The sequence below is a fragment of the Sorex araneus genome, chromosome X (genome assembly GCF_027595985.1).
Source record: "Sorex araneus isolate mSorAra2 chromosome X, mSorAra2.pri, whole genome shotgun sequence".
Classification (NCBI taxonomy): domain Eukaryota; kingdom Metazoa; phylum Chordata; class Mammalia; order Eulipotyphla; family Soricidae; genus Sorex; species Sorex araneus.
Genome location: NC_073313.1, coordinates 157,563,624 through 157,829,926, shown reverse-complemented (window position 1 = coordinate 157,829,926; position 266,303 = coordinate 157,563,624). Strand labels below are relative to the sequence as shown.

Genomic DNA, 266,303 nt, shown 5'->3' with positions numbered 1-266,303 from the left:
CTGTGACTGTCTGTGTCTGTGACTATTTCTATGACTGTGTGTATGTATGTCTGTGTCTGTGTGTGAATCTGTGTCAGTCTGTAATTGTATCTGTGACTGTGTCTATGTGTGTGTCTGTGATTATATCTGTGTGAGTCTGTGACTGTCTGTGTCTGTGACTATGTCATCTGTGTGTGTGTTTGTGTCTGTGACTATTTCTGTGTGTCTGTGACTGTGTCTGTGTTTGTGTCTGTAACTGTGTCTGTGTATATGTATCTGTTTCTGTGTCTGTGTGTCAGTGACTATGTCTGTGGGTGACTGTGTCTGAGACTGTATGTCTGTGTATCTGTGACTATGACTGTTTGTGTCAGTGCTGTGACTGTGTCTATGCTTGTATCTGTATCTGTGACTGTATCTGTGACTGTGTGTGTGAGTCTGTGTGTCTGTGACTGTGACTGTGTTTGTGATTGTGTCTGTGACTGTGTGTATATGTCTCTGTGTGTGTTTGTGTGTCAGTGCTGTGACTGTGTATGTGAGTCTGTTTGTGTGCTGTGTCCAGGTTTATGTCTGTGACAGTGTCAGTGTTTCTGTGTCTGTGTTTGTAACTGTGTCAAGAGGGATTAGACTGAGGAACTAATGGACTGAGGAAATGAGGGACTGAATGAGGGGGCTGAGAAACTAAGGGACTGAGGAGAATGAGGGTCTGAGTGACTGAAGGGGACTGGAGAATTAAGGAGGACTAAGGGGGATTGAGGGGGACCAAAGAACTGAGGGTGACTAAGGGACTGGAGGAAACTGAAATATTTAAATATTGAGGGTCTTTGGGACTAAGGTGGTGGGCAGGACCAAATGTCAGATGGACAGGAGTGCTGAGGGACTGAGGGACTGAGGATTGAAGGGGACTGAGGGAGACAGAGGGACTGAAGGGGGACTTAGGGGGATTGAGAACCTGATGGAGATTGAGGGACTGAGGAAATGAGTGACTGAGAAACTGAAGTACTGAGGGCAATTTAGTCGAACTAAAGGACTATGAGACTGAGGTGAATTGCAAGGGGCTGAGGAGAACTAAAGGAGTGGGGGGGTTGAGGAACTGAGGGGCGCTTAGAGACTTATTGACACAGAGGGGACTGAGGGGGACAGGAAGAATGAGGGGAACTAAAGGATTGAGGGGGAGTGAGGAAGACTTGAAGGATTGAGAGGAGCTGAGAGAAGGCACTAACAGAAACTGAGGGGCTGAGGGAACTGAGGACAGAAGGGATAAACTGCTAAGAGGGGCTGAATAGTCCAGGGACCGAGAGACAGAAGGACTGAGTGGGACTAAGGGTCAGAGGGGAACTGAGAGACTGAGGGGTCTGAAGGACTGAGGGAGGCAGAGATTGAGGTGAACTGATGCACTGAAGCATATTAAAGGAATGAGAGCCTGAAGGATTAAGCGGAACTAAGGGGTATGGAGGAACTGGGGGAGTGAGTGTCATTGAGAAACTGAGGGGCTGAGACAGAGAGTGGGACTGAGTGAGGGACTGAGAAGGACTGAGTGACTGAGGGGGGACTGCAATTCTGAGGGACTGAATAGGACTGAGGGACTGAGGAACTGATTGGGACTAAGGTGGATTAAAGTCTGTAAAGACTGAGGGAATATAGGGGATTGAGGTGGACTGAGGGACTGAGAGGAACTGAAGGACTGAGGGAGACTGAGGCAGACATAGTGACTGAGAAGTTCTGATGGGGACAAAGGAGGACTGAGGGCTTAGAGGGACTGAGAAACTGAAGGATTGAGGGGACTCTAGGAGAGGGAGGGGAACTGAAGGGGCCTATGGGGACTGAAGGACTGAGTGGGTCTGAGAGGACTAAGAGATTGAGGAAGACTGAGGGACTGAAAAAACTGAGAGAACGACAGAATAAGAGACTGAGGGGACTGAGGCATAATGAGGGTGACTGAGGGTGACAGGGGATCTAAGGAACTCTGAGGGTTGAGGGACAGAGACTGGGAAATTGAGGGGCCTGAGGGTCTGAAGGGACTGATGGACTGAAAGGGACTGAAGGGACTGAGGAGGAGTGAGGATGATTGAGGGTTGATGAACTGAGAAGAGCTGAGGGACTGAGGGAACAGGTGTGACAGAGAGATTGAAGGACTGAGGAAGACTGTAACTGAGGGGACTGAGGGAAACTGAGGGTTCAAGTGATTAAGAGGTACTGAGGAACTAAGGGGACTGGATGTCTGAGGGAGGTGAGGAAATGAGCAACTGAGAGACTGAGGATAACTGGGAAATTGAGGACTGAGGGACCGAGGCAACTAAGGGAACAAGGTATAAGGATGGACTGAGGTGAACCGCAGAACTGAGGGACTGAGGGGGGATGAAGAGGACTGAGTGCCACTGAGGGACTGAGAGAATGAGGAGAACTGAGGGATTCAGGGAGACTGAGGAAGATTGAGGATTGAGAGGGACTAAGAGGGGCTGTTAGGGACTGAGTGGCTGGGGGCACTGAGGGAAACAGAGAGTTGCTAAGGAGAACTGAAGGGACTGGGGACTGAGAGACTGAAGGACTAAGGGGACTGAGGAGCTTAGGTTGACAGAGGGACTCAGGGACACTGAGGGACAGAGTGACAGAGATTTAGAGGGACTGTTGGGGGGGCTGAACTAAAGAACTAGGAGGACTGATTGGGACTGACAGGGATTAAGGGGTTTTGGTGACAGAGGGAATGAGGGGGATTTAAAGGGACTGAGGAGAACTGCAGGTCTGAGCAACTAAAGGTGACTGAATAGGACTGAGGAGGATTAAGGGTCTGGGAGGGAGGCCTGAGGGAATAAGGAGGATTGAGAGGGAATGAGGGACTGAGGGGAACTGAAGGACTGAGTGGGACGGAGGCACTGAAGCAGAATGAAGAGACTGAGGCAGACCGAGGTACTCAGGACTGAGGGCTGGGTGATAGATGGACTGAGTGGCACTGAGGATTGAGGGACAGAGAGACTGAAGGATTAAGAGGGACTGGTAACTGAGGAAGGAACTGAGGGACTGAAAGGACTGAAGGGACTAAGGATCTAAGGGGGACAGAGCGACTTATGGACTAAAAATAACTGAGGGACTGAGGGAGCATAAGCGACTGAGGGACTAAGGGACTGAGGAGGACTGGGGAACTAAGTGACTGAGAGGGACTGAGGGACTGAGGGCATGGAAGCAACTGAGTACTGAGGTAAGGGGACTGGGGGTCTGAGGGACTGAGGGGTCTGAGGAACTGAGAGACTTAGGTACTAAGGAAGACCAAGGGAGTGAGGCCCTTAAGGAACTGATGGAGACTGAGGGGGACTGAGGGACTGAGGGGGATTAAAGGGGATGGAGGGAAACTGAAGGACTAAGTGGGACTGAAGGGGACTGAGGAACTGAGGGACTGAGGGATGAGGGGGACTCAGGACTGAGGGGGGATGAGAGGGGACTGATGAGGACTGAGAGGGTCTGAGGACTGAGGAACTGAACAGAACTGGCAGAGGCTGAGGTGGACTGAAGGGACTGACAGGCCTGTGGGGACTGAGGAGGACTGAGCACAAACACCCTAGTGAGGACAGAAAGCCCCACACAGGGACGGACACAGCCCTGCTCTTTACTGAACATTCTGTACGCCAAGGTTAGTAGCTGCTTGCCTCACAGCCACTTCTAGAAGGATCTACCAGAAGGCGGGGCTCGGCACCTCAGTGGGTGACTCTGGAAGGGCCCCCCCCCCCTCGCGCAGTGGCAGTGTCAGATGGGGTCACAGGCGGCTGTGGGGACAGTGCCGAAGCGCGTCCTGCAGGGCGTCCAGCAGCCGGTCCACGTTCTCCCGGCTGGCGTTGCAGCCCAGCAGCCCGATGCGCAGCACCTGCGGGGCAGCCATTAGCTCGGTCTCGTCTCCAGAGCTGGGGAGGGGCGTGGGCAGCCCTGCTCACCTTCCCCGCCGTGGGCCCCAGGCCACCCGTGATCTCGATGTCGTGGTGCTGCAGCACGTACCGCACCAGGTCCCTCCAGTCATAGCCAGCGGGCACGGCCACCGTGGTCACCGTGGGCAGTTGCAGTGCCTGGGGACAGTCCCGCAGCCAGTGCTCACGTGCAGCTCTGACAGGGGCAGGGGCTCTGGCTCCCTCAAGGGCTCAGAGTGGGGTGTGAGTGAGGAACAGGGTATCCCCAATCTCTCCTTGGGGATTAAGGGCCTGAGGACCCAAGAGACTGACAGGGACTGATGGGAACTGAGTGGGGCTGAGGGACTGAGGGCTGAGGGCATCTGAGGGACTGAGAGGAACTGAGGGACGCTCAGAGCACTGAGTAGGGCTGAGGGAGACTGAGGGACTGAGAGGGCTGAGAAGAATGAGGGGGACTAAGGGCGACTGATGAGGATTGAGTAGAACTGAGGGACTGAGGGCTGAGAGGGACTGATGGGAACTGATAGGGACTGAGTAGGGCTGAGAGGGACTGATAGGGACTGAGGGATCTGAGGGACTGAGGGATCTGAGGGACTGAGGGATCTGAGGAATTGAGGGATTGAGGGACTGAGGATCTGAGGGATTGAGGGACTGAGGGATTGAGGGATGATTGAGGGACTGAGGGGGACTGAGGGACTGGGGGATTGAGGGACTGAGGGGGACTGAGGGACTGGGGGATTGAGGGACTGAGGGGGACTGAGGGACTGGGGGATTGAGGGACTGAGGGGGACTGAGGGACTGGGGGATTGAGGGACTGAGGGGCATGAGGGGACTGACAGGCCTGAGGGCCCTGAGGGCCTGAGCATGGCTGGCAGGGGCATCCCCCAGTGCTCTCAGAGGTGGGATGGGACCCGCTCCTCACCGGGTCCTTCACGAAGAGCTGCAGGCCGAGCCCCTGCAGACGCTTCTGCAGATAGGTGGTCACCTCGCGGTGCCGGCGCCAGCTCCTCTCCAGGCCCTGCAGGAGGGTGGCGATGCTGGGCACCGGCCAGGGCCCCAGTGTGGCGCCCAGTGGCCTGCTCCGGGGAGAGTCGGCCACGGCCCGTGGCACACGCAGGGCTGGGGGCGGGGCGGCTGCTTCCCTGTCTCCAGGTGGCCTCTGGCGCCATGGGGTCCTTCACCTCCTGCCAGATGTTCCTCCCGCCCCCAGCTGCCGGGAAGTCCCCCACAATCCAGTCCCACAGGGACCTCCGCAGCCGGCCCAGACAGTGCTCCAACTTCCGTGGCCCCTCACTGCCGGGACCCTGGGCCACGGGCTAAGAGGTAAGGGACGGGGACACCTGGGCCAGGAGGTCTCAGGACTGTGCGTGCCCTGGGCTGCGGCGCTGGGTCCAGCGAGGGGCTGGGCGCGCAGGGAGAGGCAGGGAGTGGTGAGAATGGGTGAGAGCCCCCCCCCCCCCCGTGCCCGCCCTCTCAGGCCCCCCAGGCCCTGATGTGCTGCAGCCCCAATCTTGTCCCCCGTGGGGTCTGTCACTGCTCCCCACTGCCCTCCTTGCTGCGCAGGGCCTTCTCCCCGGGGGACGCGGGGGAGAAGCCGCCCCTCACCTCCTCCGCCAGGATGGCCAGGCTCTCCCTCAGGCTGTACAGACCAATGACCGGGATGGTGTGGTGGTACCTGGGCACAGAGAGGGGAGGTGGCCTGGGGGCCGCTAAACAGGCAACAGTCTCCAGCCCCAGGTGTCCGAGGATGCAGGGCGGAGCCCTGGGGCGCCTCGTCCCGTCCCTCTCAGACTCCTGAGAACCCTGGACTGGAGGGTGACGCCCCACGGAGAGACACAAAGCTGCCTGAGAGCCTTGAGCCCACACTGCCCTTCCGGGAGAGGGGAAACTGAGGCTGGGAGAGAGAAGAGGGGATGAGGGGGTCCAGGGTGCCTGTCTCTGCCCCGGAGCTGAGGGCACCAAACCACCAGCCTCCAGCCCAGGGAGGGCACCCGGAAAGCAGGGACCCCGACTCCCCGGGGGTCAGGAGTGGCGCTCAGAGCAGTGGAGGGGATGAAACTGGGGTCCGGTCGGAGGTTTCAAGCTCAGACCCCACCGCCCACCGCCCTCCTGTCCTGGGCTGCTGGGGTCCCACCCGGCTCCGCCCTGGCAAGGCCCCGCCCTGATAGGCCCCGCCCCGATAGGCCCCGCCCCTGATTGCGCCCCGCCCCGCCCTGGACCCAGGCCCGCCTCATCCCTTCGTGCCCTCACGTCCTGGGCTGGCCATCGCAGCCCCAGATGTTGGCCAGCATCTTCATGTCCAGGTAGAAGGAGAAGGGCTTGGTCTTCCGGCCGTAGATCTTGTCTCTGGGGAGGGACGCGGGCCTGAGTGCCCGCCTGCGGCCGGGGGCACCTCTCTGCTGCCCGACCCCTCCCTCGGGCTGTGTGCCTCAGAACCAGGCCCCAGACGGGAGGGGGGCTCCTGGTTTCCGGGGAACCCCCCCCCCAGAGCCGGCACACCCGGGAGCATGGGCCCTGGCGCAGGGTGTCACAGGGTCCCAACACCCCCTTGGCCCAGGGCCCTGCCGGTCTCCCTGGCACTGGCACCACCGGGGCCTTGGAGACGGTGTTCCCCGACACCCCGGGTCGCCTGTCCAGCCTGGGCCGCCCCAGCCCCAGCCCACACAGCAATGCCTGACCCTCACCCCAGACCCCTGGACCTTGGTCCCACTCAGAGACTCGGGGGGCTGCTGCCCTCCCACCCCCAGGGTCGGGGTGCAAGTGGAGACAGGACGGGGGGTGGCCCCTGCTGTGGCCGCCCTCTGTGAGGGCTACTGGACCCTGTCCCTGAGGCTCAGCCCTGAGCTTGACGGGACCCCAAGGACCGTCATGGCACCCAGGGAAGCAGCTCCCAGGAGCCCCCTGTCACACCTGCCACCCACTGCCCGGAGACTGGGCAAGTCTGGTGGTACCTGAGCAAGGCGACTGGGAGCACCCGGACAGCCAGTCCCCCAGTCCCCTCCCAGCTGTCCCCCTGTCCCCCAGCTGTCCCCCTGTCCCCAGCTGTCCCCCTGTCCCAAGCTGTCCCCCTGTCTCCAGCTGTCCCCACATCCCCCAGCTGTCCCCTATATCCCCCAGCTGTCCCCCACATCCCCAGCTGTCCCCCTGTCCCCAGCTGTCCCCCATCCCCAGCTGTCCCCCACCCCCAGCTGTCCCCCTGTCCCCAGCTGTCCCCACATCCCCAGCTGTCCCCCACATCCCCCAGCTGTCCCCCACATCCCCCAGCTGTCCCCCACATCCCCCATCTGTCCCCCTGTCCCCAGCTGTCCCCCATGTCCCCCAGCTGTCCCCCTGTCCCCAGCTGTCCCCCACGTCCCCCAGCTGTCCCCCACGTCCCCCAGCTGTCCCCCTGTCCCCAGCTGCCCCCCACATCCCCCAGCTGTCCCCCTGTCCCCAGATGTCCCCCACCCCCAGCTGTCTCCCTGTCCCCAGCTGTCCCCACATCCCCAGCTGTCCCCCTGTCCCCAGCTGTCCCCCACATCCCCCAGCTGTCCCCCTACATCCCCCAGCTGTCCCCCACCCCCAGCTGTCCCCCTCTCCCCACCCCCCAGCTCTCTTCTCTCCATCCCCAGCTGTCCCCCGTGCCCAGCTGTCCCCCTGCCCACCCCCACGCACTCACCTCGCCCGGTCACTGAAGGAGATGATGGCGGTGCCGGGGGGCGCATTGAGCGCCTTCTGGGAGCCGGAGTAGAGCACATCGATGCCTGTGGGGTCGGGAGGGCCTCGTGGTGGGCACGGATGCCCCCAAGGGCTGGTGAAGGGCAGCGGGGAGCCTGGACCCCAGCCTGGAGGTGCTGCCTGGTGCCCCGGGACAGCCCCACGCCCCCTCCCCACCCCTTCCCTTCTTCCAGAACTTGGCGAAGACCCTGACAGATGGGGAAACTGAGGCCCATCCTGCCCGACAGAGGCCCTGGGGCTGTACCTTGCTGGTCCATGTAGATGGGGGCTCCACCAATGGAGGCCACGGAGTCCACCAGGAGCAAACACTGGTACCTGGGGCAGAACCGGGTTGGAGAGGGCTTGGGTGGGGGTCCCGGGGCCTGCAGACCCTCAGGCACCACCCCACGATTCTGTGCAGAAGCAGGTTGGGGTCTCCCCAGAGCGGCTGCAGCTTCTCTGTGTCAGAACCCCGGGCCGTCAGCAACCGGCCCCAGCAGAGCCTGGGACGGGGCTGGCAGCTCTCGGCGCCAAGGGCTGGTGCAGGCCTCTCTGACCAGGGCCCTTGGTGGGGCAGAGGGAGGACGGGACAGGGGGCCTGGGGCCTGGGGGGTCCCGGCGTAGGGCTCCTGGGAGGGGCTCAGACTTGACCTGCAGGAGGACCCAAAAGGCACCAACACCCACAGCCGAGGGCAGGCAGGGCTGTGCCTCCCCCTCTGAAGGCAGCACGAAGTGGGGTGGCACCACCCCGTTACCCTACTGGGATGGCTCTCACAGTCCCTGGTTGGGGTTCAGTGAGGGACAGGGAAGTGGCAGATTCCCTGAGGGCAGACCCCCACAAGGGCTCCCTGAGTGCTCCCTAGGCTCCCCTGAGGACTCCCCTGAGTGCTCCCCGACTACTCTCTGAGCTCCCTTGAGTGCTCCCTGAGTGCTCCCCGACTGCTCCGTGAGTGCTCCCCGACTGCTCCCGGAGTGCTCCCCTTGGGCCCAGGTTCCCCGAGGGCTCCCCGAGGGCCGGGCCCTGGCTCACCTGTGGCACAACTCCCCAACACCGTCCAGGGGCTGCAGCACCCCGCTGGAGGACTCTCCGTGGGTGAGGAAGAGCAGCACGGGCCTGAGCTGGGCCAGGTTCTGAGGACGAGGCAGCTGAGGGCACAGTCCGGGCAGTGCCCCCAAGACCTCCCTCGGCTGCTGCCGGGCACCCCCAGAGAGGACCCGGGGCCCCCCGTACCTCCTCCAGCTCCTGCAGGGTGCACTGCTCTCCGGGCTCCTTGACGAGGGGGTGCACGCGGGCCTCTGGGTGGGCAGAGGGGGACCCCGGCCAGCTCACACGGGAGCCGGCACAGGAGGGAGAGGCGCCTCAGTGGGGTCCCGGGCAGCTCCGGGGAGGCCGGGGTGGGGATCTCGTGGGGGGCCCTGAGGGGAGCCGGGGGTGGGGGTCTCCCGGGGGCCCTGATTCAGGGGCGTGGGGCTCTCTGGCCCGGGAGCCGCCCCGTGGCCTCTGGAGACCCCGGGGTTGCCCATTAACCAGGGGAGGGTCACCGTTGATCATTAACCAGGTGCCAGCCGCGGCCTCCTGCCCTCTCAGGCCCTGCCCTGCCCCACGCCGCACCCGGGACCACCCCGAGGTTCCCGGGGGTCGGCCCTAAAGCCCACCGTCCCAGGGCAGAGGGGTCGCCCCCGAGCCCCCAAGACCTGCTGGGCCCTGGGGTGAGCCCGCCCCCCACGCGCCCGAGGCCCCCAGCTTCCCGGGAGCCGGGAGGCGGGCAGGGCGGGGGCTGGGCCCGTCTCTCACTGATGCGCTCCCCGATCTCCGCGGCCCGCTGCCCCCACATGCCGTTGACGCCCACGAGGAAGGGGTCTCCTGGCTCCAGCAGGTTGACCAGGGCGGCCTCCAGGGCGCAGTGGCCGGAGCCGCTCAGGGCCAGCGTGAGGGGGTTCCTGGTCTGGAACAGGTACTGGATGCCTTGCTTGATCTCGTCCATGATCTGGGGGGGAGAGGGGTCAGAGTGGCGGGCAGGCCCCGGCGGGCGGGGGGCTGCGGGGCGTACCTGGAACATCTCCTCGTGCATGTGTCCGATCATCTGCAGCCCCCCGGCCGCCTGCACGCGGGGGGCCAGGTTGGCAGGGCCCGGCCCCAGCAGGAGGCGATGCGGGATGGACAGCGGCCGGCGCAGAGCGGCCGGCGGGGGCACCAGCAGCGGGTGCGAGGCCATGGTCCCTGCCCAGCCGGCGGCCCAGGGCCCAGAGCGGCTGTGACCGAGGTCAGCGCGGGGAACGGGGAACGTGGGTCGCTGGAGCTCCTCCCACACCGCCTGTTTGCTGGGGGGCGGAGACGCGGCCTCTGCCCCCTCACCTCTGCCCCCTCGCCTCTGCCTGTCCCCTCCTGGCTTCTCGATGCTGTCCCGGACGGCCAGTGCCCACCTAGCTCCTGCTGGGCTGAGACAGAGTCAAAAGCTGTCGGAGCCATGGCGTGTGCCGTGTGCTCACAACGGGGCCGTCCTGCCTTAGCCATGACCAGTGCAGGTGGCCATGCAGCACCCTCACACAGGCACACACTCCACACGCACTCCTCATACATGCACACACACCCATGTGCTTCCAGGCACATTCTCCTTCCCACATGTACACTCACAGGTGCTCACACTCACATGCTACTCTCACGTATGCTCACAGGCTCACACACGTTCATATGTGCTCACATTCATAAGCTCACACAATCACATGCTCACACACTTCTACATGCTCACATATACTGACATGCTCACACACACATCTCACACATACTCATTTACACTCACATGCTCACACACATGCTCATACATATGCTCACAGCCCTGTGTCTGCTCACACACATGTGCACACTCACACACATGTAAACATACATTCCTAGGCCTCTGCTTGCTCACACAGGTGTGTGTACTCACATTTATACACACACACTCACGCTCACACACACTGTGCCCGCCCACACACGTGCACACACTCACATACACGCGCTGACATGCCCACACGCCCACACATGCTGCTCCCGCCCCGGATGCTCTCCCAGAGGTGCTCTCTTTCCCGCCATCGCTCTGGCAGGGCGCTGAGCTGGGCTCTCCCGTTGCTGCGCCTAGCACAGCCTCCCCGCGGGGCCCCTCCACTGCACATGCACGGGGGGCTCGGACCTGGGACACAGGGGCCCCGGGAGGTTCAGCGGCCTGGACGGCACAGCACACTGCCTCTCTGGAGGGGCTGGCCACGTGCTCGCCTCCTCCCCTTCTCCTCCCCTCCTCCCTTCCCCTCCTCCTCTTCCTCTTCCCCTCCCTCCTCCCGCCCTCCCCCTCCCCCTGCCACCCCCCACCCCTCAGTGGGGTGCGGGTACCAGCAGAAATCGCAGAGGCAGAGAGGCGGGGAGCAGAGGTGAGATGGGGTGGGGTGCCAGGGGAAGGTTGGGGGACATGAGGGTCGGGTCTGGACTGGGTGGGGCCAGGGTGCCCGCAGAGGGGACTGCCTGCTGTGCCCCTCGAGAGGCTGTGCAGCTGGCACGGGAGAGCGCCCTGGGTCCCGGGGCCTGTGCCGGCACCCAGCAGCGCCCCGCAGCCCCGTCCACTGCTGTCTCCGGGCCAGAGAGCCTCCAGCCGGCGTCCCCGAACCCCCCCCCGGTGTGGGCCGCCCTGGCCTCCAGCAAAGCCCAGCCTGCTCCCCAGGGTGGGGGTGCTGGGGCTGGGCAGAGTGGGGGAGGGCCTGACCTCTGACCCCAGAGCTCCCCAGACCAGGCCCCCTGACTCAATGCCAAGACCAGTGGGCCCCTCAGGGTCCCTCCAACCATGGGAAGGGCCGACCAGGACTGCAGCGGGGAGGGCGCGGGGGAGGGCTGGAGGCAGGGGCTGAGTCGTAGGGGCTCACCCCAGGAGACCCCTGCACAGTCAGCTGGAGGTGGGGCCTGTGGGGGTGTGCAGGGAGCTGGGGTGGGGGCAGGCGGTGTGTGGGGTACATGGGCGTGTGTGGGTGGGGGCGTATGTGGGGGGGTCTCTGCCCTGCAGTACCCACTGGGGTTGAGGCTCCGTGCTGGGGCCAGAAGCTGTGACGCCAGCCATGCCTCGGCTGGTGACCAAGGCCCGGGGGTCAGGGTAGGGTCTGGCCAACCGTCCCAGGGAGCGGCCAGGAGCTGAGGTGACAGAGCCAGCAGGACTGACCTGGTCACACTGACCTTGGGATCAGGACCTGCTTCTGGGCACCCGGCCGGGCAGAGTTCTGGCCACAGGCAGGGGTCTTTGTGTTGGGGCCACACCTGGTGGTCCTCAGGGCTCCCTCTGGCTCTGGACTCAGGGATCACTCCTGGCCGGGTTCGGGGCATTGAACCCACGCTGGCCACGTGCAGGGCAAGTACCGCCCCCCGTCATCCTCTCTGGCCCTGGGCCGCCCGCTCCATCTGTGTTGGTGGAGACAAACCAGGCGGCCACTCCCCGCGGTGACACGCCAGCTGGCACTTGGTGCTCGGGCCGGAAGGGGCTCTGCTCTCCCCTTGGGGGTCACGAGTTCGGGGCTGCCTCGGGGCCAAGGTGCAGGTCACAAGGCTGGGGAGAGACGGGGCGCGGAACCCCCCCTCAGAGCACCTCAGTATCCTGGTGTCCGGAGTCTCCCCACTTCCCGAGACGACCAGAGCCCCCCTCCCCAACACACACACACAGCACGGAGGCAGCGGCAAGTCCCAGCTAACGAGCTGAAAACTGAGTGGGGGTCTCGGGCAGGGAGAAGGGGACCATGGAGTAAACCCAGATCCGGGAGGAGCCTCAGGAAGGACCCGATGCCCCCGGGACCTGCTCCAGAGGGTCCCACCTCCTCTTTTTTTTAAATTAATTTATTTTTTAATTAGTGAGTCACAGTGAGGGTACAGTTACAGATTCACACATTTTCGTGCTTGTTTTTCCCTCATGCAATGTTTGAGAGCCCATCCCTCCACCAGTGTCCATTCTCCACCACCAATGAACCCAGTATCCCTCCCACCCCCCCATCCCATCCCCCCACCCCACCCCGCCTCTGTGGCAGGGCATTCCAATTTGTTCTCTCTATCTCCTTTTGGGTGTTGTGGTTTGCAACAGGGGTACTGACCATCCTGTTCAGTCTCTAGTCTACTTTCAGCACGCATCTCCCTCCCCGCGCAGGATCTCCAGTCACATTTTACTTGGTGTTCCCTTCTCTATCTGGGATGACTTTCCCCCAACATGTGAGACCGGCTTCCAAGCTATGGAGCCAACCTTCTGGTATTATATACTACTATTCTTGGGTATTAGTCTCCTACTCTGTTATTTTATGTTCCACAGATGAGTGCAATCTTTCTATGTCTGTCCCTCTCTTTCTGGCTCATTTCACTTGGCATGATACTTTCCATGTTGATCCACTTAAATGCAAAGTTCATGACTTCATCTTTTCTAACAGCTGCATAGTATTCCATTGTATAGATGTACCAAAGTTTCTTTAACCAGTCATCTGTTCTCGGGCACTCAGGTTTTTTCCAGATTCTGGCTATTATAAACAGTGCTGCGATGAACATATAAGTGCAGATGTCATTTCGACTATACTTTTTTGTTTCTCTAGGATATATTCTCAGAAGTGGTATTGCTGGATCAAATGGAAGCTTAATTTCTAATTTTTTGAGAATCGTCCATATTGTTTTCCAAAGGGGCTGGACCAGTCGGCATTCCCACCAGCAGTGTAGAAGGGTCCCTTTCTCCCCACATCCTCTCCAACAGTGGTTGCTTTTGTTCTTTTGGATGTGTGCTAGTCTCTGTGGTGTGAGGTGGTATCTCATGGTTGTTTTGATCTGCATCTCCCTGATGATTAGTGATGCAGAGCATTTTTTCATGTGCCTTTTGGCCATTCGTATCTCTTCCTTGGAAAAGTTTCTGTTCATTTCTTCGGGGGCCCACCTCCTCTTGCTGTCACCTATCACATGAGGGACTGATGGGGTTCAGCTCTGGTCCCTCCCTCCACACTCCCCCTCACCCCGGTGCTGTTTCCTCTGTGAGAGGACAGTTGGGACAGGAAAATGGACAAGCCCAGTGCCCAGTGCCTGAGTGCAGTAACACAACTGCCCACACCTGCTCACATCTGCCCTCACCTGCTCACACCTGCACACCTATCCACACCTGCCCACACCTGCTCACACCTGCACACCTGCTCACTTGCTCACACCTGCATACCTATCCACACCTGCCCACTCCTGTTTATACCTACTCAAACCTGTGCACACCTGCTTACACCTGTCCACACCTGCCCACACATGCACACCTGCACACTTGCTCACACCTGCATACCTATCCACACCTACCCACTCCTGTTTATACCTACTCAAACCTGTCCACACCTGCTTACACCTGTCCACACCTGCCCACACCTGCTCACACCTGCACACCTGCTCACACCTGCATACCTATCCACACCTGCCCACTCCTGTTTATACCTACTCAAACCTGTCCACACCTGCTTATACCTGTCCACACCTGCTCACACCTGCTCACACCTGCACACATGCACACCTGCTAACACCTGCATACCTATCCACACCTGCCCACTCCTGTTTATACCTACTCAAACCTGTCCACACCTGCTCACACCTGTCCACACCTATCCACACATGGTTACACCTGATCACACCTGCTCATACCTATACCCATCTGGTCATACCTGCCCACACTTGCTCACACCTGGTTACTGCTGGTCACTCCTGCTCACACTGACCACACCTGCCCACACCTGCCTCCAGTTCACATGGCCCCCAGCTTCCTCCTGTCCCTGCTGCTCTGTGACCAGCTCTGAAGGCCAGAGGCTTCAAGCAGAAGCAAGTGTGCTCAGCGCAGACTGCCGGCCCAGACAGGTGAGCCCCAAAATTGTGATCTTGGGGGACCCCCGGGGCCAGCGAGGCTCAGAGGCCAGGCTGGGCCACTGGTTCCCTGGGGGGAGGGACCATGTGTGAGCCTGTGGGACAGTGACCCCCAGGGGCTCTTCCCATCCTGTCCTGTCCTCATCCCCACATTTGTCCCGTGCAGAGGGGACGCGGGCAGGTGGTCTGCACAGGGCAAACAGAACTGCAGGAACTTCCTCCCCGAGGTCCAGTCCCTGCCCCGTCCGGAAAGGTACAGCCTGGGGGGGTCCTGTGGTTCCCCCCGTGTCCCACAGCATGTGTCTCTGGGGCAACTGGGCCGCAGGCTGGGGGTGTCTGCTGGGGCAAGGACGGGTCGCAGCCACCGGCCCCGCTGAGTCTCTGGGCACTCATCCTCTGCCCCAAGGCGGGCCGGCTTCTCCCCGGCTCCCAGGGTCGGTCAGCGCCTGCTGTGGCCACCATGTGGAGGACAGCCCTCCACCCCGAGGGAGCCACCGCCTGTGTGTGCAGGAAACGCTCGCCCTGGCAGGCGCGCTGAGCTCTGGGGGGGGGGGGGGCTGTGCCGAGAAGCAGCTCTCGCCTCTCCGGGCACCGAGGCCCGTCCCACTGGGCATGCTCCGGCTGCCCACCCACCCGCCCTGCTCCCCTGGGCCTCAGCCAGGCTGCTCCCCGCCCCCAGCAGGACACACGAGGACTCCTGCTGCGGCTCCCGTGTCTGAGGTCCCTGCACACCCAGGCCTCTGGCACCCCCTCCCGCCCCCACCCACAGTCCTGGCCATGCCCAGAGGTCAGTCTCTCAGTGTGAGGCCCCCTGCCCTGCCTGTGTGTACACCGGCCGCCGCCGTGGCCAGCTCCCCAGCCCGTGAAGGGACACGAGCCAGGCATCGATCCCAAACACCTCCGCAAGGTCGCTCTGCTGCCGCGGGCTTGCTCAGCGCCACCAAGGCCCGATTCTGCCGTGTCATCCTCTGACGCCCCATGGGACACGGGGGATGTGATCTGGGGTGCAGCCTTGGGGGAGCAGCCAGCTGTCCCACACCCCAGGACTCCTGCAGGGTGGCTGCCGAGAGATGAGCCATGGGCCTGCCAGGGACGGGGAGGGAGGGGCACAGTAGGCTCCAAGGGCCCCCCAGGATGCAGCTGACCTCTGGGGTCAGAGCCCTGCCGCGGCTGTCAGGAGCACGAGGTCAGGCCACCCCCCACCCCGGCTTTGTGGCCCTGGACCCCCACTCAGGAAGGCCCCTCTAAGAAACTTGCAGCTGCTTCATGGCACAAAGGCACCCAGAGATTCTCCCATTGGGGCCCTCGACCTTCTGGGGGTCTCTGTGTGACCCAGGGAGGGCTTAGGGTCTGCGCTGAGGGTCTAGAGCTGTGGGACAGTGGGGGAGGGGAGGGGGCACAGAGCCACTAGTAAGCCCTGAGCATCACCCGGTGTGGCCTGAAACACAAAAGAAAAAAAAGCTGTGCTGACCCTGCCCGCAGCCAGCCCAGAAGGCTCCGCTGACGGGCTGCACCAAGGGGCTGCCCGAGTTCCGGCTGATGCTTTCTCTCACCTGCTGGAACCTTCCTAGCCACTCTGCCTGCATTGACACCAGAATGAACCCAAATATTCAGGATTCTTACAGAAATTCTATGAAACATCTTTCCGTGAGGGGAAGACCCCCAACGATCCAAATTAATTCTGTCTTTGAGAACATTGTAAAGTTATTCCGGGTACTTTCCAATCTTTTACTGTGTTGCATGTGAATCTTGTCCTGCCTCACACGGCTGTGTCTGGGAGCACTTGGGGGTGTTGAAACGCTGGTTGTGACAAGAGGACACATCCTGCTCGCCTGCAGAGAAACTTTCACTGCTCCTGTGTGGACCGGGGGCTCGGGCTGGGTGCTAACTAGCTCTGAGAGAGACACCCCTCAGTGTGTGCTCTGCGGTGGAGACACTCGGGGGCCTCCAGCCCCCAGAGGGGTACCTGGGTGGGGCTGGGGGTGAGCCGTGTACCTGGAGAATGTGCAGAGCAGGGGCGGGGGCAGAGGGGACCCTGGGCTGGCCTGGGGTACCCGCGTTCCCTTGGGACCGTGCACCCAGGGAAGGGGGCATCGGTGCCATGCCAGGGCTCTGCCCCCAGCAGCTGGCCACGGGCCCCCAGAGCTCTCACGCCCTGCAGCCCCCCACCACCCCAGGTACTGGGTCTCTTGGTGGGGCGCTGCCGGCTGCGAGACTCCCGAGGAGGGCTCGTCAGGGACGTTGGGGACAGGCCTGCTCAGGCTGACTCGGTGGGGGGTGCGCGTATGCTCAGGGCAAAGCCAGCAGAGGCCCTCTCGGCCTCAGGCGGCGCCCCACGAGGGGCCCTGGTGTGGGGGATGGACACCCCTCCCGGGCACCCTCAGGTCAGTCTGGGAAGAGTCCAGCTCTGCGTCTGGGCCTCCTCCCCCGGGCCATGCCAGAGCTGCTGTGGGTCTCCGGGAAACCGGCTGGCACCGCCGAGACTTCTCCTGCTGTGCCCAAATGCCGTCTGCCAGGCCTGGCAGCGATGCCCTAGAGGCTGACCGCACCCTGCGCTCGGCGGCCCCTGCACACTGCCGTCCTCCAAGCCCCAAGTGTTCCGCTTCCACGCAGTGAAGGCAGGGAGGCTGCATGGAGGCGGGGGCGCCCTCACCGGCCCGGGAGGACAAGGAGCCCCAGTTTCAGGGGCAGGTGGAAGAGCCCGTGGAGGCCCGCAGTGGTGACCTGCAGGTGACTCGAGGGCACAGAGGACCCAGCGGACAGGCGCCGCGGCCCGGTGCACGGAGTCCAGCTCCAGGAGAGGTCCTATGAGACCAGCGGGGAGCCGTGGGTTTGCGCCCCCTCTCCCTCCCGCGGGCCCTTCCCACCCCTCAGTCTGTCCAGGGGGCTCTGGACCCCGGGAAGCGCTGGGCTCACCCGCCTGGGTCCGCAGGGAGGCCTTGCCTGCAGGGCGAATGGACACACCCGCCGTTGCTATGGCACCGGCCTTGCCTAGGCAACGGGAGTCAAAGGAGACGGTTGCCACGGCAACCGGGCGGGGCCGGTCAGGGGCGGGGCCGTCCGGAACCAACACGCCAATCGGAGCCGTCCCCGCGGGACGGGACGGGGTGGGGCGGACCCCTGGGCCTCCTGGGCGCTGCTCGCCCAAGCAGTCCGGCCAGCTCCGCTGTCCACCCGCCACTCTCCACTGAGGATGAGGACATGTGAATCCAGAGCAGCACCCAGAGAGCGAAACTGCAGCGACGTGAATCCCCGCTCACAGATTCTGGGAAGAGTGGACCCCGCGCAGCCCCAGCTCCCGCCGCTCCCTGGCTGCAAGGTGTGGGGTGGGGCCGGGGCCCCCGGGGCAGGAGCTGCCCTCCCTCCCAGAACCAGGCCTTGCCCGGCCATGTTGGTACTCGCAGCCCAGCAGCCTGGCAAGGACAGGGCCACCGGCCTCACCGCACCGGCCGCGTCAGGAGTGTCCACCCTGTCCCTCGCACCCCGCCCCTGGACCGTCCAGCCTTCTGCTGGTGTGCGGCCCCGGTGGCGGTCTGCTAGCGAGCGTCCTTCGTGCCAGCGGGAATCTCCTTTAACCTCCTTTAACCTCCTCTGGTTATTAGTTTCAGACCCTTGAAATGTCGGTTTTTAGGCTGGGAATAGTCAAGCTAAACGATGCACGTTCCCGTGGGGCTTCCCGCGGTGGCAGAGCCTCGAAGCTACAGCTCTGACACTGTTTGAAAGAGAATCACATCAGTGTGGCCTGGCCGTCATTTCAGTGGCTTAAAGAGCATTCCAGGCAGCGGCCTGAACCCAGAGAGTGCACAGACACTGCCCACGGCCCTGCTGAGCTGTGCTTGTGTTCACTGTACGTCCAGAGTAGCCCCAAACGAACCCAAACCGGGGTGATGTGAGTCCCCACCGCTGGGCTCCCCGAACCCTTTACACAACCTGCTACAGCCCCACCACACCACATGTCCCTCCACCAATCACACCACACTGCACGTGCCCCCACCGGTCACACCACACCACACGTCCCCCCACCGGTCACACCACACCGCACGTCCCTCTTGAGACTCCATTTCTCGAGCAGCTTCAGAGAAATCCCTCCAGCGTGAACTCGGCTTAGACTCTGTTTGAACGAACCTGCTGGGTTTTCTTCACCTGTGGGGGAAATGCACGACCTCCCCAGTCCCAGCGTCCCAGAGGCCGAGTGGGGTCCTTGACACAAACAGTAACGCTCACAGGAGCGACCCCCAGGGGTCACCTGCAAGCCCCGGACACTGCAGGGAGCGGAGAGCCCAGAGTCTCCCGGTGGGCGGACACAGCCCTGGGTGAAACTGCAGGCTAGTGGGTGCGGGCGTTCGATGGAGCAATGACTTCATGGCACTGCAGGCAGCAGGAAAGCGGCACATGGAAGACAGAGGCCAGGAGGGAAGAGCCCGGGCACCGCCGTGGGTCCCAAAGGAAGGGGACTGGCAGACAGGCTTCCGGAGCTGAAGCCACCTTACACGGTGAGGGTCCAACAGGAGAAAGAAAAAGTCACACCTGGAGATGCCCTAGAGATGCCTCCAAACCCCGCCCCAGCTCTCTCACTGAGTCCCCCTCCCTACCCCAACAGAGCCCCAGCAGCTGAAAACCTCCAGAACTCAATCACCGCCATGCTCCCGCCCATCTCCGTAGGCTCCGACGGGCCTCACCCATGAGCAAATCTGCTGAAAAGCCCAGGTACGCGGGACCTGTGACTGAAATCTCCAGGCTCGCGGAGTCGGGAAAGGGTGACCTCCCCACCTCCCTGTGCCTGGCCGTCACACCCAGGGAAGGCCTCTGGCTCCATGTAGCCAATAGCCACGATCCAGAGACTCAGAAATAAAGCTCCCACAAGACAGCAGCACACAAAAGCACACCATAGCGATGCCTCCGGGCCCCAAAGTCACCATCCAGTTAAAATAATAAATGAAATTAACCTCAGCTGTATAACAGTATTTAAAATTTTAGAATTCCTGGAGTGCACGGCCACATTTGCAGCCATGTAACATCTCATTCTTATGCAAGGGCTTAATGGCTCCAGGGTGAAATACAACAATTTTCACATGCTTTTTCCTAAGGAAAGTTTTAGATAATTTTTAGGGGATTATTTACAACAAGAAATGCAAAATAAATTATTTAGGTCCTGCTTTAGGGGCAGAGTTTGGGGGTCGGATGGAAACATCTGAAATACGGTGGTGGGTAGGTGTAATGGTGGTGGAATTGGTGTTCTAAAATTAAATGCACAAATTAGTGTGAACAACTTTGTAAAAATGAAATAAGATAAAAATCACACCCGCCGAAAGTTCTAGAAACATCCTGAGAGAGAATGTGGAACCCCGCAGACCTTAGACTTCCCATTGTGCACCAGAGGAGCTGTTATTGTCTGTTTATTCTTGTTTGGTGCCACTCTGGGCAGTTCTCAAGGCTCAAGTACTCAGGGTTTACTCCTGGTTCTATGCTCAGTGCTCACTCTTCCCGGCCCTGTGCTGGGATTAACTATTTAATCCAAGGAAAACATGGCTGTTAGTAGTGGAAAAAAGAAAATAAAATGGACAACCACAATTATCATTAGCTCATCTCTTATGATACCAGCTTATGTCTAAAATGAGGTGGCAAGAAATGTTTTCTCCATGATAAAAAGGAGAAAGAAGAGTAAGACCTTTAAGATTAGCAGGGGTGGGGCTGGAGTGATAGCACAGCGGGTAGGGCATTTGCCTTGCACGCGGCCGACCCGGGTTCGATTCCCAGCATCCCATATGGTCCCCTGAGCGCCGCCAGTGGTAATTCCTGAGTGCAGAGCCAGGAGTAACCCCTGTGCATTGCCAGGTGTGACCCAAAAAGCAAAAAAAAAAAAAAAAAAAAAAAAAAAAAGATTAGCAGGGGTGGGGGTGGGAGGTTTCTGGGGGTGGGGCTGGGAGGTTGCTGGGGACAGAACCCAGAGCTTAATATGCAAGACGTGCACTCCACCAGTGAGCTACATCCATGGACCTTAAATAAGACTAATCCACCTTATATATTCTTCCATTGCCTCATTGAACTATACTTTACCTTGTTGGCTTTAGCCACTTTACTCCATAACACATGCCATTTTAAGACTGCCTTCATTCTTCACTGGAATTTTTCATGTTTAATTTTATTATATTTCTAGGTAGTGTTATTTCTTCTTACATTCTCTGTTTTTTCACTCATCTGCAGCAGTATGTAAATTATTTTTATACCTTATGTAATATGAGAATTTAAAATTTATGTGGCAATGAAATTTACTTTTAGGTATAAAGGAGTTTTCCTGTAAAATTTACAATGTCAACATGGCTCTAATGTTAATATTCTGAATTTGTGAATTACTTGGATCAAAAAACAAAATACGGGGGGCCGGAGCGATAGCACAGCGGGTAGGGTGTTTGCCTTGCACGCGGCCGACCTGGGTTCGATCCCCAGCATCCCATATGGTCCCCCAAGCACCGCCAGGAGTAATTCCTGAGTGTAAAGCCAGGAGTAACCCCTGAGCATCACTGGGTTGTGACCCAAAAAGCAAAAAAAAAAAAAAATACAACTTTCTGCTACTCACAGGGAAAAAAATGCAGGACACATGCAGGACAGGGATCCAGCTGGGGTCTGCTACATGCAGGGAGGTTCCTAGCCCACTGCTATCTCAACCACTTTGGAAGTACCATTCTTTTATTTTTTTCCTTTGGCTTTTTGGGTCACACCCACCTATTCTCAGGGTTCCTCCTGGCTCTGCACTCAGGAATTAACTCCTGGCAGTGCTCGGGGACCGTATGGGATGCCAGGGGTCAAACCTAGGTTGGCCGCATGCCAGACAGACGCCCTCCCTGCTGTCCTATTGCCCCGGCCCCAGGAAGTAGCATTCTCAGGCAAGGAAAGAAACTTGCACGGAGGATTGCTGCCAAACCCTGTTCAATACTTGGGAGGCAGCGGGGACTCGAGAAGACGCTATCCAGGGACTCGGCCTGAGAGAGGTGCACGTGGGCTCCTGCCCAGGTCCCCCCGTACTCTCAGGAGGGGGTGGGCAGTCTATCAGCTGTTAGGGAGAAGAGACTGCAGAGTCCTGTCCAGTGGCTGGCGGACCCTGGGGTGGGTGATCCCTTCTGGTGGAAGGACATGGGCTCACTGCCACTCTGCCACTCTGCCCCCTCCAGCTGTGACCAGACCAGTCAACATCAAACATTCCGACGTCGCAACAATCCCCTGACTGAGGGACAGAGGGAGGCGAGGGGAGAGAGGTGACCAGAGAGTAAGAGCCCGAGGCTGGTTCACACACATGGTGTGGCACCAACGTCGGGCTGGAAACGCCCCCTGCCTTCAGAGTGGCCCGGCCAGCGTTCCTGTGGCCTCTGTGTCAGGACAGGAGTGGATGCAGAGTGCAGAGAAGATGCACGTGCAAAGCACAGAGCCATGTCCGGAGCCTGCTGGAAGGGCGGCTCCCAGCCACGTGGGCTGAGGGGCTGGGGGCTCTGGCCAGGCTGGACGACCGAGGCTGGAGCTTCCCTGAGGAAGACCAGGAATGAGTGGCGGCAGGAAAGTGCTCACTCATGAGATGGAACAGCTTCGGGCAAAGGAAAGGCCGCCTGAGGTGGCAGCGCTAAGTAATGTCCGGCAAATGGAATAAATCCGGAAATTTCCACTTTTAAACTTTGCTTAAAAGATTAAATTCCAACAGTGCATTAACCAAGAGAGACCCATATTTTCCTGTTGTTGGGCCACACCCGGCAGTGCTCAGGGCTCACTCCCAGCTCTGTGCTCAGGGATCACCCCAGGCGAGGCGCTATCTGGGGTGCTAGAGTCAGCCTTGGCCTTACCCACTGTGCTATCTTCTCAGCCCCAAGAGAGACACTGTTAAAAACATACAAACTGTTTAAAACTAAAACAGCTGGTTAGGGGCTGGAGCAGTAGTACAGCAGGGAGGGCACTGGCCTTGCACGCAACTGACCTGGGTTTGATCCCCTGAGCACCACCAGGAGTAGTTCCTGAGTGCAGAGCCAAGAGAAACTCCTGAGCATCATTGGGTGTGACCAAAAATATAAAAAATAAATCAAATAAAATTAAGCAGTTGGTTTTAGGCAAATGTGAACCAAAGGACGTTCAATTGCCATCTTAGTAGATGGTACAACATCAAAGCAAAACAAAACAAAAAAAAAAACAAAGAACAAAAACCTGGAAACGTGAGCTGGGGTGAAGGGCACAGGCACGTGTGTGCAGAGGTGGCCACCCAGGCACACGCGGGGCAGCTGCAGCCCGAGCCGGGCAGGGAAGCTGCGTTTTCAACAACTGCGCTGGGTCTGGGGAAGACACAAGAGTTCCCTGGCCCGAGCACACGGGACCCACGCTCTGCATGCAGTGAACCAGCACACGCCAAGCATACACCAAGCACACGCCAAGCACATGCCAAGCACACAGGACCAGCACCTGGCACACACGTGGGGCGGAGCTCCATTCTCAGCCACCTGCAGAAGCCCCCAGCCCCCGAGGTGCGTGTCCTGGCACTGGAGCTGCCACCTGTCACGGGTGTTTCTGGGACCCTCGCTCCAGCTCTCAGAGCCCGCCTTACATGCACCAAGCCGGGGGCTACCTGCCCAGTACCCCCACTTCAGAGAGAACTTGCACATGGGGGCAGGGGAGAGCCCCCAGGGCGTCCAGCCCTGGCATCCCACCTGCCCCCTATCAGCACGCTGTCTCACTGAGGGCGGCTAACACACACTTTGTACTCATGGAGCAATGCCAGGAAGCTCAAAATCAGGGGTGGGAGGAGAGACAGCGCAGAGGGACGCCCCAACGCGCTGCCATCCGCAGCATCGGATAAGTGCCTTCAGAGCACTGCCGGGAGTAACCCCTGAGCTGAGTCAGGAGAAACTCTGAGCACCAGTGGGTGTGGCCCCTCCCCATAATAAACAAATAGGAAAGAAGTGGGACAGGGGACCAAGACAGAGGCAAAGGCATGTCAGCGAGGGAAGGCCCATCAGGGGACCCCGGGGGCCATGCGGGAGGGGGTGGGCAGGGGGCGGCAGGACTGAGAAGCCTGGAGCCAGTGAGTAAGCACTTAGCCCTGGGCCAGGACAGAAGAAAGACAAGTGGGAGAGAGCTTGGGACCAAGCAAGCTGCTTAGAAAACACAAGCGAAAACTCAGACTCACCCCCCAGCTGGGGAATTGGGGTGGGGGCGCAGGAGGACCAGGACCAGTGCCTGCTCCCCAACCCCAAAATTTCCCCTAGCATGTGGGGAGGGGGGCGGGTCCCCTCTGAGCCTCTGGGCCCGCAACTACGCACGATGGTGGTGGTGGGGGGGTCGGGTGGCAAGGGGCGACCACCCTGTGGGGCCCCGCAGGCTCCGCGGGCGGTGCAGGGAAGGGGGTTGGGGAAGCAGGAAGGGGCGGGCCGCCCCCCTGATGGAGGCATGGCGTCACCGACCACCCCTGCAGTTCGCAGGGGGCGGGGAGGCAGGTTCCCCAGGAGCAGGCACAGGGTTCCTGCAGTGTGAAGACTCACCTGTCATGCGTTGCCCCCCACCCCCCAGCCGGCCCCTGCTACCCCCAACTCTCGTCCTTGGCCGGGCGGGAGGGACGGGGCGGGGTCGCAGGAGGAGGGGGCTAGCGTGGGGCGCCCAGGACGGGCGCACGGTAGTGGGGGGCCCTGGGCGCGGTGGGTCCTGGCTGGGAGGGGTCGGGGACGAGGGCACGGTGGGGGGGGGCGCGGGAGGCCGCGGGGGCGGGGGCCCGCGCGCCTAGTCTGCGGTGACGTCACGGCCCGCCCGCCCCGCTGTCCCTCCGGCCGCGACACACCAGCTCGCGCGCAGCCAACCAGCGTCCGGCGGGGCGGGCGGGGGCGCAGCCGTCACGCGGCGCGGCCGTCACAGCCCGGGACCCGCCCGCCGCCGCAGCCGCTCCGGCCGCCGCGAGGTGAGTGTCCGCGCGGCCTGCGTCCGCGCCGTCCCCGTCCCTTCCCCGGCCCGTCCCTGTCCCTGTCCCTGTCCCTGTCCCCATCCCCGGCCCGTTCCCGCCGTCCGCGCCCGGCCCGGCCCGGCCCGGCCCCATCCCGTCCCCATCTCATCCGGCACCTGCGCAGCATCGTCATCCCGCATCCTCATCTCATCCCCATCCCATCCCCATCCCCATCCTCATCCCCATCCCCATCCCCATCCCCATCCCCATACCTATCCCCATCCCGCATCCTTACCCCGCATCTCCATCCCCACCCCGCATCCTCATCCTCATCCCGCATCCCGCATCCCGCATCCTTACCCCGCATCCCCATCCCCACCCCGCAGCCCCGTGCGCGCCCGGCGCCGCAGCCCCCCGGCCCCGCGGCCCCGCGCCGTCCGCGCGCGTCGCCCGCCCCCCGCCGACCCCCGGGAGAACAATGGGCGCATTGAGGCGCCCCCGCAGCCGCGGGCCTCGAGAGGCCTCCGGGCGCCGCGGGAGGAGCCGGCCGGCCCCGCGGGGGAGGCGGCGGCTGCGCCTCAGCCAAACAGGCGGGCGGGGCGCGGGGGCTGCAGCGGCGGCGGGGCGCGGCGCTGGGTCCCGGCGACCCCCGCCCGCGGTGACAGGTCCGCGGCGAGGAGCGGCCCCGGGAGAGGGGGGAGGGCGGTGCCAAGTCATGCGGCTGTGCGCGGCCCCGAGAGCGCCCCCCCATCCCTCCCCCGCTTCGGGTGCTCCGGACGAAGGCGGGCGGCGGGCGGGTGGGGGTCGCCGCGGCTGCAGAGAGGGAGCCCGCTCCGGGCCGGCCCCCTGGGTTTGGGGGCGCCACCTGCCGCGGCCATTTTGCAGGTGTGGCTCCCCCTACCCGCCCACGCATCGGGGCCGCGGGGAGCAGGAGCGCAGCCTGGAGGGTCCTGCTGGGGTGAGACCCCGGGCTCTGCCACACCCCAGGGGCGGTGCCCGTGAGGAAGGGCCAGCAGGGCCAGCGTCTCTGGGGAACAGGAGAGCAGGCAGCGGTGGGGTGCGGGGCGGGTGGGTCTCTGAGGGGGGAGCGCCGGGGGCCCTCTGTCCCCTCCCGTGCGCTGAGCGCCGCCCCGCCCTGCCGTGCCCCTCAGTCCAGCGCTCGGCCCTTCCTTCCGGTCAGGGGGGCCCTGGGCTGCAGGAGGGGGATGGGTGGGTGTGCTGTCCACCCTGAGTACCAGGGCCGGGCCTGCAGCTCCCCCAGAGCCCCACCCGGGAGGTTACTGCAGGGGGTGCTGGGCAGGAGGGGGCACATGTCAAGGTCAGAGGTCACTGGGGGTTAACCCCCAAGGTTACTTTGCTCCTCTCCGGTCCCTGTTTGGCAGCTTACTGCTCCCAGCCTGGTGAGTGGGGGGCTTCTGCCTCTGAGCCCTGCAAGCCCCTTGCCCAGCCCTGAGCCCTGGGCACCCGAGTGGCCACCTGCCCACCTCAATCTCCGCCATTCTGCAAGGGCAGAGCAGGGCCCCAAATTCTTACCGCTCACCTCTTCTTACTTGTCCTGGCCCTGCTGGAGTAACACTCACACACTCACACTCATGCTTACACACACTCGCATGCACACACACACACTCACACTGGCACACACATTCATACACACTTGCACACACACATGCTCACACACACTCGTGTGCACACACATACACACACTCACACACACTGGAACACACACACATGCTCACACACACTTGCATGCATATACACACGTGCTCACACACACTCGTGCACAGACTCATATACACACACTCATTCACGCTCACACACACTGGCACACAATCACATGCTCACATCACACTCACACACACACGCACAGTGCTCCCGCCTTCTCCCCAGAACCCTTGCCCACCTGCCTGTCCATCCTCACCGAGACACAGCTGTGGCTCGGCTGTGGTGCTGAGGGACGCTGGGGACGGCCCCGGTGGTGGGTGGTGGGGGTGATGCCCCGGGCCCCTCGCCCTCAGCTGGCAGGGGCAGAGCCTCAGGCAGCCTCGGGAGCTGCCGCCGACCCCACTCGGCCCTCGGAAGGGGCAGCTGGGCCTGGTCCTGTCCTGGGCCAGACGGGGCGCCCCCGCCCCCGCCCCGCCCTGAGTGCACGGGCCAGCACGGACGGGCCCGGCCTGGGGCTCTTGGGGCAGTGCCCGCTCACATACCTGCTCCCAGCTGGGGTCCTCCTCCTCAGGGTGCCTCCTCCCAGGCCCTCCCCGACCCCGAGGCCTGCTCCCACCGACAGCTTCCAGGCCCCTCCTCTGCAGCTGCCTCGGACGGGGCTTGTGTGGTGCGGGGTCCCAGGGGACGGCCCCTGCCTCGTGCCCACCCCGCAGAGCAGAGCGACTGAGGCAGCGCTCAGCTTCAGGGTCTGCGTCCTCCCTTGCGCTGTGCTCCGGGCGCCCGGCCAGCCCCTCCCAGGGGCTGCCCTGCCTCTGGCGTGAGGGGCGCTGCCCACCTCCTTCAGCCAGGACTGCCGTCAGCCCAGAGCCCCTGTAGCAGCCACTGGGCACTCGACTCGGACCTTCCTGTCCTCACAGCCTGGCCTGGCTCAAGCCCTTCATGCCTCCTTCCGGTCTCTCCCTCCTCCCTTGCCTCCCTCCTCCCCTCCCTCCTCTGTCCTGGCCCCCCTCCCTCCCCGTGTGCCTCCCTCCCTCCTCCCCCTCCCCCTTCCTCCTTCCCTCCCCCCTCCTTCTTCCTGTCCCTTTACCCAGACCCCCACCCCGTGGCACTGACCCCCGGGCTGCAGGCAGAGGCCCTTCTGCGTTCTTCAGCGGCTCTGGGCTTTAGCAGGAACCAGCCACTCCTCAGGCCCCACCCTGCCCTGCCCCTGCTCAGGCCCTGCCCGGCTCACCCCTGCACACTGCTCTGGGGACTACCCTCCACCTGACCCCAGGCCACCCTCCCCCACACCCTCCCCCTCCTCTCCTGACCCTTCCCCTTCCCCCAGGCCCGCACCCCTCCCCTGAATCCCCCCTGTTGTGGTTTGGGGGTCTCTCGAAGCCCCTGGAGGTGCTCCATGCTCTTGTGACTTGGCTGAGTGCCGCTCCTCCCATGCAGGCCACGCTTTGAGCCCCCACTGTGCAGCCCCCACCCCCAAAGGGCAGCCAGTGGCAGGGGTCCAGGTGGGCACGGGTACAAAGGCTCCTTCTGGGACACAGGGACACAGGGTTGGGATGGCGGAGTCTGTCCAGCCTGGGGATGTTGCGGTGGCAGGCCCGGGGGAGCCTGCCCACTGAGGGACCCATGCCCGGGACTGGCCTTTCTCCCCTTGGTCCTCGTCTGTGACCCTGCAGAGTTTGGTCTTGTGGCTTTGCGGGGTCCGCGGGAACCACAGGGGAAGCCCATGAGTGTCGGTGCCCACTGGGGGCCTGTGTGGCCCAGGGTCTCTGTCCAGGGCCCAAGCAGCACTCAGACGGCTGTGAGCCCCCTCTGCCTCTCTTGGCACCCGTGGGTGCTGTGAGTGTGGAATGTTCCAGAGGCTTCCTCTCAGTGTTGGCAGTGCTATGGAGTGCCCGAGACACACGTCCTTCCTGACAGCGCAGGTGGACGGCAAGGGCAGCAGGGCAGGGAGCCCCTCATGGTGCCAGGAGTGGGGCCGCGTCCTGAGAGGCTATTTCGGGGTCCCCACTGCTCCCTGCTCCCTCCCTGCTGCCTGTGGCCTCAGCGCCCACTTCGGGGCTCAGGATCAGCAGAGGCGATTTGTCCAGCTTCTCCTGAAACTGGCTGGACATGCACTGGAATATTCCGGCCCATTTGGATGAAAAGGAGCCAGCAAGAGGCTCACGTGGCCACCAGGACAGGCCGCTGGGCTCTGTGCTGTCCAGGCAGCCAGGAGGGGGTGGGGGTTGTGTGTGCACCTCTGCAGGGGCAGGCGGCATCAGGGCCCCCGACTTGAAGTTCGGGATCTCTCCCGACTGTGCCCGGGATCTCTCCTGATTGTGTTTTGATTCTCTCCCGATTGAGCTCGGGATCTCTCCCGACTGTGCTCTAGGCTCTGCCGACTGTGCTCTAGACTCTGCCGACTGTGCTTGGGATCTCTCCCGACTGTGTTCTGAGATCTCTCCTGTGCTCTGGAATCTTTCCTGACTGTGCTTGGGATCTCTCCCGACTGTGTTCTGGGATCTCTCCCGACTGTGTTCTGGGATCTCTCCCAACTGTGCTCTGGGATCTCTCCCGACTGTGCTCTAGGATCTCTCCTGACTGTGCCAGGAATCTCTCCTGATTGTCCCCGGGATCTCTCCCGACTGTGCTCTGGGCTCTGCTGACTGCTCTGGGATCTCTCCCGACAGTGCTCAGGAATCTCTCCCGGCTGTGCTCTGAGATCTCTCCTATGTTCGGGATCTCAACTATACTCTGGGATCTCTCCCAACTCTGCCCGGGATCTCTCCCAATTGTGCTCGGAATCTCTCCCAAATGGGCTTGGGATATCTCCCAACTGTGCTCTGGTCTCTCCTGAGCTCAGGATCTCTTCTGACTGTGCTCTGGGATTTCTCCTGTGCTCTGGGATCTCTCCTGTGCTCTGGAATCTCTCCTGACTATGTTCGAGATCTCTCCCAGCTGTGCTCTGGGATCTCAACTGTACTCTGGGATCTCTCCCAACTATGATCTCTCCTGACTGTGCTCTGGGATCTCTCCTGACTGTGCCCGGGATCTCTCCTGTGCTCTGGGATCTCTCCCGACTATGCTCTGGGATCTCTCCCAACTGTGCTCTGGGGTCTCTCCCGACTATGTTTAGGATCTCTCCCGGCTGTGCTCTGGGATCTCTCCTGACTGTGCCCACGATCTCTCCCAACTGTGCTCTGGGATCTCTCCCAACAGAGTTTGGGAATCTCTCCCGGCTGTGTTCTGGGATCTCTCCCGACTATGTTTGGGATTCCAACTGTACTCTAGGATCTCTCCCGACTGTGCTCTGGGGTCTCTCCGACTGTACTCTGGGATCTCTCCTGTGCTCTGGGATCTCTTCTGACAGTGCTTGGGAATCTCTCCCGGCTCTGCTCTGGGATCTCTCCCGACTGTGCCCAGGATCTCTCTTGACTGTGCTCTGGGGTCTCTCCCGACTGTGTTCTGGGATCTTTCCTGTGCTCTGGGATCTCTGCCGACAGTGCTCGGGAATCTCTCCTGGCTGTGCTCTGGGATCTCTCCCGACTATGTTTGGGATTCCAACTGTACTCTGGGATCTCTCCCGACTGTGCTCTGGGATCTCTCCTGACAGTGCTCAGGGCTCACTCCTGGACGGTTCGGGCACTCTGCATGGTGCTGGGGTGGGTCCCCTGCATGCGAGGATCTGCTCTCTCTCCAGGCCCTGCTGGTTTGTCTCTGAATGTGTCTTTGGGGTCTGTAGGGGGCAGTCGCCAGCATCCTGCTGTGACATCTCACGTGGCCAAGCTGCTCCCTGGACTCAGGCTGGGCCCAGCATCACGGACACTCTGCTCATCACATGTGGGACCACAGCAGCTGCCCCCTCGGGCCCCTGACATTGGCTCCTTCCTGTCGAGGAAAGACCTGGTGCAGGTGGGCACTGCCCACTGCCCTTCAGAACAAAACTGGCCAAGGACAGATTTGAGGGACCTCAGTGCCAAGGAGAGCAGGATGGTTGAGCCCACCCCATGGCCTGGGAGGGCGGGCTCGGCACTGCAGCCCTGGGGGCAGCCCACCCAGAACCCTGTGCCCCACCTGTACCTCCACCTGTACCCTCACCTGCACCCACACCTGTACCCTCACCTGCACCCACACCTGTACCCTCACCTGCACCCACACCTGCACCAGTACCCACACATACACCTGTACCTGCATCCACACTCACACCTGCATACCCTCACCTGCACCCGCACCCACACCTGTTTCTTCACCTGCACCCACACTCGCACCCGCACTCTAATGCTCGTGTGCCCATGGGGCGCGTCCCCAGCAGCTCCCCGGGAGGTCTTGGGTGTCACGGAGGGCGGAGCACTGCTGGGGTCTCGGCTCCCCACAGCTTATCTGGAGGGTGGGTCTGAAGGAGTGTGACAGGTGCTGGTGCCCGGCTAAAGCCACCTCCCCTGGCCGCTGTCTGCTCGGCCCTCGGGGGCCCGCGTGTGTCCTGGCGAGTCCCGGGCAAGGGCGAGTCCCCCCTGGGCTGCCAGGATGAGAGTCTCAGCAGCATCCGTGTGTTCCGTGGTTTGCCCCACGCCCCCACGCGTCACGCGTGTTTCTCCGCCTCTCCGTGCCCCTCGGCCCGGCGCTGCTCGTATTCGCTGCTCGGGCGCTGACACCCGGGGGCCCCTGGGGGCAGCGGGGCCCCTGGGAGGAAGCTGTTTCCAAGGCGGCGCTGTGCCTGCCGGGCCACGGTGGGGCTGCCCTTCTGCCGTAAGGACCTGTCCTTCCTGAGGCGCAGGCAGCGGCCTTCAGCTCGGACACTCACGGGCAGCCCGGCCTGCTCTGGTGCCCGCCCCGCCTCAAGAGGTGGCCACTGGGTGTCCCTGATCCCAGCCAGGGAGACACTGAACCCAGCGCCCGAGGAGGCCAGCCCGAGGCCACAGGAGGCAGCTCAGCCCTGGCTCGGAGGCCCTGTAGGTGGGAGGGCAGAACCCAGCTCCCTGGCTTCCCACTGAGTCTGGACAGCAACGCCCCCTGTCCTGTCCGAGCCCGAGTGCCCACCTGCTGCGTGGAGCCCCCCACCCGGCAAAGACCCACAGAACATGCCAAGGCAAACCCACAGTGGGAGCCCCGGGGGCCTGGCAAGGGGGGCTCACTCCACACAAACACACACACACAGACACAGAAACACTCAGACACAGACAAACACAGACACAAACAGACACACAGACACACAGACACAGACACACAGAAAGATGCAGAGACAGATAGACACAGACACACACATAAACACACAGACACACACAAGCACACAGATACACAGATACAGACATATAGACACACAGACACAGACACACAGACAGACACAGACACAGATAGACACACACAGACACACAGACAGACATAGACACAGATAGACACAGACAGACAAACAGACACACACAAGCACACAGACACACAGACACACAGACAGACACAGACACACACACAAACACACAGACACACACAGCACACAGACACACAGACACAGACAAAGACACACAACAAACACGGACACACAGACACACACATTAGACACACAGACATAGACATACACAGACACACTGACATACAGACACACAGACACAGATACACACAAACACACAGACACACACAGACACATATACACACAGACACACACACAGACACACACAAGCACACAGACACACAGACACAGACATACAGACACACACAGACACACAGACACAGACACACACAGACACATAGACATACACAAACACAGACACAAATACACAGACACATAGACACACACAGACACAAACACAGACACACAAACACACAGACACACACAGATACACACAGACACACAGACACACAGACATAGACATACACAGACACACTGACATATAGACACAGACACACAGACACAGACATAGACACACACAGACACACAGACACACTGACATACACAGACACAGACACAGACAAACACAAACACAGACACATGCAGACAGACATACAGACACACACACAGACAGAAATGCAGACACATGCAGACAGACATATAGACACACAAACACACACAGATACACCCAAACATACAGACACACAGACACATACAGACACACACATGCCTGTGGGCTCTGCGGAAGCCGTGTGCTATGACTGGGACGGTGACCCCTTTGTTTCCTCGAGCTCAGAATCAGCTCCAACCCACGGCTTCAGACACACCTGCATGTCTGACCCGCTGCCGACTCACGCTGCTCACCTGGGGGTCGCTCCGTGTGGTTCCGCTCTGGCTTGCCAACATTCGCCTCAGGGCTTTCCGTGGAAATGTGTCCACACTTGCCGTGCCCGCCCCTGGTGAAGCTGGAATGTCGTCTGTGTCGTTCCTCCGTGGATGTGAGGCTTGCAGGCGTGTCTTTACATTTCTGGGGGCCACTCCCAGCAGTGCTGAGGGCCGACTCCTGGCTCTGTGCTCAGGGATCACGCCTGGTGAGCTCAGGGACCCTCCGGGAGGCCAGGGATTAAACCCGGTCGGCCGCGTGCAAGGCAGGCGCCCTCCCCGCTGCAGTATTGCTCCAGCCGTGTCTTTACATAATGAGGTTTGGCATCTGCCTGCCCGTGCTTGGCTGAAGGCCGGATGGTGCCGCTCAGGCGGCCGAGCTCTCGGCCGCGCTCTCCTCGGCCCCGTGATCGCGCTTCTCTTCTTAGCTCCCTCCTCTGCTGCCCTCCCCGCCCAAGACGCTCCTTGAAGCTCCATTTTCCTCTGCCTTCTTCAGAGATGATTCCTTTTCTATGCTAAACTGGAAGTCGTTTTTCTGCCCCAGGTGAGAGCGGGCTCCCGTGTGGGTGTCACGCTCACGGGAATGGTCTGTGGTGCAGACACCTCGACCCTGGCTGAGTGCGGCGGCGGCCATGGCTGTCTTGGGGGCTGGGGCTGTTAGGGTCTCGCCGGGGTGGGGCATCTCTCGGCCTCTGTCCCTCTTCTGGGTGCTGCCCTGGCGCGGGGCCGGCCGGCCGCCCTCCCAGCACTGCAGCACAGCCAGGCTTAGAGCGTCCCCGCGCCCTAAATCGGTCCCTTGACCTCGCGCCCTTGCGCCCTTTCTCCTTGGAGCTCGCAGGTGCACGCACGGCAGCCCGCTCCTGTCCTGGCCGCTCCGTGTCCACGCGCCCTTCGTGACCTCCACATGTGTCCGCTGGGCAGGCCCAAGTCACCTAGTAGTTCCTTCTCTCTCCACAGTGCTCTTCCTGCTCTGGGGTGGGGCCCCTCCTCCCCGTGCCCCGTGCCCTCCGCCTCTGTCATCCTGTCCCCTTCTCCCGGGGCCGCAGAGCACTCTTCCTCGGGCTGGGTGCCCGCGTCTCGCCCGAGAGCTCCGTGAGCAGGATGGGAATGTGCCTGGCGCAGCCTCCTGTGCCGGGGCCTCCTCGCCTCCCCACGGGCACGTCCCGGGGCCTCCCCAGCCCTGGCACACAGGGGTCTCCCCACCCCTCGGGCCGGGCGGTCACCAGTCACTGTTGTGTCCTCGGGAACAGCCTACGAGCCTGAGTCCACACAAGGTTTGGGGGTCTGAGCCTTCACACCTGCCGGGCCCCGTCTCAGACCCCGGGCCTGGGGTCTGCTCCAACTCATTCCCAGGGCCAGGGACGAGGCGGGTGTGCGGCCCTGCTCTGGCCCAGCCCCCTGGGGGCCCAAGCCAGGAGGCAGCCTGACCGAAAACCAAAACAAAGAAAATGAAATCTCGCTCCCCCTGCCCCGGGACGGCCGCTGTCTCAGGCCCCCTGCTCACTGCTCCCCCTCGGGGAAGCTGCTCAGGGACCGGCCGAGAGGTGCAGGGGCACGTAGGGTGGGGGCGAGTGGGGTCGGGCCAGCCCCGGACAGACGGACAGCCACTGCGCCCTGGGCCTGGCCAGGAGGGGCTGCGGGGGCGGGAGCACGAGGCCCGAGGGCTGCGCACCCCTGGGCCTGCCGAGAGGAACGCGGCTTTGATGGAGGAGCCTGCAGGGCTGGGGGAGCCGCGTGGGGGTCTGCGTGGGTCAGAGTTCGCGTGGGGGGTCTGTGTGGGTCAGGGTCCGCGTGGGGAGTCTGTGTGGGTCAGGGTCCGCGTGGGGGGGTCTGTGTGGGTCAGGGTCTGTGGGGGGTCTGTGTGGGTCAGGGTCCACGTGGGGGGGTCTGTGTGGGTCAGAGTTCTCGTGGGAGGTCTGTGTGGGTCAGGGTCTGTGGGGGGTCTGTGTGGGTCAGGGTCTGTGGGGGGTCTGTGTGGGTCAGGGTCCACGTGGGGGGGTCTGTGTAGGTCAGAGTTCTCATGGGAGGTCTGTGTGGGTCAGGGTCTGTGGGGGGTCTGTGTGGGTCAGGGTCCGAGTGGGGAGTCTGTGTGGGTCAGGGTCTGTGGGGGGTCTGTGTGGGTCAGGGTCTGTGGGGGGTCTGTGTGGGTCAGGGTCCGAGTGGGGGGGTCCGTGTGGGTCAGGGTCCAAGTAGGGGGTCTATATGGGTCAGGGTCCGTGGGGGGGTCTGTATGGGTCAGGGTCCATGGGGGGTCTGTGTGGGTCAGGGTCCAAGTAGGGGGTCTGTGTGGGTCAGGGTCCGTGGGGGGTCCGTGTGGGTCAGGGTCCGTGGGGGGTTTGTATGGGTCAGGGTCCAAGTGGGGAGTCCGTGTGGGTCAGGGTCTGTGGGGGGTCTGTGTGGGTCAGGGTTCGTGGGGGGTCTGTGTGGGTCAGGGTCCACGTGAGGGGTCTCTCTCCCCGCGTGTGGCCCAGCCCTTGCCCTCCTGTCCTGCCCTCTGGCCTCCTCCCCCTCCGTCGGTTGCCCCCGTCCCGTCCATGGCCCCGTGGGTGACCTTCTCCCCTGTAGGTGCCTGGGCTGTCCTGGGTGGCCGCTCGTGCCCACAGTCTTTCTGTGGAGTTGGCCTGAGAGCGGCCACTGAGCCTTAGTTCTGTCCCACCCATAAGTTCCCCTCGACCCCTAACCCTGACCTGATCCTGACCCTACCCTGACCCCTGCCCCTGCCTCTGACCTTCAATCCTGACCTCAGTCTGACCTTGACCCCAGTCTTGACTGTGACCTCAGACTTTACTCTGACCTTGACCCTGGCCCTAACCCCTGACCCCAGAGGCAGCCCCTGCGCGTCCGGCCTCTCTCCTGCCGGGCATTCGGCACATGTGACCTTGCCCTTGGCCGGGAGAGCCTCGAGCTCAGCCCGCCCCCAGGCTGGAGGGAAGTGGTGCCCTCCCCCCACTGAGCTCAGACCTTCCTGCGCCCTCCTGCCCGGGGGTCCCACACCCTCCTGGGGGTCTGCTCGGTGCCTGCCCCCCAATGACCCCAGGGGCTCAACCCCGGCTCAGAACAGGAGCTGCCCTCAGGGTTCATGGCAGAGTGGCCCTGCCTGGCCCTCGGCCGCCTCTCCCTGACTGTTTCCCCGAGGCAGGCGGCCCCCGCCCGGCACCTTCCCGGCACCTTCCCCGGGAGCCCACTGCTGGGGGAGGCTGGTCGGGGCTGGACTTTCTGACCTCATCTCACTGCCCGATGGTCCCACAGAGCAGCCCTTGCCGGACCCCAGGAGGCCCCCCTGCGCCTCTCAGGGTGCAGCTCAGGAGGGACGCGACCCCAGAGGGCCCGCCTCTCGCCCTGACCATCAGTGCCCCCGGACAGCCCCACCAGCCCCTCCCTGCCCCAGTGCCGCTCTGGGCCTGCAGGGTTGGGCTGGCAGGACCCTCCTGCCTCCAGCTCTTGTGCCTCTTCTCCCCAGGTGCCCCCTGCCCACGGCCACCCCAAGGAGTGACTGTCCACAGGCGCCAAGATGGCCGGGGCCTCTGTGAAGGTGGCAGTGCGGGTGCGCCCCTTCAACTCCCGCGAGATGAGCCGCGAGTCCAAGTGTATCATCCAGATGACGGGGAGCACGACCAGTGAGTGTGGGGAGCACAGCCAGAGAGTGGGGGAACCCACCTAGAGGCGGGGCAGTGATTGGGGTACCATCAGTGATGGGGCAGAGCTGTCCCCTCCCCAGCTCAGGGCCCTGGGTCTGCAGCTCCTTTGGCCTCTTCAGCTCTGGTGTCCATGGCCACCCAGCATGTCCATCCCTCTGGACGCTCGTGGCCTCTCAGCGTGTCCATCCCTCTGGAGGCCCGTGGCCACTCAGCGTGTCCGTCCCTCTGGACGCCCATGGCCTTTCAACATGTCCATCCCTCTGAGATGCCCGCGGCCTCTCAGCGTGTCCGTCCCTCTGGAGGCCCGTGGCCACTCAGCGTGTCTGTCCCTCTGGACGCCCATGGCCACTCAGCATGTCCATCCCTCTGGACGCCCGTGGTCACTCAGCATGTCCGTCCCTCTGGAGGCCCGTGGCCTCTCAGCATGTCCATCCCTCTGAGATGCCCGTGACCTCTCAGCGTGTCTGTCCCTCTGGACGCCAGTGGCCTCTCAGCGTGTCCGTCCCTCTGAGATGCCAGCAGAAGCAACGAGGGTCCCTCACAGCCCCTGGGGCCTCCAGAGGCTCATAAAGCGAGTTCTGAACTCGGGGTCCCTGTCCCAGAGTCTGTGCTCCAGTCAGTGTCCCTCCCTCGCCTCTGTCCGTCACGGCTCCCAACTCTGCCGGCCATGGCGGGAAGCAGCACAGCCCTGACAGGCCCCGGTCACCCAGCACCCCGGAGGGCTGTGGAAGCAGAGACAACCCCCGCTGGGTGGGGATGCCGTGTGGGGACGGCCTGGGGGGCCTCTTGAGTTCCTGGACGCACCCCGGCTCTTGGGGGATCCAGACCTGGGCCGGGGGCGGGGAGGGGCCACCTTTGCGCGAGCTGCAGTGGGGAGGACTCTCGGGAGGACGGACGGCCAGCACTCCCGCTCTCCCCACAGCCATCGTTAACCCCAAGCAGCCCAAGGAGACACCCAAGAGCTTCAGCTTCGACTACTCCTACTGGTCACACACCTCGGTGAGCCCCAGGCAGGGCGCGGCACCCCCAGGCCCCGCTGGCCCCGCATCCCTCCTCCCCGAGCACCCGGGCCCCACGGCCACCCCCTCGCCCGCCCCTGGCCAGCAGCGCCTCTGCCCCTCGCCCGCAGCCCGCGGACCCGCAGTACGCCTCGCAGAGGCAGGTGTACCGCGACATCGGCGAGGAGATGCTGCAGCACGCCTTCGAGGGCTACAACGTCTGCATCTTCGCCTACGGCCAGACGGGCGCCGGCAAGTCCTACACCATGATGGGGCGCCAGGAGAAGGAGCAGCAGGGGATCATCCCGCAGGTACGGGGTGGGCCGGGCCGCGGCTCCTGCTCTGAGTCGCTCAGGGCCAGGTGGGCAAGGCTGGCACCCGAGGGCAGGGCAGGGGTGGGTCTGCGTGGGTGGGGCTGAACACAGGGCTGGCGTGTGTGGGCCTAACCGTGCCCTCACCCACAGCTCTGCGAGGACCTTTTCTCCCGCATCAACGACACCACCAACGACAACATGGCCTATTCGGTGGAGGTAGGCCACCAAGCCCCACCCTGGGGACAGGGCACCGTCCCGCCCGCCCGCCTCAGGGACACAGCACCCGTCCCACCCGCCTTGGGACACGGCACTCGTCCTGCCCGCCTTGGAACACGGCACCCACTTTGGGGTTCCACAGCCCCCCTCCTGGGCTTTGTCTCTGCCTGCAGGTCAGCTACATGGAGATTTACTGTGAGCGCGTGCGGGACCTCCTGAACCCCAAGAACAAGGGCAACCTGCGTGTGCGGGAGCACCCGCTGCTGGGCCCCTACGTGGAAGACCTGTCCAAGCTGGCCGTCACCTCCTACAACGACATCCAGGACCTCATGGACTCGGGCAACAAGGCCAGGTGGGCCCCTTGGGGTGCTGGTGGGGACAGGGCGGGGGCGGGCACTCCCACCTGCCCCCACTCTATGCTCACACACACCGGAGGGGCCCACGCCAGTCACACACCCTCCCTGGCCGTGTCCACGCTCCCTGCTGGGGTTCTGTTTACCCCGAGACCAAGGGTCTCCCCTGGTGCGCGTGGCCCTGAGGCCCCAGAATAGCTGTGCGGTCACAGTGACCCCCAGCCCCAGGACACATGTGCCTGGCCACGGGGTCCTGGTCACCATGTGTGTGGCCTGTGTCCAGGACCGTGGCGGCCACCAACATGAATGAGACCAGCAGCCGCTCCCACGCCGTCTTCAACATCATCTTCACCCAGAAGCGCCATGATGCAGAGACCGACGTGACCACCGAGAAGGTTGGGGGCCGGGAGGGGAGGACACGGGGAGAGGACAGGAGACACAGGGAGGGAACGGGGAGGGCATGGAGAGTGCCGGGAGGACACAGCAGCAGGTGGGAGGGAGGACGGAGCAGTGGGCAGTGCAAGGGGCTGGCTCGGGCTCCCGGGGGTGAGGCAAGGCCTCTTCTCTGGGAGGGGAGGGGTCTGCTGGGCGGCCATCAGGGGGCTGGGCGGGGAGAGGTGCGGGTGGGCGGGGCACCTCCAGCACAAAGGAGAGGAGGTGCCCAGCCCCGCCCAGCCGGGTGCCCACAGCCTTGGGGCACCTCCTGAGCCTGCCCAGCACATGCTCTGTGCTCCCATGGCTGCTCCTCAGCCCGTCTTTCCGCCCACCCCTGATGCCCACCCCAGGTCGGCCTCCCCATCCAGACCCTCCCCATACCCTGGGGACACAGTGGGGCTGGGAGAGGATAGAGCTGGCCACAGAAGCTCTGTCACATGGGTCTGTCACAGCCACATGGGCCTGTGAGACTGACTGTCCAAGTGTCTGCATCCGGGGTTCGACTGTCCATGTGAGCGTCCGGGGCTCCGACTGAGTGTCTGGGGGTCTGACTATCTGTGTGTGTGTCCAGGGTCCAACTGTCTGTGTGAGTGTACAGGGGTCCGACTATCTGAGTGTCCAGGGGCCCGACTGTCCCTGTGAGCGTCTGGGGTTCTGGCTGACTGACTGAGCATCCAGGGTTCCGACTGTCCATGTGAGCATTTGGGGTTTTGACTGTCTGAGCGTCTGGGGGTCCGACTGTCTGTGTGAACGTCCAGGGGTCCGACTGTCCATGTGAGTGTCCAGGGGTTCGACTTTCCAGGGGTCTGATTGTCTGTGCGAGTGTCCAGGGGTCCGACTGTCCGTGTGAGTGTCCGGTGGTTCGACTTTCCAGGGGTCTGATTGTCTGTGTGAGTGTCCAGGGGTCCGACTGTCTGTGTGAGTGTCCGGGGGATCCAACTGTCCGTGTGACCGTCCGGAGGTCTGACTGACTCCTGGGACAGTGCTGCTGTGCTGAGGCAGGGCTGTGCCCCTCGGTGCCACAGCCGCCTCAGCCCTGCAGGTCTCCGCCAGAGTGAGGCCCCGGAGGCGTGGACAGTGTCAGGGCACCGGCAGGCCTGCCCTGTGGCTCTGCAGTGACCCGTGGCGGTGTGTGCTGCTTCTGACCCGCAGGTGAGCAAGATCAGCCTGGTGGACCTGGCAGGAAGCGAGCGGGCGGACTCCACGGGGGCCAAGGGCACCCGCCTCAAGGTAAGGGCGAGCCTGGCCCAGCGGGGCACGGTGGGCGAGGCAGGAAGGCTGATCCCCTATGCCCCCACCCGAGGCTGACGGGGCAGTGCATGCGGATGTTTCTGGAGTCCTGAGACCCTCAGGGGTGGGGATGCCTCGAGCCGCCGCCCTGCCCGCCTCCTGCAGCCCGCAGTGGGCTCGGGATGGCACCCAGTGACCATCCTCTGCCCACACAGGAGGGTGCCAACATCAACAAGTCCCTGACCACCCTGGGGAAGGTCATCTCCGCCCTGGCTGAAATGGTGAGTGGGCAGGGTCTGGCGCGGGGTGGGGTCTGCGTTGCAGCAGAGGGTCACACTTGGTCCTGATGAAGCAGTCGATCCTTGGCTCCCCTGGACATGCTGGTGCATCTTTCCATGTGGGCAGGGCCGCGGCCACGTGACCTGCTGCCTCCTTCAGGGGAGCTGGCGGCTCGACCGGGTGCCCGTGACGGGACGCGCCCCTGAGAATGTCGGGCCGTTGTGAGGAGGGCTGCCGGGTCGGCCGGGGCTCCACAGGCCTCAGACTCTGTGTTTTCCTTTGCAGGACTCTGGGCCCAACAAGGTAAGCCGCTTCCTCAGCTCCGGGCCCTCAGCCGGCTCTCCAGGAGGTGTCCTCCATCTGCTCACTGGCCCAGCTCTGGAGCCTGACTCAGCACCTCAGGCAGCAGAGAAAAGCATGACAAAGTGGGACAGGCCCTGTGGAGGAAAATGGGCCAAGGGATGCTGGGCCGGGAGCATGGGTCTGCACAGCCGGAGAGGCTGCCGGGAGAGCCGGGAATGGGGCCAAGGCGCAGGGGCAGAGGGGAGGCAGGAGGGAGGCTCCTGAGAGGCAGACCACCTGAGGACTGAGACGGGCTGCAGAGAAGTGTGGAGGAAGTGTGTGCAGAAGTGGGGGGCGAGCGTGAGGGCAAGTATGAGAGGAAGTGTATGCAGAAGTGAGAAGTGCGTGCAGCAGTAGGAGGAAGTGTATGTGGGAGTGCTCAAAGTGTGCTAGGAAGTGAGAGTATCAGTGAGAGAGAGTGAGGAAAGTACAAGAAGTCTGTGCAGGGGCTGGAGCAACAGCACAGCGGGTAGGGCGTTTGCCTTGCACGCGGCTGATCCGCGTTCGATCCCTGGCATACCATAGGGTCCCCCGAGCACCGCCAGGAGTAACCCCTGTGCATCTCCGGGTATGACCCCAAAAGAAAAAAAATAAGTATGAGAGGAAATACACAGCAAATATGAGAATTGTGAGAGGAAGTATGGAGGAGCGTGAGGGGAAGTATGAGAGGAAGGGTATGAGAAGTGAGGAAGCGTATGGGATTGAAGAGGTTTGTAGAAGTATGAGGAAATGTATGGAAGTTGGTGAGGAAGTGTGAGAGGAAGCACGTGAATCAGTGTGGATATTTTATCAGAACTATAAGAATGTATGAAAATCTGTGTGAGAGTAAGTGAGAGATTTGGTGCAACTATGTGAGTGACTCTGAGGAACTCTGGGGAATTATGTGTCTCTAAAACTGCAAAAGTGCGAAACTATGTGTCTCTAAAGAGAACACCACAAGGAAGTGTGGAAGCAATGAAACAATGAATCGGGGATGAGGAATGTGAGGAAGCTGTGACCTGTCTGAGGAACTACTTGGGGAACTGAGAAATTGGGGAGGGAAAGTCTCAGGGCCTCTGAGGAGCTCTGAGGACAATTTTGCGAACAGTAGAGCTGTGAGAAACTGGGGACTGGGTGTACACTGAGGTTCTGAGGACGGCGTGAGTCTCGTGAGGAAGTGAGTGGAAGCATGAGAGGAAATGTAGGGAGAGGGGTGCGGGCTGGAGGAGTTAGGGGGGATGGCGAGGAAGCACATAGACGGGGGGGACAGTGTGAGAGGACTGAGACCAACAGGGGTGAGGGACTTCGGGGAGCCACGTGGGCTGCTAGGAGGAAATTCCAGAGAACAGCATGAAGAATCACAAGGAGCTCTGTGTGAAGTCGGACACGGGATAAGCGGCTGTATTGTTCTTTTTAAGTTCCTATTTATAATGAATACATCATTTGTCGGCACATGAGGGGTTGGGGGAACGCGGTGGGGGTTAGTGAGGCAGCCCGTGAAGAACCCCTGACCCTAGACAGGGTGAAGGTCGCAGACCTGTGAGCTCTCTGGAGAAGCCGAGGAATCCGGGGAGGATGTGGCGGTCACTGTGAGGCACCAGTGGAGGAGCTGTGGGGACTGTGTAGAACTTCAAGAGCCACCCGGGCCCCTGTTGGTGGAGGGGGGTGACAGGGACGCTGGAAGTGAGTGGGCAGTGCCACGTGCAGGGAGATGGGGCAGGAGGCATGAAGCCTGGGTCAAGCGCGCTGGGCTGTGGCTAATGGGCCGTCATGGTGGGTTCGGAGGGGCTCCTGGGGCCTGGCAGCTGACGGACTGACCCTCCTCTCACGCAGAACAAGAAAAAGAAGAAGACGGATTTCATCCCGTACCGCGACTCTGTGCTCACCTGGCTCCTGCGGGAGAACCTGGGTGAGGCCCCCCCACCCGTCACTCTTGAGGAGAAACTCATGGCTCCTTCTGGGGGCTGCCAGCGCCCCAGCTCACGTCTCTCATGCGCACTGCTCGGAGACCATGACTCCGAGAGGCCGTGCTGGTTAGGCTTGGGGCTTCAGAAGTCACCCCTTCTTTCCGCCCGAGTTTTGAGTCAGAGAGAGATGGTGGATGGGACAGAATCGCCAGGACTCTTGTTCAGCCCTTCCCAGAATAACCCCAGGACCTCCTCTGGATATGTTAGGGTTAGGGACTAACATTCAGAGAGGTAAACTGAGTCATGGGCTTATTTCCCCCCTCCCTGGACACAGACAGCTGAGTATCTCCACCTCTGCGTGCCCAGTCCTGCACCCCAGAACCAGCCCTGGGGGGTAGCTGGACATGGGCTACAGCAGGTGTCCTCCTGCCCGGTTGTGGAAGCAGACCCTCCTGCAGGGCCAGCTGCATGTGTGTGGGGGGGCCAGGGGGCCATCCGCACACGGCTGGTGAGAGCCAGCAGTGGGGGCCTTTGCCTCTTGGCCACACTGAGAGCGGAGGAGGGGGGTCCATATGCAGCGTCCCCTCTATGTGCCCCACTAGATGTGGTCATCCTAAAGTGACCCCCCGTGTGACAAAAACATGACAGGGAAGACGAGGGTCCTGTGCAGTGCAGAAGACCCCGTGCCCACTCCCTGGCCCTGCCTCAGTTTACCCAGAACAGTAGCCTCCCCGCCCCAGGCATAGCTGATGCATGTGCATGCCCACAGGAGGGAACTCAAGGACAGCAATGGTGGCCGCCCTGAGCCCTGCAGACATCAACTATGATGAGACCCTGAGCACCCTGAGGTGAGTCCGGGAGGGAGCTGGCTCTCTGGGGTGTCCTCTGGGCTGCATCCATGGTCCCAGGCGACCACAGCGGGGTGTTCCTGAGACACCAGCTGGCCAAGGCAGCTCTGCCCTCTGACCCCTGTCTGCAGCTCCAGTGGGACATACCTGCACAACCCCCTTCACACTGTCCCCTGGGGACATAGGGACAAAGGCCTCACCACGGGGAGTGACTCCCCAGGGCCTCAGTTTCCCCAATTGAGAGAACCAGACGGGGCCCCCTAAGGGTCTCTTGGGCCAGGGGTCCCCAGGGCGGGTGTGGCCAGGCTCCCGGCGCCCCCAGCTGCAGAGGCCCCGCCCAGAGGGGTCGGGCAGGGCACGTGCCACGGGCCTGCACCCACGGCTCCCGGAACCACCCAGGTACGCCGACCGGGCCAAGCAGATCCGCTGCAACGCCGTCATCAACGAGGACCCCAACAACAAGCTCATCCGCGAGCTCAAGGACGAGGTCACCCGGCTGCGCGACCTGCTCTATGCCCAGGGCCTGGGCGACATCACCGAGAGTGAGTACCGGGCGGTGGGCCACGCAGCCCTGGGCACCACTGAGCCCGGCTGGCAGCTGCCCTGTCCCCGCTGCAGCCCCTCCCGCTGGCCGGGTGCCCTGGCCCCGCGGGACAAACGTTCTCTCTCTGTCTCCCCCACGCTTCTTCCCCTCAGCCGGCACTCTGCCCGGAGGACCCAAATGTGTGTATCCCCTCGTGCCCCCACCCGCTGCGCTCTGCTCCCTGTGGCCCTGCTCCTGGCCCTGAGGGCACCCCTCCCCTAGGCGCCCAGTCATGTGACCAAGCCACCGGCGTGGCCGTGGCAGAGTGGGGGCCCCCGAGGCAGGTGGCTGAGCGGGGCGGCGATGGAAGGCCGCGCCCGCCCTCTGTCCCAGAGTCTGCAGGGGTGGCGCCTGCAGCGCCGGGGACGGGGCGCCCTCAGTCTCCCCAGCCCCCACCTCTGCTATGTGCTGCTGTGTGTCGCTTTGGCTGGGAGGAGTCAGGGCAGCCCCAGGCTCGGCACTAGGGGCTGTGCGCCTTGGGGTGGCGGGGCCCACCCAGAGCAGCGATCCCACCGGCCGGCTGTTCTCGAGGTCCTGTGCCAGTCTCAGGGTGGAGGAAGGAGTGGGTGGGCTCTGGTGGGTGCAGGAAGCCCCGCGGACGCAGCGGCTGTGCATGCTCTGCTCGCCGCACCTCTTCCTCCCGCTTCGCCGCCCGCGGCCTCCCCGCTCGCTTCTCCCTCCCTCCTGTCCGCCTGGCCCGCCCTCACGCTGCCCGCTGCCCGCTGCCCGCGTCTGCCCCAGCCGGGAGGCCCGCCAGAGTCGTCAGGCGCCTGCCGCTCTCTCCACAGTGACCAACGCGCTGGTGGGCATGAGCCCATCGTCCTCGCTCTCAGCCCTGTCCAGTCGCGCTGCCTCTGTGTCCAGCCTGCACGAGCGCCTCCTGTTCGCCCCTGGCAGCGAGGAAGCCATCGAGAGGCTGAAGGTGAGGGGCGTGGCCTGGACTGGGGGCGGGGTATATGGGCGTGGCCTGGTCTGGGGCGGGGCCTGGCTGTGGGCACAGCTGTGGCCTGAGGGGCGGGGCCTGGTCATGGGTGTGGCCTGGCCTGAGGGCGGGGCCACATGAGGGGTGGGGCGTGACCTGAGGGTGAGGCTGTGTGAGACGTGGGGGCCTGGCTGTGGGCACAGCTGTGGCCCGAGGGGAGAGGGTCTGGGTGTAGGCGTGGCCTGGGCGGAGGCCTGGGCTATATGAGGGGCGGGGCCTGGCTGTAGCTTGTAGCCTAAAGGTGGGGCTATAAAATGGGGCCTGGTTGTGGGCGTGGCTACGGCCTGAGGGTGGGGCTATGGCCCGAGGGGCGGGGCCTAGTGCTGGGTGGGCCCATGGCCTGCAGGCGAGATTATATAACCGGGACTGGAAGTGTATGAGGCTGGCCACAGTGCGAGGGTGTGAAGTCAGGGCCCTGTGAGCCTGGAGAGTGGCGGGCAGGCTCCCAAAGGGCCTCGGCACCTCTGGGCTGGTGTCCGAGGCTGGTGTGCCTTGTCCACAGCCCTCACCTGCTGTTAGGGGTCTTGCCAGGGCTCCAGGCCCTCCCACGGTGCCCGTCCTGCACCTGCTGGGATGCCTCACGTGGGGCAGGCCACGCGTGTGGTCACTCCTAACTGCACTTCGGTGAACAGTGTCGGGTGCTGGCCAAGGAAGAAGGTCTGGCGAGCAGGGGCGCCGGGGGGTACCGGGGGCCGGAGAGAGGCTGCTGCTGGGGGATGCCCGGGGACAGTGCGGCGGTGGCCTCAGCAGCTCGGGGACTTGCTTCTTCCCTTACAGAAATTCTTTCCCTTTTCTTTCTTAAATCAAATCACAGTGAAATTACAAAGATACAAAAATATTTCTGATTGGGTTTCATGTTGTTCCAACACCAGCCTCTCCCTCCCGCCCCCAGCCTGCCTCTGTGCAGGGACGTTTCCCCTCCCCTGCTCTCCTGGTGCCCCCTCCCCTGACTTATCCCCCCGACCCCTGCCCCAGTGCCAAGCTTCCTGCTGAGGCCAGTTCTGCTCTTGGTTTCTATTGCCATTGTGCATTGATAACCCCTGACGAGGTTTCTTTATTTCCCACTGTGAGAGCTCATTCGAGCCTGTTCCTCTCCTCTGTCTGATTTCACTCCACACGACCCTCTCCAGATCCATCCATATGGCAGCAAATTGCCGGCGTTTTCTTTCCTTATGGCCAATTTGTATCCCATTGTGGATATATACCATTGTTTCTTCATCCAGTCACCTGTCTTTGTGCATTGGGTTGTTTCCACATTGGGCTCTTGTACACCGTGCTGCAGTGAACATAGGAGTGCAGATGTCTTTTCTGACATGTGTTTTGGGGCCCTTGGGGTATATTCCCAAAAGCAGTATTTCTGGGTCATACGTAAGTTCAATTTTTAGTTAGTTTGTTTTTTTTTTAAGACCACCCCACTGGTGTTTTGTTTTTCTTTTTGGGTCACACCCAGTGATGCACAGGGGTTACTCCTGGCTCATGCACTCAGGAATTACTCCTGGGAGTGCTCGGGAGACCATATGGGATGCTAGGAATCGAACCCGGGTAAGCCGCGTGCAAGGCAAATGCCCTACCTGCTGTGCCATCTCTCCAGCCCCCAATTTTTAGTTTTTTGAGGAATATCCATATTATCTTACCAAAAGGCTGGACCAGTCAACATTCCCACCAGCAATAAATGAGAATCTCTTTCTCCCCACATCCACACCAGCACTGGTTGTTCTTTCAGATGAGTTCCAGTGTGAGGATATCCCGTTGCTGTTTTCATTTGCATTTCCCTGAGGGTTAGTGATACAGAGCATCTTTTCATATGCTCTGGCTATTTGTATTTCTTCTTTGAAGAAGTTCTTTTATCTCCTTCCCACTTTTTGATAGGGATTTTTTTTTCTTGTGTATTTCTACAAGTTCTTTATATGCCTGAACACTAATCCTTTGTCACATGAGTGGTGGGCATATAATTTTCCCCAGTCTGTAGGCTGCCTTCGTATTTTGGTTTCCTTTGAGTTGCAGGAGCCCATTTAATGTGGTCCCATTCGTCTACCTTTGCTTCTACTTGCTTGGTCAGTGACTTTCATCCTTAAAGATCCCCTAGCTCCAATATCATGGAGATTCCTCCCAGAGAACCTTCGAGCCCCCGCTCTCAGCATGTGTTCACAGGGAACATGCTCTGAGGTGCTGAACCCCAGCTCTCACCTCACCTTTCTCGTTCCGTGGGACACCAGCCACAGAGTCTGGGCCCTGCAGTGGTCCCCACCTCACCTGCTCACTTTACACCCCAGGAGACAGAAAAGATCATCGCTGAGCTCAATGAAACCTGGGAAGAGAAACTGAGGCGCACGGAAGCCATCCGGATGGAGAGGTGGGGACCATCAGGGTGGGGCATGGGGGCCATCAGGGTGGGCAGGTGGGAGCCTTCAGGGTGGAGCCATGGGCAGGGCGTCCAGTTGGAGGTGCAGGGAGAATCCAGATGCAGGTGGGCAGTCTAGGGGCAGTCTGAGGTGGGCCCTAGAGTCCAGCCCTCCCACCCAGCTCTCCCCTGGCTTCTTCCCTGCCCTCCACCACCTTGGCCGGCCGACCCCAGAGAGGTGAGCAGGTGCCCCATCTCACTGGCCAGGGGCACACATGTGCTGGCAGCTGACCTTGCTCTGTCCGCAGGGAAGCGCTGCTGGCAGAGATGGGCGTGGCCATGCGGGAGGACGGAGGCACGCTGGGGGTGTTCTCCCCCAAAAAGGTACGCGCTACCCGGGGGTGGTCCAGACGCACCCACCCCTCTGGGAGGGGCCACCCGGTGGGCACTTCCCTGCCCAAGGAGCAACTGTGCCCCCACCTGTCTGGCCACTGCTCAGGCCCCGCCCGCATCTCTCTGAGTGGACACCCAGGTCCCGGCCTCTCCCAAGCGCCCATCCCCAAGTGCTCAGGCTGAGTCCCCACGGCCTGGACCTGGGAACACCCCTCGCTGCAGGGGCCAGCAGAGGCTCCAGGCCAGGAGGACACTGCTCAGGGCGCTTACCCCATGCCCACAGACGCCGCACCTTGTCAACCTGAACGAGGACCCGCTGATGTCCGAATGCCTCCTGTACTACATCAAGGATGGCGTTACCAGGTGTGTCCGCCGGGCAGTGGTCGGGGTTACCCTGGGCATCTTGGAGGCCAGACTGGAGGGGTCCCTCAGGGGCCGCCCTGACGTGCTGCCCCCACAGGGTGGGCCGCGAGGATGGGGAGCGGCGGCAGGACATTGTGCTGAGTGGACACTTCATCAAGGAGGAGCACTGCATCTTCCGGAGTGATGCCCTCGGAGATGGAGAAGGTGACCCGCCCCAAAGGGCCTCTGGACAGGCGCTCCAGGGCCGGGCCACTAGGGCTGGCCGCAGAGCTGAGTTCCCAACTTGGGGACAGTTGGGATCACTCTCAGGGGCACCGGTGTCCATTTCCAGTCCCCCGCCTATGTTGGAGCCCAGAGGTGCCCGCTGGCCGGAGCTCAGGGCACGTCCCCATGGACAGGCCCCAGGACAGGCAGCTGACGCAAAGTGCCTGTGTCACAGGGCCTGGGGACACCAGCCCCAGAGATCTGTCCCCATGGGTCAGGAGCTTAGGGGGCGGCTGGACCCCCACCATGCAGCTGAGTCCTCCTTCCCTCCCTGCCCCTCTGCCCTAGCTGTGGTGACCCTGGAGCCCTGTGAGGGGGCTGACACCTACGTCAACGGCAAGAAGGTCACGGAGCCCAGCATCCTGCGGTCAGGTAGGGCAGTGGGCTGCGCCCAGCGCACCCAGGTGGGGTTCAAGGTGGGAAAGGGGCAGGATGCCCCGGGGGGCTGGAGGACAGGCGGGGAGGGTCCAGGGTTGTCCGAGCACAGGTGCCTGACCATCCACATCATCCGGCACAGGACACTCTCTGCCACTTTGCAGACAGCTATCCTCTAAGTCACATCCGCCTGTCACTAGCAGTCACTCACCTGCCTGTCACCTAGTGACCACTTACCACCTGTCACCTATCCATCACCTAGCAACCAATCACCCATCTGTCACCTAGCAGCCAATCACCCATCTGTCACCTAGCAACCAATCACCCATCACCCATCCGTCACCTGACAATCGTCCATCTCTGTCCCTAGTGATCAACACCTGCCCATCCCCTAGGGATCACATCTGCCTGTCACCGAGTGACCAACTCTCCCTGTGTCCCCAGGAAACCGCATCATCATGGGCAAGAGCCACGTGTTCCGCTTCAACCACCCAGAGCAGGCGCGGCAGGAGCGCGAGCGCACGCCCTGTGCCGAGACGCCGGCCGAGCCCGTGGACTGGGCCTTCGCGCAGCGGGAGCTGCTGGAGAAGCAGGGCATCGACATGAAGCAGGAGATGGAGCAGCGGTAGGCCGGCCGCCGCCCACTGCCCCACCCCTGCCCGCTCCCCCAGCCCTGCCTGCACACTGCACCCCTGCCCGCTCACCCCACCCCAGCCCCACTCACTCCACCCCTGCCCGCTCACCCCACCCCTGCTTGCTCACCCCACCCCTGTCCGCTCACCCCACCCCTGCCCGCTCCCCCACCCCTGCCTGCACACCGCACCCCTGCCTGCTCACCCCACCCCTTCCTGCTTACCCCAGCCCTGCCCCACTCACCCCACCCCTGCCCGCTCACTCCACCCCAGCCCCACTCACCCCACCCCTGCCTGCTCACCCCACCCCTTCCTGCTTACCCCACCCCTGCCCGCTCACCCCACCCCTGCCTGCTCACCCCACCCCTTCCTGCTTACCCCAACCCTGCCCCACTCACCCCACCCCTGCCTGCTCACCCCATCCCTGCCTGCTCTGCTCACCCCAACCCTGCTCCACTCACCCCACCCCTGCCTTGCCTGCTCAATCACCCCACCCCTGCCCGCTCATCCGACCCTTGCCCACTCTCCCCATTCCTGCCTGCTCACTCTACCCCTGCCCCACCTGCTCACTCACCCCACCCCTACCCTGCCTGCTCACTCACCCCACCCCTGCCTGCTCATCCCACCCTTGCCCTGCCCTGCCTGCTCGCTCACCCCACCCCTGCTCGCTCTCCCACCCCTGCCCACCAACCTGCCCACTCACCCCACTGGATCACGGCTCTCACAGGCTTCAGGAGCTGGAGGACCAGTACCGCCGAGAGCGAGAAGAGGCCACATACCTGTTAGAGCAGCAGAGGCTGGTAAGGGCATTTCCCCCACCAGGCTGCCACCCTGGTCCCCAGCATCCCTTTCCTCCCAGCCTTAGTGACCCCCTGCAAGTTTGTGTCTAGGGACCTTGGCATGGAGGGCCTGTCCACAGCACAAAAGGTTGGGGGAGGCTGCAGGGGCCTGTGTCCATAAGGGCCGTGGTCCTGGTTTGGTCCCCAGGACTATGAGAGCAAGCTGGAGGCCCTGCAGAAGCAGGTGGAGTCCAGGTACTACCCAGAGGTGAACGAGGAGGAGGAGGAACCAGAGGATGAAGGTGAGGGCCCCTGTGTGAGGGGTAAGCCTGGGTCTGGACAAGGGAAGGGTCTCTCCGCCGCCTCCCTAGAGGCACCATGTGCCCACTCCTTGGGGAGAAAACCCCTCTCTCCTCTGGGGACACCTGTCATGGCCTGAGGTGCACCATGGAGTCCAGACTGGGGCTCTTCAGTGAAGCAGGAAAGCACACACATGTACATATCAGCACACACATGCACCCAGATGCACACACATGTACACACATGTGCATACACGTGTGAACATACACACGCACACACGTTCACACATGCATATGAACACATACACATGTGCACACTCACACATGTACACATGTGCAATATTTACATGCACATACATGCACATTTACAGATACACACATGCACATACACCCACATACATCACACCTGTGCATACCCATACAGAAGCCCACACATCTGCCTGCACATTTACATTCATACATGCCCTCACACCTTCCTGCACTCACACTATACATGCGTCACATATGTGTGCCCACGCAAACACATGGATATGTGTGCCAGTCCACCCCTGTGCACACCCACACATGCACATCCGTGCTCACTCCTGTCTTGCTGGCTTGTGGCTTGTGCCCAGGGACCACAGACCCCTGGTTCTCCTGTCTCTTCCCACAGCCCCCGGGACAGCAGGTTTGGACCATCCTGCCCTCCTGCCCCTCTCAGCTGGCCCCCACGGGCTGACCCCAGCCCCGCTCTCGGGCCTCTGCGCCCCCAACATCCTCCTGCCCACGTGTGGGTCGCCTTTCCCCAGGCCTTTCTAGCTGAGTGCCCAGCAGCTGGGGGAGGCTGGGCACCCCATCCGGGCCTCAGCGCCCCACGCCTGTCCCCACAGTGCAGTGGACGGAGCGGGAATGTGAGCTGGCGCTGTGGGCCTTCCGGAAGTGGAAGTGGTACCAGTTCACGTCCCTGCGGGACCTGCTGTGGGGCAACGCCATCTTCCTCAAAGAGGCCAACGCCATCAGCGTGGAGCTGAAGAAGAAGGTGGGGCCGCGCACCCCGCACGCGTGGCTGGTGCCTCCTGGTGTGGCTCGGGAAGGCCCCACGGGACCTGCTCCTACCCACCCGTCACCCCTACCCACGCCAGGTCCAGTTCCAGTTCGTGCTGCTCACAGACACACTCTACTCACCACTGCCCCCCGACCTGCTGCCCCCCGAGGCCGCCAAGGAGCGGGAGACGCGTCCCTTCCCCCGCACCATCGTGGCCGTGGAGGTGCAGGACCAGAAGAACGGGGCCACCCACTACTGGACACTGGAGAAGCTCAGGTACAGTGGCACGGGCGCTGGCGTTCTCGGGGCCCAGGTCCCCACGGGAGCTCTCCTGGCCAGTCTCCGGGACTGGAAGGAAGCCAGACTCACCCAGCGCGGTGAAGCCCCTCTCGGTAGCTGAGCTGGAGGGACCAGAGAAGCAGGCCAGGTGGGAGGGGCGTGTCAGGGCGGGGCCGCAGGCGGGAGAGGAGGGGCCAAAGGTAGGAGGGCGTGTCGGTGGGAGGGGCATGGCCAGAGATGGGAGGGGTGTGTCAGAGGGGTTGGGGGGGCTAGAGGTGGGAAGGCGTATTTTAGAGGGGCGGGGCCAGATATGGGAGGGGCGTGTTGGGGCGGGGCCAGGAGTGGGAGGGGGCATGTCATGGGGGCGGGGCCAGAGTTGGGAAGGGTCCTTGAGAGGGGCGTGTCAGAGGGCGGAGCTGCGGTGGGAGTGGGGGAGGAGGGCAGGAGCAGTCCAGGATGCGGTGGAGTGAAGGGCCTGGGAGCCAAGGGCCACAGGGGTGCCCCTGTCACTCCGCTGCTTGTGGTTGTGGGAGGGCAGTCAGGCAGTCGGCGTGGGGTGGGGAGACTCCCCCCACTGTGCCCCGCAGTCCACACGCCCAGTGACTGGGGACCCAATGTCAGCCCTTGGTGCCCAGCCCTGAGCAGGACACAGGTTTCCCTTCTTCGGGGATGCTTTGGTTGCCGGGGGAGAGCAGCACTCTGAGCCCTCCCTGGTCTATGTCTCTGTCACTTCCCTGCCCCAGGGCTGAGGGCTCCCTGCTGGCCCCCTCTGCACCCTGCACTGGCCGCTGTCCTCCTACCTTGGCCCCCACGGCCCCTAGGTGTCGTGGGTCACAGGCTCACAGCCCCTTGACTGTGGCTGCCAGTGTGATGGGGGGCTGAAGGCAGACCCCCGCATCTCGATGACCCCCTGCAGGACAGTTCCCGGGGGTGCGGGCAGTGCCAGCCACTGCCTGGGCCTGAGCTGACTGCTGACCCTTGCAGGCAACGGCTGGACCTGATGCGGGAAATGTATGACCGGGCGGCTGAGGTCCCCTCCAGCGTCATCGAGGACTGTGACAATGTGATGACCGGCGGGGACCCCTTCTACGACCGCTTCCCCTGGTTCCGGCTGGTGGGCAGGTAGGTGTCTCCGTGCCCGTTGGCAGGGGAGAGGCCATGGGGACGGGGTCTCCTCCCACAGCTGGGCCTGACTGGAGCGGGGACCTGAGCCCCAGGGGGTGCCTGCCCTCCCCCACCATCACTCTGCACTCAGGGTTTGGCTCCCGCTGCTCAGAGCAGAAGACCCTCAGCAGGCGGCCATGGGCTTGCAGGGGGCTGGGCAGCCCACAGGGGGATGGAGTAGAGAGCTGGGCATTGCACCCCAAGGCAGGCCTGGCCCAGATTTCTCTCCCCTGCTTGGGGTCTACGCCAGATCCCACCCCACAACTCAGCACAGGCGAGGTCATGAGGTCCTCACATGCAGCACCCACATCAGGCCTGCTGGGCATTTTGGAACCTTCCAGAACCTTCCAGAACCGTCCGCGGACCACCAGAAAATTAAAACAGGCTCTGGTGGTCGTGCTCCGTGGGACGCAGACACCCGCCCTGGCCTCGGCTGAGGCTAACTCTCTCTGTCTTGTCCCACCGCCCCCAGTTCAGTGGGCGCTGGCTGCGGCAGCTACCCTCTTCTCGACGCGTGCATGAGCCAGCGCATGGCTGCTCCCACCCCCTCCCCCACCTTCTCCAGCCCCGACTCCGACGCCACCGAGCCTGCCCTCGAGGAGCAGAGCGTGGGGGAGGAGGAGGAGGAGGAGGACCTGGAGGACAACGTGTTCCGGGAGCACGCGCTGTGTGGCGGCCGGGACCCATTTTACGACCGGCCCCCGCTGTTCTGTTTAGTAGGAAGGTTGGTGGGGGCGCAGCACGCCGGAAGGAGCCAGCTCTTTGCAGAGGGGCACTGCCACGGCCGCCTGGGGCCTGCCCCGCAGCGTAGGGTCCACGGTGGCAACCAGGCAGCCTGCAGGCGAGAGGGAGGGCAGGAGTCTGCAGGGCCGCCCCCGGGTCCAGAGAGGCTGCGCGGGCCCCGCTCTGCCACCCCAGGGCTGCGACCGGGGGCACTGTGACCCCCTGGGCGCCGCCCTCATGGCGAGGGACAGTGGCCTTGCCGCCACCCTTGGTGCTCCGGGCGTGGGAGTGCTAAGAGCCCACCCCAGGGGGCCCCAGCTTGCATCAGGCCCTGCGAGCAGCCGGCAGCGCGGGCCCTAACGTGGGGGTCAGAGGACAGGACAGCGCCCGGCCCGCCCTCAGTCTACCCTGGGCACCCTGGCAGAGGAGCCGGGGGGCAGGGCAGAGTCTTGCTTGCACCTGGAAGCGAGTGGCCGCAGGACTCGGGAGAAACGGGCGGGGCAGTGCTCGTCACGGGAAGAGCTGGGTCCTTCTCGCACCGTCCTTCCTCTGGGTCTGCCAGCCGCCAGCCCGGCTGCTCGGGGCTTCCTCGGGGTGCGGCCGCCATGGTGGTGAGAGCTAGCTGCGAGCCCGCCCGGACGCGCCCGCCCCGGGCTGCTGCCACCCTTCCAGCTGCCGCTGGCCCTCTCCAAAGCTTGAGTGGACTCGGGGCCACTCGCGTCGCCCAGCATGTGCGTGCTGCCTCCTGCCTCGCTCGCCCGGACCTGCTGCTTCCCAGGGCCTCCCTCTGCGGCGGGGACCGGGGTCCTGTCTGGGCGGGGGGCTGGAGACCGGTGACCCCACTGCTCACGCCTCTCTGGACAATGGGTCAGAACAGGTGTGCAGGGGTGCGCAGGGCTGTCCAGGTGGGAGGGTCTGGGGAGGGCTCCTGGTGGGGGTGACCGCCAGGGGAAGGTTCCAGAACACAGGCCACTTGGTGTCTCCCTGTCCCTGGGGCCCTCCCGGGCTCCCCAGCCCCTGCCCAACTCTGAGCAGCCACTTTTCGGGCTGGCCCCTGGCACCCACATCTGGGCAGGCTTGCCAGGATGTGGCGCAGCCATAGACCAGAGCCCTGCCCAGGGCACAGCCAGCTGCCACCTAGGCCCGTGGACCAGGGCTGGGAATGGCTCTGCTTCCCAGACGGTGGCCGGAGGCGGAGCTGGCGGCAGTGAGGGGACAGCTGCAGAGAGACAGTGGAGATGTGGCCTTGACAGCCACCGAGATGGCAACGATGGCAGTGATAGTGACGGAGATGGTGACGGAGATGGGGAAGTGACAGGACGTGGAGGTGATGGTGACAGAGACCGGGACAGTGATGGGACGTGTAGGTGACAGGGATGGTGGCAGTGATGGGATGTGAAGGTGATGGAGACAATGCTAGTGACAGGACATGGAGGTGACAGAGACAGGGACAGTGACGGGACGTGGAGGTGACGGAGACAGGGACAGTGATGGGACATGGAGGTGATGGAGATGGGGACAGTGATGGGACATGGAGGTGACAGAGACAGGGACAGTGATGGGACATGGAGGTGATGGAGATGGGGACAGTGATGGGACATGGAGGTGACAGAGACGGGGACAGTGACGGGACATGGAAGTGACAGGGATGGTGTCAGTGACGGGACATGGAGGTGACAGAGACGGGGACAGTGACGGGACATGGAAGTGACAGGGATGGTGTCAGTGACGGGACGTGGAGGTGACGGAGACGGGGACAGTGACGGGACATGGAAGTGACAGGGATGGTGTCAGTGACGGGACGTGGAGGTGACGGAGACGGGGACAGTGACGGGACATGGAAGTGACAGGGATGGTGTCAGTGACGGGACGTGGAGGTGACAGAGATGGGGACAGTGATGGGACATGGAGGTGACGGAGACGGGGACAGCGGTGAGATGTGATGGTGACAGACAGTGACGAGACGTGCTGTGTTGTGATGTGGCAGAGCTGGGTTGCGGTGGTGACGATGCTGGACAGGGATGGCGATGAGACAGGCTGGTGGTGCTGGTGACACAGTGTGATGGTGATGTGACATGCCAGTGACATGGTGGGCAGTGGCGACAGGACATGAGGGTGGCAGTAGCGCTGCCGGTGCTGGCGTGGGGGCAGGAGGAGGTGCAGCCCTGCTCCCCCGAGGGGGCCTGGCTCCACACCTGTGACCAGGCGGGTCCTCGCTGGGCCCCGGCAGGCTGGGGGGGGGCACGGCGCCACCTGGGCTGGGGATAGGGCTCTGTGTCAGGGTGGCCGTGCTGCCCCGCGTGCCACAGGTGCTGCAAGGGACTGAGACCGGAAGAGGACAAGTGAGGGGCCGTGTGCCACAGTCTCATCCTAGGGCCAGGCCGTGTGCCTCAGTTTCCCCTCTGTGCCAGTCTTTCTCCAGCCCTGAGCCCCTTGGGAAGCCCGAGGTGACCTCAGTGGGGCTGTGATGGCCTCCCGTGGCCTCAGCCTTCCGGGGCTTAGCAAGGCCCTGCCCACCACTGCCCACTGTCCCACACAGAACAGCCCCCGTCCCTGAGAGCTGGGGCTGAGGCTCCTCCCTGGGGTCCTCTCCAAGGCAGGCCCCGAGCTCAGAGCCTGGAGGCTGGGATACCGCAGGCGGAGCACAGTGGCCGGTCACCTGGGGACACTGTGTCCAAGGCTGCTTGGGGGAAGCAGGGCCGGCCAGCAGTGTGGGGCATGGGCAGGACAGAACAGGACGGGGCCTGGGTCAGGGCAGACAGGACGGGACAGGGCCTGGGTCAGGGTGGACAGGACGGGACAGGACAGGGCCTGGGTCATAGTGGACAGGACAGGACAGGGCCTGGGTCAGGGCAGACAGGACAGAACAGGACAGGGCCTGGGTCATAGTGGACAGGACGGGACAGGGCCTGGGTCAGGGCAGACAGGACAGAACAGGACGGGGCCTGGGTCAGGGCAGACAGGATGGGACAGGGCCTGGGTCAGGGCAGACAGGACGGGACAGGGCCTGGGTCAGGGCAGACAGGATGGGACAGGGCCTGGGTCAGGGCAGACAGGACAGAACAGGACGGGGCCTGGGTCAGGGCAGACAGGACGGGACAGGGCCTGGGTCAGGGCAGACAGGACGGGACAGGACAGGGCCTGGGTCAGGGCAGACGGGACAGGACAGGACGGGCCTGAGTCAGGGTGGACAGGACAGGACGGGACAGGGCCTGGGTCAGGGTGGACAGGACAGGACAGGGCCTGGGTCAGGGAAGACAGGACAGGACAGGGCCTGGGTCAGGGCAGACGGGACAGGACGGGGCCTGGGTCAGGGTGGACAGGACGGGACAGGGCCTGGGTCAGGGTGGACGGGACAGGACGGGGCCGAGTCAGGGTGGACGGGATAGGACAGGGCCTGGGTCAGGGTGGACGGGACGGGACGGGTCAGGGCTGAGTCAGGGCCCGCCTGGCGGCTGTGGCCCCTGCAGGTGGATCCAGACTCTCCCAAGCTCGGTGTCCTGAGCTGTCACCCCGCTCCTTCCCACGCCCCCCTCCTGGGACACCCTGGCCTCCCTCTGCTGTGCCCACACCTGCCACCCGCCCAGGCGAGGCCCCGCGGCTCAACGCCCCTGCTGGCCGGCTCACTCCAGCGGTGGCTGTGCAGGGGGCGGGTGGTGCTGGTGCACGGCTGCGCGGCCCGTCCTGGAGCTGCCCGGGGCCCCGCAGGCCAAGCCCCCTCGGCGGCAGCCCCAGCCCGCCCTGGCCCTCCCGCCCGTGCCCGCTGCCGGCTTCGCTCTGCCTTTTGCCGTGGCCGTGGCCCGGGACCCCGCTGATGCGCCTCTGCCCCCAGGGCCTTCGTGTACCTCAGCAACCTGCTGTACCCCGTGCCGCTGGTGCACCGCGTGGCCATCGTCAGTGAGAAGGGCGAGGTCAAGGGCTTCCTGCGCGTGGCCGTCCAGGCCATCTCAGGTGAGGGTGTGCCCGCGGGGGGGACCCCAGGGACTGGGCGGGTGCAGGACCCTGCGCGTGGCCGTCCAGGCAATCTCAGGTGGGAGTGTGCCCGCGGGGGGTGGGGCAGGGACTGGGCGGGTGCAGGACCCTGTGCGTGGCCGTCCAGGCCATCTCAGGTGGGAATGTGCCTGCAGGGGGTGGGGGGGACCCAGGGACTGGGCTCTGCAGGCCCCGTGTCGGGGACTGGGGTCTGCACCCAGCCAGCCCCCTCCCCAGGCCAGGCCGTGCCCTGACGCCTTCTGCCCCGCAGCCGACGAGGAGGCCCCCGACTACGGCTCCGGCGTGCGTCAATCGGGCACCGCCAGGATCTCCTTTGACGACCAGCATTTTGAGAAGGTACCTGGGGCCCCAGGGAGCCGGGCTGTCCCCGGCCTGGGCCCCTGGGACACTGGCCCCCGGCAGCCGCCCGTCCTCCTCGGCCTCCTCTCCCGCTCTCCTTCCCGCTCACCACGGGCCCTCAGCCCTGAGAGCAGGTCGGGGGCAGGGGTGCCGGGGCCTCTGCCCACCCTCTCCCATGGGGTCTGCGAGGCGGTCAGGGTGGACACCCCATCTCTGTCCCCTGCAGTTCCAGTCTGAGTCCTGCCCGGTGGGGGGCCTGTCCCGATCCGGGACCTCCCAGGAGGAGCTGCGGATTGTGGAGGGCCAGGGCGGGGGTGCAGACGCGGGGCCCTCGGCCGACGAGGTCAACAACAACACATGCTCGGGTGAGTGCCGCCCGCCCGCCCGCCCGCGTCCCGTGCCCTGTGCATGACTGCTGTGCCCACACCTGCCTGCTCCCTGCAGCCATGTCTCCTGAGGGCCACCTCCTGGACAGTCCCGAGAAGGCTGTGGATGGGCCGGGGGAAGTGGCGCTGGACCACCTGCGTGTGGGCAGCATCTTCACCTTCCGGGTGACGGTTCTGCAGGCCGCCAGCATCTCGGCCGAGTACGCCGACATCTTCTGCCAATTCAAGTGAGTGGGTGCAGGACGGGGGGGGGGGGCGGGGGCGGGCGGGGCAGGGGGTGGCGGGGGCTGGGGCCCAGGACAGGCCCAACCTCTCCTCGGTCCATAGCTTCATCCACCGCCACGACGAGGCCTTCTCCACGGAGCCCCTGAAGAACACGGGCAGGGGCCCCCCGCTGGGCTTCTACCATGTGCAAAACGTACGTCCCGAGCCCGTCCCACTCCCTCGGCCCCCCGTTCCCCGGACCCGCCCGTCCCCCGGCAGGCGCCTTGGTGGGCCTGAGACGGCCCCGGACGCCTGAGGGCTGCCGTGCCCCGCAGATCGCCGTGGAGGTGACGCGCTCCTTCGTGGAGTACGTGCGCAGCCAGCCTGTGGTGTTCGAGGTGTTCGGCCACTACCAGCAGCACCCCTTCCCGCCGCTCTGCAAGGACGCCCTCAGGTAGCCGCGCCCGGCCGCCCTCGGTCCCCGCGTCCTCCCGGCCCTGTTGGGGCGTCAGGAAGGAGAGGTGCTGACACATCCCGGCTGTCCTGTCTGGGGTGCTGAGGAGGACGCAGGCCGGGGACAGTCACCCCAGTGTGTTGGCCTCCCCGTGAGCTGTGGGAGGGGGACCAGCCGGCCCCCGTGGTCACCCTCTTCCTCCCACACAGCCCCCTGAGGCCCTCCCGTCGACACTTCCCTCGGGTCATGCCGCTGTCCAAGCCAGGTAGGCCCCGGCGCCCACCCCCTCCCAGTCCCCATGGGCCGGCGGAGGGGCGGGGGGGGGGGCAGGAAGGACGAGGGCACAGGGCCCAGGGTGCCGCGAACACCACCTTCCCCTCGCCCCACCCAGCACCTCAGGCCCTCGCAGCCCGCAGTGTCCAGTCCTCCTGAGGCCACTCCATCCCGGCTACTGGGCTAGGGCCTATGGGGGCAGGAAGGGTGGCCAGTGGGGGTCCCTACCCCTCCCCCCTCCCTGAATGTCCCTGCATGTGAGGGCCAGGGCCAGGCCATGAGGACACGCCTGCCCTGTCCCCCCAGTGCCTGCCACCAAACTCAGCACATTGGCGCGGCCCAGCCCTGGGCCCTGTCACTGCAAATATGACCTGCTGGTCTACTTCGAGATCTGCGAGCTGGAGGCCAACGGAGAGTGAGTGGGGGCCATGGAGGGTAGAGGGGCCACGGAGGGTAGCGGGGCCAGGAGAGTAGAGGGACCAGGAGAGTAGAGGGGCCAGGAGGGTAGCGGGGCCAGGAGGGTAGCGGGGCCACGGAGGGTAGCAGGGCCAGGAGGGTAGCGGGGCCACGGAGGGTAGCAGGGCCAGGAGGGTAGCGGGGCCACGGAGAGTAGGGGGGCCACGGAGAGTGGAGGGGCCACGGAGGGTAGCGGGGCCACGAAGAGTAGCAGGGCCATGGAGAGTAGAGGGGCCACGGAGGAGAGTGCTGGGATCACAGTGTGGAGGAACCATGGGGAGTGAGGGGGCTATGAACAGTGAGTGGGGGGCCACAGAGAATGGGAGTGGAGCCACGGAGTGAGTGGGGGGTCAGAGTGACTATGGCGGGCCACGGAGGAGAGTGAATGCGCTTCCCTGAGGGGTGTTGCAGGAGGGGCAGGGGATAAGACAGACAGGACCCCATCCCGGAGGGACTAATGGGGGTGGGCAGACAGACCTGAACTTGGTGCCCTGGACGGCCTGCCTCCAAGCTGCCCTGCCGCAATGCCTCTTTCCCAGCTACATCCCTGCCGTGGTGGACCACCGAGGCGGCATGCCCTGCATGGGCACCTTCCTGCTGCACCAGGTGCGCGCTCCCGACTCCGCCCCTCGGGCCCACCCCAGCCTCATCCCCAGGCCCTGCTCAGAGCCCACCCCAGCTCGTCCCCAAGCCCTACCCTCAGGCCTGTCCCTAGGCCCCGCCCAAAGCTCCGCCCCTCGTGCCCGCCCCGGCTCCTCCCAAGCCCCGCCCAGAGTCCCGCCCTAGGGCCCTGCCCCTTGTGCCCCGCCCCATCTTCGGCCTAGGGCTCCTCCCAAAGCCCCGCCCCCTGGGCCCTGCCCAAGCCCCGCCCAGAGCCCCACCCCTTGGCACCTCCCAAAGCCCTGCCCCTTGATCTGTCCCAGCCCCGCCCCTTGGGCCTGCCCCAGCCCCGCCCCTGGGGCCCACCCAGCCCTGCCCTGACCTGAGCCCTCGCGGTGACCGCTCACAGGGCATCCAGAGGCGCATCACTGTGACGCTGCTTCACGAGAGCGGCAGCCACATCCGCTGGAAGGAGGTCCGCGAGCTGGTAGTGGGTGAGTGTGGCCGCGCCCGGCTGCGCGGACCCGGGCTTGCACCTGGCTTGGCTGTGGGCCGCGTCTCTGGGGCAGGGTTATTGGGGTGCCCCCCTGCCCCCACCGTGGCCTCTGCTCCCTGGCTGCCGGCACTCCCCAGGGCCCAGTGGAACCCGCGCCAGCAGGCCCTGCTTAGGTTCTGGCGCCCTGCACACCTCTGTGGGGACTGAGCTCATCCCTGGGTCCGAGGGACGTGGCTTGCATGTGGCTCTCTGAAGGCTGCCTTGGGGCCCCTCCTGGGATTTACAGAGGAGCGTGGGGGCCCGATGCAGGCCCCGGTGCTCATGTCACTCGTGCAGGCAGGCTGAGGGGATGGCGCCTCTGTCCTTCTCCTGAGGGAGGACCCCGCCCAGGCGCTGACCCCCTACCCTGCCGAGGCCAGGGAGGAGGCAGTGGGCCATGCCCAGGACCCACCCCCTGCCCGCGAGGTGACCCCGACCGACCCCCTTTCCGCAGGCCGCATCCGGAATACCCCGGAGACAGACGAGCCCCTCATCGACCCCAACATCCTCTCTCTCAGCGTGCTCTCTTCCGGCTACGTCCACCCAGCCCAGGATGACCGGTGAGTCCCCAGTTCCAGGCGGCAGTCAGGATCCCATGAGGGCGGCCACACCCAGCAGGGAGGGAGCGAGGGACCACGCAGTAGAGGGCCGGGCACAGCGTAGGGGACGGGCAGGCCGGGGGTCTCCGTATTTCCGTGCCGCTGCAGCTCTATGCCGGGAGGGGGGTCTCAGAAGCAGCTCGGGAGTGGGCGCTGCTGGGTGCGGCCACTAGCGGTCAAGTTCTCCCAGCCTAGCCGAGCCGTGGGGGTGCAGGCACACACAGTCCCTGGGCACGGCTGGGCTGGGGCTGGGGGCTCGGGGCCAGGGGCCCACAGAGCAGCGTCTCTGCGGGCAGGTGTGCGGGTGCCGTGCTGGGAGCAGGGGGCGGCACCGAGGAGGGCAGGGTCCGGTGTCCTCCTGGCTGCCAGCGGGAACAGCAACCGGGGACACTCCTTAGTGCCCAGAGTCTCAGAGTTCTGTGTAGCTCGGGGCAGGAAAGGGACGACGTGGCTTCGGGGTTTGCCCAGAGAAGGTGGGGGACTCGGGCGGGAGGACGCTGGCATGAGGGACACTTTGGAGCAGGGCAGTGACCTCTCGCCCCTGACTTCTGACCCCTGACCCCCTCCCTTCATCCTGGGTTCTCGGAGCAGATATGGAGAGGCAGGAGGGGTCTCCCCACCCTTCCCACTGACCTGGGGGCCCCAGGCCCTGCCGCCGTGGTGACGCCCGTCCCAGGGAAGGGTTACCCGCCCCCTCCTCGCCTGCCCGCCTGCCTGCGCAGCCTGTGGCTTGAGGCCTTCCGCCCCGGGCTGCCCTGGCCTGCGCCGGCTCGGGAGGGGGCTGCTGCTCCTCCGAGGCCGCAGGCCCGGGCAGGGCCAGGGTGCCCCATGCTTCGCCCGCCTCGGCTCCCGCGCCTGCTCCAAGCCTGGCTTGTGCCCCCCAGGGCAGCCCCTCTGCTGCCCAGCCTGGCCGCCGCCCTGCCCCGCCCGCTCACTAACCTGTGGTTGTTTGTGTCTTGCAGGCAGTTTCTTGATTCGGACATGCCTAGGTACCTCGAGCACCTGGTCCCTCTCAGACGCACCCCTGCTCCCCCACCCGCCCAGGCTGGGCGCCCCTCTGCTCCTCTCCTCCCCTTCCCTGTCCTCACTCCCTGCTCCTGCTCATCCCCTCTGCCCCCTCTTGATCTTGCTGCTTTGAGCTGCCGCCCCCGCAGACCCGGCTGCCTCCCTCCTCCTTCCCTGAGCCTTGACCCCTCCCCCGCACCCCCGCCCCCAAGGGAGCAGTGACCAGTGTTGGGGCCTGCAGGGAAAGGGGTGGCGGGAGGCAGGCAGCTCGCCAGCCCAGGTGCTGAGGTGCGCTGGGTGGTCTGGACACGCTCGGTGGCCCTGTGGGGTCCGCTGCGGGGCCACAAATGTCTCCCTGTGGTGTCCGGCGAGGGGTCGCCATGCTGGCGGACAGCCTCGTAGCGCCCGAGGGGGGCCGACCTGCTTCCTGCCGTCGCTGTGGGTCCTGCGGGGCTGTGGCCAGGCTGGGCATGGCCTGCGCAGACCCAGGCTCGCGCGGCAGTGAGCAGGCGCTGTGCGAGGGGCGTCCCCGAGACAGACTCTGGGCTCCTGGCTGTCGCCGGGGCCCTGCTGGCCAGGCGCTGCCCGGAGCAGGACCTGCGCGTCCACACCTGCCTACACGGCCGCCCGCCTGGCAACAGCCCGGCTGTGTCCCTGGCTGTTGGCTGAGTGTAGACACGGGACAGAGGCTTCCAGAAGGTGCTTTCCTTCCCCAGGGGTGGACGCGGTGTGGGAAGGCGGCACCTGAGGTCCCTGCTGGGCATTCCGCCGCACGGGGTCCCCCTCGCAAGCCTGCCTGCCCAGGGAGGGGGTCCCGGAATGAGCAGGGGCTAGAGGTCCCCCCGCCGGCCGTGCTCGGGCCTCTGCGTGTGGCTATCGGAGAGCTGAGTCCGGGGTGCGTTGCCCTCCCAGCCTGCACCAGGGGCCAGGAGCCACGGAGATTGTGGGCGGAGCTGAGGTGTGGATGGGGGGCCGGGCGCCGGCAGGCCCCCAGGGGGCCGGGCAGCCCCACCTGGCCTCTGCACAGGGGCCGTGGAGCCAGCAGCAGCACCACACAGAGGCCCCGGGCCAGGAAGCAGCCGAGGTGGGCACCGGGTGGGCACCAGGCTGCTGGGCCCCCTGGGTCACGTGCTCGGGCCGCCGCGGGGGCCCGGCCGGAGGGGCGCATCTGGGTCTGCTGGTGTCTACGGGTGTCCTGGCGTCCAGGTGTCCCAGCGTCTGGAGGTGTCCTGGGGTGTCTGGCGTTCAGGTGTCCTGGCGCCCGCCCGCTGCCGTCCTGGGCACACCCTGACTTGTCCTTTCTTGTGTGTGTGTGCGTGTGTCCGGCTGCTCCCTTTAGCGCTCCCTTCGGAGATGAGTCTAGGTACAGCCGCCTTTCTCGGGCTCCTCCCCCTGTGCTCCCCCTCCCCACATCTCCCCTCCTCCAGCTCTCCCCTTCTCCCCCTGCTCCCCTCTGCTCTCCCCTTCTCCCCCTGCTCCCCTCTGCTCTCCCCTTCTCTCCCTGCTCCCCTCTGCTCTCCCCTTCTCCCCTTGCACCCCCACTCTCCCCTGCTCCCCCTATGCCCCCACTCTTCTCTTCTCCCCATGCAACCCCACTCTCTCTCTGCTCTCCCCTCCTACCCCCTGCTCCCCTCTCCTCTCCCCTGCCCCCCTCTGCTCTCCCCTCCTACCCCCTGCTCCCCTCTCCTCTCCCCTGCCCCCTCTGCTCTCCCCTCCTACTTCCTGCTCCCCTCTCCTCTCCCCTGCCCCCCTCTGCTCTCCCCTCCTACCCCCTGCTCCCCTCTCCTCTCCCATTCTACCCCCTGCACCCCCCCACTCTCCCCCTGCTCCCCTTGCTCCTCCCTTCTCTCCCTGTTCTCTCCCTTCCCCCCTGCTCCCTTCACCCCTGATTCCCTCTCTGGGGCCCCTATCCACCTCCTGATCTCCCTCTGGACCCTTGGGGTTCCCTGTGTCAGTGACCCTGTCCTGGCCCCCCACTTTGCCGTGCCCCAGACGGTGCCATGGGGGGATGGTAGCCATGGCACAGTCTGAGCCCCTGCCTGGCCTTGGCACCCAGGGGCTAGGGCGCGGCCATGCTGGGGTGCCGGCCGCTGTCTTGCCCTCCGGGAGGATGCGAGGGTGGAGTGCGGGGGGCTGGGGTGCGGCTCCGGGTCTCGGCAACTGTGCAGGCAAATTCTCCAGCTCCCAGTGGTGGGGCCACAGCCGCCTCCAGCAGAACCCTGCAGCCTTGGGGCGGTCCTGGGGCCACGGGCTCCACCCTGCTCACAATCCCGGGACAAGGAGGGAGACCCGGCCCGCGCCCCCTGCGTCAGCCCTGCGCATCCCCCCGGGGCGAGCGGCTGCTGGGAGGAGCCGATGGTCTGGGCAGAGCTGGGCCCTCCCTGGGATTCAGGAGAAAGGCCCGTCCTCACTCAGACCAGGCTGGGCCAGCCCACCCCGCTCTGCTCCTGCCTCTCCGGTCTCCGCACGGCCCAGGGCTGTGAGCTAAAACACGCCGGCACGAGCAGCTGAACTCCGGGACCCCGGGAGTGGCGGCGAGAGACCCCCAGCCTGGCCTTGAGCGGGGAGGGGACCATCCTTCCTGGACCCCCCCAGGCTTCTGGACCTGCACCCCGTGGGCCCACCCGTCTATCTCTCCATGTGCATGACCCTACCCCCACTGAGTGTGGCCCACGGGACCTGACTTTTCACCCCCGTCTGCCTCCCCAGAACATTCTACCAGTTTGAGGCCGCGTGGGACAGCTCCATGCACAACTCGCTGCTGCTGAACCGCGTCACACCCTACCGAGAGAAGATCTACATGACACTCTCCGCCTACATCGAGGCAAGGCCCCACGGGCACGCCCCCAGACCCGCTCTTGTCCAGACAGCTTCCAGGCCTGGAGTTTAGCTCCTGTCCTTGCAGTGAAGGACTTCCTGTGAGCCACTTCCTGCCCGCTTCTAGCGGCGGGCTTCGCAGTGAGACCACCTCCTGTCTGCTTCTAGCGGCAGGGTTTGTGGTGAGACCACTTCCTGTCTGCTTCTAGTAGGGGGTTTGTGGTGAGACCACTTCCTGTCTGCTTCTAGTGGGGGGTTTGTGGTGAGACCACTTCCTGTCTGCTTCTAGTGACAGGGTTTGTGGTGAGACCACTTCCTGTCTGCTCTCCAGTGGGGGGTTTCACAGTGAGACCACTTCCTGCCCGCTTCTAGTGGCAGGCTTTGTAGTGAGACCACCTCCTGTCTGCTCTCCAGTGGGGGGGTTTGTGGTGAGACCACTTCCTGTCTGCTTCTAGTGGGGCGGTTCGTAGTGAGACCACTTCCTGTCTGCTTCTAGTGGGGGGTTTGTGGTGAGACCACTTCCTGTCTGCTCTCTAGTAGTGGGGTTTGTGGTGAGACCACTTCCTGTCTGCTTCTAGTGGGGGGTTTGTGGTGAGACCACTTCCTGTCTGCTTCTAGTGGGGGGTTTGTGGTGAGACCACTTCCTGTCTGCTTCTAGTGGGGGGTTCGTAGTGAGACCACTTCCTGTCTGCTTCTAGTGGCGGGGTTTGTGGTGAGACCACTTCCTGTCTGCTTCCATTGGGGGGTTTCAGAGTGAGACCACTTCCTGTGTGCTTCTAGTGGCGGGGTTCATAGTGAGTCCATTCCTGTTGGCAGTATATGCCCTGGACCTGTGTCCTAGGGTGGCTGCAGTGCATGAGACATTGCATCTGTGTCCCAGGCAGCACCGAGCTGCAGGGTGTCCCAGAGGAGCTGGGATTGTGGGCAGGTGAAGCCGAGCATGGAAATGAGGCGTGCAGGAGTGTGAGTTTGTGTCATGGGATGGAGGATGGAAGTACCAGCCCCCTCACAGCCTAGTTCTTTTTTTTTGGGGGGGGGTCGTCACACCCAGCGATGCACAGGGGTTACTCTTGGCTCATGCACTCAGGAATTACTCCTGGTGGTGCTCAGGGGAACATATGGGATGCTGGGAATCGAACCCGGGTCAGCCGCGTGCAAGGCAAACGCCCTACCCGCTGTGCTATTGCTCCAGCCCCACCTGGTTCTTTTTTGGTTTTTGCTTTTTTTTTGTGGGGGGTCACACCTGGCAGTACACAGGGGTACTCCTGGATCTGCACTCAGGAATCACCCATGGCGGTGCTCAGGGGATCATACGGGATGCTGGGAATCGAACCTGGGTACCTGCGGTTCACAGCCCGGTTCTTGTGCTGGCTTTGGGGCAGGCCGCCACCAGCTCCGTCAGCTTCCCCGGAGCTCCAGGAAAGCCAGAGGGCCTGGGTGTAAGGCTGTCCCTGGGTCCAGCTGGCTCCTCACAGCCTCTGGGGGAGTGTGTCACCTGAGACAGCCTGAGAATGAGGCTCAGACCATGTGGGCCGGGTGGGGTCTGGTCTCCGGCCTGAGCCCCCGCCCACCTGCAGATGGAGAACTGCACGCAGCCAGCCGTCATCACCAAGGACTTCTGCATGGTCTTCTACTCGAGGGACGCCAAGCTGCCCGCTTCCCGCTCCATCCGCAGCCTGTTCGGCAGCGGGGGCCTGCGGGCCTCGGAGAGGTAAGCCCGGCCTACTGCTGCCCACCCGCCACCTGGTTCCAGTCCCTGAAGTGGGGGTCGTAGAGGGGCCAGGGCAGGGGCCCTAAGCCAGGTTTCTGGCCTCAGGAAGGTGCTGGGCTGTGTAAACGCGCCTGCAGTCAGGGCTGGTCTGAGGTGTGGGAGGGGCCCTGAGCCCCCAGTGCCCTCTGGGATGGGGCGGGACGGGGGTGCACAGCAGCAGTGAGGGGCTTCCAGACCCCCTGACAGGCCGTCACTCCCGCAGCAACCGGGTGACGGGCGTGTACGAGCTGAGCCTGTGCCATGTGGCCGACGCGGGCAGCCCAGGTAGGTGCCTGCCCCAGTGCCCTAAGCCGCCGTGCTGACCCCGCATCCTGACTGGTGGAGGCCGGGGTGCCCCCTGCCACGCTGGCGAGCCGCCGGCTGGGGGAGGGCGGCCAAGGCCCGCCTCCGTGCCACGAGGTGGGCTGAGGGCAGGCACCCCTGCAGGGATGCAGAGGCGGCGCCGGCGGGTGCTGGACACGTCCGTGGCCTACGTGCGGGGCGAGGAGAACCTGGCGGGCTGGAGGCCGCGCAGCGACAGCCTCATCCTGGACCACCAGTGGGAGCTGGAGAAGCTGAGCCTGCTGCAGGAGGTGGGCGGGGCTCTGGGGGCCCGCAGGAGTGGGGGGCGGGCCGCACGGGCGGGCCCTGGAGACTGGCCGTGCCCCCCGCCCCCCCGCAGGTGGAGAAGACCCGGCACTACCTGCTCCTGCGGGAGAAGCTGGAGGCGGCGCAGCGCCACGGCCCCGAGGCCCTGACCCCGGGCAGCGAGGACGCGGACTCCCGGAGCTCGTCCAGCGCCTCCTCGCCGCTCTCGGCCGACGGGCGCCCCTCGCCCGACGAGGCCCCGAACGAGCGGCAGCGCGAACTGGCTGTCAAGGTGGGCCGCGGGGACGCCGCGGGGGCCGCGGGGTCGCTCGTGCCGGCCCCGCCCTGACCAGCCTGTGTCCACAGTGCCTGCGCCTCCTCACGCACACCTTCAACCGCGAGTACTCCCACGGCCACGTCTGCGTCAGCGCCAGCGAGAGCAAGGTGGGCGGGCGTCCCGCACGGCCCCGCACGGGTCCGAGCCCGGCGCACACGCGCCCTCGCGGCCAAGCCCCGCCCAACCCGGCGCTTGAGCCACGCCCCCCCACCGAGCCCCGCCCCCACGCGCCTGAACCCCGCCCCTGCCCAGCCCCGCCCTACCAAACTCCGCCCTATGCTCCAGAGCCCCGCCCCTGCCCGAGCTCGCCCCCTTCCAGAGTCCCGCCCCTGTCGAGCCCCACCCCCACGCGCCTGAACCCCGCCCTGTCAAACCCCGCCCCTTCCAGAGTCCCGCCCCTGCCCGAGCCCGCCCCCTTTCAGAGTCCCGCCCCTGCCCGAACCCCGCCCTATGGCTCCCGAGCTCCGCCCCTTCCAGAGTCCCGCCCCCGTCAAGCCCCGCCCCCCATGCGCCTGAACCTCGCCTCCATGTGCTTGAGCCCCGCACCGCCCCGCACCGCCCCCTCCAGCCCCCGCGGGGTCCCTGCACCCCGAGGCTGGGGCGCGGCGCCCCCAAGGCTGACTCTCCCGCAGCTCTCGGAGATGTCGGTCACCCTCCTGCGGGACCCGTCCATGTCCCCCGTGGGGGCGGCCACGCTCACGCCCTCGTCCACGTGCCCGTCCCTTGTGGAGGGCCGGTACGGGGCCACCGACGCGAGGTGAGTGGCCGGCGGCGGGCCCGGGGTGGGGGGGGCGACCGGGCGGGCGAGCCTCTTGCCACGGTGCCTGTACCCGCAGGACGCCGCCGCCCTGCTCGCGGCCCGCCAGCCCCGAGCCCGAGCCGCTGCCCGACGCCGCCGCCGCCGCCGGGAAGGCCGCCAGCCCGAGCCCCGCCGCCGCCGAGCCGCCGCGCGCGCTGCTGCCCGACGTGCAGGAAATCCGCGTGAGGTGCGTGGGGGCCCGCGCGCGCGGGGGACCGGGCCGGGCCGCGCCTGACGCCGCTCGCCCCGCAGCCCCATCGTGTCCAAGAAGGGCTTCCTGCACTTCCTGGAGCCGCACACGGCCGGCTGGGCCAAGCGCTTCGTGGTGGTGCGCCGGCCCTACGCCTACATGTACAACAGCGAGCGCGACGCCGTGGAGCGCTTCGTGCTCAACCTGTCCACGGCGCAGGTGGAGTACAGCGAGGACCAGCAGGCCATGCTCAAGGTGGGTGCGGGCGCGGCAGGGGTGCTCCCGGCGGGCGGGGCGGGGGCGGGGCCGCACTTACCGCCCGCCCCGCAGACCCCCAACACCTTCGCCGTGTGCACCGAGCATCGGGGCATCCTGCTGCGCGCCAACAGCGACAAGGACATGCACGACTGGCTCTACGCCTTCAACCCGCTCCTGGCCGGCACCATCCGGTAGGTGCCCCCTGCGCGGCCCGGGAGGAACCCCGAGGGCCCAGGCCCGAGCAGGCCGGTGACCCCGACCCCCCTCACCCCCCAGGTCCAAGCTGTCGAGACGGAGGTCTGCGCAGATGCGGGTGTGAGCCCGGCGCCTCGGCCGCCCCCACCCCTGCCGCGTCTGGCCCTCAGTGTCTCTGCCGCCGCCCTCGGGGGACGTGACCCCACGACCCATCCCGGCTCCCCAGGCCGCTTGTCCCATCTGCTGTGGGCTGCCCCGAGTGGGGCGGAGCTGGGGCGCGCGCGGGGCACGGGATCCCCCCGGCTGAGCGGGTATTTTTCTAAGCCTAGACAGATACGACTAATGCTTCGTAGTCAGTGTGCCCGCGGGAACTAACTGATCGTGTCCTGTTGACAAGTATTTATTTCTAACCACCACTAGACTGTAGAACTCCCGACCCCCCACCCCCCACCCCGGTTGAGAGTCTGCCCAGCCTCCACTGACCCCCAGACCGTGCCTGACACAGGGTGAGCCAAGCAAGACTTCCGTGTTGGCCCCTGGGGAGAGTGTTTGGGTCATGTCCCCCAGGGCCTTCCCCGTGTCTGATTGTCTCCGTGGGTCCCCTACTGAGGCCCCTCAGAAATGCACAGCCAGGGGTCCTCTGCCGGCCAAGGAGGTCCACCCTCAGCCAGAGTCCTATGCCCTCCCAGTCCCCCAAAACGGCCAGCTCGGCCACCCCCACCCAGGCCTGGGGCGCGAAGTTCTGGTTAATTCTCTGATTCTCCCGGGAAGCTGCTCAGCCCTGCAGGGGGTGTAAGGAGGAAGTGCAAGGGGGGCGCGGTGCTAGGGCTGGAAGAGGACACGGAGCTTGTCTCACACCCACCTCCCACCCGGCCTCACACCCAGCCTTCACCTGGGCTCACTGCTGATCTCTCACCTGGGCTCACCGCTGATCTCTCACCTGGTTTCACCTCGCCTCCGCTCCCGGTCACGTCTCATCTGACCTCTCTGGCCTCACACTTGACCCCTCACCTGACCTCCCACCTGACCTCCCACCTGGTCTCTTACCTGGTCTCTCCCCTGACCTCTAACCCGATCTTCCGCCCGACCTTTCTCCTGACCTCACCTGACCTCTCACCTGACCTCCCACTGACCCCACCCCCCTGATCTCTTACTGACTTCTGATCTCTCCTGACCTCACCTTAGCTCTCACAGCTGACCTTTGCCACCTGGCCTCACATCTAAAGCACAGGCTCCACGGCATTGTCGGGACAGCCCAGTGTGCCGCATGTGTGACCCACGTGTGGGGGCAGCAGGAACACCAGTTCCGGCTCCCGGGCAGAGGAATGTAGGACCATGTTCCAGGAAGAGGGTCCGAGCCCCTCGGTGCCCACTCAGGCCAGCCAGCCTGACACGGCCGCAGGTGCCCGGGGCCAGCCAACCTGCAGAGCACCTGCGTGGAGGGGCCCACCCAGGAGACCCACAGCCATGGGCCCCCTGGGAGGCTTCGTCCCCGACTGCTGCCCGCCTCTGTGGGGCCCCACGCTTGTGCCCACCCCCCACACTACCCCCACCCACCCCCGAAGATAAGCCCCTTCACAGCCTGGGTCTTGGTTTCCACATCCGACGCCTGGAGACAGCTGAGCACCAGGGAAGGCCCCTGGGGAAGGCGGAGGGCCGGGAGGCAGAAGGGAAAGATCCAGAGGGCCAGCACGCTCGCTCTGTGGTGATTTAGGGACAGGCTGAGGGCTCCCACCTGTTGGGACTTGAGGAAGGGCCACTGGGTCTTGCATGAGCCAGTGTGCCCACGGGAGAGGAGGCCCCGGAGGCGCTGTGGTCTCTCTAAGACACCGACATTCCATTCACCGTACATGCACACGCACACACATGCAAAGTCTGTCCACATGCACTCACAGGCACACACACATGTCCACAGGCATTGACACGGCGCACACACACTTGCACACACGCAGGGCAGCTGGGGTCCTGGTCAGTCCTGCCCCCGCGCCCCTCCGAGTCTGGCTGGCAGGTCCCTGATGCTCCCATCACTTCCCCGTGGCACCCGAGGGGCTTCTTTCATCCAGGGCCTGCATCAGGCAGGCCCTGGGGAGAGGCCTCGGCTGCTCCCAGACCTGAGCCCCCGTAGTAGTCATGCCCCAAGTTCCCGTGGCTTGTACATACGTGGTTGTGTGGCACCCTGCCCCTGCCGTCCGCCCGAGCGTCAGGCTCCTGTACTGTGTCCTCCGCCCGTTGACTCCGAATAAACGTGGCCCCATACTCAGCACCAGACTCTGCGCTCCGCTCGCCTTCATTTGCGCCTCGGATGTCTGACGGGGACAAAAGGGGCCAGGGACGGTCGGCGCCATCCCAGAAGCACCCCCCTCCCAGGGGGAAGCCAGGGACGGGGCTCACACCCGCTGCACTCGGCAGGCGAAGGGGCTGGGGCAGGGATGAGTCCCGCACCCCCCGACCCCAGCCCTGGCCCACTTAGCACGGGTCTCGCCCAGAGCAGGCGGGAGGGCAGCCTGGGTGCCTCAGCTGCTCTGGCCAGGGCCCTTGTCCTCACGGCCTCCCGGGTCCTTCCTTTGGTGTTGCCGAAAGGTGAAGAATGCCTCTTCTGCCCCAGCAAGCCACAGTCTGCTTCTGCTCTGATGTTTGGTGCTGTCAGGGGGGCCGGCCTGCCCGCTGTGTCCTGACCCTCGGGTGCTGTGGTAAAGGGTGCCGGGGTGGGGGGGGGGCGCTGAGCTTTCTCCCTCCCATACTGATGCGGGAGGTGAGCCCGGAATAAGCCATGAGGACGACCAGGATTCTGGACGGCCACTGCTGCCCTTAGGCCACCTACAGGACAGAAGCCAAGGGCCCTGGGGCTCTGGCCGCTTCTGCAGTCCACCCATGGGGCCATGGGAAACACAGAGTGCGTCCGTCCGGTCCCCACACAGACGCTCCCCCTTCTGCCTTTCACCTAAAGCTCTCGGCCCCAAAACTGCTTGGGCACCACCCCTGCTTGGCGCCTTCAACAGTCTCTGAAGCCTTAAAAATCTCATGGTCTGGGCCCTCTTGGAAACACCTTCCCTTGGGCAGAGGCGATAGTCCAGCGGGTAGGTGCTGGCCTTACACGCAGCCGACCCAGGCTTGGACCCAGGCTTGATCCCCGCATCCCGTGTGGAACCCTGAACACCGCCAGGAGTAGCCCTGAGGTAGAGCCAGGAGTAAGCCCTGAGCACAGCCAATGCTGTGGCCTTCCCCAAAAAATGCTTTCCCCCATTCCAGAGAAGATGGGTATGGGACACTCGTGGCTCAGTCTGAAGCCTGCAGGCTCTTTCCAGATGGGACACAGTTTGGGGGTGGAGGGGCAGGTAGGACCCACCGGGTTCCAGCACTGTAGCACTCGGCAGCCTCAGCTTCTGAACTGAGTCTCCAAATGCATTTAAAAGAGCATAGCTCCTGGGTCTGGAGTGATAGCACAGCGGGGAGGGCGTTTGCCTTGCACGAGGCGACCCAGGTTCGATTCCCAGCATCCCATATGGTCCCCTGAACACTGCCAGGAGTAATTCCTGAGTGCAGAGTCAGGAGAAACCCCTGTGCAGTGCCGGGTGTGACCCAAAAAGCAAAATAAATAAATAAATAAAATAAAAGAGCATAGCTCCTGGGTCTGGAGTGATAGCACAGCGGGGAGGGCGTTTGTCTTGCACGAGGCTGACCCAGGTTCGATTCCCAGCATCCCATATGGTCCCCTGAGCACCGCCAGGGGTAATTCCTGAGAGCAGAGCCAGGAGTAACCCCTGTGCTCACCAGGTGTGACCCCCCCCCAAAAAAAAAGCATAGCTCCACTCTGGGGTCTTCTCAGAGCGGCCGATAGCCTCCCCACCACAGCCTCACCCACATCCCACCGCTGCTGCCTTGGAAGCTTGCTGCCCAGTGAAACGTTCTGGATTTCCTGGAGTGCATGACGTCTCCAAATTGCAATGCTGACATCCCAGTAGGAGCCGCCAGATCCCGTAGGAAGGTAACACAGAAGCCTGCTAAACTGGGTGAAGACAGTAACAGAGTAAAGAGGCAACAGTAGCAACTGTAGCAACTACAGCAACTCCCCAGGCCAGGAGTTAACCTCTGGGATACAGCGATTCTCACCAAGCTTCTTTTACTCAAATACATTTTGATGATTCCATTAACCAGTTGTAATAAATATAAATTATTTTGGGCCTACTAAGGGAGCAGGTTGGGGGTCCTTGGGAAAGTGGGGATAGTGGTGGAGGGAAGGTGAGTGAGGTGGGAGTGGGATTGCTGGAACACGCATGAGTGTAACAAATGCATCATGAACAACATTGTAAACCAAAGCATTTGAATAAAGTGGAAAAAGACTACAAGGGAGGGTCTTTCTAGGACGCAAGGTTGGCTTAAAAATCGCTCATGGTGATCAGGTGCAACTCAGCATTAAGGGAGAAAGGGCTTGTCAGCTCTGTAGCCACAAGAGTAATGGACAGAAGACTCCGTCTGCCAAGGCCGGATATCTTCTTGAAGATAAACCTTCAGGAACAAGGCAAAGCTTGAGGAAACCCTCTGAGCTGAGGCGACTCTCTCCTTGGTAAGGAAGCCAGAAAGCCACAGCTCGCTCGTGCTTGGGCGCAAAGCCCCATGACGGCGTGTGGGTGGGGTGGGCGGGCGGGAGCCTCCCCAGCACCCTGTGGAACGGGCCAGAGGGAGGAAGCAGGAAGGCCACGGAGCTGCAGCGGCGTGGGAGCTAGGGAGAGCTTGCGCCGATTCCGGGACACTGGACAGCACAGCCGGACACTGGACACCCACACAGTGGGACGCTGGGTACTCACAGTGGGACACTTGGCACCCACAGCCGGACACTGGACACCCACAGAGTGGGACGCTGGGTACTCACAGTGGGACACTTGGCACCCACAGCCGGACACTGGACACCCACAGAGTGGGACGCTGGGTACTCAGTGGGACACTTGGCACCCACAGCAGGACACTGGCACCACAGTGTGTCCGAGTGAGGAGGCTGCTGGCGGGCCTGCCCTGGAGGACGGACACCATCCCTGGGCCCCCACCATGTCCAGAGTACTTGGCCCTGCGGAGTGTCCTGCACAGGGACCCCCAGGACCTCCACTCCCGGGACAGGCCTGAGGAGGGGCCGCGGCGGGGCCCAGGGTGCAGGCAGTGCGGGCGGGTGACCGCCAGGACAGGGACACTGGCGAGGGGCTGGCCTGGCGGGCTGCGGGGCGGGACGGGCAGGGCGGAGCGTGGGGACAGGTGTGGTGTTCCCAGGCTGGTGGACACGTCAGCTGGGGCCCCGCAGTCGCTCCGGGGCGTGGGGCCTGATGGCCGGTCTCAATGTGTCCCTCTTCTTCTTCCTGGCCACGGTCGCCCTCTGCCAGGCAGCCAGGAAGGCGGCCAAGGCCGTGCTCCCGGCGGACGCCTACACCAGCGTGGCGCGGGAGGTGGCGGGTGCGGCCCAGCTGGCCGCCTGCTGCCTGGAGCTGCGCGCCCTGGCCGAGCTGGGGCCCTGGGCGGGGGGCTTCGGGCCTGACCTGCTGCTGACCCTGGTCTTCCTGCTCTTCCTGGCTCACGGGGCCACATTCGACGGGGCGGCGGCCAACCCCGCGGTGAGCCTGCAGGACTTCCTGCTGGCGGAGGCCTCGCTGGCGGGCACTCTGCTGCAGCTGGGCGCCCAGGCGCTGGGCCTGCAGGTGGGCTGCGCGCTCACGCGGCTGTACTGGGCCTGCGAGCTGACCGACCTGCACGTGCTGCAGAACCTCATGGCCGAGCACTGCAGCTCCGCGCTGCGCACCGACCCGGCCCACGGCACGCTGGTGGAGGCCGCCTGCGCCTTCCTCTTCCACCTCACGCTCCTGCGACTCCGCCGCAGCCTCCCCGCCTACCGCGTGCTGGCCGTGGCCCTGCTGGTCACCGTCCTGGCCTACACAGGTGGGCCCGGGGCCCGGGGAGGGCAGGGAGGGGAGAGGGGCCGCTGTCCCCGCCCTGGCCCCGTGGGCACTTCCCGCCACGCTGGCACCGGCTGCAAGGTTCCAGGTGCATGTCTGTCCCTCCCTCGCCTCTCGGGCCCTGGACTCGCCAGGGGCCCTCCTGGGTCTCCCTGGGCCTGGGCCGTGCAAACGTGGGTCAATGACCTTTTCGTTCCCTCGTGTCTGAGGGCCAGAGACAGGACTTCTGACTTCGCGCTCCAGCCAGGGGACTCGCCTCGGGGCCTGTCTGGGGGCGAGGGCCTCTGCAAGGGCCCCACGGTCTCTCCCCCCTCCCCCCCGCAGCTGGGCCCTTCACCTCTGCCTTCTTCAACCCCGCCCTGGCCGCCTGGGTCACCTTCCAGTGCGCTGGACACAGCTGGATGGAGTATGCCCTGGTGTACTGGCTGGGCCCCCTGACAGGTGAGCGCTACCCTGCAGCCCACACTGCCCTCCCACGGCCTGAGAGGGGCGCAGGAAGATGGCTCTCCCTCCCATGAGCCCTGACTCGCCCCTGCCCCCGGCCCAGCTCCCACACAGGGTCCCCCACAGGGTCTGGAGCGGGAGTCAGCGTGGGGCTCCGCAGGACTGAGGCTTTGAGTGCTCCCTCCAGCCGGGGTCCCCACCCCACAGGGCACACCTGAGAACCGGGGTCCCCACCCCCCGCAGGACCTTATAGTAACATCACTACATCTCCCCGGAAAATCCATCTCTAGTTCGTTCCTTCTGGATCCCAGGAGACACTGGGGGCGGAATGGGGTTCAGCTTTAGAAATGGGGTGCGGACCCCCAGCCTTGGGTCTCCCGGGAGCCCTGCAGTTGTGGGGGCCTCTTCCCTCTGGGGCCACATCACTGCTGCTCAAACAGGGGCGCTGAGGGCAGAGGTGGGTCCCCCAAGTCTGGGGGCTCGACTCCCTGCGGGGGCCCCACTGGCCACCCCAAGGGTTCTGCTGTGCCCCGTGCATCCGGTGCACGTGTGACACAGTCCCAGGAAGGACACGGGAGCAGCAGACTGAGGAGGCCGGGGTGCTGGTGCCGCGGCTCCCCACGCCCCTGCCCCTGGGCCCAGGCTGGGGAGCCGGGAGTGCTGGTGGTGGGGGATGAGAGGCCAGAGCCGGCCCTGTGTGCAGAAGGTGGGGACAGTGAGGCAGAATCACAGCATCTGAGGGAAGTGGGAGCCGGGACATGGAGGGAAGACTCTGGGCCCCGAGAAAGGCTGAGTCAGCCCCTCCGCGGCTGCTGTCCGGAGCTCATCCTCTGGTGCCATAAAGGAGAAGCACCGGGCAGAGTGGTCTCGGGGCTCGCCTGGCCCAGGCTGGCATGGGGGTCCGACAGGACTGTTCAAGGTCCTAGTGGGCTCCAAGCCTCCTGGGGTCCCCACTTCCGGAGCCCCATCACCTCAGCCTCTGCCTGGCACGGTCCTGCCGTGGGCAGGGCAGACAGGAGCTGGCCAGGCGCCCCTCCCCGTGGGGGCGGGCCTGCAGCTGCGGCTCTCCACAGGGATGGTCCTGGCCGTCCTGCTGTACCGCGGTCACCTCCCGCGCCTGTTCCAGAGGAACCTGTTCTACACGCAGAAGAGCAAGTACCGCGCGCCCCGCGTGAAGCCAGCCCCAGGACCAGCGCCAGGTGCGGGCCGAGCAGGCGGCCGGGGTGGGAGGGGCACAGAGCCCCAGGCCCGTGCCCACTCCCCTTCCTCAGTAGCAACCATCTGTCAATAAACTGCTCCTGACCATCTTGCCTCCTTGGCTCACAGAGGTTTCTAGAAGGGCAGCAGGGGCGGGGGTGAGAAGATGCAGCCTCTAGAAGGTTCCACAGACGGCGCTGGGCTGCTCCCCCCCACCCCCAGGGGAGGCGTGAGGACGGGGACATGGCCATGGCGGAGGGAGACAGCCTGTCCCCTGCCTCCCAATCCCCCAGGCTGGGGAAGGCGCAACCCACCCCTCCAAGGCAGGAGCTGCTCTGGAACCTTCTGCACGGGTGTTTCTGTCCATGTGCTCTCTGAGCACTGTGTCGCCGTGTGTTTCCCCACCTGGGGTGCAAGCTGTTGGCCCCAGGTGGGAGGCACTGCCCACGGGGGCTGCCAGTGCTCTGTGGGTTCGGGGCTGAGAATCTTCTCCGTACTTGGCCCGTCTTCCCTCTCTGTCAGGATCCTGAGCTCCCGGGGCACTTTGGGACGTGTTTCTTCCTTTACACGTTTGCCAAAGTATTTGGGAGAACTGACTCTGGTTCTTGAAATGTCCCGGAGCACTGGCCTCGGAGCTGCGGGGTGGGGCAGCTGGGGCTGTCCATGGGGAGGTGCCCGCTGCTCGCCCACTCCCCCACTGGCCTGTTATCCGGCGCCTCACCCTGTGATTCTAGCTTCATATGTGAGTCTTCCTTTTTTCACTTCTACAGTTAATCTGGGTAGCACAGCGGTAGGGCATTCGCCTTTCACGCAGCCGACCTGTGTTCGATTCCTCCGCCCCTCTCGGAGAGCCCGGCAAGCTACCGAGAGTATCGAGCCCGCACGGCAGAGCCTGGCAAGCTACCTGAGGCGTATTGGATATGCCAAAGACAGTAACAATAAGTCTCACAATGAGAGACGTTATTGGTGCCTGCTCGAACAAATCAATGAGCAATGGGATGACAGTGACAGTGACAGTTAATCTACTTCATTGTCAATTTTGTGCTGTTTTTAATTTTTTTTTGTTTTTTTGCTTCTTTGGGGGGGGGTGATAGGGGAAGCCCACGTCCAGTGTTGCTCAGGGCTGACTCCTGGATCTGTGCTCAGGGATCACTCCTGGTGGGGCTCAGGGGCCATATGGGGTGTTGGGGGTCCACCCCAGGCTGGCCGTGTGTTCCCAGCCAGCTGTTTCGTTTCTTTGCAGTGTCCTGCCCTTTCCTGCTCTCCCTCTCGCTGTTCTGCGCCTGGACCTTCAGGATTTCCTTCCCTTCACACACTGCGGGTATTGCCGGCTCCTCTCGGCCCTGGCCGTCATCAGCGCTGCCTTGGTCACACCCTGACCTTCTAGTCCATTCACCTTTGGTTGTCATTTCCATGCTTGTTTCTTCTCTGTCCCATCAGTCGTTTGTGAAGGTTTTCACGTTCCCCTTGCTGATAAATTTTCCATTTTCCTGACATTTATCTATTCGACTTTGCTTCCACTGTGCCTGGGAACAGCCCTGGAACAGCCGGAGTGGACGGGGCTGGGGGGCAGCATCCTCCCCTCTCTGGGACTATGGGGTTGGGACTAAGGGGCTTGGGGGATGGCCCCACAGGACAGCTTCCTGTTCGGGGACTGACCCGCAGGACCCCCACCCTGTCCAGGGACGGTCCCCCAGGACAACACCCTGTCCAGGGACTGACCCGAAGGACCCCCCACCACTGTCCAGGGCTGCTGAGGGCTCTGGGAAATGAGCTGAGCCAAAGCGGCTCAGTACTTGTGCAGGGTAGTGCGGACACACGGACACCGTTCCCAGGACCACAGCCCGGCAGCTTCCCACGGGGCGCCTGTCAGGACCCCAGCCCTGTCCTGTTGGGATTGGGTCACCGAGGTCCTGTCTCCCATCCTGACCAGGCCCGCATATGACTCCGCCCCTCTGCACTGGTCCCGCCCTGCAACGCAGCCCGCCCCTTCCTGGCCACGCCCACCCACGACCACGCCCCGCTGTCACGGCTCCTTCCCACAACCCACAGCCCCACCCCTTCCTGGCCACGCCCACCCTGATCCCACCCCCCTGTCATGACCCCACCTCCCTGCCTGTCCAATGGACGCAGGACTCCCAGCAGCAGCACGTGACTCCCACTCCAGCCGGTGTGGGGCGTTGTCCGGAGCCCTCAGCCCTGTCCGGCTGGTCCCCGTACCTCTGTCCCCGTCCCAGAGGGTCTCAGGACTCCTGACACGTGTCCCCGTGGGTCAGGGCGCCAGGCCCGGGTTTGCTGAGACACCTCCTCAGGTGGGGGCAGCGCCTGTCTGTGCCCCTGCCCCTCCCTCTTGCCACCTGTGGGGGTTAGGAGCCAGCAGGGGCCCCCAGACAGATCCCAGGGCCACAGCAGGCCCCGGGACAGCTCAGCCCTAGCCACGGTCACCGTCGGGGGCCGAACAGGGCTCTGCCAGGCCTCGCATCTGCCTGGTGCTCTGGTCCCCCACACTCCAAGAGGTCCCCAGGGCCCTAGGTGGGTCTCTGTGTGTGCCCGCCTCCTGTCTGGGCTCCGAGTGCCCACGGCCGCCCGGGAGGGCTCAGAGACCCACTCAGCCTCCTGCCTCACCTGCGTGCTTGGGCCCCTGGGCTCGAGTCACCCAGCAGCTGAGTGAGTCAGATTGCCCTGGGCACTTTGTAGGTCCCCGGAGGTCAGAGGGGTCAGAGCCGAGTGCTGGCCAGGTGGGATGGGGGCCCGAGACCAGCTCGACCCCCTCCCCACTCCCCACCAGGCTCGCCACTGGGACAGACACAGCCGCCGCTCCCTGCTCTGGCCGTGGCTATGCCCACACCTCGGGCCCCAGCTGGGGGGGGCCTCAGCCCTCCCTCCCCGGCCCTCCCGCTGCCCACGGTGAGGAGGCCACCCAGGGCTCCCTCCCACCCACCCTGTTTCTGGGTGCCCCTGACACCCTGACACCCCACCTGTGGCCCCGGCCACACCCTCTGCTTTGCCAGAGCTGAGTGGGGACCTCAGCCTCGGGGCCCACCCTGCACCCCTACGCCCACCACACTGCGGGTGGCCCAAGGAGAGACCCAGGCTCGTGGCTGGTGGCCATGCCCACCTCTGCTCCCCTCTCCAGTCCCCTCCTCTGCTCCCCTGCTCCCCTGTCCCGTCTGGATGCGCCTAGGTGGGACCCAGCCCTTCCATCTCCCCCTGCTCCCCGGGACTCTCCCCCCTCCCCTCCCCTCCCCTCCTCCTAAGGACTCTCCCCTCTCCTCCCCTTCTCACCAGACTCACCCCTGCCCAGGGACTGCCCTTGCTGTAGCCCAGGTGGCTCTGGACCTCTGGGTCTCTGCCACAGCCAGGAGGCGTGGGTGGCGAGTGTGTGGCCTGAGGCAGCAGCCCCAACAGTCCTGCTCTGCGTCCCCTGCCTGCACCCCCTCTGGTGCAGGGAGGATAGGAGCTGCTGCCCACGGGGGTCTCTGTGGCTGGGGGTCAGCAGGTCGACCCCGGGCTCCTGGCCTGTCGGGGAGCAGGTGTCCGCCAGTGCTCCAGGACCCTCCTCTGTACCCGGCTCCGTGCATGCAGCAGCTGCAGCCTGTCGCAGGCCTGAAACCACTTCCCGTCACCTGGCCCTATGCCAGGACCCTGCGTGCAAAACCCACTTCCGAGGCCCAGGAGCCCCCGGTGCAGGGCTCCTTCCTGCCCCCACGGAGGTGGCCCTGGCACCGTGAGAAGCAACTGGGGTCCCTGCTGGGGGAGCACCGCCCACCTGCCGTGGTGGGCAGCAGGGCCGAGGCTAGGGGTCCCGGCTGACAGCCCCCACTCCAGGCGGGGAAAGGCTGCCCGGGGGCCCCCGCCCTTCTCTGCCCACCCCCGCCCTGCAGCATCATGGGCCCGGGCACCTGGACACCAGGTGGGCAGGTCCACAGGACAGAGCCCTCAGCATGGGCGCCCCCGGCTGTGGGCAGACTGCAAAGGGAGTGTGGCACCCTCCCTAACCCCATCAGGGGGCCTCTTGCCCACCTCCGCTCCCCGGGCAGGGAGGACCCCCTTGCAGCCAGGCACAGCGGGGGCTCAGTAGCAGGGGGCTGTGGGCACTGCGAGAGCAGTGGACACGCCTCTGAGGGGAGCGCCTGAGGCCAGCTGGCCACGCCAGGAGCCCGGTCACATGCTGTCCCCCGGCCTGTGTCCCAGGATCTGCGGCCCCACGCCAGCACACTCAGGCAGGCGCCTGCCCCGTGCGGGGTTCGAGGGTGCTTCTATACCCTGAGACCAAACCGTGGGCTCAGGAGAATTCCCACAGAGCCCCGGGCTCAGGCCCCGCGGTGGGTTCTGTGGACAGACACCCACCGAGGCCAGGGGCTGAGCACCCCCGCCAGTGTGCTTGGCACAGGGGCAGTCTCACCCTGTGGGCACTGTAGGGCTCCCTGCCTCGGAGGCCCTGGCATCTTCTGGAGAGCTCTCCCAGAGGGTACCAGCACTGAACTCCCGGGCTAAGCACGCTCCAGGAGCACCACACCCTCCTCCCTCAGACTGCCTTCCCCCGGCCCACCAGAATGCCTTCTCCCAGGTCCACCTGCAGCCACAGACTGCCCCCACGCCCACCACCCAGAGGCAGGAAGAACTCTGCCACCAAGATGCCAGAGAACAGGCTGCCCGCCCCCCGGGGACCACCCTGGGTGGGGGGGATGCTGGGGGAAGCTGGCAGCAGCAGGTCACCGTGCTGTTGGAGGACTGAGCACAGCACCCAGCCAGGAAGTCAGGAGCCAAGGCGCTGCTGCCACGGGGGTGCGGGGGACAGGTGCAGAGGGGAGCGGCAGCGTCGGGGACCCAGACCAGGGAGCCCCTGAGCCCAGAGAACTTGTACCTGCCGCAGCGAAGTCCAGAAGCGGCAGAGGAAGAGAGCAGGAGACCCTCCAACGCAGGACTGCCCCCGGGGGGCAGACAGGGAAGCAGCCCGGCTGGACAGAGCCGTGGCCGAGGGGAGAGCACAGGTCCCCACAGCCACCCACCGGCCACCCCTCAAGAGCATCTGGACGCGGAGGAGAACCCCGAAAGGTGTGGGGGATGCAGACACCCCGCCACGGGCTCCCCAGGCCGGCAGCAAGGACCTGATCCGTCCGCAGAAGCAGAGCCTGTGGGCCCTGCCTTCCACCGAAGGGCCTCCAGCAGTGTCCATGGTCCTGGGCCCCCCCACGCGGGTGTCTCCGCCCGGCTCTGGCCGCAGTGGGCCGGCTTTCCAGATGTCTGCCCGCTCCGCAGAACCGCCCAGCCAGCTGTGGGTTCTGGGGACTGTGGCCACAGGTCTTTGTTACAACTGTTTTAGTCAGCTCACAGAAGTGTCGCCACGGAAACCGCAGCTCTAAGTGCTGGACAAGAGCCTGGGCTGACTCCTGCTCTGCACTCAGGGGTCCCTCCGGTCTCTCATATGGGATGTATCCCCCCACTCCTGCTCCCTGATTAGTTACACCCTATGAGGTCATCAGACTGAATGACCAATCATATTGCAGGTGCAGATGAAGGTATGGGATGACCAATCAGATCACAAGGCCCTTATGTAAGTTTTAATATGATCTCCAGTGAGGTTTGTCTGATGTCCAATCAGATTGCAGTAGAGTGTGTGAGGCAGTCCAACCGGGTGCTCCGCCCTCCCTCTCTGCTGACCTTCCTTCCAGTGTGACCCTCCTGTCCCTGCACAGAGCCAATATCCCCAGGAGTGTGGCTCGTGCTGGACACACCTGCACCTACCCCAGCATGGGGGGTGCGGGGAGTGGATGGGGGACCCCCAGGAGGAGAGGAACCCCAGGGGGACACCAGAAGGGGAAGGGGAGGCCGGAGGGGTACCCCAGGGGATTGAGGGGTCTCTGGGCTGGCTGCCTTCACAGGACTAGGGCACTGTGGGTAGAGTGGGGGAGCAGGTGGGCACAGTGCTGGAGGGGCTACGGGGGGCTTCCTAACCTGTCACTGGGCTCAGGCCGAGGCCATAGGACAGGCATGCGTGCAGCCAAACTGTGTTTGACCCCTGGCACCCATATGGTCCCCGAGCCCTGCCAGGAGTGATCCTTGAGCACCACTGGGTGTGGCACAAAAACAAAAACACAAACAAGAGAATTTGGCTCCAGACAGGCTTACTATTTCCCCTGAGATGGACCCCGTCACGTGCTCCTGAGCATGACCCCAGTCACAGTCCCTTGTGAGGAGCCCGCGCAGCCCCGGAATGCAGTGCTCCTTGGCAGGAGCTGGCAGAGGTGCCCACACTGCCTTGCACAGGCAGAACGTGCTGCTTCCTTTTGCAGACGTGCTGAAGGAGGCCTGGTGGGCACAGGGGGAGACGGTGGGCCAGGCCCTGTGTCCTCTAGAAGCACTGCTGGTTCGGACTCCGCAGGTTCAGACCACACCAGTCACACTCTGGGACTCAGGTGGCCCAGCCCTGCCCCTGCCAGGCAGAGCTGCCTGCTACCCCCATCCTGGCTCCTGCCCCCCAGCGAGCAAGGGTGGCACCAGCCACCGACTCCAGGGGACCAGAGAAAGCCATCTAGGAGGAGAAACCTGTGCCTCCCTCCTCCCCCCACTTCCCACTCTCACCTCCCATCCTCACCTCCCATTCTCACCTCCCATCCTCACCTTCCACTCTCACCTCCCACTCTCACCTCCCACTCTCACCTCCCATCCTCACCTCCCACTCTCACCTCCCATTCTCACCTCCCATCCTCACCTCCCATTCTCACCTCCCATCTCTCACCTCCCATCCTCACTTCCCATCCTTACCTTCAATCTCTCACCTCCAATTCTCACCTCCCACTCTCACCTCCAATCTCTTACTCCCATCCTCACCTCCCATCTCTCACCTCCCATACTCACCTCCCATTCTCACCTCTCATCCTCACCTCCCACTCTCACCTCCCATCCTCACCTCCCATTCTCACCTCCCATCTCTCACCTCCCATTCTCACTTCCCATCCTTACCTTCAATCTCTCACCTCCAATTCTCACCTCCAATCTCTCACCTCCAATTCTCACCTCCAATCTCTCACCTCCAATTCTCACCTCCAATCTCTTACCTCCCATCCTCACCTCCCATCTCTCCCCATCTCTCACCTCCCATCCTCACCTCCCATTCTCACCTCCCATCCTCACCTCCCATTCTCACCTCCCATCTCTCACCTCCCATCCTCACCTCCCATCCTCACTCCTATCCTCACTTCCCACCCCTTACCTCTGGCCCCCACCCGTCAGGGGGGAGGGGGCAGGTGGGCATCATGCAGCCATCTGGTGATTCTGGCTGAGAGCTTTATTCTAGCCCCAGGGGGCAGCAGCAGGAGACCGGCAGGAAGGCCTCCCCTGAACCTCCACCCCCCGTTCCAGTCCTGTGGCCCCTTCCTTGTGCAGAGGCAGCGCCGTCCTAGGAGCGGGAGACAGGCCCTTGGGTCACAGCCAGGCACACAGAATCCTGGCTCTTGTGGGCCTTGGTGCTGAGGGGTGCGGGCTGCCTCGACGCCTTCTGGAAGTCCTTGGCCGAGTAGTAGTAGCAGATGGCGTCCAGGCAGCCATTGGCGTCCGAGAACTTGCTGGTGATGAAGAGGGCGCACTTGAAGGCGCAGGTGTGCTGGCGGGGGCCCAGCGCCAGCCGCACGCTCAGCACCAGGTGCAGGGGCAGGAAGCAGGCCAGGAACACGGCCAGGTTGGCCCAGACCATGCGGGCAGCCCTGCGAGTGGTCTCGGCCTGCCCCTCGTCGGTGGCTGGCCTCTGGGCCAGGGCCACGCCCACCTGCACAGAGCAGAAGACCAGCACGGCCAGCGGCAGGTAGAAGCCGAGCAGCGAGAAGGCCACGGTGCCGGACTCCCGCTCCGAGGTGCCGAAGAAGCAGGTGTGGTTGGACCGGACCCCCAGCAGCCCGCGCAGGGCCAGCGAGCCGGTCACCAGCACCCAGAGTGCGGCACACAGCACCAGGGCACGGCGCGGGGAGCGGAGGCCCCGCGCCCGCAGCGGGTGCCGCACGGCCACGTAGCGGTCCAGGGCCAGCGCCATGACCAGGCTGATGCTCATGTACCTGTTGGCCAGGTAGCAGCCCTGGGAGATGTGGCAGGGCAGCAGGGCCAGCTCTCCGGGCAGCAGCAGCAGCGGCAGCGTGCAGAGCAGGCACAGGTCGGCCGTGGCCAGGTTCACCATGTACACGTGCGTCGTGGTCCAGCGCGGCACGCGGCAGCAGAACACCCAGAGCGCCAGTGCGTTCAGCGGCAGCCCCAGCGCCAGCAGCAGGCCCGTGTAGGCATAGTGGACTACCGACCCGCGGAACTGGCACTGCCCACAGCTGGAGCTGTTCATGGTCCTGTGAGGGCGTGGCAGCAGTGAGGGCTGGGGCACCCGCCCAGGGCCCAGCCCCCCAGGGAACCTTCTGAGCCGCCTCCCGCCCCAGAACAGACGCCCGCCCACCCGGGGACAGTGGGGACCCCCAGCGCCTTCTGAGCCTGCCAGGGAGGGCTGTGTCCCCACAGCCCCTCAAATGGGCAGGGGCGGGCACGGCAGATGTGAGCCCCTGCGGGGTCCCATGTGGACCCTTGGCGCAATGCCGAGAGGGGCTGGAGGCGGGGCAGGGGCCACCCCAGACAGGGTTGGGGGGGCAGCTCTCCCGCCTCAAGGAGTCAGGCCTGGGCAGGGCAGTGCGTTAGGGAGGCAGAAGCACCGGCCCCTGGGGGCCAGGCCAGCCCCACCCTGCCCCACCCCGCTAGGTGGCCATGCTGAGAGCCAGGAGGAGCCTCTCTCCGCTGACCCCCCAGCCGGCCACGCGTCCCCAACCACCTCCTGCTCAGTCTTGGCCCTCGCCCACATGGACCTCAAGCTGCTCATGCCCCAGCCAGCCCCTCTGAGCTGAGGCTCGAGGCCAGAGCCCCACAGAGCCCACCCGCCCCGCACCCCGGTGGGGCAGAGCACAGCGGTGTGGACTGGAGCACAGCCCAGCGGGGAGGGCATTTGCCTGGCGCCTGTCCTAGCCAGGCCCGACCCCCAGCTCCCCCGAGGTCCCCTGAGCCCGGAAGGGCCCCCAACACATGGCCGGTGCGGGGGCAGATCCAGGCGGGTCCTGCGTTTCCCGCAGCGCCTCACACTGCTTCTCACTCCCACCAACAGCCTCTGTCTCCCGAAGCCCACCCGGGTCCCGACTCCCCGTGGGGGGCAGGCCCGGCTGCCCAGGCCTCCGCAGAAAGGAGCTCAGCACCCTGCCCTCTGTGCTGAGTGGCCGGTGCCCAGCCGGCACCTCGGAGGCCAGGGTCCGGTGAAGGCACCAGGCACCCCCACACCCACCACCGGGAAATGCTCCATTCCCACAGAACACGCCCAGGGTGCTCCCCTTAAGACCAGTAAAACTGCACCCATGTAGACCCGCAGTCCCCACGCTGTCACCCCAGCCCTGCCCCACAGACCCGAGCCCTACCCTTTCCGCCCCGCCCAAGGCGGCTCTGACCTGTTTCCTGGGCCTCGAGGCCCCCAGCAGTCTCTCCTGGAGGCGTGGGGTGGGCTGGGGTGTCCCAGGCTGCCCTCCCTCCTGAGTGGGGTGACGGAGCAGAGCGCTGGGCTGGAGTCAGGCAGGAGGGGTGGTGGCCGTGACCACAGCAGACAGACCAGCCCACGATGGGCGGGGGTGCAGGACCGGAGGCTTCCTGGAGGGGGGGTGGTACCAGAGCTCCCTGGAAGGGCTGACCCTCCTTCCTGTCCCCACCCCCGCCCATGAGGCCCTCGCCTGAGGACCCTTCCCCTGGCTGGGTCTGGGTATGGGATGCAGGGCCTCAGCCCTCAGCTGCACACGGCCCACCCTTGACTCCCCTCTGAGACGGGCCCACCCAGGCCCCCACCCCCACACGCCCCCCAGCCCTGTGTCCTACTTGACCCCAGGGTTGCAGGGAGGGGGCAGGTCCTTGCTGAGCCCCCCAAGGGGCAGGCTCCATTCTGGAGGAGCCACAGCCCTGACTAGCTCCACCCCGCGAACACGGGACAGCGTGTGGCCTCACGGGTCCGGGGGCTTGCCGGCTCTGGGGGTCCAGCACGGCCCGGGGACCTGTGTTCCAACACCCAGCATCCCTGGTACCACATGTGGGTGTGGCTGCCTACGCCCGCCCCCACACCCGCCAGCACCCCCCACCCCACTGTGGGCCCTGACACCGTCCACAGAACTGTTTGCCATGGCCTCCGCCCAGCCTCCCGGGAGCCCCGGGGTGCTGTCCGGCCACCCCGCCCCACTCATAGGCGCGTTCCCTCCTGCTGCGGCCCAGCACCGTCCCGGTCCCACCGAGGGGCTGCACGTCCTCTCGCTCTTCCCCTTTCTCCGCCAGCCTGGCGCTGGCCTCGTGCCAGGCGTCCTCCTGGGGACACTGCCTCCCGCCAGCGCCAAGTGCGAGCTGTGTGGGCGGCCCCGCCCCTTCCCGCTGCTGCTACCTCCGCAGCCTGCCCACAACCCGCCCCAGGTGTGGGAATCCCTGGGCCGCCCCGGCCTGCCCCAGTAAGGGGGACTCCCTGGTGGGCCCTCTGGTGGACGGACCTGGGCTCCAGCCGGTCAGGGGCTGGACAGATGCAAGAAGAGGCTGGGAGCAGCGGCCAGGGGCAGCTGACTTTCGAGCCCGTCCCAAATGCTTCCTCCAGATAAGGCCGTTGGGCTGAAGAGCCTCACAGCCCAGTAGGCCACTCATCCAGCCCGTAGGCACAGCCCCGCCCAGGAGCCCTCCTGTAACATTGTTTCCATGAAGGCGCTGTGCGGTGGCTGCGCAAGTGGGTGAGTGCCGTTCACACGCTTGCTCTTGGGCCACATGCATGTGCATGGTTGTGCATGTACCTGTGTGCATGTGTGGGGTGCCGTTCACCTGTGTGTGCACTTTGTGGTTGTATGCGTGTGTGTGTGAGTATGGCTGTGCAAACATGTGCACCCGGTGTGTGGGTGCAGACTGCCTTGTGTACATGTGTGAGCACACAGATGTGCCTATGTGGGGGTGCAATTCACGTGTTCACTGTGGGCTGTGTACATGTGTGTGCAAGAATGTGCACCTATGTGTGTGCAGCCCTGTGCGTGCTGCGTGCATGTATGTGCTGTGTGGGGGGCAACTCTGTGTGTGCCATGTGCTGTGTGTGCAGCCATGAGTGTGCATGCATATGAATCAGACTGCAGCTCTCGTTGCACACATGGATGCAGTTCACATGTGCACATCTGTGTGGGTCTTTAGGGGTGTGTGCACATGTGCCCCTGCGGGAGTGCTGCACACGTGCCCATGTGTCATGCCAGGTCCAGGTGAGGGGTGAGGACACTGAGGCCGACCCCAAGTCTCCATCTGGCTTGTCCACTTTGTGCCACAACCACAGGCTGTCAGGCCAGCAAGTGGCAGAGCAGATGGGAAGTGAGGCAGCCCACCCACGGGGCCCCCAGGCCACAGGGCACCCATGGGGGACCCCAAGGCACAGACACACCCACGGAGACCCCAGGGCCCAGACCGACCCGAGGGCGCAGATCCACCCACGGGCAGAGGGAAGCGGGGTCCCAGGGTTTGCGTGCATAGGGCTGGGTGTGACGCAGGGCACTGGGCCGCAGGATAGAGGAAGCTGGTGCAGTTCATCCTGAGGTTGCAGAGGCACCGAGAGCGGTGGATTCTGAGAAGCGCTTCCCTCTTCCTCTTTCTGAAACTTGACAACCGAGACTGTGACATCAGCCTTAGGAGCCTGTGTGCATCATCACTCCACCCATCTGGGCTGCCACGTCACAGCCAGGGTCACCTGCCCTGCTGCTGGCCGGGATCTGCTCGGACATTCCAGAATCACTTGCATGAAGGAGGGAGAGCCTCACTTCCGGGAGTGCTCCAGCAGGACTCCCAGAGGTGCTCCCAGCAGGGAACAGGAGAGAGACTCACTTTTGGGAGTGCTCCCAGCAGGACTTCCAGAGGTGCTCCCAGCAGGGGACAGGAGAGAGACTCACTTCTGGGAGTGCTCCCAGCAGGACTTCCAGAGGTGCTCCCAGCAGGGAACAGGAGAGAGCCTCACTTCTGGGAGTTATCCAACAGGACTCCCAGTGAAGCCACTAACAGTGCTCCCAGCAGGACACCTAGAAGTTCTCCCAGCAGTGCTCCCATAGCAGCTCCAGCAGTGCTCCAAGCGGTGTGCAGGCTGAGCAGGTGGTGGGAGGCAGCGTCTTCCCGCAGGGTCTGGAACAGGACAAGCCGAAGCAGACATGGAGGAGCATACAGCAGAGGGGGCTGTGGCCAGGCCCCAGAGAGCCTCCCGTGGACACACACATGGACATGTGTGTGCATGAACACAGACACACACAGGAGTCCATGCACTGTGTGATGCACACGCCCTCTGCTGGGGGTCCCTGGGAGGGCTTTGGTTCTTGTCAGCCCACAGGTTCCCGCCCAGAGCCGCTCAGCTGGGCCTGTCCACGGGACTGTCACACAGGTGGGAGCCTCCGCACCCACCCAGAGACCCTCCAGCTGGGCTGCCTCACTGCCCGGGAGGGACACTGAGGTGGCGGTGAGGCCGGGTGCCCTGGGTCCTGAAGAGCGAGTGCAATGCTGCCCGACGTCACGGGTCTGAGGATCTGCGTGGCAGGAGGGTCGGTCGGGTGGTCAGGGATCACGGGCAGGGCCAGAGCAGGATGGTGGACAGAGCGGGGGTGGGGCAGGGCCGGGTCACTGGGCTGAGGTAAGGGGCAGGTCAGGTCAGGACTACGATGGTCACCTCCAAGCACTGGCACAGTGACCAGCCCAACACCTGGGGAGCCGCGTGGGTCCCTGAGGGATGGACGGATGGTGAATGGGTGAACGCAGCCCCGCAGCTGCAGTCTCAGGCTGGACCTCACAGCTCAGCGGGCTGCAGGGCAGGACTTGGCGACAGGTCGACTGACCGCCACCCCCCACCCCCCCGGCACAGGGAGACCGGAAAGGCTCAGGGCAGTGCCGGGGGCCACACACCGCATGGCGGGGGCCCATGGAAGGCATTCTCTTGGGGCACAACTGTTGGTGCTCAGGGCTTACTCCTGCGCTGAACTCAGGAATCATGCCTGGTGGCGGCTCGGGGGACCTAACCTGGCTTGGTGGCGTGCAAGGCAAGTGCCCTCCCACCGTGCTGGCTCTCGGGAAAGGCATTCTTGCCCTTGTGCCAAAGCAGCCAATCTCAGGGGGGGAGGAAGGCCGTGTCTGAGACATCGATGGAAAGGTGCCTTTCCGGGGGCCAGAGAGGTAGTGCAGTGGGCAGAGCACGTGTCTTGAACCCAGCCAGCTTACGTTAGAACCCAACACCACATGTGGCCCTGGGCAGTAGGCAGCATCACTCCCAGAGTGGCAGGACAGAGGGCAGGGCACTTGCCTTGTACAAAGCCCCAGGTTCAATCCCCAGCACCCCGTATTGTCCCTGAGTCTGCCAGGAGTGACCCCCGAGCACTGGCTGGTGTGACTCCAAACCAAATCATACAAAAACATGCCTGCACGGTTTCTCCTGAGACTACTGTTAACAACCTCCTGTAAAAGCATGCATGCAGAGGGCTAGAGTGATAGCACAGCAGGTAGGGCGTTTGCCTTGCACGTGGCCGACCCAGGTTCGATTCCCAGCATCCCATATGGTCCCTCAAGCACCGCCAGGAGTAATTCCTGAGTGCATGAGCCAGGAGTAACCCCTGTGCATAGCCGGGTGTGACCCCAAAAGAAAAAAAAACATGCGTGCATACACACACATGTACACATGGGTGCATACACGAATATAGTGCACATACATGTACACATGTGTAGGGAGCCATCTTACAGAGTTTGGCTCTTATCGTCTAGTCAAGCGGAGGCTGCTTGGGATTCCTGTGATCTTATCATTTTACCATTTGTCTCACTAGCCAAAGGCCATGCCTGATCAACATTCTACTACTGTTCCTATGGGGGTCCAAGCATGCATACCACCCCCTCCCACCAAGAGGTATAAGTATTGTAACTGCTGTGAATAAACTCTCTTTCTCTCTCTCCTCCTCCTTCTGGCTCTGCGTCTCTTCGTTTGGTTGCGTCCCCTCCTTAGCCCCACGAAAGGTCCTCCCTGCGGGACAGGATGATGCCCGCAGGGGGGACCCCACACACATGAATGCAGCACGTGTACACATGGATATAGCACATATACACACGAACACATGTACACATGAATACACAAGTACCCACATATGCACATGTACGTGTGGATGTACACATGCATACACATGGATGTAGTACACACAGATGCACATGAACACATGGGTGTAGCACACATTTATGCACTCTGTACACATGGGTGCACATACTCTACAGGTCCTGTTGACACATGGTGCCTTCAGCACCCCTGCCCAGTGCTGTCACCCCCAACTCTTCCCACTGCCAGGAGGGGGCGCCACTACCAGACACATATGGGCCTCGGCAGCCCATCAGGACATGGTGGAGGCCATGGTGCTACCTGTAGGGCCTCGGGGGATGAGCGTGAAACGTGGGGGGAGGGGGCATACCTGTGGTGGGCCAGGGGAGCAGTGGGCAGCGATGGCCAGGGAACGTGGGTGAGTGACCAGTGCAGGAAGAGGCATCCCAGAGCCAAGCCCAGGGCCAGCCCCCTTGGGCCAGTTCACAAAGGGACAGAGGTGCCAGGCAGGAGGGGCCTGTACTTTGGGGGTCTCTGCAGGCTTGACCTCAGCTCTCTGGAGGGTCATCTGGGGCTCCGGATACCTGAAGGCCCTCCCCCCCGGCAACCCCTCTCTGGCCAGGCAGCCGCCAGCACACGGTACCCTGGGGACAGAGCCCAGAACCCCCATCTGCCGCCCCCAGCCCCAGCACCTGGCGAAGCCCCCAGGCTGCACACTGCCTCCAGGCAGACCCCCGAAGGTGAGGGCCCACACAAGGCCTGCGGCTGGGTCAGGGAGTGGGCGGGGCCTGCAGGCAGGTGGGGGAGCTGCTCCTCTCCCTGCGGGTTGGGGTCCCCAGCCTGCTGCTGCCTCCTGGTAGGCGTGGGGGGGGGTCCTCTGGCAGACACCAGGGGGCCCTAGAGGCAGCCCCAGAGTTTCCTGAGCTGACGGGACACAAGGGCACCAGCTCCCAGCAGGGTGGGCAGGGGATGGACACGAGCGCAGGCCATGTGCAGGTTGGGTGAGGGGGTGGCACGGCACCGCGTGCTGTGGGCAGGGCCCTCTGTGGCAGGAGCTGGCCCGCGCCAGGAGCCTGGGTGGCCGGCCGGCACCTCTGGCCATCAGGGTGGCAGTTGGGGCTGCTGCCAGCTGTGTCAATGGGAGGACACGTGGCCAGGAGAACTCCAGCTGAGTCCCAGGGGCTGGAGGACACGGCAGGGTCGCCACCCAGGGTCAGGGACGCTGGGGCTGGCCCCCTGGCCAGGCCTGAGGTGTGCGGGGAGCTGCAGAGGCAGGCGACGCGGCAGGGGACGCGGGCGCTGTGTGTGCTGAGGTGGGGATCCGGCACAGCAGGCCCAGTGGGCGTTGGCGGGCTCGTGCCAGCCCCCGTGTCCATGCCTGTCACGACCAGGATAACGTGGTCACCCCCAGGGCAGCCCGGGCTGTGCAGGGGTGGGCCCGGCAGCAGGGACTCTCGCCAAGGCTGTGACGGCAGCTGCAGGCGCAGCAACAGGCTCGGCCCTTAGCCCATGCAGGCCGGTCAGGCCTGGCCCCAGGCCCCGGAAGTGAAGCCCATCCCGCCCCTCTGCTGACCCCCTCCTGCCCGGCGCCCGTGAGCACTGGCATAGACGGAGACCAGCAGCGAGTGCCAGGCTGGCGTTTACTGAGAACGTCCCGGCCGGGAGGGGCCGACACAGTGGGTGGCAGGGACGGAGGGTGCTGCCCCAGGGCAGTCTCTCCTCTGGCCCAAGGCGGCCACCTGTCCTGGGTGGGCTCTGGGGGACTGCCCGCAGCGCAGTCTCTCCTCTGGCCCGAGGTGGCCGCAGCACCAGTTGGTGGCACCAGGAGCCATGGGAGCTGTCTGGTGCCCGTGGAGACGCACAGTCAAGGTCCAGTCTTCATGACTGCCACGAAGGAGGCCTGTGCGGGCAGAGGCCATTGCTGGGCCTGGCCCAGGGCGCTGAGGGCAGGGCAGGGAGCAGGGGCTGCCCAGGGGCGCTGAGGGCAGGGAGCAGGGGCTGGCCCAGGGGCGCTGAGGGCAGGGCAGGGAGCAGGGGCTGGCCCAGGGGCGCTGGGGGGGGGGGGGAACATACCTCCTGCAGGGACTGGCCCAGGGGCGCTGGGGGGGGGGAACGTACCTCCTGCAGGGGCTGGCCCAGCAGCTCCCGGCTGTGGATGGAGCGCCTGTGGGGGGGGGGCAGGAGTGTCACGGGGGCCATGCTGGGCGCTGGCGAGGGCAGGTGTGGGCAGGCGGGTGGGCGCACCTGTCGATCCTGGTGGCGAGCAGCAGGGTGAAGGTGCCCTCGGTGTCGGGCAGGTAGGTGGAGGGCACCACGCGGTAGGCGCCCGGGGCCAGCTGGCAGAGCTGGCTCACCTCGGGGGCGTGGCTGTGGGGCACGCAGCTCAGCACGGGCTCCCGCAGCAGCAGGGGCGGCTGGCCCGGGGCGTCGCCGTCCTCGGGGACCTGGGGGCAGCTCGGCTCAGGACGGGCTTGGGTGGGCAGGCTGCCCGGGGTCCCTCGCCCCACCTGCTGGCCCGGGCGCTTGCCTGGAAGACGTGGAAGCCGATGGGGTGGCACTGGGTGGTCCGGCAGTGCTGGCGCAGGGAGATGCGCACGCAGCGGGGCGCGCCCGCGGGCACCAGCAGCGGGAAGCTGGGGTTGCTGGGGTACGACGCGAAGTTCCTGCTGCCCCCCGCAGACCGGCCACTCTGCCAGCAGCCGTGCAGACGCACCGTCTCCCACTCCCCAGCCGTGGGGCTTGCAGGGGCCGGCCTGAGGGCGCTGTGGGGGCAGGGGCTGGGTGGCCACGCCCACGGCCCACCCAGCCCTCCTGCCCGCCCCACCCCTGAGCCCCTCCCCTGCTGGGCCCCGCCCCACCCTGCCCACCTGAGGGCCACTCTCCCAGTGGAGAACACACGCAGCAGGAAGCGTCCGGGCACATCCTTCAGGAAGGTGCTGGGCACAGCCAGGTAGTGTCCAGGGGACAGCTCACAGCGCAGGTGGACCTCCCGGTCATATGCGTGGCACACAGTGCCCGCCACAGGAGGCGCAGACAGGACTCTGGGCAGGCTGACCCGCCGCTTCTCCACCTGTAGTGCGGGGAAGCCAGTGTGCCAGGCCGATCCCCCTCCTCCCCGTGCTCCCCAGTCAGGGACCACCCCGTGGGACAGGCTGTGCCCAGGGGACGCAGTTTAGGCGCCAGGGCCCGGTGGCAGCACCCCTGGTCAAAGGAACACAGAGGCCTCAGTGCAAAGGGCCCAGAGCCCTGACCTGTGTGTCACCAGGCTGGGAACCAGCATGGGGCAGAGGGAAACCAGAGCCGGTGCACGGGGCGGGCAGGGAACCCACCACACTCCAGTCGGGGCCCCCTCGGGGCTGGTGGGAAGGACAGAGCAGGAGCAGCTCCTGGGGCGAGCGTCCCTGAAGCCCCACTCCCCGGCCCCAGGACAGGGTACTACCTTCCAGATGTGCAGGCCCACGGCCTGGTGGCTGCTGCCCAGGGAGCTGGCGGTCCCCGCGGAGTCGGCTGCCACCCGCAGTCCCGGCTGCTGCAGCACGGACGCATACACCTCGCTGGGCTCCGACACCCGGAGCCAGAACTTGGGGTTGCTGGGGAAGCCTCTGTTGTTCCGGCAGCCTCCGGCCGACTGCCCGCGGACCCAGGCGCCCTGCAGCTGCTGCGTGTGGCACAGCTCCTGTCCTGGCACCGGGCACGCGTGCGTCAGCAGGCGGGCCCCACTGGGAGCCTGGGCCTGCCGGTGCCAGCGTCTGGGCGGCCCCTACCTGAGCAGAGGCTCTGCAGGTGGCCGGACTCTGAGCGCGGGAAGCCGATGGTCACCTCGTCAAACTCACGGAGGAACTCCGTCTCTTCCACCCAGAACTCCCCCGCCTGCAGCTGGCCCAGCAGTGCACACGCAGTGGCCGCGGAAAGGCGGCTCCACCCTTCGCCCCTGCAGGAAGCCCCCCTAAGCAGGATGCTCTGCCTGGCCGCCGAGCCCTCCACGGGAGGTGCTGGGCATGGGGGACACTCAGTCCACACCCAGTCCTGACTCAGGGGGAACTTTCAATAGACGGCCCAGAAGGCGGCTTTGGGCCAGCACTACCAGAGTGCCAAGCAGCCCAAGCCTGACACCCACTGGTTCAGTTGCCCCCTGGGGTCAGGCCACTCCGCACAGCAGCAGAGGGCCCTGCCCACTGAGCCCCACACTCACCCCTCTCTCCAAGGCCCCTGCCAACACCTGCGGCCCCAGGGGTTGTGAATCCGCAGCAGCAGGAGGCTCTGGCCCGCCTGGTCCTGGAGTTCTTGCAGACCCGAGACAATGAAGGCATGAAACTCCCCCAGGTCCCTGGCCCCTGCACAGGAACACGGGTCAAGGCGGGGGTCCCTCAGCAGAGCAGGGACATGGGGCTCCTTGCCTGATCCCCAGGACAGGTGGGCTTGGGATAGCAGACCACCTAAAGCTGAATAACGCCCCAAGGGCTGAGCCAAGTCTGGACTGGCTGGGCAGCCACTTCATCTTGGTGCTTGCAGTGGCACGTTCCTCAGAGCGGGGCCTGGCTCACCTGGGCCCCCAGATGGGGCCAGGGGCCTCTGTGACCCCCACACCAGGGACTGGCCAGAGGGGCTGGTGGGGCACATACAGAGGTGGAGACAGTGTCTAGCTACGCTCCCAGCCCCACCTACTGTCCCATGAGGCCCATCACGAAGGCCCTGCAGGGAGGGGCATGGCGTTCCGGGCTATGCACAGACCCAGCACACCAGGGGAAGGGCTGTGCCCCACCCCCCTGCTGGGAGACCCCCCACCGCCAAGCCAGGTGGGCGCTGACCTGGCCGGGTGCGGGGGTCACTCCCCGTCCCCCTGCACCCATGTCATCCCTGCAGGGACTGAGGGCCCACCACGCAGACCGGCCCAGCAGGACGCAGGGGGCGGGGCAGGGGCGGGGCGGGCGGCAGGCCAGCACCTGCTCTGGCTACCCCTCACCGGCCCTGGGGCTGAGCACCGAGCAGCTGATGGGGCATTGGTCCTGGAGGCTCAGCAGCCGCTGGCAGGTCCGGGGCCCATGGCCATCCTCTGGGGGCTCAGCGGCGTCCTTCAGGCTCCACCGCTCCGCCAGTCCGCCCGTCAGGTCCACCAGGGCGTCTGCCACCTGACCTGCCCACAGGTGCTCGTAGGACCCGTAGAGCCTGGGGACACAGGGTGGGGAGACTCACCCTGCGGCCCACCCTCGGAAGCCCACCAGCGGCCGGCCGCCCCGGCACGCACTTGGCGTACACCTTCTCCAGCAAGGGCAGCCAGAACACGTCCTCCTTGTGGCAGCGTGAGAAGCACAGTCTCCCGGCCAGGCACGGCAGGCGGTCATCCACGGTTACCTCCACCCACTGCCCGAACCGCCACACCCGGCAGGTGAAGGCGCCCCGGTAGGCGGGCTCGCGCCAGCATGGCTGGCCAGCAGGGAAGACCTGGGCACAGGGAAAAGAAGGGGCGCCTGAGCCCGCGGCCCCCCGGGAGCGGCCAGCTGCCCCTGGGCAGGGGCCGGCGGTGAGGGCCCACCTGGTGCAGGAGGCGGCGGCTCCGGCTCAGGGCTGCACAGGCACACAGGAACCAGCAGTCTCCCAGCAGCCCCTGCTTCACCTGCCCCTCTCGGGGGCTGTCCGCGAACAGCTGGGGGGACGCGCAGATCTCCTGCAGGGCACAAGGGCCACCGTGAGGGCTCACCCAGGGCTGGGACGCCTGGGTCGGGGGTGAGGCGTGGATGCCCCCCGGCTCTGGGTGACTCCTCCTGCCGGAGCCAAACGCTGACCCAGAAAACTTGAATTCAGGATGGCCCTGGAGCAGAGAAGCCCGGCCCAGGGCAGAAGCCCCCGAGTTCCTTAACCTCTCACCCCTTGGCACTGCCCCTCAGGGCTTCCCTGTAGGGGGGAACCCTTCTGCACAGGTTTCTTAGGCTCAGCTCTGGGCCTCCTCTACCTGCCTCCGCTCACCGCCAGGACACCCACACCTCGTAAGCCTGCTCACCTTCAAGCTCCACAGACACGAGGGGCAAATCTGCCCCTTCCACCCCCTCCCCACCTTCAGGTCAATCTAGATCCCTTCCAGAGCTTCACCCTCTTGCAGTCGTGCAGACCTGCCGTATGCAGCTCCAGGCATCTCGGCCCATTAGCCCCTAGCCCCACGGCGCCCACTGCCGCCCCGATCTGGGGCCTCGCCCCCAGGCACCTGCTCCAAAAACCCCAAAGCCCACTAGATAGAGCGCGGTTTGCTCCGCTCCAAGCCTCTCCCTGCCTCCTTGCAGGCTACCGGGGCCGGGGAAGAGAACTGGGCAGCCAAGCCTGCTCCTGGGCAGCGTGCACGGCAGACCTCAGGCGGTCGGCGTGGGCCCGGGGCGGGACACTGGAAGGGGCGCGGCTGCGATGCCCAGCTAAGCGCGAGCAGCACTGGCGGAGGACACGCGTGGCCCTTCCGGGGAGCGTGAGGCCGCCGGCGCACGGGCAGCCGCCCAGGGCGAGCAGAACCAGAAGGGGCACCTGGGGCTCGGACCGGGCAGCGGTCTGGACGGACGGGGGCTCCGGCTCCCGCCACTCTCCAGCTCGGGCTGAGGCCCAGCCCGGACGGCACGGTCGGCGCCCGGCCGGAGGTGCCCCACCTGGGGTCGCCGCCACGTGATGTCCCCCCGGAACTGGGCCAGTGGCGTGGAGAAGCTGGAGAAAAGGGACGAGTCAGAAGCGGGGAAGGCGGCATCCCGGAAAAGCTCCCTGCTCGGCGCCCGCATCCTCAGCACCCCGGGCTCCCATCTGCAGCCCGCAGCCGGCCCCGCCCGCCCGTCACCCGGACAACCGCCGGGACAGCCAACCAGACGCAGAGCACAGCTCACGTGACGCGCCGAACCAATCGGCGTGAGCGCCGGAAAGCCCGCCCGGGATCCCGGCCCTAGGGGTGTGGCTCGCCATCAGCCCGGTTGCAGTCTCCTTCCGGACCGGCTGTGTGCGGGCCGGCGCTTATCCCGGGGGCGGACGTCTTACTGATCTCCGGGCAGGTGCGGCTGCGTGTGGCCGAGACGTCGGGACTGCCCGGGCTCTACGGCGACCCGGCCGCGGACTACACGCCCCAGCATGCCCTGCGGCCGCCCAGCCTGCTCCAGCACTTCCGGCGCTCCCGGAAGTGACGCGCAGCCGCGGGAGGGGCCCACCTCCCTCCCCTTCCCCGACGGGAGGCGACGCCCCCCGCGGCCGGACACCCAGGCTGTTGGCCAAGCAGATACCCAGTGGGCTGCCCGGCCGGGCCCGTGTCCTCCAGGGCCGGACCTGGGCAGACCCGGTTCCATTCGCACGTCCATGAGCCCACGTGCTCCGAGTCACCGGCCTGCCACTTGGGTCTCCGGGCAGGACACCCCCATCACCCCCCAGCCGGGGACGGGCTAGGGACTGCGACGTCACGGGGTGCCGGCAGGTGGCCTGTCGGTTCACCTCGGAGCAGCTGCGGGTTCAGACGCAGACTCTAGGAGGGGCTGGCCCCAGCTCCTGGCCCTGCAGGGACACCGACGGGAGGAGTCAGGACAGACAGGCCAGGGGTCATTGCAGAGTGGGGTTTAATGGGACCATCAGTGGCCCCGGTGGCTGTGGCCCCCGTCCCAGTGCTGACGGCCAGGGTCCCCAGCCTCCCTGGCCTGGGGGCCCTGAGGAGCAGCGCCGCCTGTCCCCGGAGCCGCTGCGCTGTCCCGTCCCGAACCTAGGCCCAGGACCCCGAATTCCCTGAGGGGCTAAGGCTTCTCCCTGCCCAGGGCCGGCCGCCTGGTGCACCCAGTGTCCCCTGCCCCCACAGGAGGGCACGTCCGATCCTCGTCCCTCGAAGCGGTTGCTGGGACCGCCAAGGCGGCCCACCACAGACATAAGGCACAGTGTGGGGTCGCAGGGGCCCCCAGTCAGCCGGGAGGGGCCAAGGCGGGAGCTGCGCAGTCCGGGCCGGGCCCTGCGCAGGCGGCCCCCTCGGAAGGCACAATCGTGGCGTCTGCAGGCTGGGCTATGCAGACACGTTGACGTCCCTGAGAGAGATGGCGCTGCCCGGGGCCTCGTCTCCCCGCAGCAGGGCGGGTGGGGCCGTCTCGGACTCCGCCGCTGCCCCCTGCTCGCCGCCAGGGCCCAGGCCCTGGGACAGGATCTGCTGGATGGTCCTGCGCAGGTTGGGGTGCAGCCGGCCCTGTGTCTGGTAGAAGACGTCCAAGGCGAAGGACTTGAGTGCGCCTGTGCAGAGGTCCTCGTACAGCGGGATGGTGTACATGCGGGACATCTGTGGGCGACCAGGCCGGGCTCAGGGAGCGCCGGGAGGGGGACGCCCTTGCACACCCGGCCTGGGGCTCCGTGCAGGACATGTGGGGCTGGGGGGAGGGGCCCACCTGGCTCTCCAGGAAGCGCCGCACCCGGTGCAGGTCGGGGTAGTAGTCGTTGCGTACGACGATCTGGAGCCAGCGGATGCGGATCTCGGCGTTCATGGAGTCCAGCAGTGAGGAGTAGCACTGGGACAGGCTGGTCACCACCTCTGCGGGCACGGCAGGTCAGCTCGGCACACAGCCCGGTGCCCCCTCCCGCCGCCCGCCTCTCTGCCAGGACCCACCCTGGGGCAGCGGGGAGCCGTCCAGGAGCCGGTCCAGGAAGAGCGCCGTCTGGAAGGTCCGCCACTTGGAGATGTCCACGGCGCGGGCTGAGGCGGTGGCCTGGTCCAGGGGCTCTGCGGTCCACAGCCGGAAGAGGGCCTCCACTGGCCGGGTCAGGCTGGACCCCTGTGACAGGTCAGGCTCGGCCAGTGGCGGGCCGGCGGCATTGAGCCAGCGCTCAAACTCCAGACCTGCGGGAGATGCGCCGGTGTCCACTGCATCATCCTCCCATCCCCGGCCAGGCAGGTCGGGGTTGACTCCAGGACCTACCACTTGACCCTTGGCCTTGCTGCTGGGGCCCCAGGGACATTCTCCCCCTATTTGCAGACGAGACCTGGCTGGCATGCGGGGTGGGGAGTGAGCCCCGGGACTGGGCAGCTGGGGTTGCTGCCACCGTGCCCAGACCCCGCTGCCCCTCCCTCCCTCCAGCTAATCCTTTTCTGGGCGGAAAGCACCCGAAGCTTGTCACACCCAGGGGTGCTCAGGGGGCCATGGCGTGTGAGGGACCGGCCCCGCCTCCTGCCTGCAGAGCACAGCCACAGCTGCTGAGCTGCCTCTGGCCCCAGTCCAGCAAGTGTGGGCCTCTCCCGACAATCTGTCCGCAGCCTCAGCCAGACGCCAGAGAACGACAGCCCCCCCCACCACCTGTCGGGCTCTGTGCCTGGCCATCTGGACATAGTCCATGCCCTCTGCTTGTGCTGGGTCGCTCAGCCAGACTTCTTCCTGGAAGCCCCCAGGCCTGATCCTCCTCACCACTGGCAGCTGCGTCCCCCTGGGCCATACCCTCCTGGGGGCCTGCCGAGGTGAGCTCTCACCTGCTCGGCTGTCCACGCTCTGCTCCTTCAGCTCTGGGAAGAAGCTCAGGAAGGAGTCGAGCAGGTCCTGGGCCACCACACTGGTGAACTTGTACTTGTCCACGTAGGCCTGTTGGGTGGGGCGGGGCTCAGCAGGCCAGGGCCGGACATGTGCCAGACCATCCCCCCCGCCCCACGCGCGCATGCGCAGAGGGAGCTGGGTGGGTGTGTCCCAACCTGCTCCCGGGAGAACAGGGTGCCCTGGGCTGCGGGGAGCAGTGACTCACACGGAGAAAGTCGTCAAAGCGCTGGGGGTCCCCGCAGAGCTGGGACAGGTAGTACACGAAGCAGTACCCCTTCTCATAGGTAAACAGGTTCATGAGGTGGCTGGGGTTCACCCCTGGGGGGGAGCCGGGGGTCAGGGTGGTATCCAGAGTGAGGAGACCGGGGCCACTGGCCTTCAGCTCCAGACCTGAGAGGGCCTGGGGCCACGGAGGAGAAGTGCTGGGGCAAGGGAGAGGGGAGGGCTGGGCAGCAGCAGGGGGCGGGGCAACGAGGGCGGGGCAGCAGCAGGGGGCGGGGCAATGAGAGGGCAGAACAGTAGAAGGGGGAACGAGAGGGCGGGGCAGCAGCAGGGTGTGGGACAATGAGAGGGCGGAGGGCAACAGGGGGTGGGGCAATGAGAGGGCAGAACAGTAGGAGGGGAGCAACGATAGGGCAGGACAGTACGAGGGGCGGGTCAATGAGAGGGTGGGGCAGCAGCAGGGAGGGGGCGAAGAGGGCGGGACAGCAGCAGGGGGCGGGGCAACTAGAGGGTGGGGCAGCAGCAGGGTGTGGGACAATAAGAGGGCGGGACGGCAACAGGGGGCGGGGCAGCAGCAGAGAGGGCGGGGCAATGAAAGAGCAGGACAGCAGCAGAGAGGCGGGGCAATGATGGGGGCGGGGCATAAGAGAGGGCGAGGGCGGCAGGCCGGCAGGGGGCCCAGGTAGCAGGTGGGCGCAGGGCTGGTACCTGGCTCCAGCTTGACCTGCAGCTTGCTGACCGGGCTGTCCTCTCCCAGGAGCTTCATCTGCCGGTGTAGGGCGTCGAGCCGGAAGGCCGTCTCCAGGCAGGTGAAGGCAGCACCTGGGCAGTGGGCGGGCAGGTGGGCGGGGTTAGCGGGACCGCCCCTCCTGGAGGCCCCGCCCCCACCCGCCCACCCTGGGGCGCTACCGTAGGTCTCTGTGGTGATGCGGCGCTGGGCGTAGGTGGCCAGGCCCTCGCTCAGCCACATCTCCTCCCAAGTGGCATTGGTGACTGCGTTGCCGAACCAGCTGTGGGCCACCTCGTGGATGACGTCGATGACCAGGAACTCGTCGCTCTCCAGGATGGAGGAGATGATGAAGGTTAGGCAGGGGTTCTCCATGGCCACGATGGGGAAGGACGGGGGCAAGAAGACGATGTCGTACCTGCCACCAGACATGGGGATCAGCCGGGCCCTCCCCGCGGGTCCCTCTGCCCCCAGGAGGTGCCCACCTCACCTGCCCCACATGTAGGGCCCGTAGAGCCGCTCGGCGGCACTCAGCCACTGCTCCACGGCGCCTGACAGCTTGCTGGTGGCCGTGGGCAGGAGGCAAGGCTCAGCCCACACACGGCTCCTGTCACGGGATGAGAGGCAAGAGGTGGGTCACCCCGCAGGACCTGGGCTCCAATGCCCCGCAGCCTTACTCCATGTCCCCCTTTGTGAGGGAGCTGGTCCCACATGGGGGAGGGGAGGCAGGATGGGGCATGCACAGGAAGTGGGTCTACTCTCTGTCCTGTCCCACAGGTCCAGGGCAGGGGCGGCAGCAGGAGGCCCTACCTGGGCCCGATGTCTGCTGGCTGGAGGTCCCCGGCCACCAGGGCCACAAGATAGGCAGGCACGGGATGCTCCATGTGGAAGCGGTAGACGCCCTCCTCCTCCACGTAGGTGCTCTGCGTGGCACTCATCAGCACTTGCACCCCTGACGGAGCCTGGGTGTGGAGCCGGGGGGGGGGGGTCAGCTGCATTCGCAGCGCCCCCACTCGCGAGCCCTGCACCCCGTCAAGGGCCCTGCTCCAGCCCGGGCTGGGGGCGCGCCCACCTTGACTACGGCCGAGTAGGTGCACTTGACGGCGGGCGTGTCGAAGCAGGGGAAGAAGGAGCGATTGCACACGGAGTGGCCCTGCGTGAAGACGAAGGGCTTGGTGCGGCCATAGGTCAGCTCTGGCTCCAGCCACCAGATCTGTGGGCACAAACGGCGTCAGCAGCGGGCACTGGTCTCCGGGGAGCAGCCCCCGCGGCTCTGCGGCTGGGCCAGTCCAGCTGAGGCCTGCACCCGCCTTGCTCCCGAGGGAAACAGAGGCCCAGCAGGGCTGGGGTCACAGCTGCCTGCAGAGGAGAGGCGGCCTCCCCTGGGAACTGGACCCAGGGGTGGACATGGCTCAGGGAAGGAAGGAAGGGCCAAGGCCACCGGCCCGAATGTCCCCTCCACTCCAGCCCAGACCTGGGAGGGATCCGGCTCATGTGTGGGTGCTCCTGTGTGGTCTCCGCACACACCGCTCATGTCCCCTCTCTGCTCTCCCAGGACGGCCCTGCAGAGACCCTCAGGCACAGGGACCCTCCACAGACTCAGCAGGGCAGGGAAGGCTGTCTTCGCCCAGTGGGGTCTGCAGAGTTTAGGGACCCCAAGGTCCGCAGCGCCCCCAAACTCCCCTGGCTGGGCCCCGGGGGAGCTGCTCCCTCTCCCCCGGTACAGGGAGAAGGGGTTCAGGGTCCCCCACCCGCCAGCCCCTCCGGGGCGCAGGGCGCAGTAGGGCGCAGGTGTGTGCGGGGCGAGGCGGGGGTCCGGGTCCGGGCCGCGCGGGGCGCACTCACGGCGGGCGCGTCGGTGGAGGTGTAGCGCAGGATGACCTGGAAGGGCTGGTGCGCCGGCAGCTCGGGCGGCAGCGTGACGGTGAGCGACGAGCCGTAGTCGGTGAACGGGTCGAGGCGGAAGGCCAGCGGGCGGCCGGCGGGCTCGGCGGCGGGCGCGTCGGGGAAGGCGGGCCGCGGCGGCGGCGGGGGCGCGGGCCCCGGCCCGGCGGCGAAGGCGAAGGCGCAGGGCGGCGCGGCGGCGGCGGGGGCGCGGCGGAAGGCGGCCGAGTGCAGGCGCAGGGCCGGGTGCGCGTCGAGCACGAGCGCGCGGGGCGAGGGCCGCCGCGCGCACAGCTCGAGCACCAGGCAGCCGGCCAGCTCGCGCGCCTCGGGCCGCAGCTCCAGGCCCAGCTGCAGGTGGCGGAGGCGGAAGAGCCGCGCGCTGGAGGCCGAGGCCACGTCCAGGGCGGGCGGCGGCTCGGGCGGCGGGCGGGCGGGCGCGGCGTCGGCGCCCGGCGCTTTGCGGCAGCAGCACTGCGCGGCCATGGGCACCGCTAGGTGAAATCCATGGGCGGGCGGCGGGCGAGGGGCGCGGGCGGCGCGGCGGGGCGCGGGCACAACAGGAAGTCGCGCCGGGAGCCGCCCGGCCCGGCCCCGCGCCGTGCGCCGCCCCGCTCCGCCCGGGCCCCGGGGCCGCCGCCGGGGGCGCTGTGCGCGGCTTGGGCCGGGGCTGTGCGCGGTGCGGGCCGGGCGGGGGCTGTGGGCGGTTTGGGCCGGGGCTGTGCGCGGTGCGGACCGGGCGGGCGGGGGCTGTGGGCGGTTTGGGCCGGGGGCGTGCGCGGTTTGGGCCGGGGCTGTGCGCGGTGCGGGCCGGGCGGGCGTTGTGCGCGGTGCGGGCCGGGTGGGGGTTGTGCGTGGCTTGGGCCGGGGACGTGCGCGGCGCGGGTCGGGGGCTGTGCGCGGTTTGGGCCGGGGGCTGTGCGCGGTTTGGGCCGGGGCTGTGGGCGGTTTGGGCCGGGGGTTGTGCGCGGTGCGGGTCTGGGGCTGTGCTTGGTGCGGGCCGGGGGCTGTGCGCGGAGTGCGGACCGGGGCCGTGCGCGGGTGCGGGCCGGGCTGGGGCCCTGGCGCGGGGTGCGGGGCCGGGGCGCTCGGGACGCGGGGCTGCTCCGGGGCGCTGTGCGCGGGGTGCGGGGGCCTGGACCCGGAGAGCCTGTGCTGTGGTGGTGCTGGGGATGCCGAGCCCGGGGCGCTGTAGGCGGGGGTGCACCTGGCGCGGAGCCCGGGGACAGGGAGGGCGCCGTGCTCTGGGGTAGCGGAGGAGCCCGAGTACTGGGCGCTGGGAGCGAGGGGTGCAGAACCGAGGCACGGTGAGCGGGGTTCGGATCCTGAATTGGAGTCAGGGAGGCTGTGCCCGGGACCCTGTGTGCCGGGAATGGTGGCCCCGAGCGCGGTGCGCGGGGCTGCTGGATGTCGAGCCTAGGGTGCGGCCTGAGGAAGCCGCCAGGGGCAGGGGGGAGGGGCGCGCCATGGAGGGGGTCTTTCCTTCGGCTGGAACCTGCTCCCTGGGGGCGGGGTCACCGCTCCCTGGGCGCCCTGTGGCACTTCTGGGTGCTGCTGGTCTGGTCACTGGCCTCAGACCCGGAGAACAGGGAATGATTCTCTGGCCATGTGCCGGCCGTGGGGGTAGGTGGGGCTCATTGGAGCCTGTGACCCGGGTTGCTGCTTAGACTAAAGCCGAATAAAGCAGAGTCCAGCCAGCCTAGCCATGGGTGTCTTTGTGGGGTTGTCTGCCTGCCTGAGCTGGGATGTGTCAGCCCCGTGCATGCCCGTCTGGGTGTATGCATGTCTCTGCGTGTAGGTCTGTGTTTGCCGCTGTGTGTGGACACAGCCTGGGGGGAGTGTGTCTATGCAGTGTGCTCAGCACTGTGTCCATGTGCGGAGCGCGTGCGTGTGCTTTCAGCCGTGTGTGTTCAAAGCGTGGATGTTTTCAGGCCTGTGTGCAGGGCGTGTGCATGTTCTCAGCCCTGTGTGCATGTGCAGAGCGTGTGGCTGTGATGCAGTGCGGGGCGGGGAGTGCAAGGGGGTAAGAGAGGTGCGGCACTGCTGTGCGTGCTCTAGCCTGGGCTGGAGGTGGCTCACAGGGCTGCAGCGTTTGCTTCATTGGGAGCTCCGGCTTCAGTCCGGCACCTCATCGCCCCCCCTAGCTCCAGGTGTGGCTGCCAGAATATAAATAAAAGGGACAGAAGGTGGCTCCGTGGGCTGAAGGCGTGCATGCTTTGCACATGGGAACGTGGAGGCAGCCTGAGCACCACTGATGTGGCCCTCACTCAGTCACTTGATACAAGCCAGGTCCTGAGGGGTAGGTTGGCTCAGAGCACCTCGGGGACTCTCCCACCTTGCTTGGTGACAGGGGCGCAATGTATGCAGACCCGGCAGTCAGGCTGCCTGTGACCTGCCACGGCACTCTCCTCTGTGGCAGCTGGAAGATGTAGGAGCCCACATGCCACTTTGGTGGCCCCCAGCATTCCCCCTCCCTGCTCCGGGACAGGCCCATCTCCAGGGCTCGGGTAGGCGCTGGGTCAGAGTCCTGCTTTGTCCAGCTGGCCAGCGCCTGCCCAGGCAGACTGTCTGAGATGCATCGGGGAGGAGTTTGGCCACCTCGCCAGTGCAGGGTAACTCGCCAACATAGCTTCAGGCCTTCAACCCCCAGGTCCCGACTCAGCCCACCACGGTGGAGGGTCCTGGCCATTGTCCCCAGGCAGTTCCGCAGGATTTGAGGGCATCTCCCCTCAGATGGGGTGCCAGCCCCCTCTCTCCTATTGGTGAGTGCCTCGAAGCTCAGCCTGGAAGGAACAGGCCTGTCCTGCAACAGCTCAGGGCACCCTTAGCCATGCAGGTGGACAGCCGGTGGGGGAGGGGTGAGCATGGAACTGTTCCAGGAGGACAGTCCTCCAGTCTCTGGGGACCTGATCCTGGCACCTCTGAAGTAGTCTGGACCCCCACCCCCAGTCAGGTCTGCTGTGCCAGCAAGGGCAGTGTGTCCCCGGCCTCACTGAAGTTGACTCAGAGGCAGGCTGCCAGAAGTGGTGGTCTGGTGGGGAGTTAGTGTCACCTGGTTGTTGCATGGTGCACTGGTGATGGGATGGAGCTGGAGAGCCCCATGTCCTCTCCCCCAGCAGGTCACACCCGAGGCACAGGGTGACTCTGGGCCCGGCGCACATCAGCCTTGTGGATCCGAGGCCCACAGCTCCATCTGGGGCTGATGAAGAGGTGCCACTGGCAAGGTGGCCGAGGGGCGCTGTGCCCCTGGGGTGGGGGAGGCTGAGGCACCTCCAGGCAGGGAAGGAACCTCCTCCACAGGGCAGGGGCTTCGCTGCTGCCCAGGGTTGGGAGTGTGGAATCAGGGTTTGTCCCTGGTGTTTCCAGTCCTGACACCTGGGCAGGTGGCCAGTGAGGAGGCCCCACCCTGCCTAAGGAACCAAAAAGCTGGCTAAGGCTGGTGGGAACGCGGCCGAGGAACGGGAATGAAATGAGACCACAGTGCCGTCGCCCTTTATCTGGACATGCTCAGTCAGGGCTGCTTCGTGCAGATGGAGCTCTCTAGTGTGGTCTGTACGGGGGTTCCATGGGACGCGTCTGCATCGGGACCCACCACACTGATACGCAGCCCTCACTCCTGGGCAGGGTGGATGGCTGGGAGCTGCCTGCACACAGCGGGATCTTTCTTACTGCCATATCCTCGCCTGCAGGGCTCTGCAGCTCGTGAAGCAAGGATGGTACTGGCCGGATCCTGCACCAGGCCTGGTTGGTGGGGCAGGTGGCGACATGAGGCTGAGCAGCAGCCCCAGCTTCGTCTGGAGTAGTCATCACACGGTAGTAAAGTCTCTGCCTCAAATACTCGGTTGGATTGGATTTACCTCCAGTAAAGAAGCTGATCTTTCCAGTTCCCTCCATAAAGGTCACGCCCCTGCATACTCTCAAGCGAGGAGACTCCCCCGGCCGAGGTTCAGGGAGGTGCAGAAAGTGCAGGGGAGGAAATGCAGCCCCTCTGTGCACGAGGCCCTGCTTCAGAGCAACCCCTCGGCTGATCCATCCCGGTTCACTCCGGAGCTCATCTCTGGTTCCGAACCGTCCACCGGGCTCCGGGACAGGTGGCCCTGGGACTGCAGGGCCTCCTCGTATTTTTGCAGCTGAGACCAGAAACCAGGATTGGGCTCGGCTACCGGGCGGGCGCTCTTCACTGTCTGCAAGGAAAGCTCCAAGTGAGTCCAGAATTTCAAGGCTGCGAGAGCCCCACTCCAAATCACAGTCCCCGCCCTTCCAGGTGCCCCGCCCCAAATCCAGTCCCGCCCTTCCCGGAACTCCCGCCAAAAACCACAGCCCCAGCCCTTCCCGGAAGTCCCGCCCCAAGGCGCATGCTCCTTCCTTCCCGGAAGATCCGCCCCAAAGCACTAGCCCCACTAAAATGCCTGCCCATCCTAAGGCAAGAGCCCGCCTTCCCGGAAGGCCGCCCACACCCGTGCCCAGCCATGCCTCGGGCGTTCTCTCCCAGCATCCGCGGCACTGGGAGGAGCAGCACGCCTAGCAGGGGGCGCGGCACACCGGAAGTCCCGCCCCGGAGGAAGCCCGCAGAAGTTCCGCCCCGTGGGAGGAAAGCCCCGCCCCCGAAAGGGCCGGCCCCCCGGGAGGGCCGCTCCCCGGAAAGAAGGCCCGCCCCTCGAAGGAAGCCCCGGAAGGGCCGCCCACCTGGAAGGCGCGCGCCAGGCTGAGGCCTCGGTGCCGCATGAGATAGGCTGTGCAGACGGTGGCCGAGCGGCTGCGGCCGTTCTTGCAGTATACGAGGCAGGCACCGCCGGCGCGCACCGTGGCCTCCATGGCGGCGCAGGTGTCCTCCAGGTGCTCGAGCAGGTCCTCGGCCGGGTCGTCGAACACAGGCACGCGCAGGTGGGCCACGCCGGGCGCGCTCGGCGGCGGCTGCTGGCGCGAGACGTTGACGCATAGCGTGACGCCCGCGCGCGCCAGCGCTTCCGGCCCGGCCGCGGCGCGCGCGCTCCCGAGGAAGAGCCCGGGGGCGACGCGCACGAAGGGCGGCGGCGCGGGAGCGGCGGCCGCGGGCTGCATGGCTGGCTGCTGGGGCGTTGTGCCCGAGGGACCGCCCGCGCATTGGCTGGGACGCGGCGCGGCCTGCGCGCCGCCATTGGCTGGGCTCTGGCGCGGGGGCGGGTCCTGGTTCCCGATTGGTCCCCCGGCCCGCGGGGGCCGTCCTTTTCTTTCCCTGCTGCCAATAAAGCCTCGGTAACCCTGCCTCTCGCGTCTCGCTCGTACACTCTGTTCTCGGGAGGCGCTTCAAGCGCCGCGTCCTCGCGAACTGTCGCGCCGTGACTGTGGTGCGCGGCCCCGGTGCGTGTCGACACCGCGAAAGCGCAGCGTCCGTTCCTGACGGGAGGCCGCGTCTCGAGAGCGTCTGACTGCGCGCCCTCGCTCCCGGGCGTGTTGGCCCAGGACGGCGGCGGCGCGGACAGACAGCGGGGACGAGCGTGCGCGGCTGTCCGCCTCCCGTGCGGGGCCACTGCCGCGGGCCGAGCCCGGGGCGTCTCTGGGAGCTCCGGCCGAGCGTGTCTTACACGGGTCGGCGTGGGCGGCGCCGGGCCGCAGCGCGGGGCAGAGGCGGCCTGGCGGGGGCGGGGGTGGTCCTGACAGAGGCCCGGGCAGGGGCCCTGCGTCCTCCCTCCCCGCCCGCGGCCCGGCCGTCGGGACCCCTCTGCGCCTCCGCGCGCGCACACGTTTCCCTCCACTCCCCGCGAAGTTTCTCCTCAGGTGTCGCCCCAGCTCGCTTCAGCTGAGGTGCCGCCGCCGCCCTGCGCTGCAGGACACTGAACTGGAAGCACCGCCGGCGCTCCGGGGCTCAGATCCCAGGGGCGCCGGGGGCGGGGCCCGAGAGGGGGCGAGGCCCGGGTGGGGGCGGGGCCCGAGCGGGGGCGGGCCGGTCTCCAGGGAAACCCGACGCTCTGGGCGCTTCCGGCGCTCTACTGCGTGTGGGCTTGTGCGGAGCTGCCGCCCTCTAGGGCGGATGGGGGGTGTCCGTGAGTCCCGAGCCCCGTGCAGGCCTCGGCGCCCCGGCCCGCCGTCCCCGGGCTAGGACAGAGGAGACTCGGCCGTGCGCTGGCCCCTCCCTCTGCTTTCACCCCCCGGAGGGCATCCGTGGGCCTCTCCCAGGTTTCCCGGGGTTGTGGGAGTGGGAGTGTGGGACCCCGTGTGCGTGTGTGCCTGAGTGAGCTCGTGTGAGACCGCGTGCGTGCGCATGTGGCCGCGCAAGAGGGCACGACTGATTTTTCGAGCGAGTGAGCGAGTTTGCGAGTGTGTGTGAGTGTGTGTGTGTGTGCGCGCGCGCATATGTGTGTGATCATGCAAGGCTGTGGCCCTGAGGGTCTGGTGCGTGCGTGTTAGCGTGTGTGCCCCTGAGCGTGGCGGCCCAGCAGGCGGGGAGGCACTCCTGGGCTGAGGGTGACCCAGGTTTCTTCCAGGTGGTGGGTGACAGCCTGGAGCCTCCCTCGCCCTCCGTGGCCCCTGTGGGCCAAGAGCTCGGCGCACCTGTGGCCCCTGACGAGGAGCAGAAGGCATCTCCGTTGTCCGGGGATGGGCAGACCGTGTGGAGCCCGGCGGGCTCCGGGCAGAGGTGTGGGCCTTCCCAGAGGGAGTCCTGAGCTGGGTGGGCCTGGTCGGGGGTGCTGCCCTGGGGAGGGGGTCGCGGGCCCTTGTCACCTCCCGCTCACCTCCAGGGCCGGGGACGTGTCTGCGGGGCAAGGCCCTGGGCCACAGGGGTTACAGAGGCAGTCTAGCCTCAGTGAGGCTAAGGACCCGCTCGGTAGAGGGGCTGGGGGCCTCTGCTCCCCCCATTTCCGGCGACCCCCATGTGGCCCTCAAGCTCCTTGGCTGTAATGAAAAATTTCAAAGGGCCTCAAAATTGTTTCATTTTTTTTCTGGAAAAAAAATTTGTTAGATTTTCCATCTTTTCTCCACTAAATGATTCCCCCCCCCCCTTACTGTTACTATTTAAACACAAGTAACCACCGTTCCTGCCAGGCGGAAAATGGGCCAGTTCTGGTGCCCGCACAGACTGTGGTGCCACCCCATGCCTGGCATGTGCCCTGGTCAGCAGGCAGGACGCTCCTGGGCCTGGCCCGACCCAAACTGCCTTTTCCAAGCAACTCCAGGGGCTCCCTGGAATGGGGTCAGCTCTGGGAAGGTGGGATTCAGGTGTATCACCTGACCTGGCCCCGCGACAGCATGCTGGCCTTGACTTCCTCCGGCACCTGCGGCTTGGCGCGGGGCGGGGGAACCTGGGTGCTGGCAGCCAGACCCCCACACCCCAGGGCCCCCTGCTGCCGGCCACCCTCACAGGCATCCCAGAGGGGCCCTTAGTTCCACTGAGCAGAGCAGGAGAGTAGTGACCACCAGGGGCAGGGCATGTGGAGGATGGGGGGCAGGTCGGTCAGGGTCTGAGGAGGGTCTGGGGAGGGCCCCGGAAGGGAATGGCAAGGGTTGGTGGGGGGGTTGGGGAAGTTCCAGGGAGGGTCACTGGGGGCCTTCTCGGCCCAAGCATGAGAGAGCAGTCAGGGCCGCACCTCCTTGTTCTCAGTGCTGCAGGCATTGGTACTGGGGGCGTAAGCAGTTCCTGCCTCAGTGAGACCCCTGGGGCATGTGCACTCAGCAAGTAGCCAGGGGTTCAGTGGGGTAGGATCCTGGCATGGCCCCTGCAGACTTCCTCAGCTCCTCCCTTCCCGCCCTGTCCATGGCTGGCAACACACCCTCCGTGCCTCGGTTTCCCTTCCTGCAGTTCTGCCCTGCTTGGGGCGGTGAGGGAGGCTCCGAGCACAGTGTTGCTCTGGAGCCTCCAGCTGCCCAGAATGCCCTCTCCTAGGAGCCCCTCCGAACCCCCGGAGGAGGAGATGCTGGACTTCTGCAGGGATCTGGAGCTGGACCACGTCATGCAGGAGTGGCAGGACGGCTGCGTGTACCAGGGGGAGTTGGGCCATGGCATGAGGATGGGCTGTGGGCAGTTCTCCTGGCCGACAGGCGAGGTGAGCCCCTCCCGGGGGCGGGGCTGGGGGGCTTGTAGCTGAAGGCCTGACCTTACCCACTCAGACACATCCCTGCCACACGCCTACGGCTGGAGTCCCGGGGCATGGCCTTGGAGCAATACCAATTTGGGCGTGTGTCCAGCCATGAGATCCGGGCAGCCTTGTGACTGAGGCTGGGCAGAGGAGTAGCCTGTCCGGCTGGGTCAGCCCGTCCACCAGGGCTTCAGAGCTGCCCACCTGGCCCTGGCCACCTCAGTGGAGACTGAAAAGCACCCGGTGTGTTAGTGACGCCGGTGGGGTGGTTCTCGGTGTCTGGGAACATCTGAGGATGCCGGGGTAGGACTCCCCACCCTGAAGCCTGGGAGGAAGGTGGGCGCTGCCAGTGTGTGTGTCTCAGAGGCTCCATGGGGGTCCCAGCCCTGCTCCCCTTTCCTGGAATCCTGTTACACAACGATGGGGTCTGTGGATGGTGTGTAGGGCTAGATTCTGGCCACTAGAGGGCGCCCAGGTTCCAGCTCTTTCCAACAGGTCCTGCAGGTGTCTGGGGGGCTGCCGAACTGCAGAAACCCAGGGCAGAGATTTTGGCAGTCCTATTTCAGTGTGTGTGTGTGGGGTTCTTCCTCAGAGATCCCCAGGCTAGGGGCACTGCGCAGAGTGCCCGGGTTCGGGTGCAGCCTGCTTCTCGCATCCATCTTGCAGGGGCTCTTCTTGTCGTGACTGAGGTGGGGGAAGGGATGCAAAGGGGCAGTGCTTCTGCCGCCACCTGAGTGTCACGCCCAGTGGGGGCATCTGGTTGGAAAGACAGGCACTAGCACATGCAAATGACCAATCAGCTGAGCACACGCCTGTAGGAGAGCCTGTAGGTTCATCGCACAGCCCTGTGCTACTCAGTCTGGAGACGGCTCGTGTGCCACAGGCGCTCTTCTAAGAGGCCGTCTCCCCTTCCTCTGCCTCCCTAACATCCTGGCTCTCCGTGCCCGGCGTGGAGCGTCTCACTCAGCCCCTCAGCCCTTTGCCTGTAGTTGGTCCAGGTGTGGGAGCAGCCTCGATGGGTCTCAGGCTTCCACCCTGAGTCTGTGTGTGTGTCCCCAGCGCCCTGGGCATGTCTGCCCCTGCTGGCGGCTGGCCCTGGGCAGGACTGGGGCAGATGCCAGACTGGGGGCATTTTCCGAGTTGGTGCTAAGGCACACCTTTGAGACCCTTTGTTTTAACAGATGCAGGGGCCAGGGGAGGGATGGAGAAGCCAGGGCTGGGCAGGGTGGGCACAGTCAATGGCTGAGCCCCAGGAAGGGGGTACTTGCCCAGAGGACAGTGGGGTGAAGAAGAGGAGCGGTAGTTGGTGAGGGGGGTGGCAGATGGACATGGAACTTCTGGGGACCCATTCTGCCTAGGGGTGAACCTGGCAGAGCCAGGCCTGGGGGTGCAGGGTCTGAGCCTCTGTAGAACTTTCTCCAGGATGCCGTGCACAGAGTGAGTGACTGTCGGGGCAGGGCTGGGGCTGGGTCCCTAAGCAGGGACAGACTCTGCTTCTCCACGGTGGGCACGGGACACAGCCCTCCCCTCCCTCCTAGGGCTCGGAACCAGCTCTGAGGGTCGCCAGGAAAGCCGCCCCTTCCCCTCCCACAGGTGTACCGCGGGCAGTTCTACCGGGACCACCGCCACGGCGTGGGCACCTACATGTGGCCGGACGGCTCCAGTTTCACAGGCACGTTTTACCTCAGCTCCCGAGAAGGCTACGGCACCATGTACCTTAAGCCCAGTGTCTTCAAGGTGAGGAGAACTGGCCAGGTGGCCCTGGGCAGATCAGTCAGGTTTTGGAAGTGTGTGTTTCGGAAGGAGCTTTCTCATTCTTCATAGTTCTCACAGTGTCAGTAGTCAGACCCACAGGAGGAAAAGAAAATGGAGGTGAGAATCCGAGAAGTGTCTTCATTGTTGCGTATCTCAGTGTGGGGCATCATTTTTTTTGCGATTTTTATACATTTTATTTTCATAAAGTAGTTCACAATTGTTCATTAAAGATAATATTCAAACACCCACCCCACCAGTGAGCATCTTCCCATCACAATAAGGGAAGTGTGTGAAGGTTGTTGTATTTCATTCTGGGGCCATTTAAGCCCATATATAAGAGAACACAAGCAAGTATGTTAAAAGCAAACACATGTGTGCTACTTTAGGTACATTCTTGGCCCCTCGCTCCAGGAAATAGTGCATCACTCTCTTCAGGGAGCTTTATTTTTATTTTATTTTATTTTGCTTTTTTGGGTCACACCTGGCGATGCACAGGGGTTACTCCTGGCTCTACACTCAGGAATTACCACTGGCCATGCTCAGGGGACCATATGGGATGCTGGGATTTGAACCTGGGTCGACCGCGTGCAAGGCAAATGCCCTACCTGCTATGCTATCTCTCCAGCCCCAGGGAGCTTTATTTTATAGTCTCTGGATCTTGGCTGTTGATGACATTACATGGCCCCAGGGGCAGTTTGTGGGCATGACTGCCAAGCTACTGGAAAACTGGGGACCTGGGGGGAGGAGGCCCAATCCCGATCCGAGCAGGCTTGGAGATCTCCGCCATGGGTCAGTGTGGGGCATCTTGCAGGCTCGGCCTCTCCTCTGATGAGAGGAAATGACCAGATTTACTTTGTTTGCAGCCTGAAGGCATACCCTGTGCCCCAGAAAGACTTCTGGCTCCAATGCCAACACCACCCTTTTCTTCATGGTAGCACTCACAGTGGTAGGACACAGAGTGCCTGGCGCACGAGTCCCAGCATCTGGCAGGCACAGAGCTGGGTGATCGCTACCCCAGGAGAAACGTGGGTTCCGTGACCCAAACCGGCACCACACCCGGGCTGCCCCCCAACCCGTCCTTGGGTCTGGTTCACAACAGCTGCACGCTGCAGACGTCAGATTCTGGTAGTTCCGCCTGGAGCTGCACGTGCCTCCGGTCCCCAGGCTCAGACGCTGAGGGGCTGCGGATGGCGCCCAGCATTTCTGAAACACAGCAAGGAGCTGCGGCCACCAGATGGCTGTGCTGCTCCCACGTCTCCCTCTCAGAGAACCTGGCAAGGTACTGAGAGCATCCTGCCCACACAGCAGAGCCTGGCAAGCTCTCCGTGGTGTATTCAATATGCCAGATAGAGTAACAGTGATGGGTCTCATTCACCTGACCCTGAAATAGCCTCCAATATGGCACCCCAGGAAGAATGAGTAAAGAGAGGCTGCTAAAATCTCAGCTAGGACGAATGTAGACGTTACTGGCACCTGCTTGAGAAAATCAATGAAAATGGGATGACAATGATGCAGTGATACAGTGAAATGGTTGGGTTCCAGAGACATCTCTGTAGAGCACTAATCCATCTGGGGATTCAACTGGTCGTCTCTGGCCCGGGGCTGTTGGTGTGCTAAGGTGGCACCTGGAGGCATATTGTGGGGGTGACAGCCAATATCTGCTGGGCGGGCGGGGAGCTGGGGAGGGACAGCCCAGCACCTCTGCCACCACGCGGCCTGGAGATTCAGTCCTGAACCCACATACCTGGGCCTTGCTTGTGGAAGCTCTTGGTCCCCGGGATTCCATCTGGAGTAGTGGGGAGACTACACCTGCTCCATCTGGGGTGCCCCCGTGAAATTGGCTCGGTGTGGGGCCCAGAGAGATCTCTGGTGCTGTGGTGAGACTAATCGGTTTCAAGTAGTTTAGTGAACTTTGTTTTGTGTTGCCTTGGTGGGGGGCGTCTGAGCTGGAGACCAGCAGGGCTGTCCCCACAGTGCCTGGTGATTGTCCGGCCCACACTGGCCTTTGGTGCTGCCTCGGCCCCCTGACTCCAGTCAGTGAGTTTGGGTGGCTTGTTTCGGGGCTGGGGGGTGATTGGGCCACCTGGCGGTGCATGGGAACCATGTGGGTTGCTGGGGCTGGAAACCGTGTCTGCTGCGTGCCAGGCCAGTGCCCTCCAGCTCTGCTGTCCCCCGCATTCCCCATTCCGTGAAGAGTCATGGTCAGGCACCCCTGCCGGCAGACACATGTTCTGGGAAATGCATCCTGGGGCATTTTGTCATGGCGACAACATCCCAGCATGCGCAAGGGGCAGGAGGACGGCCTGCAACACACCTGGCCCCCGCGGGGGCCTCTGTGCAGGTCGGCCGTGCCTGTGGAGCGTCTTGGCGGTGGCGTGTCCGGCTCCCTCCCCACTGCCCCTCACAGCCCGCCTCACCCTCCACCATCTGGGCTGACCACTGTTTGTTTCCCTGTCTCTGGAACCTTCCAGAATCCCATACTGGGTCTCCCACTGTGTCGGGCCAAGGGTTTCTCTCTCTGCTCCAGGCCTGACTCTGGGCCCAGCGGGTGTGCTGTGGGGCTGCAGTAACACACGTGGGTCTGGTTCACAACAGCTGCACGCTGCAGACGTCAGATTCTGGTTGTTCCGCCTGGAGCTGCACGTGCCTCCGGTCCCCAGGCTCAGACGTGAGAGGCGCTGCGGATGGCGCTCAGCGTTTCTGAAACCCAGCGAGGAGCTGTGGCCGCCAGAGGGCTGTGCTGCTCCCGGGTCGAGCGTGACCTCTCCCCTTGCTCCTCATCCTGGGCAGCACTGGGTCTTGTGAGGTTCGTTTCTCTGAAGTAAAGACAGATTTCACTTGGAGGTTTTTAGGAAGGGGAAGGAGGGAAAGTGAACATGTAACACACTCGAGAGAACACGGTCTTCTCCAGAGGTGGAGAGTGTTGGACCCAGGGTTCGACATCGACGCATGAAAGTCTGCACCTCCAGAGGGGGGCTGCAGGCGACACGTGTGTTCGACCACACGGGCAAAGCAGCACCTGGGCTCGGGCAGCATATGCGCCTTTGTGAAAAGCGTTTAGCCGTTCTGAACTTAGTCCTATACTAAGTGTCCCCCCCCACCCGCGTGGGGAGTTCCTTTTCCCTTATCTTCTACTTTCCAATAAACTTTTCTACTTCCTAAAAAATAATAATAATAATAATAATAATAATAATAATAATAATAATAAGCCAGTCTTGTGCCTGTGTTCTGGAATTCTGCTGTGGTTTGAGGCTGTGGGCTCAGAGGAGCAGGCGAGCTGTCCCTGTCAGCTCTCGTGTTCCCGTCGGTGTTCTGAGGTGCTCTGTGCTGGCACCCTTGTTCAGGCCCGTGCTGCTTCCATGCGGGCAGTTCTGAAGCCAGAGCTGGTGCTCTCTATGCAGTGCTCGCTCGACATTTGCTGCATCTCCTGAGCCGCCTTCCCATGGAGGAACCATTGAGGAACTGGCCTTTCCACATACTTCCTGGTTTTGTTCGAGCACCACGCCTCATGATGCTTGGGACCTCCCCTGGCCTGGGTACTCGGGCACAGCCCCGTGTGGGACCAGGCAGACAACGCACCCCCGCCCTTTGGGCCTCTCCTCAGCCCCACCTGTGTCTCTCTTGTTCAGTTTGTTTGCTTTTATTTGCTTCATGTGCCAAACCTGGCTGGCTCGGGGCTCATGCCGGCGGGCTGGAGCCTGGAGGCGAGGGCCCCGCTCACGCGTGCCGTCGCAGCCCCGCCTTCCTTCCCGAGAGTGTCTCGTAACCACGTTTCTGAGTGATGCTCAGGCCTGGCTGACGTGGCGTCCGTGCTGAGCTGTCCTGGCTGCCACACGGGGCTCTCTCCCCTGGCTCTGTCCTGCCCTCTGCTCGCGGGAGGGTGCTCCACCAGCGCCAGCACACTGCGCAGCAGGTCCCCCGTGTCTGGGTTGGGGTGTCTGCCGCGCCCCGTGCTCCCGGTGCACAGTAACAGACCTTCAGCCTCGCGTTCCAGGAGCGTGTGGGTTTCGGCCTCTGCTCTCTCAGCTGGACGCACAGGTGCCGCTGGCCCCGCACTGCCCGGCTGACTGTTCCTGCCTGTTGCTTTCCCGCCGCAGGGGCTGTACAAGGCAGACAGGCGGTTCGGGCCTGGCTTCGAGACGTACACCGATGGCAGCCAGGACGTGGGGCTGTGGCTCCGGGAGCACCTCATCCAGCTGTGCACGCCTGTGCCCATGGGCTTCTCCATGCAGGACCACCCCGAGTTCTCCAGCTTCCTGAGCTGCACCCCGGCACGAGCCAGGCTCTCTGACGAGCCCAGGGCAGAGCAGGCGCCCGGCCCCGAGCCGGACCCCTTCCCCTACCCTTACAAGCAGCTCCTGCAGGACGACGGCCTGGCCCTGCCCCCAGACATGGACGTCTACTCCACCGACAGCGGCCACCTGCCCCTGCCCGCCTCGATGCAGCAGGACCTGGACACCCGCATCTTCCTCAGCGAGACGCCCCCGCCCAAGGACGAGAAGCCTTGGGCCGTCAAGAACGAGACCCCCTTGTTGGTCCAGATGCAGAGGCATGCCTACAGGTTCAGGTGCGGCCCGGCACAGCTGCCCACTCTGCCTGCCCGCTGCCCGGGAGCTGGACACGTGGGCAGGGGGCGGCTGAGTTCCAGCCTGGGCTGCTTCCTCCCAGGAGCTGAGCGCCACCCCTCGGGCCTCCTGGCCCGTGCACACGGGGGTCGTACAGAGCAGGGCTGGCGAGCCTGGGGCAGGAGCACCGCGGGCTAGAGCGAGCACCTGGCTGTAGGGTTTCGGGGACACCTGGCACCCAGGAAACCGCCCCCTAAGTGATGTTACAACTACGTGAGGGGACACAGCTTCATAGCGCCACTGTGTGTGTGTGTCATATGATGCTGCCCGCCCCCGACTCTGTACATCCACTGTCCCCCGACACTTCACTTCTCGCCTCCTTCCCCCCTCACATGGCCACCTCAGTTCTGCAGCCAGTGTCCAAGGATACCCCCCCCCACTGTCCTTCATGTGCCCTGAGCATCTGTCCCTCCCTCGGGACACACCATCCTCTCCCCTCTCCTCTTGCTTCTCCCCCCTCCCCTCTCTTCCTCCTCTTCCTCCTCCTGCTGCTGCTGCTCCTCCTCTCCCCCCCTTATTTTTTTGAAGAGTCTCAGTTCTGTTTTTTCATGGAGCCTGGACCAGGCGACTTCCCCAGCAACAAATAATTGAGGGGTCCTTAGAAAATGGATGCTTAAAATTAATATATTCAGAGATGGAGCAGTAGTACAGCAGGTAGGGCGTTTGCCTTGCCTGTGACCAACCTGGGTGTTATTCCTGAGTTCCCATTTGGTCCCTTAAGCACCACCTGGAGTAATTCCAGAGTGCAGAGCCAGGAGTAACCCCTGAGCATCTCCAGGTGTTGCTCCAGCTCCAAAAACACACACAAAAAAAACCCCACAAAAATTAAAAAATTCCAGTATGTTTTAGTCTGCCTCAAACTTGGTCTTCAGATATCCCCCAAAGTGTTAGAGAATTCACATTCCATGAGCACAAGGCTGATTCTGTCCATTCTCCCACTCCCACCCATCCATCCGCCTGTCAGCCACCCAGCCATCCACCACCTGTCAACTACCCATCACCCACCCACCCATCCATTCTCCTGTCAACCACCCACTCATCTATCCATCCATCCACCTGTCACCCACTCATCTATCCATCCATCCACCTGTCAACTACCTACCCACCCATCCATCTGTCCATCCTCCTGTCAATTACCCATCACCCATCCATCCATCCATCCATCTTCCTGTCAGCCACCTATCACCCACCCATCCACCCACCCATCCATCCATCCTCCTGTGAACCTACCCATCACCCACCCACCCATCCACCTGTCAACCACCCATCACCCACCCACCCATCCACCTGTCAACCACCCATCACCCACCCACCCATCCATCCACTTGTCAACCACCCATCACCCACCCACCCATACATCCTTATGTCAACCACCCATCACCCTCCACACATCCATCCGTCCACCCGTCACCCACCCACCCATCTACCTGTCAGCCACCTGTCACCCACCCACCCATCCATCCACCTACCTGTCAAACACCCATCCATCCACCTGTCAACCACCATTACCCACGCATCCATCTGTCCATCCTCCTGTCAGTCACCCATCACCCAGCCATCCATCCACCTGTCCTGTCAACCACCATCATCCATCCATCCATCCATCCATCCACCCACCCATCCATCCACCTACTCATCTGATCACCCTCCTGTCAGCCACCCACGTACCCCGCACCCTCTGTTCACCGACCCACTGACCAGTCCAGCCCTCCGAGCACCCATACCAACCTCCCCACCTTCCATCCATCTCTCCAACCACATACCTTTCCCTCTGCCTTGTCCCTGCTAGAACCTGTTTAATTCCCCATCTGTCCCCACCCATCCCTCTGTCATTACTCATCTGTCAGTCTGTCCCCTGACTGATCCACCCATTCATCTACTTGCCCTCAGTCTATCTGCCTGAGCCCATCTGCCCACCCACGGCAGCTGTGCCCACGCTGACTGGTGCTGGGGACAGGTAACTGCTGTGGGCAGTGTGCTGAGAACAGAGTGGCTGTGGGCGCTCTGAGAGCCCACTGAGGAGTGGACTGTCCACGGCAGCCGTGTGGACGGCAGAGGGACGAGGCCCTGCTGAAGACACTGTCCCGCAGGCACAGGACAGCGCATGGCAGATGGAGGATGGACGCCATCCTGGCGGGGGACCGCACGGGCTTCGGGCAGCCGGGGCCCAAGGAGCAGCTGGCGGCGGAGATGATCCTGAAGGCCGGGCAGGGCGACCTCGACTGGGTGCGCCTCGTCCTGCAGAGCAAGCACACCAGCCCCGACGTGGCCGACTCCCGGGGCTACTGCGCGCTGGCCTCTGCCGCCGTGAGCTCACCGGGTCCCGTCCGGTGGGGAGTGCCAGGGCGGCCCTGCCCCGGCCCACCTGCACCACTGAGCCCGCTCTGTGCCCAGGTCCACTGCCACACGGACATCGTCCAGCTCCTCCTGGACTACGGGGCCGACGTGAACAAGTGCTCGGACGAGGGCCTCACGCCGCTCGCCATGTGTGTCCTGCTCTACTACCCGGCCTGGACCTTCAAGTGCAACGTGGCCGAACGCACAGTGTCCCTGTTCAAGCAGGACATCACCTGGGTGAGGAGGCCGGTGTGACAGAGGGTGGGCCCCAGGCACTGGCCCATGGTCCATCCCCGCAGCCCTCAGGAGTGACCCCTGAGCACAGAGCTGGTAGTAGGGGCCAGCACCGCTGGGGGTTGGCCCCAAACCAAGCTAGAACAGAAAGGAAAGTGGGGCTGGGAGGGGCTGCTCCCCCCACCCTGTGTCGCTCCCCCCACTCTGTCCCCATCTGTCCCAGGAGGGGCCACTCTCCCGCCCACCCCCATCCTGGACTCTCGTTGCTGCTGTCTGACCTCCAGGCAGTGCAGATTCCTGGACCCCGTTGGTGCTGGGAGCCCCCCACCCCCTGTCAGCACCTGCAGGTGCTCAGGGAAGCGTTGGGCCAGGCACTGACCTTGGTCACCACATGCTGGCCAAGCGCCCTGGGCCTGCGCTTGGTCTCTGGCTCCACGTGTGGCTTTTACTGAGGAAGCTCCGTCCCTGGGGCCAGGACAGCTTCTCTGTCCCCCCCTCATCTCCTGCAGTGGCCCCAAGGGATACGGGATGGGCCTTGTCCTGGCAGCGGTGCGTCCAGGCCCTTCCAGGACCCCCATACATAGGAGAGCGACCACCTGCCCAGCCAGTGGCCAGGGAAGGACCAGGAGCCACGGAGGCCTGGAAAGCCCTCTCTCTTGGGGAGGGGGCTGTCCTGCAGGATGCCACCCCGGAGGGCACAGGGCCACCCAGCTCTCCCCGCCGACAGCGCACGTCTAAAGTGGGCTCTGTCCTGACAGTGTCCTGCCCGCCCAGCAGGTCAGCGGGGTCCATCCCCCACTGACAGCCCCCAGCTCCCGCCTCGAGGCCAGTGTGTCCTGGGGATGCCCAGAAGGGTCTGGGGCTCAATTGGGCCCTCAAGCTCCAGTGGGCCAATGAGGGACATGTGGGCTGTTGAGGGACACAGGGCGGGGCTGCTGAGGGACACACAGAGCAGGGCCGCTGAGGGACACAGGGCAGGGCCGCTCAGGGACGCGTGGGCGCCTCTATGCTCATCTCATCCCACTGTTTCAGTTCTGGGGCCTCATTTGGGGAGTCCGTGGTGGTGACAGGTTTGGCGTCTGTGCCGCCACGCCGGCCTCGTTGACTTTCTGCTCCCTGTGAAGGACACCCCGAGGCTCGCCGTGTGCTCTGCTCACACCCTCTCCAATGTGGACATGGGGCCGCAGCCCGTGCACAGAGAGGACTCTGTACCCACTGCGGGCCCCCACGAGGTGAGTCTGGCGCTACCCCCAGCGCCCTTGGAAGGCTCCTTCGAAGCCACGTCCTCCGCCCCGGAGATGTCGTGGGAGTCCAGCGAGCTGTGGAGCAGTTTACAGGACTGGAGCTCCTCGCACGGGGACAGCCTCAGCGACCTGGAGTTGGACCTGGACGTCAGGTCTGGCCATCAGGGCAAGCTGAGCTCTCAGAGCCTCTTCGAGTCCATGCTGTGCGTGCGGAACTTCTCCGTCAGGCTGTCGCGGGACATCGTGGAGCGGGGCGTGCTGGCCTCCTATGGCCTGCACCGGCTGTCCTCGCTCCAGTGCAGCGACTCCAGCAGGGGTGGCCTGTGGAAGATGGTGCAGTCCATGGCGGAGTGAGTGGACACTGCTGGGTGGGGCGGCTCTGAACAGTCTTATGGGAAGCTTCACCTGACAAGTGTGGGGCTGTGGTGCAGGGGTCACGGTGCGGGGGGCCTGGGGAGGCAGGAGATTGTCTTCCTGCACAGCATATAGATGCATGCACATGGCCACACCTCTCGCCCAGACACACTGATTCACCCCAGGACACACACACACACACACACCGTGGGCACCGATCACCCAGGGCACTTGCCGATGGACACTCACCTGAGGCTGCTCACCTGTGGGCTCACTGTGGACACATGCACCCTTGGACACACGCTCAACGTGAACAGCACTAGCCCACGTACACGTGCACCATCACACCTCCCCGCAGATGCATATCGTATACATGTGTTGCCATGTGCATCATGGTGTGCACACGCGTGATGTGGCCATGTGTGTGCTGTGTGCTCTCAAACCCTCCCTGTCTCCCTCTCCGGGCTCCGTGTCCTCCAAGGTGGGTGATGTTGCCCTGCGAGGCAGGTCTGGTGGCAGGTGACCCCAGGACTCAGAGACCCCTTCCCACTCTCCACAGGCAAAGGAGCCGGTGGTCGACCATCTGCATGCTGCTGCGCCGTGGCGCTGACCCCAACCTGAGCCGCGTGCCCATGCCGGTGCTCTTCTTTGCCGTGAAGGCAGGAGACGTGGACGGAGTGCGGCTGCTGCTGGAGAGCGGGGCCCGCACCGACATCCACTACCCCCCTGAGGTGGGCTGGGAGTGACTCTGGGGTCTGAGGTGATGGTGACGGGAGCCACGCTGGGGGCCTGAGGTGACAGAGAGGGGAACTACATGGAAGGGCTGAGGTGACAGTTACCAGAGCCGCAGTGGGGGGACTGAGCAACAGTGACCAGAGCTGTGGGGGCTCTGAGGTGATGGTGACAGGATTCTTATGGGGGGCTGGGGTGACAGTGACAGGAGCCATGGAGGGCTGGAGTGACAGTGACAGTAGCCGTGGGGGGGCTGAGGTGTTGGTGACAGCACCTGTGGGGGGGTGAGGTGAGGGTGACAGGAGCCTCTGAAGGGGAGCTGAGGTGTTGGTGACGGGAGCCGTCAGTGGGGGGGCTGTGGTGACAGTGACAGGAGCGGTGGGGGACTGTGGTGTGGTGATGCAATCTGTGGGGGGCCTGAGATGCGGGTGACGGGAGCTGCAGTGGGGGGCTGGGTGGCAGATCCTGGGTTAGGTTTGGTCTGCTTCAGCCCCCTCTTCCTCCATGTGTGCGACCCCTTCCCTGTCCCCGGATGAGGGCCCTGTCCTCTCCTGTGGCCGTGCGGAGGCTGCTGCACGGCCCCCCGTGGGGACCTGCTGTCCCGTGTCCCACTCCTCAGTACTGATCTGTAGGTGCTGAGGGCCTTGTGCACTGTGGATGGAGGCCCAGACGTGGCCATGAGCAAGCGCGGGACAAGGTGCAAGGGGCAGGAAAGCCAAGTGGGCGGCCGCGGTAGGGTTCGGGCATGGGACGGCTCCTCAGACGTGCGCAGTGGGGGGCGAGCTGGGCAGGGCCCTGGTCCCCAGTGCGGTCTGCGCCTCACCCCCTTCTGCAGCTCAGGTCCCTGACCCCCCTGCACATCGCGGCTGCCCTGCCCGGGGAGGAGGGCACCAAGATCACCGAGCTGCTGCTCCACGCCATCACTGACGTGGACGCCCGGGCCTCAGACCAGGAGGAGTTGTACAAACCCCACCAGGTGGGCGGGGCCGGGGCGGGGTGGGGCGGGGCCACGGACGGACGGGGCATGCCAGTAAGCAGGATGTGCTGGTTGGGCGGGGCATGTTGAGGTGGGCGGGGCATGTTTGGGTGGGCGGGGCTGACAGGAAGCTCAGGGGACCGCACCAGCAGCTAGTCCCTGCAGCGCTCTGCTTGCTGCCTTGCCCTGTCCCGGGGTCGGGGGGCCCGGGGCCCTGCAGGACAGGCGCTTCTCACCCCCACGTGGGAAGCACAGCCTGAGCCCTGGTCCAGTGGAGGCACAGAGCTCCCCCAACCATTAGGGGTATTTTGGATGGGAGAGGCCACTGGCTTTGTGTGTGTTGGTGTGTGTGTGTGTATTGCTGTTTGTGTCTGTGTGAATGTGTGGGTGTGCATGAGCGTGCTGGTGTGTGTGTGAATATGTGATTGATGTATTGGTGTGAGTGTTGTGATTGTGTGTGTGTCCATATGTGTACATGTGAGGGTGTGAGAGTGTGAATGTGTGTTGGTGTATGTGTGTGAATATGTGACTGAGTGTCTGAGTGTCTGAGTGTGTGGATATATGACAGTGTGAGAGTATCTGTGAGTGTAATGGTGTGTGTAAGTGTGAGTATGTGAGTGTGTTTATGTGTGAGTGTGTGTATATGTGAGAATATCTGAGTGTTGGTGTGTGTGTATGAATATGACAGGGTCTATGTGTGAGAGAGTGTGGATATGAGTGTGGGAGTATCTGTGAGCTTGTTGGTGTGGGTATGTGTGAGTATATGTGAGTGTATGTGAGTATGAGGGTATCTGTGAGTGTGTTGGTGTGTGTCTGTGTGTGTGAGCCTATAGTGCAGGTCTCGTGGGATTCAGTGGATACGTGAGCCCTGGGTACTGGCGAGGCTGAGTCAGGCATGACCCTGTGTGCACACAGCAGGATCTCCAACCATCCACCATGAAGCTGAGCGGTGAGCTGGGTCCCCCCAGCAACTACTATAACATGCCGGCCTCCGGGGAGGGGAGCCAGGGGGGCCGGACGCCTCTGCACGTGGCCTGTGAGCGCAACGACAATGAGAAGGTGAGCGGGTGTGACGTAGCCACAGCGGGCGAGGGCATGTGCACACCCACGTGTCACTGTGGTCCGTATGTGCTGGATGTGCTTGTGTGTTGTTATGCATGCACCAGCCCCCAGGTGTGCTGCAGTGTGCCTGTGTGCTCATGCCCCTGTGTGCCAGTATTTGTGTGTGCCCTTATATGTGTCTGTGTGTACTGTGTGTATAGCTGTGTGTGCCTGTTGTCTGTGTGCCTGTGTGTGTCAGTTTGCCCATGTGTGTGTCTGTATGTGCCCCTGTGTGTCTATGTGTGCCCATGCATGTGTCTGTGTATGCCTGTGCGTGTGTCTGTGTGTACCCATGTGTGTCTTTATGTGCCCATGCATGTCTGTGTGTGTCCAGGCATGTGTCTGCACGTGCCCGTGTGTGTGTCTCTGTGTGCCTATGCATGTGTCTGTGTGTGCCCGTGTGTCTGTGTGTGCCCATGTGTGTATCTGTGTGTCCCATGTGTCTGCGTGTGTGTATTTGTATGTGTGTATTTGCGTATGCCATGTGTATTCCCGCGTGTGTCCAGGCATGTCTGTGTGTGCCCATGCGTGTCTGTGTGTGCCCGTGCATGTGTTTGTGTGTGCCCGTGCATGTCTGCATGTGCCTGTGCATGTGTCTGCATGTGTTCGTGTGTGTATGCCTGACCTGTATGCATGTGGGTGTGCACACGTGTCCCCGGCTGTGCCCGAGAGTCTGCTGTTAGCCGTCAGTGCCTGTGGCAGGCTTAGGCTGGCTGTCCCAGTGGGGCGGGCCCACGTGGGCCGGGTAGTGATGGTGCAGGCGCAGGGGCTGGAGTCTGGGCCGTTTGGTTCCTCCCTGAAAGGCTTTGACCAGGTCTCGCCACAGGGAACAGGCGAGGCCAAAGCAGAGCTCGGGGGCCCAGCGCTGGTTTGTGTGAATGCTGGAGGCTCACATGGACAAACGTGTCTCAGACCCAGGCACACAGGCACCAAACCCGCCTACAGTGAGGCCCACGTCTGTGTTACATGCTGCCAATCACATGCAGCTCACTGCAAGCACATGTTCATACAGGCACACATGTACAGACACATTCAGATAGTGATACGTGCACACAGGCGTATGTTCACACGCAGACACATGCATGCAGGCTTGTATTCACACAGAGACAGACACATGTGCATACAGGCATGTTTTCGTTCCTCCCTGCAGTTCTGCAGCCCATCTTGGCCTCAGCCCCTGGCCTCCGTCCGGCCTCCGGCCCACACCTGCAGCCCCAGCCCCCAGCCCTGAGACCTGCAGCCATGGCCCTTCCTCGGCTATGGAAGGGCCGCTTATTTCCCTTCGGGTGGGATGTGTCCCCCCACCCCAACCTGATGCGCCTAAGTGGCCGGTGATGATGGGGCCACACTCTGCAGCGCACACAGTGGACCAGCCTTAGCTTACCCGCTGGCCTCGGGTGGCAGAGGCAGCTGGCCATGGCATGGGGACAGGAGCAGGCGTAGTCCCCAGCACGGGGGTGTCCACCCATGTGAGGTGGGGACTGGGTCAGGGGGAGGTGGCCATGCTTCCCTGCATCCATGTCCTGCAGAGCCCCTCGGGTCTGGGCCGGCACCAGGACCAGCTTACTCGAGAGGCGCCCAAGTCCATCCCACAGTGGGCTTGAGAGGTGTGGTCTGGACCCCATTTCTGCCTGTGCACATCTGGGGAGTCAGGCGGTGCAGAGTAGGGTGATCTCAGCCTCCAGGCCATGGGCTGGTCAGCTGAGCCGGGTGCTGCTATAGAGAAGGGCTGCGGAGGTCCAGCCATCATGACTGTTGTCCGGTTGGAAGAGGGTGTGGAGAAGTTCCTGGGCAGTGCCTCCTTACCCTGGCCAGCCCCCACACTGCCACCTAGTGAGTTAGGGAACAGTGCCACGTGGGGTAACTCGCTGGAAGCACCTCGGGGATGTCAGTGAGGCTTTGAGGGTCCCTGGAGAGGGAGCAGGACAGCAGGGTGCACGGTGGCAGGCGTGGGTCTTCAAATTGGCCGTCCTGTCTGCACGGTCACAAGGAAAGGCCTTATAGGGGCCGCGGGGGCTCGCTGGAGGAGGCAGTGAGTCCACAACTCGTGCAGCGGCAGCTTGGGAGGGACACGGCAGGCAGAGTCCAACTACAAGTCCAGCTCTTGGCTCCATCTGCTCTGAGCTGTGAAGCCACGTGGCCACACTCCCAGGCCGTCCCCTGTCCCCTGTCCCCCCTGAAGCTGGTTAGTCCGGGGTTCCCGTGTGTGTGCGGAGAAGGACACCCCTCAGGCCTTGGCCGTCCACTCATAAGCCCTCCCACCCCTTGGATCTACCATCCTCCCCTTGACCACGCCCCCTCCCCTCATCTGTTCATCTGACCTTTCACCCAGTCGGTCAGAGTTAGGGATCTCAGGAGTGCCATAGTGGAAAACGGGCACGGCCAGTGCAGTGGGGCGTCTCCATGGCCCTGTGGCACTGGAGTTAGCAGTAGGTGCTGGGTTCTGGGTGCCCAGAAATCTGGAGTGTCTCACCTACGGGCTTGCCTTTCTCCCAGCATGCCCAGGATGTGGTCCAGCTTCTCCTGTCCCACAAGGCAAACCCCAACCTGCTGTGGAGTGGGCACTCCCCACTCTCCCTGGCCATTGTCAGCAGGAATGACCTGGTAAGCAAGCTTCAGGCACGGAGCGGGTGCTGGTGTTTCTGCTTGTCAGCACCTGGAATGGACGGTGATGTGAGAGGGGGCCTGGGGCTAAGGGTTGTGATCTGACAACAGAACTGTCATCCATCCACTCGCATATTACCCATCCACCCACCCACCCACCCATCCACTCACCCACCCACACATTACTCATCCACCCATCCACCTATCCACCCACCCATCCAACCACCCACCCATCCACCCATCCACCCATTCATCCACCCACCCATCCACCCATCCTCCCATCCGTCCACCCGTCTACCCATCCACCCATCCGTCCACCCACCCACCCATCCACCCACCCATCCACCCATCCGTCTACCCGTCTACCCATCCACCCATCCACCCACCTTTCCATCCACCCACACATTACTCATCCACCCACCCATCCACCCATCCACCCATCCACCTACCCATCCACCCACCCACCCATCCACCCGTCCACCCACCCATTCACCCACCCACACACCCATCCACCTGTCCAACAATACATCCACCCTTTCTTGTACCCATCCATCCACCCACCTGTCCAACAATTTGTTCATCCATCCACACATCCATCTACCCATCCATCCACCTGTCCATCCACCCATTCATCCATCCTGTGTATCCATCCTGTGTATCCATCTGTCCATCCATCCATGTACCCATCCATATGTCACTCCGCAGCATCCTTCTGTCACTTACCTGCCCATGAGTTTTCCATCCATCCGTTTCCCCATCCACCACTACACCCCCATCTACCTGTTCTACCCATCCATTCTTTGTCTGTGCCCTCACCTCCCTCCCGCATGTGCCCTGCCCACCCGTCCTCTCTCAGCTGTCCCTTCTGGGGCACGCAGTGCAGGGCGCCTGTGCTCCCGACGGGGTGTGGGCTGCCACGGGGTTCCTAGCTGCTCGTGGTGGGTCGGGAGGACAGGCCGCTCGGACAGGGGCTTCGCTGTTGGGGGTGTGAAGTGGGTGTGAATGAATGGATGGACAGATGGGTATATAGGATGGGGGGCTGCTGAGGTGGCTGGGTCTCCAGCGTGGGCCTGGCATGATGCAGGGGTCACGGCCAGGGGCAGATGAGGCACTGTTGGGGCTCTCGCCCAGCTGACCCCCAGGAGTCCCCGCCCCCTGCCTGATAAGGAGGAGCTGGGGGAGGACAGGCCGGCCCATCACTGGGGTGTCCCGGTGGGTTGGGACCTGTGCACCCTCCCCGATGCAGATCGTGAAGGAGCTGCTGACCCATGGTGCTGACCCCAACCTGCTGCTGACCAAAGGCCTGGGCAGTGCGCTCTGCGTGGCCTGTGACATCAGCTGTGAGAACCACAGGAGCCTGGACAGCTCCATCGCCCTGGTGAGACCCTCCAGCGGTGGGGACGGCAGCCCCCCCGCCGCCCTTCCTGGTCTGGCCCTGTCCACGGCCCCCTTGGCTGCCCACCCGCAACAGGCACACACAGGGGGGCAGTGTGTCTTCCTGTGTCCTGGGTCAGCCCCTCTTCTGACTTGCGTCCTCTCTGCCCCTCTGCCCCTCTCCCATGCTTGCCCGGCTCTGGCCCATCCCCACCCCCAGTCTGGATGTGTCGCTAGGAACCAGCTCACTTTCTCAGAGTCACTTTTTACTTACCAAGTTGTCATTTTCACACTCATGAAGAGTCGAAAGAAGATGCAGTGAGGCAGATGCACCTGGAGCGGCAGCCACCCCGCCCCCCGCCCCACGCTCACCCCCAAAGCCCACGCTCACCCCCAGGCCCCACGCTCACCCCCAGCCCTGGGCCCCACACTCACCCCAGTCTGCACCCTGAGAAAGCCACCATCTCTGTGTGCGAGTCATCGGGCACTTCCTGTCACACTTCCTGCCCGTCTCCCCTGCTTGCACTCTCACCCGAGATGCCCACCTGCCCACGGGCCCGTCCGTGCCCAGACCTTCTCACTGATCTGCAGTGGCTCCCTCTGGCCTGCAACCCCCCACGTTCACTGTCACCACCTGCCCCAGGCATCAGCTCACCAGCGCCCCAAGAAAGGGCTCAGGCGGGGAGATGGACACTGCAAGGGCAGCTCCTCAGAGGGCTCCAGGGGCACGCAGGTGCCACTCTCCCGCAGTGCCCGCCCTCCAGGGTTGTACCAACTCTCCTGGGGTCAGCAGCTGGGCCTGGAGCACGGAGACCGGAGACCACACGCCTGTCCCTGCCCGTGGAGGAAGCAGCCCCACACTGCCCTGACCGAGGAGTTGGGCCAGTGCCCAGTCAGGCTGGGGCGCCCCATTTGTCTCACAACTTCACCCTTGGAATAAGGTGGCTTGTGTGGGAGTGCAGGGGACACTCACAGGGGACAGCAGCCACTCTCACAGGACAGAGGCCACTCATGGGGGACAGTGGCAACTCCCATGGGGACAGTGGCCACTCCCACAGAGGACACTGACCACTCCCACGGGAACAGTGGCCATTTTCACAGGGGCGGTGGTCATCCCCTGGGCCTGGCCCCTGCTGAGCAGGCCGGTGGCCCGTGGGGCCGGAGGGCAGGCCCAGTGTAACTCGACCTCTGTCCCCCAGATCGACCGGCTCATCAGTTTCGGGGCTGACATCCTGAACCCCGTGACGCTCACGCAGGGGGACAGGGTGGCCGTGGGCACTGCTGTGGACTACGGGTACTTCCGGTTCTTCCAGGTGCGGCCCCGGGGGTCGGGAGGGGGCTGGCCTCGGCCCGTGGCCCCGTGCAAGCTGGTCCTGGGGCCATGCTGTCCGCAGGACCGCAGGATCTCCCACAGCGCCTTCCACACGCTCCTGCCGCACGAGCGTGACACGCTGGTGGCCTGGAAGAGGCTGCTGGAGCACATGGGCTTCCTGCTGCGCAGCGCCGTCCTGGCCCGCGAGGCCCATTGGGAGCCCCGCGTCCTGTACCTGAGCAAGCGAGGTATGTCAGGGGCAGGCGGGCGGACGGGGCGGCAGGCTGGGGCCCATGGGGCGGGGCAGCTGCTGACAGCTGCGGCACGAGGGACAGCGACAGCAGGGCCACAGCCGGGACCTGAGTGGAGAGTGGGCACAGTGGACACCAGCACAGTGGACACCAGCACAGTGGATGCTGAGCATAGCACACACCCAGCACAGTGGACATCAGCATGGTGGATGCCCAGCACGGTGGATGCCAGCACAGTGGATGCCCAGTATGGTGGATACCCAACATGGTGAATGCCTAGCACAGTGCACGCCAGCACAGTGGACACCCAGCACAGTGGACCCCTGGCACAATGGACCCCCGGCACAGTGGACCCCCGGCACAGTGGACACTGGTGCAGTGGACACCCAGCACGGTGGACGCCAGCACGGTGGATGCCAGCACAGTGGACGCCCAGCACAGTAGATACCCAACACGGTGGATGCCCAGCACGGTGCATGCCCAGCATAGTGGATGCCCGGCACAGTGGACGCCCGGCGCAGTGGACACCCGGCACAGTGGATACCCGGCACAGTGGACACCCGGCACAGTGGACACCCAGCACAGTGGACACCCAGCACAGTGGACACCAGCACGGTGGACACCCAGCACAGTGGACGCCAGTACAGTGGATGCCCAGTACGGTGGATGCCCAACACGGTGGATGCCCAGCATGGTGCACACCAGGACAGTGGACCCCTGGCACAGTGGACCCCCGGCATAGTGGACACCCAGCGCAGTGGACACCAGCACAGTGGATACTCGGCACAATGGACACCCAGTGCAGTACAGGCCTAGCACAGTGGACACCCAGCACAGTGGACGCCAGCAGAGTGGACACCCAGCATGGCGGACACCAGCACAGCACACACCCAGCCAGCCATGTTCCGCAGCTGCCCTGGCTGTCCCCAGCCTGGGGGCACACTCAGCCCCGCACGGGCCTGGATATACAGGCCAGGCCCTTCCCGCAGGGGACCTGAGCATCTGGGCTGTGCTGAGCCAGGGCAGCCCCACCTCAGGAGGCTGTGCAGGGGTGGGCAGAGACCCTCCAGGGGCAGGTGCGGGTGGGGCTGGGGCTGTTTCCTCCCGGGGCCTCCTGAGGGCTGCTGGGGGGCTCGCGCTGGGGCCGTGATCCCTGGGGCCAGCCGCTCCCAGGGAAGCCCGTCCTTCCTACTGGCCCTGCCCACTCAGACCAGGGCCTTCTCCCTCTGCCCAGTGGCAGGAGGTGGCTGGGGAAGCACAGTGCCTCCCCCCGGGGTGGATGGGCCTCTTCCCACGCACTGGACAGCCTCCACCCTAGAAACTGCTCAGGGACATGGGGGCGGCCCCACTGCCGCCCTGGGCCGGGGCACGGCTGGGCCGGGAAGGGGCCATTCTCAGGAGGAGAAGGGGAGAAGGGAGAACCCGCCACTAATCACTCGCACGGGCAGCGGTGACTGGCCTGGGTCTGGGTGGGCGTCTGGGCCTTGGCCCCCCTACAGAGGGGAGGAGAGTCTAGCAGGGCAGCTGGGCCGCCAGTGCCCACATACCTCGGGGGTCTCGCCACCTGTTCTGGGCCGGTGGCACTCCGTGGGCTGGGGCTGGGGCCAGGGCGCTGTGGGGGACGCTGGAGAGAAGCATCAATAGGGACAAGGTCAGGCCCACAGCCGGACACTCACCACGGCATGTCCAGCATGACACAGGACCCTGGGAAGCACCATGGCGCCTGCCAGCACGGGGCTTATCCCAAACAAGTGCCCTGCTAGCTGTGGCTGGGCCCCAGAGGTGCCGGGGGACACGAGCACTGTGGATGGCCCCGAGAGACGCTGACTCCTGGGCCCGCTGGCCTCTGCCTGGGAAGGGAGGGACCCTGCCCGCCCCAACCTGGGAGGGTACTGAGTCCCCCACCCCCCAACTGGATCCCACTGCAGCACCTTGCAGCCCGCCAGGACCCGAACCCTGGCCTGCTCCTGCTCGTGTTCCAAGGAGCCCCCTCTCAGCCCTGGTGCACAGGGCAGAGGACCCCACTTCCTGACCAGCCATGTTTCTTTGCGGGGTCCCTGTGTTCTAGGGCGGGTGAGGAAGCAGAGGTAGCACTGTGGGGGCTGGGGGCAAAGTGTCTCAGCCAGGACCTGCCAAAGCATCAGGGGCCCCTGCCTGCTTTCCCCGCTGAGTGCCCTACCCCGGGCGGCAGCGTGAGTGAGGTGAGGGGCGCTGACGTGGGTGTCTGGGCACAGCGGAGCTGATCCACTACAACAGGCTGAGGCGGAAAGGCCTGGGCAAGAAGATGTCCATCCGAGAGGACCCCATGCAGTGAGTGTTTGGCGGGGCGGGCGGTGGGCGGGGCCGCTGCGGCCCCCAGCTCAGCGGCCGGCAGACCCCCTTGCAGGGTACCCTTCTTCAAGTTCTGCTACCAGTGTGGACGCTCCGTGGGGGTGCGGCTGGTGCCCTGCGTCCGCTGCTATGGCGTGCTGACGTGCAGCAAGTCCTGCAAAGGCCGCTTGTGGGTGGACATCCACAAGAAGGAGTGCGGCCAGTTCCAGGCGCTGGGTGAGTCCGCGGGGGTGGGGGCGGTGCTTTGCTGGGACCCAGCGCCCAGGGAGGGGGTGCCTCCAGGGAAGACGGAGATGTCCTTGCAGTGAAGCAGCCCTGCCTCTGTCCCCTCCCGCTCTGGACAGTGGGCAGGAGGGGGTGCCTTTGTCTGCTCGTACTAATGGCCAGTTTCTAATTTCTTTGGGGTTTGTTGGGAATCCTGGGCGATGACACCAGTAGGTTTGGGGGGGCTCCTGGGAAGGTGAGGCTCAAGGGCCAGCCCTCCAGGCACCCACAACCATCAATGCGGGCACTCGTGTCTTTTCCACTCATCCGTGTCTATTCAGGCACCTCCCCCCATCACAGACACCCACAGCACATGGGCCCCACGTGCTGCAGAGCACACATATTGCGCCATGCAATATGCATCATGCCACATTCTAGCACACTTCAAAAGTCGCACACTCCACATTTAACATACCATTCAAGCCACACAACATGCACTCATTTATCACAGCAGACACTGCAGGCCCGCTCTGCAACCGTGGTTGTAAATGGGACTTGTGCGGGGACATGGAATGTCCAGGTAGGAGCCTTCCCGGCCTCATTTGGAAGGCACAGCACCCCCACTGCACCTGAGCATGAAGCACGCACATACATGGGCAGGACACACGTGCTCACACAGGACGCACGTAAGCACATGCACTCAGGACACAGGCAGGATGCATGCATGCAGCACACATGCACATATTTGCTCAGGACGCAGGCAGGACCTATGCATGCAGCACGCATGCACACATGCACTCAGGATGTAGGCAGGATGTGTGCATGCACACATGTAGGCACACATGCTGTTGTCCTCCACTGTGGACACAGGCAGACTCCCGAGGTGGTTTTCTGTTGACGTTCTCCAGGACGTTCGAGAAAGTAGTGTCTTGTGCTTCCTGCACTCTCGCTCCAGCTCAGAAGAGGTTGTGGCCACATTTTAGGTTTGTTTTGGGGGCCACACTCAGTGTACTTGGGGGCTAAGCGTGCACTGTGCCGAGGAGCGAGCCTCTCGGTGCCCTGGGGAACGTGTGTGCTGGGGATCCAGTGACACTCTGGGCAAGGCAAGAGCTCCACTCCTGGATTGATCCCGCCTCACTAACGTGTGGAAGGTTCTGGAAGACTTCTCCCCTGCACCCACCCCTCCACTTTCCCCCAGTCAAATACAGAGCCTGCTCCGTCTTTGGGCTCAGAAACGTGTGTCCCGGGGGGTTGGTGGAGATTTCAGGGCCCACTTCCCAGTCGGCAGTGATTCTTCTGATCTGAGGAGCTACCGAGGGGCTGCCCTCTCCTGGGCCAGCAGCATCTGCCAGCATCTGCCAACCCTCACGGCCTGGGCACCAGGAAATTCCTAGAGGAAACCATGGGGGAAGCAGTGCTGGGTGTGGCGGGCAAGGAGGCGGAGCCTCCGCTGGGCGGGGCCGGTAGGGGGCGGAGCCTATGCTGGGCTGGGCCTGTGGGGGCACAGCTCATGCTGGGCGGGACTTTGTGTGGGGGTGTGTCTATGTTGGGCGGGACTTTGTGGGGGTGGAGTCTGTTGGGCGGGGCTGGTAAGGATTGGAGTCCAGGTTGGGAGGGATGTTGTGGGGGCGGAACCTATGCTGGGCGGGACCTGGGAGGGGCGGGGCCTGCTGAGCTAGACCTGTGCTGAGGGGGCAGTCTTGGCACGAGTGTGCATAGCAAGGTGGGGGTTCACTGCTGGTGCAAATGTGAAGAGAAACCGGTGTCCCTCGAGGTCCGCCCGGGGAGGTGAGATACTGGGACGCCCAAGCGTCAGGTCTGCAGGCTGACAGGGCAGTGCCCGCGGCTCCTTTTGCCCCTTGCAGGCTGGCCAGTGGCCTAGCGGCTGTGGGCAGGACAGGCAGCCTGGGGTTGGGTGTGCGCTGGTTCCTGCTGTCCTTCAGGGGCTGGACAGCCGAGCATGGCCGGCTGTGGGCCTGCAGGAGAGAAGCTGAGACAGTCCTGCTTCCTGCACAGCTTCCTCCCACCACTGCCCTGCTCTACCTCCTCCAGAGCCAGCAAGGGGGTGCTGGGTGCACGGGGCGGGGGTGTTGGCTGGCCACTGGGCGTGAGGCCTCCTCCCAGACACCCACCTGGATTGTCGGGGTGCTGGGCTGGGAAAAGGTCTCACGGCAGGAGTGTTGGAGCAAGGGGGGCCTGGTGGAGCAGCCGGAGTGCAGGGCAGGGCAGGTCGCTGGGGCTGGACGCCCCACTGATGAGGGCAGAATCTGACAGGGGTGGGGATGGGCACCGATACCCGATTCCTCCACCCCAGACTGCTTAGCCCTGCCTGTGGATGCTCTCCCCTCCCGCTCTCAGACTCTGCAGCCCCACTTAGGAGTTCTCCCTCCACCAGCTCAGGTTCCGCGGGCAGCAGCCACCTTCACACCTGGCGCGCCCAGGAATCCTTGTGCAGTCAGAGCTGGTCCTTGATAGACTGGTGCCCGCGGGGCCTAAACTGGGGGGCTTTGGGGAGCAGACCGGTCACATGTCTCCATTCACATAACTGTAGACACGTGCGAAAGCCTATGGGCATGGAGGGGTGCTTGTACGGGGAGCAGAGTCCACCGCCGGTGTGTGTGTGTGGGGGGTCTGTGGGCAGTGCCCACCGCGGGTGTGTGTGTGGGGGGTCAGTGTCCATCTCGGGAGGCTCTCGACAGCAGTGCCCGATCCCACCTGGCTCTTTGCCCAACAGGTGCTGGGACACATTACCACAGGATCACAATCCCCAGGCTGCACAGGGTGCACAGGGCAGTGGCTCTTCACAAGGAACATGCGAGCCCCAACCGGCTGCACTACACAGACTACAGCCAGGAATGAGCGGGGCCGCCCACTGCAGGCCTCCCGTGCCCCCCCTCAGCCTCTGTGCACCCCCCAGCCTCCAGGATGGGGTGACCAGGCTGGCGGTGGCCAAATACAGGAGCCTGTGGCAACTCTCGCTGGGCTTCAGGTTTCCATGCGCCGGGGCCATCTGGGGGAGGGGGCGGGACCCACAGTGTGACCCTGCGACAGCCCAGCGGGCCAAGAGCCGTGGAGGTGCAAATGGACCCTACCCCGTGGGCAGCGTGCTGGGCAGGGCCCAGCTCCCAGCCCCACCACACTGCAGGTCACACTCACTGCGGATGTTCAGCTCTTTATTAGCACAAGGACCGCAGTGGTTGGTGGCGGCCGTGGCGGGCACTGCACTGCAGGCCATCAGGGGTGGTACAGGGCCCCGCTCCATGCCACAGGCCCTGCCTGAACCACACTCTTCCCCCCCGAGAGGAAGAGCAAAGCCGGCCAGTGGCTGCTCAGGGAGGCTAGGTGGCTCGGCACCCTCAGGCCCTGGCCAAGGACGAGGTGCCCCTCAGGGGTCCCCATGGCCCAGACGCAGAGGTATCTGGGCTGACACCTGCACCTTCTAGAAAGCTCTGAGCAAGCCCACTGGGGCCTGTGTCTTCACTCACCAGGGCAACTCCAGGGCTGGCCGGTGCCAGGGGCACCACGGGTCCCTGAGGAGAAAACATGAGGCCGGCCCTCACCCAGAGGCTGCAGCCTGGGGCAGAGGTGGCATCGGGGGTCCAGCTGAGTCGGAAAGTTCATGCACGACCTCAGAGGCCCCACCAGACCGAGGGTGCAGATGGAGACTGGAAAGCCACACCCCCTCGGCGCGCTTGCACTGGTGTCAGCAGGAGGTGGCAGGAGAGGAAGGCACAGTCTTGCGCCCGGCAGAGGTACTCCTCGGGGCGCCCCCACAGCCCCAGCACCCCCAAACTCCCTGAATTACATGGCTTAGGGGGCACTTCGGCTGACCTGAAGACCTGATACAAAATTAAGAGCCAGGACTGGACGGCACCCCCAGCGCTGCCGGCCATGGCCCCTCACTGTCCCTCACCCCACCCTGGGCCTCGCCGGACCACGGGGGACTCAGTCTTGTCCGAGCAGACTCTGGTAGCCTTAGTCTGTGGCCTTGGTCGCTGGGGCCGTGGACAGTTACCGCCACCGGGGCCTGGCTGCTGAGAGGACCAGGGCAAGGAGCAGGAGCAGGAGGGACGAGTGGGGCTGCGGGCGCCCCACCCCTGAGGTCTTCTGGCCTTCCTGCTCCGACAGGCCGGGCAGGGCGTGGGTCAGGGGCGTCCTGGAGCTGGAGCTCTTCCTGCCTCCCCTGCGTCCACACACGTCGTCTGGGCAGCCGTCACCACTGCCTGAACCACTGCCATCATCACCTGGGGGACGGAAGGAAGGCTCTAGCAGTCCCTCCAGCCTCAGGACCCCACCCGGCCCCAACCCGCTCCTAGGTCTACCAGGGCGGAGTGACAGCCTGGCCAGGTTTCTCTGCAGAGCTGCACACGGTTGGGGTATTCAGGCCCTGCAGCACCCCCCTCCCCCCCGCTTAGAACTGTGGCGATACCCAGGCACCCTTGCAAAGGCCGGCTCCTGGGGGTGGTCTGGCCCAGCCCACCTCTGTCCTGGTGGTCCTGCCTCGAGACTGTAAGCCCCGCCCTGGCAGCCCCATCTACACAGAATTCAAACCCCACCCCAGAATGGAAGCCCCGCTCTGGGCCTGACAGCTCCACCCACGGATTAGAAGCCCCGCCCTGGCCCTGACAGCACCACCCACAGACTGGAAGCCCCACCCCTGATGGCCCCACCCCAGAATGAAAGCCCGGCCCCAGATGGCCCAACCCCAGAATGGAAGCCCCGCCCTGGGCCTGACAGCTCCACCCACGGACTGGAAGCCCCGCCCTGGCCCTGACAGCCCCGCCCCTGATGGCCCCACCCACAGACTGGAAACCCCGCCCCTGATGGCCCCGCCCCAGAATGGAAGCCCCGCCCTAGCCCTACTGGCCTCCAGAATGGAAGCCCCGCCCTGGGCCTAACAGCTCCACCCACAGACTGGAAGCCCCGCCCCTGATGGCCCCGCCTCGGACTGGAAGCCCCGCCCCTGATGGCCCTGCCCCAGGCCTCCCGGCTCTCACTGGCGTCCTGGAAGTCCACGTCGTCACCATTGTAGGCACTACGCAGCCGATTGGTCATGATCTTCAACTGCATGATCTGCTGACGGATGCTCATGTCCGGCTTGGTGATGTCCACCTCCACTTCCGGGTTGTTAATCTGGTTGGCCAGGCCATCGCCCATCACCTCCGGGAGGTACCTGGCGCAGGCAGGGCAGGCGGCGTCACGCCCACGGCCGCCCCCAGCCCTGCCCGCTCCCTGGCCGCGGCCAGCACCTACCGGCCCCGGGCCATGCCGTTCCAGCAGAGCTCCTCACTGGCGGTGCTCATGGCCAGCTTCTCACTGCACAGCGTCCCCGGGAGGCCGACCCAGAAGTCCTGTGCTACGCGCAGCTGGGCCTTGGCCTCGGACACCTGCGGGGCAGCCGTCAGGACACGGGGCGTCCAGCCCGCTGCCCACCCCGCAGCCAGCGTGGCCGGGACGGGGGCACTCACCAGCTTCTCTAGGGCCCCCGTGGGGGGCTTTTCCGGGAGCAGCAGCTTGTCTCCACGCCAAGGCTCCTCGGGCACAGGGCCCTGGGGGTTCACTCTGGGGTTTCCGCAGCCCTGGATGACCTAGGGGAGGTGGCAGGGTCCTGGGGTCCGCCCTGAGCACCCCGGAGCACCCGCCTTGCCCGCCTGCCCGCCTGCCCCACCTTGGCCATGAGCGTGTCCTGATTGTCCTGGAGGGCGTTGATGGCCTCTGCCAGCCACAGGTGCACGCTGCCCATGACGTGCTCCGCGCCCGAGGGGCCCCAGAACTTGTCAGTGACGAGCGCCAAGGAGTCTGGGGAGAGAGAGGGGAAACCAGGTCTGCTCCAGCACGCAGGTTGGAGGGGTGCAGAAGGGGGGAATTCCTGCGCCGTCGTGGGCCGTGCGCTCACCCAGGAGGTTCCTCCACTCCGCGTCCAGGTCGGCCTGGTTGGCCAGGCAGCCCTTGAGCACGTTGCGGCAGTAGTCGGGGCAGGGGCGAGCGCCGGGCACCCCCAGGCAGGGCGCACAGTACATCAGTCTCATGAGGGCCCTGGCACACTCCGGGCCCAGGGGCACCTGGGGGGGCGAGGTGCGCTGAGTCCGCGGCACACCCTGGCCCCTGGGCCCCGCCCTTCTGGGGACCCTCGATGTAGAGGCCCTCAATCTCAGCTGCTATGCCAGGGGGGTGGGGTCCTGGCCTCCACTGGGTGCCACGCGGGCCAGGGGGCCCAGCTCTGGGGGGTGGCCCGCCCCGTCCTCCCGCACCCACCCGCCCTCAGCGGCGCACCTGAGCCACCTTCCGGACCACGTCCCCGGCCACGCCCAGGCCCTGCAGGAAGGCGCGTGCGGCCACGAGTGCGCGCGTGGCGCGCAGGCGTAGCTCGCGCGGCGCGTCCCCAAAGGGCCGCAGCGCCTCGGCCTGCTTGCCCAGGCAGTCCAGGTAGTCGTCGGGCAGCAGCAGGCGCGGCTGCAGCAGGCGCAGCAGGCGCTCGAGCAGGCGCGCCCAGAACTCGGCCAGCGTCTCCTCCAGGGGCAGCGCGGCCCCGCGGCAGTAGCGGCGCAGCTCGGCGTACAGGTCAGCGGCCGGCTCGCCCAGGGCGCGGGGCACGGCGGCCTGCAGGGTCTGCTCCGACTCGTTCAGCAGGCGCTGGAAGTGCTCTGCGGGGGCAGGAGGGGCGGCCTGGAATCCGGGGCCACCGTGTCCACTGGCTGTCCCCCACCAACGGGATGAGCAGGGGCGGGAGTGGCAAGGTGCCGTCTCCCCTCTCCCATTCCGACAGCCGCCTCCCCGGCGACCTCAGGCTTTGTATCAGTTCAGAAGTCACTTCCTGAACTGTACCCTACCCTCAGCCTCAGGCCATCCTAGGGCCCCTCCTGGACCTGCCCCAGGGGCGCACCTGCTCCTTCCTGCAGGAGGGTGGGCGGCAGGTCCCCCACCCTGAGTCCCAGGACAGCGTGGGCTCCGCAGGGTGGGCATGGACAGTCACTCACCATCGAAGGTGTGTAGCTGTGTGGCCAGCATGCCCTGCAGGGCCTGGCCACTGTCCAGGAGTGCCTCCTCCAGCTCTGCCCGGCTGCGGTTGGCCAGTCTCTCCTCCATGGCCGCGCTGCAGCACGTGGAACCCTGCGGGCAGATCCGCAGGTGCTCCCCTGCGGGTGGGACAGGGTGAGCGAGGGGACGGGGTGTGGGGGGACGGGATGGGGTGAGTGTGGGGATAGGATGTGGGGGCACGGGATGGGGTGAGTGTGGAGACAGGGTGGGGGGAAATAGGGGATCACACAGTGGGGACTGGACAGGGTGTGAGCAGAGCCAGGGACAGTGGGCCTGGGAGGAAGGCGTGGCTTGGGCAAGTCCACAGGTGTTGGGGGGCAGGGGGTGGGAACCCAGGGTGGGCGTGGACCCGCTTCTCCTCCCCCACCAAGGGTGAGGCCTGATGTGGATTCAGGCTGTTGGGGGGAGGACGGGGGCAGGGTGACAGCAGAAGCCCCCCACCCCAGTCTGGCTGAAAGCCCCTTCCAGCCTGCGCTTGGGACCCCTCCTCAGTGCCCCCCTGGTCCACACAGACGCACCCTATGAGGGATCACGCGGGTCCTGCAGGCACCCCCAGGCCAACTGTGCCCGTGCTCTGGCCCTTCTGGGTGGAGCCCCTCCCAGGGGGTGTGGGGTCCTGGGGGCATCCGCAGGCTGAGGCCTGGGAGCGTTCCCTGGACGCCATCGCCCACGCAGACAGGACATCAGGGGCTCTGAACGGGGGTCCCAGCCCCCCTCCCCAGCCTCCCCTGCCTCCAGCCCGGCGACCTGCGCTGTTCTGGCGGCCCCAGCCCGCCCCCGGCCCTCCCTCCCAGGCGACTCACGGGAGTGAAGACACGGAGCCAGAGCCGGGGTGCCAGGGAGCCCGGGGGGGGGGGCTGGCCGCGGCGGGCACCCCTCCCCCCAGGGCCCCCGCCCTCGCCTGCCGCCCACCCACTCGACCCCCACGCGGATGGGCAGACCACCCCCGCCCGCCTGGCTCGCGGCGCTTGCGGGTCTTTCCGGCCCACGGACCCCAACCCGAGGGGCGCCGCATCCCGGGGGCAGGGCGGGCCCCCCTGGGCGTCTGGGTGGAACAAAGGGCAGCGGCGCCCCCGCCCGCCCGCCGCAGGTGCCGGCGCTAGGGCCAGCCCAGGCCAGCCTCTGTCCAGCCCGACGCAGCGGCCCCGGGGGCGGGGCGGGCGGGCTGCGGCAGGGCGGGGGGCGCGGCCCCGAGACCCCGCGGCCGGGACGAGACGGTCGGCGGCGGCGCGGATCCCGGCTCGGCGGCGGCGGCGGGCGGACGGGCGCGCGGAGGCTCCGGCGCCGGTGCTCGGAGTGCCGGGGTCCACGGGGCAGGCCGGCCGGCCGGGCGGGCGGAGCCCCGGAGCCGGCGGCACGGTAGCTGGACGCGAGGATGCTGCGGCCACCGCGGCCCGAGTCCCGCAGCCGCACTGGCGCGCAGAGCGCGGGCGGCGGCTCCCGCGCGGCTCCGGGCTCTGGGCCCCGCCCCCGCCCATAGTCCCGCCCCCACGCCGGAGCCCCGCCCACTCACCGCCTCACCCCACGCCAGAGTCCCGCTTCCCTGCCCCTCGTTGCCCCGCCCACCCGCCTCCCGCTCCGCCCCCGCGGCGGAGCCCCGCCCACCCCGCTCGCCACCTGAGGAGGAGAGTGGGAGCACCAAGGGGTGACTGGGGAGGCTGCTCAACCCACGGGCGTCCCCTCCTTAGCTACAACAGCCAGATCCCCACCACTGCCTGGACACTAAGGCCACCGTAAGACCACCCCTCTTCTTCGGGACCCGCCTCCACCCCAAACATAGATCCGGAGACCCAAGACCACCCGCTGCCCCTGCCCGGTCTCGCGGCTGACCAGGACGAAGGTCCACAGCTCCCTGCAAGCTGCGGAGGGCAGTGGCAATGGGGGGGGGGTCCCCACGCCAGCTGCCCATCCTGGGAGGGTGAATCCAGGTAGCACAGCACAGGGGAGCGTGCGGGTCCACAGACAGGCATGACACCCAGCACTGCTCGGGGGCGGTGGGGGCTTGCTGCACCCAGCCACGTGGGCACCGTGTCCAGCAACACTGTGCACAGGGACTCACGGGGGCCTTCCGCGACCCAGCGCCAGGCTCGCTGCTTCTGCCCCTCGGGAAGCCTTTTCGGCACCTCCCAGCCAGCTCTGACCACCTTGCCGCTGTCCCTGGAAGCAGGGGGCTGGCTCTGCCCCCGCCCTCCCCTCTAGGCACACCTCACTCGGGCCAAGGACAGACAGCAGAGGGCACTCGAGGGGCAGCTGCCACCAGCTGGCCCCCCCGGGGCCCCTCAGCCTCACACAAGGGAGCTTCAGTCACCGCACGGGTCAGCCACTCACCGCCCCCCTCAGATTCCGGCCCAGGGGAATTCCAGGCGGGCTGCAGGGTGGCACTGGGCAGGAATGGACATGCTCGTGTAGGGGCAGGGCGCCCCCCCCCCCAGCTGCTGACTCAGCACGGCTAGGGGGGCGGCAGCTGCACCTGGCCCAGGTGCGCTGAGCCTGAGCACGGGCGTCAGACAGGCAGGCAAGTGCAGCTGGACCCAAGGGCAGTGCCCACCTGCGCTCCAGCTGAAGGCCAGCCCCAGAGGCCCTAGCGGAGGGATGGAGGGAGGGGCACTGTGGGGTGGCACCAATCTGGGAAAGGGGCCCACATGCCCAGGTGGGGATGTGGCAGGGCGTGCATCAGTGAAGGGGGTGGAAGGGGTCCAGGCGGGACTCAGGCCTGCTGGGCAAGGGGCCCGGGCCAGCTGCCCACACAGCAGGCTGTGTCCCCGAGTCCCAAGGGTGAGGCACGTCTGTTCAGCCCTGGCTGCAGAAAAAGTCAAAGAGCAGCCCACAGGCACTCACAGGACACGAGGGCCAGCCTGTGCTCTCTCTTTCTCTCTCACACACACACACACACACACACACACACACACGTGGACCCGCCCTTTGCTCACTCGGGTACTGGCCTGTGCTCACGGGCGCCTGCATCTGCCTCGGTGTGAAGTTAGTAACCTTCCGCCAGGCCTCCCAGGGGGCTCCGGGGAGCAGCCCTGGACACAGGGGGACCCTCGCTGTGGGCTCAGGAAGCGGGGGCAGGGAAGGGGAACGTGGGCTTCTCCAGCGCTAGCACCGCGTGATGGCCTTGGACAGATGGACACCAGGACGTCCCGGGCACAGGGGGAAGAGGCCACGGCCCCTAGACTGTGGGACCCGGCCACTTGGTGCCCACCCTCTGCGTCCTCCCCACGGCTCAGAGGACAATAAAGCCATGGCCAGCCCTGTGTCCAATGCACTGAGATGGCCCTGTGGTCGGGCCAGCAGCGGGCGGGCGTGGGGGGGGCGCATGGGCAGGGCGGGACAGCGTGGGGCGGGCGGGGAGGGGGCAGTGTGGGGGCGTATGGGCAGGGACGGGCAGTCTGGTTCACTGAGGGGCGTGGCTGATACCTCCCTGTCCCCCACAGCCCCTCAGGCGGTCAGCGAGTTGTCCCCGCGTCGCTCTGAGCCACCTGGAGACCGGGGACTGAGCCAAGCGTGGCGGCGGCTGGCGTCACCCTCCCCAGGGCCCGCTGGCGGTCACAGCAGGTGGGGTGGCTCCTGGGGCCCAGGCTCAGGGGAGCAGGTGCCAGGGAGGAGCTGAGACAAAGGGCCGGCCTGGACGTGGGGTGGGGGGCGCGCAGACCCCCGTGGGCAGGCGCAGCCAGGAGACCCTTGTCTGCCGCCTGGTCCCGCCCTGGGGGGCAGCAGGGGCCGACCCAGCCTCATGCAGGCCTGCGGGGGGCGGGCTTCCAGCCTGCCTGGGGTTCACTGGGCCTGGGGCTCCCATTTTCCCGTCCTTGGGCCCTCACTGACCGGCTGTGCGGGATGAGAAGCGGCACGGGGGACCCAGAGCAGGGCTCGGCCGTGACCTCGGTCCCACAGGCCGAGCTGGCCCCTTCTTGCCTGCAGGGCGCAAGCCAAGTGCCATCCAGGACAGCCCCGGGTGGGCCCCTGGGGCCAAGTGAGGGCAGGGGGCCAGGAGCTGGAGGGATGCGGCCCCCAGGGGCTGCCCTGTCACCCGGCCAAGCCAGGAGCCCAGGGAGCATTTAGCACAAATGAGCCTCTGCCTCCCTGCCCAGCCCCTGGGGCTCGTGGGGCCGACCTGCCCACTATGGCGAGCGCTGCCCCTCAGGCCGACGGGTCACTGCACACACGCGAGGGGCTGCTGAGAGAGAGGGTCCCGCTGGGGCCCCCAAAGCACCTGCCAGGAAGGAGAGGCACCGGCAGGAGGCGGCCGCCTCCGCAGGAATCTGCCCCGAGAGCCGGCGCCCCTGCCCAGGCCTGTCCCGACACAGCTGGGGATGCTGCCAGGAGCAGGCGGCCAGGCATGGGCTGGGGCCCTCAGGGACATGGCCCCGACCCCCACGGTGTGCCAGTGGCCCTCTGAGGGGCTGTGCTGCCCAGCCCCCTCCCCCGGACTGTGAGGCCTGTCCCCCAGGGCCCCACGCCGTCCACTCCTGCTGCCCCTGGCACCCCGGGCAGGCCCCAGACATCCACGGTGCCGTATGCCCCCAGAAGCGCGGCCAGTGGCTGTCCTGGGCCTCGGTTTACCCACTGTGCAGTGTCGGGGCCCTTCGAGACGGGGGAGCAGGCAGAGGCGCGTCCAGCCCAAGCCCGTTGCATCAGGCACTGCCCTGTTGTCTCCCCTGGGCACCCCGAGGGCACCCCCCCACGTCCTGCCCTCACCGGGGCTGATGAAACATGAGGTCCTGTGGCGGGCGGTGGCGGGGGCGGGGGGCAGTGGCCGCCCAGCGTGTAGGCGGGAGGTCCCCACACACAGGGCGGCTGCCCACCCGCTGGCCGGACACGCGGGCCTGGAAGGGCATCACGCTCCCGGGCTGGCCGGTCCTGTGGCTGCCAAAGAGCATCTGAAGCGTCCAGGGCAGGGGCAGGGAGACTGGCCCAGACTGGACACCACTTGTGGGCACAGGTGACCTGGCAGAAGGCCGGTGTGGCCCCCACCGGCAGCCCCTGGACAGCGCAGCCAAGACCACGCCCCCCACCTCCACACTGGTTGGTGCTGGGGACAGCCCGCGCCTAGTCAGGCGTCCACGCAGTGACGCTTCATCACGCGCATGGCCTCACACTGATGCCCTCCGCTGCCACTGTCCACACCACACCGCCCCTGCCGTCCACGCAATGACGTGGGGCCACACACCCGACGCGGCCGGAGGCCCCCTGCCGCACCTATCCATGAGCCACAGCCAACATCCCTGGCGCGGCCTCCCTGTCCAGTCGTCCCGCCGCCGGCGCAGCTCCGTTCCACCCCCACGAGGCGCACAGGCCGCCCACACGACACCAGCTGCGCCGTGGACGCTCCAGCAGGGGAGGGGGAGGCCCGCGCGGGCACCAGGGGGCGCCCGGTGCGCAGGGGCATGAGCCAGCGGCAGGACAGGGCCGCGGCTGGCCACTGGCCGGGGAGGTGACCGTTTGCTCTGCCCCACGTGGTGCTGACACAGCCCCGCGCGGCCTCGGAAGGCCCCGGCGGGGGGCGGGGGCGCAGCCCAGGGACCCCCGAGGTAGCACTGGGGGGGGTGCTCAGGGCGCACGGGGACGCCTGGACATGCGGGGCGGCCAGCGGCGCCCTCCCGGCCCACTGCCCCCGGCATCCCTGCACCGCGGCCCCCTTCGGCTCGCTCTGTCCGGCCCTGGTGCTGCCCAGAGCGGCCACTGTGGTCCCCGTTAACCCGGCCAAAGGCTCCAAGTACGCGGGAAAGTTTGGGGGAGGGTCAGAGGCGCAGGGGCCGGGTGGGCAGAGTCCGGGCAGCAGAGGGGCGCCGGGCCTGGCAGGGGGTCCCCAGGGGCTTCTCCGGGTGCGGGGGGCGCGTGGGAGCGCGCGGGCCATCCTAGGCCCCCCGGCCCGGACCCGGCGCGGTCCCCACGTGGCTCCTGGCGCGCGGGCAGCGCGAGGACGCGGCGGGGCCGGGTGGGGGTCCCGGTACCGCGCGCAGCCCCCCACACCCCCGCGGGCCGGGGCGCCCCCCTGCGCGGCGCCCCCCTCGCACTCACCCGAGAGCTCGGCGGCGGGCACGTCGCTCAGGCTGAAGCCCTTGGCGCCGTAGATGTGCCGGACCTCGGCGCAGCTGCGGGCCCTGCCCGCCGGGTCCCCGCGCGCACAGGCGGCCAGCGCCCAGGCGCACAGCAGCCAGCAGGCCGGCGCGCGGAGCCCCATGGCCCGGCCCGGCCCGGCCCGGGCGGCCCCGGGCCCGCGGCGCGCGGAGGCGGCGGAACAAAAGGCGGCGGGGGCCGGGGCCGGGGCGCGGGGTCGGGGCAGAGGCGCGGGAGCGGGACCGGGGCGCAGGGTCGGGGCCGGGACCAGGGCGCGGGGCGCAGGGTCGGGGCGCAGGGCCGGCAGAGGCGCGGGAGCAGGACGCGGGGCCGGGCCGGGCCGCCGCTCGGAGGGGACGCCCGGAGCTGCCCGGCCGGCCGGCGCCTCCCACGCCGCGGGAGGGGGCGCGGGGGGCGGGGAGACGCGCGCAGGGGCGCGGGGCGCGGGCGCCAGGGAGGAGCGGAGGGCGCAGGGGCGCGGGGCGCGGAGGCGCGCGCGGGGCCGGGGGCGTCCGGAAGCGCGCGGGCGGCGTGCGGGGGCCCGGCGGGCGGGGACCCCCACGCCCTGCGCCCCGGGCGGCGGCACCACCTGTGGGGCGGGAGCGCGGCCCAGGCAGGGCTTCCCCCGCCGGACGTGACGTCAGGCGGCCGCGCGCCAATCGGGGGCGGCCCCGCCCCGGGCTCGGCATCCCTCCGCGCCCCCTGGCCCGCGCCCGCGCCCCCGCCGCGCGCCCGCGCGTGTCGGCCGGAGCTCGCCCACCTGCCGGGCTGGGGGCGGCCGCGCGCGGAGTCCCGCCCCCCGCCCTGCCCGGCACCCCTGGGTGCGCGGAGCCCCCCGGCCGGCGTGGGCCCCGCACGTGCATGTGGAGGCCCCCATGACAAAGCGTCGGAGAGACGTCGAGGCTCGGGGCGAGGCCTGCGCTGGGCAGCGGGCGCGGAGGGTGGCCGGTGCCGAGATCCCGGGGCGCCCGGCGGGGCGGGGCAGGTGGACCTGCGGCATCATCCTCCCCGGGCCGACAGCAGGCAGACGGATGGAAGACCCACTTGGGCAGCGGCCCCTGGTCCTGCCCGCCTGCCCCTCCCCTGGCTGGGAGGCCCCCTCCCCCCCCGGGCCCAGCCCGGCGGCCGCCACATCACTCTCTGCACCTTCTCCACCTGCCCCAGCTGCTGGCACGGCCACGCCCCCGTGTGTGACCCCTGGTCCAGATGCTGCAAGGCTAGTCTCCCCACACCTCATCACTGACCTCTGGCCTCAGGTCACCGGACTGGGAGATCCTGGGGGTCTCCGTTGGCGACCGAGCCTGCAGACAACCTTGTCCCGAGCCCCTGTTCAGGTCCCGGGGGGGCCCTGCGCAGGGTTCAGGCTTGGGCCACCTCCTGGAGCAGGACACCTTCCCCGGGTCCCCCCTGGAGGTAGGGCTCCCTACCTGCTGGTCCCTGGAGAGGGCAGAGGGACGTCTGGGGCGCCTGGCTCCGGGTCTTGACCCAGTGCACAGACCCCACCCCCCTGAAGGCCTCCCCCGCACGCAGCCTCCTGCACCCTCACCTTTCAGGGGCAGCTGGGGGCACCCGGCTGAAGGGCAGGCGCTCGGGCTGCAGAGTCCCAGACCTCAGGGGGACCCTGCAGTGTGTGGGGCAGCGTGTCTGCGCCTGTGTCCACTCTGTCCACTCTCGCCTCTCTGTCCACTCCCCCTGGAGAGTCCTTGGAGATGTGGCCTCTTGCTGTGCCCTGGGTGGCCCCATACGTGGATGGCAGCGTGACAACCATGGTGCCCAGGCCCAGCCAGCCAGCGGGTCACACCACCCGGGACCGTGTGCCTCGTGGGGTTTGCTCCCTCCCCCAGCCAGAGTGTTGGTGCCAGGAGTGGAGGGGGCCGGGGATTGGAGGGGGCAGAGGGAGGCAGGGGTGGTGCAGGGCTCCCACCTGGTCTTCCTGCAGGTGGGGGCATTCACACCTGCGCGGCAGCATCTCTTCTGCCGGCTGGGCGTGTCCACCCCTGGCATGGGGTCTGCGTGTCTGCAGAGACACTCAGGTCCTCGTGGGGGGGGGAGCGCGGGTCCCGGGTCACTCAGCTCAGCAGGGGAGTGAGGTGAGGTGAGGGGGGCTGCACCAGCTTCAGGAGGAGGGAAACTGGGTGTGAGTTGCGAGCTTGGGGGTCTCTGGTGCCCGGTGCTGCTTTCCGAGCGGGGCAGCCGGTGCAGCTGCAGGGCGCTGGGCCGGGAGGCCGCAGCCCAGTGAGGCCGAGGCACCTGAGGCCAGCGGGGCCGGACCTGGAGCTGCTGCCCTTCGCAGGGTCCCCTGGCTGGGAGGCCACCCGGGGGGGCTGCCGGCCGCTTCCTTACCTGGCGGCTTGGCTGTCCTGTCCCCAGGCGATGGGAGACACTGGCCGTAGAGCCCCCGGGCATGCTCTGAGGGCCTGGGACAGACCCCCAGTACTCAGGTCCCCATCCCGTGTTCCACCCTCGGCCCCACGACTTCCCCGGCTGCAGGCTGGCTGATGCCCTCGGAAGGCTCTGGAAGCCCCTCCTCTTCCTCCAGGGGTACCAGTGGGGGAGTAGACCTGACCTGGGGTCCCCAAACTGGCCGCTCCAGGGCCCCTCTGTCCACTCCCTCCTGGCCAGTCTGGCTGACCCCCTCCCCCAAAGACGCCCCACAGCCATGCTGCCTTCCCGGTGCCCCTGAGAGACTGATCTGGGAGCTGCCTTCCGCAGGCGCCTCACCAGTCTGGGGTTCACCAGGGGAGTCTGGGGTTCACCAGGGGAGAACCCCAGACTCGGGGCCCTCGCCTCCGGCCCCCAGACAGGTGAGGCCGTGCTGAGGCTGGAGCCCCGCCCAGGTGCATCCTGGCAGGGCTCGAGGGAGCGGGGATATGCACTGAACACAGCGGGCTGGACGTGTCCCGGCACTGCCCACTCAAGCCAGCACCCCTGCCCCTCAGAGAAAGGACATGGTGGACCCCTGGAGGAGTGGGCGCTCAGGAGACCTGCCCCGGACAGCCCCAGCCAGGCTCAGGCTGCTGACAGAGCCCCGACTCAAGGAAGGTGAGTCTGGAGATGAGCTCAGAGCTGTGTGCAGAGGTGAGCTTGGGGTTACGTGTGGAGACGAGCATGGAGATGAGCTCAGAAGTGACGAGGTGAGTGTGGAGGTGGTCATGGAGGTGAGTGCAGAGGTGAATGCGGAGGTGAGTGGAGGTGAGTGCAGAGGTGAGTGTAGAGGTGAGTGCAGAGGTGAGTGTGGAGGTGAATGCAGAGGTGAGTGTGGAGGTGAGTGCAGTGGTGAATGTGGAGGTAAGTACAGAGGCAGATGTGGAAGTGAGTGCAAAGCTGACAGTGGAGTTGAGTGCAGAGGTGACCATGGAGGTGACCACAGAGGCGAGCACAGAGGTGAATGTGGAGGTCAGCCCAGAGGTGAGTATGGAGGCGAGCGCAGAGGTGAGTGTGGAGGTGAGTGTGGAAGTGAGCACAGAGGAGAGTGTGGAGGTGAATGTGGAGGTGAACACAGAGGTGAATGTGGAGGTGAACACAGAGTGAATGTGGAGGCGAGTGCAGAGGTGAATGTGGAGGCGAGTGCAGAGGTGAGTGTGAAGGTGAGCGCAGAGGTGAGTATGGAGGTGAGCGTGGAAGTGAGCACAGAGGAGAGTGTGGAGGTGAATGTGGAGGTGAATGTGGAGGTGAAGACAGGTGAATGTGGAGGCGAGCGCAGAGGTGAGTGTGGAGGTGAGCGCAGAGGTGAGTGCAGAGGTGACTGTGAAGTGACAGTGAGGCTGCCCGCCCTGAGCTCTGGCACCACTTCTGAGTCCCAGATGGAGCAGCCGCCGCGTGGGGACGCGCCTGGCTCTGTGCACCCATGGGCAGAGGCACGCGTGACGGGGGACACGTGAGCTGTTAAAAGGCTCCCGCCTCCCCGGGGATGGCCAGAGGCCCTGCCTGCCGGGGCCCAGTGCCGGCTCTTCCTCTCGCCACCCCCCCACCCCCGCCCGTTTGGAGCTCTGGGTGTGTGCACCCCCCTGCACCTGCCGCTGGCCTCCCCTGCGCGGGGACCTTGGCCTCCAGCTCCCACTTGGGCTCTGACTGGCCCCGTCACCACTGCCTTGTGCCCGAGACACACTTGCTAATAATAAACCACAGATTTATTTTCAACCTCATTTTAAAGGGCCATGGAGATAGTACCAGGGCCAAGGCAACCTCAGTTCCCCCCCCCCAGCGCCACCACCAGGAGTGACGGCTGAGCACAGAGCCAGGAGTCAGCCCTGAGCATCGCCGGGAGTACCCCCACACCCAACATTTCTATTTTCCCCCCACACCCAACATTTCTATTTTCAGCATTTACTCCAGTGAGCTGATACTCGGCCCTGCACGGGCCCTCCGGAAGGGCTCTGGCTGCGATGCCCTCTGGGAGGCCCTAGCCCCTGGGTTTGCTTTGGGGAAAGTGCTGCAGACGCCAACATTTCTGCAAGACCTGGGCCTGCCCGGACTTTCGCCCCCCGGGGTGTCTGCTTCTGGTTGCTGTGCCATGGGGCTCCCGGCCTTCTCTGCAGGACGTGCAGCCGGGGGGGGGGCAGGCCTCCCCGCCCTCTCCCCCTCTGGAGAATGATGCCACGCAGGGGCACGGCCCCACCCCCGCTGTGGTCACTTGCCTTTGTCCCCCCGCCCCCGGGCGTGCCTCCCTCCCGCCTTGTCTGTGCCGTGGGGCCCCAGGCCCGTGCCCTGTGCCAGTGGCACACTCGCCCCCGCGTCCTGCTGGGCAGAACTACAGGTGTGACATCTCCAGGCTGAGCCGGAGGGGGGGCGTCTCCGGGTGGGCTCCACCGCCGCCTGCTCAGGAAGAGGAGGGAAGCAGGGCCCCAGGGTGGGGGTGTGGCCACGTGAAAGCACTTCTGGGGGCTGCCGCGTCCCCACCCTCCGCCTCGGCACAGAAAACCCACAGGAGGCGCTGGGGGCAGAGACGGGGTGGGGGCTGCCGGGACAGCGCCTGCGAGTGGGCGCACGGACGGGGGTCTCCACATGAGGGGCTGCTGACCGCAGAGTCCAGCTCCCAGGAAGTGTGTGGGTCTCCTCCCGCTTTCTCCCGGCGAGTCAGAGGCGGGAGGAGACCCCGGAGGGCACAGCCCGGCCCGTGCCCGGCCAGATGACTTGAAGAAGGAAGGACAGGATTTTTGCCCAAACTCTAGAAAAGCCTTTGATTCTGCATGAAATCTGAGGTCTGCACAGAGACCCGGACGGCAGCCTGGGCGGAAGAGCCTGGGGCCACCCCCTCGCCCTGCTCCCAGACGGCCTGCCCCCCTCACCCCTGCTCCTAGACGGAGGAGGCACCCCCTCACCCCTACCCCCAGTGAGGACCTCCCCTCTCATCCCTACTCCCACGGGGTTCATCCCCCTCACCCCTGCTCTTAGATGAGGCCCGCCTCTCCTCACCCCTGCCCCAGATGATACCTGCCCCCCTCACCTCTACTCCGACAGGGTCCACCCTCATACCCCCCCAGATGGGACTGCCCCCCCTCACCCCTGCCTCCACAGGGAAGCTCACAGCCCCCGTGGGCGTCAGCTTCAGGAATGGGGCCCTAAGACAGTAAGAAGGGCCACCAGCTCCCTCTTTGAGGAAGGGACCAGTGGAAGCAGGTTGTTCCAGAACCTTCTGGAAGCGAGTCTCGTGGCCTGGGTGATTGATGATGAGCTGGGACCCTGCCAGGGATCAATGCCGCGGAGGCTGGCTGCCGGGCTGGGCCCGGGGTTCCCGCCAAGTCCCTCTTAGCCTGGCACCACGCAGGCCATGCTGGCTGCGGTGACCCAGCCAGGCAGCCGGGAGAGGTGAGGTCACTCTGGAGTGGCATGGAGCAGAGAGGGTTCGACCAGGAGAGGACTTACCCCCGCCGCATCTGTGGACGGCCACTCCCGAGGGTGGGGCTTACGGGAGGGACTCCCCCAGGGGCAGGGGCCGCCGGAGACGGGCGCAGGAAGATCTGTGTGGGAGGCGGCTGTTCTCCAGGACCCGCGAGAGTCTGGCCCTTTCCCTGAGCCCACCCCTGCCCGGAACGACCCCATCAGTGTGTTGGCGACTGTGGCTGGGACCCCTCGGGACATGCCTCCCAGCACCCCATTGAGGCTGAAGCAGCGCTGAGCCCCGAGAGCTGGCGGTGGCGGGCTTCCTGGAGGTGGAGGCGGGTGGGGTGGGGACCTGGGCCTCCGTGGGTGTCCCAGACAAAGCTGTACATTCACATGGACACACCTGTGGAGCAGCGAGCCCGGCGCTGGCCCCCGCTTCCCTGCTCTGGGCCATGGCCTGAGCTGTCCTCTGGGAGGGGTGAGGAGTGCGGGCGGGCGGCCTCGCCCTGGGTGCTGGGCGGGACGGGGGAGGGCCGGCCTCTCAGAAGCCGCCTGGTGCGGTCCTGTCTGGGCACCCTGCGCTGCTGCCCCTGTCCTGATGCCCACTCTTTTTTTTTTTTTTAATTTTTTATTGAATCACCATGAGAAGAGTGACAGAGCGTTCAGGTTTAAGTCTCAGTCATACAATGATCGAACACCCATCCCTTCACCAGTGCTCAAGCTCCACCACCAAGAACCCCAGTATACCCCCCATCCCACCCCACCTGTGTGGCTGATGATTTTCACTTTACTTTCTCTTTACTTTGATTACATTCAATATTTCGACAGAAAACTCACTATTATTAATTGGAATTTCCCCCCCAAAATCAGACCTGCCGAAAAGGCATCATTTGATCATTTGTTTTCCTTTACTGAGCATGAAGAGCGTATGAGGCCGCGTGGTTCTGGATTACTGGTATTTTAGTAACTAAGTCCAGAGAAATTTCTGCCAGAAGTCGCGTCACTGCAAGCTCGTACCTCTGCTTAGAGGGCTCCACAAGACGGTGGGAAAGGAAAGGCCGAGAGAGAAAAACCTTTCCCCTCCTGGGACGGCATGGGGCCGTAGCTTAGTTCACAGTCCAGAGGCATTTCTGCAAGAAGCCGCTGGGTGCTGAAAGTAGTCATTAGGCCTCGGGGTCATGGTCTTTTAGGAGCGGAGGAGCCGTTGGTGTGTGGCCGCTCTTGGGGTCTTGGTCTGGGCGGAGAGTATGCCAGTAACCCCCATCGCGAGATCTCCCCACACCCCATCATTGTGATGCCGCACTCTTGAATGGGGAAACTGAGGCCCTGCTCCGGGGGACAGAGCCTGTTATACTCTGGGTTTGAGTTTCCTGTTTCCAGAGAGAGCAGCTCCACACGCGAGAATGCAAGAGCAAAGGGTCCTCATTGCTAGGGTCCAAGTCTCGTCCAACAGGGTGGCGTCTCGCCAAGGCCCCGACCCAGTTCTTAAGCGGGTATGTGTGTTTTGGTTACATAACAGTTTCCCCGAGCCCTGATATGGCTGTGGCTGGGTGTTGGGCAGGGGCTGTTTGCGTCTGCGACCTGCCCGGCTTGGGGCCCTTTACTCATGCGGCTTGCTGTCCCAGCTGGTGGTTTAGGGGTGTTGTTTCTCATGAGGCTGGACCCGTTCCCCGGGAAACTGAGGCCTAGTTAGTCTCCAGTTTGCCTGAGGCCCGTCACTGCAATGCTTTTGGGCCTCCAGAGCCCCTGGTCCCTGCTGAGCTCCGGGGCCCACGCGGTGTCTGCCCGGACAGGGGCGCACACAGGCGGCGGCGCTGCGCCGGGGTCAGTGTCCGACCCCCTCGCGAGGGCCCCGGAGCCTTCTCCCGGGGAGGGGTCCACAGTGCTCTTCCTCCTGGGCAGTGGCGGTCGGTCAGTGCCTCCAGCCTTTGCACCCGGGCCTCGAACCAGGGACCACACTGGCCCAGCGCGAGGGCCGCGGAGACACGTGTTTCCGAGGGCGCCTGCGTGGGTCCCTGGCTCGGGCGGCGCATGCACGGCCCTGGCCCCACGTGGTTCGGCGGGGAGCGCCGGCGTCTCTGGGCGGCGGGTGCCGCTTGGGGGGCTCCCGCCCCGATGCCACCCCGGCGTTCGCGGGGTCTGACTTCGGGCGTCCGCACTTGGTGGGCGTCACGCACAGAGCCTGCGGCGGGCGCCCTTCCCCAGGGCCACACCGCACCCGTGCCAGGGTGCCCACCCTGGCCCGGTACCAGGCCCGACCCGGCTCTGGCACCCGGGGCGGCAGCAGCACCAGTTTCCTGGCTGCAGGTGCCTCCGACACCCGCCCTGGCCGCGCCCCCTCGCCCTGGCCACGGCCTCCACTACCCTCACTCCATCATACCGCATGGCCTTCGAAGCTTCTAGGACCCATGCATCAGGGGGTGAGGTGCCAGAGGGTGTGGGGCGAGGGTCTGTGGAGCGAGGATCTAAGGGTGAGGGTCTGAGGGGTGAGAGTCTGAGGGGTAAGGCTCTGTGGGGTAAAGGTCTATGGGGAGCAAGGGTCTGAGGGATGAGGATCTGTGGAGCGAGGGTCTGAGGGGTGAGGATCTGTGGAGCGAGGGTCTGAGGGGTGAGGATCTGTGGAGCAAGGGTCTGAGGGGTGAGAGTCTGTGGAGCAAGGGTCTGAGGGCTAAAGGTCTGTGGGGTGAAGGTCTGTGGAGGGTGAGGGTCTGAGGGGTAGGGTCTGTGGAGCAAGGGTCTGAGGGGTGAGAGTCTGAGGGGTCAGGGTCTGTGGGGTGAGGGTCTGAGGGGTGAGGGTTTGAGAGGTGAGAGCCTGAGGGGTAAAAGGGTCTGAGGGGTAAGGGTCTGTGGGGTGAAGGTCTATGAGGAGTGAGGTTCTGAGGGGTGAGGGTCTGAAGGGTGAGGATCTGTGGGTCTGTGGGGTGAGAGTCTGGGATGAGGATCTATGGAGTGAAAGTTTGTGGGGTGAGGGTCTGTAGGGTGAGGGTCTGTGGGGAGTGAGGGTCTGAGGGGTGAGGGTCTGAAGGGTGAGGGCCTGTGGAGAGTGAGGGTCTGAGGGGTGAGTGTCTGTGGGGAATGAGGGTCTGAGGGGTGAGGGTCTGAAGGGTGAGGGCCTGTGGAGTGAGAGCCTGTGGAGTGAGAGTCTGAGGGAGGAGGATTTGAAAGGGGAGGGTCTGTGGGGAGTGAGGGTCTGAGGGGTGATCTGATGGGTCTGTGGGGTGAAGGTCTGAGGGGGGAGGGTTTATGGGGTGAGAGTCTGAGGGGGGAGGACCTGAGGGGTGAGGAGGGTTCGAGGGGTGAAGGTTTGAAGGGTGTGGGTCTGAGGACTGAGTGTCTGTGGGGAATGAGGGTCTTAGGGAAAGGGTCTGAAGGGTGAAGGTCTGAGGGTCTGAGGGGTGAGGATCTGGGGTGAGGGTCAGTTGGGTGAGGGTCTGGTGGGCAAGGGCCTGGGGTGAGGGTCTGTGGGGTGGGGATCTGTGGGGAGTGAGGGTCTGTGGGGTGAGGGTCTGTGGGGTGAGGGCTGCAGTCAAACCCCTGTGCCCCCTCCTCTCCTTTGCCACTGTTGACAGGTTCGGGGTGGGGATTGCACAGGTGGAGGGAAACGGAGGGAAGCTCATTTTGTTATGAAATCCGAGTGCAGAAGCCTGTGACCCCCACCTGGGGTGACCTTGTTTCCCGGGACGAGCCACTTCCTTCTGCCCAGATGTCGCCTGCGCCTGGTGGGCTCCCAGTGTTTCTGCCCCCCATTGCTGACTCGGCCGTCCGGCCCAGAGCCTGTAGTGCTTTGGGCAGCAGGTAGCCCTGTGGGACTCCAACAAGGTGGACAGATCACCCCTCCCCCTACTAGGACCCTGGGGTGCTTCTCCCCAGAAGCTTCCAGGAGCTCCCCAGGCTGCTCCCTGCCCTTCCTGGGTGTCGCCCCTGCCGGGCTGTGAATGTCTTCAGGGACCTGGGGGGGGCAGTTGCCCTCCAGTCCACTCTGTCCGACCCTGGCAGCGTAGGCTCCCAGACCCCCCACGGATGCTCAGAGCCCACTCTGGGGTCTCCCCTGCCCAAGTCCTGGGGTCAGTTGAGGCCCCTTGCTCGTGCTGTTACGCTGGTGTTGGTCTGTGGGTTTGGGGACGCAGGACGGAGCTCCCTGGGCGTCTGAGCGGGGGAGGGGGCGCTGACACTGGCGGAGTCCCACTTGCCGTGGCCTCTGGCGAGCCCCACGCTCAGGGCGGGGAGTGACTCAGCGAGCTCCTGGGGCCCCTTCCAGCTGGAGCCTGACTCAGCGATGATTCAGCCCTGGGGACGCGTGACTCACCGGGCGCCCACGACAGACTGCCCAGGACAGTGTCAGTGACTGTGAGGCCGGGCAGAGCCCCTGGTGTGGCTGAAGGACCTGGGCAGGGGGCGGGGTTTCTGGAGCAGCAGGGAGGGAGCGGGCAGGGCCCCCGGGAGCCTGGGGGTAGAGCCAGCACCCCCGACGCAGAGCCGGGATGACTGCACCGGGGAGGCGGGTGGCGTCCCTGAGGGCTGCACCCCACAGCGGCAGGTGGGGCCTGGGCTGGGAAGGGCTGTTCAGGGCGCCCCTGGGGACGTGATGTTGCCGGGCGCCCAGTGCTGTGGCCCTCGGGTGTGGCCACGGCCTCTCAAGGGCCACCCCTGGGCCCTGGGACACAGGCACCACCCCAGGCTGCAGCCCGCTCCTCTCTGTTCCCCCCATGCTGCAGCACTGGGCCCCTCCCCCAGACCCCTTCTCCTGTGCTGCCTGCACCCTAGGGAGCCCTCTGGAGGCCCGGGACGACTGCCGGCCCTCTGGGGCCTCCCGCCCCTCCCACGGATGCTTGTGTGGGGTCCGGGCTTCCTGAGGCGAGGTCTGAGCGCTGGGCCCTCACACCCACAGCGCAGTCTCTCCAGGGTCCTGGCCTTGGTCCCGGCCCCAGCCCTTCCTGGTGCCTTTCCTGGCGTCCTCCTGCTCGAGCTGGCCCCTGGGGCAGGCGGGGGCCTGGGAAGGCGTCTGGGAAGATGCCCTAGGTGAATGCTCTTGTCTTCAGAGAATGTTCCGGCACTGTTGCAGTCCCTGGCTACGCGCTGGAACAGTTGTGGAAAAGGTCCCAGTGGATATCCCCGGCGGGTTGTGGGGGTCCTGGGAGGGGGTGGGGGGCATGCGTGAGCTGAGCAAGCCTGGGCTTCGTGGGACTATGATGGGGGTTTGGCAAGAAGTTGGGGTGCTGGGGTGCCCTGCTGAGGTGTGGGCAGGCCACACCGCCGGAGGGGCAGGGGAACGTGTCCCCTTTCCAGGGCAGAGGTCTCGGGGCAGGGCCTCGTGTTGGGGTGCACAGGCCAGGTGATCTGGTGTGCGGGAGACCGGGGGCGGATGAGATGCTGCGCTGGGGTGCTCTGGGGTCCCGCCCACCTCTGTCCTCCCGCCTGCCTGCAGCCTGCAGGGGAGGGGCCGTCCGGGAACACGCAGCCAGCCCGGGGCAGTGGCCATGCTCTGGGGCGGGGGCGTGCGTGGGCCCCGGTGTGGCCTCGTTTGCAACAGGAAGTGACCCATAGGTCATAGGATGGGACGGAGCCAGCCCCTGCTCTGTGCTCTGTGCTCTGTGCTCTGTGCTCCGAGTACTTCAGTACCCCAGTGCCCTGGACCCCCAGCACCTCAGCACCCCAGTATCCCACCCAACCCTCGAAGCTGTGCTGGGCATGTGGGGGTCTCTGCACACACCACACCCAGGTTCACGGGTGCAGTACCATGGGTATCTAGTTCTGCCATCATGGGTGGGGGCGGAGGCATGCAGGCCCAGGTGCCTTTGGGGATGGGGTCACTGAGAGGCCACTCCCGGGGCCGCTGGCAGTCCAGCAGTCTCAGGCTCCCCTGAGAGCTCTCCTCAGGGAGCTGCAGGGAGGGACGGGCGCTCAGGCCGAGGCCCCTTGCAGGGACAGCCCGGGCCCCCCAGGACGCCGCCTCATCCCTCAGGAACGCGCCACTGTGGGTGTCTGAGGGCCTGTGGCCCCCTCCTCGTCCCCGCTCTGGAGGCCGAGCACCCAGGCACTGGCCAGCCCACGTGCCTGTGACGTTGGGGCCACAGACTGCCCCTCCAGCAGAGGGAGTGTAGAGGCCAGGGTCCTGGGGTCCCGGGATGGGACCCAGGGACACCCTAGGGGACCCCCAGCCCCAGCTGTCAGGACAGCCCGGACCTGCATCCGAGTGTCTGAGTCCGGCTCGGGGCTGAGTGTGAGTGTGTGTATGTGTGTGTTGGGGGTGGGGTGGTGTGTCCATTCTGGCTTCAGCTGTGGCGTGCAGGGTTCACGGCGTCCAGCAGCTCAGGGTGGACCCCCAGGCGCTCCCCGTCCCCTTCCCGGGACCCACCCAGCCTCTCCCTCGGGATCCCAGCCCGGAGGCCACAGTGCTGCTTCCCGGGGTGCAGGGAAGCTGGATGGCATCGGGGTCTTCGCCCCGCCGTGCTTCCAGGAGACCCCGCGCCGCGCCCCGCCTTTCTGGGTCTGCTCAGACAGCACCCAAGAGACCCGCAGGGGGAAGCGGTCCTGGCCCTGCCCGGCTGTGCCCCGCTGCCCACCCATCCGTCTGGGAGTGGAGCGAGAGGGCTGCCTTTGCCCTGTGGCTCGGGCAGGGCAGTGCGCCCTGTGCCCCAGACTGTGTACTCAGAGGGGACAGCTGGGGTCTCAGCACAAGGCAGCTGGCACGCATGGGAACCTCCCCCAACCCGGCCTGGCCGCCCCTTGGGGCCGCACACGGCTGGCGGGGCAGGTGCAGCCCGGAGCTGCCGGCTGCCCTGCCCCCACCCAGGCCACACCTCAGTTACACCCCAGCCGCTGCGAGGCCAGCTGCCTCTCAGACACACTCGGCTATTTCGGGAACTCAAAGCCGCCTTGGACGCTCTTGTCCCGAGTCCTGTGTCTGTTCTGTCCCCAGTGCCCCTTCCTTCTCCCCATATAACTGGTGGTGTGGGGTACACCCTGAGGTGGGCGGGCCTTTCCTGGGCTTCTGGGGTCTCTGACACGCGAGTCGTTCGGGACTAGAGCAGCAGGAATGCGGGGTGGGCAGGGGTGGGTGATAGGGGCTGTGCTCACTGGCCCCTCCCTTGCTGCCCAGCCACTCTCAGCAAGGCAGCGCTGCAGTGGCGGGACCTCGGAAGGTTCTGGAAGGCCACCTCCATCAAGCCCTCCACACCCCAAGTTTCCCGGGAGGGGTGAGCAGCAGGGGGCTGCTGGGCAGGGGAGGGGCCTGGGTCCAGGCTCTGTGGAGTGAGGACAGCTCTCAGCAGGTGGTGCCCAGGGCATGGGGCCCTGGGGAGGACATGCCCTGGCCGGAGCTGGTGGCGGTGGCTGCTTTGGGCCCAGCCCCCGGTCCGTGGGGAGGTCATGAGTTCACGGAGGAGCTACATTTGGGCTTTGAGGGGATCTGTGGTGGGCACTCCCTGAGGCCCGGGGGCGGGGGGCTCAGCGCCAAGAGCAGCGTGGTAGGGAGAGGCGGGAGAAGCTGGGTCCCCGCCCGCCTGCCCTGTGCTGTGGGGCTGCGGGTCCAGGCTGGCGGGTCAAGGAGGACTGTGTGTGTCCCCCTCCCCCCATATGCCTCTGGAACCTGGGGGGCCTGGGCAGAGCGGAGTTTGGGGTCTTTGAGGTGACCAGACATCCAGAGAACCTGATGCTGCTTCAATCCGGCACGGCAAGCTCCCGGCCCTCCCTCTGTGCTCTGTCCCCGCCACATGGGGAGGACGTGCTCGTGTGCTGCACACCTGTGTGTCCGTGTACCTGTGTGCCGCATACTTGTATGCACCTGTGCTCAGCGTGCCTGTGTGTGCATGTACCTGTGTGTGCATGTACCAGTGTGCTGCATACCCATGCTCTACCTGTGTGCTCCTCATCCCTCTACTGGTGTGCATTTGCTGTGTCCTTGTGCACAGCATTTGTGTCCCTGTGTGCTGCATTTCTGTAGTCTGTGTGCCTGTGTGCTTTGCATACTTCTGGTGCATGTACTTTACACCTTTTCTGGCATGTGTACCTGTGTACTGCATACAAGTTCCCATGCACCCTACAGTGCATAAATGTGCCCATAAATGTGTAGTATATGCATGTACCAGTGTGCGCATGCCCACAAAGTATCCATGTGCCACTATAACGCATATATGTATGCTGTTCATGTGCAGTGAATTCATATACCTGTTTTCATGTCTCATACATGTACCCATATCCCTGTGTAGTACATACATGTACCTGTGTAGTGCGTGCATGCATACCTTATAATGTACCCATACACAGAGGACTCGTACATTCTCCAGTGTGGGCATGTATAAGTACATATACTGGTGTGCGTGCAGAGTGCATAATGTACCCATACATGTGTGCAAGCATACATGTACTCGTACAATATGGGACATACACGTGCCAGTGTGCATGTGCCTCTGATTTGCCTGTATATGTGCTGCATGCACATGGGACTCCGCACCAGGCTGTTTTCACTCGGGGTGCCCCAGAGAGGGGTGGACGAGAGCCCTCCCCGCCCCAAGGGACCCAGCCCTGGCAGCTGACCTCCACAACCCAACCGCCGCCACGCTCCAGGCTGCTTTCCACATGCTTGGGCCGAGCCTCACGCATGAGTGAACATATTCCTAAACTGCGACATATCATAAGACACTCCCTCCTAATTTCCCATAATTGCCACACCATATTTGATGGGGTTCAGACAGTAGGCAACAAATCGTAGAGGGAAATACATATTATGTGCCTGACTGGGAATGCCTGTAAAGGCGATTAGAGGCCACCCCAAGAGTCTCCATCCCTCTTGGAGCACGGCAGAGCCTGGCAAGCTACCTGTGGCATACTCAATATGCCAAAGACAGTAACAATGACGGTCCTCATTCCCCTGACCCAGAAAGCGCCTCCAATATGCCACTGGGCTATACTAGCACACAACAGGGACTAATGGAGATGTTACTGGCGCCTGCTCGAGCAAATTGATGAACAACGAGATGACAGTGATACAGTGATACAGTGATGTGCTGCATGCATGGACCAGTGTTCATACGTGTACTTCATGTGACCTGAGTACATGTGAGTGCAGGTTAAAGGCATTGGGCACACCATAGCCATGTGAATGTGTGCATACACACTGCATGTGCACATGTGTCTGCCTGGGAAATCTCTTGCCCCGAGATACCACCTCCCTCCCGCCTGGCAGGACTGTTGTTGGGACCAGAGCTGCCCTCTCTCCTGTTTCCCACAGACACCTGGGAACAAGACCCCTGTGGGGCTCAGGCCTTCCCGCAGCCTGGTCTGTCTCCCTTTCTCGGTGCCAGGACTTTAGGGGGGTATTGCAGGCCCGAGGGCACTTGGAGCTTTGCTTTCTGGGAGCTGCCTTTGCCTGGTGGTCAGCCTTGGGTGTCTGCTCTCCAGAGGGTGGATGAGTGACAGATGGGGATTGGTGCTTGCGAGGACCCCCTGGCTTTCAGGACTGATGCTTAAGGTGACTCCCTGGCTTCCCCACAGGTTTGAAAGTACAGGAGGAAGTAACTTCTGCAGATATGGGAGGCAGGAGGCAGACCAGGGTCGCATATCATGGTTGCAGATCATGGACTCAGACCACGGATATGGGTGCAGACCACAGTCCACAGACACAAACAGAGATATAGAGCACAGCTCATGGGTTTAGTGGGTGCAGACCACGGATGCAGGCCATGCACACAGACCACAGTTCATACATGTTGTGGATGCAGACCACAGACCATGGTTGCAGAACAACCATGTATGCCCACAGACGTAGACCAGGGATGCAGGCCACAGATGCAGACCACTGGGGGCCCGGTGGGCTCTGGGGGGAAACTGAGGAGGGCCCTCACACATCACAGCTGCACTGTCAAAGGCTACAGGTGCTGTGAGGACTGACCCCCACGTGGCCTCTGACTTACTGTGCTCTGTCCACTTCGGAAGCGGCAGGCTTGGCAGGTCCTGGATATCACAGTCCTCCAGGGGTCTCCCTGCCTTCTGGGCAGCAGATCCCACCCTTGACCTGGGTAGTCTGAGGGACAGTGGCTAGTCTGGGCTCTCAGATGAGCCTGGTGTGCAGTGCCCCGAGGGCGAGGGAGCTGCCCGTGAGGAGGGAGCTCCGGAATGTTCACTGTGGGAAATGTCCCCTTAAAAGAATAGCCCAAGTTTGGGACCGTAGCGTAGTCTGGGTGAAGCAAGTTCAGCTCAGCTCACGCATGAAGAACGAGAAGGGAGGCTACAGATGCACCGGGCGGGAGCGTCTGCCGGAGCTTCACGGGGAGTCGCGGCTTCTGGGCCAGACGCTTGTTCTCTGACTGCATCACCCTGTGGCTGCCGCTCTGGAAACACTCCAGCCCCAGCTCCCAGTGGACCTGATTGCTGCCCTTCGTGGACCTGCTGAGGCAGACAGTGGCTCACAGGCGTGGACTCCGAGCTCAGCGAGTACCCAGCCCGCAACAGGGTCTGGGCCTGAGACCACCGGGCTCCATTCCCTTCATTCTCTGTGACCCACTCAGCTGGATGGAGGTGGAGGGTTCCCAGGGACCCGCTCAGCACATGTGTCCTGCATGCTGATTCGAAGGACAGCGTGTCACTTGCCTCCCTCTGTGGCAAAGCACCTCGACTTGCCTGGGTCCTGACAAGTCAGCCTGGGAAGTTTCAGGCTCCTGTTTGGAGGGGACTTGGTGCCTCTGATGGACTCAGGCCTGACAGATGTGTCTGGGGCTTGCGGGTAAGTCAGAAGCCGGACGCCTGCTGACTCAGGACAGGACACCGTGCCCCATTCTGGGATATTCTGGGAGGGATATCTTGCAGGATAGTGTGGCCAAGTGAGCACAGTCCCTACAGAGCCTTGAGGGGGTCAGGGACGCTGGCCCCACCCCGACCTGCAGACCCTGGAGGAGGACGGAAGGTGGGTACTATGGGCCTGCCCGGGAGAGCCTCATTTCCCTGGGGCACACAGGCTGGGCAGACTCTGGAAGGGCACCCACAGTGTAGGAATGTTCAGGGGGAGAGGCGTCCCAGGACCACGGGCCTTAGGGGCACCTCGGATTGGCATGGGGGTCTCAGAATTGGGGTGTGGACAGTACAGGTGCTGAAGCTGAGGCTGGCTGGAGCCAACCCCCCAGGCAGGTCCTGAAGCAAAGGTGGCTGGCAGGGACAGCTGCCTTGTGTCCAGAGAACCCAGCGGTGACACAGGGTAGCATGTGGGTGTTTGAGGCTCACAGGGACTGGCCCTTTGACAACTTGGTCCCACCCAGGCGCCCCAGCTACAGTTAACCCTGCAAGGCTGGCCGGGAGGAGCCCACTTGTCTAATGCAGGATGGAGCTGGCTGCTCATTGCTGCCCGACCCCCTGCTCGGGTCCCCCACAGGGCGTTTGCAGTGCCCACCCTTCTTTCAGAGGCCCCTCTGGGATCTGCAGTGTGGCTGTTCTAGGGACCGTGGGGAGGGTGAGCCCGGTGACAGTTGGTGCCCCTGGGGAACCTTAGCTGGTCCTCCTGGGGCTCTGGGAACCTCTTCCTGCGGGCTCTGTGCCAGCCACAGGCTCCAAGAGAGCCCTTGGGAAGTGCCGGGTGCTGACCACGGACCCTCAGGCCCTTGGGAAGTGCCAGGGACTGACCACGGACCCCCAGGCCCTTGGGAAGTGCTGGGCGCTGACCATGGACCCCCAGGCCCTGTGAAGTGCTGGGCACTGACCACGGATCCCCAGGCCCTTGGGAAGTGTTGGGGGCTGACGACAGACCCTCATAGCAGCTTCCCAGGAGGCCTGGCGCCTGCCTCAGCTGTCCTGGGCCTCTCACTGAGCAGGACCCCTGACACTCCCCTGCTTCCGCCCCGTCTGGTCCTTCAAAGGCCCCTGAGATCCACAGGAAGAGGGGTCTCCCCTGGGGCCCGCTAGAGTAGGAAGCTGGTCATGGACCCCCAGGAGTGGCCCCGCAGTGGAGGGAGAGGCGCTTATTGGTGCGGGGAGCAGACGGCAGGTAGCTGGCAAGGGCCGGGCTCGGGCTGCACAGTCAGTGCACACCGTCGGCGGGAGCCAGACCCAGGTGGCGGTGGTGGGTCTGGCTAGGGTAGAGAGCTGGGTCTCACCCTAGTGGCGGTGACAGGCCTATTTGCGGTGGCGGGTCTAGGGCCGGGGTGCAGCTGACCCAGGCTGCTAGGACAGTTCACGTGTGCTGGAGTGGTCCCACAGCTGTTCCCTCTGTCATGCGGGAGACATGAGGCATGTCTGGGCCTGGGTGCTCGCCTCTGTACCTTATGGGCACTGTGGTCCCTGTGTGGTGACTGGGTGTGGGCACTGTGGTCAGAGTAGGGTCACCATGGGGCACAGGTGCTATGTGGTCAGTGTATGGTCAGCATGAGTGTGGGTGCTGTGTGGTCCCTGTGGGGCTCAGGTGCCATGTGGACACCTAGTGGACACTGTGGCTACCTTGGAGGAACAGGTGCCATGTGGTCACTATGAATTGTGGCTGTTGTGTGGCCAGTGTGGGCACTGTGGGGGTGTCGGTGCCATGTGGTCACTGTGGTCATTATGGGGATTCAGGCACTGAGTGGGGACTATGGGGAGTGTGTGGGCCCCCAGTCAGCAGGAATGAGTGTCACCTCTGCTGGCACCGTTCACACCTCCGGGGACTGTGAGGCTCCACTATGGGGCCCCCACGCTGCCTGAGAGACATAGTTCCGGACTGGGTGGTGTGGCCAGGGCTGGTTCCTGCCGGGACTGAGTCTCTCTGAGCCCTTGCTGGCTCCCAGAGGTCCCACACTCTGGGCTGTGGCCCCTTCCGGCCTAGTTCAGGGCTCAGCACCTCCCTTCCCTCCTGGGCTCCCCATCACCCCAGTCTGTGCCTCCCTCAGGACGCTCACCTGAGCGGCACGTGCAGGGCCCACTGCTTCGAGGCCATCATGGAGCACACAGTGACCACACAGCATCCACATGTTGTCACGGGCAGGTCCGGGTCCCTGTTCTGCCAGCTGTGGGGGAGGGGTGGGATGTTCCCTCAGGCTGACATGCCCAGCTCCCTCACATGCACTGGATGCACCCCAGGGTGCACATCACCAGTGAGGACGCAATGCCTGCTGCAATGCTCCACGGGCCCTGCGTCTGCCGTCCCGGCCTCCTCTGTGCTGGGGCTGGGGCATAAGTGAGAAGGAAAGTAGGCTAGCAGAGCCTGGGCAGCGAGTGAGGGGCGAGAGCGCGAGGGTCCGACGACGCGCTATTAGCGAACATTTCAAAGGAAAGTGGATCTGAGGCTCCAGTGAAGACAGACCGGTGGGCTGGATAAAAATACACAGACCAGCTCTGGGCGGTCCTCATGACACACGCTTCCGACCCCAAGACACCAGTAGCTCAAAGAGAAAGAACAAGGGAGGCAGTTGCTATAAATGGGAACCGGGGGAGCTCGGCGTGGCCGTCCCAGCATCAGACAAAATAACCCGGAGACCGGAAAGCTGCCCGGAGAGCTGAGGGGACACTGGTGTTAGACAAGTTTCTACAAAGCAGGAAGGTCGACTGCACCAGACACCTAGTGACACCATCCGAATGCACAAGGCGAGCCCACAGACTGGGGACACAGATGTACACTGGTAGCTGGAGATGTCACACCCCGCTTTCACCTGGGCAGAACAGAGGTGCCCGCCCAGCGAGCCACACATGGAGCCGTGCCCGTGGGCCCGGCAGCAGCTCCTTCGCCCTCCCGGGGTAGGCAGGCCTGGAGTTGGGCACAGGTTAAGAGTCAACAGATGGAAAGAGACAGACATCCAACAAACCCTTATCTCCAAGCACAGCTGTTGGATGTCGAGAAATCAGTAATGAGAGGAAAAACGGAAAATCACAGAGTCGTGGGAATTAAACAATGCACTTGGGGGAAGGGAGGTTTGTCCCACACCCGGTGACGCTCAGGGCTGACTCCTGGCTCTGCATTTGGGGATCACTCCTGGCGGGGCTCAGGGGACCATATGGGGTGCTGGTGATTGAAGCCGGATTGGTCATGTGCAAGGCATGTATCCTACCTGCTGTGGGCCTCAAACAATGCACTTTGAAGCCACCTATGGAGCAAAGAACACAGAAGTGAAGTGAAAACTGCTGAGAGATAATGAAAGAGGAAACACCATATAGCCAAACTTGTGAAATGCAGGCAGGGAGGGGAGAAGGGGGAAACTGTCGGAGATGTTTGTAAAACAAAGGGCTTTGGGCTTGTATTCCAGGTCGCCCTGGAAAAATGATCCTCGCGTATTAGAATGGCTGTGTGGACGGCAGGCCTCGGCAAGGGTGTTGGAGTGGAGAGTCTGGGTATTGCTGGGAGAGCCAGAGGGTGCAGCCACCCGGGAGATAGTGCCGAGGCCCATTAGCTACTGAAAGCTGGGGCGACCATGTGATCCGAAACCCCACTTCTGGGTCTCCAGCAGAGGAAAGGAGTTTGTCACAGAGACGCCAGGATGTGAGGTGACTCAACAGCCTGCTAATGGGTGTATGAAGAGATGTGGCGTGTGGCCGCTCAGTGGGATGACTGAGTGCAGTCAAGAAGGAACTCGTGCCATTGGCAGCACCATGAATGACTTGGGGGGGAATGTGCTGGGTAGAGTGAGTCAGAGAACAATGAATCCTGTATGATCTCATGTAGGATCTGAAAAGAAGCAAACTCAAAGGAACAAAGATAGCTTGGGGTTTTAGTGAAAGGCCCTCTGAAGGGGTTTGTCGAACTTTGGAGATGGATTCCGGGATGTGTGAGATGTAGCAGTCTCCATGTTGCGGTACTGCAGTGAGAAACACTGCATCAAACCTGGGAAGTTGGTAAGCACAGACATCTCGAACGCACTCATCACAGGAACATGCTTAAAGCTGCGAGACGGGTGTTCGCTAAACTTACTGTGGTTATACATGTCTATGATTTTACGTAGCTGAAATCATACAGTGCTATATTTCAATTAAATCTCAAAATTGAGAAAAGAAAGGTATAGAATCAACGGCTTGAAACTTTACAACCTGGGCTGGAGCGATAGTACAGCGGGGAGGACGCTTGCCTTGCATGTGGCAGACCCTGGTTTGATCTCTGGCATCCCATATGGTCCCCTGAGCACTACCAGGAATGATTCCTGAGTTCAGAGCCAGGAGTAACTCCTGCGCATCACTGGTGTGACCCCAAAAGCAAAAAACAAAAAGAAAATCACAATCCAAGGAACTTAAAAAGAACAAACAATCCAAAGCAAATAGGAAGGAAGGAAGAAATGAAAGAAAAACAATAGAGGCAGTAAAACCAAAAGCTTTTTTTTTGAAAAGAAAAATCTAAAAAAGCACACAAGTCTTTAAGTGGACTAAGGTGAAAGACAAACTGCTAAAATTAAAAACTGCAGCTGGCGGAGGGGATAGGGTGGGGCACTGGCCCTGAGTTCCTGGGAAGGAATAGGAATACGAGATACGACTCAAAGGAGTGGCTGTCACTAGCCCGGAAGTGGCCCAGAGCATGACGCCCCACGTGGACGATGACACTGGCGAGACTGGCCGGGGAAGGGAGGGCTGAGGCGAGGACCGCGGGAGGGTTTGATCTGGGGTCCTGGGTCCTGCCTCTCTGTCCCCGTGCAGTGGCTCCTCCCCACCGAGCGTCTAGGCAGCCCCGGAGCAGCAGTGGGAGGAAGCGACCTCTTGGGCCCCGCGCACGTCCTGGCTGCTTCCATGCCGCCCTCTGCGCTCCGCGGGCTCCCCTGTGGACAGGTGGGCACAGCAGCAGCCAGACCCCCACGGCAGAGGGGAACACAGGAGACACTCCAGTCTCCAGAGTCTTCCAGGACACTCTGGGATGCGTTTTCTCCCAGTCATCTTCCCTGTGTCAAAAGTGCCCAGAAGAGGGGCTGGAGCAACAGCACAGCGGGGAGGGTGTCTGCCTTGCACGTGGCCGACCAGGGTTCAATTACCAGCATCCCATATGGTCCCCTGAACACCCCCAGGAGTAATTCCTGAGTGCAGAGCCAGGAATAACCCCTGTGCATGGCCCAGTGTGACTCAAAAGGAAAAAAAAAAGGGCCCAGAAGTGACCATTCACGATGCAGGAAGCAGCAGGAGCACCAAGGAGTGATCCCAAGGCTGCAGCCATGGGCATTCCCCGCCTTCCCTCCATCCCTCATCCCTCTGTCCCTCCATCCCTCTCTCTGGCCCTCTGGCCCCCCACCACCCCCTCATCCCTCCGCAGTCTGGCCCCCGCCCCTCCATCCCTCTGATACATGAAGCAGTCTTGGTCCCTGCATTTTTGAATAAGAAAATGCATTGTCTATGTAAATTAATTTCTGGAGTGGGGTTTCTGAGAGAACTTATAAACAATTTAAAGCTCCTCAGACACATTTGCCAACTTGCTTTCTAGAAATGTTGTATTGATTCACCCTCTAGCTGGCAACACATTTGTTGCTGCCTTGCCTGACACCCAGAAGTGTGGGGATGTTTCCTGGCAAATGGGGCCTGCGTTTGCCATCCTGCTGCCACCCACCAGGCAACACAGGTCAGCCCCTGCAGAGATGGCGCGGCGTGGTGCAGGTCAGCACCCTGCGGAGATGCTGTGACGTGGAGCAGGTCAGCACCCTGCCAGATGCCATGACGTGGCACAGGTCAGTACCCTGCGGAGATGCCATGGCGCGGCACAGGTCAGCACCCTGCGGAGATGCCGTGATGTGGCACAGGTCAGCACCCTGTGGAGATGCTGTGACGTGGCACAGGTCAGCACCCTGCCAGATGCCGTGACGTGGCACAGGTCAGCACCCTGCCAGATGCCGTGGTGTGGCATGGGTCAGCACCCTGTGGAGATGCCGTGGTGTGGCACAGGTCAGCACCCTGCCAGATGCCGTGGCGTGGCGCAGGTCAGTACCCTGTGGAGATGCCGTGGCGTGGCACAGGTCAGCACCCTGTGGAGATGCCATGACGTGGCACGGGTCAGCACCCTGTGGAGATGCCGTGGTGTGGCACAGGTCAGTAGGCCCAAAGATGCTGTAACGTGGATCTTCCTTTCTACGAGTTGTTCCTCTCTGCGCCCCCCCCCCCCCCACTAAAGCTCCAAGTCGCGTGTGTGAGTCCACACAGTGAAGTAGGAAGGTCCACATGGTGCCACAGTGCCCCAGACTTTCAAGTCTTTCCTGGCGCTCAGCCCGGAGTTCCGCCGCCTGCACACCAGCCGCTCTCGTGGGCTGACCGTGCGCGCCCGCCCGCAGCCCTTCTGTGGCCACCCTCGCCCGAGCAGACGCCGTTTCCTGGCGTACTGGGCTGCTCCCGCCTCTCCCGCCCGCCTGCAGCTGCCGCCGCTGTGAGCATACACGTGGCCCTTCTTTCCCGACCCTGAGTCCACCAAGTGTCCCCTCGTGGGCGTCTGGGAACATGACTTGGGAGCCGGGCAGAGCAGTGCTGTCCCGTACCAGCGTGTGGGGTCCGCCCAAGCAGGCTGTCGGCGTCTGTGCCTGCCTGAGTCATCGCGTCTGCAGGGGAGCCCACAGCCGGCTCCCAGCACCCCCCCCCCCAGGTTGCATGGCTGAGCTCGGGGCCAGAGGGCGTGTGTCTGTCCATTTGGGCACCTCAAGACCCCAGCAGGGGACCTGTGCTTTCTCACCTGCCTGTGTGCTCACGGGTACACATGTGAAGACGTGTGAAGACATGCACAGGCACATGTTCATGTGTGCAAGATATACATGTACGCTTATATGTGGTCCTGCACATATGTTCAGGTATACACAGGCACATGTATTAGTGCAGTCACTCATGTTCACAGGCACTCATGTCCATGCATGCACACACATGCACACATGTCCATATACAATGTTCATGCACTGACATGTTCTCAGGTGCACACGTGTACTCTCTAGCTGGCAACACATTTGTTGCTGCCTTGCCTGATACCCAGAAGTGTGGGGATGTTTCCTGGCAAGTGGGGCCTGAGTTTGCCGTCCTGTTCATGCACAGAAACACTTGGGTTGGGCGCAGGTGCTGTGCATACACGTTCAGCATGCCTGTTTGTGATCCCATGCATGCATGTGAGGTCATGTACGTGCACACATGTGTGCTGGGGCTCCCATGCCATCCCTTGACCTGTGTCTAGCTGGAGTGAAGGGGCGCAGTCTCCAGAGTTATGGAGTCGAATTCCAACGCTCATTTCCTCCCGTCTCTGGGCGCTGGTTCAGTCTCGGAGCTGTGCATCCGGGGGCCTCACTCAGGCCACACTCCAGGCCTGTCTCTGAGGCCCGGGAAGGGAAGGGAATGACAGGCCGGGGCAGAGTGGGGCTGCGGGTCAGGACAGCAGAGCTTCCCAGGGACTCTGGCGGACTCAGGCTCAGGTGAGCACGCACCTCTCGTCTTGGTCCCGCCTGCCTCAGTGCCACACTCCACTGAGGGGGTGCGGCCTGGCAGGGTGGGAAAGGGGCGTCTCAGGCGTGTTGGGAGATCTTCCGCCCCAGGAGGCCGCTCTGGACCAACCTTGCTCCCCAGAGGACTGTGAGCAGGCGTGAGGCCTGACCTCTCCGCTTCCCGCTGCCTGCGGCCCCGGCTCCTGCTCTCGGACACCTGCTTTGGGTCAGTCAGCTCTACCCACTGCTCTGCACGGCCGGGCCACTCTCTGCGCTGTCAGCACCCTCCGTGCCCGCCCTCCTGACGCCCCAGTGCCCAGCAGAGCCGTCTGCCGTGGCAGCCGCTGCGCGGTCTGATCTCTTCTGGAGCAAAAGCTGAGTGTGTGCGGATTCCCCAAGTGGCTGCGCGTGTTTCTGCCTTCCTGATTTCTCATTTTATTGCAGCTTGGAGACAGAATGTTAAGATTTTTAATTTTTTTTTACTTGTTCTTTTGAGCCCAGGAAACCAGCTTTCGCAGGGAGATAATGGAATGATTCACAGATGTTTGGGAAAACATCGGATGTGTTCTGGGCTGTGCAGACGCTCAGAGCTGGGGCATTTGCTTCTGCGTGTGTCCCCGCCCCTGGGGCCCCCGGCACAATCCAGTGACCCTTGGGACTGGGCAACCCAGCCAAGCACTGCAGAACAAACCACACAGCTCTTCCCTCGGCCCGGGACTGAGCCACACCCCGGGCCCCTCCTCTACCTCATGCCCCGGGGCCCCTCCTCTCTGCCCCACACCCCGGGCCCCCTCCACACTGCCTCATGCCCCCGGGCCCCCTCCATGCTGCCCTGCTCGCCTCCTGCACCCCTGCGCAGGAAGCTGCCTCTGTGACCCGGCACTCTCAGGCCTCACGCTGCCGTCAACACCTGCTTTCGCCCCAGTTCTGCCCGCAGAGAGGGGCTCACACCAGCGTTTCTCCCCGCCTTGTGTCCACCCTCATCTCTGGCTGTAGTGGCTGGAGCAGCTCCAGCTTCCTCTGAGAGGATTTCATGCAGTAACTGAGTTTGCGGGACTGTCTTGGTGCTGGCCCTGTGATCTAGGGGCTGGCCCTATGTTCTAGGGGCTGGTCCCATGTTCTAGGTGTTGGCTGCATGTTGCTACATGTTCTAAGTGCTGGCCCCATGTTCTAGGTCTTGCCCCATGTTCTAGGAGCTGGTCCTGTATTTCAGGCCCCATGTTATAGAAACTGATCCTACATTATAAGTGCTGGCTGCATGTCCTAGGTGCTGGCCCTGTGTTCTAAGTGCTGAGCCCATGTTCTAGGTGCTGGTCCTGTGTCCTAGGGGCTGGCCCCATGTTCCGGGGGCTGGTCCCATGTTCTAGGTGCTGGTCCCGTGTTCTAGGTGCTGTCCTGTGTCCTAGGGGCTGACCCCATGTTCTCGAGGCTGGTCCCATGTTCTAGGTGCTGAGCCCGTGTTCTAGGTGCTTATCCTGTGTTCTCGGTGCTGACCCTGTGTCCTAGGTGCTGGCCCTGTGTCCTTGGGGATGGCTCTTTGTTCTAGGTGCTGAGCTTGTGTTTTAGGTGCTGAACCCGTGTTCTAGGTGCTAAGCCCATGTTCAAGTGCTGGCCCCATGTTCCAGGGGCTGGCCCCATGCTCTAGGAGCCTTCTGAGGGCCTCATGTGCTCGTGGGACTTGGCCTCTTCTGTCAGACATTTGGGAAGCTGGGTAGTGAGTGGGGCGCTCTTGGCCAGTATCGTTTCTTCCTTCTCTGGCCATTGGCTGGTCACATGAGCACATTCTTGGCTGCTCTGAGCAAATAGCCACTATCTTCGTCCGCTGATGTGGCAGCTTGATAGAGAACTATCCTCTCGGCCATGTCCCTCTGGGCCTCCTGCCACCCAGGACCACCTGGCACCGCTGGCTCCTGAGCGAGGAACCTGATGTCGGGGTGCACAGACCCGAGACTCCGCCGGCACGGTGTCTGTGACGTCTGGCTGATTGTTTGGGCCCTGCGCTTCCGTGACCTTCGCCCCCACCATGACACTGTCCCTCCCCCAGCTCTGGACAGAGGGAGACACGGGGCCCCTCCCATATGCTCTTGGTCTCTACCCCTGGTGCAGGGTGGGTGGTGCCCCACTGGTTTCTCTGCCCACAGGCAGCACAGGACTCCACGGCTTCTCTGCTGCAGAGGGGCGCTGAACCGCAGTGGACACAGAAGGCTCCCGGGTGCCCCTGAGGGCGCACACAGTGCTCTCAGCTGGCCAGGCGCCAGTGGTGGATGCACAGGGGCAGTGGGGGGAGCAGCCTGTGGACGTGGGCCCCTTGGGTGAGACTCCTGCCCCTGCCACAGAAAGGACACCAGCACCCAGATGAGCCAGAGGATGGGGGTGGAGGCGCCCCTGGCAGCGCCCAGGGCCCGGGGTCCTTGGCTGTTCTCGCCATCTGACCGCATAGCCCAGGCTGGGCTGGGGTGCTCCCAGGGCCCCAGACCGCAGCTTGAGACAGAAGCATGCAGGTTCCCTTGGCCTCAGTTCCCTGGAGCCAGGGGAGAGCCCTGGCCCCGACCCCTGGTCCCAGGCCCCACTAAAGGTGTGAGGTGTGTGCACATGTGTACACATGCTTGCAGATGCATTATGAGTACACAGGGGCCAACCTGCACATCAACACATCCACACACACATAAATGCGCACACGTGAGTGTGCACATATTTACATGTGGGCACATGCACATATGCACATGTGAGTATTACATGTGTAGGCATGCATGAGTGCACATGTAAGTGCATAAAATGTATGTATTCACTACATGTATGAGTGCTATGCTCACATGCATACATGTGTGCACATGTGTGTTTGTGTGTGCATGTTGCACACGTGTGCATTTCATGTGGTGTGATCAACCCAGGTCAGAGGTCCCCTGTACTCTTACTGTTTTTTTGGGGGGGACACACCCTGTAGTGTTCAGATCTGACTCCTGGCTCTGCGCTCAGGAATCACTCCTGGTGGTGCTTTGAGGACCATGTGGGGTGCTAGAGATCAAATCCCGTTGGCCCATGTGCAGGGCATGTGCCCTGTCTGCTGTGCTATTGCTTCGGTCTCCTACACTTTTTATGGAGTGGGGGAGCTATCCCAGAAGTCTTCCTGGGAGAGGCAGCCCAGGGAAGGAGGAGCTGAGCTGGCCCCCAGGAGACACGCGCGGCACAGAGCTCGCGCAGCTGGGCTGAGGGGAGCCCTCCCACGGGCCGCAGGGGCTGCAGGAGTCCAGGCTCCAGTCAGGTGTGTTCCAGGTGGGGCACCCCATCTCACAGGCTGTGCGGCCGGTGGCCCTGAGGCTCTGCACCCCCGGGTGACCAGTGGGGCGGGGACGAGGTGTGGCGTGTGTGGGCACCCCCCGGTGAAGAGGGCGGGAGACAGGCGATCCTCAGCCCCCGCGGTCGCCCCAGCCCGGCCTGTGCCCATTTCTCTCCAGCAGCACGTTTCCGAGGCGGATGTAAGGAAAACTCTGATCTTTTAAAATAGATTTCACAGGGCGACGGCTTGAGGGTTGAGATGCTCTGTGCTGGCTTCAGAAAGCAGGCGTGGGGGCTATGGCAAGTATGGGGGTGCGGCAGGCGTGGGGGTGTGGGGATATGACAGGCTGTGGGTGTGTGTGATGGGTGTTGGGGGGCGTGACAGTCATGGAGGGCATAGGATGTGCAGGGCATTGGGTGTGCAGGGCATGGGGTGTGGAGGGCATGGGGTGTGCAGGGCGTGGGGTGTGGAAGGCGTGGGGTGTGCAGGGTGTAGGGTGTGCAGGGCGTTGGGTGTGCAGGGCGTGGGGTGTGGAGGGCGTGTGGTATGCAGGGTGTGGGGTCTGCAGAGCGTGGGGTATGCAGGGTGTAGGGTGTGGAGGGCATGGGGTGTGCAGGGCGTGGGGTGTGCAGGGTGTGGGGTGTGCAGGGCGTGGGATGTGCAGGGCATGGGTTGTGCAGGGCGTGGGGTGTGCAGGCGTGGGGTGTACAGGGTGTGGGGTGTGGAGGGCATGAGGTGTGCAGTGTGTGGGGTGTACAGTGTGTAGGGTGTGGAGGGCATGGGGTGTGCAGGGCATGGGGTGTGCAGGGCGTGGGGTGTGTAGGGCGTGGGGTGTGCAGGGCGTGGGGTGTGTAGGTCGTGGTGTGTGCAGGGCGTGGGGTGTACAGGGTGTGGGATGTGGAGGGTGTGGGGTGTGGAAGGTGTGGCGTGTGCAGGGCGTGGGGTGTGTAGGGCGTGGGGTGTGCAGGGCGTCGGATGTGCAGGGCGTGGGGTGTGCAGGGCTTGGGGTGTACAGGGTGTGGGTTGTGGAGGGCATGGGGTGTGCAGGGCGTGGGGTGTGCAGGGCGTGGGGTTTGCAGTCTGTGGGGTGTACAGGGTATAGGGTGTGGAAGGCATGGGGTGTGTAGGGCGTGGGGTGTGCAGGGCGTGGGGTGTGCAGGGTGTGTGGTGTGTAGGGCGTGGGGTGTGCAGGGTGTAGGATGTGCAGGGCATGGGGTGTGCAGGGCGTGGGGTGTGCAGGGCGTGGTGTGTACAGGGTGTGGGGTGTGCAGGGTGTGTGGTGTGTAGGGCGTGGGGTGTGCAGGGTGTAGGATGTGCAGGGCATGGGGTGTGCAGGGCGTGGTGTGTGCAGGGCGTGGTGTGTACAGGGTGTGGGGTGTGGAGGGCATGGGGTGTGCAGGGTGTGGGGTGTGCAGGGCGTGGGGTGTGCAGGGCGTGGGGTGTGGAGGGCATGAGGTGTGCAGGGCATGGGGTATGGAGGGTGTGGTGTGTGGAGGGCGTGGTGTGTGGAGGGCGTGGGGTGTGCAGGGTGTAGGGTGTGCAGGGCGTTGGTTATGCAGGGTGTGGGGTGTGGAGGGCATGTGGTGTGCAGGGTGTGGGGTCTGCAGGGCGTGGGGTGTGGAGGGTGTGGGGTGTGCAGGGTGTAGGATGTGCAGGGCATGGGGTGTGCAGGGCGTGGGGTGTGAAGGTGTGGGGTGTGGAGGGTTTGGGGTGTGCAGGGCGTGGGGTGTGCAGGGCGTGGGGTGTGGAGGGTGTGGGGTGTGCAGGGTGTAGGATGTGCAGGGCATGGGGTGTGCAGGGCGTGGGGTGTGAAGGTGTGGGGTGTAGAGGGTTTGGGGTGGGCAGGGCGTGGGGTGTGCAGGGCGTGGGGTGTGCAGGGCGTGGGGTGTGGAGGGTGTGGGGTGTGGAGGGTATGGGGTGTGCAGGGCGTGGGGTGTGGAGGGTGTGGGGTGTGCAGGGCGTGTCCCTCCCACTGGTGCACGCACACATGTCAGGCACATGTGAATGCACATGGCTCAGGGCTCTCGCACCCAGGACCGCAGGGTCTGAGGCTCCTGTGTCTGGGTGAGGGGGTGGTGAGGTCCCGGGAGGCTTGGCCGAGGGAGTAGGGTCCCGCCCCAGGCCTGTGCTTGCCGTGGGGGGGCAGGGAATAAGAGCTGGGATTCTGCTGCCCCCAGCCCCGCCTGCCTGTGGGGGCGTCTGCAGGATGGAGGGGCGTGAGAGCGAGGGCCATGCTCGCCGTCCTCGTGGGGGTCCAGGCTTGGGCCTGGGTGTTGCCTCAGGCAGGGCAGAGCCACCCCAGCCCCTTCGTCCTGGCCATGTCCTGCCCCCGGGGAGCCGCCTGGTGGCACAGAGCCGGCGGAGAGTGGCTGTGTGTCTGGGGACGCGCCTCTCCCTCTAGGCTCCCCGTGCTACAGTGGCCGGGGCTGGGGGTGCATGTCCGTCCTCCTGTGTTTTAGGGTCAAAGCTGCTGGTGTCCAGTGCTCCCTGAGAACTTTGGGAGGGAACGGAGTCACCTTCTAGTCACAGCTAAAGGCAGCTCTGCGCTCCAGGCTGGCAGAGGAGTGTATTTTGGCTGTATGCAGCGGCAGCAGGAGGAGCCTGAGGCTTGAGAGCAGGAGGAAGGAGAGTGGGAGGGTGGGTAGGGAGGAGGGGAGGGAGGGTGGAGGGGAGGGAGGAGGGAGAGAGGGAGGAGGGGAGGGAGGGAGGAGGGAAGAGGGAGGGAAGAGGGGAGGGAGGGAGGAGGGGAGGGAGGAGGGGAGGGAGGAGGGGAGGGAGGAGGGGAGGGAGGGAGGAGGGAAGGGAGGGAAGAGAGAGGAGGAGGGGAGGGAAGAGGGGAGGGAGGAGTGAGAGAGGGAGGAGGAGAGGGAGGAAGGAGGGGAGGGAGGAAGGAGGGGAGGGAGGAGGGAGGGGAGGGAGGAGGGAGAGAGGGAGGAGGGAGAGAGGGAGGAGGGGAGGGAGGGAGGAGGTGAGGGAGGGAGGAGGGAGAGAGGGAGGAGGGGAGGGAGGGAGGAGGGGAGGGAGGAAAGAGAGAGGAGGAGGGGAGGGAGGAGGGGAGGGAGGTGCTCTCATCTGGCCGGGCTTGGTCTGAGTGCCACAGGGATGGTGGGGACAGGGCGTGGACAGGGCAAGGCTGTGGCTGGGGGTCCTTCCTGGTGCAGGTTGGGTGCAGTCTGGGTTGTAGGAAATGGGCATCTGGGCGCGGGCACACTCGCCTCTGCCGGCCCCTGTCCCCTGGCAGCCATGCAGCCTCGGGCCGAGAGGGGCAAGTGTGGTGCTCCGAGTGACCCCGGCAGAGGACACTGTGCTGCCCAGCAGGCCTCTGACTGCTCTCTGCCGGCCGCTTGCGGTCAATGAGCCTGGATGTGCACGTGTGTGATGGCGCTGGTGTGTGTGCATGTGTGTATGTGTGTGCATGCATGTGTGACAGAGCTGGCATGTGTGCATGCGTGTGTGTGTGAGAGACAGCTGGTTTGTGTGTGTACACGCGTGTGACAGTGCTGACTGTGGAAGCCCTGGGCTTTGTCCTCTACCCAGGCTGGACCCCTCTCCTGGGCATGTGGCTCCGGTGTCTGCCTGGACCTGTGTGGAGGCCATGGCAGGGGCTGGGGTGGGGCCGCTGGGAGTGAAGGACTGGCACCTGCTGCCCAAGCCCCATCACCCAGCCACTGTGTCCCGGGAGCTGCCAGGCTGTTGCGGCCAGTGGGCCTGCGGGGCCTCGGGGCGGTTGGTGTAGCCCTGGACTGCCTTGTCCTGCTCCGCTTGGGCCCAGCTGGCCTGGGAGTGGCTCTGAGGGTGGGAGCAAGAGGCCTCCCCTTGCACGGGCACCAGCCCGCAGAGGCCGCCCGGGGGACAGGGGGTGCACAGCCCTGCTGGCTCTGCGGGCGCTCGTCACGGCTCACTGAGGCCTGCAAGGCTGGCACGAGCCTCCCCGCCGTCTGCCCGTCACGGCCACCTGCCCCCTCTCTATCCCCCGTGTGCTGGGCAGGCTGGGAGGGGCTGAGGTGGCACTGCAGCTCCTCACGCCAGCGGCACACGCTGTCTCCGTCCAACGCACACAGGCAGTGGCAGCCCCGGCACGGCGTCTGTATGGGTTTACCCCAGAGTGCGAGGACAGACGGACAGAGCACGGGCCGGGGGCCCAGGGGCACCGTGAAGACAAACATCACCGGGTGGAAATCAAACCAGATGCTTTGAGGAGAGGATAGACAAGGTCACCACTGGTCACATGGATGCTGGAGGGTCCAGTCCCGCGCCCACGAGTGGCGGAGGACGGGGCCTGGAGGGAGGTCAGCCGAACACACGGGCCTGGGCACCAAATTGGAGTTTAAAAAACCCAGTGCCGCACGCCCCGAGCAAAGGACAAGCGTCAGAGTTAGAAAGATATTCCTGGTCACTGTCGGGTGAGGAGACGGCCAGCCAGTGGCGACTGATCACACGGTTGTCGGCACGGTGACAGGCACGGGCCAGGGAGCACCGCGCGCAGCACACACCAGCGCAGGCGTGCTGCAGCCCGGCAGTGCTGAGGCCCACGGCCGTCGCCGAGATCTGCAGGCTATTTCGGAAAGGGTCACGTCAGGGATCTTAAATATCACCGGCTATTTAAGCCGGTAATTCCACTCTACTTCTAAAATAAGTTTTCTTTGCAGCCCTGTGTGAGGAAAATAATCCCGAAGGCAGAAGAAAGCTCATTTGACACAAAGATAACTGGGAAACAAGAGCAGAGCCAAAGCCAGACCCTGAAGCCGAGCGAGACCCAGCCCGCCCGCACACCAGCCCCGAGCTCAGCGGCCCCCGGCCAGCGGGGAAGGCAGGAACAGGCACTGACCCCTCCATGAGGGCAGGAGCGGGCGCTCCTCTCTGATGACAGGAGCGGGCGCTGACCCCTCCCTTCCACCCTGGGGGCAGGAGCAGGCGCTGACCCCTCCCTCCCACCTTGACACAGCTTCTGAGCTCCCCAAGACGCTCCCGTGACTTAGTTCAAGTTCATGATTTATTTCTTTATTTAGATTTAATCAAAAGACTCCACATGTCACATGAGTTCACAGAATTCCTCTCCTGGCTCCTCTCCGGGTGTCCTGTCTCCCTAGCGAGGCCGGCTGGGTCGGGGCCTCGGCAGCATGGAAGGCGCCTATAGTCCCGATCCACGCGCGAGCGTGTCTCCCCTGGGGTCCGGGGCCTGCCGGGGCCCAATCGCTGGCGTGTCCGCACAGCCCACTCCATGGACAGGTGACTTCCTGTGGCGTTTCCTTTGTGTTGTGTGAAGTATCCAGGTCTTATATTAAAAGTGTGCGTTACATTACAGAGCAGAAACAAGGTAAAGCTCAGTTGGTGCTTGTTTCGGGGCCACACTCAGTGACTCTGGGCTCCCGTGTGGGGTCGTGCCCTCGCCCCTGAGCCGTCCCGGGCACCTTCCCTTCAAAAGTCACTGCAGCAGATGTGCTGGAGCACCGGCCCGGGAGCCCTCGTCATGCCGGCTCCAGCTGATGCGCGGGTGGAAGCTCCAGAGACCGGAGTTAAATCGGCACTTGCTCCTGAGCTCGGACCCCAGCCCCGAGCCCGGACGTCGGAGGCTCAGGATGACCGGGACTGGTGGGGACGGAGACTCCTGTTCTAATCAGAGCCTCCGAGGGCGTGAGGGCGCCGCAGCTCTGTGGGGTGCTTGGCAGCGCAACCTTGCACCAGGTGTCGCTCCTGAGAAGCACTCGCACCCGCAGCCCGTGGGGCCTCCCAGTGCGGGTGCAAACAGGAACAGCAGCTCAGGGCATAGTCGCTTCTGGGGTGGTGGAAACGTTCCATGAGTGTGGACAGTTCCGTGAGCCGCAAGGGACATGCCGGGAGCGGGGGAGGCGGCCCCCAGTGCGCCGTCTTGGGGACTTGTCACGGGAGAAGTGGGAGGGCCAGAGGGGCGGTGGGGGCTGGGACTGTCCCCTGCCTGCCCCGCCTAGAGATGTGTGTGGCCTTGAGTCCGTGGGGGCTGAGCCCGTGCAGTGAGGCCGCTGACTCTCCGATGACCACCTCGGCCCCTCGGTGGCTGGGGAGGCCGTGCCGGGCCTGGGCACTGCGCCCACATGCGGTGTGGTGCCAGCCTTCAGACTCACCTCATGAGCTCCCTGCAGTCTCCCGGGCACCACGAGGGCTCCCTGCAGCCGTGACCCCGAGATGAGACCTTCCGCCCTGGCTCCTGCCCTGCCTCTCGGGTGACATTGTGTTGATGACTCCCAGCCCTCTGCGCTGGACACACACAAGGCCGCCTGACCCTGGCCTTGCGGAGCTCAGGACAGACGCGGGGCACTGCACAGCTCTGCGGGGGGCTGTCAGGGTGTCCGTGAGCTGAGACTTTGGCTGGGGCGTCAGGCCGCTCCACGCCTCCCACCCCACCCATGTGTCCACCCCCGCCACCCGCCACCCTCCCGCCATCCACCCGCCCGTCTGCCTCACCCACCCCCCACGCACCCCACCCATCATCCGTCCACCCGTCCATCCACCCGCCCATCACCCGTCTATCCGCCATCTGCACTCCCAGCCGTACATTCATCCGTCTGTCTGTCCGTCCTTCCATCGGTCCATTCACCCCTCCCCCACACATCCATCCTCAATTGTCTCGAGTTCTTTTCACCACCACTTTTTTCTTAATGCTGAAGAGTTGCAAAAGCTCGTGTGGATTCAGTAACTTCGCTCATGCCCTGCCAGTGTGTACGATGTGACCGCGTGGCGCCCTTTTAGGTGTAGCCAAGCTCCCAGAGCAAAACATGGCCGTCATGGGGGACGGGATCGGGAGCTGCAGACTCTCCCTGGTCCTGTTGGAATGTGAGATGCGGAGCAGTGGAAGGAAGACGCTTGGAACCAGCCCCAGGGCCGTGGCCGGGCGCCTGCCGTCCCGGGGGCCTCTGGGCACCAAGGAGGGAGGAGGAAGAGGAGCAGCGTGACGGGCAGCCCCCACTGAGTGTCTCCGTGGGGCCCCTCCCGTTTTCCAGGTGTGGAAGCCGGGTCGGGGCTGCTGCTGGCCGGGCCTGGTGCTGCCACGGGTCACTTCCCGTCCCGGGCCCTCCCCCCGCTGGTGCTCGCGTGACAGCGGCAGCTGCTGGCCCCGTGGGCCCCTGAACCTGGTGAGTCTCTGTGCCCGCAGCCAGCAGGCACGTCCCCTGCTGGGCTCCGTGGGGCCGGGGGGACAGGTGCCCACACCCGGCTGCTCCTGTCAATCTGGGACAGGCCCTTCCCCGGTCACAGTGCCCTCACTGCAGCCGTATGGCAGCGAGGAGTGGCCAGGCGAGAGCATGGCGCCAGTGCCCGGGGGTCTGCAGGGCTGGGGGGCTGCACGGGGGCCTGGGGGACGCTGCAGGGTACAGGGGAGAGGTCTGACTGCAGCAGAGGGTGGGGTCCCTGGGGACTCAGGTGGCCCCATGGGAGCTGGCTGGGTCCCATGAGGCAGTGCAGGGGGGTCATCACGGGAGGGGGTGTGAGGAAGGAGGCAGGGTGAGTTCCACCCCCTCTTGCACCCCTGCCCTCACCCCTGTCACACTCTCCCTCCACCTTGCAGGTGTTCAAGAGAGGGGAGGGGGATGAGCATGCAGGAGAAGGGAGGGGTGGGGCTTACACACAGGAAGAGGAGGGGCTTACACGTGGGGCTGGGCTTACACAAGGAGAGTGGGGCTTACATATAGGAGGGGAGGGACTCACACCCAGGAAGAGGCGGGGCTTACACAGGGAGGGCGGGGCTTACCCAGGAGGGCTGGAGCTTGCACACCTGGGGGCCGGAATTTGCACACAGGCCTTGGCCCCATCCCAGGTCTGTGGCTCCGGCTGTGTGACCCTGAGCAGGTCATCAAGCCCCTCTGGGTGTGACTCCTGCTCGGGAGGATGGCGTGGACGAGGCTGAGGACGACGGCCCTGGTGCGCGCTCAGCCTGGCACCAGTTGGCTGCAGGCCGCGGCTGGGGGCTTGTTCTGGCCCCGCTGAAGGGCCCCCTTGCTCTCCGGTTCCACCCCCCACCTGAGCGTCCCTCACTGCCATGGCGGCTGAGGCCAGTGCCTGTGGCCGAAGGCGACCTGCCCACTGCGCGCTGCGGGGGACCCCCAGGCGGCCGGCTGCACCTGGACCCCGCAGGCCCAGCAGGGGGGTCACAGCGCGGGGCAGCCGGGAGAAGGGCGCCGTGCAGGAGAGCGGGTTCGGGATGCGGGCGTGTGGGTGCGGGTGCGGGTGCAGGTGCGGGTGCGGGTGTGCGGGTGCAGGTGTGGGTGAAGGTGCGGGCGCAGGTGCGCGGCGGTCCCGGGCTGGCTGGAGCGCGCGCGCCCCCTGCTGGTAGCGGCTCTGGCTGCAGCGCTGGGCTCGGGCCGCGCCCAGGGGGCCCGGGAATAGCCCGTCCAGCTCGGAGTGGGTTCCCCCGCCCGGGCTTCAGGCCCGAGGGTGCCCTGAGCCCCGGGTCTGGCAGCGGAGCTGGAGGAGGCGGGGGGCGCCCCAGCACACGCGTTTGGGGCGCCGACCCCGCGGTCTGATGCGCCCCTGCGGGAGCGTCCTTGTCTGCTCAGGAGTTTCTCTGGCGTGACCTCGCCCAGGACACTGCCCAGTCCCAGGCCAACAGCCGGCCGCACCCTGCCTCCCCGCTCGGCGGCCGTCCCGCGGGCGCGCGGCTGCTCTCTGCCCCCATGGAGGGTCGGTGCGTTTGTGTTTCTCTCCCGTTGCCAGCGCAGGGAGGTAGTTCTGCCAGCTGACAGGACCCGGGGAAGGCGCTGGGTGCCGTGTCCCCAAACTCCCACAGCCCCACTCCGTCTCTGACCGCCAGGTTCCGGCCGCCCAGGGTGGGCGCGGGGCTGTCTGGGCTGCGGCTGGACTGCCCAGGGTGGGGGGCTGCACTGGAAACTCTGCGAGCCGCCGCCCCTGCGAGGAACGCCCCCCCCCCCCGCCCCCGCACAGGTCACCTGCCCCTCTGCCGTTGTCCCTGTGGCCAAGTGGGGCAAGGCAGCCCAGTTCCCAGTCCACCCGCCACTCCCAGCTGTTCCACGGCCCTGAGCAGGGACCCTGATATTCACAAAGCCCACGGGTGTCAGAGACGGCGTGGGCTCCTGTTGGACAGTGGATGCCTGCCGGCCGCGGGTTCTCTCCAAGCCCCTCATTCTGAGAGTGCCGGGAAGGGCGTTTCTCCCGCACGTGCGTGCACGCCTGCCCCAGACGGACGCGAAGGGTGTGTGTCCCTGCAGCTCCTGGGCTTCACTCGTGAGGCCTCTCCCGGTGCCCACCCAGGCTCGGTTCCGCCCTGGGAATCGCCAGCGGCGTGAGAACCAGGCCTGGCGGGTCAGGGCGTGGGGTGGCCGTCTGCCCGTCTCGCGGTCACAGGGGTGTGTGGCTCCCTCTGGACAGGGAGGGCACGGGCGTGTCCTAGGCGGGGAGTGGGGTGGGCGTCAGCCTGCGTGTGGGCTGGCCGCTCTCAGCTGCCCCAGGGAGCCTCGCTCCCTCCCCATGGACGCGCCGACCGCCGCCCTTTGCACCAGCCCGAGCCAGCGCTGGTACCACGGCGCCAGCCTTGCTCCAGTCAGAACCAAACCCCCACCCAGCTCCAGGACGGCGCGTGGAGACAGTAGGTGGGTATCCGACAGGAGGACACCCCCTAATAAGCCAGTGTCCCATGAGGGCTGGGAAGGGCAGTGGGCAGAGACCACAGGCAGCCCAGCCCTCGAGGCCACCTCGAGTGTCCACGAGTGTCCTGTTTGTGCATGTGGGCGACCTGGAGGAGCCTGAGTGGGAAAAGGACGACAGTGACCACGAACAGGCGAAGGGTGAGGGAGGGTCACAGCACCTGAGTCCGCCCAGGCTGGGGCTCAGAGGGACGCAGGACGAGGCCCAGGCCGAGAGTGAGTGAGTGGCGGCGGCTCGCTGGGTGCTTCCTGTCCTGCTGAGGTTGGAGGCGGGTCCGGGTCCTCCCGGGGTCCCGCAAGGCTCCTTCTCCCAGGTGCCGTCAGCTGCCAGCCCCACGGTGGGCAGCCCTGAGACCCTTCCCCGCACCCCCGCAGCCCCTCGGTCGCTGTCAAGTCCAGATTCAGCCTCTCGCTCCTTCTCGGGCCCTGGTGGGGGTGTCAGCACAGCTGCTCCATGACTTTGATCAGCTTCTGGAAGGTTCCATACCTGATCACGCCTCAGCTCTGTGGTCACTAGCTGCTCGCCCAGTCTGGGAGTTCGCCCTCCAGGATTCTGGTGGACTGGCCCGTGGCCACTCTGACCGTCCTCAGCCCTTCCGCTTGGCTCTGGGCTCCAGTAATGTCCTCTCCATGCACGTGACTTTAAGTGGGGACAGGCCCGGACCCACGGTGGTCTCAGCGCCTGGGGGCTTGGGCTGGGCGAGGGCCCCATGGACCTAAGGTGGAGTCAGCTCAAGCCGTCTGCAGGCGTGGTGCAGTTCCTACAGTGGACAGCAGGGGGCGCAGCGACACCGTCTTATTCTCCATCCTGTAGTGGCCCAGCTCCTACCTGGCTCAGGTAAGCAGCAGAGGAAGGTCCCTGGCTGCCTCCCCTCCACACTGCAGGAGCCACCTACAAACCCTCTCTTGTTCAGTGGGTGACCGCTGTCCTCTCTGTACCTCAGGACCATCTGGGCAAAGAGCTTCTCACCCAGGCAGGAGGAACTGCAGGGCCTTGCGTGAGCCAGGAGGGTCCAGTTGGGGCTGCACTGGGGAGGGCGCTGGACGGCCCAGGGTGGAACCAGAGGGGCCTCCTGCACACACAGTCACCTGGGGCTCCACAGAGTCAGGACCCGCCCACCTGGACCTGCCACACCTGGACCTGCCACACCTGGACCTGCCACACCTGGACCTGCGACACCTGTACCTGCAACACCTGTACCTGGACCCCCGACACCTGCACCTGCAACACCTACACCTACACCTGAGACACCTGCACCTGCAACACCTGCACCTACATCTGCGACACCTGCACCTACACCTGCACCTACACCTGCACCTACACCTGAGACAACTGCACCTGAGACACCTGCACCTACACCTGAGAAACCTACACCTGAGACACCTGCACCTACACCTGCGACACCTGCACCTGAGACAACTGCACTTACTCCTGCGACACCTGCACCTGAGACACCTGAACCTACACATGAGACACCTGCACTTACACCTGTGACACCTGCACCTGAGACACCTGCACCTGCACCTGAGACACCTGCACCTACACCTGAGACACCTGCACCTGAGACAACTGCACTTACACCTGCGACACCTGCACCTGCGACTCCTGCACCTACACCTGAGACACCTGTACCTGCAACACCTGCACCTACACCTGAGACACCCACACCTGAGACACCTGCACCTGCAACACCTGCACCTACACCTGAGACACCTGCACCTGCGACTCCTGCACCTACACCTGAGACACCTGCACCTGAGACACCTGCACCTACACCTGAGACACCTGCACCTGAGACAACTGCACTTACACCTGCGACACCTGCACCTGCGACTCCTGCACCTACACCTGAGACACCTGTACCTGCAACACCTGCACCTACACCTGAGACACCCACACCTGAGACAACTGCACTTACACCTGTGACACCTGCACCTGCGACTCCTGCACCTACCTGAGACACCTGCACCTGAGACACCTGAACCTACACCTGAGACACCTGCACTTACACCTGCGACACCTGCACCTGCGACTCCTGCACCTACACCTGAGACACCTGCACCTGAGACACCTGCACCTACACCTGAGACATCTGCACCTGAGATACCTGCACGTGTGATGCCTGCACCTGTGATACCTGCACCTGTGACAACACCTGGAATGATGTACACCTGCACCTGTGGTCCTGCACCTGTGTGCTCCTGAACCTACGACAAACCAACAGTGACACTGGTGGACGGTGTTTGGGGTTTCAGGGACTGGGGCAGGTCCCTGCCGGTCAGGGTGCCTGGCCCTAGAGCCCACTGGGATCCCTGGGCTGGAACAGTGCCCTCGGGAGGGGACGTCCCTCCTCAGGGCCACAGGGCCGTGGCACTTCCTGCCTGCAGAGGAGTCCCTGCCAGCAGTGGACCCAGGGCTTGTCCTCCTGTTTGGGAGGAAACCGGGGTGGCCGCAGGCCGAGCTGGAGCCCAGCCACGGGAACCAGCCGGGCCTGGGCCGAGGTTTCCGGTCCTCCCTTCGTCCTTGGATCAGATTCCCGGCAGCGGCCAGTGCCAGCGACCACAGTTCAGGGGCCAGAATGGATATTCGGGCTGACGGCTGTGGCTGCCGGGGCGCCTCCTCCCCGGGCCCTCTTGTATAAAGGGGGCGCTGTGCCCGGTGGCAGCAGACACAACCGGAGGCAGCCCAGCTGCAGGCCAGGGCGAGGTAACCCCAGGGCGGCACGTTACCAGAGGCAGCTCCAGGCACGCAGCGCAGAGGGCCGGGAGCCGGCAGGGCTGGGCTGGGCTGGGCTCAGCAGTGCTTGGTGCCGTTGGCCCCTGGAGCTGCTCCTGAGGGCCGTGGGGATCAGCAGGATGGTGCCGGGAGAGAGAGCTGGGGGTGGTGCGGGGTGGTGTGGGACAGTGTAGGGGACGGTGCAGGGGACGGTGTAGGGAATGGTATGGGGATGATGTACGGGGTGCTGTAGGGGACAGTGTAGGGGACGGTGTAGGGGACGGTGCAGGGGATGGTGTAGGGGATGGTGTAGGGGACAGTGTAGGGGACAGTGTAGGGGACAGTATAGGGGACGGTGTAGGGAATGGGTGGGGATGATGTACGGGTGCTGTAGGGGACGGTGTAGGGGATAGTGCAGGGGATGGTGTAGGGGACGGTGTAGGGCACGGTGTAGGGGACAGTGCAGGGGATGGTGTAGGGGACGGTGTAGGGGATGGTGTAGGGGACAGTGCAGGGAATGGTGTAGGGGACGATGTAGGGGATGGTGTAGGGGACGGTGTAGGGGACAGTATAGGGGATAGTGGTGGGACAGTGTAGGGGATGGTGCTGGGACGGTGTAGAAGAGGGTGGTAGGATGGTGTAGCAGATGGTGCTGGGACAATGTAGAAGAGGGTGGTAGGATGGTGTAGCAGATGGTGCTGGGATGGTGCGGGGACAGATGCTCTCCCGGTGTCTGGTTCTGCTGCAGAGAACTGGGTCCTTCAAGGGACAGCACCATTGTACCGACTGAGCATTCAGCACCATGAAGAGCTGCTTACTGCTCCAAACGGCCCTCTGCCTGCTGCTGGGGGCTCTGGCAGGTGCGTTCTGGCCCATTACCCTCCTGTACCCCAGTTCCCAAGGACCCTGCGGTGGTGTGGGGGTGTCGCCAGGGCCCAGTGATTAACACTTCTTCTTCTGCAGGGGCCATGCCTGTGCAGGAGGCAGGTAAGTGTGTGCAACAGCTGCCAATCCACTGGAGATGGGGAGACGGGGACTGGGGTCCCCGGGAGACGGGGAGGCAGGGGGCTGGGGTGGGGGGTGGGCAGGGTTGGGGCTGGGGTCTTAGCGGAGCTGATGAGGCAGGAGGGTCCTGCCTGGGCAGAAGGGACTCCCGCATCCCAGCGGAAGGGCCTAGGTCACCCGCCTTCCCGGCTGTGCTCCAGCCCCAGAGTGCTCCAGGTGGGCAGAGGGGGTGGGAGGCTGGGTAGTGTTTGCTGTGCGGCCTCCCGGACCCTTGCTCTGGTGCCTTCCAGACCCCTACGCGGAGCCTCCGGCCCTGCCCTACTGGCCCTTCTCCACCTCAGACTTCTGGAACTACGTGCAGCACTTCCAGGCGCTGGGCGCCTACACGCAGCTGGAGGATATGGCCCGCACCTTCTTCGCGCACTTCCCCCTGGGGACCACCCTGGGCTTCCACGTGCCCCCTGGGGAGGAGTGAGGGCGTGGGGCAGGGGAGGGCAGGGCTGTGGGAGCTTAATAAACCCGACCCAGAGGGTGTGCCCAGCTGCTCTGCAACACCCGACTCCGCGGGAGCCCTCTGATTGATAAACCCCAAAGTGAGCACGAGCCTGGCTGATCAATAAACCCCGCCTAAGCACGTGCCCCGGCTGATAGATAAATCCCAGCGCGCTGATCAATAAACCCCGCCTGAACGCGCGAGTCTGGCTGATCGATAAAGCCCAACCGAGCACGCGCCCGACTGATCGATAAACCCCGACCCAGCGCGATGATCGATAAACCCTGCCTGAGCGCGCGCCCGGCTGATCAATAAACCCCAACGTGCGCGCAAGCCCGCTGATCAATAAACCCCGAGCGCGCGAGCCTGGCTTATCGATAAACCCCGACCCTGCACGCAAGCCCGGCTGATCAATAAACCCCGGTGCTGCGCGCGAGCCCGGCTGATCAATAAACTCCACCGGTGAGCGCGAGCTCGCTGATGGATAAACTCCGCCCGAGCGCGTCCCGCATCTCTCACTCCCCTCGCGCGCACCCAGCGGACACCCAGCGGCTCCTGACGGCCAGAGGCGGCCGGGCAGGTCACTGGGCAGATCACTGCAGGACACTGCGCAGGTCACTAGGTAGGTCACCGGGCAGGTCACTGGGCAGGTCACTGGACAGGTGACCCGGCAGGACGCCGGACAGGTGGCCGGGCTGTGGCTGGGCAGATGGCCGGTCAGGACACCGGCAGGCCAGTGGGCAGGTCACAGGGGAGGTGGCCGTGCAGGCCCCGCCCCTCGCTCAGGCGGGGAAACCGAGGCAGCGGGTCGCGTTCTCGCGGGAGCTCAGGTCCTGTCCAGCAGCCGCGCCAGGCCCTACGCGCCCCGCCGAGTCCTCCCGGGTGCCTCGCCCCCGCGCTGACCGCGCAGTGACCGGCGCCGCTGGACCCCGGGCTCGCGCGCTCGCCGTGCGCCCCCTCCAGCCGGACGTTCGCGGGCGCGACACCCCGGGCCACTGTCCCGCCGCCGCCGGCCGGAGACACGGGACGGACGGCGCCCAGTCCTCTGAGACCACGGAGAGGCCACCCACCGGCTCCTAGACGGGCCCGCCGGGCGCCGAAACCACAGAGGCGGGCGCCTAGAGCGGCCTCGGCAGGCGCGAGGCGGAAGGGGCGGGGCGCGGGCCGGAAACGGCGCGGCGGCCATGAAGCCGGCGGTGGACGAAATGTTCCCCGAGGGCGCGGGGCCCTACGTGGACCTGGACGAGGTGGGCGCCGCGGGCCTGTCCGGGAGGGGCCGGTGACCGCGGGCCGGCCCCGCTGCCGAGGGGACGGGTCAGCGCTGCAGGGGGCGGGGAGGGACGGGTCAACGCTGCAGGGGATGGGAGACTGGTCAGCGCTGCAAGGGGCGGGAGGGGGACGGGTCAGCGCTGCAGGGACTGGGTGGGACGGGTCAGCGCTGCAGGGACTGGGTGGGACGGGTCAGCGCTGCAGGGGATGGGGGACTGGTCAGCGCTGCAGGGGATGGGGGACTGGTCAGCGCTGCAGGGGGCGGGAGGACGGGTCAGCGCTGTGGGAGGGTTGGGGGGGACGGGTCAGCGCTGCAGGGGGCGGGGGGGACTGGTCAGCGCTGCAGGGGGGCGGGGGGGACGGGTCTGCGCTGCAGGGGGGCGGGGTGCGGGTCAGTGCTGCGGGGGGGATGGGTCAGCACTGCAGGGGGCGGGGGGGCGGGGGGACGGGTCAGCGCTGCTGGGGGGTGGGGGGACGGGTCAGCGCTGCAGGGGGCGGGGGGACAGGTCAGTGCTGCAGTGTTGCTGTGGCTCCTGCCCGTGAAGCCCCTTCCCGAGCTGCCGGGCGCCCGCGGTGGGGACCCTCCGCGCCCGGGCCGCGCTGTAGGTGGAGGGGGTGGAGGTGGGCAGGGCAGGGGCAGCGTCAGTGGACAGGCTGTTGGCTGCGCGGGAAGCGGGCCGGGCGAGCTCAGGGTGGGGGGACGGGCTGGATGGACGGGGTGGGTGAGTCGGGTGGGGGTGTCCCCGCTCTCAGCCCCTGTTCCCGCCCCAGGCGGGGGGCAGCAGCGGGCTGCTGATGGACCTGGCGGCCAACGAGAAGGCCGTGCACGCGGACTTCTTCAACGGTGAGTCGGGGGGACCCCGTGGGCGGGTGGGGCCGGCCGGCCAGAGGCGTCCGGGGCGCCCTGGCCCCGAGTTGGCGGGAGGGAGCTGCAGCCCGCCGGGGTGGTCTCTGGGGACCCCCGGAGCTGCCCGCCTGGCCGTGCTGGCGACGGGGGGCCCCTCCCAGCTCTGCGCCCCCCTGGGCTTCCCCTGGGGAGTTTAGGGGGCTTCTGTGCTGTCCCTGGGCTGGCAGTGGTCCATGGTTCCCCGGGGTGGTGGTCCATTGTCCCTGGGGGGTGGCCGTGTTCTGCCGCTCGCCCTCTGAGGCCCGGCCCTGACCCGTGCAGCTCAGCAGGCCGCAGCCTCTGTCTCAGCCTGAGCTGGTGGCGGGGACGCTGCTGGCACTGTGCAGAGGTCTCGTGCCAGCCCCACGGGGCGCCCTGACACTGCCCTGGGTGCTCCCGGCTACCGGAGTGACCCCTGACTGTCTGAGGGCCAGTCGAGGGGTGCAGCTGGCAGGAACCCTGATAGAAACAGCGGCTGATGCCCTTTTGTCGCCTGAGGTTCCAGGGGCCTTTCTGGAGGTAGCCCGCTGGGGTGCGTGCCCAGCTCTCCGGCAGGGCAGGATGGACGCTGGCAGCCGCGGGGTGGGGCATGCAGGAGCTCGGGGTATTGGGGTGTGGGGGCTGCGGGTTGTGGTTGTGTAGCGCTCCCTGCAGAGACTCCGGCATCAGGAGGGACAGACCCAAGCAGTGAGCCCGGGTCTGAGGTCAGCAGCCTCAGCAGTGGGTGTGAGCACTGTGCTCGCTCCCGCCACCACCCTCTCGGGGGTCACCGTGCAGCAGGCCCCTCGTGCCTCTGGGGGCTGACGTCACGTGGCTGCAGAGACCCCTGGACGGGCTCCCCCCGCTCTCCTCACCGTCCTGCTCTCGTCCATGTAGACTTCGAAGACCTCTTTGACGACGATGATGTCCAGTGACGTCCTGGGGCGGCCTCCTGGAGGGCAGTGCTGATGGCCGGGAGGACCTGGGCGGATGGATGCACAGAACCATGACCGAGATCCCGTCCACGTTCGTCCCCAAATGTGACTGTCGTTCTTTAATTAAACGTGTCCTCATTTGTGGCTGATTCTAGCTCTTGCCGTGGCAACCAGCACTGTCCTGGAGCTCCTGTGAGTGTGTGAGGGCCAGAAATGGTGCGGCGTTTGTGTGCGGGGTGCGGGTGTGAGTGTGAGGGTGTGGTGTGTGGGTGTGGGTGTGGGTGTGAGTGTGTGAGGGTGCGGTGTGTGCATGCAGGTATGAGTTTGAGGGTGTGGGGGTGAGGGTGTGGTGTGTGTGTGTGAGCGTGTGGGTGTGAGTGTGAGGGTGCGGTGTGTGCATGTGGGTGAGTGGGTGTGAGTGAGGGTGCGGGGGGTGTGTGTGTGTGTGTGAGGGTGCGGTGTGTGCATGCAGGTATGAGAGTTTGAGGGTGTGGGGGTGAGGGTGTGAGGGTGTGGTGTGTGTGTGTGAGCGTGTGGGTGCGGTGTGGGTGAGTGGGTGTGGGTGTGTGAGGGTGTGGGTGTGCGGTATGGGGGTGCGGGTGCGGGGGTGTGAGTCTGCAGCTTGGCCACGCCCTAGTCCTCAGCCTGTCTGCGTGGGTGCGTGTGCTGCAGAGAAGCCCCTGTTCTTGCTTGGGCATCTGGCTGCCGTGGCCCCCAGCCGGACCTGTTGGACCGTCCTGTCTGCTCCCCCTGGCCCGGCACTCTGGGCTGCGCTTACCCCCGCCCCCGTGCTGATGTCGAGACTGGACACGGGGAGCCCCGGCCAGGTGCAGTGCCGGCAGTGTGGGCGGCCAGGAAGGTGCCGCCTTTGGCGGGTGCCTGCGGAAGAACCGGCCCTGGGAAGGGTCTTGCAGAGCCCCCGCCGCAGGCCCAGGCATTGTGAGACAGGGAGAGGCCCCCCTCGGCTGCCCGCACCTCCGCCAGCACTGCCCCCGCATCTCTTGGTGGGCGCTGGGGAGGGAGGCTTGGTGGCCCCGGGAGGGTTCTGGTGGGTACCGTGGGCGGGGTCTCCTGGTGTGTGAGTTCAGAAAGCATGGACGTGCGGGATGCATGCGTTTGGTGGCCAAGAACCGTTCCCTGGCCAGCCCATGGTGATGGATGAACGAAGGAACGTGGAAATGGAGGAACAGGCCCAGTCTGGTTGGTAGTCAGGGACCGTTTATTTTTCTTCTCTCCTCCCCACGTCTCCTTCTCTTACAGCGTAGGTATTTCTCCTTCCTCACCCTTACAGCATGGTTATATAGAAACTAGACAGTACGTGGGGATATACGTGTAAACTGTATGTGGGATCACAAAGGTGGGGTTGAACATTGTCATAACAACAAACGTGTAAAGACCCCTTCGGAGAAGTTGTAGATCAACTCGGACAAAATCTCATGCCGGGGGGAGGTTTAGCACTCCAGATTACTAGGAGATCCGCTCAAGGGTGGGATCCCATCCGGGGTGTGTTGCTTTCTCCTCCCCTCAGCTAGTCATCCATTTAAACAGTGAATTACTTCTTACCAATATCTCTGGTCATTTCGTATGGACACAGTAAGAGACACATTAAGCTTAAAGGGTGGCTCTTCCGGGGAACATATCCCAGACCACAGTCCTCAGGCCAGGTCAGTCTTTCCTAACCCCAGCAGGGTCCTTATGCAGTTACTTTAGGGTCACGCAGTTTGTTCCATGGCCGTGCTCTTACTATACTTACGGCGCTTAGCTTGTCCTTTTCGATGCCAGGGTAGCTTATGGCTTGCCCTGGGTCCATTGGGACCTTCCTTTTGGGGGTGTTAAGAAGTAAGGACAACTGAGGCTTAAGTCAGGAAATATGATGGATGCCCAGGAGTAAATACTATTTCAGAGTCAATTAATTCCCTTGTTACAAAGCATAGCATAACTGGACGTTGCTAAACCATGTAAAGGACATAAAGAGAAAAGCAATATGGGATTATTAGTGCCTGATAGAATTGGGTGTGCCTCAGGGGCACTGCTGTGGGAGTAACTCAACCTAAGCTCCCTGCGGGAGGAGCAAGGACACCCCAGTGTTATCCAACACTGGTGGGCACTGTGGAGGGGGCCTCCAGGTGGTCACTGTCGGGGGAAGTTCTGTTGAGTCCTCAATGCGCATCATATGAAAGGCTGGAATTCGGGTGCCCGTGGACACTGGCCCAGTGTGGGCCTGATGGCAGGAGGCCAGTGGTCAGGGCTGGGAGTTGTTGGCCAGCAGCCACAGGCCTATGCATCATCACTGGCCTCGGTCATCGGTCCAGTAACAGTTGTGGACAAACTGCCGCCGTCAGTCCTTTCAGGACTCTGCTACCGCAGCAGCCGGAGCCAACCCCAGGCAGGCCTGTCCTGCACTCGCCTCCTGTGCATGAGGGCTGGGCGGTCCCTTCCACAACCGTTTGAGTCAGTAGAATCATTGCACTGTGAAATTGTTGCCGATGTTTAAGCAATTTTTAAAACGTTTTGCAAGATAGGGGGCGTGATCATCAAGTAAAGCTTTTGAAAAGTTGTGGTGCAAGGTGGCCGGAACAGGGCATTTTTAGGAGCATTGGCTGGCGGACAGGAAGAGCGCATAGAGACTGGACTGGGTGTGCCAGTCCACAGAGGTGTGCGGGGACACGGCAGTGTCCGGCCTGAGGCCATTGAGGCGGCCCCCAGTGGAGCCGAGCTCCGGCCGTTGTTAGAATGAGCAAGATTGGCAAACATCAGCCAGGCTCGAGGGAAACAGAGAACTCAAACGGCAGAGTGGGCGGGAAGGTCACAGCAGGCCCCCCCAAACAGACCCTGTTCCGGTGGGCAACTTTATGCCACTTACTGGGACTCTGGAAGAAGGGATTCATCTCATCTTAGAGTCATAAACCTTCAAGATTGAATGAGGAAGAAGTGGGAAACCTGAACAGCTAATCGTGAATAAGGTGTCTGAAACAGCCGGGAGTAAGCCTGAAGACCGTGTGGCCCCAAACAAAACGAAGTAGAACTTTCCCTATAGGGACAGTCTCGTGGGCCACACCCCCTCCTAGGGAAGAGGGAGGAGCAGAGGGCCTGGAGAGGCGGGCTGGGGGGTGGTCAGGGGCAGCGGATGCTGGTGACAGGCTTGGGGCGGAACCTGTGCCCCTGAAACTCAGTCCACAGTGATCCAACCCGGCAAACGTGAGTGAGCCGTCTCGGTGACTTCACACAGTGACTTGGCTGTGTCCAGTCCCACGGACACTGCAGACTCACACTCCCCGGCGGGTTCCAGAGAATCGTGCCGAGTGGGAATGCTGGTATGAAAAATGACACACTGATTTTACCTATGTGTCATTTAAAACAGCAAGAAAAGGAAGACATGAAGACTGTTTTAGTGGTTTCCAGCCGTTAGGAGGCTGGTAAGAGAGGACGATGTCTGTGGGGTTTTTTTTTTGTTGTTGTTGTTGTTTATCGTGTTTTGAGTCACATCTGGTGGTGCTTAGGGTTACTCCTGATTCTGTGCTCAGGAATTACTGCCGGTGGTGCTCGAGGGACCATCTGGGGTGCTGGGGATGAGATCCGGGTTGCCCGTGTGCAAGGCCAGCGCCCTCCCCGCTGCCCTCTCTCTGGCCCTGCTGTCTGTGGTTTTGGTCTCAGGAGTACCTTGGGAAGGAGCTGTCTTCACGGACTGCATAGGTAGGCTCAGAATTATAATTCAGGTGCATCACACCCAGACCCGAGTGTGGACTTAAATGAATTTTGAATAAAGTAGCTGTCAGTCACCTCAGCATGCTTCTGGTTGTAATGCCACACTTCTATTTTGCAGGAGGGGCCATGTCACCCCTGGTGGCGCTCAGGGTTTACTCACGGCTCTGTGCTCAGGAATCACTTCTGGTGCTTGGGAGACAACACGGGAAGCCAGGGATCGAATCCGGGCCGGCCAAATGCAAGGCAGATGCCCTCCGTGCTGTACCGTCTCTTGACACCTGTCATGCCATGCTTTGGTCATATGATAGCTTAACACAGGGGGAGGAGTCGGCCTGTCCTGGGCCTGTGTTATTCTTAGAATTGTATGGAAAGGTCAGAGGATTAGTTACTGTGCCATTCTCAAACGAATCCTGTAAAAATCATTTGTATATTAAAAAAATGGAGAAGCAAAGACCCAGCTACAAACTAAGTTCAGGGACTCTGAGGGTCTTGCGGTGGCGGACAGGCCTGTGCGTGTGACTTGCTGCTGTGTGAGTGGAGCAGGAGTGACGGAGGAGAGACTGGACGAGTGCTCAGGCGCTGGCTCTCCTACCCCCGCCCGATGTCCCACGGCACCCGGGGGTGACCCGCGGCTCACAGGGAAACTAACAGGGATGGATCGACCTTTGCCAGCCTGGCTGAGTCACACTGGTGAAGGACCGTTTCATTTGGGGCAAGATGTGGAGAAGAGCCCTGCTCGGTCCTGGCGGCGGCCTGGTGCTAGTGGCCCGCCGAGCTCGCAGGGACGAGCAGACCCCGCGTGGGGCGCCTCAGTGCTCAGCCTGCTCCACTCAGCTCGCGGTCACCCAGGAGTCCTGTTCCTGGGGCAGGAGAGAGTGGGCGGGGAAGGCCTTTACCTTCCCCTTTCACGGGTCGGCATTACTTACGGGCCCCTGTGTTCACCAGGGGTGGTCACAAAACAACAAACACCCCCACTCGGGAACAACATCTTCTGGGCTGGGGACACAGTACAGAGGTCAAGCTCTTGCCTTTCGTGCTGCTGACCCAGGGTGGTCCCTGGCACCGCATAGATCCCATGAGCACCGTGGACTGATCCCTGAGCACAGAGAGGAGATGAGGGACTCCTAGAGCACTGCTCAGTGATCCCCAAGCACAGAGCCAGGAGTAAGCCCTGGGCACGGTTGGGTGTGGTCCCACAACCCTGAATTACTTCACAGCAAAATTACATAACATATCATTGTATTACATGTATCTCAGCACATTAAAAAATATAAGGACGGGGCCAGAGAGATAAATACATTGGGCAGGGTGCTTGTGCTACACGTGGCTGACCTGGGTTCGATCCCTGCATCCAATGTGTTCCTTTAAACCATTCAGAAGTGATTTCTGAGGGCAGAGCCAGGAGTAATGCCCAAGCACCGCGGGTGTGGCCCCCAACAAAGCAATACATACAAAGATTGCGCTCTTCTGTGGAATATAAAATAACAGAGTAGGAGACTAGCACCCAAGAATAGTAGAAATAAGTACCAGCAGTTTGGCTCCATGGCTTGGAAGCTGGCCCCACTGCTGGGGGAAAAGGCAATTCAGATAGACAAGGGAATATCAAGCAAACTGTGGTTGGAGGACCCGCTCAGGAGGAGAGATGTGTGCCAAAAGTAGACTATAGATTGAACACAATGGCCACTCAATACCCCTATCACAGACCACAACACCCAAAAGGAGAGAGAACAAAAGGGAATGCCCTGCCACAGAGGCGGCAGGTGGGGGGGAGATGGGATTAGGGGGTGGGAGGGATACTGGGTTCACTGGTGGTGGAGAATGGACACTGGTGGAGGGATGGGTGCTCGAACATTGTATGAGAGAAACACAAGTACGGAAATGTGTAAATCTGTTACTGTACCCTCATGGTGATTCACTAATTAAAAAATTAAAAAAAAACCCAAAAAACTAAAATATAAGGACAGTCATTTTAAAAGATTTGTACAGTGCCATTCTTGGACCCATTTTTTAGAAATTTAATAAAATTTAATTCCCTAATATCAAATATCCTTCAGTTTACAAATGTCTAATAATTTCATCACTGTATCACTGTATCACTGTCATCCTGTTGTTTGTCAGTTTACTTAAGCGGGCACCAGTAACATCTCTATTACACTCAGTCCTGAGATTTTAGTAGCTTCTCTTTACTCGTCTTTCCCGATTGGAGGCTCTTTCAGGGTCAGGGGAATAATTTCATACAACTAATAAATGTGGTTTTATTATATAGCTAAGATGAAATAAAAACATTGATATCATGTCTTATATTCTTAATGATTATAATTAAAAAAAATTTTAAAGGCTAATACAAAAATCAGAATCTAAACTACAATTGATCTTGTTTTTTTTTTTTTTTTTTTTGCCTTTTGGGTCACACCTGGCGATGCACAGGGGTTACTCCTGGCTCTGCACTCAGGAATGACTCCTGGCGGTGCTCAGGGGACCATATGGGATGCTGGGAATCGAACCCGCGTCGGCCGCGTGCAAGGCAAACGCCCTACCTGCTGTGCTATTGCTCCAGCCCCTGATCTTGTTTTAAAGTATCTGCAATTGATCTCATTGAAACAATGATATCTACAGTTGATCTGTAAACAAAGCAAAAAAGGCATATCAGGAGGCAAGTGTATTTGGAAGTCAGTTGTTAGCATTAAACTCAAATCATGCTGGTTCATATATATCTTTATCTATCTATATCTATGCAGTGACTACCTACCAAGTAGTATGCAAAGCAATACATTCGATATAAAGTAAAATATCCCAATTGTAATATAATAGTGATGTTCAGTATAATCTGAAGAGTAGGCACTTGGATATAAACTAGTATTGTTTTTGCTTGATATTTTCCTTTTGGGTGCTGAGGAACATCTGCTGGACCAACACCCTGGTCCTTTCGAGGTCAGGGAGAAGGTTCCTGTGCTTGGTCACTGAACAAACAGTGCTTTATCCTAACCATGGCTCCCCCAGTCATGGGGGAAGGAACATGCTCGTGTGAGACGAATGTGGGTACGATAGCCCTGCCGGTCTGGTTCAAGATGGAAAACGCAGGCACAACCCTCTAAAGATCAACGAGTGGCTCGAAAAATACGCAAGAGACAAAGAAAATGAGAGAGAGGTACTGGAGTGCCAGAGAAAACGGGGCATGCCACTGGGGTAGGAACTGGGCACGCCAAGGGAAGACTGCACTGACCTTGGATGAACAGACGTACAGAGCTCAGAGGCGAGGCCTGGGCGAGGCGGGCGGAGAGCAGGGGGCTGTAGGGCACGTGGGCTGCCGGGACTCAGGGTCAGGTGGCTTGCTGGGGCCCTTCGGGATTATCCTAAACAGGGAGCACAGGTCGCTGAGGCAGTGCCGTCCCGCTGCCCCTCACAGGCAGACGATGCCGCAGGAACTGCCGTAGTGACACGTGAGTGGACAGTCCCGGACAGTGACATGACCACAGGGCCTCTGGGCTCTGAGTCCGGGGCGGGCTGGGCCCTTGATGAGGAGGAGTCGGATCTGTGTGGGGTGGTATTGCCCGGAGGTCAGAACCCTGGCGTCAGACTCAGGACCTGCAGCTACGATGCCCAGACGAGCCTCCCGCATGAAGAGCCTCCATCCCCACAGGCCAGCTCTGGCGCGTCCTTCTGAAACAGTGTCCAAGCAGAGTTTCTCTGATGCCAGTGGCCAGACTGGGTGGAGTGGTCAGCAGGGCTTTTGGGATCCGGGTCCCTAGCTGGTTAGGAGGTAGCCTCTGGAGGGGGCAGATGTGCTCTGCTTCCAGTGCTCAGCGTGAACGGCCGCTGGGAAGAGGAAGGCTGTGGAATCGAGGGCCTCTTCTATCCCTCCCCCAATCAGCAGGTCACCAGGCTGCCTGGAGGTGCTGTCACACCCGCTGCAGGTGCCTCGGGGCGTCTGGCTCACAGCTGCCTGAGATGAACGGGGGGTCCTGTCCCACATGCTGGCACTGCGGCTTGTTGAGCTCGGGTCCCAGAGCACCCAAACAGCAAGGTCAGAACCCGGGTCCATCCTTGAACAACACATTCCTGCTGCTAGAACTTGCCTGATTCATCTTCGTTTCTCACACCCGCAAACCCAGCATCCACCACGTGCTTCAAAGACGTGGAGGAAAATGGATGCACAGTGGGCTCAGGAAAGGGTCACTCCACACTGGGGCCGCCTTCTTTGAGTTTTCTGGCACCCCTCAGACACTGGCCTCTGGCACCTACCTCAGGGCCCCGTCTGCTTCTGCCCCAGGCGCCGAAGGGCCTCCTTCACGTCCTTGTTCCGCAGACTGTAGATGAGGGGGTTGAGCATCGGGATGACCAGCGTGTAGAACACGGAGATCACCTTGCCCTGCTCCTGGGACTCCACGGCCCCCGGCTGGGCATACATGACAAAGGCAGTGCCGTAGAAGAGGAAAACCACAGTCAGGTGGGAGCCACAGGTGGAGAAGAGCTTGTGCCTGCCCGTGCCCGAGTGCATCCTGAGGATGGTCACGGTGATGTAGCCGTAGGAGACAAGGATCACAGCCATGGTGCCCACGATGACGAGCCCACAGATGCCAAACATCACCAGCTCATTGAGTGCCGTGTCAGCACAGGCCAGTTGGAGCAGGGGTGGCACGTCACAGAAGAAGTGGTTGATGCGGTTGGAGCCGCAGAAGGGGAGGCTGAACGTGAAGCCTGTCTGCATGGAGGTGTTGAAGAGGCCTCCGCAGTAGCAGACCAGCACCAGGCGGGCACAGGCTGAGGGACGCATGGTGACGGGGTAGCGCAGGGGGCTGCAGATGGCCATGAAGCGGTCATAGGCCATCACGGCCAGGAGCAAAACCTCAGTTGTAGCAAATAAGGATAAAGAGAAGAACTGGGCGACACAGCCCGCAAAGGTGATGGCCTTGGAGGAGGAGAAGAAGTCGGCCAGGGCATTGGGGGCGATGGCAGATGAGTAGCACAGGTCCAGGAAGGACAGGTTCCGGAGGAAGAAGTACATGGGGGAGTGCAGGCGGGCATCCCGGGTGATGACCACGATCATGGTGAGGTTCCCCAGGAAGGTCACTGTGTACAGGGCCAGGAAGACAGCAAAGAGCAGGGCCTGGATCTTCGGGCCCCCCTCAAAGCCCACCAGCACAAAGTTCTGCAGAAGCACTGCCGAGAGGTTCCCATGTCTGTGGGATGGCATGGCCCGGGGTGGGTGGTGGGGGCAGAGAGGAGGCAGGAAGCAGGAACAGGGGGCAGCCCAAGGGCTCCAGGTCACTTCTTTCCTGGACTATAGGGGCCCTCAGTTGCCCCTGTCCCCGAGAACCAAGCAGATGCCATTAGTGTTCTTTCTTCCCAGCTGGGCTCAGACCAACCTGCAAGGTAACATGAGCTGTGCTGAAGCGAATCAGGTCTGCTGACGCTCACCCTGAACCCACCACCGCTGCAGTCACAGGGCGGGGGCGTCTGCAGAGCTGGGTGCACACGTGTGCGCTGCAGGACTCAGCCTCACCTCTACATTCCCCCTCCCTGAGGCAGCCCTTCCTGCTCTTCCTCTGAGTTCTCGAGTGCTTCCTGCCCTCATCTAGCTGGGGTGGATCCCGTTTCCAGGCCAGGCTGACAGCAGAGCAGAGAGCAGCCCGCGCCAGGGTGGGGTGTGTGTGTGTGTGTGTGTGTGTGTGTGTGTGTGTGTGTGTGTGTGTGTGTGTGTGTGTGCTGGGAGCCCCTCTGACAGTCAATGTCACTGAGATGCTGATGCCGCTGGTTGGTGGCAGTCACAGAGGGCTGGGCAGGGAGTGTGTCCCCACCAGAATGTTTCCTGTCTAGGAGCTCTGTCATACCCACAAGTCCCCTTGACCTTGACCTCACCTTTCAGGGAGGCGTTGTGACTCGCTGGAATGGCAGTGCTGAGCCTGGACTCCCGGGAGGCTGTGTTCGCCTGTGGGTAGGATGAAACGGGTGTTGGCTCCTCCAGATCATCCCTGAGACCCGAGGCTGTCCTGAGTGGCAGAGGGGGAGGATGGGGCGGGAGTACCGGAGAGAGTCGGTGGCCCCACGCCTGGCCTTCCTGGCTCCTGATAGGGTGGAAGCAGGAGCAGAAGGCCCTGCACCAGGGTCCACACCCGTCTGTTAGCCCACTGCACGTCAGGGTCAGCTTTTTGCCACTCGTGAGAAAAATTCTCCTCACTTCTCTCAAGAGGGACTTGCAGCCTCTAATGGCCAATTAGGAGGAGGTTGGGCTTCTGGAGTGTTTGAGAAGTCCCAGTTCCTGGGTCCCAGCAGTCCCGGGCTAATCTTCCCTTGGTCCCTGAGTCCCAGCAAGGAGAGGATGGAGGCGTCTCCCTCAGGGTCAGCTGTGGATGCGACCTGTGAGGAGCACTGGGGGCAGGGGCAAGAACTTGGCGCTCACTGGTCATTTCCCTCCGAGTCCTGGGGCCACCTCCTGAGCCCACCTGTGAAAACACTGAGAGGCCTGGCTTGCTGCATAGATGTCTCAGGAGTCACGATGGAAAAGAATTGAAGAAATATTTTGTATTAATGACCACGCGAGCAAATCGATGAACAACAGGATGACAGTGACAGTGACAGTGACAGTGACTGATTAATAGCGTAATCTGCTGGAGTCGCTCTGAAAAACACTGGAGACATTCAAAACTAGTTGCTGAAATAGTAATATCTCCACTGTATGTTACCAAGGGAGTATCTCAAGGTCACTCACCCAAGCTGTGGTGGGTTGCAGTAGCTCCATACACATTGTCCTTGAGCTGTGGTGGATTGCAGTAGCTCCGTTTACACGATGAATGCATCTCCATGCAGGCACTTATGGAAAGACAGTCTAAAGGGTCCCAGATCCATTATTGCTCCACTCCTTCATTCTTGACTTTGGTCAAATACTCATAAAGTGACAACTTATCCCATATGGCAAGAACGAGGACAAAAAGGGGAGAAAAGGGATTGTTCTCCAACTTTGCACTCTCATGTCTCAGCACCTTGAGACTCAGTCTGAGCAAAGGGCTATGCATCCTGGATATGGAATGCCTTTCTCCAATCTCCGTGTACCAACCTAAGGACAGACCAGGAGATGGGGGAGGAGGAGGAGGACAAGGACGAGGATGAGGATGAGGATGGGCAGGCATGTATTCTCCTTTTATTGAAAGAACTTCAACAGCCAACATTTAAGGGGTTCCTATGACTAAAACATAATCAACAAAATATAGATATTTAATCACTTTATGATACTACAAACACTAAGTACTAATATTATGACACTTATTTAAGCAAACAATTAGCAACAAATAATTTAAAAGGCTGGAGAGATAGGACAGTGAGTAAGGTGTTTGTCTTGTAAGCAAAATAAACATGAACATGGACTCAGGTTTGATCCCTGGAACTGCATATGAGCTCCACCAACAGTGATTCCTGAGTGGAGAGTCAGGAAAAAGCTCTGAGAACTGTTAGTGTGGACTCCCCAAGTTAAAAGGTCATTGTCAAAAGAAAACATCAACAGACAACATAAGGAGAGTGAGAATTCTCCAGAAACCAAACAATAACATAAAGGCTTATGACGCAATGGATATAGAATTCATGAAGACATTCTACCCACAATGAACAGAATGTCACTGAAATCTCTATCATGAAGAATATTAAAGACAAAATATTCATAAAATATTCATAGAAGTGATCCATATATTCAAGAAAACTCTTAAAAGCTATTCTGTATCCCAGGAATAAAATAAACAAGAGAAGATTGAAGCTATAAATAAGTAACTGAAATTTTTTAGATATAAATATTAAAATAATATCAGGAGTGCTGTAGAAATTGTGGAAATAAAATAGACCTTAAAGAGAAATAAATAGATTCAATAAAAACCTAGAAAGACAGTTGGAGAGAGAGAGAGAGAGAGAACCAAACATGAAAAAGGAAGCATGTTGCATGAATAGTCTTTTGATTGGAGGAACAGAGACAAAACACGCGAGAGGAATGTAGAGAGCATGAAGGGCCAATGCATCGATCTGGCTCAAGGCAAAAAGTGACTGCCAGAGGCCTCCTTTTATCCTAATTTTTGTCAGTTACATTCTAATGACTTCATTACAGACAAAGACTCACTAATGAGAGAGTACAGTTAGAGGATAAGCATTCATCAAAAGAATGTCAGGGTATCCATTGTCTTGTGAAAGGTATGTTGCCAAAGCTATGTTGCAATGATTTAAAACGTCAGAGGAGGATATGGAACTGGACATGTAGGCTCTACAGATCATGTTCCCCATATTCTTGTGGTTGGTTACACATAGGGCAAAGAGAAGGCTCATATGGATACTTGAAGGTCAGTCCAGATTAAGGATGTGTAAGAGAGGGGGAAACTGCTGCCTTGTACTGCCAAGATAATGTATGACCAGGTGGCATATGAGAGCATGCTGTATTCCTCCAGGTCATAGGACTCACAAGTTTTATCTTACCCACTTAATGTAAAAGTGTGACCTCAGTTCTGCTTCCTGATTGCAGGGCAGCATCCAGAGGCTCATCCTAATGTCCTGGCTTAGCACCACTATATCACTGTCACTGTCATCAGTGATGACAGCGGGGCGAAGTGAGCACACAGGGTCGGCGGTGATACTGGCCACCCACCTGACCCGTCTTGAAACACGGACAGCTTAGCACCAAGAGAAGCAAAATGATGCATCTGCTAGTAAAGGACATTTAGAATAGTGTCTCAGAGGCAGAAAAGAGGGCACAGGGAGCAGAAAGCTTCTTCCAAGAATGTCCCAAGCTTGGATCAAAAACTAAATATTTGAGTCCATGAAACTAACAGAATACCTGTTTATATAATGCAATGACAGGTACTCCAAAATATTTACTAGCAAGATAATCAGAAAGTTAGGACAATGCACGACTGCCAGAAGTGTTGATGGAGAAAAGCACGTGGCCAAGGGACTTTTCCCATCAGTCTTCTCAGGAGACACTGTGTGAGAGGGGTAACATAGTTGAGACACACAGAAGATAGAGTCTGCCATGGAGAACACTCTGTCCTACAATTCCAACCTTCAGGTATGAAGGAGCAATAGAGACTTCCACAGACAGACAAAGCTCAAGAAGTTCATCTCACTAGACCTCCCTTTCAAGAAATGTTAAAATAACTGTTATCTCATCACAGAAAAGAAATTTTATACAAAAGAAACTAGGTAATAAATATTTGTAGAATATGTATATCAATATTATATAACTCAATATATTATAACTTTTTAATTTAGGCATCATTATTTACATAAATAGGAAGTGAAGAAATAAAACTACACTGGAACTCTATGGTAGGATTTTATGCATGGAAGTCCCTAAAGACCACAAAAATGTTAATAAAAAAACACAACAATCTTGGAGGCTTCAGGAAAATAAACATACAAACCCAACTGCACTTGTGCTTAAAGAATATAAAAAATACCAAGTGTGGGCCAAGATGGCCAAGTAGGTAGGAGCCAAGAGCAATCCCATGAGTGCACTCCCAGGGCACCAGCCCCCAAAACCAACCAACCAACCCGGAATCCCATCTGTGTCCCTCGCTGAGAAATCCACTGGAGAATCCAGCTGCTGTCCCCATAAGCGACTTTGTGGACCAGAGTTGTGGCTGGTCAGAGTTTTTCTCAGGGAAGGTTCTGTCTGTCTTTGGTGCCACCTGTGGCATTTGGTGGGAGTCTTCAATGATGCTGTTGAGTGGATTTCCTGCTCTGGACATAGTCGCACACCTGCTGCTACGGCTGCTCTGGGCACCTACTGGGAGTGGCCCAGCCTCTCACCCCAGCCTTGTGTGGGTGAAAAGTCAGAAGACGGGTGACCTGGGGGCCCACGATGAGGCCGTATGCTCAGGGCCACCACAACCAGCTCAGCCTGTTCGTGCTCCCCAGCGCAGCAGCCGTGCCTGGTCCTCACTGAAGGCAGGTCTTAGCGCAGATGCAGCACCTTGGCTACTGCCAAAGCACCGCCCTCTCGGGACTGCTCTCGGAACCTGGGGTTGTTTCTCTCCTGTGTACATCCAGTGGGGTTCACAGGACTTTCTGCGCTCAAACCTTCACCCTGCTCTACCTACTTGTGAAATAAATTATTTTTTCAAATAGGACGACTAAAGTTTTATTGCATCCATAAGGAAATAATTTGTTAATCATTTCATGGCTTCTTTTAATCACGTGAGATATACAGTTACAAAGTTATTCATGATTGAGTTTCAGTCATACAGTGTTCCAACACCCGTCCCTTCACCAGTGCACATTTCTCACCACCAATGACCCAGTTGCCCTCCCACCTATCCCCCACCACTGCCCTGTTCCCATAGCCTGCTTCTATGGTGGACATTTCTCCTCTCTCTCTCTCTCTCATTTTCCTTTTTGGGTTTTGTGGTTTGCAATGCAGGTACTGAACGGTTATCATTCATATCACTTTACCTCCTATCAGCACTCAAGTTTTTGTCCAGAGTAATCATTTCAACTATCATTGTCATAGTGGTCTCTTCTCTGTTCTAAATGCCCTGGCCTCCCCCTTGTGGCAAGCTTCCTACCAGGGACCAATCCTCCTGGCCCTTGTTTTTACTATCTTTGGGTATTATTCACATACCATTTTTTTCATATCTCACAAATTAGTGTGTTCATTCTATGCCTGTCCCTCTCCCTCTGACTCATTTCACTCAGCATGATTCTCTCCATCCATGTGTAAGCAAATTTCATGACTTCATTTTTCCTGGCGGTTGCATAGTGTTCCATTGTGTAGATGCAGCATAGTTTCTTTATCCAGTCAGCAACTCTCGGGCACTCAGGTTATTTCCAGATTCTGGCTATTGTGAGTAGCTACAACATGAGAGTGCAGATGGCTTTTCTGCTGTGCTACTGGGCCTCTAGGGCATATTACTAGGGTGGCATTTCTGGGCAATTAAATTTCTAGGGTTTTGAAGAATGTCCGTGTCGTTTTCCAGAGAGCCTGGAATAGGTTAAAAAAATTAATAGACATTTTAAAAAAACTATATCCCACCATTGACTTCGGGCCTGGAGAGTTTCATGGTAGGTCTGCTGTTAATCTAAGGGATGATCCTTTGTATGTAATTTCCTTCTTTTATCTTGCTGCTTCAGTATTGTATCTTTATGACATTTGACATTCTGATTATGCCTTTGGGTCTTTAGGATATTTTACTGGGGTCTCTTTTAGCTGGTAATCTTTGGGCTTCTTGGATGTGGATGCCTGTGTTCTCCAGCTCTGGGAACTTTTCAGAGATAATGTTTTTAACTGTTACTACCTCACTGTGGTTGCCTCCCTGTACCTCTGGGACTCCCATTATTTTTATGTTGTTCCTTTTCAGTTAATCCCATAATTCTCTTTCTTGCCCTAGAGCTATTTTGAGGTCTTTTTCCATCTTGTAGCCTGTATGCTTTCTGCAGCTCATCTTCAAGGTCACTGATCTGTCTTTGGCTGTTGTCATTCTACTGTTGAGGGAACCCATTAAGTTATTCATTTCATCTATCAATTTTATTTTTATTAATGACACTTCTGTTTGTAGTTTTCTTATTTCTGCTCTCATTTCCTCCTGTATTTTACTGGCCATCCATTTCACTGTTGTTCTCATATCTTCCTGTATGGATGTCCGTTCCACTGTTCTTTAAGCTCATTAAACATCCTCACCATTCCATTTCTGAATTCTTTATCAGAGAGATTTTGTTTGTGGATATTCTTTGCTGAGGTTTCAGGGCTCCTGTCTTCATCCACTCCTTGTAGAGGAGGTTCTGTGCTGTTTTGCTTATAGTGCCTATGGTAGTCTGGGGGTGGTGACCTCTTTTTTCCCCTTCTAGGATGTTCCCTTCCTTTTTGGTGTTCCTGTGTATCTATGTGGAGCCTCTTTGGAAACGGATCCTATGGGCTATAGAGGGGGACTATAATAGCAGCTGCCTGCTGGAGAAGCCAGGCCCTTTGCCTATCTAACCTGGGGTGGGACATTAGCAGTGTTCCCTGCATTTACATCCCGCATGGTTGCCTTCTAGAAACACTCGCCCTGGGTCTGCCCCACTGCTTCTGCTGCCACAGCAGCATGATATCAAGGTCTTTAATCCACTTTGATCAAACTTTTTTGCCTGGCATTAGACAGAGGTCTGAGTTCATTTCTTTTGCAAGTAGTTGCCCAGTTTTCCCATCACCACTTGTTGAAGAGGAGCTACTTTCCTCACTTCATATTTTTTGCTCCTTTATCAAGGATTAACAGATAATATTCCTAAGGGTCTGACTCAGGATATTCAAGTCTATTCCATTGGTCTGCGGATTTGTCTTTATTCCAATAGCATGCTGTTTTAATTACTACCACTCTGTAGTACAGTTTTAAGTTGGGGAACATGATGCCTCCCATCTTCTTTTCCCAAGGATTGCTATTTAGGTGTGTGTCTGTGTGTCTGTGTGTGTGTGTATGCACGTGCATATGAATTCCATGAGTGTTTAATCTGTTTATTAAAAAAATGAGATGGGTATCCTTACAGGGACTGCGTTGAATTTTTATAATGCTTCAGGGTGCATTGTCATTTTGATGGTGTTAATCCTTCCAATTCACAAGCAGTATATGTGTTCCATTTCCTCGTCCTCTTTTATTTCTCGAAGTAGTGTTTTGTAATTTTTTTGTATAGGTCTTTCACCTCTTTAGTTAAGCTGATTCTGAGGTACTTGATTTTCTGAGGCACAATTGTGAATGGGATTGTTTTATAATATCTCTTTCTTCTCTTTTATTATTTGTGTATAGCAACCCCATGGACTTTTGTGTATTAATTTTGTAGCCTACCACTTTACTATACAAATCTATTGTTTCTAGGAGCTTTTTTTCTTGAAGAAAGGATTTTACTTTCTTCACAGAAAGGAAAATCTTTAGGATTTTAGGGTGATATTATAGTATAATATCATCTGCAAATAGTAGAGGTTGATTTCTTCCTTTGCTATCTGGATACCCTTGATATCTTTTTCTTGACTGATTGCTATGGCAAGTAGTTCCTTACTATATTCAATAGAAGTGGTGAGAGCTCACTGATTCTGTCCTCAGCTGTTTGTAGTTTGTAGTTTCCTCATTTCTGATTGTGTTTTATTGGCAGCCTATTCTGTTGTGTCTCTGAGCTTCTTGTACAATCTGCTTAATCAATAGCTGAGTAAATAGCAGTATTCCTACATTACATATATATATATATATATAAAGAAGGAATGTAAGATGGTCTAGTGACTACAGCATTAGATAAATGTAAACATGAAAGATTTATAGAAACCAACTCCTATTCTTTGGTTCTAATTTCTTCACTAAGTCTCTTTGCCTATATATATTCATAAATTCTGTTCAAAGCAGAACAATGAATTATTCCTAGCCACTTCATTTGATTTCTGAATGTTCATTTGGGGAGCAACTGTACCATACAAAATTAATTAAGTCCCTTATCAGGTCTTTTTATTTTCTCAAACTGATTGCACCTCTTTCCATTTCATTTGTAAGAAATGTTAAAAAAAATTCTGATAATGATGCATTATCACCTGTATCACCTGTCGTCCCATTGCTCATCGATTTGCTTGAGTGGGCACCAGTAATGTCTCCATTCATCCCTGTCATGTGCTAGTGTAGCCCAATGACATCTGCTTGCTACAGGAACATGAAGAGCATCAAACCGTTCGTTTAGGGTCTTGACAAAGAAGTCCAACCATCTCGTACTTGATCTTCTGCGCTTTAACCATCAGGTCCTCAATGGAGGCTCCAGTGCCAGAGTATGTGGGTTGAAAATACAGACAGTCATTTTAGTCCTTCATTTTGGCAGATTAGTTCAGCACTGCGATTTTATCAGCCTCTCCTTACTTGTCCTTCGCAACGCTGCCGTATTGGGGGCTCTTTCAGGGTCAGGGGAATGAGGCCCATTACTGTTACTGTTTTTGGCATATCAAATACACCATGGGTAGCTTGCCAAGCTCTGCCGTGTGGGCGGGATACTCTCAGTAGCTTGGTGGGCTCTCTGAGAGGGATGGAGGCTTTTAGGGCGGCCTCTAATCATCCTTAAAGGTGCTCTCAGTCCACTGAATGCAAACTTTTGGTCAACTGGCATGTTGTAATGATCTGCACGCTGACAAACACGCACCTACCTAAGTCTCTTGGGCAGCACCTGTTGGTTCACTCTTTGCTTGTTGGCACTGTTGCCACCCCCTGCCATGATGAGGTGGTTAATATGCTTTTTTAAAAATCTGTTCACTTCTATGTAAATCTTGTGGAGATCAAATTTGATTTCATGACTCATGATAATGGCTACTTGGACGATAAGAATGGAAAGGGGAAATATAAGATAGTGGGGTTTGATAAATTTCTCACTGGACCTAATCTTTGGTGAATTTTGACAGTTTAAGTTGATAGAGCATTTTTCTGTCAATAGAAAAAATATATTAAATCATCTATTCTTCCATCGTGCAACCAGGAGTGAAGTCCTGTGGTTGGACCTCTGGGTAATATCTCATGATTTTATTGCTTGTGGACTGGAGCGATAACACAGCGGGTAGGGCATTTATCTTGCATGCGGTCAACCCGGGTTCAATTCCTCCGTCCCTCTTGGAAAGCCTGGCAAGCTACCGAGAGTATCCCGCCCGCACAGCAGAGCCTGGCAAGCTACCCGTGGTGTATTTGATATGCCAAAAACAGTAACAACAAGTCTCACAATGGAGACGTTACTGGTGCCCGCTCGAGCACATCGATGAACAATAGGACGACATGCTACAGTGCTACAATGCTTTATTGCTTGTAGTATGGTCTGGAGCCAAAAGAGATCCTCAAATTGAGATATTGCATTTGTCATCCAATGACAGCTTGGTTCTTTTTTTTCCTATTGAATCACTGTGAGCTACATTTGCAAATCTTTCATGTTTGAGTTTCAGTCATACAATGATTTAACACCCATCCCTCCACTAGTGTACATTTTCCACTGCAAATGTCTCCAGCATCCCTCTCTCCCCTATCCCACCCCACCTCCTGCCTCTATGGTAGGCAGTTTCCTTTTTACTCTCTACTTTGGGGCATTACGGTTTGCAATACAGATACTGAGAAGCCATCATGCTTGGTCCTTTATCTACTTTTAGCACATATCTCCCATTCCAAGTGATCCCCCCAACCATTATTGACTTAGTGATCCATTCTCTATTCCAGCTGCCTTCTCCCCCAGCTCATTAGGCAGACATCCAACTGTGGAGCAATATTCCTGTCCTTGTCTCTAATGTCTTTGGGTGTTAGTCTCATGTTATGATATTTTATATTCCACAAATGAGAGCAGTTATTCTATGCCCATCTCTATATTTCTTTTTTCTTTTTTTATAGCTAAATTTTTAAATTTTATTTTATTTTATTAAATCACCGTGTGGAAGATTACAATGCTTTCGGGCTTAGGTCTCAGTTATACAATGCTGAAACAACCATCCCTTCACCAGTGCCCATATACCACCACCAAAAAAAAAAAAAAACCCACACAGTACACCTCCCATCCCGCCCCCCCACCCCCTACCTTGTAACTGATAAGTTTCATTTTACATTCTGTTTACTTTGGTTACATTCAATATTTCAACACAAACCTCACTATTGTTGTTAGGAGTACCCCACTAGATTCAGACCTACTGTGAAGACAAATGAGGTCACACGGCCGCGGTAGCGGCCGCGCGGTTTTGAATTTCTGTACTTTAACAAGAAGTCCAGGGAGATTTCTTCCAGATATTAGATAATTGCAGGCTTGAAAACCCAATCTGTGGTCGTCTTAATATGGCGGCCACCGCGCCCTTCATCCCCGGAGAGAAAGAGGCGAGAGAGAGAAATACCTTTTCCCTCCCGAGTGGGCATGGGGCCGAGGCTTAGTTCTCAGGCTGGAGACATTCTGCGAGGAGTTGCTCACACCGAAAGAGGTTTTGCTGGGTCTGGATTCACGCTTGTACAGCTGCGGAGAGGCCGCACATGGGTGCGGCCCCCGGGATCACATCTCGGTGGAGGGAGGGGCCGGTGCCTCCCACCTTCCCAAGAGCACCCTCGTGTCCTTTTGCTGCAGTTTTTGTCGTAAATCCCATCTGTGGTCGTCTTAATATGGCGGCTACCACGCCCTTCATCCCTGGAGAGAAAGAGGCGCGAGAGAGAAATACCTTTTCCCTCCCGGGCGGGCAGGGGGCCGAGGCTTAGTTCTCAGGCTGGAGACATTCTGCGAGGAGTTGCTCACACCGAAAGAGGTTTTGCTGGGTCTGGATTCACGCTTGTACAGCTGCGGAGAGTATATTTCTGACTCATTTCACTTAGCATGTTCCTGTCTATGACTATCCACTTATAAGCAAATTTCTTTTATTTTTTATTTATTTATTTATTTTTATTTTATTGAATCACCATGTGGAAAATTACAATGCTTTCAGGCTTAAGTCTTAGTCATACAATGCTGAAAAAACCATCCCTTCACCAGTGCCCATATCCCACCACCGAAGACAAAAAAAAAAAAACAAAAACACAGTACACCTCCCATCCCGCCCACCCCCATAACCCCCTGCCTTGTAACTGATAAATTTCACTTTACTTTCTATTTACTTTGGTTACATTCAATATTTCAACACAAACCTCACCATTATTATTAGGAGCACCCCACTAGAGTCAGACCTGTTGTGAAGAGAAATGAGGTCGTGCAGCCGCAGTAGCGACCGCGCGGTTTTGTACTTCTGTACTTTAACAACTGAGTCCAGGGAGATTTCTTCCGGATATTCGATCATTGCAAGCTTGTAAACCCCATCTGTGGTCACATCTCGGCAGCGGTGGGAGGGGCTGGTGCCTCCCACCTTCCCAAGAGCACCCTTGCGCCCTTTTGCTGCAGTTTTTGTCGTAAAATCCCGTCTGTGGTCATCATAATATGGTGGCCCCCACGCCCTTCATCCCCAGGAAGGGACAGGCGAGAGAGAGAAATACCTTTCCCCTCCCGGGCGGGCATGGGGTCGCAGCTTAGTTCTCTGGCAGGAAACAATCTGCTAGGAGCAGTCCATGTTGTAGTTGGTTCAGCTGGGTCTGGATTCACACGGGTGCAGCTGTGGAGGAGCCGCACACGCGTGCGGCCCCCGGGGTCACATCTCGGCAGCGGTTATAAGCAAATTTCATGACTTCATCTCTCTTAACAGCTGCATAGTATTCCATTGTGTAGATGTACCATTGTTTCTTTAACCAGTTGTCTGTTCTTGGGCACTCGGGTTGTTTCCAGATTCTGGCTATTGTGAACAGTGCTGCAATGAACATACAGCTGCAGATGTCATTTCTACTGTGCTCTTTTGCACCCTTGGGATATATTCCCAGAAGTGGTATTGCAGAGTCATGTGGGAGCTCAATTTCTAGTTTTCTAAGGAATGTCCATATTGTTTTCCAAAAAGGCTGGAACAATTGGTATTCCCACCACCAATGAAAGAGTCTCTTTCTCCTCACATCCACACCAGCACTGGCTGGTCTTGTTCTTTTTGGTGTGTGTCAGTCTCTGTGGTGTGAGATGATATCTCATTGTTATTTTGATATGCATCTCCCTGATGGTTAGCGATGTAGAACATCTTGGTTCTTTCACGAGGGAGAAACTGTTTGTCCATGATAATCAAACCCTCTCTGATGGAACCAGACTCAACATGAACTTGTATTTTCACTATTTTAATACTTTTGTTATTTTAATCAGAGGTCCTTGTTCTTTCTGTTGAAGAAATATTAGGTCTTAGAAAAACTGAGAAGAGGGTAAGTCATATCGGGAACTTTTTCTTACATATTTAATTGTCCAAAAGAGAATACACACATGTTGGAGAGGCCAGGAGTATGGAGATAAGTTGTATGTGGAAGCAAGAATATTGTTTCTGCAAAATTTGGGTCATGCATATAGAATACCATGTCTTCTTTCCTTCAAAAAGCCCTTTCAATGGCAACCGGTGTTTCTACCTACAATATGCAATTATCTACGTATATAACTGGACATGCACACTATGAACACATAAATTCATAACATATAATTGTATTTATGTATATAAACACATATTAAAGGGAGATGGTCACCAGGTCTATAGAGAGACAAAGACAGAGACAGACAGAGACAAAGGTACAGAGAGAAAGATAAAAGTGTAGTTTGGGGGAAGGTGAGAATGTATTGTTAATTAACATGTAAGTAATTATAAGATATTTATACTTGAAAATAATTCAATATAATATTCTACATCAAAATAGCTGATAAAAAGTCCCTCAACTCAACTAATACAGAGAAAACATTGGAGCACCATCAGGAGTATTCTCCAAGCGCAGTTAAGAGTAAAACCTGAGCACTATTGGGTGTAGACCAAAAACAAAAACAGAGTCTCGGGCCGGGGCCGGAGCTCAGGCTCCAGCTGAGATTCGACCCGGGTGGCCATGCCTTTGCACAGCTGTGTGGATGTGGAACGAGCAGGAGCCAGAGCCAGCTTTATGACTTGGGGTTCCAGCGAGTGCTTGCAACCATGTATACAGACTGTGAACTATGCTTTTGCTCCATGCTGCTCCAGGAAGGGAAATGATTCAATTTCCAACTTAAATCTCCCTGGACTTAATTACTATAATACAGAAATTGTAAACCGCGCGGCCGCAGTAGTGGCCGCGCGACATTTTATCTCTTTATTCTCATCAGTGGAAAACTTATTATCAAATATTTCCTTGTCAATAGAGCTGTATTCTTGGGGGATAAATTCCAACAAAAATAGTGAGTCTGTGTTGAAACAACAATAGTGAGTTTTGTGTTGAAATATGGAATGTAATCAAGGTAAAGAGAAAAGGAAGTGAAATTATCAGTCACGCAGGGGGGGGCTTGGGGGGTGAGGGGTGAGACGTATACTGTTTTTTTTTGTTTGTTTGTTTTTATTGGTGGTGGAATATGGGTACTGGTGAAGGGACGGGTGTTTGAGCATTGTATAACTGAGACATAAGCCTGAGAACTTTGTAACTTTCCACATGGTGATTCAATAAAATAAATTAAAACAAAACAAAACAAAAACAGAAACAAAAAACTCTGAAAGGAAGATCTAAAATATTAACTTCCATAGAAGAAATCATGAGAAAATTTTATGACCTTGAATTTGGCATGGATATTATTGAGCTCATGAAAAAAATGCAAAAATAGACCAATAAGAAACCACAAAACTCGCAAATCTGTATGTACACATTAACAATCAATGGAGTTAAAAGCAACATGTGATATTGGGATAAGTATCTTCAATTTGTCCGCTGATAAGGAGTTAATATCCAAAATGCATAATCAGCTCCTCCAATTGCAAAAATTCAGTAGTTCGATTAAAGTATGAGCAAATTATTTGAATACATGTTACTTCAAATATTATCTAAAGTTGTGAGCAGATGCTTTAAAATGCTAAATATCAGTACTCATTCCGAATCCCAAATAGAGTGGCTTAGTGTCTTGCATTTGTATGGCAATGCAACAAAGATGAGAGTATCAAAACGCACAAAACGACCTGTAATGATTAGAATGTGGAGAAATTATTTTTATGTGTTGATAGAAATGTAAAGTATTGCAATGATATAGAAAATAGTTTAGAGTTTCCCATCTAAAGTTAGAGAAGATTCATCACACCATTAGATAATTCTCATCATGTCCAAAATAATTTAATGCAGATTCTCGATTCTCTAAGAGATTTCATTCATTGGTGAATTCTCCATAATAGACAAAATATGCAGAGAGTCTTTTGCCTGCGCACCTGGCTGTATTCCCCGGGGCCCCTCGGAGGAGATGGGCTCCAGCTTCCCTCCCCACCCCGAGCAGAGCTCCCGGTGGCTGAAGACCTCCAGAACCTAGCCACGGCCATGCTCAAGGCCCCTCTCCACACGTTCGGACGAGGCTCATGCATGAAGCTACCGGCAGAGGAACCCAGGTGTGTGGGACCCGGGGCTGAGACCTCCAAGCCTGCTCTTGGATCAGAACTGAGCCTCTTCTGCCCGGATTTCCCATTTTCCAGTAGCTAGGCGGTCACACCCAGGGACTGCCCCCGGCTCCCTGTAATCCCAACAGTGGCCAACATCCAGAGACTTAAAAGCAAACTCCTGTAAGAGCGGCCACTTGACATCTTACAGCCTACTTCTCCCTCTGGGAGAAACTGGCAAGCTACCGAGAGTTTCCTGCCCACAGGGAAGAGCCTCACAAACTCCCCATGGTGTATTTATATGCCAAAACCAGTAACGACCTGGGTCTCATTCTCCTGACCCTGAAAGAGCCTCTAATATGGCATTGTTAGGATGGACCATTAGAGAGAGGCTTCTAAAATTTCAGGGCTAGGACGAATGGAGATGTTACTGAGACCTCTCGAGAAATTCGATGATCAACGGGATGATGATGATGATGATGATGATGATGATGATGATGATGATGATGATGGGACAAAATATGGAAGAATACCAAATGTTCATCAGTTCAAGAATGGATCAAGAATTATGGCATTAATTCAGCCTTAAAAATAAGAATATGGGGCTGGAGCGATAGTACAGCGGGTAGGGCGTTTGCCTTGCACGTGGCCGACCCAGGTTCAATTCCCAGCATCCCATATGGTCCCCTGAGCACCGCCAGGGGTAATTCCTGAGTGCAGAGCCAGGAGTAACCCCTGTGCATCGCCAGGTGTGACCCAAAAAACAAACAAAAAAAGAATATTATTTCATACTTAGTACATAGAAGAAGTTTGGGAGTATTAAGCTAAGAAAGAAAGCCAGACTTTAAAGGACAAATGCTAAATAATTTGAGTTGTTGGAGATATCTAAAGTTAAATATAGTTAGAAAGTGGGGAAGTTCCCAGAGGCAGGAGAAAAAGCGATCCAGTCAGTGTAAGGAGTATGGAACTCCAGTTTTCAAATTGAAAAAGCTCTGGAAATCTCACATACAACCATGTCATTATCCTCAACACTTGCAGACTCTACACACAAAATTAGGTTCTATGATTAGTTTTAATGCAATGTATTGCTGAAGTTTCACCACTTCAGCAAAAAGTGGTGAAAGACTTCTAACAACTGGCAGAGAACCAGAAGAAAAACTACAAAATAGTCTTTAATTAAGTAATTTATCCTTCACTTAATGTCACTGACCTAAATACAGTTATGCCAGGCATATTTCAGAGTCTGGGATTAGTAAAAATGACCTCAAAACTTTAACTATCAGAAATGTTCTGAGTACATGCAATATGGGAGAAGCACAATGCAAATATTTATACAATAAACGAGCAACAAAACCACCCTTAGAGGGAACCACCATGTGTTCACTAGAGTTGGAAATGGAGATAACACGTGGGAGTTATCTCCATTTCAAAAATGGTTAAAAAAAAAACAAAGAAAGTTGTATAGAATTTTCCCCTTCATTTTCCCTGTAGACTAATAGAAAATCTCATGGAGGTTTCTCAAATTATTTCATCTATATCCCCCTTTAAAAAATAGCCTGCCTGGAAAGAAAGCATCTATTGCCTTTCCCTGAGAATGAGACCCCCAACTCCCGCCACCCCCACCCCCCATCCCAGCATCCCAGGGGCTGTGGCAGCCACTTTGGGACAGGGTTGCCGAATGGAGACAGTCTCTCGATTGATTTCTGAGTCATCAGAATCGATTTTTTTAAATATAAAGAACTGGATATTGCCCGTTTGTAGTGCCAATAGTTAGCCAATATGAAGATCCATCTACACTTTGTTACAGTGTAACAAAGACTGTAAGGGCCTCCTTTCCCCATCAAACATGGAACCACCTGGTAGGAGATATCTAAATATCTTTTAAAGATTCTAGGGAATGCCTGGAAGAAATGAAAGACATGTGGAGAGAAGGGACAGAGAAAGAGACAAAGGGAAGGAGAAAGAGAGGAAGGTGAAAGAAGTGATTCAGAAGGAGGAAAAGAAGGAGAAGGAGGCTAAGACACTGAGCAAGAACTGACTGCTAAAAAGAGGTAAAGGGAGATGTATGATGACCTGTTGACCTGTCAGTCCCTGTACCACAAACCATTATGCCTGAAAGGGGAGAGAAAGGAGGAGAGAGTGAGAGAGAGAGAGAGAGAGAGAGAGAGAGAGAGAGAGAGAGAGAGTAAAGTGTCTGCCATAGAGGCAGACCGGGGTTGAGGAAACTGGGGACATGGGGTGGAAATATACACTGGCAAAGGGGCAGATATTGGAACACTGTTTGACTGAAACTCAATCAACTTTGTAACTGTGTATTTCATGGTAATTTAATAATAAAAATTAAAAAAATATTTTAGTGGTTCAAAAAAAACAAAAGAAGTGTAAGAAAAGAATGAAGGAGGAGGCGGAGGAGGAAGGAAGGTTGAAGGTGCATCAACACGGCAACAAGGCACCAATTGTGGGGCAAAAGAGCAGGCAACCCTTCCAAAGAGTGCTTGTTAACAGATAAATAGGATATATTTGCAACTAAACTTCATTTTGGAAGATCAAGGCAGCGGGAGCATATTCCCAGGACCACGACAGTTTGCAGGTGGCTCCGCCAGGGCCAGCAGGGAGCTGTCCACCAAGGAAGGTGCACACCTCAGTGGGCACGCCAGGACAGCAGATAAGGATGGGGTCGGTGGGCTCTGCATCTGCTCTGAGGAGTCATATGAGTGGGGTGAGCAGCCTAGCCCCCTCATCTCAGGCAGAGTGGGCATGGCCTGGGCTGCAGCTCCCTCCAGTGACCCTCATTCACCCCCATCCAGGCCTTCTCTCCTTATTGATGTGTGGATGGCAAAGCAGTTTCTATGGCTAAGAGGTCCTGTGGGGTCACCTTGGGATGGGTGGATGGGCGCTTAGGACCCAAGCGCTCAGCTGGTGGCAAAGCGGGTCACAGGGATGGAGTGTCTTCAGCAGGAGATCAGGCCTCTGCTGCAGTGGGGTGGCGGTCTACTGAACGGAGTGAAGGCCAGGAGGAGCCGCGATGTGTGGGACTGAGGGGCATAGGCCTGGCTCCTGGTCAGGGGGCACCTCCAGGCACTGCCCAGGAGAGGGGCAAGGCTGCCTGGGAGTCAGTGGCTCTAGGTGCCCCAGGGGCCCGCTGTGCTCATGGCCACTCTCTGAGAGGAAGGCAGAGAGTGTCTGTCCCAGGCACCTCCACCGCTGGGTGTTAAGCGTGTGCCCCGCTTCAGAGGCAGCTCATTGCTCTGACGTTTGTATATTCTACAGGTAAAACCGTGGGCTCCTTCCATTTTTATTATTTATTTATTTTCTTTGCTTTTTGGGTCACACCCAGCAATGCACAGGGGTCACACGTGGCTCATGCACTCAGGAATCACCCTTGGCGGTGCTCAGGGGACCATATGGGATGCTGGGATTTGAACTCGGGTTGGCCGCGTGCTCCTTCCATTTTTAAACTGGTCTTCTCATTCAAAGAACAAGCCTAATTCATCTTTGTGTCTCATACCTGCAAGGCCGAGTCCACAATGTGTCTCAAGATGAGGAATTAAGATGGAAGAGAGAAGCAAGGGGCAGTACTGAATCACTCCACATCCAGGGCCTCTTACCTCTGAGCCCCTGCATTGCCCAGCACACACGTCCCTCTGGCACCTACCTCAGGGCCCCGTGTGCTTCTGCCCCAGGCGCTGAAGGGCCTCCTTCACGTCCTTGTTACGCAGACTGTAGATGAGAGGGTTGAGCATCGGGATGACCAGCGTGTAGAACACGGAGATCACCTTGCCCTGCTCCTGGGACTCCACGGCCCCCGGCTGGGCATACATGACAAAGGCAGTGCCGTAGAAGAGGAGAACCACAGTCAGGTGGGAGCCACAGGTGGAGAAGACTTTCAGTCTCCCGGATCCTGCACGCATCCTGAGGATGGTCACTATGATGTAGCCGTAGGAGATGAGGATCACAGTTGTGGTCCCCAGAATGATGAGCCCACAGATGCCAAACAAGATCATTTCATTGAGCGCCGTGTCGGTGCAGGCCAGCTGGAGCAAGGCGGTCACATCACAGAAGAAGTGGTTGATGCGGTTGGAGCCACAGAAGGGGAGGCTGAACGTGAAGCTGGTCTGCATGGTGGTGTTGAAGAGGCCTCCGCAGTAACTGACCAGCACCAGGCGGGCACAGGCTGAGGGACGCATGGTGACGGGGTAGCGCAGGGGGCTGCAGATGGCCATGAAGCGGTCATAGGCCATCACGGCCAGGATAAAGGCCTCTGTGCTACCCAGCAGGGAGAAGAAGAAGAACTGGGCGGCACAGCCTGCAAAGGTAATGGCTTTGGAGGAGGAGAAGTGGGCCAGGGCGTTGGGGGTGATGGCAGAGGAGTAGCACAGGTCCAGGAAGGACAGGTTCCGGAGGAAGAAGTACATGGGGGAATGCAGACGGGCATCCCGGGTGATGACCACGATCATGGTGAGGTTCCCCAGGACGGTCACTGTGTACAGGGCCAGGAAGACAGCAAAGAGCAGGGCCTGGGTCTTCGGGCCCCCCTCGAAGCCCACCAGCACAAAGTCCTGCAGAGGTGCCGCTGAGAGATTCCCGTGTCTGAGGGCCCGCATGGCCCGGGATGGGTGGTGGGGGGAGGACCAGGTGGGAGACAGATGGGGACCAGGCCACGGCACACTTACTTCTCTGGAGCATGCAGCCTTTCCCTTGCCGCTGCCACAATGCACCACTAGGATTCAATTAGACATTTATTTTGCTTCAGAGCTGGTCAGATTCTGAAGGGCAACAGTCTGCAGTGAAAGAAGTCACAAACACGCATGAACGTTCCCGGGAGGAGACTGACCATTACCCCGCTGGGTGGCAGCAGCGCTGACCAGCCCGCATTCTGGACTGTCTGCTCGTGTTCCTTCCTGTCGGATGTTCCAGACCCCACGGAGGCGTTTCATCCCGTCCCCTGCCCCCTGGTTGTTCAGATGCTTCGGCACTCAGGAGTGATTATTGAGCATTATGACCTTGGCCCAGTGAGCGCCGGGTCCATTCGCAGACAGGCTGCGGGCAGAGAAGGCACAGAGCAGAGCCTGTGGTCTGGTAGTCCACTGACTGCCCCGAAGGACTCAAGCCCAGGTGGGACTTGTGAGTACTGCCGTCCCTAGGGCGGCGCCCAGTGGCAGGTTGTCAGTGGCCAGCGCTGCACGCTGGGAACAAGCCCTAGTGCTCACGTGTGCTGAGCGCGAGGCGCCCCTTCTGCCTCTCAGGGAGAATCGCACCTCCCTTAAGGCAGCCTGACCTGCACCCCCAGGACGGGTGCTCGACTTCCTGCCAGGTCCGTCCTGCTCATCTCCAACTTCCGGGGCTGAAGTGAGAGCTGCTAAGGCAAGGGTGACGCTGGGATCGCAGGGAGAGGATGCTGGGTGCTGCGAGCCTCAGGCCCGGGAAGGACGGCCACTGAGCGGCTCGAACACCTGAGCAGAGCTGGGCTTTGCAGCTGCACAGCGTTAGTCGGCTGGCATCTTTTTGACACTCTTAGAAAGAGTCTCTTCACCTGGCACAAGTGGGTTTGGGCCCCTAATGGCCAATTAGGTGGAGCTTGGGCTTCTGCGCCTCTCTGGGATTTTCCCTCACAGCAGTTCAGTGGCCACCTGAACCTGATCCCTGAACGCAACAGGGGCCCAAGGATGTGTGGCAGCCCCCCCAGGGCCCCTGGGATCAGAGCTTGGAAGGAGTAGAGGCAACACAGAGGACCCTGTGGCCTCATTAGCAGCTCTCCTCCTGGACCTTCAGCGAGAGAAACGCCGTGAGGAGCCGATTCCCTGTGGGTTCTGTCAGGGGACCTGACAGGAAATGGAGGAAAGTATGGCCCCTGAATGGCTGATGGCTGTGGGCTCTGCATCACTGAGAACACTGGGGACTTTCAAAACAGGATGATGCTTGTAGGGAACAAAAGCAAATCTCATCTCTCTCATGTTCGCTGATTCTGTAGGACCTGAGCACAAGGAAAGCATCTCCCGACGCTGAGCATAGGCACCCTGGAGAACACACACGGATGGAAAGAAGGCCAGGCTCTACACACCTTCCTCACGCCCCTCCATGCGTGACTCCCAGGAAGATGTTTATTTAAAATTTTCACATGCACAAAAGTAGAATTTACAAAATAGGCAATAACACAAAGGAAAATATAATGAGCTGATGTTCTAAGACATTCCACTCTCCAAGTGAGTGGCAGAGGGAGCTGGCCATATTTGGGGGTTCTGGGGGCCGAGTCTCTGCATCAAGAGAGTAGTCCAATGACTGTGGAAACACTTTTGCTCTGGTATCAGTCTTCTCCCAACAATGTGAGAACACAGTAGTTGGTGGAGGAAAAGAAAAAAGAGGAGGTGGATGAGGAAGGAGAAGTCGCCACTTCATTCTAATAGAACTTCAGTTCCTACACCATTGTGGGGGTTTCCATGGCACTCCTAGAGCCACAGGACCAACAAAGAAAAGTTAGCAGTAAGAAAAAGCACAAAGCTCTTCCACTACCTGCTACAAGAACAAAAGGTCACACATCTAATTATTAAAGCTAACATTGATTTTAAGCACCAAGCAAAGAATCTAATAGGTGGTTGTCAGGGTAACTGTGCAGAAGAGGACCACATGGAGACACAGCCCAGAGGTCTCTGCCTGAGACAGAACAAGAGGCAGAGAAGATTTTGACCTGATGGAAGCAAATTCAAAATCTTTATCATGGAGAAACGCAAAAAACCTAACAGAAGCAGCCCAGAGATACAAGAAAATTCAGGGAAATTGTTCAGTGAACTACATGGTAAAATTTATCATCATCATCATCATCATCATCATCATCATTATCATTATCCCGTTGATCATCGATTTTCTCGAGTGGTCTCAGTAACATCTCTATTCGTCCTAGCCATGAGATTTTAGAAGCCTCTCTCTACTCGTCCTTCCCAACAGTGCCGCATTGGAGGCTCTTTCAGGGTCAGGGAAATGAGACCCATCATTGTTACTGGTTTTGGCATATGAATATGCCACGGGGAGCTTGCCAACAATGAGAAATAAGAATTGTGACTATGACTGTGGAAACACTTTGGCTATGAATAAGAAATTGATAGAGACTAGAGAACTGCAGCAGAGAAACTGGGGACAGTGGTGGAGGGTTTGGTGTTGGAACATTGTATGACTGAATCCAAATCAGGAACAACTTTCTAAGTATATATCTCAAGGTGATTAAAAATGGATTAGAAAGTTCCTGCAGGATCAGGAGAGACAGTGCAGCCAGGAGGGTGTTTGCTATGCACAGGGCCAACCTGGGTTTGATCCCTGACAACCCATATGGTCCCTCAAGCACTGCTAGGAGTAATTCCTGAGTACAGAGCCAGGAGGAGCCCCTGAGTATCGATGCATGTGTCTTTAAACAAAAACAATCAGGCAAGCAAGCAAGCAAACAAAAAAGGTGATGGCACTCAAGTGGGACCAAAACAAGAAATGCAGACAAACAGGGCAGAACCCAAGTATCGCACTATGGGTCTCAGAAGCTGTTAGGATTTTTTTTTATGTTCTGGAAGAACATGAGATTGATAAAATGTCTTCTTAAAGGTTTTGTGGACCATAAGGACTAGGAATTTTGTTCTTTGGGAGATTTTCTTTTACTTTGGAGGTCACGGCTTACTTCTGCCTCTGTTATCAGGGTTCCCTTCTGGTAGGGCTCAGAGGACCGTATGTGGTGCTGGGGATAGAATCTAGATCATCCATGAGCAAGGCAAATGACTACCTGTTGTACTAGCTCTCCGGTTTCCTGGGAGAGATTTTATTTTCTGATGTTTTTGGTTCTGTGGTCACACACAGTGGTTCTGAGGGCTTATCCCTGGCTCTGTGCTCAGGGATCACTCCTGGTGGAATTTGGGGACCATCTGGGTTGCCTTATCAAACCCAAGCCGGCCACATGGAAGGCAGACACCCTACTGGCTGTACTATCTCTTAGGCCCCCACGGGGAGAGTTTAAATTACTCTTTTGATTTTCCTACCTGAAGGTTTTCTATTCTTCCTGCTTCAGCCTCTGGAGATTGCAGGTTTCTAGGAACTTGCCTATTTCATCCAGGTTTCTCCAGCTGCTCGACGTAGACGTTTTCTTCAAGACTCCTTGTGGTCTTCTGAGTTTCTGAGGTATCGGCTGTAATTTCTGCCCTTCTATCCCTGATCTGAGAATTGGCTTTTTTCTTTGTTTCTTCATGAGTCTAGTTAAGGACGGGGAATCTGTTGGTCTTGTTTATTCTCTCAAAGAACAGCTCCTGTTTTCATTGACCCTTTGTGTTTATTCTTTTATATATAAACCTCTGTTGTAATTTTTATAGTTCCTTTTGTCCTACTACATTTGGGGTTTCTTTATTGTTCATTTTAACTTTCTTCATCCGGTGGTTAGGCAATTATTAAAAGTTGTTCACTATAATTTGTTACATTCAATATTACAGCACCAATCCCATCACCATAACACCTTACCACCACCATTATTTCAAATTTCCCCATCCACCACTCAAATCTGCCCAAATAGCAGGCCGTAAATAATTTATTTAAATTTATTTATATTGTATTTTTAAAAATAATTCACTAAAAGTGATCAAAAAAATTTCCTTAGAAGAAAATGTGTGAAGATTGCTGTATCTCATCCTGGAGCCATTAAGCCTTGTATAAGAGATTACTAACATGTCACAAATTGAGCCTTGTGTACTTATATATATTGGTTGCCTTCTACTTTACACCCCAACCAATGTGCTCCTAGTACATTCAGTGTACTTGTAGTACATTAGTGGTGTACAGTGTGAGATGTAGTGGCCACACTCCAGAAATTCTAAATTTTTAAATCAGGTGATACAGCTGGAGTTAAATTTTTAACTGGTGGTGATTTTGGGGTCCGGTGGCATCTCTGCAGCTTGTTGATCTCTTTCGAGATTGATTTGTGAGTCTCTGTATCATGGTCATTAATAAACTTATATGGTGGCAGAGGCAGTTCGTGGGTGTGACTGCCAGGCTCCTGGAAGAACAGGGGGAGAGGAGTGGTCGTCCATTCCTGACTCCACAAGAGTCAGGAGATTTTGCTCACAAAACCTGCATACCTGAGTGTTTCAGCAGGTTCACTCATGGATGAGGCTTGTCCCAAGCCTGTGGAGGTGGCCTTGAGCATAGTGGCAATTCGGTTCTGGAGGTTTTCGGCTGCTGGGGCTCTGCTTGGGCATGTAGTGAGCTCACACACCTCTCTCCAAGGGGCCCCCTGATGAGACTCAGCCTGGCACAGTGTCTGGAGGCATCTCTGCCTAACTCGTTGTTTTGAGCTTTTTCTTCTTTCCTCATGCGAGCCTGTCTGGCTCTGAATGTCCCTTTTGAGCTACTTTTGCTCTATCCAACAGTGTATGTACAGAACATCTGAGTGTATGTCCTCATTGTCATTGGTTTGAGGAGTATTTATATTTCTTCTTTGGTTTACTCTTGACCCAGTACTTATTTAGCACTTTCTTGTTCAGTTTCTGAAGGTTGGAGTTTGTCGCCACATTTTTCCCCCATTTTTTCCTTTTTATTTTTTTATTAATGAATCACCGTGAGGGTACAGTTACAGATTTACATATTTTTATGCTTGTGTTTTAGTCGAGTACCCATCCCTCCACCAGTGCCCATTCTCCTCCACCGACGACCCCAGTATGCCTCCCACTCCTACATCCCATTCACCCCCACCCCACCCTGCCTCTGTGGCAGGGCATTCCCTTTTGTTCTCTCTCTCCTTTTGGGTGTTGTGGTTTGCAATAGTGGTATTGAGTGTCCATAGTGTTCAATCTATAGTCTACTTTCAGCATGCCTCTCCCATCCCGAGCCGGTTCTCCAATCACACTTTAGTTGGTGTTCCCTTCTCTATCTGAGCTGCCTTTCCCCCCAGCATGTGAAGCTGTTTTCCAAGCCATGGAGCAAACCTCCTGGTACTTATTTCTGCCATTCTTGGGTGTTGGTCTCCCATTCTGTTGTTTTATATTCTGCAGATAAATGCAATTCTTCTATGTCTGTCTCTCTGTTTCTGACTCATTTCACATAGCATGATACCTTCCATGTTGATCCACTTAATGCAAAGTTCATGACTTCATCTTTTCTGACAGCTGCATAGTATTCCATTGTGTAGATGTACCAAAGTTTCTTTAACCAGTCATCTGTTTTTGGGCTCAAGGGGTTTTATTCCAAATTCTGGCTACTGTAAACAGTGCTGCAATGAGCATACAAGTGCAGATGCCATTTCGACTATACTTATTTGCCTCTCCGGGATATATTCCCAGAAGTGGTATTGCTGTTCAAATGGGAGCTCAATTTCTAATTTTTTGAGAAGCGACCATATTGTTTTCCAAAAGGGCTAAACCAGTTGGCATTCACACCAGCAGTTTAGGAGGGTCCTTTTCTCCCCACATCCATGCCAACACTGGTTGCTTTTGTTCTTTTGGATGTGTGCCATTCTCTGTGGTGTGAGGTGGTATCTCATAGTTGTTTTGATCTGCATCTTCCTGATGATTAGTGATGAAGAGCATTTTTTCATGTGCCTTATGGCCATTCGTATTTCTTCCTTGAGAAAGTTTCTGTTCATTTCTTTGACCCATTTTGTTATGGGGTTGGATGTTTTCTTCTTGTAGACTTCAACCAGTGCCTTATATACCCTTGAGATCAACCCCTTATCAGATGGGTATTGGGTAAATATCCTTTCCCATTCTGTAGATTGACTTTGTATTCTGGTCACTGTATCTTTTGCGGTGCAGAAGCTTCTTAGTTTAATATAGTCCCATTTGTTTATCTCTGTTTCCACTTGGTTAATCAGTTGTGTGTCGTCTTTGAAGATACCATTAGCTTTAATATCGTGGAGGGTTTTACTGATCTTGCCTTCAATGTACCTTATGGATTGTGGTCTGATTTTGAGGTCTTTAATCCACTTTGATCTAACTTTTGTGCATAGTGTTAGGTCGAGGTCTAAGCCCATTCTTTTGCATGTGGTTGTCCAGTCATGCCAGCACCATTTGTTAAAGCGTCTTTCCTCGCTCCACTTCACATTTCTTGCTCTCTTATCAAAGATTAGATGATCATACATTTGGGGTTGTGTGTAGGGATATTCCACCCTGTTCCATTGGTCTGTGGTTCTGCCTTTGTTCCAGTACCATGCTGTTTTGTTACCACTTTGTAGTAGAGTTTAAGGTTGGGGAGGGTGATGCCTCCCATAGTCTTTGTCCCAGGAATTGCTCTAGCTATTCTTGGGCATTTATTGTTCCATATGAATTTCAGGAATGTCTGATCCATTTCTTTGAAGAATTTCATGGGTATCCTTACAGAGATTGCATTGAATCTGTATAGTGGTTTGGGGAGTATTGCCATTTTCCCACTTTCTTTTTATGACTAATTTCTATCTTCATGGCACTGTGGTCCAAGGAGACAGTTGTGAGATTCCCTCTCACCAAAGCTTTTCTGTGTTATGGTAAATCATGGTTTCACTCTAACTTTTTTTCTGGGAATCTGTATTTTAATTTCACTTAACATTTTTAAACATTCATTTTGAAAAACCGAAGGGCACTTTAAAACTTATTTTAACACCAATCATAAAAACAATACCGTGAGAGGGAGAATACACTCTTTTGCTTTTGTTCTTTATGGGAGGCGGGGTACATACCTGGGCCGCTCAGAGATTACTCCTAGCTGACTTGGGTTATCATATGGGGTGCTGGGGATTTGAACCTGGGTCAGCCACTGCAAGGCAAAACCTCAACTGCTATGCTCTCTCCAGCCCATCTCCTGTTGCTTTTTTTCCATTTTATTTTTCATTTATTTATTTATTTATTTATTTAAATAGAATCACCATAAGACACAGTTCCAAAGCTCTCATGGTTTTCAGTCTTATAGTGTTACAATTCCCATCCCTCTACCAGTGTACATTTCCTGTACCCAATATCCCTGGTATCCCTCCTGCCACCACCTCTACCCTCCAACCTGACTCTATGTCAGGCACTTTTCTTCTCTCTCTCTCTCTCTCTCTCTCTCTCTCTCTCTCTCTCTCTCTTTCTCCCTTTCTCTCTCTCTCTCTCTCCCTCTCTCCCTCCTTTTGGTCATTATGATTTATAATACAGATATTGAGAGGCCATCATGTTAGGTCCTTTGCCCACTTTCAGCACTTATCTCCCATCCGGATCAATTTTTTCCAACCATCATCATAATGGTCCCTTCTCTCATAATGGTGCCCTCTCACCTAGCCCTTGAGACAGGTTTCCAACTGTGGGCCATTTAATCTGACGCTTTTTCCTACTGTCCTTGGACATTAGTCTCATACTATGTTTTTTTATATCCCACAATTGATTGCAATCATTCTATGTCCTTCAACTTCTGACTTATTTCACTCATCATGATACTCTCCATGTCCATCCATTGATATGTGAATTTCATGACTTCTTTTCTAACAGCTACATAGTATTCTATTGTGTAGATGTATCATAGTTTTTTAACCAGGCATCTGTTCTCAGGCACTCAAGATATTTTCAGATTTTGGCTACTATGAACAGTGCTGCAATGAACATACAAGTGCAGATGTCATTTCTACTGTGTGTTTTTGCAGCCTGTGGTTATATTCTTAGAAGTGGTATTGCTGGGTCATATAGAAGCTCAATTTCTAGTTTTTTGAGGGATGCCTATATTGTTTTCCAAAAAAAGCCGGACCAGTTGGTGTTCCCACCAACAATGAATGAGAGCCCCTTTCTCCCCATATCTACGCCAGCAATTGTTGCTCTTATTCTTTGGGATGTGTGCCAGTCTCTGTGGTGTAAAGTGCTATCTCATTGTTGTTTTGATTTGCATGCTTTTGACCTTATATGTCAAATACATCTCTATATAAATAAATACATAGTAAGTCTTATTATAGCAGTGTGACGTGCCCATGCATATAATTCATCATTTATAGAAAAATTATATGTCCTTATGATTATGTGCAAAAAAGAGCCTTTGACAAGATCAATATCCACTTAGGAAGAAAAGTCAGCAATTTAGAAATAGTCATCTTCAACTTGATTTTTTAAAAAGTAACTATGTAAAAACCTTAGCTAATGTCATAAAAATAATATTCATCAATACAATTTAGAAAAAGGAAAAAGGACATGAAGGTAGCATTAAAATTGTCACTGCTTCTGATTTGAAAAGTCAGAAGGGGGATATAAGCGGGGTAATCTCTTCACCTGGAACATGAGTGAGCAGGCAGAGAGCCTGGGCCTGCATTGACCTTCAGGCGGCAGAGGCCACAGTTCTTTCATTTTTGTCTTTTCTTTTAAATGGTTAAAATAAAATGTCATATTATGCTTACCTAAGTTAAACTTTGTTTTATTTATTTATTATTAAAATTTTTAATTTTAGGGCTGGAGTGATAGGACAGCGGGTAGGGCATTTGCCTTGTACGCGGCTGACCCAAGTTTGAATCCCAGCATCCCATATGGTCCCCTAGGCACTTCCAGGGGTAACTCCTGAGTTTATGAGCCAGGAGTGACCCCTGTGCATCACCGGGTGTTACCCAAAAGGAAAAAAATTAATTTTATTATTTAAAATTTTAAAAATTGAATTACTATGGGGATAGAGCATTACAAAGCTGTAAGGCCAGTAGAACTTAAACGGTGGTGCTGAAGTTGGTTCATGGGAGTGACTGCCAGTGCTTCCAGGAGTGTTGGAAAGTGGGGAGAGGTAGCCCATCCCAACTCCAAAAAAGCCTGGAGATTTCAGTCACAAAACATGCATAACTGAATTTTCAGCAGAGTATTTTTCAGTGAGGCCCGTCCCGAGATGGTGAAGTTAGACCAGGGATATGGTCATGATTTTGGACTGTGGAAGCAAGGTGCTGCTGACGGCTCAACTGGTGGCACCACACCTCGTCTTTCATTTTGTCTTAGATCCACTTGCTGTTCAGTAGTAAGTTTAGCTTTCAAGTATATTTTAAATTGAACCACCGTGAATTACTAAGTTACAAAATTATTCAGGAATTAGATTTGGACATACAATGTTCCAACACCAATTCCTTCACCAGTGTCCACTTTCTGCCACTGACATCCCTGGTTTCTTTCTTGTCCCACAGCCTGCTTATGTATTTGATTTTATCCCCAGATATTTTTTATAATGTAGGAGTACTGCTATTTATTCAGCCATTGATTAAGCTGATTGAATTGGGTATGAACTCCACATTACTTTTTTAATCCAAGCTACTGGAAAACTGGGGACCCGGGGGGAGGAGGCCCAGTCCCAATCCAAGCAGGGTTGGAGATCTCAGTCATGAGTTGCCGCATACCTGGGTTTTCCCGCTCTTTGGTGAGGTTCATCCCATCTTGGGTGAGGCTCATTCCCTCTTGGGTAAAGCTCGTCCGAGTGTGTGGAGAGTGGCCTTGAGCATGGTGATGGTTGGGTCCTGGAGGTTTTCAGCTGCCAGGGTTCTGTTTGGGGTGGGGAGGGAAATTCAACCCACCCTCCTCTGAGGTGCCCCAGTGAAGACAGCCTGGCGTGGGGTCAGGACATTCTTTGGCGCTCTCTTCCGGGAGATTTAGTTTGTAGTTCTGGGTCTTGGCCATTAATGAGATTATCTGGGGCTGGGGTCAGTTTGTGGGTGTGACTGCGAAGATACTAGAATACTGGAGACCTGCGGGGAGCAGGCCCAGTCCAGATCAAAGCGGGTCTGGAGATCTCAGTCATAGGTTTCCACCTACCTCTGCACGATAGGCCCTAACTGCGACTTTTGATCTCTTTTGAGATATATGGGTCTCTAAATAAGGCCAATAAATGAGCTTATATAGCTGGGCCGCAGGTGGTTTGTGGGTGTGTCTCCCATATACCTAACTTTTGGCCATTTAATTTCTTGGTAAACTTGGCCCCAAGTTGTTGGTGTTTAGCCAACGACACAGCAGCATTTTTGGGGAATCTGGAAATCTGAAGGCACCGTCGACTGCTTATGCATTGGCCCTGCAGGTGCAGGCTGACCTGCTGGCGCACTATACCCTATACCACAGATTTCTGTTTGTGATTACTGTGCACTTTCAAAACATTGTGGTCTGAGGAGATAGTTAATGTGATTAACATATTATTGATTTTTTGGACATCTAGTTTGTGTTCCAACATGTGGTCTATCTTGGAGAATGGCCCATTTGCACTGAAGAAGAGCATAGACTCAGATTTGGGTGAGGGAGAGCCCCCCTTGACTACTGCCAACTCTTCATTCTTTCCCTTTAAGGCTAATGTTTCTAGTAGTAGGAGGGGAGTGTAAAATCTCATACTTCAGCTGTGTTTTGTTCATCTTTCCTTGGGTTTATTTGCAAGTGTTGTATAAATTCTGATGGTTCTACATTTGGTTCCTTACATTATATTTATGAATGTAAAGACTTGTTGATATAAAGATCCCTTGGTCATTAACTAACGACCACCCTTCCCTTGTAACCTTTTATAATAATAAGTCTGTGCTTATTGTTACAAGGATGACCACCCAGACTCTGCAGCACCTTTCCCTGTAAGATTATTTCCCCACCTTTGACTCAGAACCTGTAGACCTCCCGGATCATAGTCTCTAGGGAGCCGAGGGGCCGTGTCATGCGCGGCTGCTCCGGATCTCCAAAAATCTTTTATTCCTTTTACCAAATCAGAATCTGGGGCCAGAGCAATAGGACAGCAGAGAGGGTGTTTGCCTTGCATGTGTCAGACCAAGTTTGATCCCTAGAATGCCATATGTTCTCCTGAGCACCATCAGGAGTAATAGGTACAGAATCAGGAATAACCCCTGAGCATTGTCAGGTGTGCCCCCCCCAAAAAAAACAGTAGATAAAGAAACAAATAAATAATACAATTAAAATTTATATAAACAAGATTCTGGTTTCATTGATTGTACTGTTTCTTGATTTCTGTATCATTGGTTTCTGTTCAAATTTTTATAATTGCCTTTCTCCTATATGGGGCTTATTTGTTGAGTTTTTTCTAGTTTCTCAAATTCTGAGGTTAGGCTATTTACTTAAACTTTCTCTTCTACCCTAATGTGGACCTCTTTAGTACCACTTTCCCCTCTGTTTAGTAAGTTCTAATAGATTTTATCTTTATTACTGTTCTTTCTGAACAATATTTTTATCTAACCTTTATTTTCTCTTTGACTCAATGGCCATTTAAAACTATTCAGTTTGCAAATGTTGAAACTTGTCCTAGTTTTTCGTTATTAACTTCTAACTTCACGGCATTGTAATCTGAAAATATACTTCATATGATTCCATTTTCATGACAAGGGACAGAGCAGGCTCCTTAAACTGCTTCTCTGGATTAGGGACTGATGTCCCTCCCTCAGCCCCAAGAAAGCTTTCCAGCAAGCACACCAGGCTGCCCTCTCTGCCTGTGCTGCTTCACCCACAGCAGGCCCCGGGGGACTCCAGAACTCCAGGCTCCCGCTGCTGTGTTGAGGATCCCAGGGAAGGTTGGACACAGGACTGCGGTGAGAGGGAGTCCCAGAGCAATACAGAAGCCCAAGCTCTACCTAATTGGCCATTAGGGAAGTCAAGTCCCTCTTGAGCCAGAGAGAGAAACTCTTTCCGTGAAGTGCCAAAAGGACAAGCACCCTGAGATGCTGTGTATCTGCACGGGGGCAGGCATTAGACTGACTGAGTCACCTACTTCATTATTTACAAACAAGGAACACCCTGCAGTCAGAAAGAAGCACCCAGCACCCTCGACCTGAGGCCCCAGAAACATCCTTGTCCACTCTCACTACAGCCCAGGATTCAGAGAAGGAAGGATCCAGTTCTTCATACGTGGTCAGAGTCCGACACAGTCAGCCTGGGTATGCAGGTTGCTCTATTGAGTGAGCCAAGGGTCTGCCCTGACAGGTAACGTCATGACAGCCTGAGGCCTGCTGGGAGCCGGGGGGGGGCACCGTGCGGATATGGGAGGCATTGATCACTTGCCACAGAGTAGACCAGGTCTGAGAGTGAAGAGGAGCCTGCATGCCTTTCCCAACCCTCTGTGACGTCTCCTGAACAGTGCTATTGAGGCACAGTGCCATGACACTGATTCTAAGATGGGGCTTGAGCTCTTGAACAGGCGGCTCCTTACCCAAGCAGTGCCCAGTGGGGCTGTTCCACCTGCCCTCTGCATGGTCTGGAAATGAGACTGAGAGTGGGCATGTGGGGGTGGGGCACACACTGAGAGAACAGTTCTGAACTTAAGGGACTAGTGAAGCATACGTGAGTCCAGGGTGACCTAGCCCAGCAGAGGGCAGAAATGACCTGCTCTGGAATACCCTGGTGCAGAGCAGAAGCCAGAGTGCAGGCAGGGCTTCCGCTCAGGGCTCCCGCTTGAAGCCTCTGACACCCTCACACCAGAGAAACACCCTCAGGGTCTGTTTCAGAGTAGTTGTGATTTGCTTCATCACTGAATGTTGCTTTTCAGGTTGATCTTTACCATCTGGACAAAGAAAAGATGGATAATGGAGTGAGAGTGAACAGTGGGGGATCCTGTGTGCCACAGAAGAGATAGTGAGACGAATCTGCCCACTTTCACTGTCTTCCAGCTCCTCTCTGCACCCTGCTCCCATCACACACACACACACACACACACACACACACACACACACACACATACACATACACCAGGCAATGCCAGTCCGCAGACACGGGAACCTCTCAGCGGCACCTCTGCAGGACTTTGTGCTGGTGGGCTTTAAGGGGGGCCCGGAGACCCAGGCCCTGCTCTTTGCTATCTTCCTGGCCCTGTACACAGTGACCATCCTGGGGAACCTCACCATGATCGTGGTCATCACTCGGGATGCCCGCCTGCACTCCCCCATGTACTTCTTCCTCCGGAATCTGTCCTTCCTGGACCTATGCTACTCCACTGTCATCGCCCCAAACGCCCTGGCCAACTTCTTCTCCTCCTCCAAAGCCATCACCTTTGCTCCTCTCTTATCAAAGATTAGATGATCATACATTTGGGGTTGTGTGTAGGGATATTCCACCCTGTTCCATTGGTCTGTGGTTCTGCCTTTGTTCCAGTACCATGCTGTTTTGTTACCACTTTGTAGTAGAGTTTAAGGTTGGGGAGGGTGATGCCTCCCATAGTCTTTGTCCCAAGAATTGCTCTAGCTATTCGTGGGTGTTTATTGTTCCATATGAATTTCAGGAGTGTGATCCATTTCTTTGAAGATTTTCATGGGTATCCATACAGAGATCGCATTGAATCTGTATAGTGGTTTGGGGAGTATTGCCATTTTTCCCACTTTCTTTTTATGATTAATTTCTATCTTCATGGCACTGTGGTCCAAGGAGATAGTTGTGAGATTTCCCTCTCGCCAAAGCTTTTCTGTGTTATGGTAAATCATGTTTTCACTCTAACTTTTTTCTGGGAATCTATATTTTAATTTCACTTAGCATTTTTAAACATTCATTTTGAAAAACCAGAAGGGCACTTTATTTATTTTTTATTTTTATGTATTTATTTTCTTTTTTAAAAATTTTATTTATTTTTAATTAGTGAATCACCGTGAGGGTACAGTTACAGATTTATACATTTTTGTGCTCATGTTTCCCCCATACAAAGATTGAGGACCCACCCCTTCACCAGTGCCCATTCTCCACCACCGGTAAACCCAGCATCCCTCCCACCCTCCCCAATCCTATCTCCCCCCACCCCACCCTGCCACTGTGGCAGGGCATTTCCTTTTGTTCTCTATAATTAGGTGTTGTGGTTCGCAATAGAGGTGTTGAGTGGCCACTGTGTTCAGTGTCTAGTCTACATTCAGCCCGCCTCATCCTTCCCCCGCATGGCCTCCAACTGCATTATACTTGGTGATCCCTTCTCTGAGTTGCCCTCTCCCCAGAATGTGAGGCCAGCTTCCAAGCCATGGAGTCAACCTCCTGGTACTTATTTCTACTATTCTTCTATTCTTGGATGCTAGTCTCCTACTCTGTTATTCTATATTTCACAGATGAGTGCAATCTTTCTATGTCTGTCTCTCTCTTTTTGACTCATTTCACTTAGCAAGATACTTTCCATGCTGATCCACTTTTATGCAAAATTCATGACCTCCTTTTTTCTAACAGCTGCATAGTATTCCATTGTATAGATGTACCAAAGTTTCTTCAACCAGTCATCTGTTCTAGGGCACTCGGGTTTTTTCCAGATTCTGGCTATTGTAAACAGTGCTGCAATGAACATATAAGTGCAGATGTCATTTCGACTATACTTTTTTGCTTCTCTGGGATATATTCCCAGCAGTGGTATTGCTGGGTCAAATGGGAGCTCAATATCTAATTTTTTGAGAATCGTCCATATTGTTTTCCAAAAGGGCTGAACCAGTTGGCATTCCCATCAGCAGTGCAGAAGGGTCCCTTTCTCCCCACATCCTCTCCAACAGTGGTTGCTTTTGTTCTTTTAGATGTGTGCCATTCTCTGTGGTGTGAGGTGGTATCTCATGGTTGTTTTGATCTCCATCTCCCTGATGATTAGTGATGTAGAGCATTTTTTCATGTGCCTTTTGGCCATTCGTATCTCTTCCTTGGTAAAGTTTCTGTTCATTTCTTCACCCCATTTTCTGATGGGGTTGGATGTTTTCTTCTTGTAGAGTTCAACCAGTGCTTTATATACCATTGATATCAACCCCTTATCTGATGGGTATTGTGTAAATATCCTTTCCCATTCTGTAGCTAGTCTTTGTATTCTGGTCACTGTATCTTTTGCGGTGCAGAAGCTTTTTAGTTTAATGTAGTCCCATTTGTTGATCTCTCGTTTCTACTAGATTGCTTAGTTCCGTGTCATCTTTGAAGATACCTTTATCTTCAATATCGTGGAGGGTTTTGCCGACCTTGTCTCCAATGTACCTTATGGTTTGTGGTCTGATGTTGAGGTCTTTAATCCATTTTGATCTGACTTTTGTGCATGGTGTCAGGTCGAGGTCTAAGCCCATTCTTTTGCATGTGGTTGTCCAGTTGTGCCAGCACCATTTGTTAAAGAGGCTTTCGTTGGTCCACTTCACATCTCTTGCTCCCTTATCAAAGATTAGATGATCATACATTTGGGGTTGTGTGTAGGGATATTCCACCCTGTTCCATTGGTCTGCGGCTCTGCCTTTGTTCCAGTAACATGCTGTTTTAATTGTTACTGCTTTGTAATAAAGTTTGAGGTTGGGGAGGGTGATGCCTCCCATCGTCTTTTTCCCAAGAATTGTTTTAACTATCCGTGGGCGTTTGTTGTTCCATATGAATTTTAGGATTGCTTGATCCGTTTCTTTGAAGAATGTCATGGGTATCCTTATAGGGATGGCGTTGAATCTGTATAATGCTTTGGGGAGTATTGCCATTTTGACAGCATTGATTCTCCCTATCCACGAGCAGGGTATATGTTTCCATTTCCTCATGTCCTCTTTTATTTCATGGAGTAGCGTTTTATAGTTTTCTTTTTAGAGGTCTTTTACTTCCTTGGTTAAGCTGATTCTGAGGTACTTGATTTTTTGGGGCACGATTGTGAATGGGATTGCTTTTTTCATCTCCCTTTCTTCTGCCTCATTGTTTGTGTATAGGAAGGCCATGGATTTTTGGGTATTGATTTTGTAGCCTGCAACTTTACTGTATAAGCCTATTGTTTCTAAAAGTTTCTTAGTAGAGGCTTTAGGCTTACCTAGATATAGTATCATATCGTCTGCAAATAGTGAGAGTTTGATTTCTTCCTTTCCTATCTGGATGCCCTTAATCTCTTTTTCTTGTCTAATAGCTATCGCAAGTACTTCCAGTACTATATTAAAGAGAAGTGGTGAGAGTGGGCATCCTTGTCTTGTGCCTAATCTTAGAGGAAAGGCCCTTAGTTTTTCCCCATTGAGGATAATGCTTGCCGTAGGCTTGTGGTAGATGGCTTAGACTATCTTGAGGAAAGTTCCTCCAAACCCCATTTTGGTGAGGGTTTTCATCATGAAAGGATGTTGGATCTTGTCAAATGCTTTCTCTGCATCTACTGATATGATCATATGGTTTTTATCTTTACTTTTGTTGATATGATAGATTATGTTGATTGATTTCTGAATGTTAAACCATCCTTGCATCCCTGGGATGAACCCCACTTGGTCATGGTGTATGATCTTTTTGATGAGGTGTTGGATCCTATTTGCTAATATTTTGTTGAGGATCTTCGCATCAGTGTTCATCAGGGATATTGGTCTGTAATTTTCTTTCTTAGTGGTGTCTTTGTTAGCTTTTGGTATTAGGGACATGTATGCTTCATAGGAACTGTTTGGGAATGTTCCTGTTTTTCAATTTCTTGGAAAAGTTTGAGGAGAACTGGCAACAGGTCTTCTTAAATGTTTGGAAGAATTCACCAGTGAAACCATCTGGGCCTGGGCTTTTGTTTTGGGGGAGATTTTTGATTACAGATTCAATTTCCTTAACATTGATGGGTCTTTTCAGGTATTCCAAGTCTTCTTTGTTCAGTCTTGGGAGATTGTAGGAATCAAGGAATTCATCCATTTCTTTTAGGTTCTCCTGTTTTGTGGCGTATAGACCTTCAAAGTAGTCTCTAATGATCTTTTGAATCTCGCTGGTTTCTGTTATGATGTCCCCCTTTTCATTTCTGATTCGATTTATTAGGGTTCTCTTTCTTTCTTTGTGAGTCTTGCTAGCGGTTTATCAATCTTATTTATTTTCTCGAAGAACCAGCTCTTTGTTTCATTGATCTTTCGGATTGTTTTTTTTTTTGTTTCGATGTCATTAATTTCTGCTCTAATTTTTATTATTTCTTTCCTTCGGTCTGGTTTGGGTTCCTTTTTCTGGTCCTTTTCTAATGTCTTGAGTTGTGATGTCAAGCTATCTATGTGGGCCCTTTCTTCCTTCTTGAGGAATGCTTGGAGAGCTATAAATTTTCCCCTTAACATGGCTTTAGCGGCGTCCCATAGGTTTTGGTAGCTCGTGTCTTCATTCTCATTTGTTTCTAAGTATCTTTTGATTTCTTCCTTGATTTCCTTCCTGACCCACTCATTGTTCAACATTGAATTGTTTAATTTCCAGGTGTTTGATTTGATTCTCTGTGTCAGTGAGTGGTTAGCTTCTACAGTGCATCGTGGTCTGAAAAGATGGTTGATACAATTTCTATTTTTCCGATTCTATTGAGGTATGTTCTGGGGCTCAGTACATGGTCTATTTTGGAAAATGTTCCATGTCCACTGGAAAAAAATGTGTATTCTTTCTTTTTGGGGTGTAAAGCCCTGTATAGGTCTATTAGGCCTCTCTCTTCAATTTCTTCTTTTAGAGTCAGTGTTTCCTTGTTGAGTTTTGTTCTTGACGATCTATCTAGAGGTAATAAGGTGGTATTGAAGTCTCCAACTACTATTGTGCTGTTAGTGATGTCCTCTTTGAAGTCTGTTAGGAGTTGTTTTAAATATTTAGCCGGTCGTTCATTAGGAACGTATACATTTAAGAGTGTGATTTCTTCCTGTTGTACATATCCCTTGATAAATAGAAAATGACCTTCGCTGTCCCTTTTAATCTTTTTCAACCTGAAATCTATGTTGTCGGTTACCAGGATGGCCACTCCAGCTTTTTTAAGGGAGTTGTTTGCTAGCAGGATTGTTTTCCATCCTTTGACTTTGAGTCTATGTTTACTCTGTTTGTTCAGGTGTGTTTCTTGCAGGCAGCAGAATGTTGGGTTTAATTTCCGGATCCATTTTGCCACTCTGTGTCTCTTGATGGGTACATTTAGGTCATTGACATTGAGAGAGATTATTGTGATAGGGTTTTGTGTCGTCTTTCTGTGGTATTTGTTGTTCTTATGGGGCTCCTCCTTGTCTTACAGTAGCCCCTTCAGACCTTCTTTCAAGTTTGGTTTTGAGTCTATGAAGTTCCTGAGCTGTTGTTTATCCGAGAAATAGTGTATGGTTCCTTCGAGTTTGAGTGAGAGTTTAGCCGGATAAAGTATTCTTGGTGAAGCATTCATTTCGTTGAGTTTTTTCACTATGTCCCACCATTGTCTTCGGGCTCGGAGGGTTTCCTCTGAAAGGTCTGCTGTAAATCTGAGGGGTGCTCCTTTGTATGTGATTTCCTTCTTTGACCTTGCTGCTTGCAGAATTGTGTCTCTATCCATAGCATCCGTCATTCTGACTATGATATGCCTTGGAGTCTTTTTATTTGGGTCTCTTTTTGCTGGTACTCTTCGGACTCCTTGTATCTGGATGCCTGCCTTCTCCAGCTCTGGGAATTTCTTAGCAATGATGTCTTTGACTGTGTTTTTTCATTGGGGTTATTTCCCTGTGGTTCTGGTACTCCAATGATTCTTATGTTGTTCCTCTTGAAGTCATCCCCCAGGGCTCTGATTCGCTCTATAGCCATTTTGAGGTCTTTCACCATGATTTGTTGTTGTCTATAAGCTTTCTGCAGCTCATCTTCCAGGTCGCTGATTCTATCTTCGGCTGTAGTCATTCTACTGTTGAGGGCAGAAGGGCACTTTAAATCTCATTTTAACACCAATATAAAAATATAAAAGGAACGTATCAGTTTAAAATCATAAAAACAATACCGTGAGAGGGGGAATACACTCTTTTGCTTTTGTTCTTTATGGGAGGTGGGGTACATACCTGGGCCACTCAGAGATTACTCCTAGCTGACTTGGGTTATCATATGGGGTGCTGGGGATTTGAACCTGGGTCAGCCACATGCAAGGCAAACACCTCAACTACTACGCTCTCTCCAGCCCATCTCCTGTTGCTTTTTTTCCATTTTATTATTTATTTATTTATTTAAATAGAATCACCATAAGACACAGTTCCAAAGCTATCATGGTTTTCAGTCTTACGGTGTTACAATTCCCATCCCTCCACCAGTGTACATTTCCTGTACCCAATATCCCTGGTATCCCTCCTGCCACCACCTCTACCCTCCAACCTGACTCTATGTCAGGCACTTTTCTTCTCTCTCTCTCTCTCTCTCTCTCTCTCTCTCTCTCTCTCTCTCTCTCTCCCTCTCTCCCTCCTTTTGGTCATTATGATTTATTTTTTATTTTTTTTGTTTGTTTCTCCTGAGAAGGTTTTATTTTTTTTATTTTTTTTCCTTAAAGAAATATTTTATTGAACCACCGTGAAAACAAGAAAAAAAAATACAAAGCTTTCAGTTTTAAGTCACAGTCAAATACTGATTAAACCACCATCCCTTCACCAGTGCACCCGTTCCACCACCAAGAACCCCAATACACCCCCTCCCACCCCACCCCCCATCTAAGTAGCTAATGATATTCCCATTATTCTCTCTATATATTGAGTACATTTCATATTTCCATACAGAACTCACTATGATTGATTGGAAATTTTCCCCAACAATCAGGCCTGCTGAATAGGCATCATCTAATAATTTCTCTTCATTGATATGAGTGAAGACTTTGAGTCCGCGCGGCCGCAATTGCGGCCGCGCGGTTTTGGGTTTCTAATATTTTAGCTCAGTTCACAGTCAAAATGGATGGCTGCAAGAATCCGCTCTGGTGTCAAAATGGGTTAGGAGACCTCAGGATCACAGTCAATAGGCGCGGAGGCTCTGCTTCTCGTGCCGCGGCTCTCGGTTCATCTCTGGGCGGAGGGCGCGCCAGGAACACCCCCCCTCCCAGGACCACCTACAGGCTACGTCACTAAAGAAAGTCCTACCTCCTGGTGGAGGGGCCTTAGAGGGTGGCTCTCACCGCGTGGCTGCTGCCGCTGCCGCCGTTTTCGCTCAGAAAAATGGGGTGGAGAGGGAGAAAAATCCCTCCCCGGGCTGCACGAGGTTGTAGCTCAGTTCACAGTCAAAATGCATGGCTCAAGCATCCGCTCTGGTGCCAAAATGGGTTAGGAGACCTCAGGATCACAGTCAATAGGCGCGGAAGCTCTGCTTCTCGTGCCGCGGCTCTCGGTTCATCCTGGTCATTATGATTTATAATACAGATATTGAGAGGTCATCATGTTTGGTCCTTTGCCCACTTTCAGCACATATCTCCCATCCGGATCAATTTTTTCCAACCATCATCATAATGGTCCCTTCTCTATCCCAACTGCCCTCTCACCTAGCCCTTGAGACAGGTTTCCAACTGTGGGCCATTTAATCTGCCCCCTTTTCCTACTGTCCTTGGATGCTAGTCTCATACTACATTTTTTATATCCCACAATTGAATGCAAATGAATCTATGTCCTTCAACTTCTGACTTATTTCACTCATCATGATACTCTCCATGTCCATCCATTGATATGTGAATTTCATGACTTCTTTTCTAACAGCTACATAGTATTCTATTGTGTAGATGTACCATAGTTTCTTTAATCTGTCCTCATGCACTCAAGATATTTTCAGATTCTGGCTACTATGAACAGTGCTGCAATGAACATACAAGTGCAGATATCATTTCTACTGTGTGTTTTTGCAGCCTGTGGTTATATTCCTAGAAGTGGTATTGCTGGGTCATATAGAAGCTCAATTTTTAGTTTTTTGAGGGATGCCTATATTGTTTTCCCAAAAAAGCCGGACCAGTTGGTGTTCCCACCAACAACGAATGAGAGCCCCTTTCTCCCCATATCCACGCCAGCATTTGTTGCTCTTATTCTTTTGGATGTGTGCCAGTCTCTGTGGTGTAAAGTGCTATCTCATTGTTGTTTTGATTTGCGTGCTCTTGACCTTATATGTCAAATGCATCTCTATATAAATAAATACATAGTAAGTCTTATTGTAGCAGTGTGAAGTGTCCATGCACATAATTCATCATTTATAGAACAATTATATGCCCTTCTGATTATGTGCTAAAACGAGCCTTTGACAAGATTAATATCCACTTAGGAAGAAAAGTCAGCAATTTAGAAATAGTCATCTTCAACTTGATTTTTTAAAAAGTAACTATGTAAAAACCTTAGCTAATGTCATGAAAATAATATTCATCAGAACAATTTAGAAAAAGAAAAAAGGACATGAAGGTAGCATTAAAATTGTCACTGCTTCTGATTTGAAAAGTCAGAAGGGGGATATAAGCGGGGTAATCTCTTCACCTGGAACATGAGTGAGCAGGCAGAGAGCCTGGGCCTGCATTGACCTTCGGGCGGCAGAGGCCACAGTTCTTTCATTTTTGTCTTTTCTTTTAAATGGCTAAAAGAAAATGTCATATTATGATTACCAAAGTTAAATTTTGTTTTATTTATTTATTATTAAAAATTTTAATTTTAGGGCTGGAGTGATAGGACAGCGGGTAGGGCATTTGCCTTGTACGCAGCCGACCCAAGTTTGAATCCCAGCATCCCATATGGTCCTCTGAGCACCGCCAGGGGAAACTCCTGAGTGCATGAGCCAGGATTGAACCCTGTGCATCACCGGGTGTTACCCAAAAGGAAAAAAAATTAATTTTATTATTTAAAAAATTTTTAATTGAATTACTATGGGGATAGAGCATTACAAAGCTGTAAGGCCAGTAGAATTTAAACGGTGGTGCTGAAGTTGGTTCATGGGGGTGACTGCCAGTGCTTCCAGGAGTGTTGGAAAGTGGGGAGAGGTAGCCCATCCCAACTCCAAAAAAGCCTGGAAATTTCAGTCACAAAACATGCATACCTGAATTTTCAGCAGAGTATTTTTCAGTGAGGCCCGTCCCGAGATGGTGAAGTTTGACCAGGGATATGGTCATGATTTTGGATTGTGGAAGCAAGCTCCTGCTGATGGTTCTGCTTTGATGGGCACCAGGCTGACCTGACCCCATCCAATTTACCCTAGTCTGTTCAGGCTGGTTCGAGTCTGAAACTAACTGTGGCCTTAATCTCTTTCAATATTTATTTTTGGGTCTCTGAAGCAAGGTTGATAAATGAGCTTGTATGCTGAGCTGGGGATGGTTAGTGGGCATGGGTCCCACATACCTAACTTTTGGCCATTTAATTTCTCGGGAAACTTGATCCCGAGTTGTTTGGGGTCCAGCCAGAGGCACGTGACAATTTTGGGGTATTAGGAAGTCTGAAGGCACCACCAGGCTGCTGATGCGCTCTCCCTGAAGGTACAGGTTGAACTGCTGGTGGCACCACACCCTCGTCTTTCATTTTGTCTTAGACCCACTTGCTGTTCAGTAGTAAGTTTAGCTTTCAAGTATACTTTAAATTGAATCACCATGAATTACCAAGTTACAAAATTATTCAGGAATTGGATTCGGACATACAATGTTCCAACACCAATCCCTTCACCAGTGTCCACTTCAAACACCGACATCCCTGGTTTCCTTCTTGCCCCACAGCCTGCTTATGTATTTGATTTTACATTGAGATTTTTTTTATAATGTAGGAGTACTGCTATTTATTCAGTCATTGATTAAGCTGAATGAATTGGGCATGAACTCCACATTACTGTTTTTATTCAGAATGCTAAATTTTCTTTTATTATTCCCCCCCTTTTTTTTGATTCACCGTGAGATAGTTACAAAACTTTCATGTTTGAGCTTCAGTCATACAATCATCAAACACCCATCCCTTCACCAGTGCACATTTTTCACCACCCAAATCCCCAGTTTTTTCCCCCCCAACTCCCATTCCAAGCCTTCCCCTCCCTGTTTGGCAGAAAATTTCCACCATACTCTCTATCTACTTTGGTTATGGTCGATATTTTGACACCAATCCTACCACTAGTCAAATCTGCCGAAAAGGCAATGCTAGATGATATTTTGTATTAGTTGTTTTGGATACAAGATAATGTCCAGGAAACCACATGCAAAAGAATGGGCTTAGACCTTGACCTGACACCATGCACATAAATCAGATCAAAATGGATTAAAGACCTCAACATCAGACCACAATCCATAAGGTACATCGAAGACAAGGTCGGCAAAACCCTTGATGATATGAAGCTAAAGGTATCTTCAAAGATGACACAGAACTAAGCAATCAAATAGAAACAGAGATAAACAAATGGGACTATATTAAACTAAGAAGTTTCTGCACCGCAAGAGACACAGTGACCAGAATACAAAGGCAATCTACAGAATGGGAAAGGATATTCACTCAATACCCATCTGATAAAGGGTTGATATCAAGGGTATATAAAGCATTGGTTGAACTCTACAAGAAGAAAACATCCAACACCATCAGAAAATGGGTCGAAGAAATGAACAGAAACTTTTACAAGGAAGAGATACGAATGGCTAAAAGGTACATGAAAAAATCCTCTGCATCACTAATCATTAGGGAGATGCAGATCAAAACAACTATGAGATACCACCTCACACCACAGAGAATGGCACACATCCAAGAGAGCAAAAGCAACCGCTGTTGGAGAGGATGTGGGGAGAAAGGGACCCTTCTACACTGCTGGTGGAATGCCGACTCGTCCAGCCCCTTTGGAAAACAATATGGACGCTTCTCAAAAAATTAGAAATTGAGCTCCCATTTGCTCCAGCAATACCACTTCTAGAAATATATCCTGGAGAAACAAAAAAGTATAGTCAAAATGACATCTGCACTTATATATTCATCGCGGCACTGTTTACAATAGCCAGAATCGGAAAAAACCGGAGTGCCCAAGAACAGATGACTGGTTAAAGAAACTTTGGTACATCTATGCAATGGAATACTATGCAGCTGTTAGAAAAGATGAAGTCATGAATTTTGCATATAAGTGGATCAATATGGAAAGTATCTTGCTAAGTGAAATGAGCCAGAAAGAAAGGGGCAGACATAGAAAGATTGCACTCATCTGTGGAATGTAAAATAACAGAGTAGGAGACTAATACCCAAGAATGGAGGTTGGCTTCATAGCTTGGAAGCTAGCTTCACATGCTGGGGGAAAGTCATCCCAGATAGAGAAGAGAACACCAAGTAAAATGTGATTGGAGATCCCGCACGGGAAGGGAGAAGCGTGCTGAAAGTAGACTAGAGACTGAACATGATGGCCACTCAATACCCCTATTGCAAACCACAATACCCAAAAGGAGAGAGAGAGAACAAATTGGAATGCCCTGACACAGAGGTGGGGTGGGGTGGGGGGATGGAATTGGGGGGTGAATGGATACTGGGTTCATTGGTGGTGGAAAATGGACTCTGCTGGAGGGATGGGCTCACGAACATTGCATGAAGGAAAAACAAGCATGAAATTGTGTGAATCTGTAACTGTACCCTCACTGTGACTCTATAATTAAAAGAACAATATAATGTCCAGGAAATTGTGTGTTGTTCTCTTCAGGGAGTTTCATTTTTGGTCTCTGGGTCTTGGCTTTTGATGAGACTACATGGTGCCGGACGCAGTTTGTGGGTATGACTGCCAAGCTACTGGAAAAGTAGAGGCCTGGTGGGAGGAGGCCCAGTCCCAATCCAAGCAGGGTTGGAGATCTCAGTCATGGGTTCCCACATACCTGGGTTTTCCCGCTCTTTGATGAGGTTCATCCCATCTTGGGTGAGGCTCATTCCCTCTTGGGTGAGGTCGTCCGAGTGTGTGGAGAGTGGCCTTGAGCATGGCAGTGGTTGGGTTATAGAGGTTTTCAGATGCCAGGGTTCTGTTTGGGGTGGGGAGGAAATTCAACCCACCCTCCTCTGAAATGCCTCGGTGAAGACAGCCTGGCGTGGGGTCAGGATATTCTTCGGTGCTCTCTTCCAGGAGCTTTAGTTTATTGTTCTGGGTCTTGCCGTTAATGAGATTACCTGGGGTTGGGGGCAGTTTGTGGGTGTGACTGCCAAGCTACTAGAAAACTGGAGACCTGCGGAGAGCAGGCACAGTCCTGATCCAAGAGTGTCTGCAGATCTCAGTTATATGTTTCCACCTACCTCTGCAGGATAGGCCCTAACTGCGACTTTTGATCTCTTTCAAGATACATGGGTCTCTGAAATAAGGCCAATAAATGAGCTTATATAGCTGAGCCGGAGGTGGTTTGTGGGTGTGTCTCCCACATACCTAACTTTTGGCCAATTAGTTTCTTGGTAAACTTGGCCCCAAGTTGTTGGGGTCTAGTCAATGAAACAGCAGCATTTTGGGGGAATCTGGAAATCTGAAGGCACCGTCAGACTGCTTATGCATTGGCCCTGCAGGTGCAGGCTGACCTGCTGGCAGCTCTATACCCACTAGCCCAGATTTCTGTTTGTGATTACTTTTTACTTTCAAAACATGTGGTCTGAGAAGATAGTTAATGTGATTAACATATTATTGATTTTGCGGACATCTAGTTTTTTTTTTTTTTTTTTTTTTTGCTTTTTGGGTCACACCTGGCGATGCACAGGGGTTACTCCTGGCTCTGCACTCAGGAATTACTTTTGGCGGTGCTCAGGGGACCATATGGGATGCTGGGAATCGAACCCGGGTCGGCCGCGTGCAAGGCAAACGCCCTACCCGCTGTGCTATTGCTCCAGCCCCTGGACATCTAGTTTGTGTTCCAACATGTGGTCTATCTTAGAGAATGTCCCATTTGCACTGAAGAAGAGCATAGACTCAGATTTGGGTGAGGGAGAGCCCCCCTTGACTACTGACAACTCTTCATTATTCTTTTCCCCTTTAAGGCTAATGTTTCTAGTAGTAGGAGGGGAGTGTAAAATCTCATACTTCAGCTGTGTTTTGTTCATCTTTCCTTGGGTTTATTTGCAAGTGTTGTATAAATTCTGATGGTTCTACATTTGGTTCCTTACATTATATTTATGAATGTAAAGACTTGTTGATATAAAGATCCCTTGGTCATTAACTAACGACCACCCTTCCCTTGTAACCTTTTATTATAATAAGTCTGTGCTTATTGTTACAAGGATGACCACACAGACTCTGCAGCACCTTTCCCTGTAAGATTATTTCCCCACCTTTGACTCAGAACCTGTGTTTTTTTGTGGCTGACCGGGTATGTCTTTTGTGCGGTAGGAATTTGGGTTTCATTTTATGACCCAGCCATCCATCCTGTGAGTTTTGCTTGGTGAATTCAGGATATTGATATTGTGTGAGATTTTTGAGAAGAATAATTTATCGACATGATTTAGAAGAAATTACATTTGGGAAGTTTGTTCTATTTTTTTCCCCTTTAATTTTGGGGCCACATCTGGTGGTTCTCAGGGCTTACTACTAACTCTTTACTCAGGGATCACTCCTGGTCGGGTTTGGAGACCATAAGGGGTGTTATGGATCAAATCCGGGTCCATTGTGTGGAATGCAAGCATCCTACCCATTATGCCCCCCCTTTTTTCACTGTTTAAAGAATAGTATCTAGTTCTTGTAAGCTGGGTTTAATGACTGTGAACTTATTTAGCTGTTACTTGCTCATAAAGTTTTGTGTAATTCTCTTGGATTTGAATGCCAACCTAGTTGAATAGAGTGTTCTTACTGGGATATTGATTACATCCAACTAGTTGCTATATCCAACCGCCGTTTTCTGTCCTTTGAGGTTTCATTTGATAGATTGCTTGTGAATCTTTGAGGTTCCTTTATACTTAAGCTCCTTTGATCTGCTGCTCAGGATTCTATATTCACATCTTTGTCATTTAATTATGTTATGCATGGAATTTTATTATTTGGATTTATTATGTTCGGACCATTCTCAGCTTCTTGTGGGGGGTGGTGTGGTGGGAACCACAACTAGTGGAGTTCAGAGAGCACTCCAGGCCTGTGCTTGGGGATCACTAATGGCAGGGCTCAGGGTACCATATGAGGTACCAGAGATGAAATCTGGGTCAGCTAAATACAAGACCAGCACCCTACCTTTTGTATTATTATGCAATCCCCACATGTTTAGCTTCTTGGCTCTGGGTGCACGGCAATCTTCAGATAGGGAAAAATTCTCATTGATGATGTTTTTGAGCAACAGTTTTTCTCCAATGTCTCCTCCCTTTTTACTCAGGGTATCCTATAATTTAGATATTGTTTCTCTTAAATGCATCCCCTATTTCCTGCCATTTTTCTCACTTATTTTCAGTGTTGTTTCCCTCTTTCATTCTTCAGTTCTCCTTTTTCTGCGTCTTATCCTTGAGCATATGGATTTCTTCCTTGAGTTCTGTGAGTTACTGCTGAAAGAGAAGCAAAACTCTTCTTCTGAAAGGGAAGAAAATTTCCAGAGTTTTCTTTCAAACTTTCATTATTATTACTTAGAAAATCTTGGATTATTGATGTACTGTGATGTCACAGACTCTCTGTGACTTGGATGAACTGTGACGTGAAGTAAATAAAAAGAAAAAGGACAAGTATTGGCTGATGGAACAAGATGCTGAGAGAATACGGGTATCCAGGTGGGAAGCCTGGGTCAGAGAGACAATGCAGCCAGAGAGTGCTGGCCTTGCATTGGCTGATGGCTTTTGATTCCTGACAACTCATATGGCTCCTGAACCCTGTCAGGAGTGATCCCTGACTGGTAGCAAGAAGTGGGCCCTGAGCACTGCCAGATGTGACCCCAGGTAGTAATCATGATGATGATAACTGCCAAAGCCCTGAGCACTGGATGGTCGGAATCTAATGAGTCTCTTGTTCACCTTCCATGTGCCTCAGTTCAGTGGCCCTGACTGCAGTGTGATCACCCTCCCACACACCTCTTCTGGCCTGGGCGCTGCTCCTTCATTTCTTTCAAATAATTAAAGAACCTCTCCATGGTCCCTCTGAGGTCACAGCCACTGCTGTGGGTGCCCCTTCCCGACTGCTGGCTGGTTTCCTCGGGTTTCCCCACTCTTCCCTGTGCCCGCTGAGCAGTGAAGTCTGGTTCTGTAAAGAGTTAGGGTCAGTCTGAGGTCCCCACTCATCGGCCTACCCAGAGCCCATACCTCTAAGTACACGTCGCATCAGAGACTCTGGCACAAACAAGCAGCCCGTCCCCGCTTGCAGAATTCCCAGCATCTCACCCTGACCAGCTTTACCCCAATCTCAGTCTTACCTTTCTTGGCTCTACCCATTTGAAACTGGGCGGAGTCCTTTCTGAGACGTGCCACGGGTGGGTTCTGTGTAGCTTCCCTTGATGTTGCCAGTATCCATTGTCCACACTGGGCAGGGGGCAGACTGTGCCTTGCCTGTGCTCGCGGTTACATGTTTCACTGCTCTTACTTGTCTTGGGATCCGCTGAGCAGTGGACAAGCCTCCCCCATAGGTCTTGTGTGGGTGGAGATTCAAAAGGCTGTAGGTGCACTAGGCACCCACCGTTTCTCTGTATTAACAGCACTACTATGATTCATTGTGCTCCTTCTGTGAGGCGGAAGGGGAGCCATGACAGGCTCCACCTTAAGACTGAAACTCAGCAGACCCAAGTTCCAGTTTCCCCCATCAGAAAGTCCTGACTTCTCAGAAAACACTATCACCCTGGGCAGATAAACCGACCTATGGGAACAGCCTATCAGAATAGGGGGCACGGGCAGGGACACCCAGCCAAACAGAGAGGGCCTAGGGAGTGGAGTCATGGGACTGAATAGGGATCAAGAATTAGAAACATAATGTTGGTCCCTGAAGTCACAGGACTGGACAGGGACCAGAATTGGAAACATATTTGCCAATTCCTAGAAAAAATGCTGTTATGTAACCAAACCATACATAAGCTGCTTAGAATTCGGAGTCGGGGTCCTTGTCAAGACTCCACTGCCTTGGATAAGACTTGGACCCTAGCTCGAGCTAGCAATAGAGGGGCCTTGCATTTGCATCCTCACATCTGGTCTGGTCAATGTGCAAGTGAAACTCTCTTCCTGGAACATAACTCTTCACCCCTTATGCAATCCTATAAAAGCTCTGATTGATTTGTGTGAATTCAAAAAGTGTGGGTGCCATGAGTGAATATCTGGAAAAACTCACGTATGTGGGACTTTGTGACTGAGAACTCTGGGTTCAATGGGATGGGGAACGGAGATCCTACTCCTGTATCCCCCTGTATTCGATGACTCAGCAGTCATGCCCATAAGCTTCCTCTGGTTGGCACCAGATAATCTTATCATCGGCCACCATCCAGATCGCACGTCCTTCTCTCCCAGGAGTAAGCATAACATGACGCTTGCTATAACCATGTCACCGGATCCTGTGCCAGGCTGTTACACTCAGGGCACTCTTGAGGGGGGTGGCTGAGAGCCCTCCCTGTCCCAAGGGACCTGGCCCTGGCAGCCAAAAACCTCAAGAACCCAGCCACCGCCATATTCACAGCTGCTCTCCACACACTTGGGCAGAGCATCAGCCATGACTGAATCTATTCCTTGACCATGTGGCCGCATTTGCAGCCACACAACACTTCATACCACACACCCTACCCATACTCCAAGATTACCACACCACATTTGATGGGGTTCAAAATAGAAGGCAATGAATCTTAGAGGGAAAAATACTTTTTTTTTACAGACTAGTATATTAAAAGCACAAAAGGTTCCACCTATAACAACATGTAAGTGATCTCTTTTAGAAGGGCTTAATGCCTCTGGGTGAAATACAACAATCTCCACATTCTTTCCTCTAAGAATACATTTTTTGTAGCATTTTCAGCTGTTTTTCATAACAAACAATACAAAATATATTATTTCGGTTCACTTTGGGGCGCAGATTGGGGATTAGGATGGAAATTTCCAAAATATGATGGTGGGAATGTGTCATGGTGGTGGGATTTGTGTTTGAATATTAAATGTAATGAAACATTGTGATCTAATTTATAAAATAAAAAGTTATTAAAAAAGAAGGTTGGGTGCTTGTGTGCATTTGGTGGCTGGCTGCTGCCGTTGGACGCATGAAGAAGGGAAGAGGGTCGCCAAGCTGGTTGATGATCAGTCGCCATTTATACCAATCTCTGTCCGGCCAATTATTCCATTCTCCGCACGTGCCTATTCCAGTCTCACTCTGTCCCTCATTCCAGTCCCCCATTGCCTCTCATTCCTGCCTCCCATTCCCCATCTCACAACTAGTTAGAGAGAAAATCCGCAGGAATTGGGAATAGCAATACTCATAGGTGTGGTTGGTTTTATAATCAACAGAGGTAAAGCCCTTCCTTCAGGGGAAGCTTCTTCTAGGACAAAATCTCTCCTGCAAGGAGATCCGCCCAAAAGCATATTTCCATCTAAGTTGTATTCCTTTCCCCTTTCCTCAGTCCAGATTTATTTAAACAGTCATCTTAATTTACTTCTTAATAATATTTCTAGGCATTTTGTATGGACACAGTAAGAGACATATAAAGCTTAAAGAATGGCCCTCCTGGCGACATCTCACTATAGATCCCTGACCACAGTCCTCGGGCCGGGTTAGTCCTTCCTAACCCTAGCAGGGTCCTTGTTCAATTACTTCTTTTTGGGTCATGACAGAATTTGTCCAGACCATTCTCTTACTTAAGTTCTATGGTGGTTGGCCTGTCCCTTTTCGATGCCAGGGTAACTTACGGCTTGTCTTGTTTTGATGCCAGGGTAGCCTAGGGCTTCCCCTGGGTCCATCCAGTCCTTTTGTCGAGACTCTCCTTTTGGGGTGTTAGGAACTAAAGAAAACTGAGACTTAAGTTGTGTAAATATGACAGATGTTCAGGAGTAAATATATTCGAAGTCAATTAAGTTCTCAAGTTATAAAAGCATAACATTAACTGTCTTCCTGTGTCTATACAGAAAGGACATTGCTCTAGAGTAAGCTATGCAAAAGACATAAAGGAAAAAGAAAACAATATTTCACTTCATATACAAAATCTGGAATCTCTGAAGAATCTGACTTAACAAGTACAAGGTCTTATTTGGGGATATATGTGATTAACAGATAGCGTAAGCAGAACACAGAGAAGTTAAAGATAAACACAGAGGAATGGGAGTGTCTCAGGCTCACTGTGATGGGTGTTACTCAATAAACCTAAGCTCCCTTCGGTGAGGGAGGAAGGACACACCAATGTTACCAAACAGTTTTTCTTACTGTACTGCAGTTTTGTGCATGGAAATTCTCTCAGAGGTCTCTTTCCTGGTTGCTAGAGTGCCCTACTTCTATGGGACCACTCATGACACTCTTGGTTGCTTCAGTTTTATTATATTTTCAATCCAATGTGATTCACAGGATATCCTGCTCTGCCACCTTGGCCCTGTTCTCCCCTTACTTGTGAAATCTTTTGAGAGATTTACGTTATTTCCTTCAGTTCGTGGTGATAATAAGTTCCAAAGCACCAGTTAGAGTGCATCATTTAGAGATGTTGCTTTATTTGAGCTACTCTGGGAGGCTGAGACTCGAGGGCAGCTGCAGTTGGTCAAGAGCAACCATCTTGCCATGGTGGGATTATATATGATGTCATGCAGCGAAAAGACCAAATGCAGCTTCTAAGCGACAAAGCCTTAAGAAATAGCAGGAGGGGAAGCACGCATGTGTGTGAGAGAAATCCTGCATCAGCCCCCCTGGGAACTGTCTGCCCTGGGAACTCAGTTCAGCTCTGAAGGCTGCCAGCAAGTTGGGTGCCCATCACTCTCCCACACCAATAACGGAAAACATCCTTTTTTCTCTAGAAAACATATGTACAGAAGTTGTTTCTAGAGGTGGTACAGAGTAAGAGAGACACAGACAGTCACAGAGAAAAGGTAGAGTGTATTCTGGGGTAGAGTGAGAGTATTGTTGACAACTATGTAAGTAGTATTACAAGATTTTTATGTTATAAAATAACTCAGTGTAACATATCACATCAAAACGGCAGAGAAAAAAATCTCTAATCACTTAATTAAGGCAGAAAACTCTTTGGAGACATTCAACACAATTTCAACACAATATAAGACTATCACCAATAGTAAGAATGGAGAAAAATATTTGCAAATAGTAAAAGTTATACGTGAAATGTTCACTACCACAGCTACATTGAATAGTAAATGGCTGAAAATATTTTCTCTACTAAAAGAATAAAATGGTATTTGCACTCACCACTTCCATTCAACAAAAAACTATTTGAAGTTAGAACAACTGATAAAAAAATACATAAAAGACCTTTTAATTGAAAACAGTAGTACATTTTTGTCATAGAATATATGCCCATGTATGGAGAACCTTTAAGATTCTACAATAACTTTATTATATCTGACAAAATACCAGAATGGTTGGACTAAATGTTAAACACTAATATTAGTGTATAACTAGCAATGAATATTTAAAAAAGAAAGACAAAAAGCACTAAAATTAACTTAGGATAAAAGATTTGGACATGAAAAACTAGAAAAAAATTATCAAAAGAAGGGGGCTGGAGCCATAGCACAGCGGGTAGGGCATTTGCCTTTCACCCGGCCAACCTGGGTTTGATTCCCAGCACCCCACACGGTCTTCCGAACACCGTCAGGAGTTACTACTGAGTGCCCAAGCCAGGAGTAACCCCTTTGCATTGCCAGGTGTGACCTAAAAAGCAAAAAAAAATTATCAAAAGAAATTAGATAAATAATGAAATATAAATGGAAAGTTATAGATTGTTATTTGAAGAAGAGGGCACCAACACTACCCAGAAAGATATTTAAATGAAATACAATTATCATAAATAAAATATTATCTTTTGCAGAAAAAGAATTGTTCATGCCCGTAACTCACATATAATTCAATGAATCCCCCTATTTTTTTTGTGTTTTGGGTCACACCTAACGATACACAGAGGTTACTCCTGGCTCTGCACTTAGGAATTTCTCCTGGCAGTGCTAGGGGACCATATGGGATGCTGGGAATTGAACCAGGGTCAGCAGCATGCAAGGCAAACGCCCTACCTGCTGTGCTATCACTTCAGCCCCCACCCCCCAAATTATTTTTAGGAAAAGAATTGAAGTAGAGGTCTTATAACTCATATCTCAAAAGCATTCACAACTACAGGAAACAAGATATAGATATATATATACACGATATAGAAACGCAATGAGAAACGTCTTTGATAAATAGACAAAGTAAATCATTCTTGATGTGAACAGTTCTGTACACTAGAGTTGGAGATGTAGGTAATGTGGGTAACAACAAGCTGTAAAGCGGTTTCGCTGCATTTTCCTTGCAGACTACTGGAAAATGCCAGAGACACTCAAACTTACTCAGTCTGCCACCCTCTTTCAGAAATCATTCAATGCCCCCTGAAAATCTCTTGAAATGAGCAAACAGAAAGCACTTGCCTTTCACAGTTGGGGCTGCTCCAGCCCCTGCATCACTAGCTCTGGTGCCCAGCCCCCACTTTGAGAAAGAGTGATCCAAGGGAAGCCGACCTCTCATTTTATTGCTGAGTCAGAACTGATGCTCTTGTATAAAGAACGAATTTCTTATTGTTCATGCTGTTCAAATCCAGCAAATGTTATGATGAATCTCCACCTGCATAAAAAACAAGATTGTGATATTTTACTTTACCAGAATTTGAAACTACACAAAAAATACCCAAATATCCCTCTAAAAACTCAAGAAATGACAGGGAGAAAGAAGATGATATGGAGAGAAGGGTCAGATTGAGAAAGAGGCAAAAAGAGAGAAGGTGGAAGAGGGAAAGGAAGAGAATAAAAGAAGGATTTGACAAGAGCAAAGAAAGAGGAGGAAGAGGTGAAAGAGGAGGAGGAGAAGGAGGAAGTGGATCCAGAGAAGAATCACAATAAAAATGAATGCATTTTGGCTGGCAAAAATATTAGGCAATACTTCAAAAAGGCTTTTTATCAGTTGAAAGAAAATATATTTGAGACTGGGGGACACTTGGGCACCAGATACATGAGTAGGGCCAGGTCCAGATTCTGGGCAGGGTCTTCTGACCACGAGGACTCAGCTCTGCGTGAAGGTCCCATCTGAACCTGTCACGGAGCGTGGACACAGGCAGGGACCTGTGCTTTCCCCACTGAAGCCGCCCCCTTCTCCAACCCCCTTGAATTTTCATCCTGATCCAGAGATGCCTGTGAGGACATTTCTATGGTTCAAAGTGGTGACACGGCTGTCACCTGTCCGACTGGGTAGAGGGTGCAGGAGACATGGGCATCAGCGGCCATAGTGTCTAATTCGGCTCTGCACTGCTGGCGAAGGGAAATGGAGGCAGGTTTAGTGATCTTCAGAGCAGGCACACTGCGCTGCTCAGCGAGGGGCAGCTGGGTGACAACAAGGAGCAATGCTGGGGAACCAGGAGGCACAGCACCGGCCTGCCTGAGTGGCTGTGGGGGAATGAGAGACACAGCACCGGCCTGCCTAATTGGCTACGGGGGAATGAGGAGACACGGCACCGGCCTGCCTGATTGGCTACGGGGGAATGAGGAGACATGGCACCGGCCTGCCGGATTGGCTACGGGGGAATGAGGAGACATGGCACCGGCCTGCCGGATTGGCTACGGAGGAATGAGGAGACACAGCACCGCCTACCTGATTGGCTGTGAAGGAATGAGGAGATACAGCACCGGCCTGCCTGACTGGCTGTGGGGAAATGAGGAGACACAGCACCGGCCTGCCTGATTGGCTGTGGGGTAATGAGGAGACACAAGCACAGACCTGCCTGATTGGCTATGGGAGAATGAGGAAACAAGCACTGGCCTGCCTGATTGGCTATGAGGACTGAGGAGACAGTACAGGCCTGGGAGGGAGAAATTGTACTGGGCACGCTATTGCTTTCTGTGCAGCCAAGCTCAATGCCAAGTATGCCATGTTGTCCCCTGAGGACCATCAGGGGTGACCCCTGAGCACAAAACACTGAGCACTCCCTGGCGTGCCAGCCCTCCCCAAACCAAAACATTTATTTTGACTCAAATATTTTAAAAGTGAAAGAGGTAAAAAGTAACTGATTCATGCATCTTCACTGCTGGAGGTTGAACTTGGAGTCCTTTCTGCTTCTGAGTTGAAGCCTTGTTCTAACCGCTGTAAAATCAAACCGCCGGGACTAGCAGCTCGTTCCTTCTCTAAATAACAGTTTCTAATTCAAAGACAAGCCTAATTCATCTTTGCATCTAATACCTGCAATGTCTGAATCTATAATGTGCCTCGAGATGAGGAATTAGGATGGAAGAAAAAAGCAAGGGGCAATACTGAATCACTCCACACCCAGGGCCTCTCACCTCTGAGCCCCTAAATTGCTCAGCACAAGCGTCCTTCTGACACCTACCTCAGGGCCCGATGTGCTTCTGCCCCAGGCGCCGAAGGGCCTCCTTCACGTCCTTGTTCCGCAGACTGTAGATGAGGGGGTTGAGCATCGGGATGACCAGCGTGTAGAACACGGAGATCACCTTGCCTTGCTCCTGGGACTCCACGGCCCCTGGCTGGGCATACATGACAAAGGTAGTGCCATAGAAGAGGAGAACCACAGTCAGGTGGGAGCCACAGGTGGAGAAGACTTTCAGTCTTCCGGATCCCCCACGCATCCTGAGGATGGTCACTATGATGTAGCCGTAGGAGACGAGGATCACAGCCATGGTGCCCACGATGATGAGCCCACAGATGCCAAACAAGATCATTTCATTGAGCGCCGTGTTGGCACAGGCCAGCTGGAGCAAGGCAGTCACATCACAGAAGAAGTGGTTGATGCGGTTGGAGCCGCAGAAGGGGAGGCTGAACGTGAAGCTGGTCTGCATGGAGGTGTTGAAGAGGCCTCCGCAGTAACTGACCAGCACCAGGCAGATACAGGCTGAGGGACGCATGGTGATGGGGTAGCGCAGGGGGCTGCAGATGGCCATGAAGCGGTCATAGGCCATCACGGCCAGGATAAAGGCCTCTGTGCTACCCAGCAGGGAGAAGAAGAAGAACTGGGTGGCACAGCCTGCAAAGCTGATGGCTTTGGAGGAGGAGAAGTAGTCAGCCAGGGCATTGGGAGCGATGACGGTGGAGTAGCACAGGTCCAGGAAGGACAGATTCCGGAGGAAGAAGTACATGGGGGAGTGCAGGCGGGCATCCCGGGTGATGACCACGATCATGGTGAGGTTCCCCAGAATGGTCACCATGTACAGGGCCAGGAAGATAGAAAATAGCAGGGCCTGGGTCTCCGGGCCCCCTTCGAAGCCCACAAGCACAAAGCCCTGCAGAGGTGCCGCTGAGAGGTTCCTGTGTCTGCGGGCTGGCATGGCCTGGGGTATGTGTTTGTATGTGATGGGAGCAGGGTGCAGAGAGGAGCTGGAAGACAGTGAAAGTGGGCAGATTCGTCTCACTATCTCTTCTGTGGCACACAGGATCCCCCACTGTTCACTCTCACTCCATTATCCATCTTTTCTTTGTCCAGATGGTTCAGATCAACCTGAAAAGCAACATTCAGTGATGAAGCAAATCACAACTACTCTGAAACACACCCTGAGGGTGCTTCTCTGGTGTGAGGGTGTCAGAGGCTTCAAGAGGGAGCCCTGAGCGGAAGCCCTGCCTGCACTCTGGCTTCTGCTCTGCACCAGGGTATTCCAGAGCAGGTCATTTCTGCCCTCTGCTGGGCTAGGTCACCCTGGACTCCATGCATGCTTCACTAGTCCCTTAAGTTCAGAACTGTTCTCTGAGTGTATGCCCCATCCCGATATACCCACTCTCAGTCTCATTTCCAGACCATGCAGAGGGCAGGTGGAACTGGGCACTGGGTGGGTAAGGAGCCGCCTGTTCAAGAGCTCAAGCCCCATCTTTGAATCAGTGTCATGGCACCGTGCTTCTATAGCACTGTTCAGGAGACGTCACAGAGGGTTGGGAAAGGCATGCAGGCTCCTCTTCACTCTCAGACCTGGTCCACTCTGTGGCAAGTGATCAATGCCTCCCATATCCACATGATGCCCCCCGGCTCCCACCAGGCCTCAGGCTGTCATGACGTTACCTTTCAGGGCAGAGCCTCGGCTCAATCAACAGAGCAACCTGCATACCCAGGCTGACTGTGTCGGACTCTGATGATGTATGAAGGACTGGATCCTTCCTTCTCTGAATCCCGGGCTGTAGTGACAGTGGACGAGGGTGTTTCTGGGGCCTCAGGTCGAGGGTGCTGGGTGCTTCTGTCTGACTGCAAGGGGTCCCTTGTTTGGAAATAATGAAGTGGGTGGCTCCGTCAGAGTCTAATGCCTGCCCCCGTGCAGATACACAGCATCTCAGGGTGCTTGTCCTTTTGGCACTTCACGGAAAGAGTTTCTCTCTCTGGCTCAAGAGGGACTTGACTTCCCTAATGGCCAATTAGGTAGAGCTTGGGCTTCTGCATTGCTCTGGGACTCCCTCTCACCGCAGTCCTGTGTCCAACCTTCCCTGGGATCCTTAACACAGCAGTGGGAGCCTGGAGTTCTGGAGTCCCCCGGGGCCTGCCGTGCGTGAAGCCGCACAGGCAGAGAGGGCAGCCTGGTGTGCTCGCTGGAAAGCTTTCTTGGGGCTGAGGGAGGGACATCAGTCCCTAATCCAGAGAAGCAGTTTAAGGAGCCTGCTCTGTCCCTTGTCATGAAAATGGAATCATATGAAGTATATTTTCAGATTACAATGCCGTGAAGTTAGAAGTTAATAACGAAAAACTAGGACAAGTTTCAACATTTGCAAACTGAATAGTTTTAAATGGCCATTGAGTCAAAGAGAAAATAAAGGTTAGATAAAAATATTGTTCAGAAAGAACAATAATAAAGATAAAATCTATTAGAACTTACTAAACAGAGGGGAAAGTGGTACAAAAGAGGTCCACATTAGGGTAGAAGAGAAAGTTTAAGTAAATAGCCTTACCTCAGAATTTGAGAAACTAGAAAAAACTCAACAAATAAGCCCCATATAGGAGAAAGGCAATTATAAAACTTTGAACAGAAACCAATGATACAGAAATCAAGAAACAGTACAATCAATGAAACCAGAATCTTGTTTATATAAATTTTAATTGTATTATTTATTTGTTTCTTTATCTACTGTTTTTTTTTGGGGGGGGCACACCTGACAATGCTCAGGGGTTATTCCTGATTCTGTACTCATTACTCCTGATGGTGCTCAGGAGAACATATGGCATTCTAGGGATCAAACTTGGTCTGACACATGCAAGGCAAACACCCTCTCTGCTGTCCTATTGCTCTGGCCCCAGATTCTGATTTGGTAAAAGAAATAAAAGATTTTTGGAGATCCGGAGCAGCCGCGCATGACACGGCCCCTCGGCTCCCTAGAGACTATGATCCGGGAGGTCTACTAACCCATTTTGACACCCAGAGACTTACAGAAATGCATCTAGACTGTGAGCTGAGCTACAACCACATGCCGCCCAGGGAGGGGGAAGGATCTTCTCTCCTAACGCTTTCTTTCTGTGGGGAAGATAGCAGTGTCAGCAGCAGCATCGCCCATGTGGCATCCGCCATTTTCTAGGACTCACAACCCAGAGATACTAGCTTGTCTTGACGTGGCGCGCAAGAGATCATGGGATGGGGGTGTTACTGGCACACCCTCTGCCCAGATGAGATACAGAGCAGCTGCACACGACACGTCCCCTCTGCTCCTTAAAGACTATGATCCGGGAGGTCTACTAACCCATTTTGGCTCCCAGAGACTTATAGAAATGCATCTGGACTGTAAACTGACCTAAAACAACAGAAATCCAAAACTGCGCGGCTGCGTCCTATAATCTTCATTCTCAGCAATGGGAAACAAATTATCAAATGATTCCTTTTCAGCAGGTTTGATTGTTGGGAAGAAATTCCACATAATAATAGTCAGTTCTCTGTTGAAATATTGAATGTATCCAAAGTATAGAGAGAATAAAGTGAAGATCATTGGCCACTTAGACGCGGGGGGTGCGGGGTTGGAAGGGGGGTATATTGGGGTTCTTGGTGGAGGAACATGTGCACTGGTGAAGGGGTGGGGATTTGATCATTATATGACTGAGACTTAAACCTGAAAGCTTTGTAACTTTTGTCATGGTGATTCAATAAAATTTTTTTAAAAAATGAAGCCAAAAAAAAAGAAAGAAAATTGTTTTTTAAATGAAGCGAAAAAAAATGAGTAAATTAAAAGATTTTTAAACCTTAACTGCTCTCCATGGGAGAAAGAGAGAAAACACAAATAAATCAAATCAGAAATGAAGGGGGATATTTTAAAACAGATATATTAGAGGATCAAAAGATAAATCAATTATGAATGACTATGGCATTAAACTGGAGAATTATTAAAATCAAACAACTTTCAAGATTAAATCCAGAGGAAGAAGAAAACCTGACCAGGCCAATCATGAATAAGGAAATTGCAATTTCAATATGCAATTTTCCCAAGTACAAAGGCACGGGTCAGATGAGTTTGCTACCAAGTATTGAAGGAACATTTATTACCTATACTTCTCTTTTTTAAAAAAATTTTTTTAGGCCATCAGGAGTGCCAGGTATTAAACCTGGGCTGGCCATATACTAGGCTACTGTTCAGTAGCTCCAGCCCAATATTCGCCTCAAATTCTTTTCAGTAACAAAGGAACAGAATCATGCCTAATAACTTTTAAGAAACCAACATTATTCTAATGCCAAAAGTGGCAGATACCAAAAAAGAAAATAATAGACCAATAGTTGCAATAAATCTGAATTTAAAAATCCTCAACAAAACTTTTATTTTTGCTTTTTGGGTCACACCCAGTGATGCACAGAGGTTACTCCTGGCTCTGCACTCAGGAATCACCCCTGGCGGTGCTCAGGGGACAATATGGGATGCTGGGAATCAAACCCGGGTCGGCCGCGTGCAAGGCAAACGCCCTACCCGCTGTGCTATTCCTCTAGCCCCTTCAACAAAACCTTTAAACCCAATCCAACAGTATACGAAAAAGAATCATATTCCACAACCAAATGGGATTCATTCCAGATATGCAAGGATGGTGTAATATACATCATCTGTATCACTTGTTATACCGTTGATCTTCGATTTGCTTGAATGGGCGCCAGTATAAGTCTCCATTTGTCCCTGTCGCGTGCTAATGTAGCCCAATGATATCTGCTAGCTCCAGGAACTAGAAGAGCCTCAAATAATTCATTCAGGGTATTGACGAAGAAGTCTGACCATCTTGCTGGTGGGCGGCCACACGTTTTTTTGATGTCCCGTGGAATCCAAGTCGGTAATAGCTCTAGTCCAGTGGTCATCTCTGAATCGCATTACATGTCCGGTCAATCTGATTTTCGAGGCCTTGGCAAATGAGACAGCATCCTTGATTCTTGATTGTCGATGGAGGTCAGAACTCCGGATTTCGTCTCTCACTTGAGTGAAACGTGATACTCCAAGCATAGCTCTTTCGATTCCTCTTTGGGATACCCAAATAGCCTTCTCATCCTGTTTGCAAAGGGCCCAGGTCTCTGAGGCATATGTTAGTGCAGGCAAAACGGTGGAGTCGAAAAGATGTGCCTGGAGCCAGAGGTTCTTCGTCCTCTTAATCACTTCTTCGATGCTCTTGAAGGCGTTCCATGCTGCTCTCTTCCTCTTGTGCAGTTCTGGTGCCAAGTCATTCGTCATGTTGAGTTCTCGACCCAGGTACACATAGCTGCTGCATCCAGAGATGTTTGTTCCATTGAGAGCAAATGGAACATCAGGGACTAGTTCGTTTTTTATGAACATCGTTTTGCTGAGATTCAGCTGTAGTCCGACCTTTCCACACTCTCAGTCCCACACTCTCAGTCGAAGTTGGCCAGCATTTGTGCCCCTTGGCTAATGTTTGGAATGATGAGAACAATGTCATCAGCGAAGCGGAGGTGGTGTAGTTGCTGACCGTCTATCTTCACTCCCATTCCTTCCCATTCTAGTCGTTGCATGACATTCTTGAGGGTGGCACTGAAGAGTTTCGGTGAAATGGTATCACCCTGCCACACCCCTCTCTTTACGTCAATGATGACTTCCTTGTAGAAAGGTGAGATCCTGGTGGTGAATCCAAAATACAGCTCATGGAGGACCTTGATGTACTGAGTTTGAATGCCCTGTTTGGCTAAGGTTTCGATGACTACTTAAGTCTCAACAGAATCGAAGGCCTACTTTAAATCAATGAATGTTAGACAGAGCAGCATCTTGAACTCTCATGAAACTTCAATGAGTTTTGTCACCATGTGGATATGGTCGATCGTGCTGAATCCTTTTTGAGAACTGGATTGCTTGTATGGTTGTCCTTCGTCTAGTGTTCTGTCTATTCTATTCAGGATGACTTGAGTGAACAACTTGTAGACGACAGAAAACAGGCAGATTGGGCGATAGTTTTCGATGTCGTGGATGTCTCTCTTCTTGTACAACAGAACCATCCTGCTGGCTTTCCATTGGGACTGAACCTTGCATTCAGACAGGTAGCTTGTGAAGCGCCGAGGCAGTGTATTGATGAGCACTGACAAATTCTTTAGGTGTTTGGGTCTGACCTTGTCTGGACCGGGTGCTGTATGTGGCTTTATTGATGAAATGGCATGTCAGATTTCGGAAGGGAGGACATTGGGAACGACATATTCATCCTGCAGAATTTGGTAGGAGGGCAGGTGGATGTGGCTGTCAAAGAGATCCGAGTAGAAGTCATGAATAATCCTCTTCATTGCCCTTCTAGAAGATGTAATAGATCCATCAGGACATTGGAGGGCAGTCATCTTGGTCTTGTAGTTGGTGAAGGACAGGCGAGCACTGCAAATACTTTTTCTGGCTTCTGCCGAATCGAACAGCACTGCTGCTCTTCTCTCTTTGAGGTCTTCCTTTACTGCTTCTCTGCACAGCTTTGCGAACTCGGATGTTAGCTTGTGGTTGCCTGAGGCTCGTGCCAAACCACGTTGATGAATGAGCTCGAGAGTTTCCGAAGACAGGTGTCTGTTTGTGGCTTTTCAACTCTCAGCATTTTTTGCGCAATCATGATGGTGCTGAGCCAGTTGATCGTATCCCTCATCGATCTTGTCAATGATAGCATTTTCCCACATTGCTGCAATAGTGTCAAAGAGCTCCCAGTTGGTGGTCGTCCTGGGAGTTCTCTTCTTAAACTTAAACTTTGCAGTCATTTCTTCCCTCTCTGTGAAATAGAATTTTGCACAAAGTAGTCTGTGGTCTGTTCCAGTTTGGAATTTTGGGACAACAGCGACATCAGTCAGGCAAAACCTTCGATTGAATATGATGTGGTCAATTTTATTGTGGAACTGTCCACCAAGAGACTTCCATGTCAAACGTTTAGATTCAGCCTTCTGGAACTGTGAGTTACCATGGGTGGTCTTGGTTGACATGATGAACTCAGACAGTCTCTCACCCTGTTCATTCCATTCTAGGCCATGGTACCCAGTGTGGAGTTCTTTGGGGGACCTTCTCGGTCCTATCTTGGCATTAAAATCACCAACAATGATCTTGTAGAAGGTGTGGTATTCTTTATAGAACTTTTCCAGCTCCATGTAGAACTTCTCAATTTCTTCTTCATCATAGTTGGATGTTGGTGAATAGACGATGAAGATAGAAACTGCCGGCAGTGAGCCACATCTATTCAAGCGTAATCGTCCAATTCAGGTTGTTAGGCATTCAAATGAATCAATGCTCACTGACAAGTTTGTGTTGACAAGGACACTGATGCCACCAACGCCTCTGTTGTCACATGTTCCAAGAAACAATTCTTCCCCAGTGTGGAAAATGGCGTGATGTGATCGATGCCTTCTCATTTCAGTCAGACCTATGATGTCATACTTGAGCTTCTGCCCTTGCATCATCAGGTCTTCAATGGATGCTTCTGATGCCAGCATTCTTGCATTGAAAGTACAATCATTTTAGTCTTTCTTCGTTTGGGCAGTTTAATTAGTCTCTGAGATTTTATCACCCTCTCCTTGCTCATCCTTCTTAATGCTGCCGTATTGGGGGCTCTTTCAGTGTCAGGCAAATGAGGCTCATTGTTGTTACTGTTTTTGGCTTATCAAATACCCCAAGGGTAGTTTTCAAGGCTCTGTCGTGCGGGCGGAGTACTCTGGGTAGTTTGCCGAGCTCTCCGAGAAGGACGGAGGCTTTTATGGCGGCTTCCAGTCGCCCTTACAGGTGTCCCCATGGTTCATATCATATTTGAAGCCCATCAAATATGGTGCGAAAATTATGGAAAATGGGTATTAAGTGTCCTATGTTGTCACAGTTACGTGGTCCAGAAAGCGGCCTGGAGCGTGGCGGTGGCTGGGTAGTGGCAATCAACTAATGTATATTCCGTATCAATAAAAGGAAAGATAAAATCATCTGATCATATCAACTAATACATTGAAAACTTTTGTCAAAACTTCATCCCAAATTTTAAAAAATTGCTCAACAAAATTGGGGCTGTTAGAATATTCCTCAAGAGAGTTTTGGCCATATTACACCAAATCCACAGCCAACATCATACTCAATATTTTGAAATTGAGGGTCTTCCCTCTAGTCAGGTGTAGGCACGGGTAGACGCTGTCACAGCAAATCACAGCCGCAGAACCTCACTGCAGCAGTTACACAAGAGAAGTCAGAGGAGTCCAAAGGGAAAGAGAAAGGCAAACGGTGACCATTTTCAGATGATATATATATATATATATGTATATATATATATATATACACATGTATGTATGCACACACACACTCCTAAAAACACTGAAAACTCTTCTTTTTTTTTGGGTTACACACAGCTGTGCTTGGGGCTGATTCTTGGCTCCATCCTCAGGGATCACTCCCTCCTGGAAGGGCTTTTGGGGACCATATGTGATACTAGGGATAGCACTGGGGTCTGCTGCAGGCAGGGCAAACATCTTACCTGCTGGACTATCTCTCAGTCCTAAAACACTTTTAGAAGCAGTAAGCCAGTAGAATAAAGTATCTGTCGTAAAATAAATACACAAAAATCTGTTGCATTTTATATACAAATAGTGGTCTAGACTGAAGCAATATCACAGTGTGTTTGTCTTGCACACGGCCGACTCAGGTTCGATTCTCCCTTCCTTCTTGAAGAGCCCGGCAAGCTACCGAGAGTAGCTTGCACAGCACCTGCACAGCAGAGCCTGGTAAGCTACCCGTGGTGTATTTGATATGCCAAAAACAGTAACAACAATTCTCACAATGGAGATGTTACTGCTCGAGCAAATTAATGAACAACGAGATGACAGTGGGACAGTGCTACAGTGCTACAGTGGTCTAGACAATAAAGAGATAAAAAGACCAATAGATTTAAAACAATGTTCCAGAACATCAAGTACCTAGGAATCAACTTAACAAAGGATGCGGAAAGAAATATACCATGAAAACTACAAGTCACTTATAAAAGAAATGGGAGAGGACTTTGGAAATGGAAAAAATATTTCATGTCCATGGATTGGAAGAGTTACCATAGTAAAAAATGATTATTTTACCTAAAACATTAAACAGATTTAATGAATTTCCCATCCAAATCTTGATGACGTTCTTCAAGAACTTATAATGAACACTGCTAAAATTTATATGGAAGCATAAAACCCCACAAATAGCCAAAGCAACCCAGAGAAAAAAGAAGTGGGGAGGGGTCACATCTCTTGCCTTTATGGTATAAAACTATAGTAATTACACAGTGGGCTGGAGCAGTAGCACAGCGGTTGGACGTTCGCCTTTCACGCGGCCGACCCGAGTTCGATTCCTCCTCCCCTCTCAGAGAGCCCGGCAAGCTACCGAGAGTATCGACCCCGCGCGGCAGAGCCTGGCAAATACCCGTGCGTATTGGATATGCTAAAAACAGTAACAATAAGTCTCTCAATGAGAGATGTTACTGGTGCCCACTCGAACAAATCGATGAGCAACAGGATGACTTGAATTACACAGCATGGTACTAGGATAAAGAGAGGCTGTTGGATGAATGAGTTATAATTGACGACCTAGTGATCTACATAGATCTATATACAGCTAATCTATAGCAAAGGGGTTGGGTGTAAGAGTGGAGCAGAAAAAGCCTCTTCAACAAATGTTTTGCTGAGAAACTGGATAACCACTTGCAACAAATGAAACTGGATCCACAACTCATATATCACACAAAAAATTCATTCTGAATGGCCCAAAAACCTATATATCAGATCTTGATAGCACAGAATGGTAAAAACAGAGGCAAAACTCTCCAAAGTTTTATTTTTCAAGAGGTACTCAATAATAAATATATTGAAACCAATAGAATTATGCAACAAAGTTTAACTTCATACAAATTCTGCATATTTATAATAGATACAGCAAAAAGTAATTTGAATATTGCATACATACAGATTTATTGATGTTTTGGCACCCATTCTGAATATGATGAAAACAAACATACAAAAACTCACGGTCACTTGTTAGAATTTATTCAATATATTAACCAATTGGACCTATGTAGCAGATACATTGCACAGCGCTAACAGGGCCCAGATATAAGTTCCTTGAAGCACAGGATCACGACCTTAATGGAGTGGATAAAGTCACTCCAGGACACTTCTTCCTGGAGGCTCAGAGTGACCTTATTTGAAAAAAGAAACTCCTAAGGGAATATGGTAGAAAAAGTCATTCTCCATGTAGGGCCCTGAGCCCAAACGGCAAGTCCTTACAAACAGAGACAAGAACCAAGAGGCAGTGAAGGAAGGAAGTCAGAGAATGGGGTAGAGATGAGAATCATTCAGTTCCAGGGAAAAGTGAGGGCGGGGGGAGGATTCTCGGAAGTTACCAAAAGTTAAAAGGAGAATTTTTTTCTCCAGCAGCAGACCCTGCTGAGACTTGAGTCTGGACATCTGAATTCCAGACTGAAGGGACAGGTGTTGGAACACCAAATTCCAGGCTTCGAAGGGAAAACCTTTAAGTGTTCTAGCATGCCAGTTTTTCCTTAGTTTGATTTGAACGCCTTGGAGACTAACGCAGGAGGATGGAGAAGCAACTTGCTTCCGATAGCGCATCTCTCCCACCTCTGCCACCATGTAGTTACATATCTCGAGGGACCAGGGAAATAGCTTCTCTGCCCGAGCTCAGGGTTAGGCCCTTGGAGTCTGGCCACGTCTCTAATCCTTCTTTTTTTTTCCTTTTTTTTTGGGGGGGGGGTCACAGCCGGCGATGCGATGCACAGGGGTTACTCCTAGCTCTGAACGCAAGAATTATCCCTAGCGATGCTCAGGGATGCTGGGAATCGAACCCGGGTTGGCCATGTGCAAGACAAACACCCTACCCGCTATGCTATCTCTCCAGCCCCTCCAACCCTTCTTATGGAATTAATTTCAATAGTTTTAACATCACACACACATATATATACATACCTCAAGTTCCATGAAGTATTTTAAAGAAGTGTTTAGATTATTATTTTTTCTCGTGCATAATGATTCCCAATTCCAGAGGTTAGACATGTGCCTTTATTGTTGGCTCTTTATGGAGGTTGGACAGTTGCGGCAAGTTGATTGAGCCTGCTCCTCCCTTGCTCTCATCATGGATGAACAATATATGGTTCAGAGGGAAGTAAAACACAGCCTTTATGGTAATGCACCATGAATGCCTCTGTTTTCCCTGGGAGCTGTGTGGCCCGAGCTCACAGGACTAGATTCCCAGCCAGAGGCAGGAAGCAGAATCTTTGTCCTTCGTTTCATCTTTGCCACACCACAGTGATGGCGTGGCTTTCTCTCTGAGGATCATGCATAGAAGCAGGTTGTGGGGTTAGCATAGAATATTTCAGAGCCTCTTTAAGTCACTTATGGACCTTGTGTCACAGCCACAGTTGTGACCCTGTGGCTTCGCCTATCCAACTAGTGTGCAAAAGTTCCCCACTTTTGCAGCAACACTGCTACACGGGAGTGTCAGGGCTTGGCTGGCCAGTGGCTGCAGTAGCAGCTTAGCGTGAGAATGAACGTTCTGCATGTTGACCCTTCTCCTCTTGTTTCTAGTTTATCCTCAAACCCTTGTGTCTGGTCTGTCTACAACCACGACTTCTATAGGAATAAGAGGATAAATCATCATGCACGGATCACTCTGCTTTTGACTGTTCATCGGTTGGGCAATTGCATCTTATAAACTTTTTTCTTTGTCCACTGGTTGGGTCAGTTCTCACTCTCGTGGCTGCCCTGTGGAGGACAGTCAGCAATGCAGGAGGGCCTCTTTGGCTGGGCGTGTTAGATCTATACTGTTTCATTTCCCTTTACATTTTGTTGCTACTGAAGAATCCTCATTAGCTCTCAAAGTATTTTCAGACTATGTAGTTTACTGATCAATTAACTATTGGCAGGGCAGTTTTGATTACTACAACACCCTAAATAAGGCTTCGTTTCGGGACATGCCTTTCTCCTGTCTTTTTAATAAGTCTTTCGAAAGCTTCTCCACATGGCACATCCTACTTTAATTTTTTCAACCAGTATAAAGCTTTATTTTTATTTAACAAAATTTAATTTTCACAAGTGTAGCATTATTGGGGCTGGAGTGAGAGCACAGCGGGTAGGGCGTTTGCCTTGCAGGCGACTGATCTGGGTTCAATTCCTACGCCCTTCTAAGAGAGCCTGGCAAGCTACCGAGAGTATTTTGCCCATGTGGCAGAGCCTGGCAAGCTCTCCTGGTGTATTTGATATGCCAAAAACAGTAACAACAAGTCTCACAATGGAGATGGTACTGGTGCCTGCTCGAGCAAATTGATGAGCAACGGGATGACAGTAACAGTGACAGTGACAGTAGCATTATTGGAACATTGAATAAGTATTAGTAGTGAATCACCTACACTAGCTCTAGGGATTTGAATCCCTAGAGATGAAGAAATAAGCATGCCTCATATAATGAAGGGATGGCTTTATGAAAACCGGGTCATTTTTGATAAGGGAAATGTAATTAGTGAAAGAACAAAACTTCGGTGACTATTTGGTTGCTAAGTACCTCATTGACAGTTAAATAAAGGAGAAATAATATGCTGTGGGAGAATCATTACTTAACATCCTTTCTAGTCATTTCTGTTCTTATCATTGTAAAATTTCATTGTTTAGCTTAAAATCTAGAGTCAACTTTCAATTTATTAATTTTAATGTTAAAATCTTGAGCTCCTGAACTTTTTTTTTTGCTTTTTGGGTCACACCCGGCAATGCACAGGGGTTACTCCTGACTCTGCACTCAGGAATCACCCCTGGCGGTGCTCAGGGGACCATATGGGATGCTGGGAATCGAACCCGGGTCGGCCGCGTGTAAGGCAAACACCCTACGAGCTGTGCTATTGCTCCAGTCCTGAGTTTCTGAACTTTTTAAAGATTGTTCTGAGCCAATTGGAGCACACTTGCTTTTAAGAATATTGTGCTTTGTTTACTTTAAGTTTTTCTTAAAAACTTTTTCTAGAATGCATCACTCACCAATATTCATGTCCAACTATTATAAAATATGGT

At 59.1% G+C, this 266,303-nt stretch overlaps 14 protein-coding genes and 1 long non-coding RNA gene across 33 annotated transcripts; 6 read left to right on the top strand and 9 right to left on the bottom strand.

The window, feature by feature from the left end:
• Nucleotides 1-3,533: 3,533 nt before the first annotated feature.
• On the bottom strand, nt 3,534-9,816 carry AGXT (alanine--glyoxylate aminotransferase). Its single transcript, XM_004620680.3, has 11 exons — nt 9,617-9,816; nt 9,361-9,553; nt 8,797-8,861; nt 8,596-8,696; nt 7,831-7,901; nt 7,528-7,612; nt 6,120-6,215; nt 5,475-5,544; nt 4,792-4,887; nt 3,900-4,028; nt 3,534-3,832 (listed from the first exon to the last, which is right to left on the bottom strand). Exons 1-11 carry the CDS (start codon nt 9,779-9,781, stop codon nt 3,725-3,727), a joined length of 1,179 nt encoding a protein of 392 aa, XP_004620737.1. The 5' UTR covers nt 9,782-9,816; the 3' UTR covers nt 3,534-3,724.
• A 14,385-nt stretch (nt 9,817-24,201) lies between these two features.
• Nucleotides 24,202-71,026, top strand: KIF1A (kinesin family member 1A). Of its 14 annotated transcripts, XM_055122957.1 has the most exons (51): nt 24,202-24,355; nt 35,701-35,857; nt 36,801-36,877; nt 37,008-37,187; nt 37,341-37,406; nt 37,580-37,758; nt 38,043-38,154; nt 39,347-39,424; nt 39,640-39,705; nt 39,989-40,006; nt 41,858-41,933; nt 42,701-42,779; nt 43,179-43,321; nt 43,476-43,502; nt 44,151-44,284; nt 46,618-46,697; nt 46,994-47,069; nt 47,362-47,441; nt 47,539-47,645; nt 47,994-48,077; nt 48,525-48,705; nt 49,440-49,512; nt 49,700-49,793; nt 50,660-50,808; nt 50,912-51,090; nt 52,078-52,215; nt 52,730-52,981; nt 56,813-56,931; nt 57,224-57,309; nt 57,539-57,677; nt 57,757-57,925; nt 58,026-58,116; nt 58,238-58,356; nt 58,566-58,621; nt 58,936-59,044; nt 59,625-59,691; nt 60,095-60,179; nt 60,675-60,780; nt 61,782-61,808; nt 63,164-63,187; nt 64,534-64,648; nt 66,219-66,352; nt 66,615-66,676; nt 66,839-66,984; nt 67,074-67,271; nt 67,346-67,423; nt 67,949-68,073; nt 68,153-68,302; nt 68,368-68,560; nt 68,636-68,754; nt 68,840-71,026. In XM_055122957.1, the coding sequence occupies exons 2-51, from the start codon at nt 35,752-35,754 to the stop codon at nt 68,880-68,882; spliced, it is 5,394 nt and encodes a 1,797-aa protein (XP_054978932.1). In that variant the 5' UTR covers nt 24,202-24,355; nt 35,701-35,751; the 3' UTR covers nt 68,883-71,026. The 14 variants fall into 14 exon arrangements, with proteins under 14 accessions (XP_054978932.1, XP_054978934.1, XP_054978939.1 ...); XM_055122959.1 differs by lacking the exon at nt 43,476-43,502; XM_055122964.1 differs by lacking the exon at nt 52,730-52,981.
• Nucleotides 52,989-56,328, bottom strand: LOC129400070 (uncharacterized). The gene is made up of 2 exons (XM_055122971.1): nt 56,312-56,328; nt 52,989-56,254 (listed from the first exon to the last, which is right to left on the bottom strand). The coding sequence occupies exon 2, from the start codon at nt 54,681-54,683 to the stop codon at nt 53,379-53,381; it is 1,305 nt and encodes a 434-aa protein (XP_054978946.1). The 5' UTR covers nt 54,684-56,254; nt 56,312-56,328; the 3' UTR covers nt 52,989-53,378.
• A 2,392-nt stretch (nt 71,027-73,418) lies between the features above and the next one.
• On the top strand, nt 73,419-76,865 carry LOC101552856 (aquaporin-12-like). The gene is made up of 4 exons (XM_055121187.1): nt 73,419-74,677; nt 75,019-75,135; nt 76,212-76,337; nt 76,858-76,865. Exons 1-4 carry the CDS (start codon nt 74,071-74,073, stop codon nt 76,863-76,865), a joined length of 858 nt encoding a protein of 285 aa, XP_054977162.1. The 5' UTR covers nt 73,419-74,070.
• Nucleotides 76,866-83,546: 6,681 nt separating this feature from the next.
• On the bottom strand, nt 83,547-87,962 carry GPR35 (G protein-coupled receptor 35). The gene is made up of 3 exons (XM_004620635.2): nt 87,835-87,962; nt 85,797-85,992; nt 83,547-84,665 (listed from the first exon to the last, which is right to left on the bottom strand). The coding sequence occupies exons 1-3, from the start codon at nt 87,869-87,871 to the stop codon at nt 83,738-83,740; spliced, it is 1,161 nt and encodes a 386-aa protein (XP_004620692.2). The 5' UTR covers nt 87,872-87,962; the 3' UTR covers nt 83,547-83,737.
• Nucleotides 85,849-97,768, bottom strand: CAPN10 (calpain 10). Of its 6 annotated transcripts, none has more exons than XR_008627196.1 (13): nt 97,075-97,686; nt 95,982-96,113; nt 95,694-95,890; nt 95,412-95,614; nt 94,641-94,782; nt 94,213-94,379; nt 93,888-94,129; nt 93,316-93,518; nt 92,976-93,210; nt 92,693-92,892; nt 92,567-92,612; nt 88,222-88,512; nt 85,849-85,992 (listed from the first exon to the last, which is right to left on the bottom strand). XR_008627196.1 is itself a non-coding variant. In XM_055119957.1 (12 exons), the coding sequence occupies exons 1-12, from the start codon at nt 97,198-97,200 to the stop codon at nt 88,348-88,350; spliced, it is 2,049 nt and encodes a 682-aa protein (XP_054975932.1). In that variant the 5' UTR covers nt 97,201-97,736; the 3' UTR covers nt 88,215-88,347. The 6 variants fall into 6 exon arrangements, 4 of the variants coding, with proteins under 4 accessions (XP_054975933.1, XP_054975932.1, XP_054975930.1 ...); XR_008627195.1 differs by lacking the exon at nt 85,849-85,992 and adding an exon at nt 87,970-88,109; XM_055119957.1 differs by lacking the exon at nt 85,849-85,992 and having other exon boundaries at nt 88,215-88,512; nt 95,703-95,890; nt 97,075-97,736.
• A 199-nt stretch (nt 97,769-97,967) lies between these two features.
• RNPEPL1 (arginyl aminopeptidase like 1) lies at nt 97,968-103,273 on the bottom strand. The gene is made up of 11 exons (XM_004620681.2): nt 102,749-103,273; nt 101,976-102,116; nt 101,714-101,865; nt 101,394-101,510; nt 101,086-101,321; nt 100,885-100,998; nt 100,160-100,272; nt 99,894-100,002; nt 99,039-99,269; nt 98,821-98,963; nt 97,968-98,714 (listed from the first exon to the last, which is right to left on the bottom strand). The coding sequence occupies exons 1-11, from the start codon at nt 103,271-103,273 to the stop codon at nt 98,448-98,450; spliced, it is 2,148 nt and encodes a 715-aa protein (XP_004620738.2). The 3' UTR covers nt 97,968-98,447.
• A 343-nt stretch (nt 103,274-103,616) lies between these two features.
• LOC129399616 (uncharacterized) lies at nt 103,617-106,786 on the top strand. Its single transcript, XR_008627197.1, has 3 exons — nt 103,617-104,410; nt 104,932-105,086; nt 106,477-106,786. It is a non-coding gene; the product is annotated as an uncharacterized LOC129399616 (long non-coding RNA).
• Nucleotides 106,787-106,832: 46 nt separating this feature from the next.
• On the top strand, nt 106,833-135,152 carry ANKMY1 (ankyrin repeat and MYND domain containing 1). Its single transcript, XM_055121186.1, has 20 exons — nt 106,833-107,893; nt 108,069-108,127; nt 108,816-108,943; nt 109,252-109,403; nt 110,649-110,808; nt 112,435-112,578; nt 116,694-117,163; nt 119,312-119,528; nt 119,616-119,795; nt 120,917-121,386; nt 121,950-122,121; nt 122,958-123,098; nt 124,014-124,157; nt 126,696-126,803; nt 128,050-128,181; nt 129,377-129,490; nt 129,572-129,737; nt 131,975-132,050; nt 132,115-132,287; nt 135,010-135,152. The coding sequence occupies exons 1-20, from the start codon at nt 107,601-107,603 to the stop codon at nt 135,132-135,134; spliced, it is 3,624 nt and encodes a 1,207-aa protein (XP_054977161.1). The 5' UTR covers nt 106,833-107,600; the 3' UTR covers nt 135,135-135,152.
• Nucleotides 135,153-135,434: 282 nt separating this feature from the next.
• On the bottom strand, nt 135,435-145,766 carry GPC1 (glypican 1). The gene is made up of 9 exons (XM_004620682.2): nt 145,335-145,766; nt 139,253-139,411; nt 138,549-138,919; nt 138,172-138,337; nt 137,944-138,074; nt 137,744-137,863; nt 137,529-137,662; nt 137,273-137,448; nt 135,435-136,519 (listed from the first exon to the last, which is right to left on the bottom strand). The coding sequence occupies exons 1-9, from the start codon at nt 145,495-145,497 to the stop codon at nt 136,287-136,289; spliced, it is 1,653 nt and encodes a 550-aa protein (XP_004620739.2). The 5' UTR covers nt 145,498-145,766; the 3' UTR covers nt 135,435-136,286.
• Nucleotides 145,767-184,983: 39,217 nt separating this feature from the next.
• Nucleotides 184,984-187,560, top strand: OTOS (otospiralin). Its single transcript, XM_055123448.1, has 4 exons — nt 184,984-185,114; nt 185,872-185,983; nt 186,087-186,110; nt 186,419-187,560. Exons 2-4 carry the CDS (start codon nt 185,926-185,928, stop codon nt 186,601-186,603), a joined length of 267 nt encoding a protein of 88 aa, XP_054979423.1. The 5' UTR covers nt 184,984-185,114; nt 185,872-185,925; the 3' UTR covers nt 186,604-187,560.
• A 153-nt stretch (nt 187,561-187,713) lies between these two features.
• On the top strand, nt 187,714-189,839 carry COPS9 (COP9 signalosome subunit 9). The gene is made up of 3 exons (XM_055123449.1): nt 187,714-187,868; nt 188,662-188,734; nt 189,653-189,839. Exons 1-3 carry the CDS (start codon nt 187,806-187,808, stop codon nt 189,688-189,690), a joined length of 174 nt encoding a protein of 57 aa, XP_054979424.1. The 5' UTR covers nt 187,714-187,805; the 3' UTR covers nt 189,691-189,839.
• Nucleotides 189,840-197,638: 7,799 nt separating this feature from the next.
• LOC101555240 (olfactory receptor 12-like) lies at nt 197,639-198,589 on the bottom strand. Its single transcript, XM_004620642.1, has one exon. The coding sequence runs from the start codon at nt 198,587-198,589 to the stop codon at nt 197,639-197,641; it is 951 nt and encodes a 316-aa protein (XP_004620699.1).
• Nucleotides 198,590-216,942: 18,353 nt separating this feature from the next.
• On the bottom strand, nt 216,943-217,890 carry LOC101555502 (olfactory receptor 12-like). Its single transcript, XM_004620643.1, has one exon. It carries the CDS (start codon nt 217,888-217,890, stop codon nt 216,943-216,945), a length of 948 nt encoding a protein of 315 aa, XP_004620700.1.
• Nucleotides 217,891-253,211: 35,321 nt separating this feature from the next.
• On the bottom strand, nt 253,212-254,162 carry LOC101555763 (olfactory receptor 12-like). The gene has a single exon (XM_004620644.1). It carries the CDS (start codon nt 254,160-254,162, stop codon nt 253,212-253,214), a length of 951 nt encoding a protein of 316 aa, XP_004620701.1.
• Nucleotides 254,163-266,303: the final 12,141 nt, after the last annotated feature.

Coding starts and splice junctions, on each gene's coding strand:
- RNPEPL1 (XM_004620681.2), bottom strand. CDS start 103,273: ATGGCCGCGCAGTGCTGCTGCCGCAAAGCGCCGGGCGCCGACGCCGCG. Junction 100,003..100,159: donor GCTTTGACGACTTTCTCCGT/GTGAGTCACTGC, acceptor CCCACCCAACAG/GCCTACGTGGACAAGTACAA. Junction 99,270..99,893: donor GAGCGTGGACAGCCGAGCAG/GTGAGAGCTCAC, acceptor CATCTCCCGCAG/GTCTGGAGTTTGAGCGCTGG.
- LOC101555240 (XM_004620642.1), bottom strand. CDS start 198,589: ATGCCATCCCACAGACATGGGAACCTCTCGGCAGTGCTTCTGCAGAAC.
- LOC101552856 (XM_055121187.1), top strand. CDS start 74,071: ATGGCCGGTCTCAATGTGTCCCTCTTCTTCTTCCTGGCCACGGTCGCC. Junction 74,678..75,018: donor CACCGTCCTGGCCTACACAG/GTGGGCCCGGGG, acceptor TCCCCCCCGCAG/CTGGGCCCTTCACCTCTGCC. Junction 75,136..76,211: donor CTGGCTGGGCCCCCTGACAG/GTGAGCGCTACC, acceptor GGCTCTCCACAG/GGATGGTCCTGGCCGTCCTG.
- ANKMY1 (XM_055121186.1), top strand. CDS start 107,601: ATGGCGGCGCAGGTGTCCTCCAGGTGCTCGAGCAGGTCCTCGGCCGGG. Junction 117,164..119,311: donor AGGCATGCCTACAGGTTCAG/GTGCGGCCCGGC, acceptor ACTGTCCCGCAG/GCACAGGACAGCGCATGGCA. Junction 122,122..122,957: donor ACATCCACTACCCCCCTGAG/GTGGGCTGGGAG, acceptor CCCCTTCTGCAG/CTCAGGTCCCTGACCCCCCT.
- OTOS (XM_055123448.1), top strand. CDS start 185,926: ATGAAGAGCTGCTTACTGCTCCAAACGGCCCTCTGCCTGCTGCTGGGG. Junction 185,984..186,086: donor GCTGCTGGGGGCTCTGGCAG/GTGCGTTCTGGC, acceptor CTTCTTCTGCAG/GGGCCATGCCTGTGCAGGAG. Junction 186,111..186,418: donor CATGCCTGTGCAGGAGGCAG/GTAAGTGTGTGC, acceptor GGTGCCTTCCAG/ACCCCTACGCGGAGCCTCCG.
- GPC1 (XM_004620682.2), bottom strand. CDS start 145,497: ATGGGGCTCCGCGCGCCGGCCTGCTGGCTGCTGTGCGCCTGGGCGCTG. Junction 138,075..138,171: donor GGAGTGGAGGAACCTCCTGG/GTGAGCGCACGG, acceptor CTCTCTCCCCAG/ACTCCTTGGCGCTCGTCACT. Junction 137,449..137,528: donor AACGGCATGGCCCGGGGCCG/GTAGGTGCTGGC, acceptor TGCCTGCGCCAG/GTACCTCCCGGAGGTGATGG.
- LOC129400070 (XM_055122971.1), bottom strand. CDS start 54,683: ATGTCCCGTCACTGTCCCCGTCTCTGTCACCTCCATGTCCCGTCACTG.
- AGXT (XM_004620680.3), bottom strand. CDS start 9,781: ATGGCCTCGCACCCGCTGCTGGTGCCCCCGCCGGCCGCTCTGCGCCGG. Junction 7,902..8,595: donor GTTGGGGAGTTGTGCCACAG/GTGAGCCAGGGC, acceptor GTTCTGCCCCAG/GTACCAGTGTTTGCTCCTGG. Junction 4,029..4,791: donor AGCTCTTCGTGAAGGACCCG/GTGAGGAGCGGG, acceptor GACTGTCCCCAG/GCACTGCAACTGCCCACGGT.
- KIF1A (XM_055122957.1), top strand. CDS start 35,752: ATGGCCGGGGCCTCTGTGAAGGTGGCAGTGCGGGTGCGCCCCTTCAAC. Junction 57,310..57,538: donor ACGACCAGCATTTTGAGAAG/GTACCTGGGGCC, acceptor TGTCCCCTGCAG/TTCCAGTCTGAGTCCTGCCC. Junction 67,424..67,948: donor TCAGCGCCAGCGAGAGCAAG/GTGGGCGGGCGT, acceptor ACTCTCCCGCAG/CTCTCGGAGATGTCGGTCAC.
- LOC101555502 (XM_004620643.1), bottom strand. CDS start 217,890: ATGCGGGCCCTCAGACACGGGAATCTCTCAGCGGCACCTCTGCAGGAC.
- GPR35 (XM_004620635.2), bottom strand. CDS start 87,871: ATGCACGCAAACCCTGGGACCCCGCTTCCCTCTGCCC. Junction 85,993..87,834: donor GACCCCGCTTCCCTCTGCCC/GTGGGTGGATCT, acceptor CCCCCCCTCCAG/GAAGCCTCCGGTCCTGCACC. Junction 84,666..85,796: donor CCTCGAGGCCCAGGAAACAG/GTCAGAGCCGCC, acceptor ACGCCCTCACAG/GACCATGAACAGCTCCAGCT.
- CAPN10 (XM_055119955.1), bottom strand. CDS start 97,200: ATGCGGGCGCCGAGCAGGGAGCTTTTCCGGGATGCCGCCTTCCCCGCT. Junction 96,114..97,074: donor TCACGTGGCGGCGACCCCAG/GTGGGGCACCTC, acceptor TGTGCCCTGCAG/GAGATCTGCGCGTCCCCCCA. Junction 95,891..95,981: donor GCCGCCGCCTCCTGCACCAG/GTGGGCCCTCAC, acceptor CCCTGTGCCCAG/GTCTTCCCTGCTGGCCAGCC.
- COPS9 (XM_055123449.1), top strand. CDS start 187,806: ATGAAGCCGGCGGTGGACGAAATGTTCCCCGAGGGCGCGGGGCCCTAC. Junction 187,869..188,661: donor CCTACGTGGACCTGGACGAG/GTGGGCGCCGCG, acceptor TTCCCGCCCCAG/GCGGGGGGCAGCAGCGGGCT. Junction 188,735..189,652: donor GCACGCGGACTTCTTCAACG/GTGAGTCGGGGG, acceptor TCGTCCATGTAG/ACTTCGAAGACCTCTTTGAC.
- LOC101555763 (XM_004620644.1), bottom strand. CDS start 254,162: ATGCCAGCCCGCAGACACAGGAACCTCTCAGCGGCACCTCTGCAGGGC.